Source organism: Dicentrarchus labrax, unplaced genomic scaffold, assembly GCF_905237075.1.
Source record: "Dicentrarchus labrax unplaced genomic scaffold, dlabrax2021, whole genome shotgun sequence".
NCBI lineage: Eukaryota > Metazoa > Chordata > Actinopteri > Moronidae > Dicentrarchus > Dicentrarchus labrax.
The window spans coordinates 27498075-27717250 of NW_026136704.1; the positions used below are offsets into that span (position 1 = coordinate 27498075).

The 219176-nt window shown below is 38.8% G+C and overlaps 1 protein-coding gene across 14 annotated transcripts; it reads left to right on the top strand.

The window, feature by feature from the left end:
• Positions 1-65174: 65174 nt before the first annotated feature.
• tenm4 (teneurin transmembrane protein 4) lies at positions 65175-210897 on the top strand. Of its 14 annotated transcripts, none has more exons than XM_051397661.1 (33): positions 65175-65670; positions 97339-97624; positions 99041-99313; positions 120125-120346; positions 129227-129476; positions 131551-131625; positions 131863-131961; positions 132880-133115; positions 140008-140172; positions 142240-142454; positions 143523-143733; positions 147840-147941; positions 148686-148880; positions 150441-150641; positions 154125-154310; positions 156848-156874; positions 159323-159469; positions 160326-160542; positions 164979-165098; positions 168760-169021; positions 170454-170721; positions 170829-170972; positions 174360-174609; positions 174997-175017; positions 178406-178638; positions 179381-179535; positions 186820-187697; positions 191741-191913; positions 195206-195441; positions 199107-199403; positions 200342-201956; positions 204011-204153; positions 207940-210897. In XM_051397661.1, exons 2-33 carry the CDS (start codon positions 97402-97404, stop codon positions 208696-208698), a joined length of 8598 nt encoding a protein of 2865 aa, XP_051253621.1. In that variant the 5' UTR covers positions 65175-65670; positions 97339-97401; the 3' UTR covers positions 208699-210897. The 14 variants fall into 14 exon arrangements, with proteins under 14 accessions (XP_051253621.1, XP_051253622.1, XP_051253625.1 ...); XM_051397662.1 differs by having other exon boundaries at positions 65175-65566; XM_051397663.1 differs by lacking the exon at positions 65175-65670 and adding an exon at positions 65951-66184.
• Positions 210898-219176: the final 8279 nt, after the last annotated feature.

Consider the following 219176-nt stretch of genomic DNA (forward strand, 5'->3'; position numbering starts at 1 on the left):
TAAAGTCTGGAATACAAACTCTAAAAGACAAAGTCATTCAACAGACACACTGTATTTCTGTAATGTATTTCACTGCATGTGATGTTTGACATGTAATGAGTTAACAAAATGAGATAAAAGCCAGAAAACATTACGTTGTCCTCGAAGGATTTTGCCTCATCCCTTTCTCTCATATCCCTTTGCCTCACAAGATGCTGCCTCTATCATGATTGATAGAAAGTATACAAAGGACAATTCTGCTGTATATTTCTAGAAAAGGTAATAACAGGAAAGGTGCTTTTGTCATGCAGATGTAAATCAAAGTAACGGACCATTAGTGTTCTCGCATAAACCTCTGCTCCGGGAAATGAAGACAATATCAAAGGTGGACAGTTTCACTTCAAAGAATTGTCTAAATACATGACATTACAATTTAATGAGCCACATGTCTCTGAAAGTAATCTCTCAGTGATACCCATGCTGTGCAGGCTATATTAGATGCACTGTAATGCATTGGTACTATACTGCTTTGCCGTAGAGGCTTTGGCAATGTGGAAGCAAGGAACACACTGTAATACCATCTCAATGTCATCCCAGAGATTATCGTGAAATAGCTTTGGAGTTACTGATGAAACTGAAAGCGTGAACTAATAATAGCATGAAAAAAATAATGCTTCATCAACTCGAGAAGGAAAATGAATGATCAAGGGAACGGGCTCTGAGTGCTGGTTTAAATTGGAGAAAAAAAATCCACCCTCAGATACTTAGATATCATCAGTTTGTGTATTATTTTTTGATGAACTTTTTATGAAGTGGAGTTTACTATTTTTAGTAAACCCACTTTCACTCAAATGTGCCTTTCCAACTACTACTACATAGTCATTTCTTATGGTTCTTGCTGGGCTTCTAACAGCCACTGGAATGAACTTGTTACATTCAATCAAAGGTGTTTGCATGGGCTTAAAGTATAAATATAGCTAGCCAGAGTGTGATTGCAGCCACACCCCCACTCAAAACACAAGGTCTTGTGGGTACATTGCATTCTGGTCTGCTGATGCTGATCAGTGGTGAAATTGGCATCTCTGGGATTTCTTCCTGTTTGACTGTTGAACACTGGCACACTAAAACAGGTTACAGAGACAAGCCCATTCTGAGTCAATGGCATCAAAACATGATGTTTTTATGTATTTACATTTTAACAAATTTAACACTCTTCCATTATTTAATAAATCACAGCCAAATTGGAAATATTTCAATGTAACATTACATCACATCTTCAGCACCATATAATACTTGCCAATAGCTGTGTTCTTAACAGTGTGTTCGGTTGGGTTTTAACTTTTTACAGGCTGGCCGTCCTCTGGTCAGAGGTGCCCTTGTATTCTGAACAGCAGAGAGACAGTGGGAGGACTCGTGGTCTGCTGGTCTTCCCATGCCCTGCTGCTTCCTGCTGCAGGGAATGAGACATGCTTTGGCATGATGATGATGTCTTCGCCATGGTTACTGACTGTTTGGAAAACAAATCTGTTATTCCCAAAAGATCAACACTAAACCATCCCTACTCAAGGGTTTGATTCTGTAACCAGCATGACATTAGCCTTTAGGCAAAAAATATGTATGTAAAACACATCTTTCATCTATTGTATCTAACTGCTGTAGAATAACCTAGTGGTATACTAATTTGATGTGTTCTTAAAGGCTGTCGAATAGCTGTCGAATGTTGCACAGTGAGAAAATGCTGGTATACTGACACTGACTTCAACAGCAGGAGGAGCTTACAGTATGAGTACCAATGGGTACAGAGCATGGATTTACATCTGCGGATAACTAAATGAAGCAAATCTGAGCTTAAGTTCCCAAAAGAGAAAGTAAACTGGATACAATAACTTGAGCAACCAAGCACATGATTGATCACGGGTGTATTGCACTGCATTACATCATAGGTGTTTTTATATTTCTGGTGTATCTTACCAGTAGGCTGGTCTAGCACAACTAGGTTTGCTTAGTTTTGTCCTGAGCTGCAAGTGTAACTTTTTTATACTGTAGAATGCAAGTTTTCCAAATATTGTATCAGTCAGATCGATAATGATGCGATGCAACATCAACAAGCTTTATTTTAGTCTAAAGAATTTAAATCTGTCCTTTTAAAGAACCATCACATTTTTCTTCCATAACATTCTAAAAACAAAGCTTGTATTTAATTCAACATATTGTACTCATATGGTTGTGATTTCCAAAAGGATATCAGCAAACAAAACTTGGCTCAACAACACAACAGTCAGAATGATGTTTGCACAGTCTGGGTGAGAGAGTGTGCATGTGTGTGTCCATCTGTCATAACTTGTACACAGCAGTTCTTTTGCTTATTGATTTTCTCAATATATCTCTTCAGTTTCATGTTCTGGCTCCTTTCTACTCCCTTGCCACTGATCGAACCGATGTCCCTCCTGACTTCTCCTCTGTTGCTCTTTTAAGGCCCTCTGAGGCAGCCGGTCCTCTGTTTGTTTTGTGTTTATAGTGGCATAATGATCTCAGATCTGTAACATTAGAAAACGCCACTTGTCCATATGGTAGTGTTTACTGTAAATCAGCTGCATTTTATGTTGACGCACATTTCATCCCAAAATGTATAAACCCATATTGTGCCACATTAAACAGGAAAATGGTGAATTGAGTATACAGGTCTACTAGTTATTAGTACATGATGATTAAGTGCGTGTTTGTTAATCAATACATTGTGTGGCTCATGTTATTCTCAGACTCAACCTGCTTTAGAAAACAAACACAGATCTGGAGCAGATGCTTGCCAAACTGATTTATGGTCTTGCTCTTAGATCTCCTGCTCTAAGTAAGTGATTCACTCACATGTTGTCTTGATACTCCCTAAACAATGTAATGTTTCTAATTACAAGTCAATTATCTGAATTATCAATGTAGAAAATGTGACAATCTCATGTAAGTTTTAAACACCCCTCACAGAGCTTGGCATTTCTGTCACGATCACAGGTTTTGTAATTAAATGGGTTTTGTCTCCTCATGGATCATTGCTTTCAGCTGATTAAGGAATGATAGGAAAGACTATATAAATCAAAGACAACCAACCCAACTAATTAGCTATCCTAACCATAACATCCACTAACAACCGCTGGAGGTGGTTTCTCTTACATAATCAACTTCATTATTAAATCGTGTCACTGCAGCTTGTAATGGATCACATCTGATAGTAAGCCAGCAAAGCGTAGTGGGGAAAAAAGGCATATTGTATCATTAAACCCTCTGTAATGTTATATTTGAATGGATACAGATACAGGAAGCTTATCAGCGCTGCTATAGGTAAAACAAACTCACAGCTATTTTTTAAGGCACTCGTTCCCAAGGGCAAACAAGGGGCTGGTTCATTTCAATTACAGAGTGTGGTGAAACACTTGGCTGGCTTGATTCTAATTTGTCTTTATATCAATTAATAAACCTTGACAGCAACATTACATCAAGGTACAAACTATAAGTATGAAGGACATACCGTTACTTAATGGTTAAAATTACAGAATTCCGACATTATGTGAATACAAAACAACTCCTTCCCCTGTGTGTGAGCAACACTCCGAACACAAAGCCAGAGCGATAATCCACTAACTGCAAAAAATCTGTGGCAATTGTCTGCACTGAGTAAAGATTGTGCCCTCAAAAGGTTCACCTTCAGAGAGGGGCTATTATGTTTCTCCTGATATGGGGCTGATGCTAATCAGTGTGGATTGTATTTTATGCCTTAAGGCAGGAAAATGTGCTGATGAGAGCCCCACAATAAATGAACCTTATCACCTAATGGCATCTCGGTCCACCCTGTGACTTATCGAAAAAGCCCTTGCTAAATGTCACAGGCAGGCAGAATGCACATGTGAGATAATTAGAGAGAAATGAATGATCCACAGATGGATTGGTCAGTCATCATTATTGCTGATAGCAAACTCAGGGGTCTCTTGAAAACATTATCACAGATTTCAAATACCATCCTCATTTATGAACACAGAACATATTTTGGTCGATGCTGAAACTTAATTATTAGAAATGCAAATGTATTAGCACTGACCTAGAGAGGGGAAACTTGAAATGTCTAACTAACTAACTTTTGTTAACATTCCTTTATCCTGCATTGGTTTTGTGTGCTACTTGTGGCTCTAAAACTACAACTTTTATCATATAACAGAACTCTGATCTAATTTCAACACAAGAAAAAAGTCTACAGACTTCACACTGCACTGCTATGTGAGTTAACTATAGTAAAAATGTCTTTTTATTTAAATGATAAAATGTTGGCGTGCTGATTTATTTTCTTGTTTTTAATCAAAACGCTAAGTAGGCAAAGTTGTGACTAATTGTTCACGCACTTGCTGCCAGGTGACATTAAGAGCACACAATTACTGTAAGTGTTTAACTTCACACTATTCATGTTTTCACCCCTGTTAATAAGTAAATTATGAGGCATGAGGATGGACAATCCAAGCTTCAAGAGTTGAAGTTGATAACACATATGCCTTAGACAGATACTGAGGACACTATACCTTTAATTTAAATATGTGTGATTTACTCTTATTATCTGTATATATGTGAGGAGGAACTGTATTATTAGATCCTATACATCCATCCTGAAAACCTGAAAAATGGATGTGGTCTCTGGCTTCAGGTGCCTTTACTTAGATATAGAGTATGTTTATAGTAAAGATATCGAAGTGTTATGGCCTTGCCCTGCAGTGCTATACAATGGCCTGAAATAGTGTCAATTTTGCAAAAAGTAAGCATCAGCCACTCTAGCTTCAATATACTGTATGATATGAAGGTGATAAGTGGGCAATTGTCGATGCATTGCAAAGAGGTTTTAACGGTAATTTTTGATCACAAATCTTCACATGGAAATCAACCAATTTATTGCCCTATATGCAGGCTGTAATAGAGTTAATCTCTGCCTTGTGATCTTGAGATTATCACTTCAACCAAATATGTCAAAGTGTGTGTGTTTGTAGGATGGAAACGCCCTGTAGAGCAGGGCTAAGTAGGCAATCACTCATTCTGAGTAACGGCAGAGGTGAAATGTAAGTAAACTCTGTGAATGTGCATGGCCACCCAAGTGCCAGATGCTGGGAGCTGGTGCCAACATGGCATGTGAGTGACTCATTAAATCAGAAGAGTGGAATCCATTGGCCTTTCTCTGATGGCTCTGTCGCTCATTCAAACCAGCAGCACTTCTGCCTGATACTTTGTTCGATCAGGGAAAGCAGCCAGCTGGGACAGTTCCCGATTCATTATTGGCATGAAAATAAATAAATAAAGAATTTTAAAAAATAGCATTGAGAATAGGACCATGGGGAGGCAGCTATGATATTAGAGAAAGGAAAACAGTTTCCTGTAAGCAGCAGATTATGAAAACATTAAGCAACAATTACCGTAATGAGAGTTATTGAAGCGGCAAGGTAGCAGACAAGCTGTGTGCATCTGGTTGCTGCATCTGGCTGCAGTAGCAGAGCATCCAAAGGGGCAGCGGGAAGGCATTCATTTGTTATAGCCATTCCTTCCCTGTGGATGGAGAAATGGCTTGCCAGTAATTGTACTCAAAAAGATCTCACAGGTTGCATGATGATGCATGCAAGTGCTATGGATACTAAGTGCTCGATCAGAAAATTTGAAGATGTCTTTTAAAGTAAATAGAAGGAATTGCTTTCAGTGGGCAATTCGTGTTGTTCCCCCCCTCTGTGTTAAGAAATGAGCACAAGATAGATATTATCAATTGCTGATAGGACTCAGATCTTTTATTTTGGCAAATACTCCCACAGAGAGGAGCCAAAACATTGCTCTGCAATAAACCAAAGCAGAAATGTTATTACCGTATCTAAACTAATGTAATCTAACTTTATTTGCAGCATATGTCTGCTGCTTCAAAACCATTCTGATTGGGATTATGTTATCTAATACACAGCAAAGTGGATTTTGTACAGCTTATGTATAATACCATAACCCTTGATTTGATAAACTGGCTTATCATCGTTGTTGTCATTACCTTGCCTTCCGTACATTCAACCACAGATGCACTATGCATGCTGCTTATTAAAAAAATAACTAAAAGGAAAAAAACAACAACTTCAGAGCATATACATTTTACTTTTTTCTTTATGTTTCTACTAGGCCACAAACAATTTACGGTTCCAAACCCATCCAGCCCATTTTCCCTCAACATCTGCGAGAGAAAACAATTAAATGAAAAATTACTTTTTCACCTAATTAAGATAATGCAATGCCATTATGTACACATAATTAAAGGGCAGAAAAGTTTTTGTGGTTAACAGCAGTTTTGTACCTCCCATTGAAACTGTTTGCCTCTCCCCAAAGACATGCTTTCCCATCATCAGGCTCTTTTGAATTGAGTCTTCATCCACATTATTGACCCTATACCTTATGCAGATAGGTGTGGAAATCAACAAAGTGTGGAAATTATTTTAAAAATCATTGTTTTTTGGATCACTGCCATCCTCTATAAACATATAGACACAGTTTTCTCTGACACAGTGAATTACATGGTGCATGTGAGGATCATAATATGATATCATAATAAACTGACATTTTGTGTTTTATTTATTTTGTATGCAGTCCCACTTCCAGGTTCGTCACTGGCAATTTAGCTTACAATATTGAATCCTGCCCTCACTGCACCCAGCGGCCCATTTAATCAGGTAGTGGGATTAAGGCTGAGCAGCCCAGCCCAGACAAGACGTACAGTAACGTGACTCTCTACTAGGGACTCAAGATGGATGGGCTGGGCTATAGTCTGGATGGAACGCCTCCATTGGGCCGTTTGGCCTGGTGGAGCCCATCAATCAGGGCGGCACCAGAGGTCTAGGCTGAGGCTGTGTAATGATGCGAACAGCATGTGGCCAAGCCATCCCTGGCTGCTCAGGTGTAAGGGTCTGCCCTGTCCACCAGTCCTCTCAGCTCCTTCACCGCCATCATCCATCATATGCTGGCCGGATTCACTGCATGCAATAGATTTCCGTAGGCTTGATTTGATAAGATAACTTCCGATCAAACCCAAGACAAACTGTAAATGGAGTTCAAAGTTAAACATGTTGTGGAGTTATTTTTTCAGGCCAGACATGTTCATCAGTTTGGAATTACTAAATCATTTATTATGTCTATTTTTAAAGCCTAAAGATTCCAACAATTAACCCCTGGTACCTTTAACAGTAGCTTGTTCTGAGAAAATAATTAATGGGAGCTTGGGTTGCATGATCCTTGACTTTGTATTTGGATTTCTAATCTTTCAACAGTAAAGCAGTGGAGAGGTGAAGACCAGACAGTTCACTTTCCCTAATAGCAGTTGTACAGGAAGTTGCCATTAGCCATTTTTTATGTGCCTCATACTTATGGCAGTGTGGTCGCTTCAATCTTTCTATAAAGTTCATTAAAGGACATATTTTATTGCACATTATGTGCTTTATACCCCTCACACAAACATATTATGCTCCTGGATGAAGGTGGCCTTATGAGTCCCATAAAGCAGGCCCCATGAATATGATTGTAAAAGCTGTTGCTCAGTATGGACTCAGTGTGAAGGGAAGGTCATTTGGTAGAAAGCATGCACGGCAAAAATGTATGCTTATATAGATGCCTTTGGTGGAGTTTCCAAGCTACTGAAATACATCTGCTGCAGCCTAATGGACTTCATTCCCCCACTGGAAGCGATGTTTGTGTTGGATTTCAGTATGTTATGGAACTGAATTAAAGCAAACCCATTCTTTGGTCAAGAATTTGTTTTATGCTGTCATGAGGTGGGCAACACTCTGCCCCCAATGGCCCTGGAATTCCATTATAAGCACAATGCCCAATTATTTTTAGGTTTCATTGCCATCATAAATTGAGTGTGCATGTGACCCCACATAAACTAAAATGAGAATTGACAAGTGGCATATGAATCCTGCTCTTGTCTTCTACTTGTTCATTTAACTGCATGCAAGACCTTTTGGTATTTGTATTTCCATGAATGTGATAATGAAGGATGTTGAATCAACTAAGCATTTTCCATTTTTCTTATGTAATCAATGTCGAAGGATTTTTAAAAAGGCACCACGTGTGAATGGCTGATAATTGCTTTTTGTTCTTCACTGATGAATACCAGGTTATGGAGGCATAGCAATTTCTGATTAAAACCTCAAATTGGATTTGAAAACTGGAATTTGAGGTGTGAGGAGGGGCTTTATTCAATGCATTTTAATATGGATTTTAAATTCTGTTCTTTCTGCTGCATTTCAGGAAATCATTAAGAAGTATGCTTTTAAAAGGTTTATTAATTTGATATTGATTGTTTCATTTACATAAAGAGGGATGTCACACTCTTCTAAAATGAAATGAGTAATATCCCCTCAAATCCCTGTAAGCCTATAAACCCCAGGGAACGAATATTTCCTGATAGAGTTGCAGCATCTCCTGTGCCTATTTTTTCTATGTCACATCTTGTTAATCTCATCCATATTTGGGCATCTAATCAGTGAGACCTTACTGAGTGAACTTCATAATTAAAGAATGTATTATTATTCTGACTTTAATTACACAACTACATAACTTTGTTTTAATTAAAAATACCCGTTCCCAATGGGAGCATAGTTTGACTGACTTTTGTGTGTAAGGGTGTAAAAGCAATTTCTCCCCCTGCACAAGCTTGATTATTCTAAAGTTCACCAACCCAGATTTCAGGAAGTACTCTATGACCTTGGAAATGAGTGAATGACAATGATGGTCTTGTCTCTCTACCTATCACAGCATGCAAATTGCTAAATTGTATGCTCCATTACTGCTTGCATTGCCTCCAATCTCCTTACAGCATTTCACATTTCCGATACTATGTCAAGGTATAAAAAGAGCTCATGGCCACTGTAATCTGGGGGTTAATAGCAGCCTTTTATAAAGGGTGGTGAGGGTGAACGTCCTTTTTGCGAAGAGAGGGTCAATGTCCAGAGATTATTAAGATGTGTTGCCAAGACATAATGGGGTTCCAGCACATTACATACACCTCTCTATGTCATTAGGTTTTGTCAGGCATAAAAACACTCATTTTTACTAATATGGACAAACCATTCTTCATTGGCATGGTAATGATTAGGGAACTGAGGTCCAATCAAGTCATCATTATGTTATGGATGACCAGACTCCTTTGCTATGCCACCATAGATGGCACTGTTGCACTACTGACAGGCTGACTGACAGCAGGCTGATGTGCCAGTCATGGAGCACAGATTGTGGTGTCACTCCAGATCTGTGCATTTGCTGAAAAGCTGTGGTACCAGATTAGCAGTTAAACAATCAATATTGAAAAGCTATTAAACAAATTAAACTTGTGTAGGAGACCAAATTCCCCTGATTGTGTCACAGTATGCTATAGTCAAAGAATATGCAAAGTTCTAATATGATATAATTATAAGGCACAGACTTGTTTTTGTGATTTGTTTGGCCACTGTGGGGGAAAAAAAACAAAAAAACAGTAGATTCCAAATTAGAGGGACTGAAGCACTTTGTCTTCATTTCCAGTAAAGCTTCAGGTGCTTATTTGCTGTGAATTAAACATAGAAATATGAGGTGTCATTCACCTTGACAGGCCTATTTTCTGCCCTGTCATTCCATCTTTGCAAACATAGTTATATGCATGCCTTTATTATAGCATGCAGCATGTGTTGATTGTCAATTCAAACCCTTTTTCTGAGATATCAACTGTTGAACGTACCAGTTACTGCAAGAATTATTGTTGGATAAAAAGCTAAATCAAGAAATGTAATCAAAAAATCATTAGCTTGTTCTCTCATCAGAGTCGATAAAGCCAGATAAAGCATAATATCTTATATTGAGATCCACATTTTTCCATGGTATTTTATAAAACATAATAGGATGAAGCTTGGGGGTACTTATTGTAAAATGTATTAAGACGGTAATTTCCATTAAATTAACACAATCAGTGTTGACCATGACTTGTACAATAACAGATTTATCTTAAATGGGTTTTGAAGCTAAATATTCAATGTCCTTCTGTGGGTGTGTTGCATCACTATGCTGTGGCAATAAGAATTAGAGTTGATATTCAAAAGGATATGAAGAACTTCAACAAGCTCTATTGAGGCAAACAGCCCACACATGGCAGGCCCACAGCCTTCACCAGGGCTCAGGGCCTATCTAGTGGCTCTTCTGTTTTTCAAAGTGATGTTAATGAGCCTAGCTCCAAGGGACAGAAATACAATTCTCATTTGAGTTCCTTGCGGAGAAAAAAATCCAGAACACCTGGTACTGAATGAATTCATGGTTATGGCATAACAGCATACTATGGCCAGAGAAAATCATCTTGTTATCCCCATCAGTTTGTTGCAACTAAATCAAGCAGTAATTGTAATATTGAAGTGAACCATTACATGTAATGGTGGTAACATTGGAATTTCAGTTTGGAAACAAAATAAGAATTGTAAATTGAATATTGATGTAATGACATTCTGAATTATGCAATGAAAACATCAAGCTACCATCCCTCGCAGTCTGGGTGATAAGGCTTACCTCTTTACTTCAGCCATAATAAGCATATCAAGCCGGCGACTTGGCTCCAGTGCTCTGACTCCTTTTAGAGTATCTCACACTCTGATGTGTACGATCACACAGAAGTGCGACGTGTTCGGAGATCAAGTACGCTCATACGCTGCGAGACTGGCCTCATTAAGGCCAGAAAGTTCTACTTTGGAGACTTTATCCATGCCACAAAGCGTCCATGAATCCTTCTCTGCACTACACAGTAAACATCAAAGTTACTTTGGAAGAATGTTCTCTGCTATGATTAAAACACTGACCCAAGGTACCATCATAAAGCACAAGATCAAATAATTTACTGTGACGAGGCAAAAATCTTTTGGCCCAAAGTATTAATTTTAAAATTTTGCTTTATCATTGACATATTTTGGTTTACTGAAGGTGTGCTTATCACTTGTCTTAAATGTAAACAGAAAATGAATAATAACATGTGTAATGTAACGTAATATATAGCTCCCCATGTGTTCCATACAGCTTAGTTAAGGAAATGAGAATATATCAGCACACTACTCTACATTGTCATGTAGAAAACAGCATAAAGTGCATGGCGATGAGAGTGGAGAAAGTAACCTTAATAGCCTATTCCTAAAATATCATTAAAAACACATCACTGAACTGAATTGCCTCCAAGTGCCAAAGAGCTGACTTTTAGCTAGACTTCACATTGTTTATATTGTCTTAATGCTTTCAACATATAATAATATGCAAATTTATGGCTGTGGTCGTTTAATCTGAATTGTATTTCTTAAGAGCTTGTTAAGCAACAGAAAAGTGAGTATGATGCTTCCAGCTAACAACTTGTCAAAGCTAAGCATTATACTTCAATAAAGATGAATCGTTTTGACATGCTAATTTTATAGACTCACACTTTCAACAAGCTAATTAAAGATATTTTCTTAATCTTTAATCCAAATGAAAATGAATGGACATGTCCCATTAGAGATTAGTATAAATGTAGGCTACTTAAAAATAAAACTTTTTTATTTTAATGGGACATACAAATCGAGCTATTTCACATCAAGCAAGCTTCTTTGTTTTTACAGTTTTAACTTCCTGCTTTCTGACAGCAGGGGTTACGTGAGAAACATCATCGTCATCGTCAGGCTAAGCCAATCAGAGGTAGAGTAGGGAAACAGGTTAAAATCATTTTCATGGTTCAGTGGGCACAGTATCTGTTGATCCAGATTGTTGGAAAATCTTAAGAAGAAGAAAAAAAAAAAAGAAGAATTCTGGAAATACCTTCAAAACATTACAAGTGCTGTTAAATGACCTCCAGCGTTTCTGAGATTTATCATGCACTGTATATTTATTTATCTCTAAGCTGTCTGCAACTCCATATGATATTGTGAGGCACAAACAGCCTGAAACAACATAATAGTTTATTTCTCTCTGGCCTTGGTGATATTTGAAAATCAAATGGTATCATGTAGCAGTGAAATTTACAACATTTAGCCTACTGATTTATTAATAAATGATCATATTGTGGAAAAACAATATATAACATCACATTTTACCTTGGTATTGAGTTATTATCAAAGAAAACTGTTCTTTATCCTTATGTGTGTGTTTTCTATCCCTCTATATAGGTGACGGCTGAATAATATCATGTTCTCTTGGGTGAGTTTCTGGCATGCATACAGTTACAGTTTCAATGCCCTACATTCCTTTTATAATCAGATTCCTTTCCCAAACATCTCATCTTGTGCTTTTTGCTGCATGATGTTGTGACATAACTCTGTGAATAAGTTGGACATTATAGTCGTGTGCAATAGAGTGACTGTTTCATTTTTATTTATTTTTTTACCTGACTATAATTGACATATTCGAAATGCAATGTAAGTGCAGATGTATTGATTTTGCTCAGCAATGGTCATCCTCTTAAGCACATTGCTTAATCTTTTTATTGGAGTCTGCTCACAACTGTCAATCTTCCCCAAAATAATTGACTTTCATTATAAACTATACTAAACTATATTCCAGGTAGACATCAGCAGCCCAACTAATTTCGGTTTACTTTTTAAAGCACAACTATTTTTTAAAATTAAATTCCATCTCCCTTTTCTGTAGATCCACATAATTGAAAACTCAGAAAAAAAGAGAGTCTTCTTTCTAAAACCTTGCAATCTAACAAACACAAGTATGACAGGCTGACGAAAGAACTTCTTGTCTGCTACTCTGATTTGGATGCTTTGGAAAGGTCTTACCTATCACATTAATGTCAAACAATGGATTATACACTGTTACAAAGATGTCAGTGGTCATTTCAATTCATCACAGAATTAATCAAATGTTTTCCCTTTTCTAAATTCGGTGAGATCTCACATGTCTCTCTAAACTGGGAACAGAAGTTAATCAAATAAAGTGGGATTGAGCATATCAATCATCTGGTCTCTTTGAGGGTCCATGTTGACTGCCAGAGCACAAGTCATCATTCATTTTTAGCCAATTCACTTGATGAATAAACAGCCCAGCAGAGTGTTTGGCACCCAATTTTGCATTTACATAAATCTAATTTCAGGTGAAATATTCAAAGCTCACCTTTACCCTAAGACAGCCTTCAGTTCTTATGTTGTGACTGGAACAACCATATCCACTGAGTGCTTAGCAAAGAGGGTTGGCAGGCTTTATTTTACTGCTCACATACATATGTACTTAGCAGTGTCAATTGCTTATTGCCAGAAAAAAAAAAAAAACTACAATGAAAAATATCTTTCACATTTCTGCTCTCACAGTGATTTGATGATTTCTTTAGACAAGTGCTTATTTCCATGTCATTTTGGGAACAATTTGTCTAATCGAAATACAAATCACTGCAATACATGTTTTGTTTCTGAAAATCACGTTAAGTAAAAATATTTTAGTTAACGTTAGTGTGAATTTTTTTAATTCAATTTACATTATATTATTTTGGTTAAGCCTAGGAGTGCTTTGGTTTGAAAGACTGGCTCCCATTTGTTTACACGTATTTGTTTATAAGTATTGAGGGACATTTGTGTCCTCAAATGTTGAGGAAGTACAGATAGGTTTGGTTGGATTTATGGATTAATATACTTAATGGATAAAGAAAGATGAAATTCTCAGAACTAAATTATCCCACTATATGAGGCTGTTGTGTTTTGCCATAGTTAATCTTCTGACATTGATATTGGTAGCAATGATTTATAGACAGCTTTGAGCTGTGAATAACATATTTCTAGCATTGAGTTAAGAGGAGAAAATGTAAAACAATAGAAAGCGGTCAAGAGAGAGTCAGACCTGATGTGGAGTGAGAGCTTAAGTGTGTCCTGTTAACAAAAATGAGACCACTCATGAAAGCAAGCACAGGCAGATGTAGGTAAAAATGACACCCACTGTATTTTCACTGCATCACTGTGTGCAACATGGACACCAGTCGCTTAAGAAACATAAAGCACATGAAGGTGGGAGGCGGAGAAAATGCTATAGATATGAATTTCAGACTCAGGCAATCAAAGGAAGACTGTAGTACAGATAATCCTGCTATCAGATAGACCCTCTTTTTGTCAATACAATACTTTATAAAAAATAAAAATGCCTAGCGATTTGATTTCGAAGTGGTTTTACAGGATTCTTGCCTTTGTTGCAACAACAGCTTATTATGAACACCTAGCCGATACAAAAGAAGTGTTGAAATGCTTCTTTGCAACATTCAGTACATCCAAAGGATTTTTAATGAGTTAGCTGTCAGACGATCAAAAGCTGTGCCACCAGGCAATTGCACATTTGCTTCAAGATAACAGACTTTAGCATCTATGTTTGAATTTATCCTCTTCTCTGTGAAACTGACTGTTAACTCTGACTAAGCTGAACATGTCTACATCAGTGTGTGGAATATTTACAACTCATGATAACAATCACAGGGCACGGAAAACTAAAAGTGACAAAATTCTTTGTGGGTTGACTGATATGGTAATCATAGGATGGCTTCAGCATTAATTGCCAGAATGAGATTGGCTTTGTGACTGCGTTCACATCATTTAAAATAGTGTATGTCTTCAATTTGTGCATTAAGACTGCTAGGGCTCCATATTTATCTTAGATTGCTTATATTACATGGCTGATTGACCATGACAGATCCTCTAGCTTTTAGATTATTTTGCTATGAGATGAAACTGACATTTTGTCACGCTGTCCAGTAAGCTGCCGCAGAGGTTTCCAGTCTTCCGATTCAACTTTGCATTGCTGCTTCTGATAAATAAAAAGAAATGTCCTCAATCCCAAAGTCACCCCTGAGCTCTAATGTGGTCAGTTCTGTAGATTGCATGCAAGCCTGCGCTTTCAGATTGGCTGGCTTTATTTTTAGTACTTGTTTTGAGGTAGTGAGTGGCTGTAAGGCACAAACTGGTTGCAGACTTGACTGAGACTCAAATTGTCATTTCGAAAGTGACAAGGTGCTGATTTGCCCGCCTGGCACTGAGCGATTGGACATCACTGTTGACAAATGGGCAGTGGAACAAAACTGGCAGGATGCTAGGGAAGACAAAATGCCTTCAGCCAGAGTTTTTTTTTTCTATTTGTTATCACAGCTGGACAACAGCTAGTTAAAATTCCTAAATTTACTGATAGTAGTATTGTTTTGCTGGCAACTGTTTCTGTGTCAAGCACACCTCTACAAAATATTTATCTACTGCGCTTTTATCATTACTATTATTTTCAGTCAATGAGCATTGTCAGTTATTTGTATGATGTGTTTAGAAAATGTGGATTGTGTGGACTCCTGTGGGCTTTTTATCTCACCAGGCATAGCCTACAGAGGTGATTATGAGTGTGGTTTTGTGTGTGTGTGTGTGTGTGTGTGTGTGTGTGTGTGTATCTGTTCCCAGCTATGCTCTGTCATACTACTGCACCAAAAATGTTGTGCACATTTACGACTGTATGCTCAAGGACCTCTAGTTGCAGAGATTCACAATTTTTAAAAAACCTTGAAAAACATATTTTATGGACTGCTCTGTTTTATGCCGACTGCTGACTCCTCACTCCTCTAAACCGGCTGCTAGGACCCGCAAGTGATCAACAACTGCTACGCTAAAAACAAGGTTTACCTCGTCTGTTGCAGGCTACATTTTGGTCATTGTCATGGTTTAAAAACTGATATCTATCGTAAACTTTGGTCTCATTTTGAACTGGACCATTAAATTAATTCCATAACCGATATGTTATAATCCACTAAAGTTATGCACAATATGAATAATTCCCTGTAAATGTTATCTTTGCCGCCATCTTGACTGTAGGAGCTGGAGCAAACGCATGACCACTGCTATATGTCGTAGACTTAACTAAAAAATCAACTGTAACACACTTAATATTGAACTGATTTTTAATGACATCTTGTTTGTTATAAACATGAGAAATTGAACATGATAGGTTACTTGTGTAGTTACTGGGGGCAGATCTAATCAGCTTTACGTTTTAAGCTTTAAACGTTAACCTTCTGAATAGCTAACTTTTACTCGGACATGCAGGCTTCTTCAAAAATGTCTGTATTTATTATATTGTTATAAAGCCACCTAGTTGCTTGTAACGTTCTAAATAAATAATAGAATAAAATGTCCCTATTGAGTTTATACAGTTATACAAACATTACACTATCCTGTGCACCTTAAAGAAAACTGAAACAAAACTACACAAATCTATTATCTTATCCTGAAGGCACTGTACAGTATCACATTGAGACATGACCTAACTTACAGGCAAGATCACAAAATAAACTAGACAACTCGATAACCCCAGAGTTGACGCTTCAACAGTCAGAATCCTATAAATTATTGGAGATCAGTCCTCCTTTCATCTTTTATTGCTCCTTTAAGATGTACAGAAATCTGTACATTTGAAATGAGACACAACAAAATGTCACAATTAGGGGTCCTCTCTCTCTCTCTCTCTCTCTCTCTCTCTCTCTCTCTCTCTCTCTCTCTCGCTATATATATATAAACTTGAAGATCTCCATATAATTGCATCTGGCAGTTATGGTAGCATGCAATAGGTGCTTCACCATCTGTTGCCTGAGTGCACTCTTCTAGCTCTAATTTTCTACATCCATTGGTGGATTCGCCTTTACAAACCATGTATTGTTAATGTTGGTATATGCAATGCAGCAGTCATAAAAAACATGGCATCTTGGGACTGAATATTGTTTGTAATATTTGTTTATTTGCTAGGATCCCAATTACCTGTGCCGTAAAGCACATAGCAGTGTTAGTAGATACAGCTGTTCAAAAATGTGTTTTGCAATTAGCAGATAGAGAATATATATATTTCTGAAAATATGTATGTAAAAAGAGTGGATAAAAAAGGTAATATTAGGTTAAAACTAGGCTTTAAAGGGCAGTTATAATCTAAAAAAAGAAAAGAAAAGAGAGATAAAGAAAACCATAAGAAAAATGTAAGGAAAAAAATGTAATTATTAAAATTATATATGTTCAGAGAGCAACAACAAAGATAATTTTACAATAATCATATCTCTGTGCATCAAAAGGGACATTAAAATACTGGTATCACTCCAGTAAGTGTGTTGGAAACCAGTGACATTCACTAAGGCTGAATCAGGCTGGTAGCCTACCAGACATGGCTTTGGCCGACTGTGTTTTCTATCACATCATCCTGTTGAGAGTTTATGCATTATTCAATGCCTGCATTGGTTGAAAGTCAGAATAAGAGTAGAACACCCATTCATAGCCATTCGCCTAAGGTCTGATCAGATCCTGGTGCCTACCCTGATTTTTCAAAACTAATTCTGCAAACACAACGTGACTAGGTATCCCTCCCCGGAAACCCTCACTGGATATATTTTGAAGACTCATCTTGCAGTGGTAATGCATTTCCCCTGTCTCAACGCCTGTCTGCTCTAGCAAGAAAGCAATCTAATGAAAAGGGAAAGGAGAAAACATATGTTGAATTTCGCTGCCTCTGAATCAAAACCAATCCCAGCTACTGCTACAGATAAGACTGAACTTATAATTGAATTAAAAGTCAAACTCTGGATTGAACATATGTAAAATACAAATTGCAAAACTGTGTATATGTTATGTTACACACTATGAATTAATTAAGGTGGTTAAACAAGTTTTCAAATGATTAATTGAATATGCATGGAAATATTTTTTTCCATTTTATGCAGGGGTATTTATCTATTAATATCAGTATCAGTATCAATATTAGTATTGGTATTAGTTATTGGTCAGGAAAAAAGGGTATGAAACAAATACACACAGAACAAGATCAGAGGTTTTAATGTTATAATGAAATACATTTCACTCCCATTACTGTTTGTATCACACGCATCGTTGTCTTGCCTACAGATAATAAGCAGCTGGACCCCCTGCTTTAAATCTGAGGACATTAGGTGCTCCTGACCCACAGCAGCTCACCTTAAACTTGTGAGCATGTGGTAGCAGAACAGCTCACACCTCCCATTAGGTGAGAGGTGAGGAACCAATTACCTGGAGATATGTCTCAGGGCCAAAAATATCATTGTCAGCTTGTCACAGTGTGAGAAATGGGGAAAAAAAGAGAATGGTGACAAGTCGTAAGGTAACATGACAGATTGTATTATCTTCTACTTTCCACCCCAGATCTGATAGAACCGACAGACCCATAAGCAAAGAATATAGGGTACTACACTGTAACATCACTTAAAACTTCTGGGAAAACCTGTTGATCAATTAATGTTTTGTTACTTTATATTAAGGACAGTTACTGAGAAGTAAGTGCCTGTTAGATGGGCTGCAGCTTCTTGCTCAAGAGAACTACAGCAGAGTGGATGCTTGCCAACAAGGGGGAATTGAACCAAGGTACCTGACTCTTTACATCACATTACCATGGTTCCTCACAGCACATAATGGTAATTACAGCAATTCACATTTCTATAATTAAACCTGAATTATTTTCGGTCACTTTGGGGCAGCAGAAGAAAGTCTTAAACACTCGCACATTATCACCTTTTATGTCGATATGGCAAACTTGTTAGCAAACAGTTGTTTATTTGCATTTGCATTGCCTTGAAAATACAGAGCATCATTAGTATTGATTTGGAATATTTATGGCCACCTGGTGAACATAAGCCCAATATTAACTCTCCTTTAAGGTTTGCTTTGTCTCTGCTTAGTCCTGACATGAGTATCTTATTCCTCAGATGTTGAATGTTCTACTGTTGACCAGGTCGTCTCCAACTTTATCTATCTGCTGTTTTGTGCTGGGAAGTTAGGGACCAGTTGGTTTTAAGAGATTATTTTCTGGAAACAGCTGCCTCTTGCTGCTGAAAGACACTATTAGTGCAGTGGGACTAAACCTAAACAATAAAATTGCAGGCCAAAACCAGAACAATGAGGTGAAAGAAGCTAAATTGCACTGTAGTTAAGGTGAGCGGAACTGTGGAGGTGATAATTCTCCTTGAGTTTATGACTATGAGCAACTCCGTTCACATAGAAGTAGTTGTGGGATCCACTGTTAACACAGAATTATTGATTATAGCTGGTTTTAAGTTTAGAGGGTAGAAAGCACTTTGTCTGTTTTCATTTGATGTCGGGCGGTGATTTTCTTAGAATCATGAATAACTGACCAAACAGTGTGAAATATCATTGAGGTATTTCCAAGTTACAATACAGTTTGAAAGCAGAAATTCTATGAGATTATTAAAAACACCAACACTGAATTGAAAAATTCTCTCTAGTTTCACTATTCTGCATTGATGTTCAGCTCTCATTCAAGAAGGAAATCCATGGCAGTATAGATAACTAGATAGATACTTTATTTATCCTGAGGGAAATTCAAGAAATGATGGCAGAGATACCATTTTTTCTGCTGACAGTAGCTTCTACAGACAATAATGCAATACAGACACAAGGTGTGATACAGTTTGAGTAAGGGATATAACTCTTACTTTTCCTCGACTGGAAAATTTTGATCTCTTGCTCTCACTATCACTGTCGCTATCGCTATCACTATCACTTTCCCCACCTACACACAACACCCACCACTGAAAGCAACATCAGAGGATAGGAGGTTGTCACTAGCCTCGGAAATGTACAAAATCTGAAAAAAACTGAAATGAAATGACAACTGTTCACTATAAAATAACTCCTAAAATGCACTGACTATCACATATTGATGAAATTTTATACAATGTAAGAGTATCTGAACATGGGAATATTTTTATGCAGGGATAGGAAAGAAAAACAGGTCAGCAAGACATGGTTGTCCATTTGATAAATCAGTTACCATGGAGCCTATTAATTCATCCTGCTGAGTCTGACTTACAGCCAAATATTAGTTTTTTTTTCTCCTTTACAAATTATGATTATAGCAGCAATGGCTATTGAAACTAAAAAGCAATGTCAGGAACAGGCTTTTGCTGTACACCAAGTAAAAGCGATAAAGTCAAAAGTCTGTGTGGCCTTGGCGTTTTACTGAAAATGCTTTCTACTCCCGCAGGCCCCCTTTTATTACTGCCAATGTATTTAAAAAATGCCCTGCAGTAAGGGAAGGAGATGACTTCACAGCTGTGTAACAGTGTGAACAATCAGTCTAAGTAGTGGTGATCTGCTCAGGTAACCATTTCATTTTCACAGGACATAAACTGATAGCAACAGCTGAGACTGACAGCAGGATTTATATCCTGACACTGATATGTACATCATTCTGTGTCAGCTTCCCTTGAAATGGAACAGACAGATATGTGTCTGCAGCTGTGTAAAATCCACAAGAGGTACACTTGTATTCTTGAAGAGAGCATAGTACTCTCTTTCAAAGTCAGTATGTTTTAGTTCACGTCTTTATGACACGTGAGATGAAGCAAACAGATAGGGGTCTCGTGGACAGATGAGACAAAGAGACGTGTAGACATGAAAATGCTGGGTCCATTTATCTTCACTAACGGACAGGACAGCCAATCAGTCAGTAATGAGGCTCTCACTTGTCTAAATAATAGTGTCATTGTCATGATGAAACTAATGTAATGTCAGATAGTATTTAGTCTCTTGTCTCGTATTATTACTTTGTCTGGTAATGAGAATGGGTTGTTCTTGAAATTCATCAGGTAAAATGTTGGGTATGTGCGTCAAATGCAGTGGGGAAAAGGGGCTTTAAAAGCTATTAAACAGTTTTATCAGGTGTTTTCATCTGGGTTGCTATGCCATATGCATCGAATAATATGAGCAATTGTTTCATGCTTGGTGCGACATGTAATTTAGCACAAATAAATAATTACTATATTCACTTTGAGATTTGAGAAAACTACAGGAAACAATTTAAACTGACCAACAATGAGAGGATCTGCTTCCTCTTCTTGTGATTTTACATTGTGTGCCACCAGGTCAGATTTCCTAGAAAATGTGGATGGAGTTTAACACCTGTTAACATTAAGCGATTGAGTGAACTCAAGCAAGGAGGCGCGACAACGTAGTGCAGCGCAGTGCCTGGCGACTTTTGTGCCTGCATTCTTTGCTGTTTTCTACTTTTCCTCTGCACACTAATGAGTTATGTCTCAACTCTGAGTTTGGAAGATGTACAATATTTGTTTACTCTTTGCATGCAGTGCATTGTTTTCAAATATGGTAAAAGGGATTTATCTTGTTTAACAAAATGTGTTCAGGTCATATATCTTTGTTAACTGTGCAGCGTATTTGCTTTATTTATTCATTTTTTAAACACAGTGCAAAAACTGCAGTGGACTCTGCATAGAGTGTGTGTTGCTAGGTTATTTTAGAGCAGGAGTGCACTTTGGGTCGTGTATCTCTTCAGTCATATTGAATATTATAGAGCCAAGAAATGTAACCAGTGTCAATTGATCAGCTCCTGCATTGGGTTAATGCTAATTAGTTTTTTTTTTTTTAACTATCCCTGAGATCAGTGAAACATTATTCTTTATTAAATCATTCAAAGAGCACAAATAATTAGGAAGAGGAATATGCAACATTTCCAGGAGGAACCAAGTCAGTAAGATTTTCCATCTATTTTTTTCTATTTGCTTTTATCAAGAACAGTAAAGCTACTCTTCATGATTAATATTAACCATAGATATGGAGAAACTGCACTTATTCAAGTAGTCATCTGCATTTGCTAAAAGCGCTGTACTGCATTAAGCAGTATCTCCTGCTTTTAAAACAGGTTCTTGTCCAGGGGAGAGCACTTTTCAACTCTGGCTATATTACATGAACAGACTTTTGGTGGTTGTGCAAAATAATGAGTGCTTTGAGGCAGGCATATTTTATCATGCACTAGAAGACATCTAGATGTTAGGGAAACTGTCTTTCCATCAGTCTTGGTCAACGTCTTGTCACAGTGAATCTTTAGTTTTACCAAAGCGTCTGTTGGGGATCGCCTGGCTTTGCTGACATGGTCTTTGTTCTGTGCTCTGCTATATCAAAAAGAGCAGGGGGTAGAGTAATGCAGCTCCCTGATAGGTGAGCCTTTTAACCTCAGCACAATAAAGTGAGGCATCACAATTCAAAGGGCCGCTCTACAGTCTGTACACAGTAATCTGTTCAGTCATGCGTCACTGTCACCCACATTCTCTGTGCCATCACATTTCTGTCTTGTCGTAAATACTTCAATCACAGCATGTCTCCCCTCGAGGAATAGCACTTTCTTGAACCAAAGCAGGGGCCAGGGCGGTTTCACATTCCAGCCAACAGCTCATCCATCAGATTGAGCAATAATGGCACCTTCTGTGTCCTTATTAAGAACAGTTTTTATAAGGCACAGAGGACTTGACTTTGTGTGAACAACAACAGTGTATCAAAAGGTTGAGCACTGCATGGCATGTTCTATGCGTGTCACATAAAGGACAATTTGAAAATAGTTTTTAAAGTGTGACTACTGCTGACCATATAGTGTACACCCGGTATATAAAGATGGACGTAGCAAGGTGTGACTTTTAGTTTGCACTTGAGCTGGTTTGCGGATTCAAGCATCATCTTTGCTTTTAGGAGCCTGTTGCACCAGCTGTGTTGAAGTTAAAACTTAGCCTAGTTTTAATGTAAATTATTACTAAGTTGTGATTTATGCATTACTAAAATAGAAGCGGTTGCACCACAGAGATAAGTCACAACATAATTCCAAGTAAAAACTAAATAGTTACACATTCCCTAGGACTTATACTATAAACAGCTGTTTCTCTGCCACACAGCAACATTTTTTAAATTAATTACAACACCATAATTCAGTAGAGACCTAATTTATTGATATGGTATTTCAATATTTTCACTACTTTGCGATTGTATGCTGAGATGCCAGGTGGCTCATGCCAGCCAAAGAGCTAATGCTAATGGTAACAGTGGTGATGAAACTCTATCTTTGTTCATTGACTTGTCTTAGTTATGTTTTTACATCCAAACTAGTGAGGATATGCTCCAAGTAACTGTGGTGCAACCATAACTGGTGCAAACCAGTGCTGGACTGTGGGGTGCTTCCTTTCACACAGGTCCTTAATGATTTAATGGAAAAAAATATTGATTTAGTATTTCTAGAGAGAGGCTTTTGACCAGGAGTTACATGGAACCAGGGATTATTTTGAGCCTGCATCTAGAGGCCTTCACTGTCAAAGCACTTTAAGGTACTTCTGCGTCGGCTTTATCTCGAGACTGTGGTAGTTGCTGCTAGCTGCTGACATCATATTTAGCTGACAAACTTTGCTAATAAGCAGTATCATAGTTGTGTACACCTTGAATGTAACTTGAAAATGTAACTTAAAATAACTTGGACCCCTGAATCATCTCTGCACTGTGGTTCAACTTTATTATAAAAGGTTCTGCTTGACAGCATCAATGCATTATCATTCGGCTCTTGTGTCAGAGCAGTGCGCTACAGATGAATGGCTTTACATACACCAAAAGGTCATCTCCTCTGAGAAAGGAAAGGACAGCACTAGGCAAAACTGCTCTTTCAAAAAAGGACAAATACAATTATTTGCATAGTCATGCTTAACAAATATAGGAAGAAATCTTTCTCAACCTCGTTGTCAAGATGAGGAATGCATACAGTATTAATCCAGTGAAGAGTAGGTTATGTTTTTTATTACATCAGCGCAATCACCTTGCCTCATTATTTAGAGTGCAAAACAAAGATGTTGCCCCCACATCACTGCTCAATTCAGTAGACATAAAACTGAAACTGTGTCTTCAGGGAAGAGGAGAGACTAGATAGTGTCAAAGGAAGATGAGAAGCTCCACACATTTTATTTCAGGCTGTGTTTCAGCCGGGTAACCTCCAAACAAAAAGAGAGCGATAAATCTCAGAGTGAACATGTGACTCATTGGTGTAGTAGGTCCACCATTAGATCACAGCGTGCGATATGTCTGGCCACACTCTGAAATGATTTCACCCAAGGGTGTTGCTGCCTTGCATTATGCTAAGTAGTCAAACCAATCAGTGCACCACATGTACGGCCATGCCTGCTGTTGTCATTGAAATTATTTCAGAGTAAATTGTAGGAAACAATTAAACTACAGTATGAACTTAAATTACCTGCAGAGCGTGTAAGATCATAGAGAAAAGCAACTGTAGCTAGAAATAAGTTGTAGGCATTCCTCCACTAAATGAGAATTCTTTCTGTCTTGATAGGTTTATGTCTCCCTATTGTTTGAGCCTGTTGTCCTTAGCCATCATATCCCTTTAGTCTTTCATTTGAAAGAGTGGTCAGATTAAAGGTTAGGTTATTCACCTAGGAGACTAATACCAAATGGACAAAATTCCTTTACCTCAAATGACATTTTAATAAGACTTTGAGCTATAAAAGGTATTTTTGTGTGTGCTCTGTCTGTACCCTTATATAAAGTCTCCCTGCTTACTCAACAGCACCGGTGTGAGAACGTTGTCATGAGTTTATTAAGTCTTTAAAGTGTCTTTTAAGAACCAGTATGTAAATGAAGTTTACCCTCACATCCTGATGAATCAGTACTGGTATGAAACTACCTCCCAAGCCGAAGATTTAAATGTAATTTTCTAATTTATTACGATAACATTAAGTGATTGTTTCCATTACAAACCTGATAATTAATCCACATAAATAATAGAGCCTATCTCCAGGCCAGTAATACATTTCCTTATCCACACTTGATAATCATGCATGGTCACAACTTGAAGGCCCATTTTCCCTCCCCCGCAGCAGTTAAGTCACTTTTCATTTTCCTGTGGGATTAAGTGGTTGCCAGCTTTATTTACATTAAATATTCTGGACCACTGCGCCATAACCTTCATAACACACATTTTCTGTCTTTACTTGCTTTTGGTCTTTACTAGGTAAACAAAAAAGACTTTGACTTCCCTTGTGGCCTTTATGAGTAGATGAAAAAAAGTTAATTAAAGTAAGTAGTCAGTACTTTCTGTTTGGAAAATGACTTATTGTTTGCTTGTTTACACGCTTCAGGGAGTCCTTTCTGTAGAGTGCTATATCTGCAGAGACATCAGAGCTAAAATATAAAGAGGGGGGGAAAAGCTCTAGTGTGTGATGCTTGTTTTCCCACTTATGTCAATTAAATCAGAGTATGAATGTGATTTAATCTACTGCAATTGACAAAAATATTCACCTTTCATCATATATTTCTTGTTGTCAACTCATTTATAATAATATATATTTTCATCTTAATGGTAAGGACAATCCATGAATTGTTTTATATATGCAGTTGTGAAATAACATAATGCACAAAATCATTTAAGCGGTTCAAGGATAGTATGGATGTTTAAAAGAAAGACAGCAGATGATCTTTGTTTTGTTTCTTTGGACAAATTTGATTAAAGTGGTTTCCCATGCTCTGTTAATATCCTCTTTGACTGATAGCTTGCACAGCAGACAGCAGCTTAGTAAGGCAAAGCCTCTTATTTTCTTGTGAAATGCTTGCTCTAGAATTGATAACCTGCATTAAAATTCATTAGACTGCTAACAACGTAAAAATTTGCATAAATTAGTTGTTTTCTTTTCATTTATGTTTGACCAGCAGTGCCTGTTGGAATGCAAAAGGAATAGCCGAAAACATTTGCATTGGAATTAGCATTTTAGGATTTATCGCACAAAATATGTGCTGTAGGCTAACTGTTCTTAGGTGTAAAGACTAAAAAGCTGTACAAAAGGACCATAATATGCAAGGCATATTTCATAGATGCATTAAAGGTAAGACCATAGGGTGTTTATTGGTGCATGTGTGGATGGTGGCGATGTGTAATTCTCTGTATTTTAAGATAAAAAAATAGTTTCCACAGTCTGTTGCAATCTTGCTAACAGTTGTGTAAGTTTAACAATAAAGCAGACATGCAGTACAATGAACGTGAAAGCAGAAAAATGTCTTGATTTAAGTGAATCAGCTATAAAGTAAAGCTCTGTCCTGCATACATTTTGAGTGTGGGTGATGATGGACACAACTGTTCTACAACTGGGTGCAGAACAGAAATGAAGGCGCTCCTCAGAGTCGAAGAAAGTTGCAAAATTCTGGATGATGAGTTGTGCAACACTTCCAAAATGCAAAACATAAAGTAATAATCCTTGTGAAAACAGATTTGCTTACTATTTACATTTTAAAATTTAAAGTCAGCAGCTGGGTTTAAAGTAACAAATTGATGGCACATGTCTCGTATAATATTCTGTTTGTACAAAACTTTTTTACTACGGGGGCTTGGCCCTTGACACAGCTGGTTAACATTTCACAGCAGTCCTTGACTGGCTCTGCACCCTTGGATGAAGAAACTCGACATGCATGGATTCAGCTGAAAAGGTTACTATGACCTTGTCCACCCTCAGATCTGGTTCATCCTATTATACTGATGTTAATATTAATCTTGTGCTGATATTAAGATTAGATAAGATATTAATCCTCTAATAGCTATAATACGTCTGTCCATATGTTCTGTTTCACAGCCTGATTCCAATCTAAAAGCTGCATTGTAGCTATAGCTGCTAGGGAGTATTCCACTGATTATTCCAGCAATTAATCAAGTTATCAGATAAGAAATACTTTTGTTTCATAAAGAGCAATACTATATATAAATACATACACAAAAGAGAAAATAACACAGGCCTCTCCAAATGAAAAATGCATTGGTTTCAGTGTTTCCTCAGCGTTTCAGAGCTGCAGAGCTGGAAGCCGCATGCGATCAGGTGATTGATGGTGTTTTCTCTTAGGATTTTTTTTGCGCGGATAAACATTGCCATGTAGCTGCTAACTAGCCAGCTTCACACAGACGCCTGCTATTGTGGTAAGCTAGTTAGGTTTTACAAGAGACACACTCACACAGTTTTTGTTATGTTTCAGCTTAAAATGATCCCAAATGTTGGACGCTTTGTTTTTCTGGCCTGTCTCTTTGCCCCTTGCTATTTTCTCTTTCCAAACCGTGTAATAATCGTCTGTGCAAAACACAGAGAGCTGTATGGCTGTATATAGTTATGTGGATAGAAAAACAAACGAAGATTTAGCAATTGCGTTACTTGAGAAATTGTGTCAGGGAGGGAGGGATCATCTGATATCTCTTGCAAATCATACATGAATACCATAACTTCAAATCTTTTCCCTGTTTTTATGTAGATAATGAAACAGTTGTTTAACTCTTGTCCTACTGATTATTGTAAGATCCTGAGTGGTCAAGTCACCATTTTTTATTACCCTATGAATGTTGTTTTGTTGACATAAAGGTCATTTTTAATTTCATAAGGTATAAGTGAAGGGAGAGGTGAAACAAGCAGCACTGTTATGCTTTTATGGAATGGTTAAATACACTTATCATACACCTATATTAAAAGAATAGACCAGTACTGTTAAGTCTGCTCACCACAGGCACCAGTAATCATTCTCATCATCTCACTTCAGAAACTCCTTGTTTGGTCTTGCATTTTTCATCAATGCAAAAAAAGCAACCTTTGACTACTGAATATACAAATATGAAGTATAATTCATTCATTTAAAGGCTTTAGCTAAAAAGATATCATATTCAGGCCAGAATCATCTAAACTGCAAGCATCTGTTTAGTGTCCATATCAACATCATCATATTTTTTTTTTTGAAGATATTATAATTGAATATATGATAGTGGACAACAACAGGAAATATGTGTAGAGAAAGAAGAGGTTCACATGCAGTAAGGGTAATGTAAAACAATTAGGCCACCCAGATCGCTCTGTTTTTGTTTTGTGTTTTCTTTTAGCAGCAAATTATATTATGTGACAGGACTTTACTATACATTAGGGAGCAGTGAAATGATGTCCTCTACTTCACAACACTGACTGTTTAATGAAATGCGAGTCACTTTACAGTAAATTTTCATAATTTTTAGTTCTATTATATGAAATAACCTGCAGCATAAAGAAACCCTCATACAACACTGGTGTTATTATAGTGTCCCATCTTGTTTACTTAGAATGCATCAAATGATTGACACAGTTTAATCCATGCACGCTTAACCATCTCAAACACGCCCACTTCTGCTGGCAGGAGCTCCTAAGCAAAGCTCTCACACGAGGATTGAAAATGCGTGTGAAATAAAAATAGTTTTGGACATGATCATTTCTGTGAACAATGAACATGAACATCTTGTTTCCCTCTTTGGGTTTTTTTTATGTATCAATTCCCTCAGAGATAAGCCGACAAATGAACTCCCTTATTAATAAAGTCATGTTTTCGTTCTTACCCTACAGTGCATATGGACCAAAAAATGCAGAGTACTTCTCATTACTTTTGTTAATTGCACTTCAGCACTAATTGAAACAAGTAGTACTGCTGTATTGCGGGGCTGTTAATGTTATTTCAGGCGAGCTGAGTGAAGGACACACACAATCTTTGTGATTAGCTTTCATTATTCTAAAAGCTGAACTAGAGTGTACCAAAGCTTACATAAATGCTGTGTTAAAACACTCAGTCAAAGTCATTTTTTTATGTTAAGCAAATGGCTCTGCAATTTTGCTTTCTGTTAATTCTTCATTCTTTATTTATGAAACACACTGGCTCTGGCAAATACTTGACTTTGCATTTATCATCTACATTTTACAAATTCAACTCAATTACTTTTTTTTTTTAGGAGTCATTACAATGACAACAACACTATGAAAGGTGTGATGGGTACTGATGTTACTGACTGCTCTGCCTTACATACACACATCACATTTGTTTGCTTTCCAAGTATAGACACTTTTTAAAGGCCACTTTTTGTCACATGTCATGTGGTTTTTTCACTGGCTACTGTTAGACGTGCTATGCAAAGTAAATTCATTGCAACAGCATCTTGAGGTCATTTGAGCAGCTGCTTATGTAAAGTGCAAAGGACCTTGCTGATGCAATAAGTATTTACTGAAGCACAGAACCGCTAACCAAATTTGCTCTCTGCTGGAAATGCAATATGTAACAGTTGTCATTTCCAATTACTCAGACTGAGTAGGTGGCAGGTGATTGACCCTGTAAACATATTTTGTGCCTGAAGATGTGTGAAACCAGCCAAAAACAATGATAATGGACAGCCTGTAGTGGCATGTCTCCGATGCTGCTGCATTGGAATGATCTGTGTTTGTGTAGCACATAGTTGTTGTTTGTTCTCAACTGATAGCACTAGAATAGGAGAGATTTTTCTTTTGTAAATTGTAGCTAATCTTATGTCTGAGATACAGAGAATCCCTCGTGAACCCACAGTAATATGAGCTCTAAGAGTAGTAATTTTAGTGAGTGTGAAAATGTTTGTGCAAGCAGACCTTATTAACATATGGGAAGGATGAATCAGGGTACCAAAAACAGTTTATGTCTTTGGCAACGGCAAACAGAGTATGTCTGCTTTGGCAGTGAATCAGTAGGTTTTGTTTTGTGCTTTTAGAAATTAGAAAATGCTGTTTGTTTTCATCATGTTGTAGCCTACTGGATGTATCACTGCCGATCTAACCATCTAAAAAGGCCTGCTTCTAGGAATTACATTAGACTCTAATAAAATGATGATAAGTAGTATTGCACAGGGAATTAAACACTGAATAGCCCCAAGAAAACCTTTATCCATTAAGGGAAGACACAACACTTGGAATTAATGGATGTCATTTACGGAAATAATCTGTTATTGTGCTAGTTTTCAGTAAAGGGGACGTGTTAAACATCTAGTTGGCTTAATTTTTGAGCCTCACCAAGAAAAACTATTTCTCAATTCAGGAGATAGAGCAGCCATTCATTTTATAAAACAGTTGCTCAGATCATGTTCAGAATAATGTTACTGTATATTTTAGATGGCAGCTTTGCAGCCGGCAGTGCCCAATCATGTTTGTCTGTTTGCTTCCTCTTTTTGTTTCTCGTTCTTATATTGTTTGACAAGTTTGTCCAGGCATATATTGTTCTTAGGTGACTATATATGTACATGCCAGGCAATTCTGTGGGTGGTTGTGAGCCCAGTTTAGTGTCTTTTTTTCCTCTTGTATTCATGAAACATTAGATTTAAAATGAAATGAAAATGATACCCATCATGATGGTGGTTTTGTTGACTTCTAATCAGATCTGATCTGATTGTCTGCCTCAGATTTGCCGCATCAAATAATGTGTAACAATTATATCGTCCTGTGTGCTCAGAACTGAGTCCACCTTATATATAATTTATGAATTCAAGTGCTTTGGCATCAGCTAAGAGAGTGTCTGTGTGCACACAAGAAAACGAGTGCATTCTCAGATACTATTGGCTTTCACACTGTGAAGTTTCCTGATGGCTATCAGGAAACTTGGTGCTCTAATTGATTTGGATCAATTACAGCTGACTCTTGGTTGTCGTCAAGAAGACAAGATCAATATTCTAACTCATGCCAAGAGAGGGCCAAAGCATTTTGCACGTAAACTGTCCTGCAGATGTTAAGTCGGGCCATGCAGATGTTAGGTTTATGCTTGTCAAATAATCACTTAAAGGTCCAGTGCGTTTCTCCTTCATGCTTAGAACGGAGGGCTGAAGTGAGGGAGTTGCATTCTGGAACGACACTTCTAGATGCCACTAAATTCTACTCACTGGACCTTTAACCTGCTACAGCTTAAAAAATTCAATTCATTCAAATGGAGAAGACAAAACAACTTTTTACTTTGAGTTATAAATAGCTAATTTGTTACCACTTTACTTATAAATCATATTAATTTCAAGTTAAAATAACTTAATGTGCTCCATAAAGAAAAGGTGCTAAATATTTTTACACAGTCATAGATCTCCCAAAACGTTTTGACCTCCACAAGTGAAAATCTGAAGTTGTCAGACTAGAACCATAGAAGTTATGGCCTTAAACTAGATCAGGATAATGCAGTACAAATCATCAAATAGTATCCATTATAGTCTATGCAGATGGATATCAGAACACTGAAGGCAAGTGTGGTGAAAACAACCTTGAATGGAGGATGTTGGACTGTATAAACAGTCATCTGTGCTCTATATGAACATTAAAAGGACAAAACTGTGCAATTTAGTACTATAGTAATTTAGTACCATGCTAGAGATGACTACCTGGCAACATATTATTGCTCTTACTACTGGAATCATAAGAGGCACTGTCAAATCTTTTGGCATTTCATATTTTGCAACGTGAGCACCGTTTAGGAATGAAGCGCTGTGTTAGTTAAAGTAGTACATGAAAGTCATCATGTCACCTGGTCATCAGCAGTTCAAAACAAACACCAATTACGTTCAGCCTTTCAGACAAGGCGGTCCATTTGATTTAAACTGTGGTCTTACCCTTGCTTCCACACTTTGTGCCAAGATACCACCCTGGACCTATGTAAGAAGACAGGAAAATAAATGTCTCAAAATGTTTGACTGTTCTTTAAATAATGTAATTGTGCACCTTTCTTTATTGAGTCTAATTAGATACACAGATCTGAAAGCAATAAACAATAAGTATGTGTACCACAAGGGAAAGTAACCAACAGTGAATTGTCGGCATGAGAGTGATAATTATTGTGCTGTGTTTCCCTTTGGAGTCTTTACTGTGTGGCACATGCAACAGATGGGAGAGAAAACATACAACAGGGGATTAATTAAGTCTAATCATATAGCATGTGCTATACACACAAGAATATAACATGCTTTTTTCCTCATGACATTACTATGCATATTAATATATTTATAGGAGGGAGAGAAGGACCCTGATGGTAAGGATAATTTGCTGATACCAGGATCGGTGATATCCACCCACATTCCCAAAGGTGTTAGGCAAAGCAAAAGGTTTGGTCACAATAATCTGTTTGCAGAGCCTGTGTTATTCTTTACTTTTGAATAGAGCAACTTGTCTGGAAAAACAACAACTTCCACTGCATCATTATTTACCAGAGCAAAACTATGGCAAAAAACTAATTCATGCCAAAAAAAATCATTCAAAACCTTAACATCCTGCCCTACTTGCTGTGTGCCTTGGCAATAAATTCAGTATTCATACAGTATAGGGTTACCATTCTGTCACATCTGCATTTGTAGAATTTTCCGTTGACACAGATGTAATTTACAGTAATACAGTTGTGTGTGAATGAATATTATTACTTTAAATCATACAAAAATAGTTAAATCGTGTCATAGCCTGACTGTCACACAGCCACGGGTACTAGATTTAAAGTCAAAAAGTGAGCACCTTAACTAGAAAACATGCTCTCACTCACATGAACTCCTACACAATGACACACATGCACACACACACACACACATACAAACCTCCCACACTTACGCAAGACAAGAATGCAGTTTCACAGCCATAACAGGGCTTCTATTAGAAATACTGACACACTGTAATATACTTCTTATATTCAGCACACAAAAGCAGTGAAAAGAAAAATGTTGCAGTATGAAAGAAGTGGAAAATAAGCCATTGTTCCTGAAATAGACATGCAATGACGCTGTAAATTGATGTAGTGAGTACTAATGTAGTCTAGTTTACAGACATCAACAGCTGTAAGGGTCTAAACTGTATATTTCAAACGTTTGTACATACAAATATTAATAAAAAATATGAATTAATAAAATAATTTGGGAGTTTCAATGTATACTGACCCCCTGTTCAGCTAGGTTTATGTGCTCTCTTCTGACCATGTGTGGTGCTTATAGTGGTCCACATACAAAATCTTGATTAGGCAAAGAGAAACACTTTCTTAGGTTACATCATTGTGACGAGCTAACAATGCTAAGCAAGCAAGCAAGAGCAAGAGATAAGGTAACAATAGGTAACAATGAGTGTAGAATTTGAAATGCACTGGAGTCAACAGTTTCCATTAGAAACCATGAACACAGTCCACAGCAAGGTCTGTGGATAATACTGAGTAACCAGGACAATGCTTCTGAACCGACACATTGCTATTACATTTATCAAAAATGTTTTGGTTCAGATTAATTGTTTCTGATGTGCTTAAATGTGCAAATTTTGAGGTATATTATGTCCTGCTTTCTTTTTTCAACTTTTCACTGTGACTGTGTCAGTTTTCTGCAGCCATTACATTATTATATCACATCTAGTGGAAGAAAATAACTTTTCATTGATTCCAACAATTCTTTCAAATAAAATAAGAGAACTTCAAATGGTCATAACAGTAGGGAAACAACGAAGTGCTGAAACCTGAATGGACTTTGACAGGAAAATGTTCAGCTGTGGCCAGCATGTCAAGGCCAACACACTCTTGGGTTGATCTGTCACTGCTCTTCTATAGGAAATGTATGGACACCTGTTGACTTATTGATCATGTTTCTGAATGCATTGTAAGATTACATTGCAAGGGCAAACACATATTTACCTTTATTGCTTCAGCTAAAAGTGCAGCGTTTCTTCCTTGTATACTGTATAAGAAATTCATATGAGTCAAGTTGAGCACTGCACAGGAAAATAGTTGCTTTATTGCAAAATCCAAGTGTTAATTGCACGCTTCCTAAAGCCGCATGGATTCAGAAAATGCCCTTTAAAACAGGTACATTCACTGATTCGATGTGAGAATGACAAGCTCTGCTGACATGCCGTTGACAATAACAACCCTGTTAGCAGCCATTCTGAATGTCCAAATGACACTATATTTATCTTCCATTTTAAAGTCTTATGCCACAGTAATTTGGTAGAGTGAGTACTTGTAATGTTGATTTACATTATTCATGTTTGAAGGTATTTATTTATTTTAAGCAATCAATTCCCCACCATATATTATATTTGCTGTTGTTAAATTAGTTACAGTATGTAAAGTAATTATTAATGTAACAGTAGGTCAGTAATATTGATTTAATTCCAAGATCAAAGAGAGAGAGGATCAAAGCAAATTGACCCTTTCTAAGAATGGCAGAGCTGAACTGACACTTTCCAGCACACATTATTTACCTTGCTGTACCTAATTATATATAATTCAGAGCTTAGAGGGAGCTACACAGACTATGACACATTGTCAATCACACGTAAAAATAAAATATACCCAAATAAACTATATGATCATGAATCAAAATTACAGTTTAGTAGGTATCCATTGCCATTAACTCTATTCAATCTAAATTTAATTGATGTTTACATTTGTGACTGAAATATGTGACAAACCACAAGTGAAAGTCCCTGCACTAAGGACAATAAACAAGGTTGGCACATCAGCTATACAGACACTCTACAGTGTTTCTGCCTCTGCAATGGACTAGTTTCACCATTGCTCTGTAATACATAAAAAATAAAACTGCAGGAATCTGTTTTTGATACTGTAGGGAGCAACAGAATTTAATGTTGAGTCTTACATTGTTGTACCATACAGAAGCCTTATAGAGTTGGTTGCAGTGGATGGTAGCCATTCAAAGCACAGGAGACTGAAATTTTCCTCTCTAATGAAGTGAAGTTTCTAATAAAAGGCCTGCAGGGGCAGTAATAATAAAAAAGCCTATTTATGCAAGCCTCAGATTTCCAGGATAAATAACTAGACAGAATTAACAATGGTGAACATAGTATTGTATTTAGCAGCTCAAGAAAATGTTGGTGGAGACTCAGGGGGATATACTGGCAGAAACACAAACAGCTCATTCTAATGTAAGGAAAACATAACAATTTATTTTTTCAGTCGTTTATACACTAATAAAAACATACCAATGAATATTATATTCCATTCCTGCTTATAATATAATAATATTCATAGTGGTGAAATTCACTTGCCACCAGATGTCATATTAGAGCACCAGGATCTCAGACCAAAACAATCATGGCAATACAGCTGACCAGACTCCATTGACAAAACCACTAATCTACCTTAGCAGATAATTGTAAAATACACTATCTTTCCAATAACGCTGGTTTAGTTGAAATAAATCCTTAATTCACTAAGTTAAATGAGAAAGTAGTCACAAAATGAACTGCTATGGCTGCCATGTAACGTTAGCTGGGTTATTGTAGAAAGATGGTGGTTCAAGAAACACAGTGATTCCTATATTCAGGTGATTATTCACTGATGAAAACATACCTATATGATATTCCATTTCTGTCAATAGATCCTCCTAAATGTTTTGTACATACTGTACTGTTTTAAGTGAACTGAAAGGCACCTCTGCCTTTGACTGGAAATCTGCTTCTGAATGTCTCTGCAGAAAAAAATTTGAATAAACCATTACAATGTAAATTGCAGCTCATGAAAGCACCGGCGTATACTCTAATTAGTGTATAGACATGACAGGCTCCAAGAAGACTTGCATTTAAGTGCAGACACAGGTGAGAACCCTATAGAATCACAAAGTTGCAATAAGAACATGTCACTCAGTTCACACTGACAGTAAAAGTGAACAGTATACATGAACATGATACTTTTCTCTTCTTATCTTTCTTCTCTTTATCTATATATATTTTGAAATTACTTTATTTTTCTGTGCGATTTTTGTGTGATTTGTATATTTGTATATTTGTATTTGTATATGTTATGCATCAATTGCTACCTACCTATTTGGCAATTAACAAAATTATGATTCTGATGAATGTCTTTCAGCGAGTAAAACCTCTCACAGTAAGTATTAGCAGTAAATAAGAACAAACTAATAGTTGACTAAATCATTGGTCGCTGAGAAGAGTCCTAGTCGACTCACTTTTCATAAGTTGGATAGTCGCAAGAAAAACAAAAACAATGTCAAATCCCGTTTGGGAGCTGTGCCTTGTCACCGGAAGGTATCAGGGGATTGTTGCAATACAGACCTTTTCTTTTGTAACACAGGGAAGCACTTACCGGTGCACTGTTGCATATGCTAACTGTACTAGCTGCTGCCATTAGCTAGTTAGCAGTCCTACTAGCTGTCTGTACCCAGACTGGGAGCTTGAACTGGGGCCTGCGACCAGGACTATGACTCTGGGGATGAACACATGGTTCAGGCAGGGGACAGGAAAGGCATGAAACAGAGGAAGAGGAGCAGGTTTGTATGGAGTTCACTTGTAAGTAACTGTTAACATTACACATTATCTGTTGCATTATTAAGTCTGGGAGTATTTGTTTTGTGAATTTGGTAGTTTTGTGTTTTGAACAAGACTTGTGTGATGTTATACTGTGTTGAAATAAATGAACTGTGTTCAGTCTCATGCTGGTTGTTGTTCAGAATCATTACAGCTTGTTCTGTTGTCAGATGGCTGTCACAAGTTAAATTTGAACACCACAGTGTTTGTGAAAAATGGTTACTCACTAAACACTGTAAAATTATAATTCTTAAAATGTTTCTCATTCAAAGTGCATAAACTGCAGAGTATTCAATTAATTGGGAGTATCAGTTAAAATTGCAATAGATTTAAAGATCAGTTCTAACACAGGCTCACGTACAGTATGTGTCGGTAATAGAAGAGGTCTGGGAAGAGGAGAGCGATGTGGACTGGTGAGATATGTTTTAGTGTAAGCTGAAAGATGAGCGCTGCCTTTTAGTGTTGATAGAGGGGGAAGATTGAAATGTCATAAAAGAACTGGGAGTCGTGAGGAGAGTCTTCAGCACACACAGTGATTACAGGTTACTGCACGCAGAGATGTGCCAAGTGTTCAGTTGCTGTGAGCTGCAGGTCACAATAGCGTACATTCAGGTGGTTTCGATTTTTCAAGATTTCAATCATTTTTCCTGGTCCACTGAAATTTTTACAATTTTGCGTAATGAAGCTTTTTAAATGAGATTAATAGAATCATAGTTATCGTGGCCAAAGCAAATGACATTTGAAAAATCTATCAGCAACATGCCATTCTAGACCACACTGACAGTCTTCCTTAAATTACACTGGGTGACTAACTCTAAGTTGTGGCATCCCAAGTATCTTGATCGTATTTAATCAGGAGATAAGCATATCGTCTCAGCCCTACATACTTCAGTGTCTGCGGACTCTGATCTACTGTCCACTGACTAGGTTCAGTTTGTGTGTGTGTGTGTGTGTGTGTGTGTGTAGGGAAGCCTAGCCCCAAATAAGAGCAAGCAGAGAGGCTGCAGAGTGTGATAATAAAGGGCGGTCTTTTGTGATGTGTTTATGGTGCATGTTCATATCGCCGTGACGATAAGTTTATATCAGATCTTGGTGTTGAATCCACTGTAGTCAAATAATGGTCAGGTTTGGAGTGGGGTGAAACATTTGGCCCTGTACCATTGAATACATGGCTCAGTTTTGGATTGGTCCACATCTTATTTTGTCTGGAAGATGGTCCATAGTTTTTCAGGGCTACAGCCCAATACCAGTGTGAAGTGGCTGAAATTTTGTAAAGACACGTGCAAATAACTGACAAAAGACCCATTCCCTTTAGCTCCTTTGCTGCAGACTTTTAAATGCACTAATTTTAAAACTAATATGCAGGCAGTCAATTTTGCTGTTTATTAGCAGCACATTTCCACACTCTGCTGTGGATTCTATACAGTTGGCTCTAAAAGACAAAAAAATGCTCATTAAAAGTAATCAGTTTTGCTGGCTGGTAAATGGACAACCCACCAAACTGTAGGGCCAGGCACTTACTAAATGATTGGGCAACCAATTTGGCTTTCACTGGTGTTTCCAGGATTGGCACATTGGCATGGTCATAATAGAGCCGCATTGCCCGTGACTGTAAGAGGGTTGGTGCCCCCCTGTTCAAGGGCCATCTTGAGCTCCTGGGCTTGTTTGGGACATCCTGATTATTATGAGAATTTTTGGGTGGAATTTTTGTTGGCAATTGATGTACCCAAAAAGACAAATTGTCACTTTGGCAATGTCAAGTTGTCCTTTTACAAATTATTGTCTAGTGTCTACTATTGGTTGGATTTATAAAAGGTAAAGTTCTTTATAAATTCCAGTTCTGTAATAATTCCCTTGGTTTTGAAAAACAATAATTCATTTCTCCCTGTCTTCTTTTAAAATAGGATTATGAATGAATTCAAATAATATTCTGCATTTGTCATTAAACCCATATATTAAGTAAATAGTATTTTCAAGGAGGTTCTTAGATGCATTCCATTACGTCATATACCTTTCATATATGTAACACTTTAACTACAGTTCCTGTTGGTAAGCATTAGTATTGTGTCAGATGACATTTGTTGTAAAATCTTCAGAATTATAGGCAGAATCAAATGTGAGGCAGTTAGCATCCTTTCTGAATCAGGACTACAAAATCAAAGTGTGTACGCTATTATTAGCAGTGTCATGTGGACAATCTGTCATTATTCACATCATCTGCAACCCAGTGGGAATTCAGTCCTCCTACACAACACCACCCAAGACTTATGTCCATGCTCTACAATGCACATAATTAATTTCACATGTCGCTTTCCGTTCAGTATAACTACCTCATGATACGCTGATCTAGTACACCACTGGACAGTCACTACATCTCGTAGACAGTTGCAATCATGGTATATGTTGTGCTGCTTGAATGCACTTGGTGATTGAATATTGAATTTATAATTGTAGAAGGATTTGAATGTACCTCCCTAGCATACAATATGTCTTTTAAGACAGTTACAGTCTTTGTACCATGAATGTGTGGATTGAAATGCAGAAACGTAATGTGAGTTGGTTTCTGTGCAAATGCCTATGAGACACATAACTATACTATTTTCATTAAAACTTCACTCTGAATATGACCTGATACCACAGTTTTGTTGATTAACAATTTTTATTCTCCCACTGTCTTTAGCTGGTTGGTATGTTTATACTTACAGTACAGTATTTTAGATATTACAGAATGCTCTTTTTAGGTAAGCTGTGGCTACTTAATTCTATCTTCAGCATAACATTCTACTTAACACGAGTTATTCAAAAGAGCTTTGTAGTGCCTGCACACTGTGAATACAACATTTGCAGGGGGTCCATTATATCAGATCTGCTAAAAGATTAATGATACCCAATTTCCCTTTGGGGATTAATAAGTCTATCTATCTATCTATCTATCTATCTATCTATCTATCTATCTATCTAGCTATCTAGCTATCTATCTAGCTATCTATATGATAAGTTAGTATTTCAACTTCTAAAATATTTACTAATTGGGAACTGGGATCTGTGTTTTTGGTTCAGTGTTCCAATCTGGATACTACATTATCCATCAGGAAAAAAAGTTCTACATCTTTTATCTTTTTTTCTATGGCTATTTTTAGTATCACTTTAAAGTCTATGAAAGTCACCATCATGGTGCACATAATTGGAGTTATTACTCTGCCAACATTACAGGGTATCAAAAAATAATTTTTGTGTCAGGGTCACATGACTTACTCTCCCCTGGCACCTGCGTGGATAACCTTTGCAGTTGGCAGATCATGAATAAATATAAATTCAATTTAACAGTTCAGTGACCACTTTTGGATTATGACGTGAATGAAGCTACTGATGGACTAGATTGTCCAATTGTGAAGTCATTATTCCATTATTGGAAACATGACTAACTCAAAATAGTGCACTGAATGCACACCTATCACTGCACGTGCAATATTGTGCTTGTGAATATTCTAAATCCAGGTGCTGTTCATTTTGGCACCTGGGGAAAATATATTTTCGGAGACATATTCTTTTGTATTGTTGGAGCCTTAAATGCCCTTCAACTTCCCAGATCCTTTGCTTTTGCTGTCCTGGTGTAAAAGGCTGACTGATAGGGGTGTTGGGGTGTTGGGGGGTACATTGATGAGGTTAGCCTCTCTTTATCTGGAACAGGTCAGGATAAGCCTACATGTAACATTAGCACCAACAAGGTCAGAGCCACAAGTATAGAGGGGAACTTTCTCGTCATCCATCATATATACACACCAGTGCTGCTGAACCATTTCTTGCCATGCTGTTACACTCACTCCTAACAGCTGTTACAAGAAAAAAAAAAAGTATCTTGCCCCTGTCTTCCTTAAATAGGTATATTTTCATTTATTTGTTTGTTTTCTCATGCCTGGTTGTATGTCTGTACTTCACCACATATGTATTTTATTTGACAAGGATAAATTAAATTACTTTGCATCAAATATGTACCTAAGTTCAATAACTCCATTTGACTAATTCAGATAAAAGTCGAATTGACTTCAATGGTACAAAGGCTGGATCTCACACTTAACATTACAGCAGGTTTCCAGCCAAGAGAATGCAATAGTATTTGTAAGTTGAAATGACAAGTTATTTAATGTCTTTTCTAATATTTTCGGGGCTTTTATTGCCTGTAATTGATAGTGACAGCTGTAGAGTGACAGGAAGGGGTGGGGGGTTAACACGCAGCAAAGGGCCTCCGGTCAGAGTCGAAGGCCATGACTGCTGCAGCAAGGACTCAGTCTTTGTACTTGGGGTGCCAGCTCTAACAGGTGAGCTATCAGGGCACACCATAATACTATTTAATGTCTAGCTGAATTAATCAGTGCCAGTATTAAAGACATTGTTATACCATTGCCAAGGTTAAGTTTGGTTGCTCATCACCAGTACACCAGGAGATTTATAATAGATTCATAATCATTAATATCATTACTATGTGTGTATTTTACAGCAGTAACATTAATAAAATACATAGAATGTCAAAAGATCACAGGAGGAAAAGAAAGACTCAGAAAGTAATTTTAAAAAAAGGCAAACAAAATTTCAATGGTTCACAGTACTGTACAGAATCATAATGACGAACAGAACCCAAAATTATAAAAATGCCTCAAAAATAACGTGTGTGTGTGTGTGTGTGTGTGTGTGTGTGTGTGTGTGTGTGTGTGTGTGTGTGTGTGTGTGTGTGTGTGTAAATATAGAGTGCAAGATAGGACACACAAAGATACTGTAAATGCTGTATTTCCCTCTGGTCCTCCAATGGAGAAAACATTATGTAGTTTACTTAACTGGGCACACTAAAGCTCAGATACAGATCAGATTTATTGTCCTTTTTCATCTGGATTTGTGTTTGGATAACAAAAGACACAAAAATTCTGCTGTGATATTCGATCCTAGGCATTAGATTATTGGCTGTGATCACATTGGCGTTTTGTTAACCTGTAAACCTGCGAAATAAGATACTTTCCCTGGGGCAGATTCTAGTTCCTGTAACTTTAGCCAGGCGAGATGGATTTGTCTGCTTTCTTTACTGTAATGCGCCTTACCTACTGTAAACATCAGTTGAAAACTTTTTTAGAATTAAGAAATTTCTCTTCCCCAGTCCCCATATCCCCTTTGGTTTGTTCTTATTCCTTACAAACCAATTTACTTGGAGGACTTGTGGTTGTCTAGATGTACATTTTTGGGGCCATTTCATTCATGCTCAAACAAAAGTAAATTATATAGAGGTTGAGAAAACTAAGTAGTTCAATTCATGCCTGATGTGAACACAGACAGAGAGAGAAAACAAGGTGTATGTGTGTAGTGTGAGGCAAAACATCAGGCAGTCTGGTACATCTAATGTTGTACATCACGTCTGCCTTTGAAGATGCCAGTACCAACAGTAAAAATCATTTTGAACAGACTTGCCCTAATCATACCAAAAAGTTTACCTTGATGTGCTATTATGAAATAATATACTGCACATGGTTTTCTGTTAGTGGATATGTTCATGGAAGTAATTACATGGGTAATCATTACTCACAGGCAGACCATAGGCAGAGACATGAAAACAATTCCTCTGGTTTTATGTTACACTGCCCGGTAAAACCCTCTGGTAGGTCATATGAATAGACTACTAATAGCCATATACACTGTTGCAGAGTAATTCATCTTGAAGTTATCAGCCATCGGAGTTAGCTTTGAAATGAATATGAGAATCTATGAATAAACATTTCCAGACAGTCTCATTGGCTGGGAGAATTATTGATTAACAGTTCAAAACAATACCCCCTGTTATGAAAGAAAGATTGTTACACGGCTATTATAATCTTATATGTTGTGGCTACATATAATGACTGAGACAAACATTTGCAGCAATGGTGGTTTTTCATGTAGGAGAAAAAACTAACCATTCAGCTCGAATAAAGTCCTCAGTTTTTATTCTGCAGCACTGGAAAACAATCAAACAGTAGTGCACATGCAGCTGAAAACCAAATTTCTATGGTGACACATCTGTGACACTTAAGTTGACAACATTGAATGCAGATTTGCAGCTTCAGACGGCCTTGTGATATCATGGGTAAACACTGTATTTTCTATTTTAATAATTCATAAGCCTGACTGTAAACAAATGGCTCAAGGCAAAGTGGTGATGCATGTTTAAATTCCCACATGAAGTAAATTTTTTCACTTTGCACTGTACATGGAGGAGAGCGAGAACTGCTAGCTAATACATGTGTTTTATTACTAGGGAGATGGAATATTTATTGACCCATCAGTGAATTCAATTGTCTTTGAGGGTAGAGAAGTCGCAGAGATATTGTTTTGTATCTCTGGTCCCTGTCTGACAGTGCGTAAACAGTAGAACTGCTGCAAAATTAAATGCCTCGCCAGCCAAGACCAACCAGGTCTGTTCTGATTTTTGCCAAAAGAACCAGCTCATAATGAGATTAGATACCTCGCCTTTGGAAGACATCTTGAGTTTCATTTTTATTTATCAATCATGCATGAGGTCGTAGAGATAAGACCAAGGTCAGCAAAGCTCCCTGGCAGAGGGACTCCCATTAATACTACTACACTGATCTGTCTTTCACACTCACGCCAACCATGCACCACTTCATTGCAGTGGCTACACAATGTGAGGCTGTTAACAGAGTAACCATGCCATTACATTTGTGCAGCAGCATCCATTAACATTGAATCTTTTTTTATGTTTTGAACAAGAAAATTTCATTCTAGATGAATGTCGGATTGAATTATTAATAAATGTTTTGGCCTGAAGTGTACAGATAGTGTATAGACTCATGGTGTTGTTGAGCCAGGGAGGAGAGGCCAGCTTTGACTGTTGTGTTTACAAACCGTAACCGACAAATCCTTCTCATTCTTTCTTTAAATAAAACCTCACTCTACTCATATTTGGTTACTTTGCCCTTTTAGCCAGTTGTTTGTAACTAAAAAAAAAAAGAATAGTATAGGCATGTTTTTCAGAAGTAGACCAACAGAACCTTTTTCTTAATATACTGGGGTGTGGTACAGTTTTTCAGAAAGGATTTTACTCTCCTGAAAGTTATAGTCATGTTACCAGAATAAACAAGGACAGCTCATTGGCCAGATCAGTGTGCAGAATGGGGGACAGTTGGCCTGGCCCAAATCTTGACAGGTTTTAACCTTCTGTGGCAGGAGGAAGCCCACTTTCCATGTGACAGACAGCCAGCCTGTCTGAACAGACGGTAATGGGTGCATACTTTTAAAATATGCAATTACTTGCAGATAAATCTCATGAGTGGCAGCAAAGTTTGCAAATGCAATATGAACTCTGATGATTTTCTCAGTGAATTTAGCCTCAACACAATGCATTAAGATCACCTGCCTGTGGACTTGAAATATGCCACATGCACAGACACTAAATAACTCTGACTATTCATGCAAAACAAGATATCATGTTCAAGGCAACGCAGTCTGAATTAAGAAGTAGGACATCCTTGACTACGTTATAATTGAGCATATATGGCAGTCACTTGATTGATTTGTTTATCCAGTGGCTTTGAGTTTAGCAGTAGCACAACCATTAGACATTATCTGAAGAATCTCATCATACAGAATGCTTTAAATTTATGCAGTCACATGAAACACTGTCTGAAATAATTAGAGCACAGAGGACACATCTCCATTTAAGTGACAAGGAAATGACTGCCACTGGAAGCCAGCGGTAATTCTTATTTTCACTGATGTCCATAAATGCAGTAATTTTAAAGTTTAAACTCCAAAGTATATAGAATGATTTGCTGAGGTATTTCTGTTATGTATGATACTGAGGTTTTCCACTGGCCTTTGAGTCTCACACAATGACAACGACTCCATCAAAGTTGAATGAAGTTTCAGAGGTGAGGCGCCTGAATTGAGAGCAAGGCCTGTCTCTACCTTTACTCGAGCAATTTCACCACCCGATTAAAGATACCTCTTCTGTTTTCCTGAAGGCTGGAAGGTTTTGCCCGCCATCTATTTCCAAGCTTCTAACACTGTCAATATCTCCACAATTCCTCTTCCTCGCCTCATGTTCTCTGTTTTCCTGTGTATCTCTCTCTCCCTCTCTCTCTTTGGCCCTATTTCCCTCTTGTATTTGTGCTTTGGAATTTACTGATGTATCTGCAACCAACCAAAGGCAGTGGTGATTATCCTAAACCACTAGAAACAGAAAATCTGAAGATGGATTTTTTTTTTTCACATAAAATTAAGCTGTACACGGGCCCAGGCCTAAGAAAATCCTGCTCAGTAGCCAGTAGTGACAGCACAACAAAATGACCCTCAGATGCACACAATTATAAGCACATAATATTATGCAAATGCCTTCTGTTGTGCTGTTAAAATGAAAACACAGCAGAATGAGTAGGACGAGAGCATGGTGCATAATGCAGAGATGGAAAGGTGGGTACACTCCACAGTTTATAATGTTGTTTCACTCAAGTAGAGTATCAGTATATTTGACACAATTGAATCTGTAACAAGCATTTTTGTCCAATATCATCTAATCCTTACCCCCACAAACCAGAATAGCCTTTCATGTGATCAGAACATTTCAAGAAACTTGTCCTACAACCATGTTTGACACAATGATCCTAATTTGACATTCAGTCACGTCTCTTCCCTTTTGCTCCTGGCCCTTTAACTTGCTGTATAAATAGAAATCCTTAAATGTGGGCAAACAGTAGATCATCAAGACAGAGGTTGAAAAATCCATTTTCTGTCCCTTAATTACATTTTGCCTCTGCTCTCATATATTTATTTCTCCTTCTTTGCTCTGTGCATGTCTGTTTGGTCAGTTTAATAAACCATGGACTCTCCCTGACCTAAAGAACAAGAAGCACTGAATATATCCCAATGCTCTATTTTGCATAGAAAATAATTAAAAACTAGTGCTCTCTTTTTTCGCATTTAATTTGCCTTTTAGCTCTCTGAAGAGTTCTGTAATGCACTTACCTAAAAGAGCACTTAATTCCATAATTTTCATAGACAAGTACATACTGTAGTATTTTGTCATCTCTGTTGGGGGAGAGTTAAAAGGTTTGTAGCACTTGCTATGAACATCTTGATGAAGATGAACTCGATGTGCCAGTAATTTTCTGTATCAAGGGACCCAGTGACAGTTTTCCATTCAGCCTCCCTCTGGCCCATCAGTCTGCTTTCCATGTCCATTTTCCAGCTTGCTAATGTCGTCTTTCAATTTGTGGATGCAGAAATAGTCCACTGACAGCTGATCAGATTGGTGATTTAGCTGTATTTAAAGGAATATACATGGCTTGTATGATATACAGAAAGGCAATTTGGCATGACGATAGAACAAGATGAAATTAGTTTAATAGGTTAATTGAGTGTTGACTGGGCCTCAAAGCCTAGTCTCGGCAAATATGCACAATTTAGATCTTATGAATACCGCTTTAAACGTGTCAAGTGTAATCCTGCTCTCAGAAACTGATTTAACCATCAATCATATTACACAGCATTGTGGTTGTTTTGTCTATTACATTTTCTGATGTTTATTTGATCAAACCTCAACAATTTGACATCTCAGTGTTTTAATTGAACTAAAGCTTGGAAATATCTAGGCTGCTGATCCAATGACATGGTGAGTTTGGACTTTATTTAACTGTGACATGAGAGGGTGGAAAGATATTGATTATAGGCTGCCAACCACAGTATTATCTAATACATGACTACATTAAAATTACAAAACTGCCCCCAAACCAGAATAGTTTCAATAAATCAGTAAAGTGAAGAGCATGCACACACATTGATACAGTTTATGGCATTTATACTGTATTTTTGCAACCAGTTCAAAGTTCTTCTCAGCATAATGTTTGACACTTTAATTGACTCTTACTCGCCAATGTATGTTAAACAAACACCTTGTAAGAAATGCTTTTCTGATTGCTTTTACTTGTTCTGACTAAGTATAGGGATGAATGAAGAACAGGTTAGTTAGCATTAGATGTGATAGGAATCCGAGCTGAAGAAAAAATAGAAGCAGTGGCACCCGGGAAAGCTCAAATTTAAGAAATAAAAAAGGAGATGTCAACAGCAATGATAATTTATCGTCACAAATGTGAACCAAAACATTTACAAAAGCAGATTTTCTTTTTAGGTTATAGTGTGTTTTTTTTCCCTTTTAATATCTTAAACATAAAACTGCCACTGATGTTGCATGATTTAAAGAGCTACACATAATACATAATAAAGGCTTTACTCCACTGATAGTTTCTCTGTAGTTTAAGATTATTTGTGTTCCTCAGAGGTAGATTTAAACCACCTTAAATCAAAGCATTTATTATTCCAGCTGCTGGGAAAGGGCAGGTTTGGACTGTCTGTCTCCACTGAAATGTTTTCTCAGCTGCTCCCTCTGCATTACACACACCTCCCTAGGCAGTGGACAAGAAGCAGGACCTACCCCCCTGTCAGGACAAGCCCCTGGTTTCCACCCGCGGGAACCTTTGGGATTCCGGAGGCTTATTAAACTGGTTTAAGGGATGTTGTATTTTCTGTCTGAGGCTAAAATAGTCCTGCACTCTCCTTGTGAGTTTGGTAACCTCGCGACTGACATAGTTTGTTGGGCAGAGCCACTCTCCTCATGAGAGTTTGACCGTATCATGCCTTTTTTTCCCCCTTGTTCTTCTTTTCAAGGGAAAAAAATGTATTTGTAACACTATGAGATTTTTAAAAGAAAGAATAGCATATCTAGTGAAAGTGCTTGTGTATTCAATATAATTTTTCTCCATTTCTCCAATACCCTCTTATCAATAACAGTGCCCCGTGTGTGTCCTTATTGTCCTAGCGTTACACTTTAATTAGCTGTTCAATGGAACAGATATTTTGGATCCCTGTAAAAGGAAATATCTTCCATGTCTGTTATAATCCTGAGTATATTTAGTTTTGCAGTCATTCAGTGGCAGTTACAATTCTTCTCTCAACTTATCAGCTTTTAACAATGGTCACAAGTTCTTATCATAATAAGAAGACTATTTGAGCACTTTAATTGGTTACAGCTTGGCACAATTTTGAAAGTAATATTTGCAGCTCATTTTATGGGGAACTAATTTACACCTTAAAGAAATACGTGACCCTGTTTCCAAATGATACTGTGATGCTTTCATCAGTATCACACAGCATAATATGTTTGCAGAAAGCGACAGAAAAGGAAAAAAAAATTTTCCTGGAGACCAATGAAGGGTATTGACAAAAATACACCTTGGGAACAGCTGTAATCACTCCACTACACAGAGATGGACCCTGATTAAAAAAAACTGATTCATTAACCCTAACCCAAACATGATATTCACATTTTGACTTGGTTTGAGGGTCCACATGCTCTTACATCAGTGAAAAATTCTACAATGCTCAGCTCTGTAAATATTTCTGAGCATCTAAGATAAACTCAAAAAAACATGATCATCAAGCTAAAAAAAAGCCTGGAGCCTGCTGACAGCTCAGCAATATGCAATTATAATTTCACAAGCACATTGATAGACCTACTGTTTTCCACACTCAGTCGTCATCCAAGAACACAAAATAAGTCTGAGTTTGTTAGCAACATATATAAAAGAAATGATTCACCTGTTAACTTAGCAAACTTTCCCTGACTAAAAGTCAGGAAAAGTCAGAAAAGTCAGAAAAGAAATGTATGATAAAGCTCATGCATTAGGTTGATGTTTGAGGCTGCTATTCAGGGATGCCAAACTTTGACTTTTACAGTAAATGAAAGACGATTATGCTCATACAGCAGGAGATGCCACAAAGAAAGAAGTGTGATAAAGGACTGTGGTAACCACAGTGTCATATTTTCAGTGTCACAGGAAAAGATTTGTGTTTGTACACCTGGTCATCCATACTACCATGTACAGTAAGTTAAAGGTATAATACAAAGGACAGCTTGCGAATGCATCAGCAGCAAGCTCTTCCTACCAACTGAATGCAACCCTTCAGTTTCAGTTGTTATCTGTAACAAAGTACTGTAGATCAAAAGGTAAATCTGACCAACTTGACAAAAAAATGCTCATAACGAGTGACCCGCCATATTTGAGATTGATGATGCTGGTTGGATACGACGTGGGCATGGGGGACAATTACTTACCTCTTTCCATTTTCTATCTTCACTCTTTGACACTTTTGTGAGGTGTTAGAGGAAAGACAGGAGAAGTACAGTGGAAGAGTTGAGCCTTTAATACCAAGATTTTCAGCCATTAAATAATGGAACAGTGTCTCCTTTACACATACATACAATCACCAGTACCTGTAAATCCGAATATTACCAATCATGACACAGTGGCTGCTTACGCCTGAAGCTATACTTCTTTAAAAAAAAATACCTTGCTGACTATACAGCATGACCCTGGTCATTCATCTATCTGTATCAGACTTTTATAGCAGGATTTTCAATATAGGTAGTGTCATCTGGAGCTGTAAGATCATTCAGAGCCATGCATGAACAAAGAAATTCGGCAAACTTTTTGTTAGAAAAAGATTCACCCACAGTAATTAGTATGTTTCAAAATCAATATACGTAAACTATAATACAGATTACTGTATTTATTAAATTACATTTCTATTTTGAGCTTTTAGCTTAAACAAAAATCTAAATTTTAGCTCCTAAACCACCATAATTACCAGCATCTGTCATTATTAGAGCAGAGGTCAGAGACATTAAATTTATTTTATTACAGCAATGAGCGGAGGAAGGTATCGAAGAGGTGGATGTCATTTCGGCACAGTTCAGAGAGCAACTTAACCTATAATCCAGTGTTCAAGTTTATTGCGATGGTGGTCACAGGATCCCACACTAAGGGATCATTACCCTGTGTTATTCTGATAACACTGATAATTTTTTTGTTTCGTTATAGAGGCCTGAGTCATTTAAGATAGTAGAGCTATTGGAGACACTTCATTATGCTATTATTTGGCCTTTGCATTAGTATTTCCACAGGCTGTACTGCAAACAAAATGCAATCAGGTCTTTTTCTATGAGGTCCCTGTGGCTTTGAAACAGCCTGCTGTAGAAGATCTCGCTGGGCAAATTAATTTATTTCTTGAAGTCGTTTTTGTATCTCTAGACTACTTTATTTTTCATAACTTTGGAATGATTTTATGAATCTGGCTTGATCAGAATATTTATTCTAGTCTTTGGTCTTTCACTCTGTTCTTTTAGTTTTACTACTATATAATTTCTACTTACTCTGTTTTAAATTGCTCTGCTGGTTTTTTATTTTGTTGTGAAGAAAAAAATTAAAAGGTTCTCTCTGCATTATTATGATAGTAGTCGTAGTAGTACAACTAGTAGCTAGTATTAGTATAAGGAATATATGTAGTACAGGTAGTAATAGCAGTGAATGTGCAGTTCTAGTGTTGCAATAGTAACTGTCACATCCTTAGTGCTTGTAGACGTAGTAACACTCTCAACAACAGTAGCACTTTCAGTAGTATTACCTCTAGTAGCAACAGCAGTAGTGGCTGTAGAAGAAGCTAGTAGTACTAATAATGCTTATGGACGCTTGGTAATAGCACTAGTAGTGACAGTTATAGCTATAGTAGTAATATAGTAGTTATATATTTTATCCTGCAGAGGAATGCCAATAGAGAATGTAGATGAAGAGGAATTGGTCAAACACAGTTCAGAAAACACTGCCTTTGTTGTGATCATTCTCAGCGTGACTTGGTATTCATAAGGAATATTTATTCTAGTCTTTGGTCTTTCACTCTGTTCTTTTAGTTTTACTACTATATAATTTCTACTTACTCTGTTTTAAATTGCTCTGCTGGTTTTTTATTTTGTTGTGAAGAAAAAAATTAAAAGGTTCTCTCTGCATTATTATGATAGTAGTCGTAGTAGTACAACTAGTAGCTAGTATTAGTATAAGGAATATATGTAGTACAGGTAGTAATAGCAGTGAATGTGCAGTTCTAGTGTTGCAATAGTAACTGTCACATCCTTAGTGCTTGTAGACGTAGTAACACTCTCAACAACAGTAGCACTTTCAGTAGTATTACCTCTAGTAGCAACAGCAGTAGTGGCTGTAGAAGAAGCTAGTAGTACTAATAATGCTTATGGACGTTTGGTAATAGCACTAGTAGTGACAGTTATAGCTATAGTAGTAATATAGTAGTTATATATTTTATCCTGCAGAGGAATGCCAATAGAGAATGTAGATGAAGAGGAATTGGTCAAACACAGTTCAGAAAACACTGCCTTTGTTGTGATCATTCTCAGCGTGACTTGGTATTCATTAGGAAACATTAACATTATTACTATAATCAGTTAGACTGAAGAATGTTGCTATAATGTCCCTGAAATACTCTACAGTGTATGAGCAACACATTCCTTACATGCAGTCCTCTAAGAGGTTTCTGTCAGGAACATAAATGGCATCCTGCTCTCCGTTATATAGATGGATACTGACTTACTTCAGCCAATTCTGAGAGATGCACATTCTGTATTAGCAGCAGTGATGACTCCTGGTGTGATTGATCAGATGTGTGGTTCTACTGCCGGGACAGCCTCTGTAACAAGGTGGTGTGCATGGTGTGTCATGTAAGCTCCCAGCCATTATCTCCCAGCCAGTACAGAAGACCTCGCTGTAACCCAAGCGGCTCTTTTGACCTGAGGCACTCGGCTTGCCAGTGCCCAGCTCCCACTTGGAAATGAGTCACTCTCTGACAGGTGGGGATGGATGCCTGTGATCCTGGCCAGATTCATGCTTTTTCACCCCCATCTATCATCACCCACGGCTCCTTTTGTCTCAGACTCCCTCCTTCACTATTCCCTTTCTGTTACGGACTGTTTACTCTCTGGACATGATTTGATCACTGCTGGTTTTGGCACATGAAGTTATAAACACAAGAATATTTATGTGAATAGATACTGTCCATCCTCATTATTTGCTGTACATGTATTCTGCTCGCTTACTGACCTGTGTCCAGCCTCAACCCCATATAACTCTCATAAATATCTAACTTTGCAGCTTCTTACAACATTATTTCACTCTGTGCCTTCACCCGTTTCATTGTGAAGTCGTGTGGGAGACAGATTGTCATAATGTGAGAGAACTGCCACAGTATATGAGCCAAGTATGTTCTGAACTCCCTAGTATGATGCAGACCGTCTGTTTTCCTTTGTGGTCATCACTATAAGCACACTTATGGTGTGTGTGTGTGTGTGGGTGCACTTGTGTGCGTGCAACTGTGAAGGCGAGTGGGTGTAAAATGAATCAAGTGCAATGTAAGTAATCAGTCATTTTTGCTTTTATTAATGTGATGTGTTTTTAAGTAGCTGAGATGGATCTGTCATTTTCTGGCTCAGCTCTCTGCGCAGTGTTCAGGGTGCATTTTCTCTCCCACCTATGGCAATATTGCTCTTTTGAGACTCGCTGTGTGTGGGCTGTTTGTAAAGTATTGAGTGTTTCACACCCTCTGAAAGGACTTTTTCCTCTTAACATAGTTGTAATCAATCCGCATCAAGTAATAATACACAATAATACTAATTAGAGAAAGAAACTAAGCTGTACAAATAAGACAATATCTGGCATGTCAATATATTTATAATCACTTTTACACTATTTACAAGTGTACTTATCAAATCCAAGAGTTTTATGTTTCATTTAGATTATTTTTTCAACTTGCAATACTATCAAAGTGACATTAAAATGATAGTCCATGTAACAGAAAAATGTCATTTCAAAGCGGTTACCATGGGTTGATAAATGCATACAAGGAATTCCAAGGGTGATAGGTCTTCATTGGAGGAAAAAAGGACCACTCCCCCAGCATTATCTGCTTCTCCACCATCCATCCATCTGGTCAATATGTCATATTTTTGGCGAACATTTCTACATACCCATTTTATCTCAGAAGGCACATGCATTATAGTGATTGCTCCTTCATCTGACAACAGTTCAGTTGGTGAGTGTTTCATTCTCAAAAGATACATTTTGAGCGGAGTATCACTTTAGGTCATAAATATAGCACATGAGGAAGTGAAGTCATGCATTGGGATATGACTGCAAAGCTCAGCTCAAAATCAAATGCTAATGAACTGGCACCATTAAAGCAGAGCAGATTGCTTCTTTTTCACCATAGGGCATATAGAAAACGTTCTTTTTGTTTAGTTCACTTGCTGGAGAAATTACCAAATTCTTGCTTTGGAGCACAAAGAAAACTACTGGAGCTGCCTGGTTTTTAATCACCTGGTCTAGCCAGGAAAGAACCTAACCCTTTGACTTAAAGATGCAAAATCTTCCTCTCCCCTCTGTCCTTTTTGTGCTAGGTTCCCTGCATCTTCGACCAATATTAACTTGATCAAAAGACAGTGGCTGGCCTCGGAGCAAACTAATATGCTCATTAGCATTGACGAGGGTGCCTGGGAGCAGTTCATGTGCATTAATGAAGTAAAGAACTGAGCCAAACAATCGTACCCAGCTAGCTTTGGAATGCGCAGCCAGCCACACGTGTGGCTCCCTAATGACCTGAGGATCTGAACTTGGGCAGAATTCAATAGGCCGTTGTAAAATGGCTTTGTTCAACAGCTCTGTACTGTTATCATGTATAGCTTATGGTGCTTTTGTAAATCCTGTGAATAATGTTCAACTGCCCCAAGTCGGATTTTATTTTTAAATGCAAACAAATGAAAATAGAACAGCCCCCGCTAACTACATGTTGTTCCACTTGCAACACTAGAAAACACTGAAAGAAAAAGAAAAAAAAGAATTTTGCCTGCATATTTAGATATGTTACCCCAGGGATATGTTTAATTTCCATGGATGAATTGCCCCTCACATTTTCCCTTCTTAAAACTGACTCTGTGAAGCAAATGAGTTTTCTCTCTTTTTCTTGGGGACAAGGGGTCATTTCATTACATTTTCTATCAACACCATGGATATGCTCTGCTTTATATTCTGCGCCCAAGATTATTAGAATTGATTGACCGCTGACATTTTACAGTTGTTCTCTATGATGCAAATTTTAACTGCAGGAGATGGCAAAGGGCATTATTTTCAAAGTATTCACACCTGCCTCCTCCATCTATGGAGCCAGTCTTGGGTGCAGGCTGACTACGGGGCCATAGCTTGCCACATGACCATTTGAAAGATGACATTTTATCAAGGCCATCTTCAGCTGTGAGTATGGGTGAGTGCAGACAGCGTTCAGGTCAATTGTCCCCTGTGTCCATATGTGCTGCAAGGTGTCTGCACTGCCATACAAATTGCACTCTCCCTCTTTTTTTCACCTCAACTCTTCCTGTATCTTTCTCTCTTTCTCTGTGTGTGGCTCTCTCATGCATACACATGCTCACAAACACTGTGTGCAGAAATAGAAAAATATAGCATAAACAAGGAAGATTGGAGCTTAGAAGCAATGTGCAGATATCACCAAAGCAAAGGTGTAAAGATGATAAAAAGAACAAAAATCATATTCTGGACTATTAAAAATCCCTATTGTGTGCTAAAGAGCTATCTTCTCCCTAAAAATTAGAGGCTTTACGATATCGAAAGCAATCTTAAATAATGCTCAACTCCTGTGTGTGAAGTGATGTTAAAACTCAATGGGTGCATAAAAGCGAAAAAGTAATATTCATCAAGGGAAAAAAAAATACACAAATGCTCTTCGTGCTTCCAGCATCTATTGCTACTAACCACCCTGTGGGGCCTTGTTAGTCAGTAGCTACACCTAAGTGCAAGCAGCATGCAACCTAATTTGGCAGACACACAGTGCACTAAATTAGATGCCTTCGTTTTTTTATCCAGTGTTGCTTCAACCAACAAGTTGCTTTTGAACTCTAGGTAATAGAAAAGGTAGAGCCTGAACCAAATGATGGATTTTGGTTCCACCGGGCTGACCTTTGGCTGAGGTTATCAAGCATTTGCAAAAGGCGGCGTTGGTCCAAATTGAAATGAGAGAGCAGAATGGAGCTTCCCCAAGCATCATGACCTTTGCTAGCCACTCCATCAGCTGCTCGTCACCGCAGACTCATTTATCAGGCACGGTGCTCTCTGGAAACTCACAGGTGCTGCCCTGGATGGGGTCACATGACATGTCGGGTCATCTCACACGATCTTTGCTGGAGGCAATAAGCGAGGGGGTGGAAACACAGTCTTCACTGGTCAATACTTAATAGGATAGAGCGCTTCTGCATCGGTGCTAATTTGGTACAAACACATATGATGGAAGATGCTCTTCTATGCGGATCAAAATAGTTTCTGCCAATCTCTGACTAGTTGTCAACAAAAGGACCTTTCAGTTGTTCAAGGATTTGGACTTGATGTGGGGAAACTGATTGAAGAGTGAAAAGTCATATTCCTTCTGAAAATCTTGGAGCTTTTTTGGGAGTACATATTAAGACACTGTTTTTTGCAACACACTTTGCTTGGAAAGTCAGATGAAAAAGATAAAATAAAATCACAGAAAAATTCAAAAAATGTTCAGTTTGCATGTAATCTTATTTACTGCATACTGCATAAATACTGCTTTTAACAATTCAAAATAACATAATGTGTGATACAGAATGTGTTTTATGCTGGTTCGTAGTACTGAGAATGGCTGAACATGGGATATCTTATATACTTTCCATAATATTGATCACATATTATATCTGTATTATGGAATAAAATTCTACAGGGAAAGTCAACCTTCCCAGGATAATTAAAGGTTAAACTACAATATTTGTGGTGATTTCTGTCGATGACATATTGACCATTTTTTATTAAGTTACAAATTTGATATTTACAGTTGCACATTAATACTTGAGGAAGCCAGAAAAAACACTTAAGTGCTATGGAAATCAGCACCACAACATACAAAACTCTGACCCTTGAATAGATATAGAATGGCCAGTGAATTAAAGTACAATATGACTTTTTATTGTCTGAAATTAACTATTAAACTATTAATATTTGATTAAACATTTAACACAAGATTTCATATCTGTACATTTTCTTCTTTTTCAATTGTTTTTTAAACAGTACCAGTCAAAATATGAGATTTTACTGAATACTTCTAAATCATGATCTACTGTATATTTCAAAATAGTTTTAACCTCTGAATAATGTTTCAAGAATGTCCCCTTTATTGTATCATCTTAAACTCAGGCATCAGTAGAATTCTTAGAATTCTTACATCATCTAGTAATGTTAAACTCATTATTAAGCTCAGACAATAATGAGCCGATTAGAAATCGACAAAGAGGACAAAGCTTCTTAATGGGTATATTTGGCTTTAATTAAAGAAATTACTGACAGGAATGACAATTAGCAGTGGACCCTCATAATTTGAAAGTATCAGTATGTAAAAAGTAAAAATCACTGTTAAGCATACTAAAAATGTTTTTATTCAAACCCATTTGTATCTGGTGGTGGCTGGCTTGTGAGGTTTTGTTTTTCTTAGCGACAGTGTATATTAGCTGATTCACACACAGTGAAAACCACTGTCAAACACTTTGCGAGACACTTTGTCTTGAGTGCAGCAAAGAGTCTCTTAGCCAAACCATTGATAAAATAGCCTAATTACTCCACTGAATGTTAACAATGAAGACAATGGGGCAAGCTCGAATTCCACTACATCCCTTCCTCATGTTGCCTAATACTCAGACTGTGACATCAGTATTTATTAGTTTTATTATTTTATTTGTTAAAATCTGTGCTAGTACTAAATTCATTTCCCAAAATATGTAAAAGCTAGCTCATTTAAGTGAGGCTAGGACAATAGTCATTGCTTGGATTCAGAGCATATCAAAATGACTTTACAGTGGATTGGATTAGTTTCTAACTCCTGAAAGATGATGAGATGAGAAGTGCTCACCTTGAATGCCTCCTACAGCAGACCAGCAGCTGCCTGGACTGTCTTTGGGTTGTTGTCAGGTTTTTAAACTCGACAACACACGGTGGCTAATTGGTCTCTGACAGTGTTAAGTGTGAGAAATTGGCCACGCACAGTTTTGGATGCCTATGTGCCTATGTTTAAATCAGTTGCTCATGTGTTTTGAGAGTTTGGAAATGAAGAGTTGGTGTTATGTTTTATTTCAAAATGCAATTCTAGTAATTGTCGTCATCATCAAACATCTACCCAGCTTACTGATTAGACCGGCTTTAGCTGCCAAGCTCTGTTGATTTTCAGGGGTTGTTTTCTAGGCTAATACTTCATGAGAATAACTGAACCTTCAAGATTTAGGCTGGCTCAGATAGGCTATGTTCAAGCTGCTTTAGGCAAGAATTAAATGTAAACTTATCCTTGTCTTGCCAGCCTAAGCCACCAAGTTGGATTGCATTAGAGCTAAACACCCAGTCTCTACTGACTGGACAGATCCAAGCTACTGTGGAAACCCAAATGAAGTCCTGCAAACAGGTACAGACACTTCTACACCTACCCGAAGTGACAAATCAAAAGGTGTCTTTCAGTAACAAAACAGTATCATAATTAACATCAAGTAAGCGTTTCATCCAGAGAAAGCTGGAGTCACAAATGTGAGATTGTATGCCTTAATCGTCCTCATAGTGCAAATAGTCTGGCCTGATCAGTTCTGTGTTATGTGAGGTTTACTGGTAAAATGTTAAATCATTTTTTGCTACTGAAATTACTTTTTCCCACCGTGTTACTTTTTAGAGTCAATAGAGAAAGGTATGTTCAATAAAATCAGCTGCAAGGACTGTGAGAATGTGTGAAGTTTGACACATGTTGCTACACGGTTTTTATTACACAGTAATATGGACACACTATCTTCAAAACACCAACTGGAGTTTGCAGTTGGTGTCTTTGGAGACTGTAGTCTAGGTGATAACAGTTAAAGATGGAATAATTTATATGCTGTTTATGTGACTTTAATGTGAGAAGACTGAAATAGAGAATAGAAGATGGTGATTTAACTAGGCCTATGAACAAAGACATGCATATTACAGTTAATACTGAACACTCACTTAAAGCTTTTTTGAAAATCTAGCATTTTAGAACAATATTTTACCCCAAATATTTTTGAGTATTGGTTTTACATTAAGACATTTTCAGATCAAAATGTGAATGTTAACCTACAATAAGAAGATATTGCCTTTTCTGTACATTAAGCTTCAAGCGATGTGTGACATATTGTATGACTTCAGTGAATGAATCATGCTTATATTGTAATTAAAGCCTTAAGCAAGGAATCATGCATTCATATGAAATACTGTACCCTGTGACATTATCTATGTTGTGCATGACTAGATATGTCACAACAAAATCAAAAAAATTCCCTATTTACATAACACACACTTGATTCAGTATTGTATTTTTTGGGATGCATCTGTTCTTATAATACATACTGTGTCAACGGTCTGAGGCATCATAACCCATATGTTAGGCTGTGACTCAAATCAACCCCTGTAAAAGTAATGATGGGCTGTTCGTGACACGCATGAAGACTCTGTTACGCACCACACTAATTTACAAGCGAGCAGCTCAGCTCCCCTCTATGCCAGTCATAACTCAGCCATTTTGTGAGGGACGGTGCAGTGGATGAGGTCAGAACACAGACACTGCTCACTGGCTGATAATAGCTGATGGCTTTGAGTGGTCTTTAAAGTGGGATCCAAGCAAAAAATCCTGATTACATTCATATTCAGACCATAAACCATGAACTGATCAAGGGCTTTTTCTCTACCTCTGAAAGAGGCAGCACTCTGCTTGGAGATGGTCTCTTTCAATTGTCTCTATCAATTGCAGATGACTCAACAAGGATCCTGTCTTTCTTCTACAATTGAACGAAATTGGTCAAGAAAAAAAAAAAGTTGTTGCACTGCTCAGACTTTATAATGACGTATGTGTAAGTGTCCACCCCTGCATGAGTGTGTGTAATTTATTGCAAGCTAAGCCTACTTTATAATTCATCTCTGAATTGCATCCAACATATTTGCATGCATCAGTGCATACACTGCTGTACTTCTCAAATAGCTTGTTTCTGAAGGTGTCTCTGGTGACATGTTACAGCTATTTTCTGCTTAGAGCCACATATTAATAAATGTTGGTAGTGGTGAGCTGGCTTAGGCACTGACTTAATGCACTGCTGAATCGGTGAATTGACCTTAGACCCTGACACGACACTTCAGCTCATATTAAGACAACACAGTCAGGGCACTGAGCTGCGACTTGATTTTGACGGACATGCAGTCGTTATCTCTGTTGGTCGCCACTAATCATATGCTGCCTCCACAGAGTAATGGCTCAGGTCACAGGGATGACAGAACTTCAAGGGCAAAACTCACACAGCGTTACTGTTTCAGACGAATAAGTCAGCCAGTGTGCTAGCCTTCGCATGAAGCACAGTGTGGCCGCAATCACACAATGTGCAATATGCTGCAGCTTTATAAAGTCAATAAATACTTTAATAAAAGTGCTTCGATAAAGTGAATCTGTCCAGCGTTAATGACTAGATGACACTTCAAGGTGCTTAAGTTATGGTACGCCCCGCATAATTGCATGACACAACTGAGAACACCCTACTCCATGAAAATGATAAGTTACCACCTAATTTCAGTCGACTGCACATTCTTTATTTAGCAGTATGACCTCTAATTACAGGATTCCTACACATTCAACTTGAGTGGATACCCTGCGGGAGAACAGAACTGACAGTTGATCATATGTGTTTAGCATGTCAGAAAGAAAATTCCTGTTAAGCTCAATCCTTCAACCTTTGCCTTTATTTGAGACATCTTAAATATATATATCTTAAGGTTGTGATTGATAGGCCAGTTGTTCTACATTTTATTAACAGTGTTGAAATTAAGGAACAACTCACAAGATCCTTGTACACTGCTTAATATAAATCAAACGTACATGTACTTATGCATGAAGGACAAAACTAAGGCACATGGGAATGCTCTTGACTGCTACAGCTTCTAGAAGAAAAAGTTGATAATTGGGTTTGTGTAAGGCCATTTGTCTTCAATCAAGAAACTGTCATTTGTTTCCTGTGGGGTTAAACAAGTACATGAACACTAACAGCAGAAATCAGCACTATTATCACATAAATTCACAGCCATTTGAAAGCTGAAGGTTTTATTTTTTTCTTCTCTTCTTACTATTTTTTTCCTTAGTCTTATTTTTTCCCTCACCTCCATGAGTATTACTGATACGAGTTCTCCTGAGGAAAGAGAATAGTTCGATTACAAATGATTGCCTGCTTGTCCCTGTTGCCATGTCTCCAAGACTTTCTCTCAACCATTTCACATCATCGTCATTCACTGCAGTGATCTTCTCATCTGCATGGTGGCAGTCCTACTGCCAGCACAAGGACAAGAAATTGGACTTCAGCAGGGAGCTAAATGTGCCTTCAATCTCAACAATGCTTTTAATCTTTCATCAATCATGTGGCAGCAGCTCGGAGCCCTGATCCTATTACAGTTTGAGGGGAATAGTTTAGAATTGACAAGCATGAGAACTGCTGTGAAAGTTTGCCATGCAAGAAAGTTGTGATGGAAGCAGGGTTTGGCTTGGCAATTTGAAGAGAAAATCCTCAAACTGGTTTGCTAAAATTGAAAGCAAACAAACAAACAATTGGAAGTGGTATTTCACTTGCTGTCAACACAAGGATCTTGAGAGAATATCAAAAAACGGAGAAGGTTCTAAAAATTGTTTTCTTCAGCTGCACTGAAAGTGGCAATCAGAGAAGGCAGCAGGGCTAAATGAAATGCAAACCCTAAACAGGGTCTGAATTTACAAAGGCTCAGGCTCAGGCCAAGTTGCTCTTAAGTGGCCAATTTAGAAATAAAGCTGAAGAATAATGGGTGGTTCATCACAGCTCAAAGTTTCTCTAATAGTAATTTACCAAACATTTTAGGTCCAAATGTGCTTCCAAATCAAGACCAATGAGCTGGAAAGGTGATTTAGAGTAAATAAGGGTTATCGCAGAGATGTTTTGCTGTACCGCAATGAGCACTATATCATGTAGTTGGTGCCTCAGGTTTGTATAGCTGAGTGTAATTGAGGTAATGGTGGTTCTTAGAAATCTTTTATTAGGTCTGATATTGAACCAATAAATAATATGAATTCCAAACCTAATCAGTTTTAAGTGGCAATTGTAAATGTCAAAACCTTTCACAATTTCCCCTTATTCTTAGATACTTCTAAATGGGCGCACACTTACAATTTTGTTCTCTCTTTGAGGAAAACAAGTGGTTGTGACTCACAGTTTTACAAGATGAAAATAACATTGCTGGGAACAGTCTGCCTATTTGTTTACTTTAAGCATCTTCTCTGATATAATACTTATTACAGAGAATAACTTTAATATTTGAGTTTTTGTGCATTTGTGTGCCTCTCAGTGTCATAATAATGTCTGTTCTTAGTTTCTTTTCTTACAGCCATTAAGTGCAGTTATGTTCAAATTGACATCATATAATTTTATGTATCCAAGCACCATCTAAAATTGATGATGTAAAATATAATTTAAAAAAATTAATTGTAAATCTGTGTGCAGCGGTAATGGCAAAGTGTGGTAATTGCTAGCCTTATACCGCTAGCATTCTTGCTAGTAAAGCAGCCATTATAGTTCTGACACTGATGCACTGAATCTGACTCATCGAGAGGCTTTAATAAGTGAGCTGCACAAAGCAATAATAATGCTAACAGTATCTCCTCATGTTCATAGGGTTTAAGCTTGTGGATGTTCAAACTGAAGCTAAGGTTTACAGCAAACATATTTGTGGCTCCACTGAGAGATAAATATTGTTGGAAAGATTTATTGTGGGCTGACCATGGAAGTTAATTCAAGCTAAAGTGATGTTTGTAAGGTAAATTATAAAATAATTGGTTCTACACAGCCTCAATTATGGGTACCTTTTCTTTATACACCTACATTTGGTTTAGCTTCATGAGGCATTTGTTAGCTATATTAGAATAAGTCCAGCGTAGTTTTAAGTATAGTCAGTGAAAGATAAATAGCCCATTGAAAGTACTCATCTCCCAAAATATGGTTTGCTGTGGCAGATAAGATGCTATACAACAACATGTCACTCATGTTATTTAGCATTACCAATATAAAAAACGAATCCCACATACAATTTGCTTTTGTTTTCTAATGATTTCCTTTGTTCATTAACAAAGAAATGGGAAAGTGAAAGGAAAAAAGAAGACAGGGAGTGGGAGTACAGCATAGCCAAGCATTCCCTAATTAGGAGTTTTATGGGGCATATAATTTGAGTTACAGCACTGAGCCTTGATTCAAAAGCAAACAATTTTTTTTTCCTTTGGATATTCCAGAACACAGTGCTGCAGACTAAAATCAAACAATTGACACATAGCAATACATAGCAATTGAGTAAGTGATTCAGAAACATACTGAAATCTACTATATGCTATTGATTAATAACACTGAATTCTATATGGCTTTAAATAGACTATCATTTATATTGTTACCTCAGATTTCAATTTCAGTTTCAATGTCATTGATCTGATATTTGATACTTCCACTATCTAATAACAAAGTTAAGAGCAATAGATCATCAGTAAGACAGTTAAAAGATTTTTTTGTATACTGTCTCCATCTATATACTGTATACAGCATGTTCTAATTATAACAGAGATTATGAGAGTAGACAACCATGCACATTAACGTTGCATAATTGACACTTCTCTGAACAGGTACTGCACTGTATCTCCATCTGGAGTTTGGTGATAGCAGCTGTATAGTTGTGATATGAATACATTGGTTGATATATAGCGTCTTGCTTTCTCTTTTGTATCATTTTGAAACTTATTTCTCAGAGCACCAATTTCATATTCTTAGTACATATTATACACATTCAGTTCATCTTAGTCTTAAGTTTGCACTGCCTCAAGTGTTTTTGCCTCTGTTAGTTAGAACTGTAGTTCTGACTGCAAACAGGAAATCTCAGATCCAGGTGTAGGACTTCCAATAGACAGCATATTTTGTAGCCATAACTACCGAACTACTGAAACTAATGGAGATGCAGACTTAATTCAAGATCCCAAGGGGATGGTCAAGAAATCATCAATTAAAAATTAAGTGACAGGAATAATGTTCAGTGTTGGCAGAGGTTTGCACTCTCTAAGTGCTTTCTAGATTCTACTGTGGACATTTTATAACTTTTGAATGCAGTATTGCTTAACCTCTGCCAATGCTGTTACTATTATATGTTCAAATGACTGTTTTATTTTAAACTCAGTTCAGCACAGAGATCATTAATGTTGCATCTTATTTTACTGTAAACCTTTAATAGCAGGGTTTTTTTGGTCACTTGGGTGCTGCAGGAACAAGTTGTGAACACGCCACTGACATCATCACTTTTTATATATATATATATATATATATATATATATATATATATATATATATATATAGAGAGAGAGAGAGAGAGAGAGAGAGTCGGGAGAGGTAGGGGAGTGAGAGGGAATATATGCATCAATGGGCCCATGCTGGGCTGCTGCCGTAAGAACTCAACTTTGATACGTGGAACACACCCTGAGGTGAGCTACAGGGGCAACCCATTTTGTCACCTTTTAAGTTAATATGATGAAACTGTTGCTTATTTACCCACCAAGGAGCTATAAAGAAATTTAAATTATCATTGGTTTTGATTTATGTTTTTGGCCAAGTGAGTAATATTCACTTTATTTTAACTGTTTTTGTTCTCTACAAACTCTTGAGGCAAATATCTGGCTTTTTAGCTACTAAATACTCCACAGTGTTCACCAGCTATAGCTGCTAACTGCTGTTTATGGTGCTGGGAAGTATATAGTGGGTTTTTAGAGCTTTTTTGCTGAAAACATCTGCCTGCTGCCTTCGAAACAACACTATGAAAGGGACCAAAACTGAAAAGACATAGGCTGCAAAATGTGGGTACATTGTCTTTGTGGGTTCATCACTATGAGTGACCCCTTTCACAGTGTCACATTGTTTACACATTTACAAAAATATCGATTATAGTCGCTTAAATGGTAGGCCTATTAAAGATTAGATAAAATAGCAAAGTTCTTTAAAACATGAGATCAAACAATGATTAGAGTTTGTAGCTGGCTGGATAAATACAGCAGAATTGGTGAATCATGCAGGTCACATTATAGAACTCAGCTTTAAAATATGTGGATTTGGTATATGATGTACACTATGCCACCAATTCTGTTTGATGGTTGAGTACAGACTACCACTGTGAGGTACAAGATGTAACCTGCATCAATTTATTTTTCACACATGGGGCCACATGAAAAGTGGTGCGTAACCAGTGAATTACAGCCTGCTGCCTGCAAACATGAGCCTGAATGCAGCTTCTCAAACTTAAAACTGGCCCCTCTCCTCCTGTTGCCTGGGTCAACGGCAAATCTCACATTCCCACAATGACACGGCCACAATACAAGGCCAGTCTTCAGTTTTACATTTGAAAGCATATTTAACTTTTCACTCATCCATTCACAGCCTGTGAGCAGTAAGACTCTGAGCCTGGCCAAGATTAGCTTTTGGCAGACAATGCAGTGAATTAAAGGCCACACATGGCCCCTCTCTTGTTCTCTGGGTGACCAAACACACTTCCAGGGCCAGGAACTCTTGACCGGCCTTTTTAACCCACAAGGAGAAACTAGGAATTGGAGATAAGTATATGGCAATGGATTTAGGATCAAAACCTGGCCAGACAGAAGTGTTGTCACATGGAACAAGACAGATGGTCTTTTTCCTCGCTAACCTACCAAACTCTAGTGTCAGAGGTTTCAGTATAGGTTGAAGAAAACACTTGTCAAATGCTGAAATATTTAGTTCTATATTGGAAAATTTTAGCTGCCTATTAAGACATGAGGGAGCCCGTTAGTAGCTCAATCCTAAAACGTGACCGTTCACTCACACTATCCGACTGAAAACTGAAGATTGTTTAAATATCACTGTTAATATTCAGCAGATGTTGCTGTTCCTTCTTAAATATTTATCAAGAATTCACAAACAAGTCAAACACAGCTGATTATATATTTACCCCAAAACATGTCATTATTTATGAAAAGAAAGCGTAATTAAATCCCTGTCAGGTAAATAAATAGATGAACTGGTGAAAATTTAGGAACGCTAAAACCCCTCTTTTAGGAATCATCATTAATTCTGTCTTAAAAATATAAAAGCCTTGATCATGATTGTGATTTAGTATCACAGTTATGACTTCAAAACTTAGACTTTATATGACTTTGTCTCTTCTAATCATGACTTAGTGTATCATGAGTCATACTTAAAGATTTGATCGATAGAATGTTTGTTTAAAAGCCGGTTTATTGTTTTCTTAGAGGACATCCTCATCAGTCAGTTAAAATGATGTGACATATCCATAAAACAGATTACAGAAAGTCATTTCACATGATCACTTCCAGTAACACCCGGTACACATCATGACTTGTGGTAAGACACAAATTCATCAAGGTCTTTTTTATTTTCAAACACATCAGTCCATCATCCACCCAAACCCCCCACCCCCAAAGAAGTAGACCAATTGGTAAATGTGTGTACAGCCCGACATCCATACAATACAAAAATATATCTGTATAAATGTGTTCATACAAATCAGCTCACATACACATAGAAAAAGAAGTAAACAGAAATAATAACAAATAAAGAATGAAAAGACGTAAAAACAAACCCCCAAAAAACCCATATCTATATAATCCTTCTGGGATTTATAAAGTATATCTATCTATTTATCTATCTATCTATACAAACATACATACGGGTTACAAAGTGGTAAGACACAATTACAGTATGCAACACTAAGTCTTCATTTTGATTGATGATGACTTAATAATTACTAATATAATGCAATACTGAGTCCAAAAAAAATACCAGGCCTGCCACCAGACATGCTATTATGACAATATATTGTTATATATTGATTGATTATGACCTAATAATTGGTAATAATTATGCAATACTAAGTCATAATGTGAGTAAGTCTTAATAGGAAGACATCAGTTATACTTTAGACTCACTACAGTAAGTCATAGATATGTCCGGAAGCCCTTACTAGTTAAATGTTTTGTCCCTCGCAATGTGTTACTCTATTTGTATATATGTCCCTATATGGAGAGCCCTTCCGTGTGTGAGGGGAAAATGACACAGAATAATATCCTGAAAAGACGGGCAGGAAAAAGAAGAACAGGCGGGTATTTGGAGGGACTATAGCGTAGTACCGAAGGGGGCGACCACGCACAGTCGCACACTCATCCCTGCTCCAAAACTCGTAATAGTGAGGGACCACGCAGCTTGTCATTCCCCAGCATATCGGCTGGCGTGTCACCTTATCTCCCACTGTGTGTCCGGGGACTATTTCACATATTTCTCCCGAAGGATTTCCACGGCGTTCAATTAGGTCTGTGCATGCTAATGGGTGTCTTTGGACGGCTGCCTCCCTCGTCCATGTGTGGCTCTCTGAGAGCGCTGTGAGCAGCAGCAGCAGCAGCAGCACCTTGGATCAGCAGAAGGAGGAGGAGGAGGAGGAGGAGGAGGATTTTTTCTCCTACCGTACCGTGTCGTGCACAGTGGAAATACACTCGCCTGCTCTGGGTACTATCAAAACGAAAGGGAGGGAAGAAGAAGGAGAAGGAGAAGGAGACGAAGTAAGAAGCATAAGGGCTTATCTTTTTGGGGGGTCACCCCAGACTATATTTGGTTTGAATTGTCAACGGGACAGGCCTGCTACATTGGACGTGTCTTCAGAATGGTAAGGTTAATTTTTAGTGAGATTTCTTGCCAGTGTTGCAGAAAAAAGGGGAAAAAAAAAAAAAAACAGCTGCACACAAGCATCACGCAGTAGCGGAGAGAATACGGAGAACTAATGTAGGTAGCCGCGATCAGTTGCACTACACACGGGCTTTTATTGTTGCCCCTTTCGCCGTTTGTTTATGCTGTTTTTTCTTTTAAAATAAATCTGTCCATTTACCCGCACGCTATTCCTCGGGCAGGGAGAGATTTACGGTGCTTCGGGAACGGTGCGGCTACGGTGGGGCTACCTGCTCCTCGGTTTTTAAGCAGCCTGAAGGGGTTTTTTTTGTAGATCGCCTTTAACATCGCACTGTGCGCATTTGATAGCTGGTGAGGGATCAGAAAAAAGTCCACAGTTGCCTTTCACAGCGGGCTCGGGGAGCAGGAATGGCTGCAGCGCGTCCTAAATGATGTGAGATAGGTACATAAATAACGGATGAAGACGGATGAGGACTTGCTTTCTGAATTTAGAGGTGGGTTAAAGTGCCCTGCTGTATGTGCTCTAACCTTGTCTTCTGTGACAGTGTCTCTGAATAGTGCGAGTTCCATCAAGAACCGCTTGTTTGTTTGTATTTAAAGGCATAGAAAGGGAACTGCAGATTTGTTATGGTTGGGATATGGACTATAGCACCCCCTTTTTCTTTTCGTTTTTTAAATATATTTTATTTTTTTTACAAGTGAGTCCATATTCAACTTTGTAGTAGCCTCTACGCCACAGTGTGGTCGCAGTACCTACCCAGTGAATTGTGTCTGTGTCTGAGTGGTGGTCTTGCTTTAATTGGAGTAAGGCTTAGGGAGGAATACACAACTGATAGTTCTCCTACAGTATAATTATAATACAATTCATAAAGGGGTTTCTTCTAAGAAATGCCACAATTTCAAATAGTAAATCTTCAAAAAACTATAGTGTTATTATTAAAGTCATATCAAATTACATTTTCAATTCACCACAGTTTGATTAGGTGTTTTTTTTTTTTCTTGTTAAATTTGTGAGCCAAAGCCTTAAAAACTGCATCATTACAGGCGGTCGTAATCAGACCAATTAAATTAAGAAAAACTCCATTTGAATGTTCTGGAGTTCACAATCATTTGAGACTGGAGGAGTAAAAGCGTGAGTAGGACCCCTGGGAGTCATTGTTGGGGCCCTACGCACAGCTTAGACCAGCTCTGCACTCTGATTGGGCAACTTGTAAGAACAACACACACACACACACACACACACCTCTGAGTGTAGTGATGTAGTAGTACTCATGCTGCTTGTAGAATTTGGGCTTTCGCTACATCACATTAATAGAGATTATTGGTGTTATAAATGAATGGAGAATGTTTTCAGATATAAACAAAAGTATACTTAAGAGTTGGGGAGAAAAGACAGTTTTACACCTTTGTGTCAAAGAATTATTTTTTTTAATCAGTTGGTATCCCAAAAGTGTAACTGCCCCATTGTGATCTAGAAAGTTTAAAAAATTGATTAGAAATTGAAGAAAACTTTTCCCAGGAAATGCCTCAGACATCCAGACCATTAAGAAACTACTCTCTGTGTGTGGAGGGATTTTTTGAATATAGGAGAGCTCCCAAGTGCCACTATTGGCCGTAGCAGGGTGCATGACCTCAGATATTAGAGGTTAAATCCAAGGGAATCCGGGGGCCCTCGTCCTCCATGGCAAGTGTTTCGTGGAGGCTTCAGATGAGAAGTCTGAAGTTGTTAGGTCCCGTCGAGGTTAACCTTTGTAGAACAAGCCTGCATTCTCCCCGTTGTCTTTGTCGTGCTGATGAGCTCTGAGAAGCAGCCTCAGCACTAGTTCTCTGCATGATAAGAGGCGAAACAACCCTCCCTTTGTGATCACAAATGAAAAATCTGTTGCTTGTCTTTTCGTCTTTGTTGTTGTTTCATTGTGAACTGAACGTGCAGCTATTCTCCAAAGGACAGATTGCTGAAAGAAAGATGACATGTAAGTTGCAGTTGGACCTTGTTACATTCCATAAACGATTGTTGTGTTTGAACTAACGTTGGCAGCGTTCGGGGGCAGAACGATGACAGAGAGGAAACAATGAAATGCTTCTGTCCCTCTGGAGTTTTCTATGGGGATACAGTGTATTTCAAGTAATAATTGTTGTGAGATCTGTATGGTCATCTAGGGAGGGAATGGTTGCATTTGAGGGAAATAGATAGTGTGGATGGTGAAGACTACGTTCTCCATGATCTTGTGTGGCTGAGTGGGAAGAGCATGACAATAGAGATGATGTGTTGTTCGTTGAAGATAATCAGTGATCTGTAAAGAGGCATTTACCTGCTTTACATGCAGGAGGGAACCTTTAAATTAAATTGTTCTCTGTGTCAGTGAAGTAGAAATTACGATATTTTATATTTACCTGTATATTATACATCCGTTTTTCCTGTTGATTTGTACAGTCGGTGATCCCTACATACCTGCTTTTTCAATTCAGCAGCCTTGAGTAAACGCAACACAAGGAGAGGTTGATTTTCTAGCCTAGAGCATTATGTTTAGTTGAAGCTGCAGTCTGTCATCTTGTGATTTATCACACATAGAACTAATGGGTAGCTGTCACAATTACACCACTTTATTGGACATGAAAGCTGGTCACTGCACCCCCACCCACCTCTCTCTTTCTCTCTCTCTCTCTCTCACCCACACACTCACACACACACAGCCCCCTCATTTTTCCAAATGTTGACAGGACAGCTCCAGACTTTGTGTGATAAGTTGAGGACACTGCCGAAATCATAAGCATGTGGTGTCACCAAGTGACCAACTGATTGTTGCAAAGCAGTAATTTCTATGTGGGTAATCACAATTGTCCTCTGATAGTCCCTACATATATACAGAAACCTCGGATTTATACCTCAGGCATTATAACAAATCTTTATTATGTGTTCTGTGTGCTGCGTCGTTCTAATTAGACAAGCAGAACATTTAAGTGAAAGTTATTTTTGTGGCCATTGTTGACCTGACCTGCCTGTAAAAATAGAATACAGTAGTTTGTTTGAGGCAGTATGTGTGTTTGGCGTTTTTTTAGAAAGTTCATGGGTTCCTTCTAAGATGGTGATGTAAAGTGACAGGCATCTAAACAAACATGTAAAAAGCTAAGGACGTTTTAAATAACTAAAGAGCCTGAAAATTTCACCTTGGTGTTGTTTGCTCCAAAAGAAAAATAAATCTAGAACTTAACTTTGCTGTATTAATGCTGAAACACTACTGCACTGACTTATATATACTGGTATCCATATCATTGATTAAGATTAAAAGAAATCCAAACCCCCTGGTAAAAGGACATGTGAAGGGAGCCTTTTTGTAGGTACCTTTTTTTTTTTTTTGCATTTTAATGAGGGATAAGCCATTTTAATAATAACTTTGTATGTGTTGCACTTTGTTTCTTTAAAACTGTCAAATTCATTTTTCAAAGAACTGGAATCTTACACCTGTTTGGTGCTCTGAAAGTCAGAATCACTCAAACAAAGTACTTTAGAAGTGAGTTAGGGGTTGAAATTATGCACTTGAGCTCCCAGACACGGGGTAGTATTTCTCCTCCTGGGCAGACAGCAACAGACTCCCCTTTGTGTCCGACATTTCATAGTACACATGTAGCAATTTTTAAGATGACTCTCCTTGCTGCTGAAGCTAATGGCAATCTGCAGGTGTGGTACTCATTATCCTGACATTCTTTACTTTGGTATATTCTTGTCTGCTCTGTGCCTCAGCAGAGCATTATCCTGTTCAAGTTTTTTCTTCTGCTATCCATTTAATTTAAAATCATTTTTTTAAATATTTCACAGAGCAGCTTATACTCAGAGTAGACTGGGGGGTAGTTAAAGTGAGAGCACATCTACAGTGATGGCCTTGTTGGAAGACTTCATGTATTAATCCTGCATCTCTTACATTAATAATGCAAACAGTCCTTCATGTGTGTTACACAGAAGATGCACTTTTGTAAGTAATTCTCACCAGCTCCCCAATTTTATTTTGTCTGAGGGATGTTTTTTCTTGTTTATGTAGTAGTGGGTATAGTAGTAATTTATTTCAGCCCTTATTAACAGTTTTACTAAATGAATACACATTTATGAAGGAAACCAAAAAAAAGGTATTAGGTCTATTGCCTGCTTCTGTAGGTGACATATAAAGATCCATTCATTATGTCAACAGTTACTATGGGAAGGTCGCAAAATTGCAGCAGGGTGTGGAGGAAAAAAGGACATTTCCGCATATCTAGGAGTATTTCAATCTTAGGCAAATGAAACAGACCAGATGCTTGCATTTTGATGCAAAGTAGTCTTATTTTGATTGGATATGTTAGATGTGTCAGCATGTGAGTTCTCACAGGCAAACACAAGACAAGAAGAAGAAGGCAAATTAGTTAGAACATTGAATTTCAGATGCGAGTGGCAAGAAGGGCATTTGTGAAAATGGAAATTGAACAGTGGTTGAAGAAGCTGTAGACGCACTTAACAAGGTAGTTGCTCTACAGCCCTAGAATTACCCCAGAATTAAATCAAAGTCCCTTCTCCACGGTCTTAAAAAAACCCTACATCTTTGAAATTCACAAAACTGATACTTTCAGCGGCAGTGTGCAAATACAAACACACTGTGCATTGCCTGGTGTATAGGAAGACCTTTACATTTGAGCAGCCAAAACGTCTTATGGTCTGATTAGTTGTTTTTAAATCTTTTCTTTTTTGTACATTAGAGGAGGTTTGGAAGTATAGAGCGTAACGATGCCTTCGACTGACAGTGTCTCGTTTCCACTTTTAAACATGGTTCTGGACCAGTAATGGGATGAGCAGCCATCTCGGGAGGGTCATTAGATCTGATGGTTGCCTTGCACGGTTGTTAACAGCCAAATAATATGAAGCCATTTCACAGGACCAGGTGCACTTAGTGGTGCCAACACTGTTCTCTTAGCATATCCCCATATACTCAGAGTATGATGCTCTTGCCAAGCACATTCAAGAGTGTTTCCTGAACACTAGGATGTAGTCAGATAGTAGATTCATGATGGAGGCTCTGGCTTGTCCTAATTAAAGCATGTCAAACCTGACTATCAATAAAATGGAAGCAGCATTGTCAGTATCTTTGCGTGTACACAACACAAAACCCAAAAAATTGTTTCCATGCTACACAAATGCACATATATTCAGTTCTTTTTATCTAACCATGAAACTCGCTATTTGCAAATACAGCTGTTGAAACAGGAATAAGGTCCAACAAATATTTTTGTTGTATCTAAGCCAACTTTTTATATTTATCATGTCAACATTCTTTTGTTTCTTAAATTTACAGTATACAATGCTAGCTGGTTACTGTGATGGCATGATTATCCCAATTAGCCTACATTACACAGTGTGCTGGTCTAATCTGTGTGTTCACTTGCATAATGTTGTCTCACTAAAAAGGCATTACAGGCAGCAAAGCAGATTCAGGTGTAGTTTACATGCACTACAGACACATAAATCAAATGTTGATAAGGCTAGCAAGATCATAATCACACAAGTGTGACTAATGATTTTTTTTTTTCTTTTGGTGTTTGGCAGATTTTGCCTGCATGTGCGAGTAAAATGGATGAACGAATCAAGGTAACGGAGAAAGTGAAAAGCAAAAGAAAATGCTTAAAAAATGCGTCATCAAACAATTTGCTCTAATAGAACAGATTTGGCATTGCTGGCCTTACAAACCTTTGTGTTTGATTGCCCATCATGCACTAAAAAACTCTCCAGTGATGGAGAGAAATTGAGGCTGACCATTTCAAACTGCTCCCAACTACTGCTCACAGACTGACTCTGCCCAACTGTCGGGTCAATGTGTTTTACACCACTAGAGTTAAATGCACTGCAGCAAATTGCCCCACTCATGTTGTTGTGTGTATACTGTGGCTCGCTGCAGCTATGGACAGCAGATAAAAAAGCTAGTAATTTGATAACTGAACTTCAACTCGTGTTGAACTTGAAAAAAGTGACAGGAATAATAAGATGTCCTTACGTGTTTGAAGGTCACGTTGTGAGGCTGATTTAGCTGACAGGCATCACATTCCTTGCAGCTATCAGACTAACAAAATGGTACCTTATATTTTCTGCATCTTCGAATCCTCCCATCAGAACAGCCTCCCTAGTGGCATTTCATCATGAACAGGATAATCTTATGCAAGATAGTGAAACGGCAGTTAATTTGCAGGTAATTAAACCCTAGTGATTTACAGTCGGAAAAGCAACATATACTGTACAGTAAGGCTGCAGTCAGTATGGCTGGTTAATGTTTTGAATGATAATATGACTACAGCACTATCAAGACCTTAAATTGTTTACAATTAATGTATGGCAATGCAGCTTACTAATATCTAAAACAGTATTACTAAGGATTTTTAGGGGAATGGTAGCAGCTCATAAAAAATATATCAACTGATTTTCTAATTGTACTGAGTTATGAATGTGGCATTTTTCATTTTTCCCTATCACAGCAGTGAGTAGTGGGTTTAATAAACTGCCATTGTGTTTTTTGTTGTTGCTGTTTTTAGCAGTATTGTGCATACTGTTTACATGAGCATGGCTGATATCTGGTCAGTGCTGAACAGTGACTTGTCAGCTGTATGTAGTGCATGAAATCTGATCCGTTGCTTTTCTAATTTAGTGAGTAACCCCAATAAAATAAAGTTGTTTCATTGATCATTTGAACAGCCTTAGCTGTGTTTGATGAACAAAAGAAACACATGGATGTCTGGATGATCACCATGTTATATATCTTGGTTATTAAAATGTTAAAATGTAATATGCTGTAATTTAACTGCCCCGGTTTAATCTGTATGTCATTTATTGGTTGTACAGTGGTTGCAATAGGTGGACAAACAACATGCATTTTTTATGCAATCATAATACATTAATGACCATGGATGTAGTTGGTTCTTTGCATTGCAAATGAAACTGCTGTATACTAGATTGCTCTTGAGAAAAAGGCTTTCAGCAAAGTAGCTATGAAAATGTTCTGTGACTGAGGGAGGCCTACGGAAGTTTAACTAGCATTGCAGACCATTTGTGAGGTTTAACTTCACAGTGCTTGACTTCAGTGCAGAATTCCTGTCTGATCTCATGCTAATTTGTTGCTGTGAGTTTAAGCTGTGATTGCTACGACAGAGGCATTTTTAAAGGATACAAATTAGGGCTACATTAAAGGGAAGGTGCAGGACATTTAGAAGCTTATCATACTCCTCACTGATTAAGCCCCCTAAGACATTAAAATATTTTCAGATCAGAGCTGTTTTTGAGTTGGCTGGCACCAGCTTCCTGTCAGCATCTGTTAGTACCTTGTCTTCGAAATTGATTGCAAGTAATTTTATATGCTTCCTAAACTAGTGAAGTTAATGAGTAATAAAACAATTTCACAGGATATGTATTTAGCCTTGATTAAAGGGATACTTTTTGGGTAGTTCATTTCATTTTCCCCTTGTAGTTAGATGATCACATGGATGATTTTTTTTTTATGTGATCTGGATGTTAAGTCAGCTGGATGTCTATAAAATAGCAGCTATTCTCAAAGGTAGGGGAATATAACTTCTCCCACACCAAGAGTTTACTGACTGCTGCTACCTGAAAGTTAAAAGTTGATTTGATGTAGTACGCTTGGTGAACATGCTAGAGTAACCACGATATCATCGGATAGTATAGACTGCCTGTAGCCATGAGGATGGCTCTGGAAACATTTATTTGGGCAAAAGAGTGATTAAATAATTTTGCGGTCTGTGTTCTTTCTGTCTCACTAATCCAAGCAATCAGATAGCATCTCACGAAGGAAACTAAAGTGACATGCACATGGACATAATCAAAGGGGATCCCTTTGATTATGTCCATGTGCATGTCACTTCACCTCAAGGGACAGCTTTACAAGTGTTTATATTTGACAAGAGACAAGTGACATGAGAAGGTTCTCTCTGCATTGTAAAGGGCCAGGGCCAAACTTTTGACTGAAAACTGGCTCAAACTGGCTGGCTGAGATGTCAGAGTTCTGCCAACAAGCCCTGTTTTATTCATCCAACCAGACATCATAACGTCATGATTGTGCCTCTTTTTTTAAAAAATTCAGTAACAATCACTTTCAGTCCCATTTCTTTTAAAATTTCCTTTTCAACTCTTTCAAAAATGTACTTCAGCTTCCTTAGTTGTGCAAGTTATTAAATCAAATGGGAGTCCTTTTCTTTGTTCCTGCAGAAAACGGTCATATTTTTTGGACCTGCTGCCCATCTGCATAAGTAGGTTTCCAGGAGCAGGGGAGTGCTGAAAAGAGTTGTCAATATATTTTGCAAGTGTTACGCAGCAAAGTGGAGTGATAGCTCTCAAGGGGGCTGGCCTTTAGCTGTTATTCTATAAATATTAATAAAGCCCAGTAGCCTGCCTGGAAGGAAGGTAACAGTTTGCTCATGTCACAGACTGGTCTTCAATGTGACAAGTTGTGAAAAGAGTGATGAGATGACAAAGAGGCGGTAAGATGACATTTAGTGACAGGCCTCATTTTTCAAATATGAAATGCCATCACTGAAAATGGAAGCTGAGTCTGCTGACCTCTACTTTACAAAATTGTGACACAACATATATGACCACCAGTGTGTTCTATGTCTTGTTTATATATTTTTCTCTCACCATTCTAACCAAATATATTTGCATGGATTATTGGAAGAGGTTGTTCAAGCGGACTGATAGTTACATTTTGGATGCATTTAGAGACAGCTCTAAAGAAATCTAAGATAATACACATGCAAGCTAGTTATGTTTCATTTAAGGGAATGTTTTGAGCAACTTGATACTTTCATGTTGTCCTGGAACTAATGGTATCAACAATGTTGAAAGGGATAGAAGATTTTGGCTGCTGCTGACATTGCTCTGCCAAGATGCACTTGTTGCATGCAAGACCAAGCAACAACACAGTGCTTTGGCATGATAATAGAGTCTTTGCTTTGTTTTTATTTATTTCATGATCTATTAGTACAAGTAGATATTGTTTGTGTGAGAGCTGAGACCAACAAATTCCAAACTAGGCATGCAATTATTATATATTTTATTCATAGTCATATCAAATGTTGCAACTGCTATTGTATTGGGAAAGTCTCCTGTATGATCTTCAGACCCCCATGCTGGCATTTCATCCGGTCTGCCAAAGTGTCTGTGAGCAAGACACATTGGGGCCAGATTCAGAGGCACATTTCTAGAATATAGGGGAAAAAAGGCCTGAAGTATAAGGGTTGTTCTGTGTTTCTTATGTCCAGTTGGTCAACTTTCCCAGCGTTTGTCACTCATCTCGATGAGCTGTCCATTTTGATTGTTCTTTGCTGCTTTTCATTGGTACTGACTTCCCTGTGTTGCGTACCCTAGCCCTGTTTTGACATCAGCAGCCCAGCTCACACATAGCCACTGCAGATAGTTTAGTCCAGGAAGTCCAGCAATCACGGTGTAAAACAAAAAGTAGATACTGTCCGTCGCAACACTGTCACAATCCTTCCTTTTTAAAGCATTTCTTTAATTCATTTAGCAATAGTACATTGGTTCTAGCCCAGGTTGTCTCTTCATCAGGTCGGAAAAGTCCCAAAAATCATTAGAAAGCCAATTTAAGGCATCATGAGAACAGAAAGTGACAGACACATGAATATTACTCACTGTATGTATTTAATATAACTTATTTAGTTATTGTTATTATGGGAAAATGCCAGCATACTGAGATTTATCAGTCCTTTGATCGCTGAAAATGGTGGTGTTATAAATGAAGGCAGTCTTGCAAACCTACTTAGATTGTTGTTCAGTGCAGTGTCATTATATGCGACAGTTTGCCGTATCTTCCTCCACTAGTACAGTACTTGAATCCAATTCATTAAGCTGTCTTAGTAACATATATTATCAGTAATCAAATGTAGTAGCCCACCAGGAAGACTCTGGCTTGTTAGCATGCTCCTCAAATGGTGTGGCATGATACATTCTCAACATTTACCGGTACAATATGGCTTAAGGTTATCTGTGGAGCTGCTTTTATACAGAGCCCATTTCTATAAACAAAAACAGTTTGTTTCTCCCAAAGAATACCCACCAGACTCCAAACAATAAATGCAAATTAAACATACCCAAATGAAACTGCATGAGTTTGTAATATCATTTTGTTGTAGAATCATCTATACATTCTACTACATATCTTTTCACATTTTCATCTCACATTATTATTACTGAACCAAATGAACTTGTCTCTTGCCTGGCTTGTTAGTCCCCCAGTGTTACCACTATAAATTGCATGTGGGCATGATTTAGTTGCCCTTATCCAAACATTAAACAGTTGCATTTATAGACATGGTTCCAGTATGGCAACCATTATGTAAAAGCATGGTTCTCTCGGCTTATGGTATCCAAAGCATTTGTATTAATGGCATTTCACACCAGTGAGGAGATAATTCCTGTGTGGTAAGGTGTAAAATTGAGCAGCTTTGATGTTAAGCGGTCTATTTAAGATTCAAGATGAGGGTGTTAATTAGTTGACAAAAATCTTTTCAGTTCTTGGAGGTTTTTTTTCCTTAATCCCTCTGGCCTGAGATCAGGTTGCTACAATTTGGTTCAAAGAAAACAGATAAGAACAACGATATAGTTAACACATTTAAGGAAGTGTACCTGTATAGGTCTTTATTAATATTAAAATCACAAAATCCTTTTAGGCTCCCTTACTTTTACTTCTTTCATGTTCAGAAATGAATTTGCTAATATGGCTCAGATGTAAAAGAAAGTTGCTCACATTGCTGTTTGTAACTAGGTTGTGGGTAATGAGTCATTTCTGGAATAAGCAATTTTTCATGAAGGCATTCACTATCAAAAATGTAACATACTAAAACACTGTATTGTATAATACAATGTATATGAGTATATGAGTCATCAGGGTAACCCAGTGAGTGGTAAAATGTGACCAGACCAACTAGTTGTGCTCCTTTCGTAGATCATGAAAACCTCAGCGAACCATGACAGCTAAATACACAGCAGGTCAAGCTGTGATATTTAAGAGCTCAGGGAATATTTACCTTGACAAGTTGTCTAGACAAGCAATTCCAGCAAAAAGTGCTATGCAGGAGTACATACAGTACTCACACAGAGATGGAGAGAGATGTTCCATGTAACTATGCCAGTCATGGCTTTTATACTGAAAAGAAAGGCTTATATGCCAATTATAGCAACATGTAATACTGTGTTCCAACAAGTCGAGGTAGAGATGTTCATTTTTTTTGTTGTATTTATGAGAGAATGGCTGGCAAAATATCAACGCAGTCCCTGGCTAGCACTGTCTGTATGTAGGACACACATTTATACGTGCAGCTAATAAGGTAAAATACTGTATGGTCACGGTGAATGTGAATCTGATTTTCTAGTGTATCCTCTCTCCCTTCTAGAAATTCTTGTGGATCCTCTAATGGCAGAGATTCATCAGGCTGGGCTTTTGTACTGTGTCAAGCAGTGTGCAGCCGTGGTCACAATGCAAACACAGCACTGCCATTGTTTCCAACAAAATCGCAGAAGACTGCTTACTTTGGCGATGTGATGGAGATTAAGTTCATCCAAACTACCATAAGTCTCTGCACTTCTTCCCGTAAACTGCTGTAATTGTAGCTGTATTATTTCTTTCATTTAAGCCTTGCAATATTTATATTTATCCACCCACAAAAAAGTGCTAAAATATCCAAATAAAGAAGTTTCTAACAAACAAGGAGTTTGCAATTCTCTAAATCCAGAACGTAATATATCCAGCAACAGCCTCACAATAAAAGCTTTCTAGTGATTCTCCAGTGTAGGGCTTTTATATTTAGCGTTTACACTTACAAAAACCCTTCATAATAGCTCAAAGAGCAGGGGCCAATTTGGAAAATACAGATGCTACTACCTCTGAGACAGAAGTAAGAACTGGAATTGTAGGAGCAAAGAAAAGCTCCAAAGAATAGTGACTTCACACATTACGATGGTTACTGAAATCTAAATATACAATCGTTTGACCACACATGCAACTCAATATATTGTGCCAAGTTCTGCATGACGTCCAACGAGTTCGGTTGATGGCAAAAACCCATTGTGGCTTGGCCCTTCTCCCAAGCACTGTTATGTTGTGCGTCAGCGTGGTGACCCCCTGCTGTGAGGGTGGAGTGCAAATGGAAGTTAATTGCCACTGAGGCGTGCAATATCATGCCAATGGAAAACCAGCATTACAGTTGCATATCATCGGCCACTTTTCAAACTTCCGCTGCCAAGTTCTGATGTGGGTTGTACATGCAGTGTGAGCAATATCGGGAAGCAGCAGCAGACCCAATCACATGTGAGAGACTCGCCTCTTACTCAAAACTCACTGGGTCTATGTTGCTGCATTGTATTCTGCTCTGTTGAAAAGCCAACATTTACTATTGCTATTAAGGCAACTGAAATATTGTTTTTCTATCATATTAAATTGCAGCTATCCTAGGGATGTAACATGCTCTAGCTGCAGTATTAAAAAAACAACAACACAAAAACAAAAATATGTCCAGAACTGCTGCTTTTAAAACACATTCATTAGTTTTTGATGGGTTTCTTGTCAAATACCAACAAACAGCTATAAGCTACTCACTCTGTTGCTTCCAGTGCATTAAGTTATAAGATACTGTTTGTTATCCAGGTATTGTTTGTTAGTTATCTGAAAATAAAATTAATCTGTACTGTATAATAATCAAAACATTCAGTTTCCAGTTAAAAATACACTAGGTCTATTCAGTTCTGTTCAAACAGCTTGCATATCTTTTTAAATACAACCATTTTTTTTCCCACAACAACAGTCTTAATGCAGTGTCTGCACATCACTGTGTTTTTGTGTGTGCAATGTTCTGTGTGTGTGTATGTGCAACAGAGTAAAAATAAGTGATGAAGAGCGAGCGCGAGAGAAACAGAGAAAGGGCAGATTATAAACTGTTTGTGTCTAATTTGTACCTCAGCGTCTTGACGAAGACATGACAGAGCTGGAGCAGGAGGCAATTCAAACAGGCCTATGGGTCTTAACCAGCTTTTTGTATTTGGTGAAATTGAATAAAAACACACTGTGACTGACAATAAATGTTTTTTTTCCCTCTATTTTTCAGTGAATGCATCTGAATGGCCGAGTTGGGGGAAAGCTCAGAGGGCTGGCATGTTATTTACTTCAATTTGAGCTCTTTCATAGAGGACACACACTTCTTTTGGAACATATTCAACAGCCTTAACATATTAAATATAAATATATATATATATTTTGCACAGCAGTATTTACTTAGTACGTTAAAAGTATGAAGCCTTGTGATAGTGAGAATATGTGTTAAGAAAATAAATTTGAAGAACACTGACATTTTGAGAGGTGTGCTGACATTTTGTTTCTGTTTTCAGTGCTGAAATTGTTTCACAGTGTCGTATCTCAATGAGCACCCAGGTGTTACAATGCATGAGGTGACAGATTGTTTTACCTGTCAGTGGAGTAAAGCTAGGGCCAACTGCTTCCATGCTTTTTTGTTTTCTGTGATGTTCAGGTACACTATCATATAAATTGCATAGACACAAATTTATTTTTTTATAAATTGCACTTTAGCATTTCATTTTTACAACCACATCTAACAACATTCCTAGATTATGTTGCACTTGGATACTCTTTGGTTATATGAAGGTTAAATTATACTGTAATGATTGGAATATCAAACCCTCAACCACAGTACTCATGGAAATTGGTAGAATTCTCCATGAATAACACCAGCTGTGGTTAGTTGAATTCCTATGTTGACAAATGTTTTTGAGTTGGGTAACTTAAACTACACTCTGGTGAGCAACCCTGATTGCAATGTTGCAGTACAGCTGGGCTTGGCCAGACAACACTGAAGTGAAGTGAAGTTGCCCTTTAAATATTAAGCTAAGCCCTTCTTAAAGCTACAGTTGATTATGTCCAAAGACTTCCAAAATTATTTCACCAGCATTGGTGTGTTGACTGTTGGGTATCGTATATCAATGGAAGCGTGTAGCTTTAGTGGACATCAGCTCCTAATTTGGCATCATTTACTTTTGTGTAAATTTTTTGAAGTGGTGTTCAAAATTGTTGAAATCATTTAAACAGTACTTTGAATGATTTGATTAATTGAATGACCTTTGGGCAGAAAACACTAATAAGATGAGCATTGCTGCTGAAGGAAGTTACAGAGCATAGAAACCGTTTGATGGTCCTCTGCATAGGCTTGTGACCTTTTACTCAAATATGCAATGTATTCTTGGATCAGAGAGCATATTCTTAATTTCACAGCCAGCTTGCATTTTCAGATATCCTACTTGCATGTTCAACTATTTTGCTGCCGTTTGATATGTAGTACATGTGCACTGTTGAATAAGTAATGGGGTTGCCACAGCACGCATGCACCAACACTGTAGATCAACAGAGTTGCTCAGTGCACTTCAAAACCACTGACTCTCCCAAGTGCCCTTATAGCCTTTTCCAGTTCGTAGCATTCGCTTAAAGCTGCACAAAGTATTTTTATGTAAAACATACATGCAACCTATCAGCCTAAATCATAAAGTGGCACTGCAAAAATAGAAGAGCCCCAGCCCCCTCTTACTCTGGTAAAAAAAAAAAAAAAAAAAAAAAGAGATTGCATATCAGGAGACTGGTAAATGTAAGAGAGCTTTGTTGTCACTTTATGGATGTACAGGTGCAAATATTTTCTGTTACATCTACCTGCCTTTTAGTCCTAACCATCTATAAAATCAATAAATGCACCTTATAGCTGGGTTAGTTTTGGTAATCTGGCTGTTTTACCAGCTGATTATATTCTTTATTGGTGATTCCAATGTTTCATGTGCTCTCGAGTAACATGGTGGTTACTGTATGATGAACCCTCTTAATCTCAGCTGACTCCCATGTTGCATCATTTTTATATTAAATCTATTGTTAAAGTCACTCCATATTCAGCTGCTGCTATAGGTGGAGGGTTTTCCAGCAGAACAGAGACTGTTTGCTCCCAAAACATGTCCAAAAGAAGCTGATTTGAGAAGTATATTGTCGAAATGTCACATTGTAGGCAGTAGTGCAAACATTAGGGAGTAGTATATGTGGCTCCCTTGCAATGACTCGGATCAGATTAAGGTTAGGAAAGTAAATCGGCTGACTATTTTCTCATTTTTGTTCCGTAATTTCTGAGTGTATGAAAAAAAAAGAACTGTTTTAATCAGGAGAAAAAGAGCTCTGGCACATCTCTGTCTCTCCCTCTAGCCCACTGTGCCACCCACACACCGCTTCATGTCTCTATTGCTCGGCTTCTCATTGTTCAATGCAGTGTTGTGTAAAATGAACAACTTGGTTGAAATGCTTTCTTGCTTTTTGGGCTCATTTTAAAGCAGGGATTTTGCATTCCCCCAGTTTTTCCTGGCTCCGTTTGGATTGTATAGTAATTAGAAGCAAACATGGAAGTTATTAGTTATTGTGCATGGGCCAACTGGGCCGATAGCATGGCAAATTTGCTAACCCCAAGAAAAAGTACTTTCTCAGTTTTCCATCTGAGTAGTGATGGTAATCAATAGCGATGGCTCTGAAGTATGCAAATAATCATCAAGGCAAAAAGTGTCGCAGTAATCATTTTATAGTGACATGTTACACATACAATGAATTATTCCATTATTTTATTTTTGTCACCTGCAAGTAGGTTTTTCACTTTAAATGTAAAACAGGTGTCAAATAATTTAATGTTTTACGGGTCAACCAATTATGCATTTGATGCATGATGTCACTATATGGTCTTATTTAAATTCCTACTATGATCTGACTCTGGCAGATATAAGTATTCCCAATCAGGGTCTAAAGATGAGTATTGATAAACATAAAGTATTGTATTGTAATGTAAAAGTTCTCTTTGAATCAACTCTTTGAGTTATTAATCTATTTTTTTTTGTGGCAGTTTTGCTGTTGCAGTAACCCAAGGTCAGTGTATTACAGAAGACTTAAATATGTGGCATACTTCCAGAAACAACAAAGACCAGATGGTGCTAAGCCATGTAAATTAAACGATATAGGTACTAGGCTGTGGTGTTAAAGTCTGTGTTAGTAAAATATGAAAATTGAAAAGAATGTTAGACAGGAGGTATGAAAAGCCGCAGCTACGGTAACACAGGGTGAAAGTTCTGTGCAGACTGTATATTGTTGGTATGACTCAAAGCCATAAATTGCCTGTATTTTCTTCCCGAGCTTTTAGTATTCCAGGCCAGCTCCCTCATAGCTGTAAGTGGAGCTCTGTATGTGCCTGAAATGTTTTGCATGCGCCTGAACACAAGCAGAAACATTGAAGGAGCTTATGTGATTTAGATCATGACTAGGAAGGCTGCTGTTGTGCTGAATTAGAAGAATATTATAGTAAAGGAAACTGCTGTGCTATAACACACAGCTTGACCCATACTGTAGCAGGGATTATTTATTGCTGTCAGCTGAAAAGCTCATAACTCCTGTTTTAGTTATTTATTTTTTATTTGTTAACGTCAGGTCAAGGACTCTGTGTTCTGTGGGCTGAGAACAATCTATGTTTATGTTTAAGTGTTTCAGTGTGATGTAGTACATGGCAAAAAAAACATTTCTTAGATCTATATATAAAGAAAAAAATGTCAAGTACATTATTATAAGGTTTTTACCCAATATCAGTGATACTGGTCCCCAGCTGTGTTTGTTTCTTGTATAACTGGTCAGGGGTGATCTCAGCTAAATTATTTTGCATATTAACAGTTGTAGAATATCTTAGATTCTAGAGGTTGGCACAAAAAGAGACACGTAAAGACACTGAGCTGTCCACGTGTTTTTGTTTTACAGTCAAAACCAAAAAGGTGAAAGCTAAACAAAAGTAAATAAATAGAATAGGAGAAGTAAATAGACAAGTAAAAAATATATACATTTTAAATTGTGATCTTGCCTGTTTCGACCAGCAAGGTCTGGTCTTATCTCATAGGAGCTCCTGCTTATAAAATAAGTAGCTTTATTGAGCAGGAGCCTATAAAATCTCCCACTTATGAAATCAAATCTCAGAGATTGCTCATCTGTTTCTTAATAGTAAAATATTATACGTCATTAAAAAAATCAAAAGGGTTTAAAACATGCTTAAAATGGCTTAAAAAACACATTAAAATTAGACTTTCATTCCACCACTTCTTACCATGGAAATGCAGGAATCTGGATCACATGAATCTGGTTTAGCAGTTTGTGGGTATAAAGAAGAGGTATGGTCATATTAAGTGCAGAAAGGAGGCAACAAATCATTTTGCCTGCAAAGATAGATCTAAAAAATAAATATATAAAGCTTATATAGTACATATACAGTATATTTCATTATTAGAGCAATGCATCATGCTTCATCATAAAGATTTATATTTTCATCAAGCTTGTGATTTTCCACAAAATGTGATTCTTCCACCATGGCAGCTTCAGGGTCTCGCTCAGTCTTATTTATATTTATGCTGCCTAATAACACAGCAAGATCAGCATACCACACATTTTTTAAAAAATTTTTAAAATAATTTATAAATGTTGAGTTGCAGGAAGCATCCGTCTTATTTCTTGAGCCGCTGTGGTGTGTCTGGTCTGTGTACTTTATTTGAATACCGCGTCATTCAAACAGACTATTGATCTTCGAAACCCCAGTTTGGCCTTCGGTCATGCCGTAATTTTCAATGCTGGATAATGACAGATCAGTCTGGACTCATACAATCTGGATCAGTGAACATCGTTTTCATTCTGTTTTCTCATGTTGAAGGTCAAAGAGCAAATGACCTAGTGAAATAAAAGACTATTAACATTATTTAACTTAATTAAGGTGTCAGACGGTGTCAAATGACTGCTACTGTACATGTTTTGTGGTCATTGTTAGTGCTGAAATGAGTGACAAAGATTATCTAGAAAAGGTTCAACTCTGCAGTTTCATTCATATTTAAATAAAATACATACATCTCTCTATTATACACAAAACTTGGGTCAGAGGATTTTGTTGCATCCCATATTGTTTTTGTACATTGTTTTGATCCTGACATACCTTAATTCTGGTTGACTATAAAATGATTCAGTATGGATGCATTAATGCAGACAGAGGTTGGGGGGCTGATTCATAATTAGCTGACTTTGCAGCATCATAGACTATAGGCTAAGTCTTGTGTGAAAATGGCTATATACTACATTCATACAAATACACCATATAAGTAAGTTTATCTAGAGGTATTTTTCCACACTGCGTATTTTATGTAGTTTATGATTTTTAAATTAAGGCAGGAATAAGTTATTCCCAGCTGTAATTGCTTTTTTTGTAAAGTATTCATTGTATTAAGTTATTTACTCAAGTTTAGGACCCCATGGTGCTGGACCCTATGCCTTCCTTTTTTTCTTAGGAAGGAAGATTTAGGAAGGTTTACATTCTTAAGGTAAATTAGAGTCTGATTCAAATGGTTGGCTAACTTTTAAGGAAACAACAGCGTTAACTAAAAGGAACAAGCTTATACTCGGACCTAATTGCTTCAGTTCTCAGCGGTGGCCTCGACTCTCAAATGTTCTCATCTTAACATAACATTGAAAACACTTCATGAATGTAATGGCTTTAAAGACATCTCCAAAGATTCATCATCGATTTGTGTGTTTCTTCCCAATTCTTCTGAGGAATTAGCAATGAGACATTTAGATGACAGAATGAGTGGGTTTCCCACAGTTTACTGTGAGTCAGCACAGGGAAGAAAGATGATTGTAAACTCTGGTAATCTCTACTGCTGTCAAGGAGAGGTGAAACACCGTCCAATGAGGATTTGAAGGAAACCCCTGCTTGTTTCCAAACTTGTTAAACACGGCGATGGTGTTAACATGCTTTGTTCCAGCACTACTGCACAACCCCCACCTCGACACACACACACACACACACACACACACACACACACACACACACACACCCTCCTCCACTACCATACCCAAACACTCCCCCTTTCGAAGTTGAGTAAACCTGCAGAGTAGCAGCGGAGGGAGCCTGGCCCTGATTTCAGTGCAGTGGAGGAGCCGGGGGGCCCAAGGGACTCTCAGGTTACCAGCATCGAATCCTGCAGTATTAGCAGGGCACAGTGAAATAACAGCCTGCCATCTGGAACCTATGCTAAAGCCATCCTAGCCTTGCAGCGTTCAATCACACTGACCTCAATTAAGTGTTATTTGTTCAGTATTTTTATTCACTTCTTCCTTTGCCTCCAGATCTTTCTGTCTCATGTAGTAATGTATGCCCTAACGCGCTGTGTCAGATCCAGAGCGATGGTTAGAGTTTAGGTTTTCTTACCAGGTCCTGTACTTTGTATGAGCTTTCCCATTAAACTTTAAGCAAGTCCACCTCATAAGAGGTTTCAAGAGAGAGCACCTTAAGTGCAGGCGGTTAAAGCTTGTCTTTGTCCTGGACAGATGCTGCGTGGTATGCCGGGTTAAGAGCGGGTGTTTTTTGGTGAGGCTTCATGCTCATGATTGAATGTGGTCTATCTTGACCCCACTTAAACAGGAGACAATGAGCACACGTGAGCAGGTCTTCCCTCTTTTGAACCTTGATGCTCGACACTTTCTTCGGTCGTATACAAAAAGTTTTACGATGCTATTCTTCGTCAGTGAGTAATGAGACTGAGATAAATTGATATCCTCTAAACAACTGGTAAAAAGTTGGTAGATGTAAAGATCAACTTTCCTCTACCTCATAAACATTTTGTGACACGCTCATGATCTTTTCATTTGCACTGTATTAACTTTTTCAAATTAATGTTTTTATTTACTTTAGACTTGAACTAAAAGAACAAAATGCAAAATATATTTTTTAACCAAGTACCAATTATATAAATTATATATATATATATATGATTGGTACTTGGTTATGTATTCTGGCTTAACTTGGTTTTCTACATTTGACATATTTAAATCAGACCGAATTTAAAATGCTGTTGTCCAGGGTACTCAAAATTTGAATTGGTCTCAGTGGCTACATTAAGTCTGCAGTTATTACACTTTCAAAAAAGTCAATTTTAATGGCAGTTCCTTCCCACTTAACTCCTCACAAATTGGATGTGGTCTTGTGTGGCAGTCTTCTTTCAGTAATGGTTGGATTCTTTACAAGCTAGGCTGAGGTTTACAGCATTTTAAGAGACTTGCCCACTGGAATGCTTCTATCCTGCAGATTTTATCTTTTGATAATGTGGATGCAATTGGAAGATTTATCTCTTAATCAGGGTCTAATTTTGTGACCCTTCAGCGTGAAGGGATTTATTCTTGAAAAATTATTTATGAAAAGTGTAGCTCTACTGTGTTGTCTCATGTCAAATGTCATGTTATATGGTATGTCCTGAAAAAACAGGGAAAAAGGTGAAAACGGGTTAAATAAGTTAAGAAAAAAGCAGAGGCAATTATGTGGCGAGAAACGGATGTGGCTTGTATTTCTATTTTAATCCAGTAATTCAAATTAACAGTGACTGATACCCACCCTTTCCCTCTTTCCCACACTTTTTCTCATCACTCATTGTTCTCCAGTTTTGTTACCTAACTGATCCATATAAGTGGTATCTTAAATTTCATTAGAGGTTGAGTCAGATAACAGTCTGGGCCAAAGAAAAGCAAGGACTAGATAATTAGGACAAAACCATGTGTTACTTTGATTGTATTTTTTTTAAAAGAAAAAATATACATTGATGAATATAAATACTATAGAAAGCCTTTAGTCAGGATTGTCACAGTTCATTCTTGAATTTAACAAGAATCAACAAGAAATCTGTTGGTAGACGGCACTAAACTGCACATAATGTAACAGCCTTTGGTGACTTGTGACTGATCTCTTCCAGTTTGTGCATGAAGCAGTGTCATAAATTAAAATTTTTACATTGCAGCAACTACCAACATTATGCATAACTTTTCAGTAAGGTTTTATAACTCAGATTTCATAGTTTTATGCTTTTCAGGTTTCATGCTTTCTTACTTATAAAAATTTCATTGTGACTCCAGAGGTCTAGTTTCTTCTTGATGCAGGCAAAATATGCAAATAGTGGAAAAAAGGAAAGATGAAGCTTAGGGGGAAGAAATGTTGCTGCTATTCTAATGGCAGGGAGATAAAGTAGAAGGGAATATTGGTAGTGTCGTCCATACCAGTTTCAGCCCACGAGAAAAAAGGCATTTTAACCTCATATCGTCTCACATACTGTATAGTATTCATTTTATTCTTTTTTTATTTTTTGCAAAGGATGAGTGTTCATTTTAACAGTGCCTATCACCTACACCATGGTCAAAACGTGTCTGCTAAGTCCAAAAGAAATGAGAGAATCTATGAACCTCTCTCTTATCTGTATTTACCTTATGTGATGAGTGAGCACTGGTCAAAAATTGCCTGGTTCTGTGTGCCACGCTGTCAACGTGTCACAGTGCTGGTTGGGTGCCAAAGATGCCAAGGAGATACAGGCTTCACGACTGGCATTTTGAATTCCCTACTAAATATCCCCTGCTATCAGTGACAGGCATCAACAGTAGAGTATGCTTTTAATGGCCGTAGAGACACATCTCAGAGGAATTCCCAAACAGGTGACAGGGGAGCGCTGCGGGTGGCTTCTGAGCATGCTGTCATTTCATAGTGCTTTCTGTTTGCACAGATTTTCTGTCTGAAGTACAGGATGTCATAACTACTCCAACATAGATGATGTGTTAAAAATGTGTAAGTCAGTGGGGAAAAAAACTCCATAAAGCAAAAGGATCTTACACTAAATAATGTTGCATTTCATAACCAAGAATGTGCTTTTTATCTTAAAAAAAGTCTCACAGCCTATGTTGTTAGCCTATACCAATAAAGAATTTCAGCTCTGAAAGCAGTTTACCCCTGTATCCATTTGGTTAATAGATCCATTAAGCAGCATGGCGTGAGTGGAGTGCGGCTGCTGTGTGGAGCGCAGGATGACGTGTTAATTCTGGGTAATTTATTACCCTGGGTGTCGCTGGGCAAGGAGCTCCTGACAGATCCTGTCTCCCTGGAATCGTCCTCAGCCAGTCTTCCATGGGCATGGCCTGCTTAGCAGTGACTCCAGCATGTGGTGCTCACATCCGCTGATGCAAGTATGATGTAAAACCCTTAGTGCAGGAAAACAACAGTGAGGATGCACATAGTGTGGCATTATGTCAGACTGGCAGTCTTTGAAGGTAGGAGGCTAAAAGCACACCTGTGGAGAGGGAGAGGGTAATCAAATTTCACCCTAGTGTTATGGGCACTTGCTGGCTCTCATATGGTTTTTATTTATGGAAGTATCCTTTTCTGTCTAGGGCCGGGCCCTGATTAGATCATGGATGCTGATTGTGGCCTAGAGCTGTGGTGATCAATCCTAATTTACTTGGAGAATTAAATTTATATATAGGAGGATGCTGTGCCCTGCCCTGATAGATGAAAGGGCATTTCCCTCTTATGCATCAACAATCAAGATGACAGAAAAAAAGACACAACACATAACTTTGATTTTGTTTTTTTGTTTGTTTTCATAACATGCAACATGGGGCTTTCACTGGGGAATAAAAGCTGCATTAAAGACTGATAGTAGATAAGCTGAAAAAAGAAATTGCACAGGAGTTTGTGCATAAGGCTTTTTACAAGCCTCAGCACTGTCTAATGCTCAGCCACTGGGATCAGAGAGTGCAGACCTCTGGTGCCTTGGAGGCAAAAGAAGGGGATTGTGCAGGTCAACACAGCACTGCCAAGCTACCCGTCAGCCATTTCATGTCATAATCAGTTAGGGGCAAATCAGCATACACCAACTCTCAGTGCCCCAGGAAAATCCTCTCAGGATTCTTGTCTCCGCTGCAGCACTGAAAGGATGGCAAAATGAATTTCATTCTTCGTGCTCTATAAAAGGCCTTGTTTTTTTAATGTGATGTTGTGATGTTCTGTTTTCAGCTCTAGAAAACAACCACTGTGTGTTTACAGTAGGCCACTGCAGCAGCCACGCCTTCTAGACATAGCATCTTTACAGCCAGTGCTGTCATCCAGTCGATGATGAAGCTACAGCGTGATTAGCCCCACCCAGAGGCTGCTGAGATGGGAGATGTGGGAGGTGTGTGGTTGTCAAAGCAGGGCTTGCGGAGATGACTCAGTTAGGCACTTAGAGTAAGATCATTACCATGCAGGAACCCTCTGTCTGGCTTTGCTGTGTGTGCTGATTTTTTACTGTTGATATTGAACAGCCGCTGGTTTTATTGTCTCTAACAACACAGTTGTGCTTGCTGCTTGTTGTGCATTGGGTTCTCACATGGTTCTCATATTTATATCTTCTCAAGCGCGCCATGTTAGCTAAATCATTTTTCAAAGCCCAGCTAAGATCCATATTATTGCTGTTGTGAGAAAACCTAATTAGTCCAGTTAATTTGATTGATTGATGCTTTTACTTGAAACGAATACAGCACTTCCCACTGTTTGGTAGTTTTCTATTACTCATTTTCAGTGCTCAGCAAAAAAATTATTTTATTGTGAACAGCTAAGATACTATATATTATGTGATTTTTTACACAGAATTCAGAACGTCTCAGGAAAATCCAGTGAGGTTTAAAGGAAATGACTAGTTCCCTCTTGAGCTAGGAACTCCTGCTGATGACAGTGGTGATGGGTGGCTGGAAGACTTTACAAAGTCTGTGATCTTTGCAGTGCACTTCTCTACTGTGGGCATACATGAGTTACGTGTCATGAGGAAATATCAGGAATCCCATTGTGAGTGGATTGTAATTGGTATCCAGCAGTACAATGGTACTATCTCACAGTGTCTTTGAGGGGAGTTCTTCCACCTAGGTTGCACTATAAGAGCAACACAGTGGGCATTTATTGGTCTTGCCTTAACCTGGCATACAGGGACAGCTCTAAATGGGTGTGACTGAACCTACAACTCTTTGAGGACGTATTCATATTCAAAATGCTGGAGCCACTTATGTAGGGATGTATGCGACAATGTGCTGCATGTTGTGTGCTGTGAATACAGACTTCATCTGTAGTCAGTTCTGTCTGGCCTACAGAAATGGAAGTGATTTACATGAATATTGGGCAGGGAAGTGAAATCCAAACACAAGTGGTCACTTGAGACACATTTGAGACAAATTCTGATGCCATGAATCAACTAAAATCTGTCTTGTCTGGATTTAATTTACTGTATCTGCTTTTTATTTATTTTTTCCTCTACGTCTTTGCCTTTGTGTAATCATGTATGCAGGACAGTGATTATCATCTATTCAGATTAGTCCTTGGTTTATTTCTATCTTTCTTTGAACAGATGCTTTTTAACAAAATGTTAAGTAAATAAATGTATTTTAACCGACTTAGTGGAATGTTACACTCACATTACTGTGTTACACTACTAAACACAATTTATGGACCATGTTTGGATCTAGTAAACTGCAGGATCATTAGTGGCATTAAGGTGTGATAACATCAGTGACTCATTTTGTGAATATTGGATTTTCCAAGAAACTGCAGGCATTTCATTTTTCTATTTGACTATAATGTCAGTAGCATGGGAATAACCTGCTTTCAATTCTGTACCTTTAGTACTCTTCAGAGTCTTTTAAATTACAGAGGCAGCCTACTCTCAGGGTTGAATGGAAAGCTAATAAAGTGCTTGGTAAAAAAACAATAAACATTTGCTTTCACCTCATTTTGCATCATTTTGAGTGGTAACATCAAGGCCAATACAAAACAGGTCTGTACAGTACAACCAGTTATTTTATATAATGAGACCAAGGCAAGTGACATTTGATAAAGTCACTGGTGCATTGGATAATATCATCATTATCTGCTTTTCTGTTAAGGACTTTGTTTCCATCTTATGCATGAATTGTGTTATGTAATACATGCATAAGGAATATTATTATTATTATTATTATTATTATTATTATTATTATTAGTGGCAATATTACATTACTGAGTTGATACAGCAGAACTGCAAAATTTCTCAGATATTCAGAGACGATCAAAAGCAAAATGATCACCTCTCAGCTAAAAAAAAGTATTAATTAATTGCGTCTGCTAAAATCTGTTCAGATGGCTAAGTCATACATTTAGAAATTCAATCAGCTGTTCCCAGACAATGTTTCCAAACAGCAGAGTGCCTCCATTATAGCTGCCAGAAAGCATATAATGTCACCTGAAAGATGTTGAATGCATTGCTATTAAGTACTAAATTAACAGTGTGTGGTCCAACCACTGTTAGAGGAGACTGAGGCATGCTAGCTGATCTTGGCGCAGAGGTTAATATAAAGTATGTGAAATCTACATCAATCTACGTGCTGTGACGGCATTGGCTCATAATAATTATTGCCTTTTCTTACCCTCATTAGCCCACATTTTGGTGGTTATATTACCAAAGAAAACTTACTTCTGACTGTAAGTAGTGTTATATAAGAATATATACATATATATATATTAAAACTGATGACCACAAGGTTTGAGGATTATTCATATTAACAGAGACATTGATATTTTTGGAAATGTACATTTTCAAGCTCCAGAAATTAAACTATTCACCTCCATTGTATTTTCGGGGAGTGGCTGAAATCTCAAAGGCAGATACCTCAAAACCTGGCATATGAAACAGACACAATTTACATGTAGTGAGAAAATCTGTTGCAATTCCACTGAACCAGCCCTTAAGGCTTGGAAACAGCACATGAAATATGTTTGTTCAGAGCATCATTTATTTGCAGCCTTTCGGTCCCATAGACCTTCCTCAGGCTACAGCTGCAAACCTCAAACATTTGTAACAGTAGGTTTGAGAGTAGTACGTTTACAGTAAGTTGATTATTGCTTAGCTGGTATTAGGTTTGGTTTCACTGCAGGCCAAACTATACATCAAACTCAGGTCTAGCCTTTGCAGGATAATGGGCATTAATCGTTGACTAATGAGAGACAGGTCACCACCAGGGTGATCTGTGCACTCAGTAGACGTGCTTGGGAACAGAAGCACTTCAGTGGAGTGGAGAGGTCCTCTTTTAAACCTGCAAGAATTTCAAATGTATCTGTTGTCTCTGTTGTTCCTCAGGCCTATAGTGAACCTTATGAGTCCAGATTACTTATTTACTTTAATTAATTTAAGGATAACGTATGTAACTGGATCATTACTCACGTGCTATACTTCATCTACACCTATACTGCGGTAGCAAGGCAGCAAAATTGATAATATTGATAATGGATAAGTGAACATTTCAGCCTGACATAGCACTGCTAAGATTTTGCTGCATTTAACCAAGGTCGGGGCTGTACATCAATGCAGAAAGTGTTTGTAAATAGACTGCTTCTCCCTGTTATTTACCAGGCCGGTTTAAAGACATTATTCCATTGCCTGCTCTCTCTGTCAGGACTAAACCTTGAATTGCTTAGAGTGATTAGTAGCAGGGAGCGTGCTGCAGCGGCGGTCCCAGGCTACTTTTGTTTATGTTAAGGCTTTTACGCATTCTGTTTTATTCGCTGGCGGGGCTCGCTTTTGATCCCGGAAGGAGCCGGCTGCTGAGATGCCCCCCCCACCCCCCTCCACATCCACAATGCCCCCTCCTCTCCCCAGCCTGCATTAGCACTACAGAATTCAGATATTGTTTGGCAAGCCATTGAGCCCCCTACCCCATCCACCCAAGTCTTTTTTCCTCTATTGAAAACACACCTTTCTGTTGACCGAGGAGGTTTTTCTATAGAGCCTAGGCATGTGAAAGATTTCCAGAATAGAAGTAAGTGGTTCCTGTATGGAGCTTTCCTTGCTCTCAATGGAACTTGTAGACAATGTTCTTGATATCTGCCCAAATTTCCTCTCTGTTGCTCTACAGGCTGCTTTTGTGAGTATATGTTTGTCTGCAGTGTTGTGAGTTAACTGTCACTAATCCTTTCACTACGTGACCAGGTTAGATAATAAAATACAGCAAAAATATATTTTAAAAAGTTGGATGTCTTGTATATGTTGTCTATAATTGGTAGAAAAACATATGATTAGATATTTTTGCATAAATCATAAATGTGATTTGGGTTTGATTTGTTAAAGAGTGTTGACATTTATATGCTTACTTATAATATGTTGAAATGTTAGTGTGGGCTCCCTGTATTGAAAAGCTATAGTCCTCCAAAAAATATTCAGCTCATGCTCTGTATATCATCAGTCATTCGTCTGAAAATGTCATCACTAATCAGTAACACATTATGTCTCAATCTTAGTGATAGTAATTAGTAATAATACTAAGTAATTAAGTGATTTCACAGACAAGTAATCTGTAATCATCTTATATTATACTACCAAGGGATTTGTCATTGTGCATGTGTTGCTCTGTCTGTTTTCTGTGTTGCCCAAAAATGTTAGTTAGCATTTAGTCTTGGATTCTGCATGGAAAATCTATGACATGTAAAGAGCAGCAAGCGGTTAATTATCATGGAAAACAGGGTTGTGTGCAGATTGAAGGCTAGATTTATATGCAGCAGCACTGAATAGCAATTCTCAGCACACTGCTAATTGTTTGATGGATAGTACCGAGCCATTTGCATTTATATTGTACCCCAAACGCCTCCCACGTATTTAGATCCCATATTTAACTAACTCCTGACACTGGAGCAATGGTCACAACGATCTGCCCAGCAAAAACCTCAGCGAGTGTTTTAACAGGGGCTTCTGTAACCCGCTGATCCCACTGTGGGTGGTTTGTTTTATGGGTTGGTTTGACAGATTTTGAGCGGTGTGAGATGCTGCCATTGCTTCGAGGGGCACCTCTGAACCTACAAACTTTTTAGCCTGCTTGCATTTTTACAACTTTAGTTATCTTCTTTAGCGTCACTTGGTCTTGGGGAGTGAAGAGGAACTGACTATCCAGTATGAATTGAACACAAACAGAAAAAAACTCAACTTAATACAGCGCAGATGCTAGTGTTATTTATTCTCAGCAAGCATAAATCATAGGACTCAAAACTCAATTTTCTTTTATTGTGTGTTGAATATCTTTGGTTTTTGTATTGGTAAACAGAATAAACAGTTTTAAGATGGGATTTTATTCACTACTCTCTGACATTTTCTTGATTAATAATAATTAAAATAATCCATTGTTGCAGCATTAAAAAAATGCTACATTTTGCTCCTGAAAATCATTTGAGGGCATATTTAAATACAGTGCCAGTGGTGAACTGGCCGTATGCAAAGATTTAGTGCCAAAGATGATTACATTTTTAACACAAAATTGTCATACATAGACTATAGAAATTGGGGTAATAATGGCCTGGGTTAAAAATAATCAGAACCCTTTAACTGAAGGTGTGTTTAAATATTTTTATCCAAATGGTATTTAAGTGTGTTTGTGGTTGATGGCTGAGGTAGGTGCTTTCCCTCTGACACTGGCAGCACTTTAAGCTTTTCACTGCGGCAGCATAAGCTCTGCCTACTGTCCGGTATATTAAACTGGTTTTAATCTTTGATCATAGGCAGTGAAATTGTACACACAGCATAAAAAATGAACTCTTGATACCAGACAGACAATATGCCTATGCTACTGATCATATGCTGTCTGTAGCAATTTGACCCATATGTGTACGTGTTCTGTATACAACCACTTTCCTCAAATGTCAATTGAAACCATTTTTGATTTAACTTTTTATTGAAAAGCTTAAGTGTTTCCAAAAATATCTGTGATGACCTATTCAGAACATTCTGATGTACATAATTTGTTCTTAGCTGATGGATACACCATAGACACCTTGAAGGAAAGAATGATTCAGATGATAATTTCTGCCATGGCCAACTTACTCAGGTGACAAACATTCATACCTTCACACATAGGCTATGCTTACTAGGTTGTTCATCTCTTTATGAAAATGATTTTTTTTTGTTGATCACATTTATGTTTAAGTCTGTAGTCACATGCATCAAGGATCTCAATTGACATAATTCATAGTTCATTGCTCCCTGCAACACTTCCTATAGAAAAACTGCATTATTACTCTACTTACAACTGTTAAACATTTGCTTTACCCCCCCAGACACTTCTGACTCTAACCTGGCCAACTATAGACAATTCAATTGAAAAATGTAGAGTGTGCAATTGGTTTAGAGTGGAAAACAGACCATCCATCATTTCTTTTGTCTTTCCAGAGAGACCTCAATTGATTTTGGATCATTGCATAGATATGCAGTTAGCTTCTCTTTGGCTCTGCTCAAGCTCTGCAGCTCAAGCTTTAGACGAACTTTGTCTTTGAAATAAAGGCATGTGATTGTTATCTTGATTTCAGAGATTTCAATCCATGGCAGTCATTTTTCACTCTTTGTAAATACCGTTTCTGAGACTTTGTGAATGTACCCTCATTAACCTTCTCCTTCAGTGTTTCAAGCTTCTACTTTCAGTCCCCTGTGTCTTACTATGAGATGATAATAACACTTTAAAAATAGTCCTCTTATCAGTTCTTTCTTCTGTTTCTTATGAAGTGTTGAGATATCATGGTTAAATAAAACCTTCTGTTTATTATTTTTACGTACCAGTACATTAAAATAATACAACAATGGCATTTTCTTTGTTTTGGCTCCTTCTCCCAGGATTTAGACTTAGACAGATGAACAACAGCTTTGCTCTCTGGCGCTGAAACACAATGATAATGCCAGATGTAGCCTATTTATGAAGAAGAGCACTGTTTAGTTTTACAATATGCTTTGTGTGAAAATTCTGATTGCTGTAGTCAAGCAAGATATGTTTACAGGACCCACATTTGCCTCCCATATCATCAGTTATCGTGTATGGCCTGTTGCTTCTTTGAAAAACTCCTTTGGGTTTCCCATGGCCTCAACGGTACATCTCATTGCATACCAGCCGATTAATAATGAGGAGGAAGGGCTGTACAGAAGAGAGATGGCCGAAGCACTGAGCCTAGCTCTTTGGAAACAAAAACAATACACTTTACAGAACATTCTTGAAACTTTAGAAAGCTGCTTGTTCTCCGCTCACTCACATTTGCATAGCATCAAGGCTCTTGAGCAAAAAGGTAAAAATTAGCAACCCATACAAGCTGCATTTGAAATCTTGGGAGCAGCTGAAGTGCTCTTGCAGTTGCAGAGTGGGAGCATTTTCTTCCCCCCATGTGGCAGAGGTCCTGGTATTGAGGCCCCAAGTCATTAATCACCAGGATCTTTTCAGCTGTCAATACATACAAAAAGAAACCCCAAAACCCAACAATGGTGTCTTCAATAAAAAGTTTTTTTTTCGAGGCAGGGGCAAATATAGTTCACTAGGGATTATTGTTTACTGTTCTGTCCGGAACAAATCTCATACAGTATTCATAAAGAGCTTATCTTGTGGAAAAATCCTTGTCTGAACAACACAGGCATATTGTCAGTAAAAACTCCCAGATTTGCCAGTAGTAGTTTTTTATCCATTTTTTAAAGAGCTGTGTTCTCTTATCCAGTGACTTACATCTTTGTTTTGCTTATAGTAAAATACATTTTCAAGTGTGGGGGCAAGTAGAATGGAAGTAGAATCCTGCAGCATGAATGATAAGGCTTTCAGCTCATGATATATAATTATGGCTATATCATCATGACATTGCATTTGGAAGTATATTATATTGCTGCAATATCTGACTCACTAATTCCCTGTTCGGTAATTGAGCCTCAAAGTAAACAGTGACCAAGCCTTTAATCACATTATATCCACATTGACATTTGTTAATCCAACTCAATATCTTTAAACCATGTGGTCGCTTTGAAAGAGCTGTTTGCAAGGCATCATCAGTTAACAACTGTAATATTACACATTAATTTATATTCTTCAGTCAGGGTCTTTTATTGTTTTTTTCCTTTTTTTAAACTGAAAAATAAATAGTAAATAGCAAAACCAAAAACAATTATGTTTAAATATATTTTAAAGCATGTTTATTTATTTATTTTGTCCTTCAAGGCAAGAATGTAAAATGCGGCACATAGCTAAATGCTAAAATTCCCTCCTTCTATTGATCTTATGCTTGGTGTGCTATTTGACAGTTGGGGTTTTATGTTTCAGATTTTAATCATCTCTGCTGGTTCAGTGTAGTCCTAGATTTGTTTGGCTCCTCGGTTTTCAACTGGTGATGATTTGTAACTTATAAACAACACAATTCATGGAAGGACACCTGTCACTTTTACAGATGCTGGAGGCCCAGCATTTCTATATGGCACATAAAATAGAATATTTGTGGCAGACTTGCACCGTAAACTTTATAGGTGCAAGATTTGTTGTGCCGTATTTTATTAAATCTAATCCTGGTGGTTCTTCATGCTCTCCCTGTGCGTGCTGAGCCATGCATACACAGCTTTTTGCAAACATGCATTTGCATTTCTTTATTTTCACAGTTGCTTGGGTAACTGTGTGTGTGTGTGTGTGTGTGTGTGAGTGAGTGCATGTATAGAATCAGGGATTTCTACTTTAAAATGATCAATAATCTTTAAATTGTTTAAGATTATACCTCTTAAAATAATTGTTAATCATGGTTGCAATTGATTATATGTTTGATGATGCATTATGAGAAGATTACATTTAATACTAATAATATTAACACTGCTGTCAGGCATCTTTTCATACGTCAAGTATCTTTATTTTTGTGTGTTTTTCTTCCACAGAATCACTCAAACTAAACTGGCATTGTAACCACATTTGATGTTGAAAATAGTGTGGAGGCAGCCATGGAAGTGAAGGAACGTAGACCTTACCGCTCACTCACTGCCCGGCAGGACACAGAGCGCCGTTACACCAGCTCCTCAGCAGACAGCGAGGACGGCAAACCCAACCCCAAATCTTACAGCTCCAGCGAAACACTCAAGGCCTTCGACCATGACTCAAGGATGGCCTACGGGAGCCGTGTCAAGGAAATGGTTCATCACGAGGTGGACGAGTTCAACCGGCAAGGTTAGCTTTAAGTGTGCTATATATATTAAAAATACTGTGGTATTATGTCAATAGAAGAGACAGTCATTGATATCAGTACAGTTCATCTTTAAGTATATAAGCAGTTCATAATGACATGAAAACACCGATTATTAGGTTAAGGGCAAGTTACTGCTTGGTCTCAATATATGCATCATTGCTTTTTAATGAGGTCTCATGGTAATTCACATTCAGTCACTGTAGAGGTCACACCACATTGTGTGACTATTAACAGAGGTGGCCAGGGATTGAACTTACCATGCCAGTGTTAAAAACTTCATGGAAGACATGCATACCTTCACCTGCTCGTTCAGATATATTATTGATCATTTAAGTTCAAATCAGATGTGATAGCACTGTTGAGGTAACTGGACCATAGGTCTGCCATTGTAGGATTTTATTTTCTTTGATTTATTTTTATTGTATTTTTTTCATTTTCAGCAGTTACAAAATGTAGTGAGATTCTCAAATCACCAGTGACTGCTTTACAGGTCCCCTGACTCGGTAGAAAACCTAGGAGAGAGAAAATTGAAGAGAGTGATGTCTCATTTTTAAAATACGACCTTTAAAGTGTGTAGGTTTTTGTGGCATCTAGCAGTGAAGTTGCGGATTGCAACCAACTATGGTTGCTGCAAAGCTACCAGCCAGGATTTGTCCATTGTGATCTACTGTAAGAACAGCAGACTCTGTGGAAGAGGACTGACTTCCTTTGTAGATAAAAATTTCTAAGTTAATGAAAACAGAACAATTCTTATTTTCGGGTGATTATCCACAAATGAAAACGTTTCTGCCAATGGACTGTACTTTCTAATCTTCTGACCGCTCAAAGCACTGTACACTACATGCCACATTAACCCATTCATACAGTAATGACAAAGGCCATCACAAACGGAAAGTAATTCATTCATACACAATCAGACATCAGCATCGGGAGCAATGTGAGGCTCAGTATTTTGCTTAAGGCCAACCTTCTGATCAGTGGACAACCCGCTCTTCCAAACTGCTCCTGCTTAAGAATGAAAGACAAACGCTAATGCAAAACATCCCCATTGTATAAGATCTAAAAAAAATGTCCTACTCTGGTATCTCCTTGTGGTAGGAATTGGGCCTGACATCAGGATACTGAGATGAATATGGTGAAAGCAGCACATTGAAAGATGCTAATGGTGTTATAATCACATAAGAATGTTGTGCATAGGGTCTTTAAATACGAAATGTAACTCATGTAACTCCACAACTATTGCTTGTGAAGGTTTTGCTTTTAAATGATTACTGCACCTCTCAAGGCCAGGATATTGCTGTCATCTTTTTCTGCAATGAATACAGTTCATTATGTTAAGTGATGCAGTTAGTGGCAGATTTAATTACCAGAGCCTTGTATTTATTGGCTTGCTGCAGGAGCAGACTTTTCCCTTCGAAACCTTGGCTTTGGAGAGGGTCTCCCATCCCACGTAGCCACGTACAGGACTGACCTGGGGATGCCACACCGCGACTACTCAGTCAGTGTGGGCTCAGATGCAGACACGGAGACAGACGGCATCATGTCGCCAGAGCATGCGGTCAGATTATGGGGCCGCAGCAACACCAAGTCAGGCCGCAGCTCGTGCCTCTCCAGCAGGGCAAACTCCAATCTAACTCTCACTGACACTGAACACGAGAACACAGAAAACGGTAGGGCACTTTCCTCTTTTACTCTTCTCTGCCAGTTCTTACACTGTGTCTTTTTCCATGTGGATTTGAGTTTGATGTTGAAAAGGAATATATTTGTATTACCACGTTCCTGTACACTGAAGCAGAATGACGTGCTATGTCTTTGAGACAACGATAAACAAAAGCTAGACTGTTCTGCATTGTGCAGTCTAAGACTAAATGATGATTATGTTGGTTTAGATTTGTTTAGTTTTTGATCATGCTCAACTGGAATCCATACAGTCACAAGATGAGTTGCATCTCTTCTGTCTTTGTACATGTCTTGGTACACACTGTTTCAGTCTCACCAAATTGAACTTGACATTTTTATTAAACTTAGCTTTTTTTCAGAAATTGGCTAAAGGCCAACATATTTACAATTTTGACTCTTGGAGAAAAGACAATTACAAGTCTTCCAGTACAGCCAGACGTTTGGCATACTATTACCTCTGCTGTTAATCTTTCCCAGATATTTTATTCTTTCGTTCTTGCTTATGTTGCAGTGTGCGAATCCTGTGTGGACTTTTAAGAGAACTGGTCTGGCAGGTTTCTTGTGAAATTAGTGCCAGGAAGTGGGAAGCCATATGTATTGAATTCATCGTTCTGGGGATTGGTGTTTCCCCTAAGGGCCAGATGAGCCTGTGTGCTTGTTCAGAAGGTCATTTGAGCTCAGGGAGTATGTGAGCCATGTCAAGTGCCTGAAAATGCCAGAAGATAATAGCAGTTCTGCTGAAGATACTCTTATTCAAATTGTCGATTAGTGTGCTGTAAAGTCCTGAGATTACAGAATTCTGTTTGGAAGCAGAAATGCCATTTGGATACTCAGCTCAGTCCCCCAGCACTTATTTGTCGGTAAACTCAGTTACAACTTAGTAATTGCTTAGTGTATACACTGAAAGAAAAATCTCTTGGAGTAAATTCAGTGCCGTGTCGAGGCAGTACCTGACAGACAGATTTCCTTTACCCACATACCCCTTTAGTGTCTACAGTGCCTACTCCTGTCTGCATTTGTTTACCTGAGTTTCAGCCAAAATGGATTCTCTTCCATTTTTTTTTACACAGAGGTGCTATGTGGGTAAAATGTAAGTTCTGTTTCACATTATGCAAAGTTAAACACAAACCTAAATCATGCATATTAACTGGCAGATTTATGATACTGTTCCCAGGACACTTCGGAGATAGAGGAACTCATCAAGGGCCTAGCGGCAAAATTCTAATTGCCCCTGCACAGCCTTGCAGAGAACCTTGTGAATAGTTTTGCATTTCAGAGTGTGTCACATTATGTATTAGCTTCTTATTATAACTGACAGAAATGACTCTTGGAAGTGGAATCCATTTGCCCGAATGACTCAGGGAGAGAACGTGGCATCCCTCTGCTTGATCATCTGAGATGCCAGGGGACTTGAATTTGGCTGTATTGTACATAATTAAAGAGAATCTCCTTGGATGGCTGTTCAGGGGTTGATATGCTGGAATGTATTCAGAGCACCCGTAGCTGCAGCATCATGCTACATCTGGGAGAGCCAATCGAGATTCTAAGTAGCTTTTTATTCAACTCACCCAAGCAGAAAGAGCACTTGTATTCAGCATTTAATTCAGTAATGCCTGATAACATACAATTTATATATGGCAAGTTAATTAAAATCCATCGAGCAGGCCTGCTTGTGTGTGCTTTAATCTCTTTAAATCAACAAACCATTTACTCTGCTTTAATGTATTCAAGCCGCTGGGCAGTTCTCCCCCTTTGCACACGTGACTTACTTGACCCTGGTTTTAATGCATGCAAATAAGCGATAGCAGTTTTTGAACAATTGTCTTGATACTTAAGTGATTTTAAGGGATCTCTTATATACTGTGAATAAAAACCCTTGCTGAAAATGATGTGCTATATTAAGACTCATTCCAGTTGGGATGTAATGATAAAATTAGTTGCTACCTTTCTTTTCATTCTAACCTACTGCATGACGGTTAGACAAAGAACAGTTGTTGCAATGCAATGCAAAGTAAGTGTATCACTATAGACAAATCAGTTCAATCAGTAATAAGTAATTATGTTCAGTGCTGATTGTTAATGTGTGCATGTGTGTGTTGTGTAAACACATATAGATGGATGGCAACAAAGATGCCCTGTGCATGTGTATGGCTTAGCGTTTAAAGTGCATTCATGCAGTGTGTACAGGTACGTGTGTGTGTGTCTGTTACCCAGCATGCCTCTGGTCCCTAGGGTGCCCCTTGAGGACACTTCCAGCAGCCAACGACTGCTGAGTCATTGCACATCCTACAGAGACTGAACAGCAAGGAGGCAAGCTCAACCTGCTGGGTTTGGGAGAGGGCTGCTGTTCTTGCGTTTTACCCTATTACAGCTTATCCAGATGTGTTCTCTAATCCCAACTTTCTCCCACTGTCATGGCTAGACTATTACGTTTCTGTAACCATGAGAACCGGCAGTGGAGATAGGCCACGAAAGCCTGCTGAGGGACTGTTGGTATTCATGTGTTTCATAACCTACGGAGAGAAATAATTCAGCTAAGGCCTGCACAGTTCCTGTTGATAGAAAAATACTTGTGTGACTGACACTGGTATTTTTCTACAGACAAAATGTAATTAGTTCCAGTGGGTTAGTTGTGTACTGACTTGTCTTTCCCGTACTCCATCCTCCTGGTAGATCTGTTCTATATTGATTAAGGATATACTGTGTATATGTTATGTAAATAAAACCAAGCTTTGATCTTGTTCTAAAGTGTGATTTAGCAATGCCAGTTGTCCTTACATTGTAGTTTTATTCAGAGCAGTGTTTTATTTAAATATTGTTTTTTTATGCCAATGAATGCCAGACAATTATACAGTGTAGGACTCAAATGTGTGATATTTAGTTTTTGGAGTTGGATTATTTTTTTTATTATTGCTCATTATTGAAATCCTGGTAGCTGTAGGCATTGCTTCAGGGCAAAACCTCTAGGAATGCCAGTGAAATATTCTAGTGAAAGTCCCTCCGCAACCTTTCAGTTGTATTTTAATTTTCTGCTGCACACTGCACACAGGTTTCGGTTGAGATCTTCACACACTTCTGAAATCACTAAATCAACTCTGATTTTCATAAAATTTATTTGAATTGCATTAGACCACAGTCTTGACTGTTGGTTGTGTTTTAGCACCAACAAAATCATTACACAGTACACAACTTTGATACTACTACTACTACTACTACTACTTATAATAATAATAATAATAATAATAATAATAATAATAATACAAAAATTATATTTTAAGAATGATGTTGACAGAATGTATTGACAGGTCGACCCAGAACCATCTGAGCTTTAAAAGTACTCAAGAAAATCTTAAGCCTGACTCTCAGGTTTCCAGAGGAATGACGCAAGTATTGGTGTGATTGGTGTATTCTTATTTTTAGTGCGAGCTGAATCACTGGCTGCTCTCTCCAGATGAGCTGAAGATTGGGTTTATTATAATGTAAAGGGAACTGCATTAAAATAGACTTGATGCAATAAATATACACATGACAATTTCCAATTTTTTTTTGAGGAGAGGACCAATTTGATCTTGGAAAATATCTTAAACTGAAAGAAGCTTATTTGTAGAAAACATAATGGTATGATTATTATCAAAAATATATTAGTACTGTCTTTTTTATAGGCCAGCAGTAGACTTCATGGGAAGTTTAAAATATTCTGTTTATCCATACTTTTTCTTGCATTTCACATGCCCATGTCTTTATCACACAAAGCAAGTATGGGAACAACACACTTTTGAGGCTCCTCCACTGACTAATGCGTTGCAAAAAACAGGACTTGAAGATGAATGATGGTCTGGTTTCTTAATTCAACTCGGGTTTTTGTTCTGCATGATTAAATACGAGTCATCAATCAGCATTTTTACCTTCAAAGCACATAGTGGCTAATGTGCTGATGTGATCACGCTGGGGTAGGAGCAATATTTATTGATGTTGAGTTTTTCAGATGGAAAGTGGCCACTCTTTTCATGTGGATTTACCATGCACAGCCTATTTTCTGCATTTTTAAATGCTGTTGAGAAAATATTTTTTCTGCCTTCATTGTTGCTGATAACCTTACATTTTCATATTGACATACAAAGTGCCTTACTATTATTATTATTATGTTGTATTATGTTAATGAAGCTGGTCTGCTTTGCACACAATTACACAAATCCTAAAATGACTAATAATAGCATTGAATAACTACTTCTAGAAATACTCCACTAAAACAATAAAGCTATCACTTCTGCAATTATATCTTCTACCTCTTCTTCTTCTTCTTCATCATCATCATCTTCTTCTAATCTTAGAACTTCTTCTACTAATAGCACTAGAATAAAAAAATAATTTGTGTATGTAATAATAATAATAATAAGAATTGCTTTTTCAACAGACTATGAAACAAAAAAATGTGCAGTCAGTGCAGTAACTCCACAGTGACGATGATTTATTTCCTTACTACCTGTATCAGATTGTTGTTGGAGGGTTCAAGAGTCTGAAGAAACTTTGAACTGTTGAAAGATTGAGGTTAAGAGCTCCAGGGTGGTTCTCAGTTACTGAATCTTTGAACATAGCATGACTGTCTATGAGGGACAGGTGTTCCTCGTGGAAACATGTCACAGCCCCAAAAGGCTGACAGGCTTTGAAAAGTGAATCTCTCGCAGATTTTAACTTGAGTGGGGAATACATCAGCCTGTCCCCTAACCATGTTGATAGTGATTGAAAGAACGTTTGTTCAGTTCTGTTCACTCTTGTTATTCTTGGCCCACGCCACGTTTCCCTTTTAATAGAAAAACACCTACTACTTGAGGGTGATTGCTCAGGGTATTTATTATAAGGAATTTAATTCTAATAATCGTTATTATTATGTTAGATGTAGTGTTGTATTTTTCAAATAGACCCAGGCAAAGGAAAAATATGAGTTTGCATAAGACACAGAAATATTAGTGTTGCAATGTCTAAATGAACATTGTTTTTTACAACCTATACCGCCGTCTAGTATGACTAACACAATTAAATGTTTTCTTTGGTAGGGTTTCTTTGGTCCTTATTCACTGCACTACATTTGAGTTATTGGCAACAGATGAATGAAACTAAGGAATCACATTGTAGGCATACTCTCTGCATAATAGTTTTATGATGTAACCACAGACCGAGCAGCATTTTTACAATTTGATACAAAACCGATGCACCTTAATCCTGTACCTCATAGACTGCGCATGCTGCATTACCAGGGCTGATGGCCACGCCCTCCAGAGGTGAATAAGCAAATATCTTTGATGTACACCCCACATTTATGATGTGTTTTATCTTTGAACTGATTCCCTTAGGCTTTGCTACCATATTAGGAGCCGGTGGGGTGAAGTAAAATCAGACTTCCAATTAGACAAGACGTTTCCTTTAGACCAGAGCTGGATTCATTGGGGCATGTTTTACAGTAGTGTGGTGGGACCACAGAGATGGGGTTTCTTATTATGACCTTGGAGTAGCAATAGCATATATGTGTAGGCAAAAATACACACACACACACACACACACACACACACACACACACACACACACACACATAACACAAGAAAATCAATTATCATATGTGAGATACTGTCTGGTTTTTCTGGGTTTTTGTTTTAAATAACTGAAAAAAAAATCCAAATTCATGCAAAACAACAAGCACGTTATTGCTCTTTTGTTTTAATTATGTATTTAATGAGGTTGGTAAAGCCTTTCTTTTTTTAATCTTTATTGTTTTTATACAGTAGCCTTTAATGGTTCATATAAAACAGTTTTATGTGATGGTCTTATTTTAGCAATTGAAACATAATCATAAATTTATAATAGTATGGCATGGAAATGACTTTGCATTGCGGTGGACTGTAATGTGTGCACGCTGAAACTGAAATTGAGAAAATTAAGTGACATATTTTGAGTGCGATAGCTTACCTTGAATGTTTTAACAGACTATTTGGAGTGCTTCCCTTTACCTTGCACCACTTCTCTGCAAGGTTTTACAATTGATCACAGCCCTGGCTTGTAATTCTCTGTAACACAGAATATTCTGTAAAATGTCAGTATTTACAGTAACATAAACCTTAATCTGCTTTACTACTGTACAAGTTCCAGGTCGCAAAACTGACAAGAAACATGAAAGGCTCAAATTGAGAATAAATACAAAATACTCACATCTTTATGTAACAACAGAAACAACATAAGCATTAGCTGCTAACTTTAACATTCTCCTTTAATTAGCCTTTCCTAAATTTTGGTTAAAAAAAAATCAATTTACATTCTTAGTCTCAGAAATAAGTCCTATATCCTAAATTTCAGGGCGCAAGTCATAAGCTTGTTGAAACAAAGATCAAATAAAGTAAAACAGTAAGAGTTGTTTAGACAAACAATAATTGGCTCTCTTTGACAGACATATTTTGTATTTGCTAAGTAACCAAAAAAATGACAAATATAATTTGTGTTTTAACAAAACACAGAGACAATTTATATAATTAGGATTGGTAATCATATCCGTTTTACTGTGGAGACAAATATAATAGCATTTGTAAAACTGTGGTATTTTGATGCATCATTTCCTTTTGGCATCTGTGATAGAGACACATAGACTGTGATCATTTGCTGTAGGGGACATTGTTTTCTGTAATATTGGGATCTGTAATTTTGCTGCATCCACATCGAGCACAACATGGAAGCTTGTTCTGAAACAGTCACAGGCATCGCAGCAGCAGAATATCAGGCGAAATGATGCTTCAAAGAAATCACTAGTGGTTTCCCAGCTCACAGCCGTGGTTATTTCCACCCCCAGTATTTCTTGTGAAGTTATTTATTTGTTTACTTTTTGGCAGAGCCTCTGCTCAGATCATGGATTAGTAGAGATATTCTCTGGCTCATTTGCAGGCTAATTTGCTGGGTTTTAGAGGCCCTTGTGGACAGTTTTGGTCTGTTATCTGTGGAGTTGCATACCCGCTCCCTGCCAGTGCCTCTGACAGTCTAAACCAACAGCACATCAGGGCCCATCTTACCACCAAGGCTCAGGGGCCTCACGACAGCTCAAAGCACAACATGGAGCAGGATGAGCCCTCCTCTATGGAGAATCATCCTAACCCAGTCTCATAACTTCTATCCCTCTCTTAGCAATATCCATTTAACATGGAGTCAATTATATATGCTCATGTTATATTTATGGTGGTTTTAGAAAAAACTGTCCCTGTTTAAAATGGGATACAAATAGCACAAAAAGCACTGATTTAATATTCTGGATTTGTATCAGCACATATATTAAGCACTTTATCAAACAGATCAGGTATCAGCCAAATTCAACTGAAATTAAATACACAATACAAAGTTGTTTTGTTATATAATTGGAAGGAAAAAAAAAGAGTTTAGAGTTGACATTCTACAACAATATAATCAACATATACCACTTATATTTATGAAGTGTTGTGTGGTTAGAGTCTAATCATTTCCACCCAGTGAGGCAAACATATTTTTAATTTAAAAGGGAAAAAAAGAGCACTGGTATCAGATCAGTACTCAATATCAGCCACAGAAGTATGATTGGTCCTTATTTGCACTCATGGCTGTGAAATGTAATTTTTTTTTCACCTCATACCCCCATTCCATTGAGCACACAAAGTGTCATATCACATCTTAATTATCTTTTCTTATTTTATGCTTTTAAACATTGTATACAAGACTCTTGCAAGAACATTTCAGATTGCTCTGAATGGCCAGTTATCTGTAGTGGAAGCAATTAGCAGTTGTTTTTGAGCCTGAGGAAGGAGACATCATAACGTGCTGTTGCCCTAGTATGAGATAGAAATAATTAAACTTCCATGCTGAGATTTCTCTCATTAGTCACCTCTGATATGACCGAGTCTCTGATACACATCCAGGTATAAAACTTTCAGGGCTGCTTGATTTGCAAAAGATTCTTCAGTAAACACCAGCTCTGGTATGTTTAGACAATGGCCCGTCACTTCACCATACAACATTGGATACTTGACATGTGTTATAAAGTTAAAACACACATAATGTGACCACTGTATGGTCATATGTATTACATCCATGTGCAGAATATTTAAAACTGTAAAACTACACACATAACAACTATCTAACATCAAAGCACCTTTGAGTATAAAAACACATACAATACAATAATAGATTTTCAGAAGATGCAGATGACAGGTATCAATGACAGTAACGGCACAACAATTGTGCTTCCTTTTACTTTTTACTTTGAACCATGTGGAATATGTACAGAGTATGTCTGTGTGACACAGTCTTGTCATCTGTGAGCATAGCTGTATCATTAATTATTTGCAACATTCCCGCTTTTGCTCTCAGGGTTTGTCAGTACTGCATGATTCAAAATAAGATTAGCACACTTAAATATAGGGGTAGTGCACACATACGATTTTCACTCACGTAAAGACCCTGCAATTCCAAAACCTTGTTGTGCTGGACAGCTCAGGTTCTTCCTGGATTAGTTTTTTCCCTGTGAAAGTAGCTAGACACAGTGAAATTTCACAGCCTGTGCATGTTGAAGAAAATAGCTCAGGACATAAGCTTTAGATTTTTTTCTCTCTGCCTTCAGTGGTTCCACTAAAGTACTGCTGTCACACTGGAAACACTAGTCTTATCTCAGCTGTATGAATTGCAAGCTTCTGCAGCAGGTCACACCAGAGCTGCATTCTCTCTGTCTTCAAACCTTGATGCTTGCCTGTGTGAATTACCACATTTTGGCATAGACACACTTTGAGCTATTTAGACCATTTAAACTCACTTATTACTAGCTGAGCACTAATAGTAGGTTGGATGTGTAGCGGTTTTAGCATTTAGGGCTAATGGGAAATCCAGGACAGCCAGAAACATTTCCACACTGAGCTTAGGAGTGGATGGCAGTTGTTTTTAAAATGTCAAACAAAGGTATTAGAAGGCTTTTGTGGATGTGGACCAGAAAAGTGAGGACAAAAGAGTATCTTTTATGTTAACATTGGTTATATTGTTAAAGGGCACTACGTTTATTTGTTTGTTATCAAGGCTGAGGGATGATTCTGACTATAGTCTAGAAGCAATTTTGAATTTGTGAAAGTTTTAAAGAATTATCTATTTCTTATACAGAATGTATATATTTCACCTAGCACGAGGCTGCAAGTAACAGCTTGTTAGTGTACATCACTAATTGGATGCTTGGTGCTTTCGATCCTGGGTCAGACTGTAATTGCTGTGGTTTTTTAATTGTATTCAGTTTCCACCCTTGTAATAGATTGCATCGTCTTTTTGATGTCAATATTGCTCGAAAGACAGTGAAGATGCAGCACTGAAGAAAGTAAAAGGGAAGGGCCTCGTAGCCTAATGCAACCTTGGACTGTGATGATGATATATTTTTAGTTCAAACTTGCAAAGGCACAACTGCACCACTGCAAAAGGTGATTTGATTAAGGGTCACACAATGCTGCTAGGCCAGGATTTTTTCCATTCATTGGGTGAACCTTTTATTATACAGTTTGACTGATGCATGGGTGCTCTGTGTACTCAGGACAGCAAAGCAAAACTATAACATGTTGCATTTATGTGTAAGATAAAAAAAACAAAACAGGTATGACAACATAAAAATATAATTTAAATTAAATATGAAAAAAATGAAGTGGGATAAAAATGAGGTTGTGCTTATGCTTCTGGCTTGATCAGAATATACACATCCAGGAGAACTGTCAGAGAATACACTATGTATATTGCTCACAGCAAGATACCACCCTTAATTAGTCCCTGATAGTCTGCTGTCATTTTTAAGCATTGAGGAAAAAGGCATTTAACAACAATGCATTTGATTCTAAAAAAAAAAAGCATCATAGGTACCAATACGACCCATAGCTGAAGTACAATAAACAAAGGGCTCAAAATGGATCAGGTTTCATATAACTGCTACTGATCAATTAAAAATTGATTGACCTCAATCATAAAGATCATGTCAGGACAACAACATTTATATTTATTTATGGATTGAATTGACTGAGGTTAGTAGTGATAAGATAGCAGGTTTAAAAGTCTTATAATCATGTTACAGTAAAAAAGGCATATTGGTTCTCTTGACTACAGTTCTAACTAAGTCTCTAAAATTAAGGCTCTGGAAAAGGTTTCCTGTCTTCATTCGTTATTTTTCATCATTACAGTCTTACCACTACCTCTGTGTTTAATTCATACTTGATCATGATTCCTATTTCTCTACAAGTGATGTAGCAAGCCTTATATTGTCCTTAAATTTTTATAACTATTTCTGTAATATAATAACAAACCTTATTTGCCATGTTGCAAACTCTCAGTAGCTTTAGTTTTATCATGGTATGAATTATATAAGCACTTAGAAACACAAACCTCTTGGCAGCTTGTATTTTAGATAGCCTTTTGAACTGTCATGCACTCAGTGGGAGCTGGGAGGCACACACAAATCAATTCTTTAACACTGACAAAGTGTCTGAAATAAAAAACAGTGGGCTTTTATGTAAGCTATCTGGAGAGCATGATGAGACGAGGAAATAATGTTTTGACAGGTATGCTCCTTTAGCATGAAAGCATACATATTACTATGATGTTTATACACAGCATAGCAAAATTTGCACACATCAAGTAAAGGTGGCCTTCTCAGTACTCAGAGAATTCCCACTCAGTCTAATACAATTTTGATTCAAGAAGAAAGTTTGGAAGATGTGAAGGTTTTCAATTTTTTTTAAAGGCAGTGCTTAAGCTCTTTACTGTCTTTTATTTGGAATGTAGCTGTTTCTTAAGGGTATACTTTAGAATTTTATTAGGCCAGGCCTAGAGTGCGCTGAGGAATGACAGGATGGGGATGGTGCCATCTTTGTTCAGCAAGGCCCCAGGCAAGCCACATGTAGCCCTAATGAGTCGCTTACAATTTCAGGCTCCGCTTGCTCTCAAACACCAAAAGTAAACTTTTGTCTTTTTTCCCTCACTATTCGGGGACCTTAAGAGGATTGTGGGGTCATTATTTATTCATGCCATTGTGTTTATTCACCAGCCTCTATGTGTGATGGGAGAGGGAATAGAGCAGCTAGTGCAGACGGAGTAAAAGCTGATAATTATCCACTATTAGCATTGTTTTTTCAGCCACGGTTTAAGTCGGCTCAGTTGATGATTGAGCTATGATAGAGGCCCAGAAACATCCATTTAAAGCAGATTACCATGTGCACATCTTTGAAGTCCGGAATCCTCTGCAGAGGATTCGCCAAATGGGTGTGGATGCGTTTATAAGCCTGTTTTTATGCTACTTTTTCTGTGCTGTTAGAGAAGATATCCTGTCACAATGTCAGTTACAAACACTCGTGTTGACCAAGAGATCCTTAAAAACAGCCATCACATGCCTGCAGGATGCTGTTAACAGCGAGAGGTGAGGAGATTGTTACTTTTTATCCTAGAACAAAGAAAGCCCCAGGGATGGTTGAATGGGGCTGCATGGAGGGATTTAGCTATGTCAGACCTCATCAGAACTAACATTGACTCAAAAGACTAGTGAAGTAAAGAGCAGAAATTTCGGGCTTGAGTCCTAAAGACTAAGGTCTTTAAAATGGATCAATTAGTGATTACTCAGATTACTCAAGAAAAGAAGTGATTACTCAGTTATTTAAGAGCAGTTTAAAAACTTAATTGTTTAGCATGAGCTATGCTGTCTTGACCTGGTTCAACTGGCCTGCACACTGTGTTCTTCATTTATTGTAGGTGTCCAATGAACATTTCTTATGGGTAACACTTAAAGTGTTCTCCTGGATTTATCTGTGAAGGTGGCAGTGCAGCAGTAGTAACGTTTCTCCTCAAACAGAAGAAATTTCCATTCAGTTCATTTAGGATTTCAGTTTCACATTCCCAGTCTGATTCACCCTCGAAACAGATGGTGTCCTTCGGCTGGATGCAGGGCACACTGTCTCTCCAACACAGAGAAATAGAGTGGACTGGATGGATGAGCGTGGCAGAAGCCAGGCAGGGATGTGGGGAAAGGATGACTGGGGAAGAAGTCTGTGCTTATATTCACCCAGAGAGGAAACGCCATCTCTAGTCTCAGCCACTCTGGCCTCCTTTTCATCTTCCTAGGTGATACTCTGGAAAGCCACTGGCATCAGTAGTCTGCTGTGTGCTAAGGCTTGTGTGCCACTGCTGCTGCTTTTTTTTTTTTTAATCTTGGTTGGATATTTCCCTCCTCCTCCATGCTGATGAATCGGACTGAGTAATTCCTTAAATTGGTGTAATTTAAAGTGGAGTAAAGGGGTAGAGGTCGGATCTATCTGGAGCCTATAGCCTGTGAACATGTTTATGGAAAATGTGACAATTTGATCTAAATCACTCACTTCTGTTTCTATTGTCCAAACTGTTTGCAAGCACTGCAATAGCTGTATTAATGGACAGAGATTTTTTACTTGTTTTCTGGATTTATTCTAACCATCCATTTATAATTCAGCATTCAACATCTCTTTAAGAGCATACAGTAGTTGTAAGTAATGGAGGCTGGGTTTAAAGTGCTGATAGAAATGTTGTGGGTCAGCCTTAAATGGAATTGTGCCTTCTGTGGTAATGCTTTTTTATTACACAAATATAATTTCCATTTTCTCAGTAATGGTCTTGTCTATAAAAAAAAACATTTATGGGTATTTACAATTTGTTTTCAACCTTATCACGCATTATGTTCACTCTCTGTTATTATGATATTGATTCCTAGCAGGTAAACGGCACCGTCAGAGAATTTTTTATCATTTTTCCAATGTTGGTTCATAAAAGCTCATTTCCCACTTCCTCTGTAAGTGTGTCTATGTGTCTGTTTGTGATTTTGTCGTGCAGTTTGGGGTAGGGTGTTCGACTATATGTGCAGTGTCCTGCAGAATTACAGTTTACCTTACAGATTTATAGACTTGCACCATATCAACTGGGAAATGGGAAATTCTTGTTATCCTGGAGCAGGCACATGTTTAGCATAGCCTTGAATAGATGATGAAAAATATACTAATAGTTTGATTTTGCTTTAATAGAAAAGTGGGAAACAAATATTTTATAAAGATGAAACATTTGTTTACAAGGCAGTTTACCACTTGCATTTGCTGCATTTGGCTTGTGACTTTTTCAAAACTGTCCCCTTGAGCTTCACACTGTCTCATTAGTTTTTTGTTTTTTTTACTGAGATGAGATCACCTATCAAGTATTAATTTAATAAAAGGCTAGTTGTGGCTTCAAGCTGTGCAATAGAAAACAATTATGTCAATTTGGGAATCCTAATAATGCAAAAACCAGAATTAAACCATCTTGTTTGAATCGCCTGTAGAGGTCTGATAAGTGTAATTATTACCTGAGCACAAACACCAATGGCTTACAAGCACATGAACATTTTCCCAAAACATAGAAGTAAATGCAAAACTTGAATTAATCTGATAAATGATTATGCACTATCCTGAATCCACTTCTTCAGCATCATCAGTTGTTTAAGCCACGTCATGATTACTTGCAGTTTCAACCTCTCCATTTCCTTTATTGCTTATAAGCCCCCAAGTAATAAAGAGAGTGAAAATTTTGCCTTCAGCCAAAATAACTGTTAATATCCCTTCTCATTGATCAGCTGTAATAACCTTGCCTGTTTTTGCATAGTGTTGTTATCAAACAGCAGAAAAATGTAAGTCATTGAATTAATGTTAACAGTGATGAATAGTTTAAGTTAAATTAATAGTTACATTTGGCAGGGTAAATGTGTAATTCATTCTGTTATTGAAAGAGACCTACAAATCACAGGCTCACAGGCCAAAACCGAATGTACAATAGAGAGTAACCAAATCAAAACAGCTTACCAGAATAAATCTAATTTTACCTTACAACTGTAAGTTAGGACACCCTATATGTCAACTTAAATATAGTCAAATGTTTACTGGTTAGCCAGTATTATCTACAATCAATATATTGTTACATAGTACACTTTCTGGAAGTTTTAGTGAAAAAATATTTATCGATCGAATTACCCAGATGGGCTCTAGTGAATCAAATACCTGAAAGATGACGGTACTAAATATCCTGTAAATCCAGTATCACTAATAAACCGTCCTGCTTATTGATTTGCAACATTGCAGATTGTGTCCTAATGAAATGAAAAAACAGCAAAATGTTTGACAGATAAATTTCATACTATATTATACTGTATATAATCATGTTCCCCAGCCCTAGATAGCCTGTTGGTATAGTCCCCATATTTCAGCATTGCAACATTGCAAAACCTCCACTACAGGGCTTTATTTCCTTCAGTGATGAAGATGTCGAATTTCTAAGACTGTCAGTGACACAAAAGGCAGGACTAACACTGACTTTGTACAGACTTTGAAGTTCAATCCAAACCAAGAGCAGTGATATAGTAGGCAAGAGGGAACATTTAATAAGTCATAGAAGAGCTCAAATACTGCCAGTCAGTTAGTAAAAATCAAAAAGGGTATCAAGCTTCCTTTCATGGGTTAAGCAGCTGTAAAGCCTTTGTATCACACAACATTTCCAGGACAACTTGAGCCTGACTAGTGAGCATTTGTGTTGCAGATTGTACACATGGCCACTATAGCTAAGCAACAGGACATCATTAGGGGCACAAAGTTGGAATGCGGAAAAGGGAATTGATGATGCTCAGGCAATTTCAAAAGCTATTAAATATCCAATTAAGGTACCTTGTAGGCAAATATAACTCAATTAATAGACCTTTATTTGTATAAGCTTTGACATAATAGGCTTATTTGTAAAACCAACTGTTTTCTTTTGCTCTTTGAATAGACTTATTGCTTCATAGCAATACTCACACTACAGTGTGAATTAGTTATTATGACATAGTGTTCTAGTCTAAGCAACATGAAAACTCATGGTTCATTTTCACTTAGAACTACTGTGTACACACTGCTCATGACTCATTATGATTACCTACCCTGTAAAAATGTTGTTTGGCCCGACCATTCACATTAACATTGCATGTAGGATTAACAATAAGCACGCATTTAAAACAAGGTTCTGGGGATGTAGCTGATTTTTATTCCATATACTGCATCAAACTGGCAAGAATACTGAGATATAACTGACAAGTTTAATTTGCACAAGAATACATAAGTTTTTGTGTTAATTCTGCAACAGCCTGGTGCGGGTTGCATTTAATAAAGGTTACTGGTGGATCGGGTGCACATAATCACATACCTGCTGCCCTCAGATGGATCCAAAGAGAGTTAATCAGCTAAAAGGGAAGGCCTTCATACATGAAAGCTGTTGTGGCTGACAGATGCTGCTAAGAATTAGACATTAATCTTTAGCATGCCTTCCTGGCATTGCTCCCATAATCAAAAAACCCTTTTTTTTTTTTTATCTGTGCAATTAGATGTCTGCTGATTGAAGACTGTATAATGAAAGTGAAGCAGACAAGCAAAAGATACATAAAAGGGGTCTGTCAGATTTTGGAGAGAGTTGTACCTCCACCAATAGACCCTTTTTACAGCAGCCATTTTGACAAGAAAAAGCAGGGAAATAGTAGTCTAATTAAGGTTCTTTTCAAGTCAGGTCAAACATGTCTATGGTGCTGAATCCGTGCATTTTGGCTCACTGGAAAGGCTCTGCTACACTACATGGAAGGTCTATTAGTGATGCAAATAGCACAGACCCTGCATGCGGTGAGCATTGTGTGTTGTTGACTTGGTCCAAGCAGGAAGGACGCAAAATGTGGTGAATCTTGACACCAAAATTACAATGCACTGCTGGTTTGCAATTGGCACTAGGGGGAGCATTACTAGCAAACAGCAGCACATTGGTGATTTGCTCTGCAAGATACTAGGCACAGTCAAGGAACAAAACCCACTGCCCCTCAGGAAATGCCACTTGTACCATGTGCCCACACAGAGATAGAGGTCTGACCTCCACATGCAAATATACTAAGAACAGTTACAATGATAGGGAAAATCTGAATAAATGTTCATGGTCTTGCCCTTGATGGTGGTGGTAGCAGTCAGTATAAAGACACAGCTGAAAATATGACAAAAGATTTAAATATGCTATCACATCTTGGAGTGAATTCCACTCCACGTACACTGGATGACAAAATTGGTGCCAGAAGCAGATTACGCAACATTTACCTGAACTTCCAAAGACAAACTGCCAACCTTTCACGCACCCATGTACAAAAGTTAAAGACTGTTCCAAGTCAATGTGGTTAGACACATTATTGAGATTTTTTTTCTTGTTGGCCCTGGCGTCGTTTTAGAATAATTAGAGTTAATTTTAGCATTGGCATTGAATAAAATGATGAAGATGATTTTTTTACAAAATTAATCCGACATGCAGACCATCCCGCTGGGTGTTAAAATAGAGATTCAACTCAAGCCGCATTTTACAATAAGAGAGTAGCAGTGCGATGATGACACTCAGTCCCTGCTGAGACTCTGAGTCATTCCTCTGCATCCTGTATGCTTTGTATGCCACATGGCATCAGTTGATGGTACAGGACAGGCGCCGAGATGTTTGTTTTTTTCTTCAGTTTCATCTCCAAATACACTGCATTTTTTATAGACGCTGCCCGCAGCTTAAGTCCTTGAGCAAACAGATAATTCCTGTTGTCACCGTGGAGTCACACATATGCTTCACCTTGCTCGGTATTGGGTGTGCAGTACATTTAACTAAGGTAGTCATAGATCTTATGTACCATGTTGTGTATTGGAGGAATGACAGCTTTTATCTCCTTGCATATATCTAAATGTCTATGTCTAGCTTCAGAATTTATAGCAGTTAGAGGCAAAATAAAACAGATTAGCCAGGTTTTGAGAGACAGAGAGAGAGAGAGAGAGAGAAAGAAAGAAAGAGAGAGAAAGAGCGAGAACTAAAGATCAGGACTCTCGGGATGAAAGATGTTGACTCTTCTTACTCGATTTTCCTTTCACTCGATTACATTCTCCCTCTAAATTATATTCTCTATTTACCTGATTTAATTCTCTCTCTCTTAGCCAGCAAAGCCTTCTCAAATAACAAGATTTTTTTTACATACATTTTCATGTGTATATTCGAACAGTGATAATTACTGATTCTGCCCCTTTCTCGTGTACAAACTTGATCATTGTGATTGGGGTCATAGTTTTAAATCCATAATTCTGCATAGCTCCCTCCATTAATGACTGCAGTGGGTGTGAACACCTTCAACAATTGTGCTGATGTCTCTTCCTGCCTCCACTCATTAGTCAACACAGATACACAACCCAAAGCACACATTCATGCATACACAGACTGATCTCATTAACATAACATACAGAGGTTGTCAGATGTATTTGCACAAGGTGTATCCACAAATCCTTTTGCAGTTTGTAATTATTTATTGACTTCGGTGCAGAAGCAATTAGTTGATTAACTGATTTGTTGATTGACAGAAAATAATAAAAAAGCAGTTTAAAGGATTTGTTAATTGTTAACGTCATTAATGAAGCTGGCTTCAGCTTTTTTGTAATTTCTTTGTAATTGTACATGTCTTTAGGTTCTGGACCTTGTTATCTAGAAATGATGTCTAATTATTTTTCACTGGTTTGTGACATTTATGAAGAATTGAAAAACATATATATATATATAAATAGCCCTAATTTACTTATGAAGCTATATAATACAGTAATTATTTTGCTGTCAGTTTTTGACACTAGGCAGTTCTGATGTTAAAGGTATGAGATACAGTAGCAGTTGTGTGAAGGAATGCTGTAGATACAAACACTGATGATGTGCTTGGGTATTGATTTTTAAGACGAACAAAGGTTTCATTTTCCTGTTTCTATTTGCTGGTAGATGACTAATATTTGATGTTTTCTGTAGTTGTATTAGATAATCGCAGGGAATGCTGCATAGCAATGAACATGCCTGTTTTATGTTAATATTGGATTTTCAGGATTTCTGCATATGTGTTAGCTATAATACCACTCAAGAAAATGTACTATATCACAATATATATTGCTACATGATAGCATGATACATGATACACAAGTACGTATAACATTATGGAATATGTGTTTCATAGTGCCAGTACTACTTTTGGTCATTATATTTAATCAGCTTTGCAATCACTCTATAGTTAACATCAGGGTGGCCCCATAGTAGCAGAAATTACCCCGCAACCAAATGATCTAAGTTCTATCTCTGCAGCAGCCAGTATATGCCCGTCAACATTCATGTGTCATCTCAAAGTTTTAGAGCACAACATAAAACACCTACTTGCTTATTTAAGTTCTAGGGTTGTAAAAAATATTGATGCATAGCCGCCCACCTTCGCATGTTTCCTCCGCTGTTCAGCTTCTGTCTCTCATACTTTACCACATTCTGTTATCGTTTTTCCCTTGAAAATAAATGTCATTCTTTGAACTGTTGCTTTGATGGTTGTTGGCTGAACCTCTTTTGTTATGTTTTACAACTTATACTGTGGAACTATTCTACTTTTTAAAGTTTTTTGAAATGAATTTCATCAAAATAAATCTTAAGTGTGCAGAATGTAATATTTCATTGTCATTGAATCTTTAATACAACCAGTTCTGGATTAAATTGTACATCTTTAGTGAGTTACTCTGGATTAGAACATTAGTTATATTCCAAAATGTGTTCTGTCCTTGGAAAAGTTGTTGCACTAAACACTATAATATAATATTAGCAGTTATTCTTACCTGATCACAGTAACCAATCTATTTGTTCATTCTTTTAATTGGGTTGCTAATGAGTTGATGAAGACCTTTAATGCAGTTGGTGGTGGTCTGTGTTTGAAGTCAGGCCAAAAACAGACAGTAACACTTCCTGAAGCTGGCAGGAACTAAAGCAGCAGCATGGTCCAAGGGCTCCTAAGTAAAGGTCCCCTTTTGCTGCTGTAATATAGTGAGTGAAGGCAAAGGCAATCAAATCTGGCAGCCAGAGAAACTTCTCCGGCCATCTCAAGCTATAGCTTCTCGCCTGCAGAAGCCCTGTCTGTGACTTCAGGTGCATGTGGCTTGTGCAAGTCGGCATTAATTAAACACAGTGAGACAGTAAAACCTCTGCGCAAAAGACTAATGGCTGCCGAGCATGACTACCTTGACCTCATTTAGGTTATGACTTTGATCATTTTTAGAGGACTTTAATCTTTTCTTGTCTCATTGATTAATTCTCTCTTGAAGGAAAATGCTGTAATATTTGGTCCAAGACCTGGTGCAGCTCATTTTTGTCTTTCATGTCAAGAATTTCAATCTTGCCTCTGGTCTTTCATAACGGCAGATACTAGCTCAATGAGTGGTTCGCTGTTCAGCTGCTAAGTGTTGTTGTTTTGACGCACACTAAATGCAGTCCTTAGATGTATCTGAGGGATTCTGGGAATGACTTGTAATGATGCTCTTTTCAACAGTTCTTGCTATCCCTGTTGTACATTGCTGTATACTCAAGAACAACAGTGTCACGGTCATTACCCCACAGTATGGCAACTGTGCCTCTGCACCCATTACCTGCACTGGCATTAGAGGACTGAGAGAGAAATGAAGTGTGTGGTGTGAAGTATATGTAAAGCACAAACTGTGACTCTCAGGGGCAGTGGACATTTGCTGCTTGTGTAGGGCTGTGGCTGATATGTTAGTATCACTAATTGTTTCCTAATTAGATGCGAGTCAGTGAGTCGTACTTTAATACTCTTCAGGGATCATTACAGAGCGAGAGGAAATTTATCTCTCCTGACGGATGACAGTAGAGTCAGCAGGAATTTCAACATCAAGACCGACGGACTGATGGGAAGATGGGGCGAGCACCAAACTGATGGTTTTGCTCGCTGCAGTCACGTTACTTAAGTACTCCATTTTCAGTGTGGAGCAGTACCTCTGTGGAGATTTAACATTCCATGACACCACAGGGATTGTAGCCAATAAGCTTTGAAAGGAGGAATCGTATGATATTCGTATGTAGGAATTAGGGTTGCATATTGGTATTTAACAAGGGTTATAAATAATCACAACTGTAAATTATTCATATTCTGCTGTTAAGGTGAGTGGTCAGTCTAATCCCTGTGGTATTTTATATTACTGACAAGTAGGAAAGCCGAGATGGACACAGAGTACAGAAGAAATAGGAAGGATTGGTTCAGGTTGGATTCATTTCTTGGCTGGCAGGGGTTATATGTATTTCCTCAGGAGGGGGTATTAACAACCCCACCATATCTTGGAACATATTATTCATGTGCCTGCTGCAAAGTACACAAATATGAATCTGCTAATATAATTTTTGTAGTTTGGAGGAGTGCAGTTATGTTAGATGGTATTATTCTGTAAGAATTTCATAACTGAGCATGTCTAGAATTTACAGTGTTTTTTTGTTATATTTCAGTAGATGTTATATAGGCTCTGCTTTGATGCATGCAGACACCCTAACTGATCGGCTCTGTTTTTCTTTCTTTTCTTTCTTTTTTTTTGAGCATTGTAACCTGGAATTGTTCTCCTTTTTTGCATTTAACATCCCAAAAAGGTGTTTTGTTGTTTTTATTTCTCTAAACCAGTGCCAGGCATTTGCCTTTTCTATTCTATCTCAAAGTCATTTCAGTTGTTTGTATTGTTCTTCCCAGCTGGGGTGAGGTGGCGGAGACAAAGGCAGATGTGTCCCTGTTTGTTTTTGAAGTGTCAGAGTTAAGTCTTGCCTATGTGTGTGTGTGTATGTGTGTGCGTGTTCTTCTCCTATGTGATGTTGCCGGTGTTTGGGTGTGTTTCATTTCCCCCCCATGTGTTGTCTCTGTTTGTGGTCCACAGGTCCTCCGCTGCATTGTTCATCCGCCTCCTCCTCCCCCGTTGAGCAGCTCCCATACCCTCCCCCTTCCATTGCAGCCAATGAGAGCCAGGGAGGGTTGCTAGGTAACTGTGCGGCTCAGCCAGCCCAGGACTCTGACTCTGAGGATGAGTTTGGCCCCAATTCATTCTTAGTTAAAACTGGCTCAGGGAACCTGTATGCTCCTGCCACTGCAACTGCTGATGGTGAGTTGGTTTTCAAACTACTGTTGCTTTCTAGAGGTTAGCCTTTCCCTGCTCCTGGATATGTTGTGTTATAGGTCATGCAGATGGCTATGGGCAAGAATATGTCCCTTTTTTTTCTGAGCACCATGAAAGAGAGTTGAAACTTTGAGTCGATATGTAGCCTCTGGAAATGCACAGAACTCTTTGAAGCAAGGTCTGCAAAGTTCAGAGTCCCACTCAAAGAGATGGACGATTTTGGTTCAGTAGGAGATATTTGTCACAGATATTTCTCTTCAGTTTCAGTGTGTGCTGGTGGGAGTAACCATCTCCAGTCCTTCTATAGAACCTTCAGAAACAACAGCCTGCGTGCATCCTCCGCACCTCAGATAGGAAATAAGCAAGAAATAAAGACGGTTTCTTCATACGAGGTTTAATGTAGCCCCTGCTTTATCATCATATATCACTGCAAGGATGAACTCCTTTTAACCTATATTAAAAGTGTGTTATCCCCATGAAAGACACATTATATTTTTGTGTTTTGATAACAACTCAAACTCAACCAGCACTTCTTGAGTAAGATTAGGTTTGAAAGTTCCCAATGTGGTTTCTCATTAATAAATGTCAGCTACTCATTCCTCTTGAAACACTCAGTGTCTCCTGCTGTTGACTTAACTCTCATTCAAACTGACAGAATGACATTTGCACTCAAACTGCAAACATGGTGTTGACAGTTGACAAAAATTCCATGACTGTAAAACATGGACGGTAGGTTTATGAAGTAGCAGTGTGTTACACATGGCTCCTATTTCCTTAAGGTAACCTCAAGTAACCAGATTTATTATTATGGTCACAAAATATCACAGTTGTGTGTAGTGTAGCCGGTTATGTATTCTTGTTTATTATCCATCAACATGAAAATATAAAAAGTTGTCATTCAAACTCAGCAATGTATGCTACATTTATCCTATAAGTCATCAATTTGCATGCAGAATAGGGTATTTTTTTATGTTTGAATGTTGATGCCATTCAACTACAGCAGGTATTTGCTTATCCCACTGGCATGGCAAGCACAAAACAAAATAAAATGGTCTAAATAATTGATCAAGCTTCCAAGTTAACTACCCAAAGGGTTGAATTACATCAAACTCAAACTGCCCCAGCTGCCTGCTCAGAAAGCCAGGAGAATGAGTTATTAATCCCGTCGCAAATCTCCCCCCTAATTCCACAGTAGCAACACGCTGGTCACCCAGCAGTGACATGACTGTGCTTAAGGGGACATGAATTGGGGGAATGGCCTTTACCGCGGCAGATTTGTCTCATAACAATGACACTGATTTGCATAGGTGCAGCATTTAGGTTGGCCCCGGGCTGTCAGTAAGGGGTAGGAGAGGACTGAGGACGAATATCCCCAGCTCTAGTTGCTACCTTAGTCACCCACAGGCTTTATAAAATTCCTTTTAAGTTGCAAAGTAGAGCATGTTTCTGTGTTTTTTCTTGCTAGTGGGTGCAAAGCCTTTTGCCACTTTAATAACTTCATAACATAAAACCCGTACTCTTGATATTGATGCTCTTGTCCATTCCGAGGACCTTTCACCTTGCCTACCTAGTAGTTACATTTGAATAAGTAGTAAATCATGCAACAGTTTTGGTTATAAATGTTACTCTTAACACAATGTCCTTCTATTGGCTGTTCTTTGTAGCAGCCACTTGACTTTAATGAAAAAGTGATTTCTAATACAGTTGATGAAGTAAAAATGACCATTTGCATGTTAGATATTGTCCTTTATTTTTAGTATTTGCCTTGTTCAGTTTTGTGTGCAGATTTTCGCTAAGGAACAAGTGATATCTGGTGGTTCATTATATAAAATATTTCCAACCCCCAAAGCTTTTGTGGGAAATAGTATATCTAACTAACTCTATCAACCCAGGCTGGCTTCACCATTTCAGGGAATGAAATGACTTCATTAAAACTTGTTCAATGTGTAGCGACACTGTTCCCTTCAGCTACATAAACCTCATCTTCTCAATGTGACAAAACGAGAGTGAACCAAATAGGTTGTGTAGAAAGTGACATACAGAATAGGGTTATGGACACACAACTGATAAGCCAATATGATTAAACCAAAGATCAAAAATTTGAATTGTCTAATCAAATTTATGGAAAAGGAATTCTAATGTTTTCTGATTTATGCAGTGGTTGGAATTCTGGTTGAAGGAAGAAAAATGGCTTCACATTGCCAAGTGTAATGTAATCTGGAATTAAGTATGCATCTCAGGTTTTCAGTGGGAATTACATGAGCAAAAAAGGTAATTTAAAAGCCACCATGGTAAAAATGACTGGAATATCAAATCAGATCTCTTTGACACACAGGTCAGTTATTCAAGAAATATTCAAATTTAGAGTTGACATGGTGCAGGAAATATTTACTTTTTTACGGTCAGTAAACAACCACAGAAAACTATGTATGCCTAAAATAATTGGCTCATAGTATATCTGTTGCACTGGAAAACAGGTGGCTTTTTATCACTTCAGATTACATTTGCTCAAGGTCATCTTTGAGCCCACATACAGGACTTAAAATGTTCTGCTGGATTTTGAACAAGTAAACGTTCTCAGCAGCATATCGTTATTCACATTAGTAGCCTCCAAGGCTGCAGTGTTTATTTAATTTTTTTCAGGATCCTGTTTTCATTTGGAAGAACACTGAGCCAGGGTTTCTGTAAGGCTGACGAGGTTGCTCGCTGAAGCCTGCAGTCCTTTTGTGAAGCATGTGTTTCACTGTGGCCCTCGGCTTACTCTGAGGGGCTTCTTCCTGGGGAGACTGCCAGTGGGAGCCCGCTGCCACGCTGAGCCGCAAGATCTGAGACACTGCAACCTCCCAGTATTAGCATCTCTTAATGCAAAACAGCATGGGGTCGGCCAGTGTTGGCTTCAGTGCAGCCGGGCTCCCTGGTGAAAGGGCCAGCACACCACCACCTCACAGCTGACAAAGCAGGAATGCTGAGCCGGGTAGAAGGCTTGGGGACGTGGTTGTGTTTGAATTCAAATAAGTCTTCATTTGAACTGCTTAATCATCCCCCTGTGTCTGCAAGGACCGGGGAAATGTGGTTAAAAGAGGTCATCCCAGAAAGTAATTCACCCACAGACACCATGAGGAATGAAACTATCTGAGGCTAAATAATAATTTAATGAGTAACACATGGCACTTGCATGCCATGCCCCTGTTTTTCTGAATATGTGAGATTTCAGTTTTGAGTTGACATATCAAAAGGAATCGGTTTCTCTTGATGTTGATGCTGAGTTATCAATGAACTGGAGCCAACAGACAATTTGTCCAGTTCCATTCAACTTGCTGTTTGTCAGTGCACAGAGACCATGGATAATGCATTTTGCATACCTACATATCTTCTTTTCATTGACATAAATTGAGATGCATTACTTTCATTCCATGATAATTGCAGACCATCTGTGCCCTCTAACAAAATCTTCAACCTCTTGATGGATATGCAGCAGAGTGACATACAGAACAGAGCATACATAACCACTTGTCTTGTTCTTGCTAAGGCAGCTCAAAGAATGACAGAAAATCCATTTGATCTCAGAAAGGGAGAGAGGAACATATGCCAGGACAAGTCCTAATGGATTAGGTTGCACTGTGGTAAACCTCAGTTTGAAAAAATTTATGTTTGTATTTTATTTTATTTTAAAAGGTTTGGCTCATAAATTGATTTTTTTTCATGTTGTTTGTATACGCTATTTACATTTTTATATTTAAGTTTACTTTTGCAGTGTATTACCATTTTACTCCACATGTGCATAGAATATATTGTATGAAACTTGTTTTTTTAGTTACATACCTCATTTGGTGTCCTCAGTGAAAGCTCAGGGCAGGATGTTACATACTTATACAAAAGCAGGATTTTTCTCCTCCAGTTAGTAATGAAGGTGAGCTTATGTTCAGATTCCAGAAGGTCTTTCTCCCCTTATTCCCATAGAGAGAGCCAGTGGAGAGCTGAGCCTTATACCCACCATGTGTTGTTTGTGGTACCTGTTACCTCTCAAATGAGTCCAGGAAAGACAGCTAGTATTCCCGCATGGCTCTTCCCTTCAGACTTTTCTAATGGTGTAGGAAACAGCAGGGCCAGCAGAGAGAACGAGTTTCGGGGAGCCTGGAGAGAGTGCAGCTTCACTGCCTTCATGACAAATTCTATTTGTATTTTTATAGACAAATGCTACTCAACTGGAAATTTTGCTCCTGTGATTAGCCATAGGGGCTGCAGCAGTAAGCAAGATTTAATGATTTATCTAGGCGCTGGATAGCTTTTGATTAATTCTGTATCGAATGGCTCACACCTCAGTGGATGATCGGGTGTCCGGGGCATGTCATATCACTTTATTTCATCAGGTGTGACCATTAGTGCTCTGGATTTTATCCTTATCCTTGTTCCGAAATAGACCTTCTCCCTTGACATGGCACAGAGTGGCAAATTAAGTCGGAACCCAGTGTTCCTCCATATGTAACCAAATGTGACAAAATGATGTCACTGAAACCTTTTTTATGTGCAGTTACCAACCAGTATAGGTAGTTTGAAGGTTTTTCTATAAATCAAACTTCGTACATTTTTAGGAATTTACTTACTGCGGAAAAGCAGTCCAAGAGTGCAACATTACAGTTACTGTGTGTACCATCAAATAAATCAGTTTACCATTTGAACATCACATAGTGCATACAGATTACTTGACATAGCATGCACTGATTGCTCCTAACAACTTAAGCGCTATATACTTACAACAGCTACCATCTGATAACAACATATCCACTGAAATATGTGTCCAATGAAATAAAGGTTGATCCTTTACATATACAGATATACTGCAGATGTACTGCTATAGTGCAGTGTATTAAATTGTTTCCATGACTACAGTTGCTGATTTTAGTCAGTAGTCAGGCAGGACATAATACCGGCTGATGTGGAGGGTGAGATTTGCAGAAGTACCTCTCACTTGTAGAGTGGCATCATTACTGACAAGTCGATGTCAGTGTGCTATTTTGCTAAAATGTAATACAAGAAACAAAATGTATTTCACTAACTCATTAATTACAACTTTCTGTACATCTCTTGTGCAAGATAAGTAGCTCTTCTTATGTCGTATGGTGTTGCTGAAATCACACAAAAAAAGTTACTCTTTATAAAAGCTTCAACATGCTTACATTTATTTATACATTTGAATCGAAATAGCTGTTTTGCAGTTACAACAACAGGGCTATTGGCCAAGGACACTCCTACACACTTATAAGGGAAGTGTGGCAATCGCCCAGATTTCATAATTTGTATGATTTGATTAATTAATTCAATAAATTCAACGTCAACTTTTTAGAAATAGATTGCAGTCAGAGAGTCTTCCAAGGCTGCACAATCTATGTTTGTAATTTTAATAACAGAACTTTATTTAGAGCTATATTTAATTTATTCTACATCTGGTATGGGATCAGCATCAAAACACACACAGTGATTCACAATCATTTTTCAAGTTAAGTAGTTGAGTAAATATTGAACAGGCTCAGAAATCTTAGAATGATGACAAATACTTCTTAAAATCCTGCATTCCCAATCCTCAACCAAAGACTAGTAACTTGTTCCTTAAACCATAACTTAGTTTTGCAGCTGTTTAATTATTTTAATGTGTTTGAAATATCTTGTTTCATTAATGAAAACTCTTGGAACTCACCATTAGTTTTCATAGTGTAGCTATTTGATAACTCACAAGTTAGAAAGTTGTCTCCCAGCAATTTATAACAACTTACCATTAGGCAGACGTTCCTGTTATCTCTCAGGGTGGGGGGTGAGGTCCTAGCTAATGAAGTGAATTTGCCTTAATTACTTGTCTAGAATAGCGTCAGGAGGCCTTAACCATTGCATACATCTGTTAGAAAGAAAAATGAAAAACCCACATTCTCAGACTGAATAGATATCTTTAGGCTTTCTGTTTTGAATGCCATGTGAAAGTTTCGCTATTGTAGCAAAGTCTTCCTTCTCTGTCTCTCTGATAACAAATGAATCTCCTTTTCTTGCCTATTTCGTTGTGCAAAGCAGGTCAATAGAAAACCATTTATTTTTTCTGTCCTTTGGATAGTAGTGAATAATTGTTGCTGAATCACCACATCTGTGGGGGTCGTGTTGCCCTGTGCTTTGTCTCATTATTCCTTCGTCTTTCCTTTTATTTCCACAAAAATAACAGTGACTACTTACCTGGCTGTTGAAGGGTTATTGGTTGAACAAGGACAAGCATGCATACAGTCAGGTAGTGAATTTTAATCATGATTCAGTGCTTATCTAGTTCCCTTTCTGTAGAACATGCTCTACAAAGCATGATAATCGTGGTGACTTATATGCAAATAAGTTGGCAAGTGAAGTTTCGCAAGACTTCTGTGTAGACTGTAACATATTTGAAAGGGAATACATGTACAACATCCTTCGTAATACTTTATAATACTGCAAAGTTTATGACAGATTATAATGTATGCAAACATTTGAACTTCCAGCCGAGCACTACATAAATTATAAAATAATTATATTAAAATGTAACTTAATCCAGGTACACTGGAAGACTTGATTTAAATTTGGATTAGATTGTAATCCAATATTTATGAGTTATGTTACAATTGAGTAAACCTGCATAGCAATTTAGTTAAATAACAGGAATACCTAACAGTATATTACTAGGCCATACTGTAGCTTTGCAGTAAAAAAGTATTTATTAATATTGATTCATTTCCATGGTATCTTTTTAGGCTGAAGCATGGATCTAAATGTTCGTTGCAAGTATGGTCCTCAGAAAAAAAAAATTACCAAGTGTTAGAGAAATGAATTACTTGTTGCCCCACATTTTCTTGATCATCATAGGAAGTAAAGTATTTGTTTACCGAGCAGTAAATGCGTTCCAGAGCAGTGATGCATTTGTCCTTGTGATATATTTCTCTGCGTATGTCTGTGCTGTCTCTGTATCGAATTAGCATAACCTTATTAATGGCTTTAGGGATCAGGTACATTACTGAGCAGGAGGGAGGTCATCAACAACTGTGTGGTTTTACCTCACACCAGTCTATTGTTAATCAGGACTGTGGTGTGCCTCTCTCTCAGTGGCTCAGCTAATTACGAGGGCAGTGTTGTGCAGAAGCGTCCTCAGTATGGAACATCTGTCAATGCAACAGATGCTTGATGTAGCACTCTCTGCAAAATGAAAAAGAAATAAAATGATTTCTGTCAGTGGTTCATCCTATAAAATATTTGGACTGTGTGGCACTGAGCCAGGTTCAAAATGGAGTCTGAATGTGAAAATGACTGTTCTCTCCTTTTTTGTTGATGGCTAGTATAAATAGAAATGGTGACTGTGTAGAATTGTCAAGCTTCCTGTAAAGCTCATGCATGTTGAAAGCCTTGCAGGAAGAGACATTAGCAGGAGCTTGAGGATTAACTACAGGACAGTACATTTTTGTCTTGTTTTTTCTTGCTGAGCCATTTGTTAGCACATCACCTGTGAACACAATAGGCTCTTTCCTAAAATGCCTAAAACACTGAAGCTTAATGCTACTTTGTTCTCAGTCAGTTTTGCACCTTGACAGCTTATCAATCTCCCTTGATTGACACATGTGGATATGGCAGTTTCATGTTCCTGACCCCTGAAAAATCTAAAATGACTCTTTGCTTTTTGAGTGGCGCGAGTGGATGTCACTTTAATGAAGAAGCTGATTATACAAAATAAGCCTTCTGTGTGTCTATATTCCACTCTCTCTGCTGTAAATTGGCAATTTAGTGTTGTGGATATCTGTGAAATAAAAGAGGGTTGCTGCTATAAAGAAAAAGACACTCTTTCACTCTGTGTAAAGACAGAAGTTCATTGATTGATGAATGACTTAGCAGATGTGGAAATAAATGGATACAGAGTGCACAAAGACATTGGTCTTCTATCTTGTGAAGAAGAGTGTATCAAATCGTGGATATACAGTAGAACCAATGGATACAATCTGTTTTTCTTCGTATCTAATAGTTTAAAATGCTCTGATGTAAAGTGACAACAGCCCTGGTAAAAGACCTAAAAAGGAAATATGTCTAAAACATGACCACTGTAGTCACTTCTAATAATGTCTTTTTGTGATCGTTGGCTAATGCTGTTACTTGTCGCTTTCTGTTTCAAATCTTGAATTTGCTTCTGTTTGGCTGTGGCAGTACTAAAAAAATGCACAAGAAAGAGTGAAACAGGCTGTTTATTATGAAAAGACTAGACATGCTCAAACATCCTTTCAGGGCCAAATACATGTCAGAAAAGCCTAAAAAATTGGTCTGTTTCAAGAAGAGTCCAGCTCCTCTGTTTACACAAGAGCCAGTGTCTGGTCTGAGTTAACAGTCTCATGTCTCTGCGGGAGGCAGAGCACACTCCCAGTTGGGAGAAATAATGAGCAGAAGAGGGATTTGTTTTAACAGTGGTTCACGTAAGCTCTGCAGCTTCCAATAAAATTAGTCTATAGTTTAGGTGTTAATTTATGGGCTGCTGGTGACACTATGGGTCATTCATCAGTCAGAATGCTTGAAGCTCAGGTACTTAAAATAACACCAGGCTATTCTTTCCCTGTCTGCACACACACACACACACACACACACACATACACACTTTCACATATCTTTTGGAGTGTGAATTTTGGCATCATCAGTGGATCTGCAGCAGTTTCAAAACTCTGTGTTGGCAAAGAAACTGTGAATCTATTTGTCTTTGATTGTGCTTCCAAAGGTAACCAAGATCCAAAAGTGCTTCAAAACAAACGATAAATGAATAGAAATGTTTTTCTTTTAAAATGCTGTAACTTTTTTTTAACGTTTTATTTCCTTTCTCTTTGCTTTTAGACGGAGCGTTTCAAAACCACTCTCGACTGCGGACGCCTCCTCTACCACTCTCCCACACCCACTCGCCCAATCATCAGCACCATGCAGCCTCCATTAACTCCTTGAACAGAGGCAACTACACACCACGGAGCAACCCAAGTCCAGCGCCCACAGACAGCTCAGTTCCCCCTGAGGGTCCGGCCAGCGGTCAAGACTCCGGCAGTGCACAGGACAACTGGCTACTCAACAGCAACATCCCCCTGGAAACAAGGTACTGTGTAACTTGTCTCCCTGACAATGTATAGAGTTGTTGGCGTCTGTAAGAGTGAGCTTGAGCTGGTGCCATTTAACAAAGGTTTTCATGCTGTCTGCTCTATATTAAATTACCACAGTGCTAACAAGGAGCAAAGCAATAAAAAGGAAACTATCCTGCTAGGGGACAAGGCCTACATTTTTGATGAACATGATTTTGTTGCAAGCAAGAGAAAAGTCCTGTTTTTGGGTCTTTTGGTTTCGTCTAATGTTAGCAATCCTAACAGTGGAAGCTATTGAGTTTAAACAGTAGAGTAATTATAATCGTGTTGGATATGAAACAGTTCTTGCAAAATTACAGTCAGGCTCCCGTGAGCAGGCTTCATAGCTCCTCCACTTCAGCCTCGAGTTTTATTTATTTCATATTAATCAGTATTCAGTTCTCTAGCACATTTCTCAATAGGAGGCCCTTGTGTGAAGTAGATCTGTCAAGTGTTATTGGAACAAAGGGAATATCCGTTGGTATTTCTTCTGCTGGTCTTATTGTAAGGCGGTATGAAATCAAGAATAGCAAGGCAAATTATCACAACCCTCGTAATGATCACATTGCTCTGCTGGCAGCAGAAAAACTCCACAAACAAGACCTAACTTCTCAGTGTGCCCAGGTTACCAGCTGAGCAAATTTAAATGAAATACCTCATGTAGCCTAAATGGATTTTTAAGGAAGTTATTACAGATAAAAAATAAATTCCGCTTTTTTTTATATGATTTAATTATTACAGTCTATTCTGAGCAATCCAGTGTAAAACTTAAGACCACACTATTGTCTATAGCAGGGGTGCCCAAACTTTTTTCCTTGAACCTGAAAGGCCTATTGTTCTGTATAGTGAAGATGCAAAATGGTACTAAGATCCCAAGTTCCCTTAATTGACTGACTTCCTGTGCAAACTGTCACTCTGCCCTCTGTGCTCAGATTATGAAAAATGAGAGTAGGAATCCTGGGGGGGGCACATTGAACCTTACGGTGGGCCAACTTTGGTCTACGGGCCCCACTTTGGGCAGCCCTGGTCTATAGCGTATATAGTAAACTCGTTGCCATAAATGAAATTGCTGTTGACAGGAGAATAGCTAATAGCTAATTTGGCATGGCTAAACAACCAGCCATGAACAGAATTACTATCTCTTCCTTCAGTTTTTGTGAGACGGTTCAGTCAACAGGAAAATGAGCATCAATTTCAGGTAGTAGAAGGACAGTTACTGGTATAATGAATGATTACACGTCATCCAGCTCCAAAGTTAATCCTGCAAAGGTATTCCCTGTGGAGCAGAAAACAGATGGTGAGGAGAATGAATCTGCAACAGGCAAGAGTGCTGCTCAAACCACATATGAAGTCTTTATGACCTACTGCCTTGAAAAAAGATCAGCTACTAAAGTTTCAATAATGAAATTTAAACCATTAGTAACATCCACACGGACACAGAAATATTAAATGTCACCTTTACTTAGTTAATAGTATTACAATGGCCCTCTCTCATCATTTTTGTGAAATTTAATGGCCCTGATAAATTCTGCTCTGGTAGATAATATCCTGCTCCTACCATTTTCTTTAGAGATTCTTCCCTCTTCATTAAAAGTTGCATTCTTCCCCAAAACACAAGCTTGAGAGACCACGGACAGTCTACTGGCCTTTAAGGAGGGGATCAAAAACAAGGCTTTTCTCTTGTACTACTGAACGTGTTCAGCCTGCCCATTGCATGTGGACAGTTAATTTCTCCATTGCATTGCTGCAGTATTTCCTTATGGAACAGAGCTCTCATAGGTGGGAGTGCATTATGGGAGAAATGAGACGTGCGCCTGTAGAAAATTAACTGAAAATGTGTTTTTTGGACTGGGGCAACCACTAAATGAAAAAAACACTGTACTTCAGGACATTATCCAGCGTGAAAACTATGAAACTTTAGTGACAAATTTATTTGTAATTAAGAATGAAATTACGATATTAAAAAGTGTTTTGTCTGAATTAAGTGTTAGTAAACCTTAAGGCTCTTATTTGTAAGTGATGCATTGTTTTCTTCCAATCACAACCTTAAAGGAGCCAGAATACTCTAATGTTTATCAGAGAGGAGCAAGACGCTTGCAGAGAAGGGCAGGGCTCGTACAAAACAAGGTATGGCAGTGCCCAAATAAGGGGAACAAGAGAGATAGATGTTTTTTGTCTCACACCTTTGTAGAAGTAGTTCCATAAGGGCCTTGGTTTCTTTGTCCCACGCCGTCCGTCTTGATCTCCATTTGTCAGTTGTTGTTGTTGATGTTGCTTGGTGATCACATACTGTATTGGCATTTCTGTGTTTCTTGCACGCACATCTCACACTAGCCTCATATCCATCTTTCCACCTGTGTGTAGAAACTTAGCAAAGCAGACATTCCTAGAGACTTTACAGGACAACCTCATTGAGATGGACATTCTGGCATCAGCACGGCATGATGCCTCGTACAACGACGGGTATGTTGCATGTTTGCTATCTGGCTCACACTACTGTCAGAATCTGCTTTGCCACGAAAACAATAGTGATGCCTGCGCTATTTTTCCATCAAACATCCTCTGTTTTGAAATGCTGTCAATCATCAGTGTATGTCTCCTGCAGTGCTAGAATATGTGTCCCTTCCCTGTTTAATACAACTAACAATTTGCATTAAGTCACATTGTTGGGTTGTATTGCTTTTGATTAATGTTGAGCATGACGGCTTTATGAAACACAGTTGCCCATGTTATCTGCTATTGCTAGAATACGATACGTCAGAGATTTGTCCTGATATTTATAGATAAAATATGGTCTGAGTGACTTTCCACATCATACATTGTAATGTGACATTCAATCACGTTCATGTCACTGTCACTCGAGAGCTTCTTGTAAACTTGTCTGTAAAATGGCCTTGACAACAGTGCCCTGCCACTGACTCTCTGATGGGCTGCTCATACGGCTCTTGGACATGCAGCTCTACACATGTTTTTTCAGATAGCCAGCCATGTTCTTCAAGGGCGAATAAATCTGCTCAACTCCATGCAGCAACCTCATATACTGTATCTCTCATCTGGACAGTCTTGACACATAGTTACTGGGAATTACTCTTCGCCACGCTGGCATGAATACGTAAACAAGCGCCAGCTGCGGTCACTAGTCCTGTAAATTAGATTTATTATTGATTCACAGTTTCGACTGAGCACAACCCAGTATGCTTTAGTATTCTCACTAATCTAGCAGAAGCGTGACTATGGTAACAGTATCGAATGCGCTTGGAAACAGAATTATTTACCAGTGGAAGGGACTGCACTTGAATACACAGCCTACAATATTAAGATAGACATCCCTGAGAAATTAGTGTTTATGATAAGACTAACAAGAAAATTTGTTTTTTCCAGGCACTTCCTGTTCAAACCGGGTGGAACATCACCGATGTATTGCACAACATCACCGGGATACCCTTTGACCTCCAGCACGGTGTACTCCCCTCCCCCACGCCCTCTGCCTCGAAACACTTTCTCTCGACCTGCCTTCAGCCTGAAGAAACCCTATAAGCACTGCAACTGGAAATGTGCTGCTCTCAGTGCCATCCTCATCTCAGTAACACTGCTGTTCCTGTTGGCCTACTTCATTGGTGAGTCACCTCTGATGCTTCTGCACACCGGGGTGGGTGCCTCTACCTATCCGCCCCCAGCCCCACCCCCACTTAACTGTGGACACAGGATGAGTCCATGCTCTATTGTGTTCCCTCTATCATCCCTTTTAATAGTGTTGAATATGCACTCTGCTCCTCATATGTGCAGTTATATAGGGACTCATAGATTGACTCCTCGCCCACACACCTTGTCCGTAATAACATTATCATTCATAGATTGGGTTGACTGAATCTGTTCAAATGGGCAGTCCACTTTCTTGTTATTGTGAATAGGTCAGATAGGGAATGAATTAAAAAAGGCATCAACCATTACACTAGAGAGAACTGCAGATTTAGAATATTCATCTTATTTGATTTAAGAGTCTCTGACCAGCATAACCAGGTCCCAGCTGGATAAGTACTACCAGCTGTGATATCTGAGTTATGCTATTAAATCAGTTCTGTTCTTTTTGACTGTTGTAAGAGAATGATATATATATATATATATATACCGATAATAGAGTGTCTAACTTAATATGTGTGATCTGTATAGAAGACCGTTTACTCAAACTTTTATGAGTAAATGTGAAATATTGTGTAAGCAGTTTTATTTAAGTTTGTGTCAGTGGATTCTGCAGTTAATTGCTTTGATGTTATTTCTGTATATTTCTCTGAGATCACATAGTAAACTGTACTCCCGACTCAGCTTGGATTTTATGTTGATTTTCGTTCTGGTCTGTTCAACCATGCTGGCTATCACTGCCCATGCTGACTACCCAGTTCATCTTATGTTTATTCCAAACAAGCTGTTGCTCTGCCAGAAATGTAAAATGTAAGTATTCATGAGAGACAGAGGTTTTTTCTTTTCTTTTTTTCTTTTCATTCTTCCCAAGACTTGGCGTTTGAAACAGGTGTTCCCAACATTTTAATTGATGGTTGGATTTTACTGTTGTTAAATCAATCAGTGGTAGCATAGCAAACACACATTTGTTTATAAGAGAGTATGTGTTATTACTTTAAAACTAAAAGATGATACAGGGGAGTTCATAGGTTCGCAATAATAGCAGCAACATCCAAAGTAACAGTGTGGTCAGTTAGAGAAGGAATGAGAAAAAGCAAGGATTGTGGGTAATATAAAGTTCCAGTGAAAATGTGAGGTCGGTTTCTTCCAGTCGAAATGTTTTGAGCCATTTAAGGTTACAAAGCAACAGGTTTGGGGGCAAGTAAATCACACAATGACTGAATTAGTGCTATGGACTTGGCTACCATTGGAGATGAGGATATTATGATGAACAGGACCAGAGTTGGAAGGAAGCATAACAAAGGACAGAGTTTAGGATATAGTGTTCCTGTAGTGCACCAAGGGGAGAGAAGAAGACAGGTGAAGATTCTTGAAATGTAGTGTCAAACAGGTATGTTTGAGGTCTGCATTTAGATATTGTTGAATATCATTGTTGCCTCGATTGGCAGACAGTTGTTAAGGCGTGGTGATCTACAAGAAAAAGCTGGCAGTACCTTTTTTATTCAAGTAATGAAAGTTCTGCCTGGACCATTGTTACAAATTCAAATGAGGAGTTCATACACACTTCTATTTAATATATTTTCTCATATAAAATACATCTGATTGTGAATACCTGTTTAACATATAAATGGTTACACTGTTGAATTCAGTCTCGCATAGAGAAAGAAATAGTTTTTCAAATAGAAGGATGGTGAGAACATTGTAGTTCATGAGAAGTCAATGAAAGGACAGCCTGATACTTCTGCATGGCCTCAGTGAGATAAATGGATTCTTCATTGAGGACATTTGTTCTAGGTATACATTATGCCGTAACAATCACGAAAGCTATCATTTCTGCTTGTTCTTGAGGCCAAACGAGCTAAAATCTGATTATTCATTTTTTTTGTCACCAGAGCCATTTAAATTGTTTCATTTGAAATTCAGAAGAGCGCTAGATTGAAAAACCAGAATCAGATGGTGGCTGCTTATGGTGATTATCTACATATCCAGCAATTTCAAATCAATGACAGTGGGTGTGAGCAAGTTCTGGTTTTGCTTATTTTGGCATCAGTAGTGTGGTTTGGCTGTAGAAGTAGAGATACAGTATGTGTCTACAGTTTACTGTTTGTGACTTGGCCAAAAGCCAGAGAGCTCCATCAGCCTGATAGTGCTTAATCAGACTATGTAATTATACTCTGCAAAACTCATACCATCTCCCGATGCACCACAAGTAAACATGTTGGAGACCAAACCTCACCCTAAGATCGGAATTTCCAATCAAGAACGAGGGCCATGTTTAATTAAAGGCTGATGAGAAAATACATTTAATTTCAAGTGCAATTAATTATTGAGGCCTGTAATTGGGAACTCTGGGTGAGATGTCTAATGAACCCAATTATGCCTCATGACAGATGTTTTGACTTGCAGTATGGTTTTATTTTGTCACAGCTTTGTAAATTGGCACATTTTGAAGTGCAAAAAGGTCGGGGGTTTAAGATGGCACTACTTTCTCTGTGGTCGCTTGTTCATTAGCACATTTGTTATATGTTCCTCATTTTAAGGTCATCAGTATCCTCCTGTGTTCACTTCCATTCACCCTGGGTATCTAGCAAGGACAAAGACGTTGGGGCCAAGAACATTTTTCACTGCATGATCATCTAACTCTGCAACACATTTTACCTATTTTTCCATCTTTCAGTTCTTCAGAATAATATAATATTGTTTCATTTTGGCTTTTTCATTATGCCAATGTGATATTTGATATATCAATATTGATGTTATTCTAAATGAAAAAAAGTGCTCAGTTGGCTTATTTGTAAGCTTAAGGAAATATTCCACTGCTTTTATTATGAATGTTAAATCAATATTAAATATTACCTACCAGTATATCTAAAGACCAAAACTCATTCAAGTACAAAAGGTTAATCTATTTCTGGACTACGATAAGAACCAGGAAAAAGCATTTATTTTGCTTCCAGTGAAACTCCTATTTCTTAAATATGTGCCATGGTGCACAGCTATATAACCCGACTAAGTTTGCTAGGTTATAGTAATATTTTGGCATGCTAATATTGTTTGTCCTATGTCATGTTATGCCAACATAACATTCCATGTGTTGTATGGATGTAAACCAACAAAACAATATGTACTTTTATGTTACTAGCAAACATCAGTTGAAACAATGAACATCCTCCTATCATTGCTACTAATTAGTGAAAATTAGCAAGTGCGTTAGCCACATATAGCTGTTAACATGCAGCAATGCACGTCTGGCTGTATATTGTTACAAGTAAATAGCATTAGTGATGATGCTTTTCAATTTTTCAATTTTCCATTTGCAAATATAGTCTAACATTGCCAATTATTTTCTTCATGTGTTTTAAGAAATATTTATGCATTGACAAGCAAGCTTCATTCACACAACCCAAACCCAGTTTTGACTTTGACATTTAGTGGCAGATGGACAGGATTGCTGAAGCTTTTATATGGTCAGTGCACATAAAATACAAATTCCAAACACAATGATGAAAAGTATGAAAAGCTTGTTTGCTGATACACTGAAAATGAAAGCATTAACTAAACAAAAGCACAAACAAAGAATAAACTCCAGTCAGCTGTACACGATTATTTAATAAAATTTACTAAAAACTAAATGAAATAAATTTTGAAAGCAGGCAAACATAATAAACAATTAAACATTAAGAAGGATATTTAAAATAAATTAACAACTGCATTTACAAAAGTGTTGTTGGTAATGGATATTTCCGTGCTAATTATAGTGATCTGCAACATTATATTGCAGTGAGTGGTGATATACAACACAGACTACAAATGTAAGAGAAGTATAAATGTAGTAAGGTGAGAAATGAGCAACTGATGGCTTACCTCAAGATAGTTTACCTTTCTTAGATGCTCACAGTATTTGATTAGGACCACTAAGATGAGAAAAAAAGAGTTCATACTCATAATAGCTTCCCTTGAAGGGTGCACTAGTTGGAAAGTGCTCTTCAGATCAGAGGATAGAAGCACAGGGATGCTGGCAGATGACCCACAGCAATAAGCACTGACTTCCTCAGATTGGCTGAGAAGTCTTCACTACAGTAATGTACTACAGTACCTCTGTTCCCTAATTGGCACATGGCGTGACCCAACTTCCTGCCAAGAGATAAGCGAAAGGAGGGCACAACATGTGCTCAGAAAAAAATGGGCGATGCTACGAAGTTCAGTACTCTTGACAGGTCAGTGCCATCACTGGAACACAGACACAGCTTGTCTCTGCCTGTAGCCATCTCATTAGAAGTACCTTGTTATTCCTACAACCTGTCTTCATTTTGCAGCCAATTGCAGCAGCCTTCTGAGTGTCATTGCATAGTGTTTGCAAAGTTTGAAATGCAAGCAAAACAAAATCAGGAGGCTCTTCCCTGGCCCACATCCAATGCTCTGCATATCATAGATACCAAGAAGGCGTTCAAGTAAATCTTTATGGATGGGAGGACTCTTCAACCGTTTTCCATTAGAGGCCTCAGGGACAAATGGGATGAAGAACGGGTCTCACAAAGACGTGATTACTAGGACACTTGGAATGACACCCTGCCTGGTGACTTTTCAATGGTTCTGCCAGCAACATAGACTGACTCTTTTTCCATTTCGCCAGTCAATGTAGAGCTACAAATCAAAAGGAATGTCTTTCTGGAGCTTACAAAATGACAAATAAAGCCATCTGTCTCTTCACTGGTTGTCCTCCACTGACACAGTCACTTCCATAGGCACTGGACAGACACAGAACAGATGCTGGTATTGCAGTTGAACTTTCATCATCTAAGGGAATGTTTTTAAGGCATTTTCCCTGATAACTACACTGTTACTACCTATCTTTTTCTTGATATTTCAGTTAACATATGGTACTGTTTGTGCATCATGAAAACATTAGGTATTCTTTGAATGTGTAGTGCACATTCAGTTTTATAAAAAAGTCTTACTCTTGAGCCAACTACTTATAGAGATCTAAATGGAGGAACCATGTAGGGTGGTGTTCTCTAATATATCTGTTTTTGATGAAGTTTCCTCTGGAAACCACCCAATGTATTCCATTCTTCAGACACTATAGTTTGATTTGATTTGCCACTTGTCATGTTCTTATGGTGGTTTCAGTCAATTTTACATTAATAGTTGAGCCCAGACAATTAAACCTCCTTGTACTCTTGGGAATCACTTATGTTATTTAATACAATATCTATAAAGCAATGTAGGATCTTCAGTTTGGTAGATGACTATTAACCTGTTTGCTGCAGATCAATCAGTGTGCTCTCGTACTTCTTTCATCTCAAGTTTGTTGTTTTTATTTTGAGAAGCACCTGGTTCTGCTGCACATTACTGTTACTTATTAGATGCACAAAGAGCCTGTTTTCACCTACACATTCTCAAGTGTTTCCAAGAAGAAGTTGCTCAACAGTTGTGTGCATATTCCAGTAATAAAAACCAACATAATATCGTCATACTTGAGATAACGGCCAGAAAATTTGAGCTTGTAGTTCCTTAGTCTGCTGCCACACTGAAGGCACAGTTCCTGTGTCTTTCCATTCTAGCTTTGAAGGAGTTAAAATACTTTCATTAGCAGACATGCATGAAGTAGAGTAGGTTTTCAGTGAGGCAATATTATATTGTGCACTTACATCAAGTGTTTGTGTATATTGCTGATGGACAAACTAAATTTTAAGGACCCCAGTCGCGGTCATTGTGTTCTCACCACATTCTCTCTTGTGGGTAAATTAAAACAGTTAATTTGTTCACTTGTTAATTGGCACAATTTATCTAAATAAGTAATGTACTTAATATAAATAAAATAACAGTAATGCTTTTGAACCAAAGAAAATAATTTGTAGGTGTAATCAAACTAAATTTCATGAAGAAGTTGATTATAAGTTGTTTTAATTAATGCACGTGTTGGAGTGGTATTATAATAAGATCTGCAAGTCCGACTAACAAATTAGTTTTATTTTTTTCTATGTATTCAACTAATGACAAGTACAATCATTCTCTATGTTGTTTAAACAGTCACTTACTGGTTACATGAAGTAGTTAATTAAAAAAAAAGAAAAAAATTAGAACACATTTGAAAGAAGAAAACAAGATTAAGAGGACTGGAGAGGTCATACTCACAGGTTCGGTCTAAAACTGTCAGATAATTTCACTCTTTATAATTGAATTGCATGGTTATTTACTCGAGGAGCTTAAGAGAACCAACAAACCAATAAAATAGCTATATTGAGTTTCCGGGCCTTTTCTGCTGACTGTTGACTTCCAAGGTGGCTTTTGCCTTGCTAAGCTCGTCTTGTCCATTCTCTTATTGGTGATCTGTCATGGTCAGCCCCTCCTCCTCTGTCCTGCACTCTGCTGCCATTGTTCCAAAGGACATTTCTTTTGTCGACCTTGTAAAATATCAGCATACTTCATCCACTGTGTTCACATTGAAACACCCCTGGTGTCTCCCTGCTGATGTGTTTTTTTTTCTTTTGTCCCTTACTTTTGCAAGGGATTGGAAAGGTAATGGGGTTGGAAAAATGACAGGGCACTGGGGATGGTCCATGCCGTTGTTGGTGTGGTGAGACAGATGTTGTCTCATGAGGTCAGGGTAGCATTCATCTTCTGGTCTTACTGCTCAGCAAAAAAGGCCATTAACCATTAAACCTTGTTTTGTTCTTTATCCTTTGGAATTTACTTCCTTTTCCTCCACCTCACAGCTGCCACCTTGGTTAATTACCAAATAAATTTGGGGGGGTTACTTTGTATTTAATTTATTGTGTATAGGTTTTTGCTTAAATAAAATGCATTTAAGTAATAATAACATTAATAATTCCGAGTCTTATGTCTGTCTCATGTTTAATATTTCAGCCATGCACCTTTTTGGATTAAACTGGCACCTGCAACCCATGCAAAGACAGATGTATCAGCTTTCAGAGGACAATACAAGTGGCCTACCTTTTCCTACTGATCTGAGCTTGCCACCACTAGGCAACACAGGCTTGGAAATACCTGACCGCAAGGGGAAAGATGACAGTAAGTGCACTTTTTATAAGGATAATGTATTTTTATTGAATACACATAATAATTTTGTATGTGTGTGTTGTCTTTTTCTTTCAAAATAATACTTAAACAAATATTTAATACTTAATAAACCAACCTAAATGCAGCAGATTTGGGTAACTCTCTATTCACTGTAATACACGGTTGCACCCACATCAGAGAAGAACAACATTGCACAAGGAAAAAGTTTTTTAAATCTTAGAGTTTACAGATGACATTTTGGAGCTCAAGCAAGTTTGTTATTATTTTGTCATCCAGTTTCACATTGTGTTCACTCGTCTCCATGGTATGCAAACAGATCTGCATTGTAATCCTATGAAAGTTGTTGTAAGTGGGAAAGTGTTATTTGTTCCTGGAGGGAGAAAATGGGACAGCTTAAGGGACAGAGTATCCAGGGGCTGGAGGGGGATTAGCCACTCTGTCCTCTTCAGAACGGATGTGATCCTTTCATCTCCTAGTCTGGGCTGCCTTTCCTGGCAGCCAAAGAAAGCATGTGCTCACCCCACGGTACCAACTGCTCGACTCGAGGAAAGTTTGCTCTGTTCCATTCTTGAACAAATGGGCCCAGATTTAACCATGTGATTTACCAATGGCAGACTACAATAGGTAGAAGATGGGGTCATTACCATATAGATGAATCCAGGAGTTGTCTTTTTCATTTGCCAGACAGCAGAAAGTGTGTTTAGCTAACAACAAGCATGACTACAGCTGAGCTTAGACTCTGCATGGCAGCCATTGCTGATAGGAAATCAATAGCCATAGTTTTCTAAATAAGTCTCATTCTGCACTGCTGTCAACAGTAACAATGATGAGCTATCTAATGTTTTATCAAGGTGATGCAGATGTGCACCGTGTTGAAATTCAGTGTAGTTCTCTCTCTGAGTATTGTCTTTCCATCAAAGCATTATGTTGTAGTTTAGCTTGCAGTGCAACAGCCATTTATTTAACCATGAGGCCCATTATCACTGGTCTCGGCTTATGATTTATTTAAACAGCCTGATGAGTACACCATTAATGTGCTGCATAAATACAAACACACCCCAACATGTGGAAAATGAGCCTGTGTGTTGTAGCATTATGTAAAGCCCAGATCTGGGAGACGGGGAGTGTGTCCTGTCTACTCTGATAAAACCCATTGCCACTGATGGACTTTTGAGAAGACTGCCATCTGCCGTGCCACGTGTAACCTAAAGCCGTGTCTGCCACCAAGTCCTGGAGGTAGTTTGTATGGACGTCTGCTTTAGTAGACATCGCTGCTGAAATTAGCTCATCTACATGGGCAAACAGATGTTGCCATTTCCACGGAGTCCAATATAAGGTGTATTATGGAGCATATGGACAATTTTTGGCAGTGGATGTGCTAGTACCTGAGCGGGTACTTCCATTAGAGATCCCTCTCTACCATAATTCCCATTTTCACTTTATTACTTTTACTTTAATTTTAACTATATTTTATCACAATATTGCAGCAGTTGTATTTTCTCCAGTATTTTCTGTACAATTTCCTCTCCATATGTTCAACCTTTTAAATCCTAATTTTAGAACCTTTCATCATTATTTACTTTGATGAACAAGATTTATGAAAGTGTACAGATCATAAAAAAACACAAACCTACCATATCTGAGCCAGGAACCTCAACTAAATTAGCCTAGTTTGATAGGATGTCAGTGCCTTGAAGTAATTAATGCAACCAGGTATTGAAGCATATTTCATCATTTCAGTTTAAATAGGATTTCTTTATCTGCAATTTCAGAAGAATCAACGCCAAACACTTCAGGACATAACTAGAATTTTGTTTGAGGACCAGACTTGTTCAATCTGATTATTTTGCTTTTGTACTCTCTCTTCCACTGGAATTGGGACTGGAATTGCTGTCAATGGTCATTCTTAACATTTTTTTTCTCCTGCTGTCAGGGATGTGATTGAATATCTGTGATATGGTCAGACTATCATGCTTCAGCAGACTGACTCCCTCTGCCCTCCACATGCTGGATTAATGGTGTGATCTCTTTGACCGATTTACTTTGTGTGCAATGCAGGCAAATTGGACAGCTTGTTCCCAGATGACAGCTATATAGATATGGGGGAGATTGACGTGGGGCGCAAGGTCGCGCAGCAGATTCCTCCTGGTATCTTCTGGAGGTCCCAGGTCTTCATTGATCATCCCATGTACCTGAAGTTTAATGTGTCCCTAAGCAAAGATGCCTTAGTGGGAATCTATGGAAGGAGAGGTCTACCTCCGTCACACACACAGGTGGGAACTATCTGAATATCACTGACACCCATGGATTTGTTACTACACAACTGTCTATTGTATTCTGTTGTGCTCATTAGTTGTATGAGAGGGCAATTTTGAAGACAATAGTGAATTATAAGTGTAAGACTGAAATAATTTACAATCATGTCTGCATAGTATAAGGACTCAGCTTCATTTTCCATTCTTCCTCTGTTACAGAATATGAATTGGGATATTGTTTAAAAAAATCTTTCTAACCATGTAGAAACGTGTCAGGAATATAAACCAATTCATAAATCTCTCTATTGTATTATGAATCACTTTCTTTGTTGCAGAAAGGATTTATGGCAAATTTCTTTCAGGTTCAATATCATCAATGAATCACACAAAGATATGGGGCTCAGGGGCCAAGAAAGGGAGATTTTTCTTTACACTAATTTCCCATCTATGTGCAGCACAGAATCAGATATATCATGTTATTAATCATTTCTGACTGCTTGGTTCACAGAGTTTAGATTTCTGCTGTAAATGTAACTGCAGTTCAACAAATTGTTCATAGCATTTTTGTTTGCATTAATGTCCAATGTGATTTATTTTCAGTCAAAAGTTCATGTTTGTCTCTTTCCTCTATTTTTACTTCAAAAGAAATAATGTAGAGGAGAGTTTTCGTGCTGTGACTGATTACACATAGAGTGGCAGATGAATCACGATTCCCTTCTTTATGTAGATGAAAATGAAATGCCGTCTCATTGGTATTCATTGAGTTACTACTAATATGAAGCAAATCGTTGCAGATGTTATTTGGTAAACACTAGCTTTAAAAATGTTTCCCCCAGCTTTCCTTTTTTCTCTTTAATAGTTTTAAACAAGGCTTTCATATAAGATATGTGGAAATTATCACAGCCCATCCAGCCACGATGTGCCAAGACTTACTCAAGCTCCTCTGGAATGATGAGTTATTCATGCAGACCAAATGATGCTTCGTTATAAAGAGGGCTGAAAGCACTCAAGTCTCATGTGTCACTCTAATGGGGTGTCTGCGGTCCATCTATCAGTCTTTCTCACTTTCTGTGTGTCTGTCTGCAGTTTGACTTTGTGGAGCTTTTGGATGGGCGGCGGCTCCTTGCCCAGGACATCCATGGTCTGGAGGGGCCTGTGGCTATGCAGCGGAGCCTGGTACCCATCACCACACACGACACAGGTTTTATCCAGTACATGGACTCGGGCATCTGGCACTTGGCCATCTACAACGACGGAAAAGAAACTGAAACTGTCTCCTTCCTGACTACTGCCATAGGTGAGTGCCCTGGGCATGACCTGCTGCTGAAACCTGTAATAGCAATCCACATAATCCCTATAATACCAACCAGCAGCACTCCACAGCAAACAGCCCAGACTTGGGGCATGAGTCAGAGGCAGTTTTTGGCAGATTTCAATAGTCAAGGGAAGTGCAGGTTAATCAAGGTGAAGTTGAATATTACAAAAATCAGGACATCAGTGCTATCCTGCCATGCCCCTGAGTAGGGCATTGAGAGATCATAATATCCTCATTACCCTGAGTGTCTTCTGAGCGAATCAGGGGTCCAGCTTCTGGGAACCATTTGCATACAATTCAAAGTATGATTGTACCCTCCTGCTAGTGCCATTTTTGATCATGATTTGCTCCAATTTCCATCTACTTTCCATATATCAAAGTAGGGAAGATGTTTCTCTCCTCTGACTAACTCTGTATGGCACGAGGCTGTGTTTCAGACATACGTCCCTCTTTGTGGAGGTGATTTCATTTTGTACGCTCCTCTTTGTTCTCCCTAAAGCGCCTTTGATTAGTACTGCTGTATCAAGCAAGGTGTGAGAGGGCCCGAGGTGTCGACTTTCACAGGGATGGCAGCTGGGAGCTGTTCTCACATGCTCTTTAATTAAAAGCTCCTGGGCCAGAGTCCATCTGTGACAGGGGCTGTGCCAGGCAGCAGATCGATGAGAAGCTGTCCTCAACACCAATGTAACACCAAGTGGAGACAGGCAAGAGATGCCCCCCTTGCTGTGCCAACAACAGCTGTAATTCAATACTTAATATATGATATGACACAAGGAGGGGGAGTCAGGGCAGTACGTTTACTTTAGCTTATTTCTTCTTGACTGGGTGTGCACGAAGGCCTCCTGTGGTTTGCATCAGAGAAAACACAACTAGATAAGGTATTCTGTGCAACGAATGGGAATGGGGATAGGATGGGGTGGGGCAGTGTTAGTCAGAGCTAGAATTCTGCCTCTGTTCATTTGTATCAGAGCTGATCTGCCCACAGGAGCTCAGAGGGAGGCATAGGGGCCCTTTCTAAAATGGGTCACCGGTTAAGTGCCCTTCAGCAGAAATTGAATCTCACCAACTGCCTGAATTGTATTGAGCTGTGCAGGGATAGAGTTGACCTTCAAATAGAGCAGCCCAGGCATAGAAATATATGTGAACAATATCTAGAACAGGCACATTGAAAGACACACGCAGCATTGTTTATACGACACTAGCAGTTAAATTACTTTAGTGACAGTGTTGGAAGGAAAAAATGTCTTATTTTACTGTCAGTGGGACACCTTATGCTCTTCATGTGTATTAAATGAAAGGCTTGCTTGTTGCACATAGCCACGCCATAATACATCTGGGGATGGAGCGCCCCTGTCTTTAATCTGGGCTGCTCCTCATTACTTGGCTGTGGCTCCATGGCAATGTGAAATGTGTCCTAGTGAATGTTTTGTATCACAGCCCTCTGGAGCATGAAGCCATTTGTCCCCGCTGCCTGGTGCCAGACATGCTTCAACCCAGACACGGCTTCCTATACAGGGGAGCAAAGCAAAGGGAAGCAAAGACCCAGCACCAATGTCTTACTCTATATCCTGTCTCACTCTACAGCAGTGGCTCTCTCTTTACACAACCGCCCATCATTCAAAGGTGCTAAGCATCATCTGAGAGCATGGCAAGGCACTGATTAAACCTGCCTCCTGCACGCTACTCTGTCCTCACCGACTGGAGAGCCTCGCACAATAGTTAGCTCCCCTGATATGAAGGGTAATGAATTTCAATGAAGCTCTGCTTGAATCCATGATTTATGCGTTGGCCTATGTCGAGTGTGTGGCTAAGAGATATTCATGGCCTCCCCTGCCTACTCTCAGTGGAAACAGAGGCAATAGACATGGGGAGTGCGTAGTCTACTAAACTGCGTCAGAATTCAGCATGGGAGCACTGCAGTTTACGATTACTCAATTAAATATGTTCGATTTGATGGTTTGTTGTTCACCAAAGAAATACATAAGATAAAATAATGTCGAATACCTACCCGCTTAATATGTCAGTAGATTGTAGCTCATGTTGGATCTTTCAGTGCTTTACATTTTGAACAATAAATTACAGCCACACTTACTTTTTTTGTCCCTATATACACGCCAGAAACCTGTCCTGCATAATTGTACTTCTGGGAGGAATTTCTGTCAACCACACACACCCACACTGCTGCATTCACTAGCATTGAGCAAAAAAGCTTGGGGTTCCTATTGTAGGTAGATGTTCTTGTTGGAAGCCATCAAAACCCCACCAAAATGCTGATTTGCCTCCACCACCCCAGAGGATAGTCTCCCCTGCATCCCCTCACTAACCCAACATGGCAACGGCGAGCCTGCAGCACTGAAAACATCAGCAGCGTTTCTCTGCTCACTGCCTACCCCTCTCTTTTCATTGTATCCCTTGTCTGCCTCTATCTTTTTCTCCCTCTCTCTCTCGCTCTCTTTTCTCTCTGTCTTGCGTTGCATCCTCAGTGATGATTGACTCTCCAGAGTAAAGGGAAGCTGAATCCATGGCTCACATTTCTAGCCCTTTGTGGAGCACAAGAGATTCTTTGTTCAGTAAGTTTTGCCTCAGAGCTTCTGCTGCCTGAAGGCAATGGACAAGATTGAATATTTTTCAGCACCATTTCAGACTTAATTCAGTGAGCATCATGTTTCAGTATTCTGCTGCTGTCGAGTGCCTCAGAGATCAGTGGTCTCTCTTATGTCTAATAAAAGCGTGTCAGAACATGGTAGTAGAAATAATTATTTTGTCAATTTATTTGATTTAGTTAGCGGGATCAATAGAGGAAATTATGGAGAGACACACAAATGTTTTTGCTTTGTTAGGAAACAAAGAAATGTATGTAGCCACTCAAGGCCGTGACCATATTATATTCTAGGAACTTGCAAGGTAAAGAGGGGACGGATGACAATGTTAAAGTATTAAAAGAACATTTATTGTAAAGGCTTAGAAGCAGGTAAACAGAGCAGTCACATTGAGAGCCCACATGTTTCTGCCAGGAGGTCTTCATCACAGCAAAATTATTTCCACTTCACTCGAATCATAATCATAATCAGAAATACTTTATTGATCCCGCAGGAGGAAATTGGTTGCTAAAGTTGCTATACAATGTTCTACAGTCTACACTAATGTTACGATTATTTTTTTAAAGCATTTTTAAATTTTTTGTAAGGGTTGCAATTGTCGCACAAGCTACTCTTTTTATTTTTAGAATGACATGCTAAAAGACAACACAACATTGTGTCTTGCAATTTTTTAACATGGTGAGGCATCTATCTATCTACACCAGTGACTGTGTAGAAAATGATTCGGGGCCAATTATTTGAGCCCAATTAGATTTAGACAAGATGCCAAGAAACATTTGGTATATCCCAGTGCAATTTACATTGTTTCATTTTTATACAGAAGTAGTGTAGTGTTTGTTTTCAAGATTTGATTGAATACAATTGATAGAACACATTATAAAGTTAAGATGAAAAACAATATATATATAAATATATCTACACACACACACACACACACACACACACATTTACTGCAGGTTATTTGGTTTGTAGCATTATGATGAATAGACAAAACAGAAACACAAAGTAGTCTGCAAGGCCTACTCATTGTTCCTGCAAATACATAAAGCAGAATGAAAAATCAGTCCATAGGAGAAAATATGATCCAGTAACATTATCCATGGCAGTGGGGAAATGCAGGTTCCAGTGTTGCTGATGCTTCAAAACTCCTGGTTGCAGTGTGCCATAAAAGCGTCAAATTAGGTTTGTCAAATGATGCATGTCACTTATCACGTCCAGTGCGGAACTTCTGAGAATTTGCTTTGTGACTTTGGTAGAAGCCAAGATGAGCCGAATATGTTTACTCTTTGTAGGAATTCTTCCATTTGGGTGAAATATGAGTAACACTCAAAAATGTTTTGCAGTGAAATAGAATGTTGACAGGATGGGAGCCTGTGCTTATCACTGTCATTAGCAAAGGAATAATAATCAACCCAGAGAAAATGAGTGGGAGGAAAATTGTTTTTCAAACCACATTACTCAGAAAAGCTCCTGATTGCTCTCTTGCAGATTCTATTGATGACTGTCCCAGTAACTGCTTTGGGAACGGTGACTGTGTTGCTGGAACATGCCACTGCTTTTTAGGATTCAAAGGACCTGACTGTGGGCGAGGTGAGTCACACACTCAGTCATAATGTCTTTATTGATCTGCATCATTTAGATACACAACGTTTTAGGGTTCTGACCAAATTCTATTCATTGCATGACCAGAACGAAGCAATTTTGTCTTACAATTACTTTTTATTGTACTTCAAATCTTTCTTATTAATTAGGCAGTACTACTCCCAATTATTCATTTTTACCTCTTAATGTAGATTGTGTTGCATATAAAATAACTCTAGATTAACTGTATAGAGAAGAGAAGTTTAGATTATAGGAAGGTTTTGACAAATGTTTTCAATCATGTAAACCAAGATTTAATTGTTTGCGAAATTAAAATAACATAAAAACTACTTTAGCCTGTGTTTAGTAGAATGATACTGTTGTTACATCTTTACATATACTGCTCTCTGTTATCCATCTGTTGAGCTGCACCATATTATATTATAGTACATATATACTTTTTATTCAATTCTTTTATTATTATTATTATTATTATTATTATTATTATTATTAACAGCCATTGTGAAGATATTAGATTATTGTTTGGTTTTGTTCAAATTTGGGTCACATCTGCACTGGATGCCAAAGTGCAGTACTTTGTGCTGGATATTGTACACTAAAAAGGAAACCTTTTAGTATTTTGGTCAGAAGTTCATTGTCAGATCGTGGCTTTAGCACACACTCCCCTATTCTTTGAAGCTATGGTTGGAGGGGTCCATTCAAATGGATGTATGCTGTCTGCTCTTTTCAAAGCCGCCTGTCCAGTGCTATGCAGTGGGAATGGTCAATACCTTAAAGGTCGCTGCATGTGTCACAGCGGCTGGAAGGGCTCCGAGTGCGACGTTCCCACCAACCAGTGCATTGACATCACATGCAGTAGCCATGGGACTTGTATCGTGGGAACCTGTATCTGCAACCCTGGCTACAAAGGGGAAAACTGTGAAGAAGGTGATTGTTTTAATAAGTCATGGTAATGTATCCCAAACTTATGAAATTGTGCATAATTTGGCTGCTGTAACCACCATATTAGCTTGTTAGTGCTTGACATTTTAAAAGAATAATGGGAACGGCTATTAAGTTGGTATCGCTTATTTAACAGTCTGTCCAGTAGTAAAGACAGGACATCCTTTATGAAGAGCATTATAGCCATAACACTTATGCAATATGCATCCTAGGTGACTTTTCCTGTATAAATCATGGACATAAGGCATTACATTAATCGAAACAGTCCATTTATTGTCTGAAATTCAGACAAAAAGTCTGATGTTAATCCATTAGGAAGTCCACATTCATGATGCTGGATAAGGCTTGACCAGATAAGATTGAAGGAGCCATTGTGTTTGTCAGCTCTTGAAGGCTCTCATTTCAAGATGAAAAATGGCCCCTGGGAGTTTGATAAATGGGGGTTTGTGACATCCATAGGCCCCCATTCTATTTTGGGTGGAGTGTTAGCCATAAGGAGTGGAGGGGAATGTGGACGAGGGCCCTTTAACATTTTTACCTTTCTTCCGTGCGACCTTCAGGCACAATGATTAATTGCCAGGAGAGAGTTTCTTGTCAGTTAGCCTATGATCTTTGTGCCTTGTGCCCAAACCATCTGCTAAGAGGCGAGAGATCCTGTTTGTCTTACTATAACGGCCTCTATAGCCATTTATGTCATGGTAAAGGGGAGCTGCCACAGAGCGGCCTGCTGCTCTCAGTGGCTAGACATTGCTGCTACTTGGCGCCCATTTGCCATCTGTGTGTACCACGCAGATATTGTCTTGTAGAAATAATGTTATTATCATGATTGTGTGCTCCCACAACTCTTGTGCCTTACAAAATGAGCACTCATTTAACAACATGTCAAGGGAAGAGATGCAATAGAAACAGGCATTCATTTGATATTTGCATACTAATTGAACCGATACAGTGTACACTGATGCAGTGTAAACAAAAATATGCAGCAGAGGAATGCCAGAGCAAGGTTTCTGTAAACTAGACTTGAGCATGCCTTCTTGTCCAGGAAGTCTAACTCTTGCCCCATGCTTTTTCCTTACTTTACCCCATTTTCTTCTTTACATTCTTTAAATGTGAGTTTTGGTTTTTCCTGCTTTGAACTACTCATCATTGTGGCTTTCATTTTAGAGAAACAGGCTTTTATTAAGGCACTGTAGCTCTTTGGGAGGCATTTTTTTATTTTGAGATGATGGGAAAGTGCCAGCAGGAGCGTGGGCAGTACCTGTAGGTTGGTGGCATAAGCCCCAGTGTGAAAACAGCCATTTAATTTGCTTGTTTGTAAATCTTGTCTCCGGTTCTAGATGAAGTGGGCCTCCTTGCATCATTTTCTGTGTGTTCACTCTGTACATTCATTCAACATGTGCTAAGCTAGATGCAGCTGCAGTTGAGCTGCAGGCCACTGCACTTGTCATTCTACTCAGGCTCAAATAGAAACGCTATGTTGCCTCTGAAAGAGGGAAACAGCAGGTGACTGGTGTTTCTGACACTGTCTCTTTGGAACCCTTTTAGTGGACTGCCTGGACCCAACATGCTCAGGCCGAGGGGTATGTGTCCAGGGAGAGTGCCACTGCTTTGTGGGGTGGGGCGGGCCAGGATGTGAGAGCCCCAGGGCTTCCTGCATGGACCAGTGCTCTGGACACGGAGCTTTCCTGGCAGAAACCGGAACCTGCAGCTGTGATCCCAACTGGACAGGCCATGACTGCTCTACAGGTGAGTGCTTCCCTCAGATGAGAATAAACATTGGCAGAATTCCCTTTCACAGATCAGAGTTGATTTAGCTCTAAATTAAAGTAAATACATTCACAGAAAATATTGTATAAGTTACATTAAATAAGTCAAGACTGTTTTTTTTTTCTTCCGTGCCTTTATATAAAAACTATATCATGTAAAAAACATTCATAATTTAACGTTAGACAGAAATAACATCAGTTGAAGGATTCAGTTTTATCACAGCCATGTTCAGATGATCATACATTTGTAGTTATACACTTATCAGTTATGTAATCCGTCACACATGTTCATCCTCAGCTCCTGACAAATAGTCATCACTGTCAGTAAATATTTTCACTAGTGTAATTTCTAACAATATTTTTGACTTTAGTTTAATACCACACAATGAACAGCAACAACATGTAATAACTTTGACATCTCTATCTGTTAATCTCTGATAACAATCTCTGCCTTTTTGTTGGAATTTATTCCACTGCTTGATTCAGTATAACTTTGATAATTGCTTGAAGAAGTAAACATTCCTGATTATGTTAAAAGAAAATGGCTTGCATGAAAGCATCAATTATTCACATGAATGATCAGTTGGAGGTCCACAGCTAGCAATCAAACTCTTGATTTTTCTCTAAATGTATTTATTTTACAAATGGTTTCATCTTCAATCTCCACATAGTTAGCTGTCAACCACAGAAAATAGGGAAACACGCATAGCAGGGATATTGTCAGAGGAATGATCTAATGCAAGTTAATGCTCTTTCTTGAGTTCTGGCTTTCTTCACATTGGCTCTGGAGGATTGTTCCCATTGTGTTCATTTTGTCCATGGGGCATGTTCTCTCTTGGTAGTCAAGAATAGGCTGAACATAAGATACAGCTTTATAGCTAGAATACACCTTCTTAAGGCTCTAAGGATGAAAATAAGTCCTGCACAATTTAGGTTTAGGTCTGACAGCAGTCTGCCTGCTCAAACTTATAAAAGAAGTATTTTACTGAAAGCCCTCAGTGAACTCAGTGGTAGATTGTTAAAGAGCTGTCAAATGTTAGTGTCTAACATCACTGACTTGCAGTGTTGGCAGATGCAAATGTCCATGAAAAAAAGTGCTGTTTTTTCAATGTTTTTTTATTAAAGACACCTGAAGAATTTAACAATTTTCCACACATATAAATGCTCATATGAGAATTAATTCATGTTTTCTGATCATTCTCTGGCAGATTAAAGCTTTAGATAGCTCAGTTTGAACAGGCCTCTGATGTGTTGGTAATCAGTACATCAGCTCGGTTTTTGTAGAGGCTGATACAGTTGCAGCCTTCAGCTGCTTTCATTTAGACAAAATAATTTGTATTCACACAAAATATTTCTAATATAAGAGTTTTAGTCCAGCAGGCACTTGGATCGACAAATCCCTTTATATTCCAGACAGACACAATGACCTATTAGGTAATCCCAGGGATTTTGAGGGAAATGGGCAGTTAGTCTGAGTTTGCCTCGCAGAGAAAGAGCTCTGTAAATGATGATGAGTTGGCTCTTTATCCTCCTTTATCCTGTTCATTGTAGAGCTTTCTGTGGTTTAATACAACACTAAGCTTGGTAGTGTGGTTGCACAACCAGTAGCTATAACCTTGCAGACTGGGGGAAGAAAAAGATGGAAAGCTTTCAATACATCTTTCAAGATTCCTCTCCCCCCTAATACTTTTGAGTCACAAACTCATTTTCTCCTGTGGCTTTGGGACAGTACAACCTGGGTGTGCACAGTTGGTAGTAATACTGTTACAAGCCATAAAACAATGCCTGAGGTTTTATGTCCTTTAATATGTGTGTTTTTATGCCATTTTTGCCATTCTCCCACCCAGAGGAAAGTTTGTTTACATGGCCCTTTAGTGCAAATGGTTACGGCCATCATGGGGATGGGGGGATTTCTCACTGTGGACTCCTCTGGCCTAGGATAATGAGGGTCTGCCTGCAGGCTGTAATTGCATCTTTATCACGTCAAAGCTTTCTCCTCTGTTCCAATTGAACAGTTGTCTCACAGTCTGTTTTAGTTTCTTTTCTCTGACCAGTATGTATTCTTATATTTCTGAGAAAGGAAGGGGTACGGCCAGTTTTTCAACATACTGTATATGCTAATAAAATCACTCAAGATGTCCATTATGTTTATTAGCACTTCCTATTTAACTGTGTTAATATCGTCTTTAGAGGAAGTAGATGGCCAGTTCCACAATAAACTGTTTGAAAATTATTGATAGCAAACCTCTGTAAATGAATCCTATTCTGATATTGTGTGTGTGTGTGTGTGTGTGTGTGTGTGTGTGTGTGTGTGTGTGTGTGTGTGTGTGTGTTTAAAAGTCAGATGTAAAAATTAGCATTTTCGTAGTTTAACAAAGTGCTGAGCTGTAATTAGCAGGGGAGAGTGATTTTTTAAAAAGCGTTTTAAGCTGGTAATGTCATGTTATGGTTTGTGGCTGAAAATACCACTCAAATTTAATTTGTAGCAATGACAAAATAGGCACTGTAAAGGCAGTAATTGACTTATTAAAAGATTTTACCTCCAGTTTGGTCCCCTGTGGTCATATTCGAATTGGCTTGGCTAATAAGCCTGTAATACATGGTCATTGTTCCTCGTTGCCCATACTGCTAAGCCTCTTTTTTAAACAGAATAGTTAATAAAGAGGTTAACATTTCAATGAGATTCATAATAAATCTGTCAGTGTTTAATTTCTTTGAGCTTTCGTCTTGTCATACTCTCCCTCGAGTTCATGAGACGTGGGTAATGTCCCAGGCTCTATCACAGCCTGTCAGGGAGGTCTTTCAGCTGCCACACAATAGCGCCAGCCAAGCTTTACTGTGGCTCTGTCTCTCAGTCTCCCTTATTCCACAAATGTACTTCTTCCTCTGGTACGCTGCACTTCAGTAGAATAAAACCAGCATATTGACATCCCGTGCCTTAAATTAATCTGTGGAACCTTACTTGCTGCCTGTAGCCCATAAATAGCATGTGAAGCTATGAACATTGCATGTGCAACAAAGGAAATACAGTACAATTTACAGTTTGAACAAAATAGAAGAGCTGATAATGTTTCCAACTGTGTATCTTTTCCTCTTTACCCCTTTTGGCAGAAAGAGGTGAATTTACAAAGAGAAGTAGAGGCAAAAAGGAGAATAAGTCTGCTTAGGCCTCCACAATCCATGTCTTTTCTTTGTAATGGACTTATTAGATTTGTATTGTCAAAAAGGATTGCCCCTTATGAGGTGCAGGAATTTCTTTTCAGCTGCCATCAGACAAGGTAGTGGAGCGTGGCCGCCTTTCCTTGACAATAACTCCTGGATTTGTCTTTTCTTCACCCTTGTTGCCTTGTCCCGACACCGCCTTGTCTTCCCTTTCCATCCCATTTCCACCCCCCTTCCTTCCTTTCTGTCTGTCTTCCCCCACTCTCTTTTTTGTCTTTTTCTATGTCCCTGTCTCCCACAGAGATTTGTGCAGCGGACTGTGGTGGCCATGGCATTTGTGTGTCGGGCAGCTGCCGCTGTGACGACGGCTGGATGGGCACTGGGTGTGACCAGAGGGCGTGTCACCCTCGCTGCAACGAGCATGGCACTTGCAAGGACGGCAAATGTGAATGCAGTCCGGGTTGGAATGGAGAACACTGCACTATTGGTAGGATGGGAAGAGGTTTTGCTTTGGGTGGGGGACTCTGTGTGTGTGTGTATGCTTGTGTGTTTGGGTGACCAACAAAGGCATAGGCTGTCTGTCTGCCTGCGTGTGTATGAAGCGGTGGGTGTGAGGGGAAGGGTCCAGTTGGAAAAGAGAGGGGAAAGCATGCTTAATTGAATTTGTGCAACTCGGTAAAGCATGAACAGGTTTACTCAAGGATCTGAGGCTTGCCTTCATGCATTTTAATGTGGGAATGTGCTAAGGTGTCCTTTCATTTTACTCATCCTTTTCCTCATCTCTTTCTTTGCTCCCTTTCCATTTACTATTAATTTGAAATGCTGACATGTGAGTCTTTAGTCATTGTGAGCAGGTCAACCACCACTTTTGGCTCTATGTTTATACTTACAATTATTCTCCTCTAAAGACTTGCAGAAATTAAGTTTTCAAGACCTTCACTGAAATGTCAAGAGCTTTCTTGAAAACCTTGACTTGCTTAAACCCCAAAAAAGAGTTTTGACTGAGTTTTTTATTTTTTTCTGTTGCCAGAAAGTAAAGTTGTTTAGTGCTGTGTGTTTTGTAGTGGATTTCATAATCCTTTAACAGAGGGGTTCATGAGCTGATAATGTTGACTCTTTTTATTTTTGTTGAAATCCTTTAAAGAGAGAACAGATAAGAGCTAGAAGGAGCCAACTGAACTTTGGGTGTACACAAATGTGTACACAACACTTTATATTGAAAATGTACTTCCAGTATGTTTGCTTTTTTGAACTTCCTGAAGAGGTGGCATTCCCATTGTGAAAATTTGTTTGTCATAAGGGACTAGTGAGTGCAGTAATACGTTAATACTAGCAACAACGGATGCAGCCAAGTTGTTATCATAAGTAAGCAGTAGTTGACCTCTGTTTGTGACCTCTCTCCTCTGTTTGAAATGCCCACTGCCAAAAGGACGGCAAGATATTTTAACGGTGATGGATGTTGTGAGGTTTGACAGTTTCATTGTTAACTTGAGCTTATTAAGACAAGTGTTTTAATACAGTAAGCTTCATGATATTTGATGTCTGGACTGTCAAACCTCCTCTAGACATTCAGAGCAGACCATCCAGAGGACATGCTACGTGATGCCTGCTTTGCAAGATTGCAACTTTACCATTCTGTTCCTGTGTTGCATAAATTCTCTTCTATTCTCTTCTCTCCTCTTCTTTCTTTTCTTTTTTATTTCTTTGTTTTATTGTTAGAAAATATCCGAATACATTTAAGCACATTACATTTAAGTAGTATACTTAAGAATAATTTTGAGATATTGTTACTTTACTTGAGTATTTCCAATACATTTCTTTCTTTATACTTCCCTTATACATATTTTTTACTTCACATTTTCTTGAATGTTGATTTAAAATACAAAATATGTGCCAATCATATATGATGCACTATAAGGTAAGTTAAACTACCCAACAGAATATATGTTAAAAAATAAGCTCCACATCGACCAGCATTTAAAAGAGTACAAGTAAAAAATCCACCGCTGAATTTTTGACAGCTAACATGGTAGCTCACTCATTATCATTCTGTGAACCAACCAGTCAAGCATCAGAGAAGAAGTGGGATCACAATGGCCATCTCTTCCCCCTCTGCCACAGCCTTTCAGTGAACAGAAATTTGCAGCTCCCACACATATGAGTCAATAGGGAAGTGGGACAAAAGTTGAGAACGCTAGTCTTATAGGTGAAAGCTTTATTCCATATTCAAGTAGATGAAAATAATTTTTCTCACAGTACCCTCATGCATATCTCGGAGCAGAGCTGCCTGAGTGCAGAGCATTGACTCAGTCTGTGAATGTTTTATATGCTGGTCTTACATTATTGATGGGCCTTTTATAAGTGCCATATTGAGATCCCCACTCCCTCGACAAGAATATTCCTCAGTGTCATCCGTTAAGAAGCCAAAGATCTCAATTTAAATCAATTTTCATTATTGAGAGCTCTGGCCCCAAGCCCCATGCTGTGGAGCACAGGAGGTCCAATGGCCATGCCGTTGCCTAAGCCTCTGGTGACCTCATCCTCTATAGAGATGTTTCAAGATTAAAAGCGCTTTTTGTTCAACATCCTGACCTCCTGTACGATATTGCTTGCGAGATTTAAGGCTGGTAATATGTGCATCAATCACGATGCTTTTGAAATACTCCCCTGAGATATTCTGCCGATCCCGGCAGTTGATAAATGGGGACAGATTGAAATGTTCTTTCTGAACATATCACTTTTTACCCTGTCTTTCCTTATTGCTCCCTCTCTCTCTCCTTCTCTCATTCTCTTTCTCTGTGTTCCACAACCCCCCCCCCGTCTTCTTTCCGTCTCCATCCCTCTCCCTCTGTGTTGGGTTGTATTTGTTGTTTTGCTTGTAATGCATGACTTGGCTTCATGACGGCACTTTTCTTTTTTTTTATTTACCTTTTGTAATGTAAACTAACACCTTGCCTTGCTGTCTTGTCATGGAAGTGGCACTGTTCAAACCTCCCTTATATGTCCTGTCTTTTATCTCCCAAGCTCACTATCTGGATAAGGTAGTGAAAGGTATGGCATTCCTCCTTCCTTCTATTTTGCCCTCCTCCCATTGTAACTCCAGCCAGCATTTAACAAATCATGCACACACACCATGCTCTTCCTCTACATTGACATGTGCAAATACTCTGCACCTCTTGTTGCCTCAAACAACTCATTCTAAAGATCCCCACCTCCCATCAACTTTTTGCCATATTGTCACACAGTAATCTCCACTTAGCACTTTCGCACCTGGTGAGTCACGTTGCGCTGCTTTCTTTATGTGTTGAATATTTGGTTTGTGTTCGGCCTTGCTTTCTCAATAGGGGAATGTTGGGAAAGGGGCTTCATAACCTGTGCCATGCATTATGGATGAGTGTGCAGCTGTGAGCAGGGCCTGATAGGTGCTGAGGCCGCATCCTCTCTAATTAAAAGAGTTCATGGTCTGGTTGGTGCAGGGCAAGCAGGGGGTGGAGGCTCTGCAGCAACCCTGCCTCTCTGCCTCCAGCACCCTCTCTCACTCTCACTGTGTCCTTGGTAATGGACCACCTGGCATGAGAGCGGCTGCCAGAGGAGTTCTTCGAACACTTGCAGCCTCACGTTTGGAGCTGTTTCAGGCAGGCTTGGGCAGGGCTCAGCAGGGGCTCTTTTCTGAAAGGGCTGCCAATTAAGTTGAACTGGTGCCAACAGAGAGCGGATCTTTATTTATCCTTGTAATAAACATTGGGAGCTTACTAATCATCTGTCTCCACTGGTCTAACCAGAGTTGTTTTGTCCATTTGCTCAATAAAAGGATGGCTAATGCCCAGACGTATCTAGGAGGCAAGACACTCTCTAATAGCATTAGCCTTCAACAGTGACTCCGTTTCTTCAGGGGAAAAAAAAGAAAATGGAGACAGAATTATTTATTTTTTCTTAAAATTTGTATTCATCCCAATTATTCAACAGTCTTAATTCTGGTTGCTCCTTTTGTATTTACCTTTTTTGCCAAAGATTCTAAGGAGCCCTTCAACAAAAACTGTGTTTCTGTTCTATTTTTGTTATTTTAATACATTGAAATGTAGTTCTGCTTTTGGGGATTTTATTTTTTAAATCATCAATTTAAGGAATATATGTGCAATAATATGTATAAATGTGGATTTTTCATGTATCCATGGCTGCAGTATGACTCATGTCAGGATGCTGTCCTTTCTCTGTATTGCAACAACCCGAAATGCAACCGATGCATCACTCGACTAACCATGTGATCTACACACACATCTATTCTTGGTGCTGCTTCTTATCTCCCTAAATACTTATCTGCTTTCTTTCTCATGACTGTTTCTTCCTTCGACTGATCTTTCTCCCTTAATACATGTCTCCCATTCACCGCACCCATCTCTCTTCCTTTCTTGCTCTCTCATTCTCCCACTCTTATTCTCCCTGTGTGATGTAAGAGCTGCCCCAGTCTCTTTAGTTGATAAAATGGGTCAGCTTAACATTCTCTCTATCAAGGCAGCTTGCTAACAACACAAACTGTGACAGACTTGTGTGTTTGATATCTTGAGAAGTTACCCTCTGCCTCTGCCTCAGCGAGGGGATAGGAATCATAAGGTACCAGATAAATGCCAAACAGCCCTACAAAAATGGGCGAGTTAATCCTCTGATCTACTTTGCCCTTGTGAAGACCTATCCAGAGAGAAACAGAGGAGTGTTTCACCTGTCGTTCTGCTCCAGCCTGCTTTTAGCTTCCCTGGGGTCACATGCCCGGGAACACAGTTAGTAGCTAGCAAAGTCCTCCCCTGCATATTGCTATTGAGCTCAGCCTTATCCACTTTCTACTATCTTATTTTGCATTCTCTTAGTGACAGAACACACACTATACCTGAAGGAATAATCTTATTGATCGCCAAGAAGAGTCTGGAGACAACAAAAAAGAGAGCACATAATGATATAGACCTTTTTTCAATAATTAATGCCGTTTGTTGCAGCTCATTCTTTTTTGTAGACAACAGTAGCAGTAATGCTGTGATCATAATGATGGTCGCATTCGAAAATCACATAAAAACGGGTCCAATTATGTGCAAAAATGCCAGCATATACAGTACACCACTACTCTCATTACCCAGCTGTAGTTGCATATATACAGGAGGCCAATCTACTGTAGTAATGAGTGAATATTGATTTAGAAGATCCCTCTTATCTGATTTTACTGCAAAGGGATATTAGAAGCTTCACAAAAGGTGTATCAAATTAATCAACTTCAGCTGAGGGTCATTATAGCCACCCTAACTCATTTAAAACCTTAAAATGACTTTAGTCTATTGCTATCAGAGAACTATTAGCAACAAACCATTGTCATCAACAAGCACACATTGTTGTCACTGTTTTATTGTTGATATTTGTTCACAAACAATATACAGTATTTATCCGTTACCCATTAAACCTGCTTTATTTGATATTCTGTGGTGACCTCTGTCTTTGTCCTTTTTTGTTACACAGAGGGCTGTCCCGGTTTGTGCAATGGAAATGGTAGGTGCACTCTGGGTAACAATGGCTGGTACTGTGTGTGCCAGCTGGGCTGGAGGGGCAATGGCTGTGACACCTCAATGGAAACTGCCTGCAGTGATGTCAAGGACAACGATGGAGGTAAAATCACAAACAACACACAGCAGTGTCTTCTGACACTGGCCAAGCAGCAACAGGGACTCTTAACTAGAGTTTGTTTTACTATAAAATTAACCATGTTATTCTTCAGAGTATACTGTACCTGCTTTATACTTTCCAGGCTCAGTTGTAATCTAATGCAGGTGAGGATGAGGAATGGCTTCCAGTCAGTCACCTGGACAACAGGTTTTTATTAAAAAGCAGAGTAGCTGGCCTGAGGCCCCGAGCATGCATTGGCCCCAGGAGGAAGTCCCTGCTCTGCCCTCTAACTAGCCCCGAGCAGAGCCAGGCACACACACAGAGCCAGCCAGGGGGCTGAACCACTCTTGAGGCCAAGTGGAAGACGTGACTTCCTTTCTTCCAGACCTCATTCTAGACTTGAGCTATGTGCTAGCATCCCTTATTTATGCAGGGCTGTTTGTCTCCCCATCACTGTGCAGGGACCATAGGGCTCTCACTGGCAAAGACAGGGCGCTGCTGGGGATTTGACTGACTCCTGACAGCAGGTTTTATTTTTATCACCCATCTGGCCAGATAGGCCCCTGAAAGCAAAGGGTAGGGAGTCCAATGACCCACTTCAACAAAGTAAAGTGCATTGCACAGCAGCTCTCTCTGTCTTGTTTTATTTCATCTAAATTACAGATAGAGGTGTTGAAATGTTCTCCCGGACGAGACGTACATAACATGGCTCTAATCATGTAGCAAAACAACAGTCAAAATGAATAATGCCCCAATGACTCATGTATATATAAATATATGTGCTTAGTCTTTTTTGCCAGGTGTGGGTCCAGGCTGTTGTTTAATGAGAGGTTGTGTGTGACTTGTTTGACCTTGTCAGATGGCCTGGTGGACTGCATGGATCCAGACTGCTGTCTGCAGGCAACCTGTCACACCACCTCTCTGTGTGTGGGCTCCCCGGACCCCCTGGACATCATCCAGGAGACACAGATGTCCTCTGCACAGAACAACCTGCAGACTTTCTATGACCGGGTGCACTTCCTCGTGGGAAGGGACAGCACCCACATCATCCCTGGAGCCAACCCCTTCGATGGAAAGTGAGTGACTTGTGCATTACTCCCACCAGACACCACCCAGTGCAACATTCTGTAACAAGACAAAAGCTATTATTTTCCTGGAAAGGGGTTTCTGACATCAATATTGAACTAAATTATCTTTTTTTCTGCCTCAGCATTTGTTTTTCATGCATCAATTTCATGTGAGATCATACTCATTCAGTTGAGTCAGTTAAATTAGTAATTGCTGGATTTAATATGTTTCACATTTTGATTCAGCTACTCAGGATGCTTGACTTCGATTGTATACACAGTTGTGTAGCTCTGCGCATTTGCATTGTTTTTCTTTTTTGTTTTTTTTTACAGTGATCTAATCTGAATATGCATTATAGCTTTTCACTTTTTATGTCAAGTAATGCCATTTCAGGTGCAAGCACAAATCAATCAGTGGATTTTCTTTTTTTTTTACATTATTAATATAGGCCAGTGCAATTACAGTGCTATGGTTATTGCACTGATAGATGTTAGCAAATGTGAAACATTTGCTTTTTTTAACCAAGAACAAAATGTCTGTGCGTGGGAAGGGAGGCAGCTATAGGCAATGGAGGCTGAAATGGGTAGGGACCGGTGGCATGCATAGCTAGAAGGATGATGGACAGATCATGATGGACAAATGTAGAATGTGGCAAAAAGCAAGGAGCATTCCCTGGCATGAAAGGCATCTCATATTCATGTATTGTGATTACTTTTACTGTAATGCATCTGAGGCCCACTCCCAGAGGCAGGGCTCACGACACCCCAGCCATAGAATCTGAGATGCTTTCATATCAGGCAGGATGGCTGTCAAAGTCCCATAAGATTCCCCTGCCTCTTGTTTCCTTTGTCTCCTTCTCTTTTCATCTTTAATCGCTTGTGAGGCTGTGTCACCTTATTTGCATCCCACTTGCTTGTAGATCTCTCTCATTCTGGCATGACTATACTGCTGTGAAACAAACCAACAACAGTCAAAACAAAATAATTTGAGAATAAATATAATATTTAAAATTTCATAAAATTGTGTAAAAAAAAAAAAAAGCAGATAAATCAAACCAACTTCCCAGCGTGGAGTTGTTATTTGAGTTTTTTTACTTCTTCTTTTTCTTCTTTTTTTCAAAAAAGATGGCAGAAGGTTGTGGTTTCAGACATCCCTATTTTTAGTCCAGCAGAGCTGTTGCTTTGTTCTTGAAGGGAAAATCGATTTCAAAAGTGTCCTCAAGCAGGATCATTTCCTTTAGTATGATTTGCAACACAACACATCTTGGTGCTTGTTGAGATGTGTGAATAATGTGATGTTTGCTAACGTAATTCAGACAGCATTAGATTTTACCTCATTGTCTGTAGAAAAACATGTTTTTTATCTACACTTGCTGTAGTCAGAATGTTTTATTCCTTTGTTAGCTATCTGCATACAATCATGCATCAGTACCGATTTCGTCTGCAGTTAGAAAAAAAAAACCCATATGAATTACAATAACAGTCATCAAAGTCAAACTCGGCCTGTTTTTGAACTTTTTGTCGTAGTGTCAGCTGATACTTGAGAAAAGCTCTTGTAACACACTTTGTGACATTTTCCCTCATTGACAATTTTTCTGGCTTTCAAGAACCACTCAATATTTTGCAGTTCTTCACTGGACAGAGGAAGAGGCGTAGAGGGTTGAGTAATACTCTTGTCTCTCTCACAAGAAGATGCAGCCATAAATAAGTAAAATCAAGAATTCAGAGATGAGCTGAAAGATTGGAGGCCTCGACTCACCTAAAAATATCAGTGATAATCTATTATTCATGTTTGGTATTCATTCCCCACCCACCGACAGATATGAGCGGTTATGACAGGGGGCTCAGGGCTGCAGATGAGCCTCACAGGCATGGTCTCAGCTTCTTACTGATATCCCTGCCCTGGTCACTTGATCATCTCTTTATTGATCCATTAACCACTTCCTCATGGTAGTAGACATGTTGGACTGCTATTTCTGATGTTTCCCACCACAAAAAGCTGCAAAGGTGCCACTGAATAAAGCATCTGCCACTGCATAAAATGTCTCGACTCTCCACCATGACACATAATACAAGAGACTGCCAAGGCACAGCAGTGGATGCTGACTAGAATAGTAAACAGGGACTTTGTCCATGGAACAATTTGGGAAAAGATTGATAGCTGGCTTATAATAGTAAGGCAGAAGCCATTTGCTTCATTTACAGGCTTGCACTTTTATTATTTTATTTATAACTCTTTTATTAGCATCAGGCCATTAGTGTCAGAAAATGTCTTGTTTGTTTGGTTCTCAGTGCGCTCTATCCCGTCCAGAAGCATTATATATTTGGGAGCAAAAAATGTACATTGACGTCTCCTCATTTTACGTTCTTCAGTGTGTTTGGTAGCATACCGGCAGGGGAAGAGAGGGCTGCAGTGACATGCTTATATTTGCTGGAGGGTTTACCCTATAATCAAGTCATTTGCGTGGGTAATGATGTTTTTGTTGCTTCTGTGGTGATGGTACCATTTATTAGCCTTGCTCACTGAAAGTTCTCTATACTTAAGTCTGGCATGCATTTATGTTTTTTTCAGTGTAGTTTCTTCACAATTACTGTGTGACAACTGTATGTCTTTGACGCTTATTTGTTACATTTTGTTTTTCTCTAAAGGTTGTTCGGTTTTATTAAAAGTGACTAGCTACTCACCCATCTCATACAGTAGAATTGTTCATGAAAAACTTCTGTAATTAGCTCTAAGTATGACTGGCCCTCCTCAAAACCCTAAAACATACCTAACAGCAAACTTGATTCACACCCTCAGTTTGATAGTTCTTTTTTCCAGTTGTGACACTGAATAAAGAATCAGTTCAGAACGGCTTGTTCAAAGGGTGCAGGTTTATCGTGTTGAAAAGTTAGTGAAGTGGCGAGGTGCGTCAGCTTCATGTGTTAACATTACTTCCATGAGATCAATGGCAAAAGTCTTGTTATCCATAATACTCCCTCTTTAAAGAGCATAAACCAGAGATGATTTCTTGCTGACTCCAGGGGCTTCACCTGTTTATTTTTCACATGTCCTCATTTTGCCCTCTGTGGATGATGTATGATAAACTGGAGGTAGGAGATATTGTGAAGTCCCTTTTGACTTTGTGAATCCTCTTGGACTAGTGAAATCCCGTATGGAGGGGAAGTTTCTTCAGCAAATGCTTCACGCTTCCTTTGCTGCTCTTTCTTTCTGTCGTATTTGATGTCAATATTTAAATCATTTGTCTTGACAGCGAGGAATCATCTCCCTATGTGGTTCACAGAGGCAGGAAGGAGATAGTTCCACTTTCACAGCTCCATCTGAAGAAAATGTGGATGATTGCCTCTTCAAACAAGACTCTAAAATAAACTGTCGGCATGAATGATTAATCGTAGACAGCCAGGCCAGTGCTAGGTTAACTTTAGTAGTAATTCTATGTAAATGCACCCAGATAGATCTTTGGGTATGAGCCCATGGATTCAGAGCAGTATCTCCTTGGTTGTTTACAGTGCAGTGGTGGACAGCCAAGGTCTTCTGAAGGGGACCCGGCCTAATTAACATAAAACTGGGTTCCTGGGGACCAGGATAGTGTGGGGTGAATGATCTTGCCTCTGGTAAGGACATGTTGAGGGCAGCTACTAACACACTAGTGTTAATTGTTTCCAGTCCGTGGCAGTGTTTAAGACCCAAATGTATTAAAAATAGCCATGGCCTAATGAAGAAGTGGCAGTAAGGCATTTGTTAGGGGATTTTTTGCAAACGACTACAGAAACGATGGCTGACCATGAGTTGGGCCTTGCTAATGATGAGGGCAGAACTCGACGAGGGAGACGTGATACAGCAAGGTCTCAACTCATCAGTTCAGTAAGATTAGGAGGTGAATTTGGATGACTTCCCACTATTGATTGGTGGAGACTGATGATCAGATCTAATTTATGCAGCTTCTGGAGACCTGATGTCAGTCTGGAAATCTGTCGAGGTCTTGATAACCAGCCAAGCAAGTCTTGCAATCTGCAGTCCTATTATATACCCTCTCTTGTATTCTGTAATGGAAAAGATAAATCCTCTTTTTTTTAATTAGAGCGAAAGAAAAGTAAAGCTTCCTTATCTCATTATCCTTCCATTCTGGATAGAAAACCCCTTAGAGACATCCATGGAGGTGTTGGCTTGTTCTGTTCCTGTTATGATTTGCTTTTATTTTGTACAGTATTCAGTTTTGATAAAATCCATACTTATTGCGTATTTTTTCAACTTTACTGTTATCCATCCCGATTTTACATATAACCGACTATGTTAGAAATGCAACAATATAATTCAATCCAGTGTTACCACTAATTTACAAGGGTTGTTGTTTTGGATTGTCTTTGTACTGGTGTACCTGTATGTAGAAGGTTTGGTTGAAAAGTATTTTGTCATTGTAACTGTGTTGGTCTCTCCCATGCAGCCATGCTTGTGTCATTCGTGGACAAGTAGTGACCTCGGATGGAACACCACTGGTTGGAGTCAATATCAGTTTCATCAACAACCCATCCTATGGTTACACAATCACTAGGCAGGATGGAAGGTAAGAGCTCTCTTCTCTATATTGATACACACACCAAAACAAGGGATGCAATGCAAATGCCACTAACCGCTGCCTAAATATGCTATGCAGAGATGTGACAATGATATTTATATTATTGTCAAATAGTGTTGTCTAGCTGTGCTGAATTCTAATGATTGAAGGAGAAAACACAGTTGCCACTGCAAACTGTGCTGCTATTGATCTGCTTTGTGCTTTCATTTGGTCCAATTTTGGAGTTCTCGGCTCAATTCCCAGAGAAATCAAACAAAGCCCTTCTGGTACACTCATAAGTTATGCTTCAGTAACAGCAGGGAGGGGAAAGAATAAAATATGCCAATTCAAAGCAGCTCACTGGGGCTATGAAGCATAGTGCAGATGGACATTATTTATTTGACAATGGAGGATTGAGAGAATTAAGAGACATTTAAGTTTAGGCCACAGACCTGCAATTAATTTGCTTTGCGTCTGTCTCCACTCTTGTTGTAACTTAATCATACTTTTTTTGCCATTGATTGACATGGATCATTACCACTATCTTCCTCAGACAACTCCACATATCTTCTGCCTCTGCAAGACACAGGAAACCTTGTCAATAAATTCATCGTCTAGCTTCTTGTTGTTTCATTACAGTACCACTAGAACCCCTTTGGAGAAAGATAAATTGTTCTTTTGAAGTGTTCGGATAAAACAAGTGGAAAAAGTCCGCTCTGTTTGGCTTTCTTTAAACGACTCTGTGCCAGCTGCTTTGCCACCAGGAGAGTTACTCAAAGAAATCCAGACAAAAACTTGGTTTCAGACTGGTTTCAATGTCTTTCGTGGAATGAAAGAGAAAGGCCTGACAGAAAAAGGTTGGCTGATGTTGTCTGTATAATTTCTGTTCTTTTCTGAATATGGTTTTTGCATCAGATTGCACACACATACAGTACATACTCACAACCTGCAATTACAGTGCTATGGTTATTGCACTGATAGATGTTAGCAAATGTGAATGCTCCTGTATCTCTCAAAGTAGTCAGTGTTAATAAGACCTTGTGGCAAACCAAGCCCTTCTATCACAGCACAGCATGAATTGGTGTTTGCTCTCCAAGCCCCACTTCCTCCTGACACTTTTATCAGTCACTAACACTCGAAAGGCCCACATCTTAGCCGTGGGTTTGATCTTGATCATTCTTGCTTCTCTTCATTCCTTCCATCTTCTTGTCGGTCTCCTCTTCTTCCTAGTTTTACAAAAATCTCTCATCTCCACCTCATCATCTTCACCTTCCTCACTTATTTCATCTGCTCTCCATCCCTTCACGCTCTTCGTCCTCCAATCTCCCACTGCCCTTAAGCCTTTCCTTTCTGGGCACTGCTCTTTCACATATTTCCTGTACTTTCCTTGAGCCCAGGTCTCATGTCCTTTCCACTGCACTGGCTTCCCTCATCTCTATCCTTTTCCTATTTATGCGTGTCCCATTTTTCTTATGCATCACTCAATTTTTCCTTCGCAAAGCTCTATACTCTTTTCTCCCTTCCAGCATACGTATGTGTAAACACTACTCCATCTCCCAGGTTCCCCTGTAAACATGCCCAGTCTACTGCAACTCCCCTGCAATCACTGTAAACTGGCTCAGTGCAGCGTGAAATCAGAAATGCACCTGTTCAGCCACTTAGAAATGGGAAAGCTGTCTCAACTCATTTTTATGATGTGTTCTTTATTGTCCAAGGGCTTAGTTTTTTAAATTACCTTTTCCACTGTCTTGAAAAGTTTACTGGCCTAAACAAAAGAGGTTAGTTTAGTTTCTTTACAGCTATGTAGCCATTTTCTGACTGGCTGAGCAATGAGACACACCTGTTCCCTTTTATGCTTTTCTCCAATAATGAGTAAAATGCTGATGTGGATTCCAGCTTCTTACATTATTAGGTGCTTGTGAGGATTTCTATAGAAGCCATGATGTATGGGAAATCCACTGTATACTTGGCAGTTTGTTAAAAGATCCATCCTAATAGATAATGTACACATCTCACATGCACTTATTATTATTAATTATCCTTAATTATTATTACTATCTTTGTTTATGTTTTGGGGGTTAATTGTTTCCTGTATACATACAGCAACCTTGTCAGAGACGACACCAATGTGTTATTGAGTTTTATAAAGTTTACAAATGGTCGGTGAGAAAGTTACATGAGTGTTCTTTCATCCACTTTGATCATACATCGAGTTTCTATTACTTGAGCATCTATACAGTCATTATTCATTCTTAATAACTTTTTACTGTGTCCTTGATTCACTTTAACATCAAGTAGATATAATCCGGTTCATTACAAGTATACATTGGCTGAGAAATGATTGCGTATAATTTGAATGAGGCATGCCAAGTTCATTGGCAGGGTTAACTCTTTGAGCTTGATGCATTCCCTGAGGGCAAAAAGCAAGCAAGGCTGTTGTAGGTAGCTTAATAAGTTTTGTCACATGGCTTAAGGCTGTTGTCATGATTGATAACAGCCAGTGAATCCCTTCATCGATTGGCCACGCTGTCCATGAGTGTCTGTCTAGTAGTGTTGCATAGCCTGAGCCTGCCAGGTGTCACGCAGACTGACCGGCTGCAGCTGTATGGCTACTGATGGATCACGGCAGCACTAGATCTGCTCTGCAGCGTCTGTACTGCTGGACGAACTCACTCCACTCACACCCAGCCAAGGGCAAAACACCAAGGGTGGAACAAACTATTGTTTATCACCACAGCCAATCAGATGTTTACCCTTAAGGGAAGTACTGAGCAGATCCTTTATATAGTAGCTTAAACCAAAAGGGAGGTTACCTGGATTAGAGGCCAGTATTTGGACCTGCTTCTTTAGCTTTAATTTGGAAAAGACGCTTCCCTTGTGAGAATGAGGCCCTTTCCCAGGGGCCTGTAGGTGACCAGGTGTTAATTGGCTCTTAGAAAGAAGTGACATGCAGAAGTCCAGTGCAGGTGCGGGCATGCTGTTGTCCCCATGCAGCAGTGGGAGATGATGTGCCGAGTGCAGCCTGTTTACTGAGACCCACTCAGGTCAGACCAGAGACAGAGGCCCTTAAATGCAACAGCAGATGGGATTGCATTGCAGGGCTTTTAGACTGATGTTAGAGTGGACAGCCTTCATCTAAGGGATCGATAGAGAAGTGGCGGCTGCCCCATCCTGCAGCACAAATCTCTCTCTCTCACAAATAAATGTGAGCACAGGACCAGTACATTACACGCATGGGGGTGACACAGTCATGGTTGAACTTAAAGCATGCATCTACTATTTTTTATTCTTTACATAAAATCTACGGATTATAACAGTAATTAAGAAATATGCTTCTGACATTGTGACTAATCAGCCTATTGTATTTGCAGCCTCCGTGTGCATGAAAGATAATGCTTAATAGTAAAATAGCATACTTTCTTAACATCCTTCATTTATTAGAACATGAATTTATTACTGTTTGATCCATCATAACAACACTTAATTATATACATATTTATAATACATTACATACATTATATTCCCTGTAAATTGTGGCTTAATCCTCCACACAGATTACATGCATTGCTAATGGGGATTTTCAGTTATTTGAAAAAAAAATGTAATTTATCTTCACTGTATCTGTATCAACATTCATCCTCTCTTGACATTGTGCACGTCTGTGTTCCAGTTTTGACTTGGTGACCAATGGGGGCATAGCTATAGCCCTGCACTTTGAGCGCGCTCCATTCATCACCCAGGAGCACACTCTCTGGTTGCCGTGGGGACGCTTCTTTGTCATGGATACCATCGTCATGCGGCATGAGGAGAATGACATCCCTAGCTGTGACCTCAGCAGCTTTACCAGGCCCAGCCCTGTGGTATCCCCAGCTCCACTCACCGCATTCGCTGGCTCCTGCTATGAAAGGCGAACCGTCGTACCCGAAATCCAGGTGACTACTCTGAACCTATTCATTGCCCTGGAGGTTTTGATCTACATGGGTCTCTCCTTCAAATGATTCATGCCACACATCTGGGAGAGACTCTGCAGACTATTCATCAAGTACAAGTGTAATAGTAACTCTGGCTCATGGCAGTGGTGTGATTTTATCTCTCTAGTGTAATTGGTCTGCAGAACTTGGGCGATTTACAATGTGCATTGTACTGTCTCACTGCAGAGTGATAATGATTACATCGCACACAGAAAACAGCCTGGACATTTTTAATTTCTCGTGGGTTGCAGTCTCCCAGGTTAAGCATACAAGTACTACTGGAAAGGATTTGCTTTTATATTTCATAACTGTATATATTGTGATATCTGTCTACACACACAATGTGTCTTGTTGGTGCACGCACACACTTGTGGTAAGCTTTTGTGTGCAGGTGAATGTGTGGCTACTGTATGTCTAACAGGCATCTCTGTGCCCTTCTCTAATTACTTTGTCTCCCACTTGCTTCATAAGATTTATGGCATATCACTGAGTTTAGTATGCAGTCTTGTCTATTTATAGTTGCCTTGTCTTTGCTATTCGTTGAGCTGTAAAAGCACAATACAGGGACATCATCTGGTTTACACTTGTTCTTTTAAAGGAATTCTGATCAATTAACCGGGCATCTCTGTGAACATTTAAAAAGAAACACATCATACTGTAAGTGACATGTCCTCCAACCAATGACGCTTTGAGTAGCTGTTAATTTGTTACTTTACATCTTGTTCTGTACTGCGGGGACAGTCGATAAGAGGTGACTCAATTAGAGAAGAGAGGAGTTGGTCAACCAGACCAGTGGTGTCGACCCTTGATCCTAAATGCGAACACCATACAATGTCTGAGTGCTGACCTACTCTTGTATCATCAAGAGGTTACACATCTGACCTCGATGATGGCCACGATGTTGTCTCTAGCTAAACTTTTATTACTCCATATATTATTGGATTGTGCAACCTCTGAGCCCAAGGGCACTCATTTGATGCCATTGTCATATGGATTGCGGCAAAGACCATTGTCCTAATGAAGGACTGGCTATTATTAAATTAATTATGACTGAAGTACATAATGAAGAAATCCTTCATCGGATTCTCCGTAATGCATGAACATAATTGTCCTCTAATTGATGTTTCTAATCTTCCCATGGGTCTAGATATTTGGAGGCAAGGCTATGAAAAATATGTAACAAAGGTTATAGTGGCTATTGACCAAAGAAATGACAAATTCATAACCAGCGTGAAATAAAGGACACGCAAAGACATGTTATTAATCGTACCGTACTGTAAAGAAAACAGAATTCTAATCAGTTTTATATTTACAATTCATGTCAGCCAGCTTAAGTATTTATGTCACTTTTGATGTGTTCCTTTAATGACAAGCTTTGTTTTTTTCCCCATAGTCTCTACAGGAGGAAGTGCCTATACCAGGGACAGAAATGAAACTCGGCTATTTAAGCAGCAGGACCCCAGGTTACAAGTCAATACTGAGGGTGACCCTCACCTACTCCACAATCCCTTTCAACTTGATGAAGGTTCACCTTATGGTGGCTGTGGAAGGCAGGCTGTTCAGAAAGTGGTTTCCTGCAGCCCCAAACCTCTCTTATGACTTTGTGTGGGACAAGGCTGACGTCTACAGCCAGAAGGTCTATGGCTTGTCTGAAGCTTTTGGTAAGTGATGATGTATATATTGCATATAATGCATTTATTTATTTATTTATTTTTATCCACAACACACATGGTTCACTAACTAGCTTTGTCTTTGCTTCTTCCCTTAGTATCTGTGGGTTTTGAGTATGAGTCATGTCCAGACCTTATTCTATGGGAGAAGAGGACTGCTGTTCTGCAGGGCTACGAAACCACTGCCTCCAAACTGGGAGGATGGACTATAGACAAGCACCATGCTTTAAATATCCAGAGTGGTGAGTCAACTAGGAAACCCTTTTTAAATTCCTCCTCTCAGCCACTCATCCATTAAAACAAATCAAGGATCATTTTATACTGCAATAATTATTTAAAATAATTATTCATTGCATTGTTAAGTTTCAAAATGATCACATTAAGGTAAAAAACACTTAGTGTGCCACTACAGTTGTACTTGTTTGAGGAATTTTAAAAGAATTTGTGTCAGCCGTTAAAAAGAACCCAGCAAAAAGCAGATAACTTTACATTAATATCAAGGAAATTACAAATGTGAAGACATTTATTGAATTTAATTAGTAGTTTTTAAACTCGATTTATGAAATTAAATAATAAGGACTCAATAATAGAATTTGTCATTTGTTAAGATATAAACATTTAGTTTAGTTTAGTTAGCCACTCCTTATTGCATTTCAATAGGGATGTGCTGATCCAATCTCAATGATGGATATCAGCTATGTTGAGGTTTATTGATCTGATTCGATCTTTTGTTTTACGTCAGCTGTCACACAGCTGTTTTTACTCATGAAGCTTTCATGCACAGTGAAGCCTCGCTGTTTCTTTCCTCCACTTTGAGCTCTGTGTGTGTAAGAGCAGGAGAAGAGGAGAGAGCTCGGAGGACAAAAGTGGTAGAGATCCGACACAACCAAACTCAACACGCCACTGCGAGTGCAACAAAAGTCCTGCGGATAAAAAGCCAATAAGAGTAATTAACTACGGTAATCTGCACAAAAGATGTAGAGATGACAGAAATAAACACTAAACAGAATACAGACAGTTCATTCAGGTAACTCAGGTAACTGCTGCACCGAAGCACCAAACGCTGGAGAGAGAAACTCCCTCCAGACAGCAACACGACCAAAAAGATTAGAGGGTTTGTTATTTTATACTTTATTGTGTAAAAAAATTAAAGAACGTTAAACAACAACTTCGACGCAGGCATTTGTTGATGCAATATGAATTGCAATTAATAACTTTAATGTACTGGAACTGTGCACTGGGCACAGTATTATTCAAAAAAATTATAGGATAGGAAAAGTATTGGACCAGGACTCGGTATTGGCAGATACTCAACATTAAATGACTCGGATCGGATCAGATCATATTCTGAATGTTCCCAAGAGTGCAGGTAAGTGGCACCATGTCCACCCAGTGCCTTAGATGATGCTTTTAGTGTAACATTGAATTGTCTTCCCTGTCTTGTATTTTAAGGCTTTTCAGAAGTGTCATGTAGCCTTAGATAGATCTGACTTTTTTATTACCGCTGTCCATTTTTAGGTGAGGGGGGTCAATTTTCTTATTGCCAGCAAATTACTCCTGAAAGGTAGGAGTAGGACTGAAGAGAGAAAAACTTTGGGCAGCACCTGTCACTAGCTAGGATTCACAGTCTGTTTGTGTCTGGAAGGGCTCATCAGAGGAGATGAGGCATACTTATATGAAAAATGCTCAGGAAGGTGGCACTTTGATCTGTCACACTAAACCCGCTGAGTCTGAAGAAGGGAGAGACCTGCTCTTTGTCCCCTCACCACCTCCACTGCCAGTTCCTCTACCCCATCCTCCCCTTTGGCACCTCTATGTCTTGTTCATGCCCAGCATTTTTAGAATCATCCCTAATTTAATTGCTGTCAGTCTGCTACTCCCAGCAGCAGCAGCCCCTAAGATTAAATCACGTCCCAGGAAGGGGATGCTTGGCTGATCTTTTCTGATAGACCAAATGTTGTGCCGCTCAAAGAACTCAGGTCACCAAGTACCATCAGAAGCAGAAAAACTACAGCAGACATGCAGATGCTGAATTTCAAATATGATTACATTGATTGGGCAGCAGAAACATCTTTGCATTTACATATTTGAACATTTTCCAGGAGTAGATTGGCAAGACTAATGGAAACATAGTGTGCGTGTGTGTGGGTGCATGCCTGAATGCCTGCACATACACTGTTCGTATGGCTGTATTTTTGTTCATGCACAGAGCCGACAGAGGTAGAAAGGCAAGCACAATACCATTTTTAATCTGAGCAAGTCAATTTTTTGTGATTGTGCCTGTGTGGTAATTTTCTAGCTCCAAGAGATTCCACTTGTGCCAGGGGCTTTTTGGTCCCCATTTTGGCGTGAAATTGTGCCTGTGTTTTCATCCGCTAAGACCACCTCTTATTACAAACATGGGCACACAGAGTAATTTTCAGTTGGCAGAGGTGCACACACACACACCCCTATTTGAAATCACACCAGATTCTTATCTGTGTAGTGACTTTCACTCTCTTTTAAAAATGTAATCTACATTATATTATATACATCATACATTATATACATTTAAAATTTAATTAAGCAGTCTTGAGCCATGGGGAGACAGGCAGTTGCAACATTAGAGCGTTAGAAAAATCTGAGCTATTCTACCAATTTCCCATCAGTAGGCAGTTGCCTACTTACCTATCTGAAAGAGCAACATGAGTATCCCATTTGAATCTTTTTGCTTGCCACTTATTAACTGCACTGCACATTATTACACACACAACAAGCAGCATGGGTATCTTAATTAACTGAAATCTTCTGACATGGAATTGCAAACATATTTATATAGCCCTCCATACATCTCTACACACCAGACTAAAGATTCCAAGTTTATATCAAGTTACTGCAAGTGTAGATGGCAGCATCAAGGTGTGTCTTGAGGTCCTTCAAAAATTTAGCAGCATCTATTATTTAAGCAAGACTTAAACAGTATTTTGTTTGTACAATCAAATAAGAAGTTCTGTAGTTTGAACAGCGTTAATTGCGAACAATTAGTACAAGTGGGATTAATAAATGCATATAAACATACCTAGATATGACTAATGCAAACTTTGTAATTACTGTGGTAAAAAGCACAGTCAACAGTTACTAATTATGGTAACACATTTCATATTTTGTACTGCATAAACAGTAACAGTTTCTTGTAATATGGGTTTGGTACATCATTTCACATGGACAGAATTGTTAGCGCCTCCTAATTTGTAAATTCAACATGAAATGAGACATCAGGTGCTATTGGTTGCATGTTTTGGTTGCTGTGTATTCATTATTGGGCTGCTGTATAATAATGCCTCTCTAAGAAGGTTTTTCTCGGTTGAAGCTGGCCTGGATGCACTTCCAAGCTTATTAGAAAACACTCTGCTTTTTATGAAGATTAGAGAAGCGGATTTAACTGCCTGTTGTTTAAGCCCACCTCTCGTTACCAAAATTGTTAAAATTAGCTTTAACCTGTTGACCACACCCATTTTCACTTGCTCCCCTTGTCTGTGCTTGCTTTTTTGCTTGCGTCCAATTTTAGAAAAATAGAGCCCAGTCTTCAAATTCTGCTCAACCTAAACTGGTTGCAGGTGTTATTTGTTTCTTTCCTGTGTCCTCATCAGGTATTCTTCATATGGGCAATGGGGAGAACGTCTTCATCTCTCAGCAGCCTCCTGTAATCGGCAGCGTGATGGGGAACGGGCGCAGGCGCAGCATCTCCTGCCCCAGCTGTAATGGCCTTGCTGATGGAAACAAGCTGCTGGCCCCTGTGGCTCTGGCCTGTGGCTCAGATGGAAGTCTGTACGTGGGCGACTTCAACTATGTGAGGAGGATTTTCACCACAGGGAACGTCACCAGCGTCCTGGAGCTCAGGTAAAGGAGGAATAGCCTACTAACATTCACTCAGGACCATGAGCTCAGATGGGCTTGCACACAGGTCATAAACCACTAAGGTCGATTGAGATAGACAGAAATGCCCTAAAGGCCCAGGATTGATGGTCCTGCCTCTCTCATCCACCTGTATCAGCTGGAGTTTGGCCCTGATATGGGCTGAAGAGGATGTAATGGGGTCTTAACAGAAGATGTTCCAGGAAAAGATTAAGTAGTAGACAAGAGTAGATAAGAAATATAATGTTTTGTCATGATTCTCTTTTAATTAATTCTGTCCACTAACAACTGTTTTTTAATTCTATCCACTAACAACTAACATACCTTTCTCTTCCTCTCTCATTTTCTGCTGCTTTTGGCAAACTCTGACAGAAATAAAGACTTCAGGCATAGGTAAGCAATGCAGTATTTGCTTAAATTTATACAGAAAAGGGTACAAAGTGACCTTTTGAGCCCATTTCAGACATGCAGTTGTGAGCAGCTAGAAGATCATATCTTTAGATACTGACTGAGTGATTTTCATCTTCATAAAGCTGTGGATTTGGTGGTTTAACTATGTCTCCAGAGCTTACTTAATCTCTGGATTCAGAGCCTTGTTCAAACCGTGTGTTTGCAGCTGTATGTGTGATTGCAAAGACCGAATGCAGCTGATTGTTGGCTCAGTTGAGGCTACACTTTTCCTCAGGATTTATAATGGAGGTTAAATTACCCTGTCCAATAAACTGAAATTCATATTATTACCGCAAATCATGTATGAAGTATTGAATAATCTAGTATTTTTAATATATCTCTTTAATTAAATTATTGTGGACTCTATCAAGGAATAGTGGGATATAGAGCATACATTGCATTGCCAACACAACTGCACTGCAAGAAAGAGAGATATTATTTGTCAAACACCTTTACATGCAGATACAGTGTACTGCACGCTATAATAAAGGTTAAAAAATGCTATAATTAAATCAACATCTTCCTGACCGTGTCAATAGAAAAACTGAATATTATAAGTTTCATAAAGGTTTTATTTACCTAGCTAGATGAGCCTACTAAAATGGCTACTGAGAGAAGATTTGATCATGGGCTTAAAATACAAACACAATCATTTTCCTTGGCAGGTGTGGGTGAGGGAACTCTCTATGTGCTGTCTTTAGATACCATGTCTTAGGCAAAGGGCTATTGATTGATTTTCTATCAGAGGGTCATGACTTCAGCTGGGGAACATGTAGTCAAACTGAGGATGAAAAGCCAAGTGATGCTGGTCACTGACCTCTATTTTCCAAAGTGACCACATTAACAAAACACTCAGAAGCACTCTATTGCCTTTTCTGCAGCTATCTTTTCTCAGTCTTAATTCTGCAAATGTCTTTGTGCAGAACAGACATGTTAATATGCTTACGTAGACTAATTTACACATTCCATACACAGTTGTGCGCTTTTGCAAAACGTCAACGCACCATCCCTTTGGTCTCAGCACTCCAAACACATTTGCATATTAAAAAGGAGATTTATCCAGGAAAACACAGCATGTGTCTGTATAAAACGTGTGGCTGCCTCCTTTTCATGTGTGAGCTAGCGATAGGGACGGGAGGTGGGTGATCTCACTACAGTGTTCATTGACCCCCTACTAAGGATGTCCCCATCCACTCCAACCACGCTCCCTCCATTGCCGTGCCAGCATGCAGCAAAATCCAATTATCTTCTACAAACTAGATGTTGTCAGTGAATATAGATGGAGTATGTGGCCATAGCTCAAGGTCAAGGAATAACACCTCATAGTTTCAAACACTGGGGGGGACCAACACTGTTCTACATGCAACTGGGAGCTGATAAGGTATCAGCTGATTGCACATGGTAGATAAAATGCAAAGTGGAATCCAGTTATTGAGGGTTGCTACTGACCTACTCTAAGACAGAAAGTCGTTTTTCTAAGCCAGTCGGATGTACCTGGAATCTATTGTAGACCAACTATCAGTCAACTTGGTCAGTAGGCTGATTGTGACATGTGTGCCTGAGGTTTGCTGCAGAGTCCTGTCATCACTGATTCATTGAAGGTCAATTGTCATTTAAAAGTATGCACTGGAGTTGACAATTCCACAGACCCACTGGTCTTTCTTCTTGTTGTATTATAAAAATATAAGCTTTGGCACTGTCATACCAACCATAAGCCCTAAAAGAACCCTCAAGGTTAAAGTTGAAATTCTGTCTTAATCCACTTTGAATGACGCCCTGCTGACAGGTTTCTCCGTAATGCTTATCAGATCTGGCAGAACTGTGCTGTATCCTGCCCTGATAACACTGGTCATCTTTAAGGTGGGCTAACCACTACGTTGCTAAACCTGTTACTAATTCCTTGTTTTTCTGACCAACAGTCAAAAACCCAAAGATATTCAATTATAAAAGTATTCAAGTTTGTTTACAACTGGAAAAAGGACATGATCACATTTGTAAAGCTGGACTTTTGACTTTTTGCTTGATGTAAGATTAAATGATTTATGTGTTTAATAGCCAAATTGTTGATACATTTTCTTAAAATCAACTAATACAACTAGTTGAAAGGGATTGCTCAGCTGTTTTTTTACATTGGTGGCAGCTGTAGAGAAAGGACCTCTTATCCAAGTACCATCTGTGCCATGTGCTGTATATATGGGAAGTCTATCAAATCTGTCAGTCAAATCTGCCACTTTCAAAATAAGATCAGTTCTGCCAATAGTCTCCACCATCCAGTAATGCATAGTACCATTGGGCTTAGGTTTTAAGTTATAATCTGTCATGGTTTGATTTTTCAGCAGAAGACCCTGTGTTTATTACAAGCAGGAGCAGGTTTCTAATAGAAATAGTCCTCTCTGTCACTTCATTTGTACTACTATGGATTTGTCTACAGTCATCTTTGTTTTCTGACACCTATTCTGTCTGGAGTATGCCAATAGATTGCATGCGTCCCGCCACAGCAGGATTGGTTATATTTGGTTCTATTGTCTGTCTGTCAGGTTGGGCAACCTCCTGTGGATATGAAGGATTTTTTTGTTGACTTGGTTGGAAGTTTAATAGGATGTTTTTTCTGTGCTGGAATTTCTGCCTGATGGATGCATAGTGTATTTGGATTGCTGCTTCAGCTATGCATTTGTATTTCTGCAAAAAGAAATCCCAAGGGAAATGGAAAACATACTTGTTTGTACTTCTTCTAGCATTAACCAGGCTACTGCTACTGTATACACACCGTGGTTTCATACTGTTGTTTTCAGATGATATCACAAAGATTTCAGGGTCAGGGATAGGGGAGTAATTAGGATTTATGTCTAAGGATCCAGTGTACCCCACTGACTGAGTCCCACTAGACCCTTGTTTCTCTTTGTCTTTCTAACTCTGGATCCCCTCCAGCATTACTGTTTCAATAGTTTGAAAGAAGCTAGACATATGTATCTCTATCAATACCTATACAGTACGTTCACATATGTCTACTGTGTCTATACACATATATTCTGACAAGTGAAATTTTCTCTCTTTTGACAACAGGGATTTCTAACTAAGCTGACTGTATTGTAGATGAGTTCTAAGCTCCACCATTATGTCATGTTTAATCTTATTCTATTTTGCCATGTTTAATCTCATTCTATTTTTCTTTTTCCATGTCCTTGGTTTAAACTGTAATTGTGCCCAATTGACTCTCTAAATGGCTTTTGAATCCATTTTAATTGTATTACACAATGTTTCTTATTGAAAGCACTGTAGCCCTTCCAGCTTTATTGACTTGGGCTTCTTCCTCTCTTTCCCCCTCTCTCAGCAACAGCCCTGCTCATAAGTACTACCTGGCCACCAGTCCAGTGAACGGTGCTGTGTACCTTTCGGACACCAGCAGCAGGAAGGTGTTCAAGGTGAAATCGCTGAATGTTGTGAAAGATGTGGCCAAGAATCTGGAGCTGGTGGCAGGCACTGGTGACCAGTGTCTCCCATATGATGACACTCGTTGCGGGGATGGAGGAAAGGCTGTCGATGCCACTCTCACTAACCCAAGAGGTATTGTATGGATGCTATTATAATCAATGTAGTGTGCACACAGTCAGTTGGGGTTCTTGTTTTGTCTGTTCTTTTCAAGTAGACTACACTGCTGGGTAGTTGAATACAGCAGTAACAGAGGCTTGTTCAATACTCTACAGTTTTCATGCATTCAATTCTCTTCTCTTAGCTCCATCACATGTTGCTCGCTAGCTTCAGCTATTATATAACTCGATTCATTTTTTTATAATATCCCCTTCTTTTTTCTTGTTGCTTCCATATCTGTATGATGCATTAGTCATTAGATCACATGCTTACTTTTTGTCCTCCATTGGGATGACATTGTGAATCACACTGAAATGTGCAACATGTATTCATGTTCAGTGCTGCTTGAATATAGTTTAACAGACCCTGAAGTAATAGAAAAATACAGAGATGTGCATAGCTAAGGTTAGTATTCTTGGTTGTGTTGTTGTTTAAGGCCTAGAGAGCATGAGAGAAAGACACTGCACTGATTAAATTTTTGTTGTAATTGAATCAATACATACAGTACTCTTCATCTATTTTGATGTTTCTATTGTTCTCCAATATTGATTTAAAAAATCAATCCTCACATTAGCTTTTATTGCCGTCTTTAATTTTTATTGTGAATAGTGCTTAATTGTCATTTAGTGGTGCTCTGTCCTCTCATTAAGGCACAGATAAACAAAATAACTGATGGATATTTTCCTCTTCTCTGCATTGGGTGACTTTTTATCTGCAGGCATTACCGTGGATAAGTACGGAGTAATCTTCTTTGTGGATGGGACCATGATTCGCAGGATTGATCAGAATGGTATCATCTCTACTCTTCTGGGCTTCAATGACCTGACCTCTGCCCGACCTCTCAGCTGCGATGCTGTGATGGACATCTCTCAGGTACGACCTCCCTGACCCGGGCAGCCGGCATGTGTCTTGCTGTCTCTCAACCTACACCAGTCTCCTTGACTGACCCCAGTATCCAGGCTGCTTACATTCCCATTTCAGATGCAACCTGTACTCAGAAGCCTGAATCTAGTGGTTCTGAGTCTAGTTTTGATCTACATTTTTTTCTCCACTTTTATATTCACAGGACTTGTAATGCTAAGGTAGAGGAAGGCAGTTAGAGCCTACAGGCTTGTAGCACTCTGCTGGGACTCTACTGACAGTTTTCCGACTGAATACTGTTTTCCTGTGTTCACCTAAGCCAGTAAAGTTTCTGAATTTAGGTCAGGTCAGGTCAGACTGTTATTACTCAACAAGAGGAAGTTTGTTATGCAGCAAAAAACATAAAAACACATTATGACGTTAGGATGTTTTAAATACTATACACACAATAAAAAGTACAATAATATTGTCTGTGTGATAAGAAAAAGCAAAAATAATATGGACCAGATAAAATGCAAGTCTGTGTAGTGGTAGTAAAAGAAAAAATTGCATGTTGCACCTAATTTATGCAAAAACTGCCCCTGTGACCAAAGAGGAGGATGTTAGATTCATTAAACCAAGGATGGTCTGGATTCCCTGAGATGAATCTCATTGGTCCAGAAGATTATGAATTCAGGAAAGCAGCTCCAAACACAGCTGTGCCAGCCTGGTAAATTACACAATTTAAATCATCTTATGGTTAACAAGCAAATACAAATAAAAAATGAAAATAGGCAGTTAAGGGTCCAGTCCAGACTGGTGGAACCCACAGAAACTCTAATAAACATAGCACTGGGCTATAGAGCCATGCTGAAACCAGAGGTGGCACTGTATTACTGGGGGCTTCCATGTCTGTGTCAAGTGGCCACACAGCCCCAAGTGCAAAAGGCCTTTGACCTATAGCTGTAGGGGGATGATGAGGATGACCTATAACCTCGCTGGCTTTCAATTTATGCACACATGTTCACTGATGCACACAAACACATGCACACACACATATGCACACATATGTACCAGACCACTACATCAGACAGAACACATCCCCTAGGCAAGGGCACTGCACTGAGGTCACATCACTCCCCAGCTCAGTGACTTCCCTTTGTCGAGACAGACTTTTTGCGTACTCTAGCAGCCTTTTTTTTTTCTGACATTATAATATTCAATCCAGCTAGTTAGGGGTTGTTTTGAACAGAGCCCGGAAGGTGTCATGGATCTAACAATTAGTGCTCTCGAATTACTAAATATGTGGCCTCAATTTAATAGCATATTGTTTTTGTCATGAGACACCCGCTTTCAAGCTCTGTCTATCACCGTCCAAACAAAGCCACAAAGCTATCCATTCATGAAAAAATTTAACATAGTTGTATCAATAACTAGGCTGCCTCCTCACACAGGACAATGTCTAAACATCAGCCTTTTTATGCCACATTCCAGACAAAAGCCACAGTTTGTGTGGCTTTAGTTGGGGGAGGCACACATAAAGACCTCTCCCTAAATCCTTAAAATACCTTTCATGTATGATCTACAATTTCACCAATTCTGTAATGCATTAGAATAATATATCTTAACAATTATGTTCACATGTCACTGAGTAATCAGTTTATTTATATTAATTATGGAATACCTGGAACCATCACTCAGCAGCAGGAAAGACACGAGCATCTCCAAATTAGGAATAGGCATTTTTATGTACCGTGGTACAGCAGTGTAACTTCATTAATTATTTATAGTTATTAATTATCCCGTCAGGGCGACAGGATCATTTACGAATTAATAGTAAATGGCATTTGGTACTTTTTACATCAGACAGATAAGCTGTAACAGAGAGTTTACAAGTTTATCCAGTCATATCTTTTGGAATAAAGCCATCCTTAGGATGTGCCTTGAGCTCCATCAGATCTGTCGCTTTTTTTATTTTACTGTTGGTAAAAGTCCAGACTCTGAATATCACACATTGCCAACAAGTTCCACTAATCAGTGAAATGAAACACTTTTGCTTTGGCTAGTTAACATTACTAATATGATCAGCTTTGCATGTGCTTTTTCTTCAGTCCATGGGCAATCCCAACACACACTTTGTCATCTGTTTTTCTGCAGTTAGCCAAACTGCAACTAAGACACTGAGAGCTCCATTTAGATGTATCACCTTGTGCATAAAACCAAATCACCTTGTGCGTAAAACCAGAGCTTACAGGTGGCACAGCATGAGAGCACGTGCCATACAGCCTACAGCTGTACCCCTCTCTGTGCAGCAGTGACTTATACTATTTACTGACAGTAATTAACTTGTCTTTTGATATTTTCCAGTGCTGTCTGGCTCAGCTATTCGGCGGAAACAGTTCCTCTGAGCCTCCAGCTGCTGCTCCAAAACACACCTGTTTAACCAGGTTACGGTCCAGAACCATGTAGCCTAACTGGTTTAATTGTGATGGGCAGTGAGATAGCTAATTTCAGACACCATCAGATCTAATTAATTTAAAGTTTTAATATTTGAAATCTGGGATTGAGCAAAAATAGGACCGTCTTCAAACGCCTCAAAGGCCACAGCTGGTGGCTCGACCCTGGTTTAGATGAAAGCAGAGTAAAGCCTCTTGTGTGCAGGGGGCACGATTGGTTAGATTTAAAAAAAAAAAAAAAAAGAAAATCATATTTGGTGAATGGCTTTGTGCAGTTTGGAAATGTCTTGTATCTGAAGATGTTCTGGGGGAATGCCATCAATCAGAATCAAAATTTAAAATGTTTTAGATTCATTTATCCAGGGACTTTTCTCTACCTGCAGATATCTATTGTATAACAGGCCTACAATGAGCTAAAAACTTCCATGATATTAAATAATGTTCAGTTGAGATAAAGGAAAGACTATCAGTAGATAGAGCAGTCATAGCCGCCTCCTTCTTTACAGGTAGATCATAATCACTGTTCAAGGTCCTGATCCTGGGACCCCCAGGGATGTGAGAAATTGCTGGCCACCTGTCGGTCACGCTTACTGGCATGGTTCCTGTTACTACTCGAAGATGATGCAGTCTTGATGGATGACTAGATTTGTAATTTAATAAAATCTGTATTAGCGATAAGCTCCTTGAGTATTGTTTTGGTCTGATACTGATGATGTTTGGGCTGATATTGGACTGTAGGTCTGCCGCTCATGTGCTGCTTTGAATTTTCGTCTGACTGTCAGCTGGACATAGAAACACTAAAACACTGCATTATGATAAACTCATGTATATTACCTTTTAATAGTAACTGTGGCCTACTTAACTTTAAGTCTCCAACAAGCATGGCTTTGTGAGTCAGGCATCTTGTAATTGGCTTATGACGGACATTCAGATATCTGATGTCATACTGTATCAGGCTGAAATATCATCTGATCTAATTTACATTTATTTCTAATATTTTTAATCTGTGGTGAGGCAATAAAACTTGTGGGGTGTCTGTGTCAATTTCGCTCATGCAGTTTCAGTTGTAGCAACTGTTCATGTGAGTGTAGAAGTGCTTACTGGTTAATAGAATGAGTGCTCCTACTGAACACAGCTTTCTTTCTCTCTTCAGCACATCAGTGAGCAGTGAACTTCAATTTACTGACAGTATTAATATGCGTTTTGACATTTAACTGTACAGGCTAACATTTATGTACAGGTAATCCAGGCATCATGTGATTGGTTGTAATTTATGACGGACAGTTAGATATTCGTTTCATATCAGGCTACAACATCATCCGGTCTAATATATTTTTATTTTGGGGCTATTATTTGTGAGTGCAGTGAAAAATATTGAGTAGCTTAAGCCCTTTAGCAGCCGCAGAGCTGGAGCCTTTGTCGGGTTCACCCATCATACATATGTACATTTTTTCATTAAGGTGTGGCTTTGTGGCTTTGTATGGGCGGCGAGGGATTGAGAGACAGAGCTGGACAATGAGTGTCTATCAAAAATTATTAATTCAAGAACACAAATTATTAAATTGAGAGCACACTTTATTTTTTCTCCATGACACCTTCAGGACATAGTTTTTCAATACCATGACATAGCAGTAATTTGTAATCCTAATAATGCAATTATGTATAGTTTGAAACAGTATCTATTATTGTTTTAGTTTTACTGTTATGAAAAAAATATTCCTGGGTTTAATTTGATTGATGTCTAAGCCCTGCTTCATGTGCATGCACTGGTTTTTTCTTGCCCCATCGTGTATGTTATCGAGTACGACTAGCAAACAGGTCCTGAGGGGGCTGCCGATGCCAGTGGAGAGAAGCTTTCTGTGTGCTGAAATGATGTATTCAGTGGAGGGAGCAAAGCCTCCAGCTGTCCATTTCCAGCTCCGGGGGAACTCCATCCCCCTCATGACCCATGCTTGCTGCTCCCTTACCCCTCCCCACACACAAACACAAGCGCCTATAGATGCTCACCATCCCAGCTCCACAGCAGCGAGGATACAGGCAGACTGACTGCAGCTATACAACGATGACAAATCGCACAAGCACTGCCAGAGACACTCAGACAGTAAAAAGCATCCATTAAAAATTCATCCAGGGCACATAGCTTCCTACTTCAAACACTCCCCAACCCCTCACTTAGGACCAGAGCTTCTCTGGAGAAGGCTCATCACAGTGGTGGTCATTACTTTTGTTGTACCTCACCTGTTCTGGGCAAAAAATTATGTCAAATTTCGCTCCCTCCTCTGATGAGGTCATTGTTATCTTGCCATGCCATCTGTGCAGCGAGCGTACTGCAGCAAAACTCACTCTTAATTCGATGTGTAGCTCTGTAACCTTTCCTTCTTTTAACTTTTTATTATCGTGCAAAAGGACAAGAGTTTGACCTCGTTCAAGAATGTATTAATTTGTTTACGCCAAGGCCTTAGGTCCTTGCTGTTTCAGAAATCTGTTCCATTTTCTGTTTCAAGTCTTGAAAATCTCCTCTGCATCCCCTGCTGAGTTCAAACTTAAATGGAGGGAAACCATGTCTTAAAACAAGATCACTTGAACATATTTCAAGGGTGTTAGCAGCTTCAGAAAGCTTTATCAAGGCTCTGACTGTGACATTCAATTCGAATCTTAGAGGGACTTCAAAAATTGACATATTACTCTTCTTCAGACAGGCATCATGCTGCTATGAGCAAAGAGTGAAGAGATTGCTAATGGAAAATGAAATTATAGTTCTAACACAAGTTCAAATATATTTAAAAATAGTTTTGTGTTGGTGGCTCGCATTCTTGGCTGATTTGGGGATTTTTGCCGGTGACGGCTGTGTCAGGCAGGCACTACTGACAGCTGCCCCACTGTATAAGGGGGAGGGTATGATCGGGTTACAGCATATGGGACAGCAGCTCGGGAAATATCCCCTCATCAGTCAGAGTGGCGTGAAAACCTCCTTACAGGCAGCTCCCCCGAGCCACTCCACACTCTGGCTCATGAAATATTTAACCGCCAGTGTTGACAAGAAATAGGTTTTAAGAAATTGAAAGTCTCCCCTTCATTTCCCAAGTAAATGCATTTTCTGCTCACTGAAAGACGACATGTATCCATTGTCAGTCTGCTGTTTGTTGTATGTGTCCTATTATATAAACCTCCTCTGTTTTATGGGGGATGATGGGATGATGAGAGGTTTATGGGATGTGAGCTGTGTGTGATGCTCAAAGCTGTTTCTCAATCAAAGGTGGACAAGTGCTCTGCTTGTGACTGGGATTCAAGAACATGACCAGTGCCAAGAGTGTAGACACATTCAAGTAATCATCTCCATAAAATCCCCAGTCAATTTTGGATTAATTATTGTGTGAGCGTTGCCCTTTAAATTTTAAAATTAGGAATATTTGTCAATAGCAGGTTAATAAAACCCATAATATGGCTGGCAGACTTTTACCAGAAAACTTTTGTCTGTTAGCAACCTGCTCCTCTGTGTGCTATTGAATGTCATATTTTTTGTTTGAGGACCCCTGTGTTTTGTGCTGTGTAATGCAGAGCAGCACATCAAAAAAAGTTGAATGTTATGTGTCAACCTTGACTTTTTCCACATTTTTATTGGTGGAAACCATTTCCCTGAACCTTTTTGAACCCTCATGTTTTTGCATTCACAAGTCAGAAACCTGCATTTTCTTACTGCAAATGTTGTTTTTGGTGAACTTATTGTTTTGTTATGCAGTCATACACTCTTTTACAATGAACTCTACATGGTGCATCTGTGTATTTATTTTAGCTTTCTGCATACTTGGTTTACCTCAAGTATACAATTTAGGTTTCTTTTCCAAAACACATAATTAAAGAGTAAGATATTGTCAAGGGTAAGGTCTAAGTAAAAATGTATTTCACGTTGAAGTTCAACTTACCTGATTTCTCCTTTGTCAATACTGGTGATAAAGGTTTACACAATTTGCGTTTCCAGGTCATTAAGACAAATAAGTCATCCATAGTAACAGCTAAATAAATTAATTCACCTTCCCATTTCACAGTTGTGGGACAAAGAATCCAAAACAATGTTAAGGCAAGTCTTTTCTAATAGTTTGCCTAAACCTGAACCTGTCTTTGTATTTTGGTCCAGGTTTTAATCAGTCCCCTTTGTTGGTGCTCCAAGGCCTCTATTGAAATATGGCACTTCATATTATGTTCCTAAGAGATCCCCCTGGGATCATAAGTGAGAGGGAGACCAGTAAATTGGATGGATCCAATCATTCCAATTTGTTAAAAGCCTGATACATTGTTAGCAGAACAATAAGTCATAATTTAGGAGGCCAGAGGCAGGCTAGGCTTTCATTCTGTAAGTGTGCTCCAGTTTCTTTTCAAGGACTCATGCGATTTCTTGTCATTACAAAATTAATAACCTAAAGCAAGGAAAAACAGTGACTCGCTAGAGGTGAAAGATGCAGAAGTCCAGTCCTCCAGAGCTCTCATGATCAATTGCAGTGTGCTTTTTTTACTTAATCTGATCATTTGAATGATCTCTCGTTCTGCCATTCCTCACCACTATTGTTATCATCTTTGATCTTAAAAATCATGTTTTTGTGTTTCCCCTTTTAACAGTACACCAGCTGCTATTTTCCTCCTTATCAGATAATAAATCGTTTCAAAACAGTTTTTGCTTCCAGCGTAAGCTATGAGATAGCCCACCTTTTTCACAACAGCCTATCTTTTTTGTGAGCACTTTTCAATGATTCTTCCCTTAAGGGACTGTTTCTCTCTGATAAAGTGAAAAATGTGTGGATCAATAAGAGTATGGTCTGTTTTTGTGACCTGAGGCTGATATTCTGGGTGTGTTTTTTCTTCTTAGGTGCGTCTTGAGTGGCCAACAGACCTGGCAGTGAGTCCCATGGACAACTCCCTGTACGTCCTGGACAACAACGTAGTACTCCAAATCTCAGAAAACCATCAAGTCCGTATTGTAGCTGGCCGGCCCATGCACTGCCAAGTGCCTGGGATTGACCATTTCCTCATGAGCAAAGTGGCCATCCATGCCACCCTGGAATCCGCCAATGCCTTGGCTGTGTCCCACAATGGCATTTTGTACATTGCTGAGTCAGATGAAAAGAAAATAAACAGAGTACGACAGGTGTCCACCAATGGAGAGATCTCCCTGGTTGCAGGAGCACCAAGTGGCTGTGACTGCAAGAATGATGCCAACTGTGATTGTTACTCTGGAGATGAGGGCTATGCCAAGGATGCTAAGCTGAATGCACCCTCTTCTCTAGCAGTGTGTCCAGATGGAGAGCTTTATATTGCAGATCTGGGCAACATTCGTATCCGTTATGTGCGCAAAAACAAGCCCTATCTGAATCCTCTCAGCATGTATGAGGTGTCCTCTCCCATTAATGATGAACTCTATCTGTTTGATTCTAATGGCAGCCACATTTTCACGCAAAGTCTGACTACAGGAGACCACCTCTACAATCTGACCTACACCGGAGCAGGAGATCTGAGCAGCATTACTGATAAGAACAAGAACACAGTGACCATTCGACGTGACACAACAGGGTTGCCTCTGTGGCTGATGGTCCCTGATGGACAGACATTCTGGTTCACCATTGGCACCAACAATGCCCTTAAAACTCTGGCTGCCCAGGGTCAAGAACTAGCTGTAATGACCTACCATGGAAGTTCAGGACTGCTAGCAACTAAGACGAATGAAAATGGATGGACAACATTCTTTGAGTAAGTAATACTAAAAAACATTCCAAAACACATTTATAATCCTTACACCCAGAGTCTGGATCCCAGTTGAGCTTATTATAGATTACTGCTTCGCCCCAGAGAACAACTAAATAGATCTGTGAAATCTCTTAAATCCAATATACAGTTTTCACAAAGTCATTTCTGGAATATCTGAACTGGAAGCACTGTGTTGGAAGTAGCACTAAATGCTGAGATGCTTTAGAGTGAATGTTTAGAGTTGAACACATCTTTGATATCAGAGTTTAGTTTTTTGGCACACAAGTTACCTTCTCATGCCTTGATGTCTATGTCACTCAGAATACAAGACCTGTTGATGTATGGGTGTAATCCTATTTGCTGTTATCATACCAAATAGGATTACTGGATGATATGTTACTCATCTGCACCCTTGCTTGCAGTGACAGGCTGCAGACCATTGCTTGTTTGGAGTCGTGAGGTACAGGAACAACGTATCTCCTAGCGTGCACATTTTACCAGTAGGACTGCAACAAGGCCCGGCAATATAAAAGCATAATAGAATAGCATAATAGGTAGCAATTGATTCAGGCAAACCACACATTGTGAAGGAACAATTGAAAACACTTCCACATGCTGCAGCATTGGAGCTTAGGATTTCATGTTCTTGTGAGTTCTACAGAGCAATCTGTCCCTTAGCTTAATATACTATACCAAGGGATACTGTGTTAACTGGGTGTCTTTCCAAAAAGTGTGATCAAGCAGATTGGCTGGTCAGACATCTGTTACACCTTGCTGGAGGAATATAACACTCTGACACATAATCAGACGCTCTGTTTAATCTGAGCAGACATTTATCACCTGTGTGTAAGTTGGTCGTCATATGAGAAATTTGCATAGGCATTTCTCAAGGTAGAGTGAATTGCCTACGGCTTCAACAAATTCAGTGGGTGGTTGAAATTCTGAATGATTTCTCTTTGACTCTGTAAAATGCTGCTGTATATATCAGGATTGAGAATACTCTTTCCTTTTATGTAAAGAAAAGGCAAATATAGCACCCATGACACAATGGGCTTTTTTGAGATGAAATACAAACAATGGATGTTCAGGGTACTCTGAATTTCAGTCTCAACTAAAACTTAAAATAAGTACAGCATTTTAAGGATATTTGAATTCCACATGTACAAATTATTATTCACTAACTCATCGTCAGCTTCAGTTAAAGTGTATGCAAATGTATAAAATAATCAAATTGATGATCAGTGTAATGAACTGTTGAACAGTTGATTACAAAACTCATGTCACTTGTAAAGCAAAAAAAATCAATATATAATTTCGTTCTTTTTTAATTACAGATGTGTGTAATCATTCATTAAACAACCAGTATTTTAAAAGGGTAAAATGATATGAGTCTATCATCATGACTGAAAGTCGATAAACAATAATCCTAAATTGTTGAAAAAACTGTGTTTAGGCCTGTAGTACATAGATTATATTGCAGGAGGCCAGTTTCCCCAAATGCTCTCTATACTTTTTTAGAACATGGTAATTTAATAAAATGAAGAAAATAAATTATTAAATTTCTTGTTTTTCTCTTTCAAATTAAACAATGACTTCATATTTACCTACAAGCTAGTTAGATCATCCATGTTTCATTTAGACCCAATAAAGAGTGTTTGTTTTTCTTGAATAATTAGCTTTGAAGGTCACTCCACCACCTGAGGGTCAGAACCATAATTTGCTACCGTCAGAATTGAAAAGGAACCTCCATTTATCTCTGCTCAACAAAGTGCACCGCTAAACATTTTACCCATATGAACTAATGTGTACTACGATACCCTATTGATGGAAATTAATTTGGATGAATGCTGAAGCACAAAAGGCTGACTTGAGATCAAAAGACATCTGCTACATGGCCTTTCTGTTGTAACCCTCGACAGCCTCATCTGCACTGACATTTACTGTATACGCAGATGCTCTGCTGACCTCCTAATGTTTTTGTTGTCATGATAAGTGCTTATGCTTAAGGGTTGCTGTAAATCTATTAAATCACATAGCATTCTGCAGGATGCCTAATTGTTCTCTTAACCTCCAATTAACAGGGCAGTAATGTTTCTACTTAGCAACAAATGTCCCTTAGCCTCTGGGTTCAAGCAAATATTATTAGGTGGATTTAATACATCAATAATAACATCCAAATCACGTAAAACAACTGTTAATAAAGTTGAAGCAATGACTTGGCTGTTGCCTTTACATTATTTTTAGTCATCGGTCACGTGTTCTGAAATTCTCAGGCAGTAAGAGGAAGTGAAAATATGAGAATAACTCATAAAACTGAGGTTAGGTTTGCTGGAGGGGACGTTGATATGATGTGTCCGGCCTATTGTTGGGCCTTAGCGTGAAAGGTCATAGAGCTAGCATGTGACACAGAGGTGATGCGATCCGAATGGACTTTTGGCCATCCAGGGGGAAAGCAGTCCTCTCCTTCTGCTGAGCACACTGCCCCGCATGCCCCTCTTGTCGAGAGAAAGCAAGCTAATAGGCAGCTGAGTTGAAGCAGGCAAGAGCCATTAGAGCTCAGCGGTGAAGCCCGAGGAATGGCTCTAGCTCAAGGCCTTAATTGAGACAGAGAGAGTTTGGGTCAGCGATCAAGCTAGGGCACACAGCGTCGCTCTAGAATGAGATTTCTGTCTTGTGGACTCTGTCTTTTGTGCAGAGGTGAAGGCAAACAGTAATACTCTCTTTGTCCAATGAACTGAACAGTTAAAAGTGGTACCATGCAGAGAATGTGTAACCATAAGTGCTTTCACGGCAAAAACTTTGATTGTATGATGAACACGGAGAATATCTTGCTGATATGAGCGGTATCAAAAGAAATCAAATGCTTTAGATAAAAATTACTCTGGTATTTAGTATTTCCTGAATGAAAGGCTTGAAATGGATCTATGAATCCCAGTCCCTAGTACTGTTGAGATCAGATAACATTTATCTCTGGGAGATGATTCCTCTCCCACTCTTCCTTTCCATATTGGATATTTGAGATGGCAGCGCTGAGGAAATATCCGTAAACCAGCACCCGCCATCTCATTTATTAGAGGCTTTATTATGGCAGGCAGCAACATTGAAGTGGGCTTTCCAATCTGTATTCAGTGCGCAGATAAAAGTCTTCATTCTAAGTAATGTACCGTTCACTCACTCCCATTCTGGAACACTGGCAATCTGAAAGATTTCAAATTGTTGTATGCTGATGTGCTCTCTGAGCGAAATGAAACAATCTGGCCACTCATGTTCCTGTATGTGATGAACTGACTGATTTGTAGGCTAGGGAGATGCTGCATCTCTCCAAGGAGTCGCACCTCAGTGCTTCTATTTCATAGACTGTATAATGAGATTAGGTGATATCACTAATCTTTTAAGCTAATAAGCAGTTTTCCAAATGTGAAAAGGTGTGTGCTTTCTCATCTCGGCCATGACAATAGTAGCATTTATATTAATGTCACATTCATATCCTATTGGAGTCCAAACTTGTTTAACTCGTTGGTGTACGCACTCTCAATTCATGAATAGCAAACGGCAGCAGACATTGCACACTTTGTAGAAGTTGTGTTGAGTGTGCTTCAGTGATTAAAGCTGATAGTTTTGAGTTTTATTACCTCAGGCTACCGACATCGATGGATTTGCTGCTGTGTTTACTGCCTATGTTGACACATTTCCACAATTTGTGACACCAAGAGGGAAATCTCGGACTCTACAAAAAACTCCCAGTTCCTACTTTTAATTACCACTAGAACAGTTTATCCTAGACAGCAACTCATAATCACAGTGAATCTGAGATGACAGTGCAACTCATTAGTCACATTTATGTACCTACATGTATATATGCAAACCTGACGTGCATTTATGATTATGATTGCTTCCTTATGATTTAACAAATCTCAGCAAGGCTCAGTAAATTTTTCATGCCACAGCACTGTTTATGATTCAGCTATGGTTACTGTTTATACACAGTTTCAGATGGCGTGCCCCTCTTTGCCTTCTTTGGCTCACATCAGTGTATTTCTTTGTAGATACGACAGTTACGGGCGTCTGACTAACGTCACTTACCCTACGGGCCGAGTGAGCAGCTACCGCACAGACGCCGACAGCTCAGTCCGCGTCCAGACAGAGGGCTCCAGCAAAGAGGATATCACCGTCACGACCAACCTGTCAGCCTCTGGCACCTTCTACACACTCATGCAGGGTGAGTGTCTTTAACTGTAGCTCACAAGTGGAGCATGTGATTTTTAAGGTATTTTGTGCAACTGGAGGTGCCAAAAGCTTTAACTTTGCTTCAACAACAAAAACTTTTTGTTGCTGGTACTGCACTATAAAGTTAAGATCTTCTAGCGTTGCATTTTGCCTACTAAGAAAAAATGTTTAGACATGAAAGTTGTAGAAAGGATTCTTAAGTATTTTTAGACACTTACATGAATTAATATTATAGATACATACAATGAGAACCCTTTGCTATCAATAGATAATTAAATTGGCTGTGCAGTGTACATGTAGCAATCATAATTATGAAAGGTAAACCAGATCAGAATCCCCACCTTATCCATCTGATTTCGAAAGCTGTGTTTTAGGGGCCAATAGCTCCTTCTAGGATGTTCCAAGACAAACAGGTTAGAGATTAGACTACAAATGTTAAAGAGTTCGGTCTAGACCTGCTCTATTTGAAAAGTGTCCTGAGATAACTTCTGTTATGAATTGGCGCTATACAAATAAAATTGAATTGAATTGAATTGAATTGAAATGATTCAAAGAGATTCAGGTGATTCTGGCCAGGTCTGGTGGGGTTCAGCCAAAGGGAATACTGTATGCTGTTACCACATGGGTTATCCAGAATAACCAGGACATTGTTTGTGGACAGATACAAAGCTGTTTTTTCCAGATTTCACTTTTCATTGCTTTGAAAATTCCATTCACCTCTTTCTGTCTGCAGGTGTTACAGACACAGATCAAAACATGGGACAATAAAACCAAAATGGTTTTAATATAACTCAAGGGTTAATGAATTATTACTATTATTGTTTTTTATTTATTTATGGGAGCTGACCTTTAAATAAAGATGTAATGTCTCACTACTTGAACACAGAGCCTACTGACAGTAGTATTGGTTGGTCCTCTGTTGTTTTTAATAAAATGTGTAGTACAACTCAGATTTACCAGAACGGAAGCATATATTGGCTTTCTGTCAGAAAACATAATTTATATAGCACAATGCTGGTGGCTATACAAGATACTCCAGGTTTAGGAAATTTAGTGAGAGAAATGAAGGCTGGGGGCGGACTGATGTCGTGGCTTAGCCCTCCTGATTTGTCATGCACATTTAGGCATTCTGGTATCCTATTTAGCAGTTGACCAATATCTTCATTGATTACACATTGACAGCTTTGAACTTTCTGGACTTCCCTCATCCCACACACACACACTCCAAAATTGAATGTGTCCTCTACTCTCTGGCCCTACTGATTCACTTCAAAGCTGTGCCTGAAACAGAAGATGACAATCTCTAGTTTCTCGCTGTTGCTCAATGGACTGGTCACCTCCTCGTTGTGACCTTGTCTTATTAGACATCTGCTTGTGAGAAGAGCGGCGCCAGGAACTCTGCTGTTAATTAATTCACTATTGTCTGCTTTGTAAGCTTGCAACTGGGGGATCACATAACACATGAATGCACTGCCTTCAAGATTTCTTTCTGGTCATCTGGTGTGTTTGTCCTCTTCTGGGTGAGCTTCAACACACCTTGGGGTTGTTAATCATGTTGTCATTATGTGAAGCGAATAGCTTTAAGATTAATGGAAGCTTTACTGAAGTAGTCTTCAGAATTGTAGTTGCAACTCCAGTCATGTGTAGAGTAGAGCTGCAACGATTAGTTGATTAGTTCTCAACTATTAAATTAATTGCCAACTACTTTGATGATCAATTATGATCATTTTGAGTTATTTTTAAAATGAAGAAGAAAAATGTTGAAATTCTCACATCTTAGCTTCTCAGATGTGAATATTTTCTGATTTCTTTAGCCCACACTACAAGACACCTTAGGCTTTAGGAAACAGTGATTAATCTTTCACAATCGTTTGATATGTTGTGGAACAAACAACTATCGATTAATTGAGATTATGACTGACAGAATAATCAATAATAAAGTTAGATGCAGCGCATGTGTAAAGTTCTCAGGAGATAATACTATATATCAAACTACCGAATATACACAAGTCAAGTGTAAATACATTGTACATCTGTAGTGACTTGAAACAAAGATAAAGACACGAAAATGCAACTGTGAAATAATAAATAAGTGTATGTATTGCACTTAGTGTGGAGTAGTTAGTAGTAGAACTAACTGTAACTGTCTTGTTTAACTGTATTAACTAATCAGGGTCATTGTCTTTTATTCTTGAACAAAAACATCCTTAACTGAAATTATGGTAGGTGCACTGTTGGGTTATTCGTTTTGTTTTAAGTAGACTATAGCCCCGTTAAATGTCAGTGCAAGGCAGATATCTCCCCCTGCTGAACTGTATACATGCATTACCGTGAAATCCCCAGTTCAGCAGTATTTCCAGCTTCATATGGTCCCGGAGGCCTCCTTTTGGTAGGGTCTGCCCAGAGGCCTTTGGTCAACCCCTGAAGTGTCTGTATGATGGAGAGAGGTAAGGGCCAGTGCAAGGTCAGCCCTGCCTCCTCTGCCCATTTCTCATGTCTCAGCAGCACAACACATCCTGTGGCGCTCTGTGCAAAACAAAAGGATACTAAACTCCCATCTTCCCAAGTGATGCTTATTGTTGCTCTCTGCGCAAAATAAAGAAATCGTCACAGCCACTTTAATATGACATGTTAACATGAGGAAATTACAGTGTATGTTTGGATTTATTTTTATTTTTTTCTGTTAAATAAGGTCAACTAATTAATGTAGTGTTTGACAAGCCATTCATTTTCCACTGCTCTTAATGAGAATAATATTCATCCTGGTCCCTGTCAGTCTACTGACAGGAGGCTAGAAGGAGGCATTCTCTGATGAATGTACATAAGATGCTCAGTGGAAACATTAGTCACTGGTCTGGAGCTGGAACACAGGCTGTCGTCACCTAGGGACAGTAACAGACAGGCTCAGATTTATCCCTTGTGAATGTGTGTGTGTGTGTGTTCACCCTGCCTTCTCTGTGGCCACAGGCAAGCTAGCAGCTTTGATAGTTTTCATTCCTCCATATCCTCGAGGCTGCTGCAACAGCTGTAAAACTTTACTTTACTGGCGCTGTGAAACCTCTCACTATTGATCTTTGTTGTCACAGACCCAACATTATCGCAGGGGTTCAGTTAAATACTGCTGCTAAAGGCTTTCTTTTTGCTGAGCAGCCATTTTAGGTCATTATCTTTGTGTCTCACTGAGATGAATATTAGATTTAGTCCTCTTATATCAGCTACAAGAAGATCTGATTGTTTCTCTTCTAATCATAATCGTTTCCCCCTATGCCCCTCTATATCCTCAGATCAAGTTCGGAACAGCTATTTCATTGGTCTGGATGGCTCGCTACGGCTAGTGTTGGCGAATGGCATGGAGGTGTCCCTTCACACAGAGCCCCATCTGCTGGCCGGTACAGTCAACCCCACAGTCAGCAAGAGGAACGTAACCCTGGCTATTGACAATGGCCTCAACCTGGTGGAGTGGAGACAGAGAAAGGAGCAGGCTCGTGGCCAGGTCACTGTCTATGGACGCAGATTAAGGGTAAGCTGAAAGTCGCATGTGCTTATACACTGACTACCGCAAGGTGACTGTTAAAGGATGGATGAAAGTAAGGATAATGTCTATCTTTCTCAAAATGGAATTGAATTTCAGCTACCTCCTTTATGTGACTGCACACACTGTGCAATTTAGCCTTCTCTGACAGACTTCTGCATTCCATAGAGGGAGCCTGAGGTGTAAGGCTAACACATGAGGAAGAAGTGGGGCCACTGCAAGGGTTTAAATATGCACTATTGTTTGGAAAAACATTGGCTCAACCTTTGCTGAAATACAATGGTGCGTCATCTGGTGACTCACTTTGCTGGCCAGTCACATACATGCACACACTTATTGTAGAATACCTTGCTACACCATATCCATGGTAACTGACCTCCAAATCAGTATTCACATGCGTTGTTTTATTTATTTATTCATTTATTCACTCATTCACTCATTCACTCATTCACTCATTCATTCATTCATTCATAAGGCAGACATAAAATCTATTTGTTTCCCACATAGATTTTAGTTAAAATATGTCATTGGGTAAATTTCCTCAACAAGCTAACCTTGAACAGTTACAAAGTTTTTGTTACAACAGTACAAAATAGCAACAGGTCCCTTTTCATAATGAGATAAACACCCAATGTTTGACCTAAATCATCTAAAATGACCCACTGGAAATTACTATATACACAGGGAGCACCTATAAAATATTTATCCTGATTGATTGGCTTTTATTGCTTTTCTTGGCTTTGTAAGGCAAATAACAACTTTGGTTAAGTTGTCTTCCACATTGTGTGGGAGGCGACACAGCTAATGGGGAGGTGCCACTTTGTCTGTCATTGGCTGTTCATTTAATGGCCCTGTCGTCCCTTTGGAAGTGAAAGCTTCTAATGTATGTTACAGACAATGGCCCCAGGGGTGAGATAGGAAATGGGAGCAGCCTAATGGCAAGAACAGAAGGGATGAACAGAGCTGGAATCATTGAGCGACCTTGAGTGGCATGTCAAGTGATATTACGTGGGTGGCTGGATGAGTGTGTAACAGTGTGTGGGGCGGGGGGTGGCTCTCAAATACAGAACAGAGGGATGCATGAGAAACGGAACAACAGAGGAAACTGTGTGGCTCTGACTTTGCATGTCTTTCTTATACCAGGAATGAAGACACAGAACAGCAAACGTGTTTGGCTTGTTGCTGTCTGTGTTCCAATTTGTATCTCTGACTGTTCATACATACTACAAATGCACGTGCTTTTTGCATTGTGCCTTTCATGTCTTAAGACTAAACGGGTCACTGATGGTGCTCAGTTTACCCCATCCACAGTGACACATGCTACTTGCATGCCCCTTGGGCTTGCCACTCCCAGCCACACACAGCGTTGATAATTCATGTTGCCAAAGCACAGTAACTCTGTTTCTTTTCTTGGAAGCAAAGCCTCCTCTTAGATTGAGTAGTGTGTAAATGTATAGTAATGAGAAAACCCTTGTGGCTGCCACTCCACCCTAGCAAGAAACTTCAACCATTTAAATCAGAAATTCAAATCAGAGATTTAAAACAGAGACAAAGCTGATATCTCTGTATTAACATTTTAGTGTCATCATAGTGTCTTATAATGTAGTGCTTTTTGACACAATTCGGAAACGAATAATAAGATACAATTTGTTTTCTTGATTGTAGTGTGAGAATAAACATAACTGATGTTATTGAAGAAAACAGAGAAACGGTTGAATTAATCATGAGAAACAATGAAAGGCATTTCACTTGCAAAATGACAGATTAAGATTGTCATTTGACACAAAAATCATTGATATTGATTGAGAGATCAGATGTTGCTGTAATGTTTTATGTTGAGGACAGTTTAAATGTAACATTGTAGGTCTAATGTACTGTAATAGTCTCTGTTGTTTCTACACATCTACTGTGTTTGAGAATTTCCTTTTAGAGCCGATGTCCAATTTAAAATAATTCCTCTTGAGTGGGTTTCTATTCTCATGGGATCTTGGGATCTCGGATGTAAGAGGTTTTTTCCACCCTGTTGAGTCTCTGGCGAACCAAATCCTGGCATGAAGAACTTTCTCTCTCTCTTATACCTTATATCCTGTTAAAAGCAATCTCAATACAATCTTTTTGTATTGAGGCATAGGCAGACCGGCCTCTGCTGCCTATGAAAGAGTCTTAAATACTGTGTTGAGTGATTCAGGCAATGCTGGAGCAGGAGGGTTCTCAGTCTTTGATATCTGGCCAGTTCTTGTTAAGATTCTAGGTAGTTTAATACTTTTATTTATTTTAACATTTATTGTTTAACTGCTGTAGCAATTTCACTTTTTTGTCACTCGTTATGACTGTAAGCAAAAGTAAAGACAAGATAACTAATGTGGAACCCCGCTGTTTTTATTCCATTGGGGGACCCCTCCCATTAGTCTTGGGGCTCAAATTGCTTCTGCTGCTCCAAACCTTCATTGAATCGTGCTACTCATGAATCTGTTGCTTTTAGTCAAGTAATCCTCTCAATTAGGTATCAGTGACATTAATTGCCTCTGGTGTAATTGTCCCTTCACAGATGAGAGACCTAAGCATGCTTTTCTCAATGTGAGATTGAAAAAGTGAGACTTCTCAGCAAGCCCCCCGCGACCTGCTCTGTGGCATGTGTCTGGAAAGTCGCCAGAAGCAGCTTTCTGAGCTAAGATGTTTTTAAGCCTTGCCAAGCATTTTACCAAGCGAAACCGTAGCACATCTGAGGAAGAACTATGTACATTAATAATAATGCAAAATGTTAAATAATACAGAATCAGGCGGGTAGTTTTAATTAACGCCAGAGACCTCCACAACCACATATTCCCAAATCTTCCAGATGGTGTTTGAAGTAGTGGTTTGTATGGAGATTTGCTCTGACCTGGAACCTAAAGCCCTCTTCTCCTTTTGATTTGATTTCTTTTTCCTCTGTAGCTTTTGCTTACAAAGGCTGAGAAACTTAATGTTAAGGCCGTTGGTCAATCTTTTTGGCTACCACATGAGAGCTGCCTCCCAGGTAAAGCCTGATAGGTTGTTCGACTCTGTGCTGACCTGAACATGGCCTTAAGGATTACATTCTTCGGAGCAGTGTCTCTCTGCTCTGATCACAGAGAACCCAAGGGTCAGTGTGTGTAGCCTCATGCATTCAAAAGAGGCAAAATGTGAAGTGTCATTTAAACAATATTCTGAGTCACACAGGAGAAGAATTGATTTTTTTCTCCTCTTTTCCAATTTACGGAAATGGCTAAATAAAATGAGAGTCATCTAAGCCTGGTAATTCTTTTCAGTAAGCAGTGAAAATGAATTTAATGATCAATGTGGCTCTAATGTTTCTTGCATGAATAGGCATACTCCCACTAAGACTGCAGAATTTTTACACAAACAAAGAAATATGGTAATTCTTATAATTTCATCACTTCAATAGCTCCTGCAGTCCTGAGATACAGCTCCTCTGTTGTAATTAAAAGCTGTGAAAAGAAGAATATAAAATAATCACTTCGTGATTAAAGCTCTCCTCATAAGGTTCCACCTCAGAAGAGCAGTGCACCAATTCCTCTCCATCATTTCAAACTTCCAAACATGTTTATTATCTCTCGGTGGATTTTGCTGTGGTCAAATTAAATGTTTCTAACACTCTGCTTCCTTCTCTACAGGTTCATAACAGGAACTTGCTGTCTTTGGACTTTGATCGAATCACCAGGACCGAAAAGGTCTATGATGACCACAGGAAGTTTACCTTACGGATCCACTACGACCACGCTGGGCGGCCTACTCTGTGGGCACCAAGCAGTCGACTGAATGGAGTCAATGTCACCTATTCCCCTGGAGGGCATGTGGCAGGTATCCAAAGAGGTACCATGTCTGTACGCATGGAGTATGACCAGAATGGCAGAATCACCTCCCAGATATTTGCCGATGGTAAATCGTGGAGCTACACTTACCTTGAGAAGGTACGAATTCTTGGTGTTGAAATGATGATTAAAAGGTATTTAAGATAGGGACAGGTTGCACAGATAACTTGTGGAGGTATGTTTGTGTAAGAACCTTGATGGGAGATTTTAGACTGGAGTTAAAAGTTAACTTGTAATACTGCAGCAGTATTTGAGCTGCTTTATCAGGCTCTAGCACAGATATCAGCAGAAATGTAATTAAAACCTGTCTGGTGCACCGCAGACGTTATACTTTGTTACCATAGTCTGACAGCAAAGCTCAGCCTGAAATAGCTCTGATGAGAAGAACAGAGTGAAATGTCACTTTCTACTCACTAATTGAAGGCAAGATTGTTGAGGAGAAGGTGAAGAGCTGCAATTCTGCAGCTTATACATGTAATATGAAAATGGCAGCCAGTCACCTTGTTAATAGTCTATTGTCCATTTTTCAGCCACCTCAAAGTGCTGAGATGCTGTCAGCCTGTTGTGACAGCCTTAGAACTGATTTAAAGACTTCATTTATTGGTGCAAGAAGGGTGCGAATGGAAATTTTTGATTTGCAGGGTTGTGAAAAATTCAGTTACCTCATACTGTTTGGATCAAAAGATGCCACAAATAAAAAACAAGAAGCAGCCTGTTTGTGAAATTGTCTCTTAAGGAAATCTAAATGTCAGAGGAATATCAACAACTTAGATATTGCCTGAATCAGACTCGCATCCGTAATATGTTATTGCTTTTGACATTTTGCTTGTCCTGTTTGTGGCATATCAGTGTCCTGTACATTCTAGTACATTCTATATATGTATGTGTGTGTGAATATATATATGTAATTGAAATTACTGGTGCTTGACTATTGAGTAATGACTATTTTTTAAAGAGTAAATATATAAAATATATTATCTTGTGAGACTTGAATGATAAATTATGAATACTCTAACTATTTCCTATTCTCTTTACAGTCCATGGTACTGCTGCTCTACAGCCAGAGGCAGTATATCTTTGAATTTGACAAAAACGACCGACTATCCTCTGTGACCATGCCCAACGTGGCACGGCAGACCCTAGAGACCTCCCGCTCCATTGGCTACTACAGAAACACCTACCGGCCTCCTGAAGGTAACGCTTCAGTGCTCCAGGACTACAGCGAGGATGGCCAGTTACTGCAGACCACCTACCTGGGCACAGGCCGCAGGGTAATCTACAAATACGGCAAGCTTGCCAAGCTGCTGGAGATTCTCTATGACACCACACGCATCGGTTTCTCCTATGACGAGGTGGCAGGCATGCTGAAGACAGTCAACCTGCAGAGTGAGGGCTTTACCTGCACCATCCGCTACCGTCAGATTGGCCCACTGATTGACAGACAGATTTTCCGATTCAGTGAAGAAGGGATGGTCAATGCCAGATTTGACTATGTCTATGACAACAGTTTTCGTGTCACTAGCATGCAGGCTGTCATCAATGAAACACCTCTGCCGATTGACTTGTATCGCTATGATGATGTGTCTGGCAAAACTGAGCAGTTTGGTAAATTTGGAGTCATCTATTATGACATAAATCAAATCATCACCACAGCAGTGATGACCCACACCAAACACTTTGATGCTTACGGCCGGGTGAAGGAGGTCCAATATGAAATCTTTCGCTCACTCATGTACTGGATGATGGTGCAGTATGACAACATGGGGCGGGTGGTGGCCAAAGAGCTAAAGGTTGGGCCTTACGCCAACACAACACGCTACACATACGAGTATGACGCCGATGGTCAACTTCAGGTGGTCTCCATCAATGACAAGCCTCTGTGGAGGTACAGCTACGACCTAAATGGCAACTTGCATCTTCTCAGCCCTGGAAACAGCGCGCGCCTCACTCCGCTACGCTATGATATCAGAGACCGCATTACTCGTTTGGGAGATGTCCAGTACAGGATGGATGAGGACGGTTTCCTCAAGCAGCGAGGGAATGACTACTTTGAGTACAACTCAGCGGGCCTGCTGGTTAAGGTGTACAACAAAGTGAGTGGCTGGAGCATCAAATACCGTTACGATGGCCTGGGCAGGAGGGTGTCAAGCAGAAGCAGCATGGGCCACCACCTGCAGTTTTTCTATGCTGACTTATCCAGCCCCACTCGGGTCACCCATATGTACAATCACTCTAGCTCCGAGATCACGTCTTTGTACTATGACCTACAGGGACACCTGTTTGCCATGGAGCTAAGCAGCGGGGATGAATTTTATGTGGCCTGTGATAATATAGGCACCCCTCTGGCTGTGTTCAGTGGCTCAGGCCTCATGATCAAGCAAGTCCTCCATACAGCATTCGGAGAGGTTTACCTTGACACCAACCCCAGCTTCCAGATCATAATCGGCTACCAGGGAGGTCTGTATGAGCCTCTCAGTAGACTGGTCCACATGGGTAGACGGGACTATGATGTCCTTGCTGGCCGTTGGACAACACCTGACCATGACATCTGGAAACGTCTAAACAGCAACCACATCGTGCCATTCAACTTGTACATGTTCAAGAATAACAATCCTCTTAGCAACAATGAGGAGATGAAGTGCTACATGACTGGTAAGTGTACTTAATAGATTTACGTTTTACAGAGATGAGAAGATTGGATTAAAGAAAATATCCCTATTCTGCCTTTGTTGAGGAAGAAGGGAAAAAAATGTATCAAAACATTAATAGAAACTTCTCAAACCACAGCTGCCATCCTCTGCAAAGTAGCAAGCCGCAAAATTGTCAAGGGGGTGTAGGTGTATATTTGATACTCAAAAAAGATTTTCTGTGAAGTATTTCTCCAACAGCTGTAATGAAAGTTAGTAGAAAGTAAGTTGGAAGCATACTCAAAATAATCCAAATAAATATTTGAATTGTTTACAGGTAAGTAACTGTTATAAATAGCAACTGGCAGATGTTAAGTGAGTCCCACTAGAGGAATCAATAATGCATATAACTTATTTATGGTGCTAAAATTACATGTGTGGAGGGCGAGTCTTAACCTTGTGAAACTGTTGTTGCAGTTCAGCAAACAATGCTCATTTCAGGTTTCTCTGTCAAATTTGGTGTGTTTTTATTCCAAACAACAAGCCACAAATGGAAGAAAAGACTGCCAAAATTAAATTGAAAAGCAGTGTGCTAGAGAGGCTTTTAAGAGCTTCCTCACCGGGACACTGAGGTTGTTTTTCTTCTCTGGTGTGTGTGTATGTATGTGTGTACGTATGTATGTGCATGTGCGTGTGCCCAGTAGCTATCGTTTTGAAAGTGCTCAAAGGGAACAATGCTGTACAGCAAAGCCCCCTCTGTTGTTGAACACTCAGGTCCCTTCCCAGAAATATCACATCGTTTTGTGTTGCTTGGTGGTAGGGAGGAGGTAAATGGCAGTGAAAGCACCCCAGTGGAGAAGGAGAGCACAATGGATCCATAGAAACCTTAGCCAGGGCCAGTTGTATCAACCTCTTTGGCTGGAAGGAAAACAACATTGTTAAGGATACTATGTGAATACTCTGTGGTTAAACCAATCGGCTTCAGCCAGATCTCATTCACAAACGGGAGATTTAATTCTCAGTGTTTGTTCTGCATTATATGTACTTGATAATGCGTACTTTTGGCTATGAAATAGTCAATTTTACACCTTTTATCCTTTGTTCATTTACCTATAGACGTCCAGGTGCAGTCTAGACTTCTATTTCTTTCTGTTCAACAAAGCCATTTAGCTGCCTGCCAAACACAAATGCGTTCAGCTTCACAGTCCACCATTAGGGGCTGACTGGCATTTGAATGCTAAGCAGACTGTTAGATATACTGTAGTGGGTCTGCCTCAATTGTGATTGATGGCGCTGACATTTCCATTCCTTTCACTAAATTATCGGGGTCCTTTCATTGTCCTCAAACTAATTCTTATTTAAAAAAGCTTTGTCAGGTGCCACAATGTGGCCATGCCAATCAGTGACAAACTTGCCCCCCAAGTGTCACAGCAATGATTCTGCTGTCCATAACAAATACATTGAAAGGGGCAAGAAACAAATGGCTCAGATTAAACAGGCTTTGCTTCCAGTCATGTCTCTAGCCTTCTCTGTGATTTTCAGAATTAATGACAACTTATCACAGGGGATGGCAGCAGCACCTATAACTGCCATCGCTGGTGGCTGCTATTAAGTGTACCACATTATCATGATTGCATGGATTTGAATCCCAGACATTTCACTTTCCCCTTTTTCCGCATCTCATTAGAAAAAAAAATTATTGCAGAGAACCCGCTGAGTCTTCAAAATATTTCGTTTGGAAGTCTCGGCTTCTTTGAAATGACATGAAATTACAGTATATAATTATCAGCACCGCAGACACTCTCAGATGTCACTTGGCATTTCTGGGGTCCAGCTGTGTGTCATTAGTGTGGCACCTGCAGGAGTGGACATGAATCATTGCCACCATCTCAAGTGTTTATTATAGCTTGTCCACTTTCACAAACAAATCAAGTGCTCAGACAGAGTGAGGAGTATTTCAAGGAGACAGCCACTTCACAATGTCAACTGTTAAAATTGAACATATCAATGAATGCGTCTATTAAGATAGCAGTACATGTAAATCACTGTTTTAACGTCCTCTTGATCCCTCCTCTGCAGATGTGAACAGCTGGTTGGTGACCTTCGGCTTCCAACTGTACAACGTCATCCCTGGCTATCGCAAACCGAGCACAGAATCCATGGAGCCATCCTACGAGTTAGTCCGCACCCAGATCAAGACACAAGAGTGGGATAGCACCAAGGTAAACCAGTCACTTTCACCTAGCCCACCTTTCACCTTGCCGCAGATCACCTCCTGTTACCTCTGCTCCCCTTCTTTCCAACATCATTAGCAAATAGACATGCTCTGTGTGGCCAAACTCCCAGAGGAGCTGCCAACTATCAAGTCAAAACACAGCCCAGTGAGCCAGGTCCCTGCCCCTAGTCCTCATCTTGGGGAATGGGGTCAGGCTAAACAGCTCTTGTAATTGTCCTGCCATTAGGGAAATTCACTCTCCATTCCCTCCACCACTGGCCATTGATTTCATCTCAGTCTTACACCGTTAGCCAAGGTCTGAGAAGTAGTAGACATGCTCTGATTCCTGCGTTTATCAGCCCTTTTAAGAAGCCTCCAACTCACCTGAATTATTGAAGAGGCCACTGTTGTCTTGGGTTTGGTTACAGCTAGACTAGTGAATGCCACCCATCAGGAGGCCAGATTCATGTTGAGTGACACTCTGGCTGCAACCTTAACACAGTGGGTATTTGTTGTTATAAAACATTTGTAAGCCTGAAAGCTACTGGGTTAATACGATACGGGGTTATCTAAAACTATGACCTCTGATCTGACCAGCCAACCATAATAGGCAGGCTCACCAACTGGACACAATGAATAGAGAAAGCAGTAAAGGCCAAAATATGAAGTAATACCAAATACTATTGGAAATAAAAGCATTAAAATAAGTATTCTAAACACAAACACATACCTAATGTTTTCCATTTCATATCCCAAATAATTAAAAAAATGTTTACCCATTTCTTTTCTCAGGTTTATATGCATTTAAAGTCATGAAAGGTCTCACTTGCGGCATTCCAGCACACCATTGTCAATTACACAGGAAATTAAACACCTATGAATCCACACTGTTATTTTACAGGTCATATATGATGTGTTAAACCATAATAGCAAGAATTGCAGTTATGTCCTCATCTAGCATAGACCGCTTTAGGAGGGTTACTGTCAAACCCCCCCTGGGACTGACTCATGCATGCTACTTGTGTTCTCTCCACTGAGAATTTCTGTACTCACCCAAGGTACAATCTACAAAAGAGCTGCAACAGAGGAAATATCTAATTGAATCCAAAGACACCCCAGTTATTTCCATTTCAAATATCTAAGAGTAGAAATGATGGAATAGTGTTAGATTAAAAGGAATAAATGCAACACTCCTTTTCAGATATACAGTTGCAATTCTGACTAAATCACTCGTCACCTCAGTCCTCACAATTTAATCAACATTTTCAAATGCCAGAAAACCATTTATCAATAGGAGATTTTATCCTTTTCTTCAAAATCACTTAATAAGTTTAATTGTTAAGAAAATCACTCTCTGTGTAATTGGTGAGATTCTGTTTTTTAAAGTCCTTCAGCATAATTTTAGAAAGGGTACCCCCACCACAGTAAGCCAACATATCAGGTTGCCTAGAATTTTTACCATCAGGTTTTAGAAGCACTCTTGATTGAAGGACTTCCATTGTGCTAAAATTAATTGAGTCATACATAAAACAATACTGTATTTATGTTAAGTAAAATATAATAAATACAAGTTGGTCTATTTGAGTAATAATATCATTGAAAGCTAATTTTTCATCTACAAAGCCAGCCTTTCAAGTTTATATTCAAGAATACCCATGATACACTGCAATGTCTGCAGAAATCATGTAACTGAGGCTTTAAATAGAAATGTTAGCCTAGATTTGAAGGTTTTACTCATGCTTGTGAGGGTTCTGTTCCTTCAGCACACCTCTGGAGTATGTACTGTAAATGATATGTAAGGAAAGACTGAGATAATTAGTCTTTACCCTGTGTACGAGACAAGGCAATGATATTCTTATCTAGAATTCCTGCTTCAAAAATGGTTGAGCTGGTAAATACCATCTTGATCCTCCCCGCAGATGGCCTGACCAGCCTAATTAAATGTAGGGTTCTTTGAAGCATAAATATAGCTTTAAAACTACATGTGGTATGTCCTGTGCACTTGGCATTTTATTTTATTTTATACAGGAGAAAAGTATGCCTGCCTTTCTATCTCTTTTCATTTAAGCCCCTATTTCGCCGTGCTGCTGAATCCGCACACAGATTGAAAAATGCCGTGAGGGTCCAGACAGATGAGGTTTTTGCTGTACAAGGCTTGATCTCTCGTTCTGAGTTGTGCTGGAGGCTGATTGTACCCCATGCTATGTGAATGATGCCTCTTTGGGAGTGTCCCGGGAGGCTGTTTCACTAAAGTGGAGGACATTGCCCCCTTTCCCCCCACTGCCCTGGGACAACTGACCAGGTCACACTGTTGGCACAGTAAACAAACATGGAGTGGCATGGTGTGAAGTGTCCCCCCAGGCCATCTCTCCCGAGGGGGCCAAACAGCACAGCTGCCCCCTCCCCCTCAAATGTTTCCTCTTCATGCAGGATCTGATGCGGTGTCACGTCAAGGAGCAGGCAGATATGCTGGTCGCTGAATCCTGCTCCACATTCCTCAGCCCCACCCTATCCTCCAGCCTGTAGCCATCTTCTAACAGAGGCACGGAGAGACAGAATTAGAAACTGTCAGGAGAACTTTGGATGTGACTGGTTGACAAAAACTCCTCAGGACGCTCACAGCCTCTTATCTTGGGCAATAGCAAGAAGGCACAGTGTTTGAGAGCCTTTTTGTTGCCGCTCAGATGCGTTCAGGCAACTGTCTCACTATGTGTTGGCCAGCTTCCATTTCATATCACTCTCTTCATTTTAACATCTCACAACCTTCCTGAGGAGTATCTCTTGTCAAGTAGTATTAGGACAAAGTATTAATTTTGGCTGAAGGGAATGTAGTATCTATACAAAGCCTTGATCCCTTAAGGAATAATATATATAAAGTAGTTACCAACTGATTCCTGTTTCATATTTGGCACAGCATGGCTGTCAGAAGACAGTAATTTCACCCTTTTTAAAATATCATGCCTGCCACAAATGATCAGAACAGTTTGCATTTGCTGACAAACACCTCTGCCCCTACCTTTAGTATGTGTGATACATTCACAGCTTCAAAGAATTATGGATTTGTTGTTTGCCATTGATAATGCATTCACATCGTTATTTATTTACGTGATGTAATAAAGATGTTAAATCAAGTAAGCATGTGGGATGAATGGCATATTTTTCATACCAACTAAGCTTTTATTTTTACACTTTTCAGTTTTTTCTTTAAATGCATTAATGACACCTTTAGCATACTAATTCCAAGCTACATCAACAGACAGGAAATAATGTTCAGTAAAACTACAAAACTGATAAACCGGTTAACTTAAAGGAAATCTGTTTTCACTATTGTTTGTTCCAGATTATGTGTTAGATGTTAGATCCAGATCTTTTTTTTTTTGTTATTTTGTTTTAAGTCTTGATTTCCATCACATTAATGCATTAATATAAGGCAGTCATAATATCAATAATAACAATATCAGTCATAAACATTAACATAAAAAAGAGCAGCTTATACTCTGCAGTCATAGCACTGATTTGAAATGTTTGAAGTGTTAATGATGTAGTATTTATCTCGGTTTAAAAACGGAGAGAGCAGACAGTGCTGCCTAGTGCCCATGCTGAGGATAAAGGTTACAAGTTAGGGTGTGAGGCAATCAGAAGTTTTGGTAAATATCTAGAAGAAAGTCTTCAAACAACCAAGTGATATTGTATAAATCCATTTCTTGCTCAGAGAACAAACTGAAATAATTTTACTGTCTATGTAGATGCTGCGGGGGATGTGTGACTAAACTGTATTGTCTTTGTTTTGCAGTCTTTGCTCGGCGTTCAGTGTGAAGTTCAGAGGCAGCTGAAGGCCTTTGTCAAGCTGGAGCGTTTTGGCCAGATCTACAGGGCCAAAAGTGCCGGATGTCCACAGACAGAGGACGAGAAGATCTTTGCATCTGTTGGCTCCATCTTCGGCAAGGGGGTGAAATTTGCTATCCGAAATGGTCGCATCAGCACTGACATCATCAGCTTAGCCAATGAGGATGGGCGCCGCATGGCTGCAGTTCTGAACGACGCGTTCTACCTTGAAGACCTCCACTTCACTATCGCTGGAATGGACACCCACTACTTTGTCAAACTGGGCTCAGTAGAGGGAGACCTATCCCTCATTGGCATGACAGTGGGCCAGCGCACGCTAGAGACCGGCGTCAATGTGACGGTGTCTCAGGTCAACACTGTTCTCAATGGCAGGACTAGGCGCATTACTGACATCCAGCTACAGTATGGCGCCCTGTGTCTGAATACACGTTATGGCAGCAGTGTAGATGAGGAGAAAGCTCGTGTGTTGGAGCTGGCCCGGCAGAGAGCTGTTGCCCAGGCTTGGGCCCGGGAGCGCCAAAGACTGAGGGACGGAGAGGAGGGCTCGCGAACCTGGACTGAGGGAGAGAAGCAACAGCTCCTGGGTTCAGGGAAGGTGCAGGGCTACGACGGATACTACGTGGTTTCAGTTGACCAGTACCCTGAGCTGGCAGACAGTGTCAACAACATTCATTTCATGAGACAGAGCGAAATGGGCCGAAGGTGACATGAACACGAGGCTCTGGAGTGACAGACTCAGATGTAGGACATGGGACTTCTTGCCAAAGACAGTTGTGTACATGACCACTTTTTTTTTTCTTTGATTGTGCTCAACTTGGTTTTTAATATACTGTAAAAAAGAAAAAACATGGTTGCAATCAGTTGCACTGTATTAATAGAAGAGTGCCCTTCTCCTTTTGAAGATTCTTTAACAGTCTTTGCCCTCCAAGTGCGGCTGCTAGAGGATGAAAATTTGCGGCGTCTGTGACTTATTTTTGTGACTCCATTTCCTCGTTCCTTTTGGTGATTCTGTTCAAAGGAATCCAAGAGGAGTATTGGTAATGCATTATGTTCACTGGCTCACTCTGTTGCCAGACTTGCAGATTGTTATTCACAAGCTTGCTCCATTCTGCCTTTTCTGCACCTCAGCCAAGGAGATTCCTTCTCTTTTAATCACTTCTTTTTTATACTTGAAACCCTCATAGCCCCAGTCATCCATAAGTAATGAGAGAGATTTCTGTTGGCGGTAGAGCCCTTCATCAAAACCCCTGCTGAACTTGTCAAAGCACCTTCATTTGTGTGATGTCTTGTAATTTCTTAAGAGGAGGATTGATACTCATCTGTGGTCTTAGCTTGGAAGGCTTCAGTGCACCCTGACTGTGCATGTTGATGGCCTTCTTTATGAACTACAAATTTAGCAAAACTGCTTAATCAAGCTTAAATTGTATGGTCAAGCCAACAAAGGGATATGAGGTCACTTTTTTATTTTGTGTGTATTTTATTTTTTAACTGGAATTTCTTTTTCCAAGGAAGAAAATGAAAACAGAATAAATTGCTCTTTGCTCCTTTTTATTTGACTGTGGTCAAACAACTCGATTATTAAGAGCCAACCCTGTAAGAAAATACTGTGGAATTAATGTCTGTATTAAACAACAAAAGGTATTTTACAGGAATGGTTTTGAATTACATTTTAGTTTTGTTTTATAAATAGCTATATGAATTAACAGTATAACAAATGTGAATTTAAAAAAAATGTGAACTATTGTCCCTTTTATTGTTAATTGTTGTACTTGAACAATACTTAAGGGTGTTTCAACACATGGAATAAACTATGAAAGGTGGTTTAGTTAAATCAATTACTGTGTTTTTCATTAGACAGAGTGACAGACTACGTTTTACTGATCTCAATTGCATATGAAAGGCAGTGTTTGTTTATCATTGAGCTTAAGTCAGTATTCCTCACCACAATGTCCAATCAAATAAAGCTTGGGATGAAAATATTTTTAAAAAGTGAGACTACAAAGATGGTTAAAGAAACCAATCTCATCAGTGATACATACTACATCAAGATATTGGCTGCTGAGATATATGGGCTTTGCATTGTGTTGTGGGTGACATGAAAGATACAAATTGCCTTTGCCCTAAGGGCTGCCCGCAGGTCAGCATCGAAAGTGCTTTCATTCTCCAGAATAGGGCTCCACTTGGTCCCATGGCTGGCTGAAATGCATTAGACCTGCTAGTGTACTAGTTCCCGTTTACAGACTAAAGGTCGTCTATACACACCAACCTTGGAAAAAACCCACGTGGACACATTCTAGCTCCCATATGTCCATGTCCTCCTCAGTGGAGACTGCAAAGGACAATTCTGCTCATTCGAAAATGTCATGTGAAAACTCAAGAGGAGACTTTTTTGGAAATTGTGACATTGATGTGACTTCTAGTACTTTTTGAACTATGCCAAGCCACTGCACACTCTTGACTTTCTTATCATTTTTCCATCAAAATATGAACTTGTTTGTGTGTGAAGGGGTGGTGGGAGCATGATTGAGTGTCTCAATCTGTACAAATGTTAAAGCAAACAGTACATGGTTCTTTTTTTTCTGCTGTTGGTTGATTCAGTGACGTTTTGTTTCCAAAAAAATATGTATGTTCAACATTATATGAATGAAGGATATTTGCATTGTGGAATATTGCACTGAGAACTGTTGCGTCATAAGACTGTATCTTTTTCTAAAGTTTTGGACTCATTTTGAGTTTTGGTTTGTTCTCAACACTGTGTTTTTAGCGCTTCTCTTTGACCATGTAAATATGAGGACATCAAAGTAAGCTGTAAATAAAATGCAAATGTAGATACCTCTTAGAGCTACATCAGTGACCCTGTGTAGTCTTAAGGTAGGAAAAAAATAAAGGGAATATTTTGTGTTTATTTTTTGTGTTTTGTTTTGTATATACTGTATATTCTATATAGTACAGACAGCTATTTTCTGTTGCTGGATCTCAAACTGATGAGCGGATTTTCATATCTCTATTAGACAGTTTAGACATAGACACATTTTACTGTTCAACTGCATCTCTAGTATATTGTATTATACATACAGTAATTCTCACCCTACAGCACATTTTATAGGATTTTAATGAGGCTAATTTGATACAATATGATAATGTAATACTGCACCACGTGCAATTATTTAGTTAAACATGCATTACCACCTGTTTAGACCTCAAATCTATTAAATTCTCACATGGTGTGAACATGTGGCTGGATCACCAGCACATAAAATACAGACTATTAATAAAAACATCTCTACAGGAAGAGTATTTTACTGTCATAAGAGAAGCAAGCCTCAAGGGAGGCTGTGCAAAACTTGACTATTAATTAACCTGTCAAAGTTGAGGACCAATCCTTTGATGTCACAAAAGACACCAGGAGACTGTGTTTTTAAACTTGATAACTTTGTTGAAACAAGTGGAGCTCAGGGGCTAATCCTGTTAGCAGGCGGGGTGGCTCGGGAGTTAGCTGCCAGTATGTGGTGGCAGCAAGGGAGCCTGGAACATTTACACTCACTGCAGGCAGAGCTGAGCTTGATGCCCAAAAGAAAGCATGATGGCCTGTTCTACCTACAAGCAGAGAGCACTGTCATTTGTTCTTCTCCACCTTCCATAATGTGACAGGAATAAACTGCTGATATCTCTGTGTGACGGACAAGCGCCATAGGAAACTATCACACCCTAATGTTGGCTTTGACTAGTTTGACTACACAAGTTTTTTTGCAAAGTAAATTTCAAATCTGTGGCTTTTGTATTTCTTGAAACAGCCTGAGCCTTGAAAGCCCACACGACTCCGGTAAAAAGGATTTCTTTAGTCCTGCTAGCAGAGAGCCTGTGCAAAATGGCTTCAGCTGCAGAAAAGCAAAATGTCCTTTAGCCCTTAGGACTCTGGTCTTTTTGTAGAATCATACTAACAATAACTTCACCTTAGCTCCTGTTGCAGATAGGAAGTTGCCACTGTGCTCTTTGATGATAAAAGAGGGAATTTTATTAAATAGAATCAGATCTAATTAAGCATCAATCATTTGGTATAACTAGATCTATTTTGGGAGCAATGGAGCACCGACAGCCACTGACATACCTCACAGAACCAAATGTTTGCAAGACACAAATAAGTCATCTACTTAATTAAATCCAAATCCCCATTGTGGGACAAATAAAGGAATAATATTTTTTTTTGCCTTGAGAACAAACCGTCCTGTGATGCTGATAGTTTGCACTTGCTGTAGCATCATGTTCCATCACCAAGTGGCTGAAAATGCAAGGAGAGGGTGGGGAAAACAGTATGTGCCACAAAGTGTTGAAAGTAATGGCTGAAGCACTGGTATTGATGAACAACCTTATTAAAACATCACATATTTGCTGTTGTCATTTGTGCTGTGGGGTAGTGAAAATCTTTCTAATTGCACTCAATAAAAGCATATCATGAAGGCTACAAATAACAAATGATCTTTTGATCTCAATGCAATTCATATAACACACAAAACAGACCAGTTTTAAATTGGGTACACAAAAACTACTCAGGTCACATAAATCAGACCAAATCAAAGAAAATCAGTTCAGCTCTTGTTGTTTTTTGTGTTGCTGTCATGCTTGTTTATCATTTCTTATTTTTTTTTTCAGACAGCTGGGTCTGCAAGTGCTGGTTTCAGAGTTCAGTCAGAATTTGACAGCTTCACCATTTCTGGTGCATGCAGCCGAACTCTGAATTTGATCCTATATTCACTTAACACCTACCATTACATTCAAATTTGACTAACCCCTTCCAGATATTTATGTGAGAGGAAAGAAGAAAATCTTGCATTTAGCCTGATTTCACAACTACGACAGGCAATGGAAGGAGAAACTTTTCTTAAAAAACCATGCATGAACTATTTCCCATTACCTGTGCTGAATCTGATGCAAAGAAATGTCTTCGCGTTGCTTTCACACTCCATCTGTTTCCTCTCACTGATAATTTGAACACTCTGTGCCCAAGTGTTGGATAAACACTGGCATAGGTATTTGCTGTTAAAATCAGCAAAAGTTTGATTCCTGCTGAGGCCCAGCCATCCGTTCTTTCAATGAATCTTGTATATAGTCTGAAAATAACAGCTAAAATTCTCTTTTTTTTTCTGCCTGTCAATCTCACGTACTGTAATAACATGACATTCAGCTGCAATTATTCTCCTGAAAATCAGTAATGTTGACAAAAAGCATCACCTTACCACACTATTTTGCAGTTTCCAAGATTTCTAAGCATCCCAGTCTGGCCACACTTGTTCAAGTTTTCCCAACAGCCATAAAATAACTGGGCGGTATGATGGTCCACATCTGCTGTGTAGCCTGATAACACCATATGCCTGAATGGATAGGACAGCCTCAGATTCTCTCTTTAATCATTCAGGTCCACATTCCCCTCTCTACCAGTTATGCAAATGGTGGACCAATAATAAAAGCTAATGGGGCAGGGAATAGTAAACCAACTGGCCATAGAGAAGTGAGGCTGAATTTTCCTCAAGGTTTAGGTCTCATTTGGATGCCCACCATGATGACAAAACACAGCAGCAACAGAAGCACTCAGTAAAGTGCAAGCTTCGGAAATGAAACAGAGATGATGGTTTCCAAAGTGTCATATTTCTGTGGGTCATACAAAGGCCAGCATTGGCTCTCATACAACTGACCTGCAAAGGGAAAATGGAAAATGTGCGGTAGTAGCAACTTAAGCAGTACAATGCTGCATGCTTGTAATATGAGAGGCTTTATTTTCCAAAAATGAGACTTAAGAGCAGTGTGAGAGAGCCTGTACTCCCTATTGTAGACCAATGTAGCCTTACAGTTTTGACCTCTGTGCTAGTAATAGAGTGATTCATTACATGGCTTTCAGTGTTGAAATCATTTTCACTGAGATAAACATCACCAAGATAATCAATAATCAGTGAAGTGGAGCCACATCAAAGCTGACCTGACAAATTCACAGTCCAGTTTCTTACTGGAGTCTACAACTGCAGACTGTAACTACAAGAGGGTCACTATTTGTTTTGTTTTCAACCTCTTTCGAGTTATACATATTATGAAGAAATTGATTTAAATGTCCTTGAAAAGCCTTTTCATATGAAAAACAACTTTTGTGAGGTATAAATTCATGTAACTCGGTTGCGTGTTTTCCATTATTTTCTCCTTGGTTACCCCAGCTTGTGCATCTGAGAAATATGACAATTCAGTGCCTGCTCTCACTCTGATCTCCATGGATTATGTTGGAATTGACGCTGTAAGAAATTAATCCTGTCAGCACAAGGTGAAACTCTTTTCTTGCTTTTTCAGAAATACATACTGTGAGTGTGGATGCGTGTGGTTGATGTGTACTGGACTCCAGCAGGGTCTTGGTGGTCTTGGTGGACTCACTAGAGGCAGGAGCCGCAGCTGCAGCTGCCGTCTCCCATCACATTTCCCCTGACAGGTGTGAACAAAGGACCCAGAGAAATGTCACTGCAGCATTTTTAAGTCACTCGGACACTGCTTGCATTCAGGAATGAAACTGCCTTTGCAAATTATGCAAATCGTATTGACAGCATATCTAAAGCTTTTATTAGGCTAATTATGCCTAAGGTCAGATCTTTCCATGGCAAAGGAACAGTACCCATCCAAACCAAGTGTCTAGAAGTGTTCAGGTTGACTGAAAGGTTAGCTAATGCTTAATGTCTTAGGACAGCTTATCATGTAGCACTTTATGTCCATAAAAAAAGGTGTTATTGATTTCTGTCTATGACATGAGCACCAGTCAAGATCAGTTAGGGGCCGTCTTCAGTGTTTAGCCCAACAGAAGTGATGAATAGCAAAGATATGGATAGAAGTGTTTTGAAAATTGTCTCATCAAATTTAAGAAATAAAATTTTCCCTGCACTCAAAGCAAAGATGTTTTAAATAAGCTACAGAGCAGAGAGACAGCGAGAAGACGTAAATCATAGAGGGAGGCTAAGAGAAACTGTAAAGGTAGGTTTGCCCTCAGTAGAGACACTCTGTTGTCAGAGTGGAAACTAGGCAGATGTATATTTAATAGGCTTGAGCTGCAGCACAGTATTTAGCAGCAGGCCATATTAAAAATATATAAAGTAGCAGAAACAGTTGCCTATTCTTTAAATTAGTCAGCTTTCTTTGGGTCAAAAGGTTAAATTGATGTAAGGATGTCCAAATCCCTTTTTTTGTCTACACTCAATAAGCCATCTTCATATAGAGTTTGGAAGCTATTTTGCCAGACTGAGCTTCATGTGTTGTTCAGCTGAGGTGATTTAAGCCCTTAAGGCTACAGTTCGGTCATTACAATCGGTTATATAGCTATGGTAAAGAAATAGTTAAGATCAGTTTAAGCTAGGTGGGAGTTTTGGGTGTGTGAGTCAGTGAAGTGCTCTGACAAAACTAAAAATCAAACCCTTACTGAGGTTGAGGCCTCAAACTGCCTAAATCTGTCATGTTACCTGTCCTTATGGCTAAAATTGTATAGTTCATGACTTTCCTTCCCATGTCATGTGATACTGACAGTGTAGTGAATAAAAACTTTGTAATGTGTAAAAATGTATAAAGGGCATTTTTACACCCAAGACAAAAACAGACAAGGGTGGTCCTCCTGGTTGTAGGGCAAAATCCCCAAAGTGTTCGTTGCCACAGGCATATTCTTATTGCCATCAGCACTCTTTAGACACAATGTCTATCCGGTGTCACAAAGCTGTTTAACAACTGCTATGCCAACCTGAATGCCACTTTTTGTGAACTACATAGTCTACTGTACAGTGCACCCACCCAAGGAAATGTTGTACTAACTCAAAGTCAATCAACTGAAATAATTAACAAAACTAAATGTGCTTAGAAATGTGTAAATATTAGAGATAGTGGTTAGATAAATACTGATTGATATTGTCTTCCACTTTCACCCCGACAATATCAGTCCATGTGTTTCAGTTGGAATGATGTCTCCCTTATAAAGACCACAGATGTATAGTAGAGATTTTGTTTCCTTTGTCCTCCTTTGAATCTGCTGCTGTCTGTGTGCTTTCAGTTTGAAATACAAAGTCAGTCTGACAGAATTATTTTGGTTACAGAACCTTTGGGCCCATTACGAATACTATTATGTAGATCAGCCTTGGGGAATTTATTTCCACATTGTGCATTTGGATTGTGACACGCCTGGCCTCTCATTTAATTTACCCATACAAATAAGCCTGCCAGTCCAAATGCTTTAAAGTTCAGGAGAATTTTTTTGCACATTTTCTGAGAGACTTGTTTTCTTTCATAATTTCTTTCCAACCAAATTTTCTATAAATGTAGAACTGATAACATTGCTGATCCCCCCCCCGCCAACACCCTTCTTCCACAGGCAGACACACACTCACTGACACACACCACCACACCGCTGGCAAAGCATGAAAACACACTGACTATTGCTGTCAGGGGAAAATGTTTCTAACCTCGAGTTTTCACAGTCACTTCTTATTTGAAAAATCTTTTTGGAAGAGCTTGAATTGCTGCCGTTATGTGACATGCTGAACATCATTTAGATTTGAAAACTGGAAGACAAAGACAGACATACAAAAACCCTTTTATTGGATGACTCAGATTTCTGTGATCCCTCCTGGCTTATGTGGAGTTTTTATACACTGTTGTTCTACATGTGCAAATTCATTGTTTATTGGCAAGAAACCTCAGACCAGTACATGTGCATGCAGTGGAGCAGAATTAGATTATAATTCTACTGCACACTCCTCAGCTTTCACCACCACCCTTGATGAGGCTATTGCACTTGCAAGCATGAAAAACACTATATTTATATTTGCAAGATGCTGCTGTACCATACCATTGATTTTTGGCACCAGCTAAGCCATGGAAGAGAAAATCAGTAATAGCTCTCAGTTTTAATAAGTGTTCTCCCAGTGCGCCAAAAATAGCTTTTATTGGGGCACGGGGATGCTGTCAAAAATAATAATCTGCATAAAAAATCCTACAAGGAAAGAAGATGACAACTTTCAAGAGTAGGCTTCTACCACAGCTGGTTCGGCTTTCTACTTCCCCTGACTGATGAACATCAACAATATGACAGAATGAAGGCAAACATATTGTGTACATTAATAAATAAACAAAAAGTTGGCCTTTCCAAAATACAATTTGCTTATGAACGAACAAACAAAAACAATGTTTTCGATACACACAAGACACCAGCAGCTCTATTCATTATGACATTATCTTTTAGAAGTAGTGCAGCTACAGTGCCAATACCCAGGTTACACGGCACATGTTTTTTAAAGTCAAATTAAAAAATATATATTTCAGTCTCTCTGATGCTGAACAGCAAAGGTGCTTGAATGGGAACTGACTGCATGAATAAATCAGATGCACAATTCAGATGCAGCTAGAGGACAGTGCCATAGCAATGGAAAGAGTTTTAAAATAATGATTAAAAAAAATTTTTTTTTTCAAAAATGTTCCCCAGGTGTACTTTAGTGTGATCCTTTATCATTATTTTCACGAAATTCAAACCTCTTTTGTACTGTAGATGTAAAAAGACAGCTCCTAAATTTTGAGGGATAATTGAGGCAGGTCTTAATTGATCTGTAATTAACACAACAGCATATGGGCACAGGCCTTTGTTTTCATAAATACACTGAAAAATAGAAAATACTTTGGTTGAATACCCACATATTCAGTTTGATGCAGTGAGTGAGTGTAACTCAAAAGCCCACATGGAAACCCATGACATTACCATTCATTGTTTGGCTAATTAGAGGGTAGTTGGTGTGTCTGGATAAACTAAAGTAATTAGTCATAGATTTATGGTTGAGCATCTGCTGAGACAGCAGTTGCTAACTTCTACAGAAAGGGATTACTGCCTTTGTAAGGAAGCAACAGAATACGAGACTTCTTTTTAATGTGATTGAATAAAATGCATCTCCAAAGCAGGACAGTATGACACAACAAGGAAATATGGATGCTTTCCAGCATGAGAAGTGTTATAACACAGTAGAACATTATGTAACTTTTCCATCTGCCCTTGACAAAGACAATGAACTGCCCTAGGGGTATCACACCAGTTACTTCAGCACTCTGACCTTTGTGATTAGATGTACATGTCAAGGATATTCTTGCCCACAGAACAGTTGATGTAAAGCTGGACTTGCTGAAGTTTCCCAATTCAAATTACAGTTATGTGTCATGGCTAATACATTATTTTTGTTCTATTGCAATAATGTTTTATTATCAGGGATGAAACCAGTTATCATTCACTTATGAGATTGTTCGGCTTCAACAAGGGAGGTAAATGAAATAAATCAGCAGGGGAAGGACACATTAATGATAGGGCTGGGGAAGAATGCTCCCACACAAATAGAAAAGAACAGCTCTCACTGCTCATTTGTAGTTGTTGCTGTTAGCGAACTGTTGATAATTTCACTGGCATTCTTGAACTAGGATATTGTGTATGCCCTATAAACAAAGTGCTTGTTGAACAAGGAGCCACACACTCAGTAGAGAACAGAATTTGGCTAAAAGGCTTAATCGTGTTCAGAGTAAGTCGTTAATTAGAAAAAGGAACATAATGTTTCATGTGGCAGTAAAAGAAAGGTCAGGGGGTTACCAACCCAAGTAAGTCTCTTCCTCTTGGAAAAGTAAAAGTGCACAATCAATGTCTTGCCAATTGGGCCATTAGTTTTGCAAAAACTGTTCACTACCACACAGACAGACAAGCAAACACACTCATACAGATGGATGGAAATACATAACTTTTCTGGAGGAGGTAATAACTATGTACATGGTGCAGATAAGGTAAACCCTGTAACTTCACAGCAGTTTGCAGTAATGTTAGGCAGCTAAAAATGTCCTAAAAGAGTTGTAAAATCTTCAAGTGGAGCTACAGATCATAAAAATCCAGCAGCAGACATTTCCCTTTTCAAAACCTGACTGAAAATATATGACATGATGAAATTTTGATGAAAAAATTATCAAGTGCTCAGATTTTTATTCTGTGGTAGTCCAGACGATGAGGTAAAAAAAGAAAAAGAAAATTCTTAGGCTTTGAGGTGTTTTCTATGAAGAGGGTTGGTGTGGTTTTAACATTTCATTATGACAACATGTAATCAGACAAATATGCAAGAATGCTGAATATACTATGTAAGTACCCACATAGGCATCTCA

Bases quoted from the DNA above. Each gene is read 5' to 3' on its own strand.
- tenm4 (XM_051397661.1), top strand. From the start codon at position 97,402: ATGGAAGTGAAGGAACGTAGACCTTACCGCTCACTCACTGCCCGGCAG. The intron at 175,018-178,405 runs GTAAGCAATGCA...CCCCTCTCTCAG, and splicing joins AATAAAGACTTCAGGCATAG to CAACAGCCCTGCTCATAAGT. The intron at 178,639-179,380 runs GTATTGTATGGA...TTTTATCTGCAG, and splicing joins CACTCTCACTAACCCAAGAG to GCATTACCGTGGATAAGTAC.